The sequence below is a fragment of the Hemitrygon akajei genome, chromosome 4 (genome assembly GCF_048418815.1).
Source record: "Hemitrygon akajei chromosome 4, sHemAka1.3, whole genome shotgun sequence".
In the NCBI taxonomy this organism is placed as follows: domain Eukaryota; kingdom Metazoa; phylum Chordata; class Chondrichthyes; order Myliobatiformes; family Dasyatidae; genus Hemitrygon; species Hemitrygon akajei.
This window is the reverse complement of record NC_133127.1, coordinates 176,625,275-176,913,632: the sequence shown is the minus strand read 5'-3', so window position 1 is coordinate 176,913,632 and position 288,358 is coordinate 176,625,275. Positions and strand designations below refer to the sequence as shown.

General features: G+C 40.4%; 1 protein-coding gene across 1 annotated transcript; it reads left to right on the top strand.

The window, feature by feature from the left end:
- Nucleotides 1-89,893: 89,893 nt before the first annotated feature.
- tmem131 (transmembrane protein 131) lies at nucleotides 89,894-284,312 on the top strand. Its single transcript, XM_073044097.1, has 41 exons — nucleotides 89,894-90,449; nucleotides 127,923-127,984; nucleotides 139,459-139,499; nucleotides 168,932-169,000; nucleotides 191,849-191,972; nucleotides 198,026-198,142; nucleotides 198,765-198,887; nucleotides 202,375-202,455; nucleotides 203,936-204,086; nucleotides 204,177-204,233; nucleotides 204,865-204,926; nucleotides 205,016-205,124; nucleotides 207,213-207,321; nucleotides 213,813-213,966; nucleotides 215,912-216,082; nucleotides 218,083-218,193; nucleotides 218,293-218,427; nucleotides 224,492-224,596; nucleotides 229,102-229,188; nucleotides 229,477-229,629; nucleotides 229,788-229,863; nucleotides 229,968-230,085; nucleotides 231,248-231,383; nucleotides 231,512-231,621; nucleotides 233,513-233,579; nucleotides 235,024-235,175; nucleotides 235,434-235,576; nucleotides 237,614-237,800; nucleotides 238,255-238,440; nucleotides 240,661-240,819; nucleotides 241,397-241,986; nucleotides 267,832-268,001; nucleotides 268,468-268,613; nucleotides 268,693-268,811; nucleotides 268,909-269,064; nucleotides 269,407-269,566; nucleotides 271,424-271,542; nucleotides 271,638-271,743; nucleotides 272,240-272,349; nucleotides 281,012-281,175; nucleotides 283,100-284,312. Exons 1-41 carry the CDS (start codon nucleotides 90,299-90,301, stop codon nucleotides 283,388-283,390), a joined length of 5,637 nt encoding a protein of 1,878 aa, XP_072900198.1. The 5' UTR covers nucleotides 89,894-90,298; the 3' UTR covers nucleotides 283,391-284,312.
- The last annotated feature ends 4,046 nt before the right edge of the window (nucleotides 284,313-288,358 follow it).

Below are 288,358 nucleotides of genomic sequence, written 5' to 3'. Positions count from 1 at the left end.
CCATTCCTTGATAATAAATGGACGTTAAATCTTGAATCTTTGAATCCGGAGCATTTGGAGCCCCACCAGTCAGACTGTACTAAGTGGGAAACCTACATGTCAAGGACCCCTCCCATCCGTCCCACAATCTCTTTGAACTCCTGCCATCAGGCAGAAGGTACCACAGCAGAAAAGCAAGGACTGTTAGGCTGGGTAACAGCTTCTTCCCCCAGGCTGTGAGACTTCGGAACACCCTGTTACTACCCAGTACACATTATTAGTGGCAGCACCAGGAGCAGCAATTTTTAACTATATGTTGTTTATGCACTTTATATCAACTTGTACAAAAGCAGAATATTTTTACTATCTGTTAATATTGTTTTACGTGCTATGTGTGATATATGTACTCTGCTTTGCCCTTGGCCCCGGTGGAATGGTGCTTTGTTTAGCTGTATTCATGTGGACATTTGAACGACAATATATTCGAACTTGAACTTGTACATGTCCATCACTGAGTGGCTTGCTAACTGCAATGCTTACAGAGCTGTTCGAGTACCAAAGGACATAAAGATCAGGCTGAGACCGATCATATATTGGAACGTACAGTGAAACGCATCTTTTGCGTTAAAAACCAACACGCATTCCGGTGGCAACATTGCATGCCCACAATGCACGGCAGAACAACAAGCAACAATGCAACAGCAGCAAAGCACGCCCCAGCCACGTACACACACAGTCCTGTAACCCCAGGACAGGGTTCGGCCAATGGCTTCGAGTGGGCTCAGTTTTGCAGTCGTTGGGCTACTGTAAAGTCTATGAAATAAGCCAGATTTCCACAACATCATTGAAATACACTCCCAAACCTGTAATCTTTAGTATCAAGAAGGAAAAGAAGAGTAGACTGATGGGAAGAGCATCATTTGCTGATTCCCCTCCATCACACATTTACCTGATTTATAAAGATATTGCCACACCATCATGGTAGGAAATACATTTACCAAATGATTGCAGTGGTTCATGAAGATGTCTCACCATTATCTTCTTATGGGCAAAAGGGGATGAGCAATGAATGTTGGTATCACCTGCAATGCCTGAAACTGAATACATTTTAAAAGTTGCAGTTATTTACCCATTCATCCTACTCCTGAACTTTTTTGTTATTATATGGCAGGGAAGCTTTTACCGGTAATAATTTCTTCTTCAAAGATGAAACAAGCAGTATATCGATTAAGTTGTGGCTTTTAGCTCTCTTGGTATAGGGTAGAACGAGAGTAAAATGCAACCTTTTCGGCAAATGGTAACTCAGAAACAGTAGAGATTAAAACTGTAAAGATTGTTACTTTAAAGCACTGGCTAGGGGGTGTTATAATAATGGAGCTAAGGAATTTCTTATAGCACACACCTAGAAATTCACTGTAAGTGCTAAAATAATATTCAATAAAATTTCAAATTCTTGGTCTGTCAGATTTATATTAATAAAACATCCCAGTAAATACTTAGGTCCCTCCCTTGCTTTCCCCAAATCCATCTCAGTGGTTGGCAGTTCAATTTAATGCATTGTTTGTGAAACATGATCTCATTTTGTGAGCCATATGTATTACCTGCAGAAGAGCTCCCACCTATACATAGCCAAAATATTTTATAATTGAAGAAAGGCAGTCAACTGGAATAACCTGCTCCTTTTAATTTTGTGCTTGCCTGAAATAAAGCTAATCATCCTGTTTTCTTTTCTTTTTCTTTGTTCTGTTGCTTTTTAGGTCTGTGGTTCCCAGACTGAGAAGCATTAATATTTGAAATGGCTCCCCGCCTCTTTTCAGAATCAGGTTTGTTATCATTGAAATGAAGCATGTCATGACATTTGTTGTTTTGCGGCAGAAGTACAATGCAATACATAAAAATGCTATAAATTAAAATAAGAAATATGCGTAAAAATTAAATTAAGTAAGTAATGCACAAAGAGACCACAAAGGGAACAAAAATAGTGAGGTAGTGTTCATGGCTTGGTTCAGGAATCTGATGGTAGAGGGGGAAAAAGGTGTTCCTAAAACATTTAGTTTGTGTCTTCAGGCTCCTGTATTTCCTCTCTGAAGGTTTTCTCCAAGGATGTTATTTGATCCACTGACCATTATGTAATTTTCTATTCCTCTCTATCTTTTGAGTTCTTTTCAAGCATTTAAGTATTGTACAAGCAGCCAGATACCTGTGAAGTTAGAATATCCGTGCACTCAGCTTGGTACATGTGGGCTGCACTCCCAGGCAACGCTGATTCCAACAACAGTTCTGGCAAAACACTTTCAGAGACACGTTGTGAACAACAGCAGTCTTTCAGCCAAATATATTTCCCCAGTGATAAAGGAACGGCAATGTATTTCCAGATCAGGGTAATGTGCAACCTATTGGTCCTACATCTACCCTCAACTCTCTTTTACACTTTATATACTTAAAGTTTTTAGCATCTTCTTTGATATTAGTCACCAGCTTCCTTTCATAATTCTTCTTTTCCTTCCTAATGACCTCCTTAGTTTCCTTCTGCAAGTTTTTAAACGCTTCCCAATCCTCTATCTTCCCACTAACTTCAGCTTCCTTGTATGCCCTCTCTTTTACGTTATATTGTAGAGCAGCACTGAGTACTGGTCACAAAGCCACAAATGTAGCCTGACTGTTGAGCCCTGATGTAGGGTCTCGGCCCGAAACATCGACTGTTTATTCCCTTGCGCAGTTGCTTCCTGACCTGCTGAGTTCCTCCAGCATCTTATGTGTGTTACTCTGGATTTCTAGCATCTGCAGAATCTCTTCTGTTTATCTTCAGTTCTCTTAATTTCTTGTTAACTATTTTTCAGCTATATAGATAGTCTGGAGAAGAAGAGGTTATTCTCCTTTGAGCCAAGGAGGTTGAGAAGAGACTTGATAGAGGTAGGATAAGGTAATCTGTTTGGATATGGTAAATAAAGGAAAACTATTCCCATTAGTTCTTATTTAAGGGCACAATTTCAAAGTAATCATCAAAAGCATTGGTGAGGGTGTGCAGGAACAGTTAACGCAAGAGATTATGCAGATGCTGGAAATCCAAAGCAACACACACAAAATGCTGGAGGAACTCAGCAGGTCAGGCAGCATCTGTGGAGAGGAATAAACAGTCGACATTTTGGGCCGAGAATTTTCTTCAGGATTGCAAAGGAAGGGAGAAGACACCAGAAGAAAAAGGTGGGGAGAGGGAGAGAGGATAGCCAGAAGGTGATAGGTGAAACCTGTTGAGTAGGAAAGGTCAAAGGCTGGAGAGGAAGGAATCTGATAGGTGAGGACAGTGGACCATGGGAGAAAGGGAAGGAATCTGATAGGTGAGGAGACTGGACCATGGGAGAAAGGGAAGGAATCTGATAGGTGAGGAGAGTGGACCATGGGAGAAAGGGAAGGAATCTGATAGGTGAGGAGAGTGGACCATGGGAGAAAGGGAAGGAATCTGATAGGTGAGAAGAGTGGACCATGGGAGAAAGGGAAGGAATCTGATAGGTGAGGAGAGTGGACCATGGGAGAAAGGGAAGGAATCTGATAGGTGAGGAGAGTGGACCATGAAGGAATCTGATAGGTGAGGAGAGTGGACCATGGGAGAAAGGGAAGGAATCTGATAGGTGAGAAGAGTGGACCATGGGAGAAAGGGAAGGAATCTGATAGGTGAGGAGAGTGGACCATGGGAGAAAGGGAAGTAATCTGATAGGTGAGGAGAGTGGACCATGAAGGAATCTGATAGGTGAGGAGAGTGGACCATGAAGGAATCTGATAGGTGAGGAGAGTGGACCATGGGAGAAAGGGAAGGAGAAGCGGCACCAGGGGGAGGTGATATGCAGATGAGAAAAGGTAAGAAGCCAGAGTGGGGGATAGAAGAAGAGGGTGGGGGGGGGGTACATATCGTCATGCAGGAATAGGTTTTGCTTTACACGGAGCGGAGGTTGTATGTTGGACTTTACTACCTGTAGGATCGATGGAAGTGGAGCTGATTAGTGTTTTCAAACGGAACTGAATGGACACTTGAGGATGTCTCAGAAACCACAGGAATTGAAATTGAATGGAAAGTCCTATTCAAAGCAGGCATGATAACATTTGGCTAAATGGTCCAATCATGCACTGTTACACTTCTATGATTCTGTATTGTACTTACCTTTTACTTCATTATACTTAATCTTATTCACTATTGTACTTTATCATATTTTCACTATATCTAAAACATCTTGCAAACAATAAATAATTTATCTACAACTGTGTTATGTCGTCAGGCAGAGCAATTAGCTTTAGACAAAGCCACACCCCATGGTTATCAAAAATGATCAAATAGTTTGCTTCTGGCAATATTGTCTATTTGGAGATAGCCTATGACAGAAATATGGTAACAAAATGAATGTCTATTCAATAAATATTCTTTCAAAATGGCATATTTAAAATGCTTCTAATTCTTCTGGCGGTATGCCAAAAGAAAGACCAGATAGTCCTCATTTGCTATTTATGCTCATTCCTTATTGCAGAATTTTGTTCTTAATATTGTTCCAGGTATTGTTTGCAAGTCCATTTCTAAATACACATAAGATGGTGCATTATGATCAGAGATTAAGGGAGCTAGGGCTTTACTCTTTGAAGAGTGGGAGGATGAGAGGAGACATGATAGAGGTATACAAGATATTAAGAGGAATAGATAGAGTGGACAGCCAGTGCCTCTTCCCCAGGGCAACACTGCTCAATACAAGAGGACATGGCTTTAAGGTAAGGGTGGAAAGTTCAAGGGGGATATTAGAGGAAGGTTTTTTACTCAGAGAGTGGTTGGTGCATGGAATGCATTAGGCAGATACACTAGTAAAATTTAAGAGACTACTAGACAGGTATATGGAGGAATTTAAGGTGGGGGGATATATGGGAGGCAGGGTTTAAGGGTCGGCACAACATTGTGGGCCGAAGGGCCTTACTGTGCTGCATTATTCTATGTTCTATGTTCTATGAATGGAAAAGACGATAGAAATTGATGGATATGGTCCAGTTCATCAAAGGCAAAGCCCTTCTCATGATTGAGTAAATTTATATGGAGTGCTGCCACAAGAAAGCAGCATCCATCAGCAAATACGCCCAGAATCCAGGCCATGCTCTCGTCTCACTACTGCCGTCAGTCCTGAGGTTCCATATCACCAGGTTCAGGAACAGTTATTACCCTACAACCATCAGGCTCCTATGTCAGCATAGATAGCTTCAATTCTGAATTGATTCTACAACCTACAGACTCATTTTCCAGGACTCTTCACAACTCATGTTCTCAGTATTGTCTTTTATTTATGTGTAGCTTGTCTCTTTTGCACATTGGTTCTTTGTGTATATATATATATATACTTTGATAATACATTTACTTTGAACTTCAAACCTTGAACCTCTGAAACACACAAAATGCTAGAGTAACTCAGTAAGTCAGACAGCATCTATAGAGGGGAATAAACAGTTTTAGGCCTAGACTCTTTATCAGGGTAGGAAAGGAAGAGGGGAAAAGCCAGAATAAGAAGGCGGAGGGGAGGTGAAAAGTTCTCCCACAATGCTGGATGCTGTTAGATAAGGAGATTTCTGATTTACACCCAGCAATAATGAAAGACCAGAGATGTATGGCACTCAGTTGCAACTCCTTAGAGCTCATCTGCGGAAACATTCTACTTTTCAAAAGCAAACACGAGGAAATCTGCAGATGCTGGAAATTCAAGCAACACACACAAAATACTGGTGGAACACAGCAGGCCAGGCAGCATCGAGAGGGAGAAGCACTGTCGACGTTTCAGGCCGAGACTTTTGATGTCTCTTTTTTTTCCCCGTTCAGGGTGGATAAGGTTCTGTAGAAGACCCTGATCTCAGACTTCAGCTCTTTGCGGTGGTGTGACCCTCTCCCAGGGGCTCACAGCTGGCCTCTTTTTGAAGTCCCAAGGATGCGGCTTTGGGGTACTGAGGTTTCATGGCCCTGTGAACGTGCTGACTCGATGCTGGTGCTACAGACTGAAGCGCCGCGGGAGAAAATAGAACATCAGGAACAGCGGATCAGCTGTCAGGAGCTCTGGACTCGATAGATCGCATAGACTCTCTTTCTCTCATTGCTGGTTCTCAGGTCGGAGAACTCTGGGGAGAAACAGAAGCACGGCAGACTTTATCATCACAAATCAGTGTGTTGTTTTATGTCCCCTCTCTCACTGTGAAAGGGGGACACCTCTCTTTCACTTTATTAGGGAGAGAGAGAGCCTGTGGTATGTCGAATTGTCAGGTGAACGATTAGTTTTTGTTGCACTGCAGATCATGGTCTTCCTTGGGGGGCTTGCTTGGTGGGTGAAAGGTTCTGATGCTTTTTGTTGAAGTAAATGAGGGGGAAGTTTGATGCTTTGCTGCTGTTTGTGTGTGGGAGGGGAGTGTAGGGGGGCTTTGGAGTTCTAATATTGTTAGTGTCACTCGTTCTTCTGTTTTTGTAGATGTCTACGAAGAACAAGAACTTCAAGATGTATATTTTATACACCTCTTTGATATTAAATTAAACTATTGAACTGTGTATTTCCAGGTCAGGATAGTGTGGGATTTGAGGAACACCACAGACAGTGGTGTTCTCATACATTTATTGTTCTTGTCATTTCTGGTAGTATAGGGCACAGGTTTTACAGGCAATAGATAATAGGTGCAGGAGTAGGCCATTCGGCCATTCGAGCCAGCATCCCCATTCAATGTGATCGTGGCTGATCATCCACAATCAGTACCCTGTTCCTGCCTTCTCTCCATATCCCTTGACTCCGCTATCTTTAAGAGCTCTATCTAACTCTTTCTTGAAAGCATCCAGAGAACTGGCCTCCACTGCCTTCTGAGGCAGAGCATTCCGTAGATCCACAACTCTCTGGGTGAAAAAGTTTTTCCTCAACTCTGTTCTAAATGGCCTACCCCTTATTCTTAAACTGTGGCCTCTGGTTCTGGACTCCCCCAACATCGGGAACATGTTTCCTGCCTCTAGGGTGTCCAATCCCTTAATAATCTTATATGTTTCAATCAGATCCCCTCTCATCCTTCTAAATTCCAGTGTATACAAGCCCAGTCGCTCCAATCTTTCAACATATGACAGTCCCACTATCCCGGGAATTAACCTCGTGAACCTACGCTGCACTCCCTCAATAGCAAGAATGTCCTTCCTCAAATTTGGAAACCAAAACTGAACACAATACTCCAGGTGTGGTCTCACCAGGGCCCTGTACAACTGCAGAAGGACCTCTTTGCTCCTATACTCAACTCCCCTTGTTATGAAGGCCAACATGCCATGAGCTTTCTTTTTGATGGTGCTTTCAGGGTATTCTGGGTGGCTAACTGCAGTTCATTTTGTGGATGGTGCACCTTGCAGCCAAAATGCAGCATAAATAAATGTTAGGACTCTCGGGGTTGTTGTAGACACAAGAAGACCCAGGTGTTCGAGTAGATAGTCCCTTGATAGTGGCAATACAGTTAAACAGAGTGGTGAAGAAGGTATTTGATACGTCTGCCTTCATCGAGTATTGAGTACAGTTCAAAGTAAATTTATGTACTTTGATGTAGGGGAGAAGAAAGAAAAGGATAATAAATTTGAATGCATTGCTAGGGATGAAAAGAGAGGAGGAGGTGGAGAGTATCTTAAATGTATCTATTTTAATGCTAGGAGCATTGTAAGAAAGGTAGATGAGCTTAAAGCGTGGATTGATACCTGGAATTATGATGTTGTAGCTATTAGTGAAACATGGTTGCAGGAAGGGTGTGATTGGCAACTAAATATTCCTGGATTTAGTTGCTTCAGGTGTGATAGAGTAGGAGGGGCCAGAGGAGGAGGTGTTGCATTGCTTGTCCGAGAAAATCTTATGGCGGTGCTTTGGAAGGATAGATTAGAGAGCTCCTCGAGGGAGGCTATTTGGGTGGAATTGAGGAATGGGAAAGGTGTAGTAACACTGATAGGAGTGTATTATAGGCCACCTAATGGGGAGCATGAGTTGGAAGAGCAAATGTGTAAGGAGATAGCAGATATTTGTAGTAAACACAAGGTGGTGATTGTGGGAGATTTTAATTTTCCACACATAGATTGGGAAGCTCATTCTGTAAAAGGGCTGGATGGTTTAGAGTTTGTGAAATGTGTGCAGGATAGTTTTTTGCAACAATACATAGAAGTACCAACTAGAGATGGGGCAGTGTTGGATCTCCTGTTAGGGAATGCGATAGGTCAGCTGACAGATGTATGTGTTGGGGAGCACTTCGGGTCCAGTGATCACAATAGCATTAGCTTCAATATAATTATGGAGAAGGACAGGACTGGACCTAGAGTTGAGATTTTTGATTGGAGAAAGGCTAACTTTGAGGAGATGCGCAGGGATTTAGAGAGAGTGGATTGGGTCAAGTTGTTTTATGGGAAGGATGTAATAGAGAAAAGGAGGTCATTTAAGGGTGAAATTATGAGGGTACAGAATCTTTATGTTCCTGTTAGGTTGAAAGGAAAGGTTAAAGGTTTGAAAGCGCCATGGTTTTCAAGGGATATTAGAAACTTGGTTCGAAAAAAGAGGGATGTCTACAATAGATATAGGCAGCATGGAGTAAAGGAATTGCTCGAGGAATATAAAGAATGTAAAAGGAATCTTAAGAAAGAGATTAGAAAAGCTAAAAGAAGTTATGAGTTTGGTTTGGCAAATAAGGTGGAAGTAAATCCGAAAGGCTTCTACAGTTATATTAAAAGCAAGAGGATAGTGAGGGATAAAATTGGTCCCTTAGAGAATCAAGGTGGTCAGCTATGTGTGGAGCCGAGGGAGATGGGAGAGATTTTGAACGATTTCTTCTCTTCGGTATTCACTAAGGAGAAGGATATTGAATGGTGTAAGGTGTGGGAAACAAGTAAGGAAGTTATGGAACCTATGACAATTAAAGAGGTGGAAGTACTGGCGTTTTTAAGAAATTTAAAAGTGGATAAATCTCCGGGTCCTGACAGGATATTCCCCAGGACCTTGAGGGAAGTTTGTGTAGAGATAGCAGGAGCTCTGACGGAGATCTTTCAGATGTCATTAGAAACGGGGATTGTGCCGGAGGATTGGCGTATTGCTCATGTGGTTCCATTGTTTAAAAAGGGTTCTAGAAGTAAGCCTGGCAATTATAGACCTGTCAGTTTGACATCAGTGGTGGGTAAATTAATGGAACGTATTCTTAGAGATAGTATTTATAATTATCTGGATAGACAGGATCTGATTAGGAGTAGCCAGCATGGATTTGTGCGTGGAAGGTCATGTTTGACAAACCTTATTGAATTTTTTGAAGTAGTTACGAGGAATGTTGACGAGGGTAAGGCAGTGGATGTAGTCTATATGGACTTCAGCAAGGCCTTTGACAAAGTTCCACATGGAAGGTTAGTTAAGAAGGTTCAGTCGTTAGGTATTAATGCTGGAGTAATAAAATGGATTCAACAGTGGCTAGATGGGAGATGCCAGAGAGTAGTGGTGGATAATTGTTTATCGGGATGGAGGCCGGTGACTAGCGGGGTGCCTCAGGGATCTGTTTTGGGCCCAATGTTGTTTGTAATATACATAAATGATCTGGATGATGGGGTGGTAAATTGGATTAGTAAGTATGCTGATGATACTAAGGTAGGAGGTGTTGTGGATAATGAGGTGGGTTTTCAAAGCTTGCAGGGAGATTTATGCGGGTTAGAAGAATGGGCTGAACGTTGGCAGATGGAGTTTAATGCTGAGAAGTGTGAGGTTCTACATTTTGGCGGGAATAATCCAAATAGAACATACAGGGTAAATGGTAGGGCATTGAGGAATGCAGTGGAACAGAGAGATCTAGGAATAACAGTGCATAGTTCCCTGAAGGTGGAGTCTCATGTAGATAGGGTGGTGAAGAAGGCTTTTGGAATGCTGGCCTTTATAAATCAGAGCATTGAGTACAGAAGTTGGGATGTAATGTTAAAATTGTACAAGGCATTGGTAAGGCCAAATTTGGAATATTGTGTACAGTTCTGGTCACCGAATTATAGGAACGATATTAATAAATTAGAGAGAGTGCAGAGACGATTTACTAGGATGTTACCTGGGTTTCAGCACTTAAGTTACAGAGAAAGGTTGAACAAGTTAGGTCTCTTATCATTGGAGCGTAGAAGGTTGAGGGCGGATTTGATCGAGGTATTTAAAATTTTGAGAGGGATAGATAGAGTTGACGTGAATAGGCTGTTTCCATTGAGAGTAGGGGAGATTCAAACGAGAGGACATGATTTGAGAGTTAGGGGTCAAAAGTTTAAGGGAAACACGAGGGGGTATTTCTTTACTCAGAGAGTGATAGCTGTGTGGAATGAGCTTCCTGTAGAAGTAGTAGAGGCCAGTTCAGTTGTGTCATTTAAGGTAAAATTGGATAGGTATATGGACAGGAAAGGAGTGGAGGGTTATGGGCTGAGTGCGGGTAGGTGGGACTAAGTGAGATTAAGAGTTCGGCACAGACTAGGAGGGCCAGAATGGCCTGTTTCCGTGCTGTGATTGTTATATGGTTATATGGTTATTATCAAAAATACATGTGTGTCACCATATACTACCCTGAGATTCATTTTCTTGCGGGCATTCACAGTAAACACAAAGAAACGCAATAGAATCAATGAGAAACCACACATGACAAAGATGGACAAATAGCTGATGTGCAAAACACAACAAATTGTGCAAATACAATAATATAAATAAGCAATAAATACGTATCCAAAACATTGATTCTGGAGTCCTTAAGAGTGAGTCCATAGATTATGGAATCAGTTCAGTGTTGGGGTGAGTGAAGTTATCCCCTCCGGTTCAAGAGCCTTATAGTTGAGGGGTAATAACTGTTCCTGAACCTGATGGTGTGGGACTTGAGGCTCTTGTACTTCCTTCCTGATGGCAGCAGCGAGAAGAGAGCCTGGACTGGATGGTGGGGGTCCTTGATGATGGATGATGTTTTCCTGCGATATTGCTCCTTATAAACGTGCTCAATGGTGGAGAGGGCTTTACTTGTGAAGGACTGGGCTGTATCCACTACTTTTTGTAGCTGGGATGTTACCTACGCTTGCACAAGACATTGATAAGGCCACATGTGGAGTAACCCATACAGTTCTGATTGCACTGCTTCAGAACGATGCCATTAAACCGGAGAGGGTGCAAAAGAGATTGATGGGGATTTCTTTCGATACAAGAAGAGTATGGATAGGCAGGGGCTGCTTTTGCCTGGAGTGTAGGAGGCTGAGGGCTAACCTTACAGGGGGTTTATAAAATCATAAGGGTCTTTCCTTGGGGTAGTAGAGTCCAAAATTAGGTGGAACAAGTTTAAAGTGAGGGGGAGAGATTTTGAGGGGATCTGAGGAGCAATCTTTTTCACACAGAGAGTGGTGAGCAGGTGGGAAGCTGCCAGAGGAATTGGTAGAGGCGGATACAGTTACAACACCAAAAATGCACTTGAATGGATAGATGGATAGGAAGGGTCAAATATGGGTCAAATGCAGGTAAATGGGACAAACTCAACAGGGGCAAAATGGTTGCTTGGACGAATTAGGCCAAAGGACCTGTTTCTGTGCTGTATATGGCTCTACCACCCTGGAGCGAGTAAATGCTTTGAGTGGTGCCGAACAAACAGAATCTCCTTTGTTCTGGATAGCACAGAGCTTCTTGGCTTTGCAAACATCCAGGCATCAAGGGCTCAAACCGTGTCCTGTAGATCGTGGAAAGCCTTAGCATGTCAGGAGATGGATCGCTCACTGCAGGCTTCCCAGCATCTGACCTGCTTTAATTGCCCTGGTATTTACAGTTTGTATTTCCAGTGGCCAATCACTGAGGAGAGTATGTATCTGACCCGCATCTGTCAAGAAGGCAACACGAAAAGTGTTCAAAATGCCGCTAGAAGTGGTGAGCCTCCAATCTTGGCACACTAAATCACTGAACTTATGAAAGGCTGTATATAAAGGCTTGACAGTTCCATCAAAGTAACAGAAGAAAAGTGACACATGTAAACATCTGCCACACAACAGAAGTTTAGGCAGCTGACATTGTATTTAATCAGTAATGTTTGAAATGATTAGTGATTGTTTCATCGCAAATACAAACCTGGAAGTGAACATACAGTAGGTGGTTTAATCATGTCAAGGCTTAATGTGTTTACCTCATATTCCTCTCTCAGTTATTTTAGTGGACAACTTGACCCATTTAAAGAGGAAATTTGAAATAAGTATTGTAAATGTTCTTGCAATAGCATTCCTCAGCTTATTTGAAGGCTCACTTATGTAAGTAGTTTTACGGAGCTCACAGGCTTAAACTGCCAACAAAAACACATTCCGTTTATAGTGCCCCTTTAATGCAGAAAATCACCTCTCAAGTCACTTCATGAAGGTGATAAGTTGGCTCCGTAGAGCTGCTGTCTCAAAAATTTGGGTTTACTCCTGACTTCCAGTGCAGTCTCTCCAAGTGTCTCTGTGAGCGCTACCATAAAACATAGGAACAGAATTATGCCATTCGGCCCATCGACCATGTTCTACCATTTCATCATTGCTGATTTATTATCCCACTTAATCCCATTCTCCTGCCTTCTCCCAATACTCTTGACTCCCTTACTAATCAAGAATCTATCAACCTCTGTTTTAAATATACCAACGACTTGACCACTACAGTTGTCTGTGGCAATGAATTCCACAGATTCACCACCCTCTGGCTAAGCTGTCACTATACGTGTTGCATGTGACCACTACACCTTAGCCTCAGAGGAACAATGTTTCATTTAGCTATGTATATGTGTATGGTTGAATGATAATAAAGTTGAACTTGAAATACTAGTGTTGCTTCTTCTAAAACAAGTGCTTTCAATGCTAACTCATTAATTACCATGTGTATAATTTATCCCTCTGTCTTCAAATAAAGACGTATGGGTTATGGTTAGTGAGTTGTTACCATGCTATGTTGGTGCTGGAAATGTGACATCACTTGATTTGATTTGACAAGATGCATTTCACTCAATGTTTCAATGTTTTGATGTACATGTAACAAATAAAGCTAATCTTTATCTTTATCATTAGTAAACAGGTAACAGAAAATATCTACAGCGACAGCAATGTGAATAATAATATTCATTTATTTTCATCATATGCCCTGTAGCCATCTATGCCACAGTACTTCAAATGTACATCTAAGTTCTTCTTAAATGGTGTGAGGATATCCACCCCCAATTCATTCTCAGCCATAACCCCCTTTCAAAGACCCTCTGGCCCTTCTTCCATCTCCACCAACATCCACTCCCCTTCTCTCAGCACCTTCCAAAGTAGCCAAAGGAGATGCAACTCCTCCTGCCTCACCAGCTGCCTTGCCAATTGTCCATTCACTTCTTCCAGAAGAAGCAATGACTCCTTTGCACTTTAACAAACTTCAGTCAAAATGCTGTCTTGTGCGATGAAGAGTCAAGTATAGACCAGGGTTAACCAGAGCTTCAAGCCACCAGTCACGTTAATGTTCCATCCCTTTCAAATGTTAAACCTGTCAGTTACCTTGTTCCAACAAAGCTCAACACAAACTGGAGGAGCAGAACCTCGCCTTCCAGACTGACACATTATAATCTTCCGGTCGTGCTGTCATGCGTTTCATGTTTTTGTATCTCTCAGTTCCAGATCGGCCAGATTTTATTCATCTTGTGATATTTCTGCCTTTCTCTTGAGCACACAGTCATAAGTGTAAAGCTAATAGAGGAAGGAGCTAAGCGCATAGCCCTGTGACGCACCTGTGCTGATGGAAATTCAACCGCTCGAAACTTCATTCTCTCTTGGTTTCCATCCTACCACTGATTTTCGCTTTTCTATCCTGTTTCCTTTCTCTGTGACTTAAAACTTAATTCATTTCTAGTTTTTCCCTCTTCTAATGATGCTAAATCAAATTAAATGTCACCTTAATTTCAGCAGCTTCCTGAGATGCAGAGTAGCATTCTCTACTGTTTTATGTCAGGTAATTGGGAAGTACGGTGAATGACAGGATGAACTATTGATTTCCTGAACATTACATTTAAGAAGAAATTCACGGAGATAGGAGGAAGAACGAAAGCAAATTCAAATTGGTGAATTTGAAGTTAAACTAGAAACAGATAGAGAAATAAAGAAGGGGAAAAGAAAGATTGAATTATAGAAGAAGATCAATGACAGTCGAAGAAAAAAGTTCCTTCTTTGTCATAAAAGGTCATCAATCTAAAACCTGAAGTTTTTCTCCTACCCCACTGATGCTGCCTGGTCTTCTGAATATTATTTTTAAGTCTTATAATTCTAAATGCTTCTAGAGTTCACCCCAGAAAAATAAATTTCGTTCTTAATCACAAAAAGAGAGAAAATGCTGTAAACAGTCGGTATGTTAAGGACTAACCGTGAGGAGAGAAACAGTATTAATCCTTTGGGACAAGGGCCCTTCATCGGAAGCATTGTCTCTGCTTCCTTCCCCATTGATGCTGCCAGACCTGCCAAGTGTCTCCAATGTTCGGCATTTTTGTCATAGATTTCGAGCATCAAAGTTTTTGATCCAACATTGGAAAGGTTAGATCAAAATACTTACCTCATATAAACAGCTGTATGCAATGTATGGGAAAAGTCATGTAAAGATTGATCTTGAGGTACAACTCCACAGCTTCCTGAAAGTGACAACAACTAGTAGATAGGGTGGTAAAGGAAACATACAGCATACTTGCATTCATTGATTGACGCATTGACTTTAAAAGCAGGAAAGCCTTGTTGTGACCCTATAAAACTATGGTTAGGCTACACTTAAAGTTTTTCATGCAGTTGAGGTTGCCCCATTACAGAAATCACATGGAAGCTTTGAATAGTATGCCTGAGTTAAAGGGTATTTGCTCTAACTACAGTTCTATATGCTCACGTTCTGGAACAGAGTATTCATTGGCAGTTATTAACAAGTATGTGTTATTAATAGAGTATTTATGGTATTAATTACAGAGTTTAAGATTGCTAGTTTAATGTGCCATTGCTATGTACGTACAACAATTTCATTTAAGTCCTTGGGTGATTAAACACAAAACACAAGTCTTGCAAAGCTAAATTGGCCAGTCACAAGAGATTCTGCAGATGCTGGAAATCCAGAGTAACACACACAAATGCTGGAGGAACTCAGCAAGTCAGGCAGCATCTCTGGAAAGGAGTAAGCAGTCAGTGTTTTGGGCTGAGACCCTTCATCAGGACTGGAATGGAAGAAGGGAAATATGTCAGAATAAGCACTTTAAGGCAGAAGAAGCCAGAAATCAACTATTGATAGTGATTGTTAATTCATTTTGTTCTCTTTCCTGAACGTATGCTCTTGCTTGATTTGCACTTTAATATTCCTCAGCAAGTCATTGTACCTTTGTCCAATACTTACCTTATGTTAACAGTGTTGCACAGTACATTAGCACAGCAGCGAATAATGTTCCAGAACAAGCTCTCTTCTCATTGCTACCATCAGGGAGGAAGTACAAGAGTCTGAAGACATTCACTCAATGTTTTAGAAACAGTTTACCATAAGACCCTACAGTAGGAGCAAAATTAGGCCATTTGGCCTGTCAAATCTACACCACCATTTCGTTATGTCTGATCCAATTTTGCTCTCAGCCTCTATCTCCTTCCTTCTCCCCAAATCCCTTCATGCCCTGCCCAGTCAACCTCTGCCTTCAATATACATAAAGACTTAGCATCCACAGCCTGTGGCAGCAATTTCCACAGATTCGCCATTCTCTGGCTAAAGAAATTCCTACTCATCTCTGTTCTAAAAGGACGTCCACCTATTCTGAGGCTATGTCCTCTGGTCTAAGACTCTCCCACCATAGGAAACATACTCTCCACATCCACTCTATCAAGGGCTTCCCTCATTCTTCTGATTTTCAGTGAATACAGGCCCAGAGCCATCAAAAGCTCTTCATATGACAAGCCATTCATACCTTCTTTGAACCCTCTGCACTTTCAACAGATCCTTTCTAAGATAAGGGTTCCAAAACTGCTCTCAATAGGCCATGAAGCATCACCAGTGCTTTATAAAGTCTCAACATTACTTCCTTGCTTTTATATTCTAGTCTTTATGAAATGAATGCTCACATTGCAATTGTCTTCCTCGCCACAGACTCGATCTGCAAATTAACCTTTAGGGAATCGTGCACAAGGACTCCCAAGTCCCTTTGTGCCTCAGTTTTTTCCATTTTCTCTCCAGATAGAAATAGTCAACCCTTTCATTTCTTCTACCAAAGTGCATGACCATATTCTTCCTGACACTGTATTCCTTCTGCCATTTGTTACCCTTCTGTAGCATCTCTACATCCTCAAAATTACCTGCCCCTCCATATATCTTCATATCATCTGCAACAAATCCATCATCCAAATCATTGACATATAACGTGAAAAGAATATGTCCCAACACAGACATCTGTGGAACATCTCTCATCACCAGCAGCCAACCACTCTTTGCCTCCTGCCAATCCATGCTAGAATCTTTCCTGTAATACCATGGGCTTATAGCTTGTAGGTGGCCTCATGTATGGCAATTTGTCAAATGCCTTCTGACAATCTAAGTACACAATATTAACCAATTCTCCTTTGTCTATCCGGCTTGTTATTTCTTCAAAGAATTCCAACAGATTTGTCAGGCAAGATTTTCCCTTGAGGAAACCATGCTGACCGACCATGGCCTATTTTATCATGTGCCTCCAAATACGCTGAAATCTCACCCTTAATCATCAACTCCAACATCTTCCCAGCCACTGAGATCAGACTAACTGGCCTATAGTTTCCTTTCCTCTGCCTTTCTCCTTTCTTGAAGAGTGGAGTGACATTTGCAATTTTCCAGTCTTCTGGAACCATACCACAATCTAGTGATTCTTGTAAGATCATTACTAATGGCTCCACAATCTCTTCTGCCACCTCCTTCAGAACCCTGGGGTGTACACCACCTGGTCAAGGTGACTTACCCACCTTCAGACCTTGCAGTTTCCCAAGAACCTTCTCTCTAGTAATAGTAACTTCATACACATCATGACCCCTAACACCTGGAAATTCCACCATACTGCTGGTGCCTTCCACAGTGAAAACTGATACAAAATTCTTATTCAGTTCGTCCACCAGTTCCTTGTCCCCCATTACTGCCTCACCAGCATCATTATCCAGCAGTCCGATATCCACTCTTGCCTCTCTTTTACAGTTTATGTATCTGAAGAAACTTTTGGTATCCTCTTTAATATTATTGGCTAGCTTACCTTCATATTCCATCTTTACCTTCTTAAATGGCTTTTTAGTTGCCTTCTGTTGATTTTAAAAAACTTCCCAATCCTCTAGCTTCTCACTAATTTTTTGTTCTATTATATGCTCTCTCTTTGGCTTTTACATTGGCTTTGACTTCTCCTGTTAGCCGCGGTTGTGTCATCTTGCCATTAGAATATTTCTTCCTCTAGAAATTCCATTACTGTGGTGAACTACGGTACATATACCTGTCTGGACACGCCCCCCCTGCTGACTGCTCCTGTGGCTCCTCCCACAGACCCCTGTATAAAGGCGATTGGAGGCACTGCTCCTCCCTCAGTCTCCAGGATGTTGTGTGGTGGTCTCTTGCAGCTAATAAAAGCCTATTGTTCGCCTCCCATCTCCGAGAGTTATTGATGGTGCATCAATTACTGCTCTACCTTTGTCCCTCTCAGTGTTTCCTTTCTAATCAATTCTAGCCAACTCCTCTCTCAAGCCTCTGTAATTCCCTTTACTCCACTGTAATACTGATACATCTGACTTTAGTTTCTCCTTTTCAAATTTCAGGGTGAATTCGACCATATTATGATCACTTCCCCTAAGAGTTCTTTTGCCTTGATCTCTCTGATCAATTCTGGTTCATTGCACAACACCCAATCCAGAATACCCAATCCCCTGATGAGCTCAACCATAAGCTGCTCTAAAAAATTTTAGAAATTTACAAATTTCTCTCTACAAATTTGATTCACTCTACAAATTTCTCCTCTTGGAATCCAGCACCAACCTAATGTTCCCAATCTACCTGCATATTGAAATCCCCCATGACTATTGTAACATTAACCCATTTGGCATACATTTCAAAGGTTTCAAAGATACTTTTAATGTCTGAGAAATGTATACAATATACATCCTGAAATATAAGATGTGTATAAGACGATGAGAGGCATCAACCGTGTGGATAGTCAGAGGCTTTTTCCCAGGGCTGAAATGGCTGTCACAAGAGGGCACAGTTTTAAGGGGCTTGGAAGCAGGTACAGAGGAGATGTCAGGGGTAGGTTTTTTATGTAGAGAGTGGTGAGTGCATGGAGTGGGCTGCCGGCGATGGTGGTGGAGGCAGAAACAATAGGGTCTTTTAAGACTCCTGGATAGGCACATGGACCTTAGAAAGATAGAGGGCTATGGGCAACCCTTGGTAATTTCTAAAGTAAGTACATGTTCGGCACAGCATTGTGGGCCAAAGAACCTATATTGTGCTGTAGTTTTTTCTGTGTTTCTACAAAATACTTTTTCTTTGCTACCACCCACGAAAACAGAGAAGCGCGCCCCAAAGAATGAACGACAGGAATATGTTAGAACCCCAAAGTACCCCCCCCATCTCCCCTCCCTCCCGCGGGTAAGCAACAGCAAGCAAAAATCCCCCTCCCCCCACCAGCAAAAAAGAAATCAGCACCCGCTACCAGGCGCTCAAGCGTGCAGCAAAGCAACAGCAAAGACAGACTTGCAGTACTCCAAAGACTACTCGTTCACCCAGTATTCAACATACCTCAGGCTCTCTCTCTCGCCCTAATAAGGGAGAAAGAGGTGTCTCCGTTTCACAGCGAGAGGGGAGACGTAACAAACAACTCGCTGGTTTACGATGCTAAAAATCCATTGCATCGCTTTTTCCGAGCTCTGTGCCCAAAGATCTCGGGTCCCCGGGCACACAGCTTTAGATCTTCCATCTCGCATGACATACCGATCTGCCCAGATGCTGACTTCCCATCCACCCGTCTCCAGAGCGCTCTGAAAGCGAGCTGAGCTCTTAGGCTGAGCCTTTGGCGTGCCAGATAACAGCCGGTCGTGAAACCCCGAGAACGGGTCCCATTCCCACAAAGAACCGTAGTCAGCAAGTAACTCCAGGTCAGGGTCTCCAAAAGAACCCTGAACGGGAAAAATAAAGATATTAAAGATGGAAATAGAGCTGTTTCTGAAGATGCAAGCAAAGGAGTCACCATTAGGTGCCATTAATCCTCCTAAGCTCTATTCCCATTGTAATAATTTTCTGTCTCCCGTTGTTATTTGTAGACCACATCCTTATTACTGTTTGGAGGTCTGTGTACAATTCCCATCAGGGTCTTTTTACCCTTGCGGTTCCTTAGCTCTATCCACCATGACTCAATACCTTCTGACCTACGTCACCACCTTCTAATGATTTGATTTCATTTTTTTACCTACAGAGCAACGCCACCCCCTCTGCCTTCAAGCCTAACCTTCCAGGGCAATGTGTTCCTCGTTCATTAAGCTCCCAGCTATAATCTTTCAGCCATGATTCTGTAATGCCTACAACATCATACATACCAATCTGCAAATGTGCTACAAATTTGTCTACCTTATTCTGTATATAACAAGCATTCAAATTTAACACCTTCAGTCCTGTGTTCACCCTTTTTAATTATTATGCTGCTACTCATTTGCTACTCCAATTTTTCCCAGTCAACAGCCTCTCTTCACTACACAACGCCCTCTGTTTGTGAACCAGCTACCTCATCTTCAGCTCTATCATCCACCTTTCCTACGATACTTCTTGCATTGAAATATACATAGGCAGCTCAGGACACTCGTCACACCATGCTCAACCTTTTGATTCCTGACTTTGTCTGAGATCTTACCAACATCTGCCTCCACAACCTCCCCACTAACTGTTCTGGCACTCTAGTTCCCATCCCCTTCCAACTCTAGATTAACCACCACCGTGCAGCATTAGCAAACCTTCCCGCTGGGATATTAGTCCACCTCCAGTTCACGTGCAAACCGTGCCTTCTGTACAGGTTCCACCTTCCCTGGAAGAGAGCCCAATGATCCAAAAATCTTATGCCCTCCCTCCTACACCAGCTACTTAGCCACGTAGTTCTGGCCTCACTAACATGTGGCCTGGGTAGCAATCCTGAGATCACAATCCTAGGGGTCCTGCCCTTTAATTTAGCACCCAGCTCCCTGAACTCCCTATTCAGAACCTCGTCATTCATCCTACCCTACGTGGACTATGACTTCTGGCTGTTCACCCTGCCAGTTAAGAACACTGAGGACTCAGTCTGAGATATCCCAGACCCTGACACCCGAGAAGCAACATACCATCCCGGAATCTTATTCTTGCCCACAGGACCTCTTATGTGAGAATGCTGTTCTTGGACTACAGTTCAGCATTCAACACTATTATTCCTTCCAGGCTCGACAAGAAGCTCAGAGACCTTGGCCTTCACCCTGCCTTGTGTAACTGGATTCTGGACTTCCTCTCAGATCTCCACCTCTGCCCCATCCTCAACACAGGTGCCCCTCAGGGCTGTGTACTAAGCCCCCTCCTTTACTCTCTGAATACCCATGACTGTGTCATCACCCACAGCTCCAATCTGCTAATTAAATTTGCTGACGACTCTACACTGATTGGCCTAATCTCAAATAATAACGAGGCAGCCTACAGAGAGGAAGTCATCACCCTGACACAGTGGTGTCAAGAAAACAACCTCTCCCTCAATGTCGCAAAACAAAGGAGCTGGTTGTGGACTACAGGAGGAATGGAGACAGGCTAGCCCCTATTGACATCAATGGATCTGCGGCTGAGAGGGTGAACAGCTTTAAGTTCCTCAGCATACACATCACTGAGGATCTCACGTGGTCTGTACATACCGGCTGTGTGGTGATAAAGGCACAACAGCGCCTCTTTCACCTCAGACGGTTGAAGAAGTTTGGTATGGCCCCCCAAATCCTAACGACTTTCTACAGGGGCACAATTCAGAGCATCCTGACTGGCTGCATCACTGCCTGGTATGGAAACTGTTCTTCCCTCAATCGCAGGACTCCGCAGAGAGTGGTGCGGACAGCCCAGTGCATCTATAGATGTGAACTTCCCACTATTTACAGAGACAGGTGTTAAAAAAAGGCCCGTAGGATCATTGGGGACCCCAGTCACTCCACCCACAATCTATATCAGCTACTACCATCTGGGAAATGGTACCGCAGCATAAAAGCCAGGACCAACAGGTTCTGGGACAACTCCTTCCACCAGGCCATAAGGCTGATTAATTCACGCTGATACAATTGTTCTATGCTATATTGACTGTCCTGTTGTATATATTATATATATTACAAATTACTTTTAATTGCACATTGCACATTTAGACAGAGACGTAATGTAAACTTTTTTACTCCTCAAGTACGTGAAGGATGTAAGTAATAAAGTCAATTCAGTTCAATTCAGTTCAATTGTCTGTCCTCCTAACTAATGAATTCCCTATCACCACAGCGTGCCTCTTCTCCCCCTTCCCTTCTGAGTCACAGAGCCAGACTCATTGCCAGAGACTCGATCACTGTGACTTTCCTCCATTAGGTCAACCCTGCCAACAGTATCCAAAGTGATTTCCTGTTGCTGAGGGGGCTGGCCACAGGGGTATTCTGCACTGGCTCCCTAACCCCTTTCCCCTTCCTGTTACCGTTTCCTGTGTCCTGCACCATGGGTGTAACAACCTCTCTATATGTCCTATCTATCACCCCCTCAGCCTCCTGAATGATCCGGAGTTCATCCAGTTCCAGCTCCAGCTCCTTAACGTGGATTGTTAGAAGCTGCAGTTGGATGCACTTCTCGCAGTTGTAGTCGTCAGGGACACTGGAAGTTTTCCTGCCTTCCCACATCCCACAAAAGGAGCATTCAACTATCCTGCTTGGCATCTCTACTGTCCTAGCTGAGCAGATGTAAAGCAGGAAAGAAAAGGAAAACTTAACCTTGACCTTTCCTTTTCTTTGATTTCTTGGACTGTTGCCTCGAACAGCTAAAGCCTCAAGTTTCTTCCTCACTGACCTCAGATTTCTGAATGGACCATGAATATTACTTCACTTTTTGCACTACTTGTTTATTTTTATATATTACTTATTGCAAGTTATCGCCATAAAAATTATAATCTGTACTGCTGCTGCAAAACAACAAACTTCACTATTTATTTCATTAATAATTAACCCAATTCTGAAATTCCTTCCCGTAAGAATGTAAGAAATCGAAGAAGTAGTAGGCCTCTTGGCCTCTAATGCTGCCCTGCCATTCAACAAGCTTATTGCTGATCTTATATTTCAAGGCTTCTTTCCAGCATTAACTCTTGATTAACTTAATATTGAAAAATCTGTGATTCTACAGGTGTTGTGTCGAAGTATGCTGACTGGTCTGGTGTGGCAATCCAAATGCACAGGAATGTAAGAAGCTGCAGAGTATAATCAATTCTCTTTTTTTTAATATACTTTTATTGAAGGAATTACACAATACGGAATACATAATGGATTACATTTTCCTCCATTTTGCTTTTATATCTTACCCCTAAACAAACCTCCCCTCACCCGCCCTCCCCGAACACACCATGGCAGCTAATGTATTTACAATACAACACTTCACAAATACAAGTACGGACATTTCACAGCCACACCCCCACATTACTTCAAGACGAAGGCCCACACACATCCACAACACATCAGATGATCTAAAATGCACTCATATTACAATTCATCAACCACTCTGTGAGGTAAACCAGATGCGTGTTAAAAGGGAGACAACTTCCCAAGTACAATCAAGTGCCCTCGACTAGTGGGTAATTCCTTAAGGCTCCCAAAATATGACAAGAAAGAACTTATTCACAGACCCCCTCAAAATGAATTTAATCTTCTCTAATTTCAGAAAAAATATTATGTCCTCTAACCAAGCAGCAGCAGATGGGGGAGTGGCAGATTTCCAGACCAGCAAGATTCTCCAATAGTGTGATTAATTCTGCCTATTCCACATGGATATCCCTCTCTACCATTGAGAGTATATACATGAGGTGCTATCTCACCAAAGATACTCAACATCCTACTTCCCGCAGCTGCCATCGGGCAGGAGGTACAGAAGCCTGAAGCCCCACACCACCAGGTTCAGGAACAGCTGCTTCCCTTCTTGAACCAAATGGCACCACACTAATCACTCTCTCAGTGTAGCGTCTCTATGGCTACCATGGTCACTTTGCACTGTAATCAACATTCTTCTTTGGGGGGGGGGGGTTCTAATTGTGCTCTTGCAAAAAAGTGTGTAATTTATGCTGAATTTATGTTTTTCCTATAAATGCTACTTATCTCTTGCTACGTGCCTGTGATGCTGCAGCAAGAAAGATTTTCATTACACCTGTGCTGATAAGCATCAAAACTCCAGTTTATTTATCACATGTACATCGAAACAGCAAAATGTATCACTTGTGGTAGCAACCAACAAAGCCAAGGTCAATTCAGTGACTTCTGGAGTCACGTCTGGCTCCATGACTCAGAAGGGAAGGGTAAGAAGAGGCACGCTGCGGTGATAGGGAATTCATTAGTTAGGAGGACAGGCAATTGAATTGAATTGAACTGAATTGACTTTATTACTTGCCCGCAAGTGTCACACACAGTCCAGCGCCAACGTAGCATGTCCATGATGCTCAGCAGAACCACACAGAACTCAACAAGCAACAACAGAACAACAGCAAAACCCTCCCTCTCACCCTCTCACGTACACATTCCCTTAGCCCCGTGACAAGCCACCTTCTTCACCTCCACCCTCCAGCAGACTCACACTCAGATCTGTCATGTAAGTCTAAAACATAAAAATAATTGAAAGCAAACACACACAGAGCCAGGAATAACATTTCTAGTTTTGTTTTTACTTTAAGCGAGGTGTGCACTTGTGACATATGGCATGATGACATTTGCCATTTATTTACTTTTACATATAACCCGCACTGCCTTATGTAAACAACAAAGAAGGCCAAATCAAGCAATATAATTATGATATAATGTAAATATTACTGAAATATTAAATACACAACAGGACTCATGGGATTTGACTTCCCCAGTGGGTTCACACGGATTTGCAGACTCGTCTCTGGCCAGCAAGCTTCAACTTCCAGACCTCTGATTTGACCATCAGGCCTTGATCCTCGGTATCAATTGCAGGACATGCTGATCACCAAACATTATGACTTAAACTCTGATCTCACCGATTCGCGAACCCAGGTGGGTCATTGTTCCTTGTTCCTCCTCCTGCACCGAACTTTGACTCTCGAGCAAGCACTTGTGCACATGACAGTAAAGTCTACTTTGATTTTGACTTTGGATCTTTCTCTTGATTATAGTCAGTAACTGAACCTACACTTGACTAGATAGTTTCAGATGTTCCAGCTGAAAAGATACGTAGATTCCCGTCACAATCTCAAACAGCTAAGTTTGTGATACTTCCATCAGAACACCCCAGCCAAGAGAACAACATCTTTGCATTTACTTTACCAATCTTCACTAAGAAAGCTGTAAAGAGCTTTGTCCCAGTTAGCTTAATCTCTCCTCGAGGGACAAATTCTCCATTCCAGGAATCTGTCCACTTAACAAAATTCTGATGAGCTCAGTGGGTCAGGCAGCATCTGTGGAAGGAAGTGGACAGACTAATATAAGTTTAGAAAATCATGACTAGCATAGATAGAGCAGACAGCTGGAATCAATTCCTCAGGGTCGAAAGGTCTAATGGTAAAGTGTATGCATTTGAGGTGAGAAGTGGGAAATTCACCAGAGTTGTGCAGGGCAAGTTTTCTATACAGCAGGTGTTGGGTGTCTCAAATGCGCTGCCAGGGTTAGTGATGGAGACATATATATGATAAAAACGTTCAGAAGGCTCTTCATAGGCATACAGATATGCAGAAAGTGGAGGCAAAATGCGTTCGTTTAATTAAGTGTCAATATTCAAGATTGTTGAATGTCATTTCCAGTACACAATTGCAAAGGAGAATGAAATGATTGTTCTCCAGTTCCAATGCAGCCCAAAAAAACTACAATAAGATAAAGAACACTACAATAAAAAACAACACAATAAATATAAGTACATCAGATTATTTTTATATATAGATAGATTGCATGTCCAGAAAGTGATGCTAAGTATAGGAGTTTCTGGGGTGACTCTGACAGGAAATGATAAAGTAGTGGTGGTTGGGGTTGTGGAGGGGGTGGGTTGGTGGGTGTATGTGTGGATCAGCCTTACTGCTTGGAGAAAGCAACTGTTTTTGAGTCTGGTGGTCCTAGCACGTTTGCTACATCACCTTCTCCCTGATGGGAGTGGAACAAACAGTCCTTGAGCAGAGTCGGTGGGATCCTTCATGATGCTACGGGTCCTTTTCTAGCATCTTTCCATATACGTGTCCTTGACGGTGGGTAGATTGGTACTGATGATGTGTTGGGCAGTTTTAACTACCCATTGAGGAGCCTTCCACTCTGCTACAGTGCAGTTTCTGTACCACGTAGTGATGCAACGAGTTAGGATGCTCTCTACTGCAACATCTGCAAGGACGTGAGTACAGGTGTGCATAGTCCAGCTCTGTTCGGTCTTCTCAGAAAGAAGAGGCAATGGTGCATTTTTCTGGAGGTGCAAAATCTGTTCTGGGACCATGAGAGGCCGTGCAAGATGTTCACTCCCAGGAGTTTGAAACTGCTCACAGGTGCTGCCGAGGTAAAGAGGGCTATGAGTGGTAGGAGTTCTCCTGAAGTCAATAACCACCTTCTTTGTCTTGTTGATATTGAGGAAGAGGTTACTTGCTTGGCAGAAGCCTCAAGCTCTTCCACCTCCTCTCCATAGGCCATCTCATCTTTGTTGATGATGAGCCCCACCACCGTTGTGTTGTCGGTGAACTTGACAACTTGGGTGTTTGGCCATGCAGTCATGTGTGAGCAGAGTGTACAACAACAGGCTCAGCACTTGGCCTTGGGGGGAACTCGTGGCAGGATGATGGGGAGGGAAGAGCAGTTGTGTATGCTGACTATCTGGGATCTGTTGGTAAGTCCAACACCCAGTTGCACAGTGGAGTATCTAGACCAAAGAGTAGGAGTTTGTTCACCAAGGTCTGTAATTCAGGAGTAGTATTCTGACATAAGTGACTTTGTTTTCTAGGTGTGTCAAAGCCTGGTGCATTACTGTTGCTAAGGCATCGTTGGCTTAATTATTTAACCTTCTAGGCCAAAGGGTTTGTTAATGTGTTGTATGTTCCATGACAAACCCTTCATCTTGACTGCAAGGGGAAAGGTTTAAAGAGGTGAGGGGAAGGGGTGGAACAAAGCTACAAACATTAGCTGGATCAAGTTGAAGAGAGAAGACCATAAGAGTGGAAATAGCGACAAAATCTGATGCAGACATCTACTTTATTTTTTGTACTGTTGAATCCTTCCTTAAGAAAATTATATGGCGGCAAACCAGTTTCAGTTCCCACCGCTGCCTGTAAAGAGTTTGTACGCTGACCCCATGACCATGTGGGTTTCCTCTGGGTGCTCTGATTTCCTCCCACAGTCCAAAGACACACAGGTTGGTAGGTTAATTGGTCGCTGTAAATTGTCCCGTGATTAGGCTCAGATTAAATTGGGGGATTGCTGGGCGGCATGGCTCAAAGGGCCAGAAGGGCCTATTCTATGCACATTCTCAATAATAAATAAATACTTAACATAACGAAGTGCACAGCTTGCCACATCAGAGGTGACACACCACCATCAAAGACGGACTTTCCAGTACAGCAGATGGCACTGTCATTCTTCAGGGAAAGTGGCTCAGACCACAATCTGGAGCCTGGCTTTGATGTTTTTTTTCACAAAGCTACAAGGATAATCTTTTTTCAAACACATATTCTACTGCAGTCTTACTTTGGCCCATGCAATACGGTTGCACTATCTCATATTTTTGAGATAAGTGGACAGGTTTTTGGATGCTATCTATTATGGAGTTGTGGTGAACTAGATATACCTGTCTGGACTGCTCCTGTGGCTCCTCCCACAGACCCCTGTATAAAGGTGACTGAGGCCTGTTGCCCTGCCTCAGTCCCCAGGATGTAGTGTTGTTCATTCTTCCAGTCAATAAAAGCCGATACCTCACTTCCTACGTCTCAGCGTGAGTTATTGATGGTGCATCAGGGGTCTGTGTTATTTTTAACAATGATAAGAATCCAAAAGCACAAAAGAGCTTTTGATTTGCTTCTGTTGTCATGCGTTGCTATTAATAATGTTTAGAGAGAAAAAAGAAGTCACAGTGGGTCAATAGTTAATTGTTCACTGAGTCAACAAGTAGGAAGTGAGGCCCTGACTTCAAGAGGAAGTGAGTCCCCTATAGGAAGTGAATTCTTCACCAATCCGAATGTGCTAATTAAAAACTGCAGAGACAAAGGACAAGAAGAAAAATATGTTTCTGCAACATCAAGTGATTGCCCGAGAGAATGTAATTAGAAGAGCACCAATCATCAGCTTGGATCTCCCTCAAGGACTTGACCTGGTCCCAACTCCCCCTCTGTCTGTCCCCACACTCCAGGCAGATCCAACAGTGAATACGTCTGAGCCTCTGTTTTTCTCTCAGACTGCATACTTGCTCAGACTCACTGAGACCCTGATCCGCCCTGCTCCCTACCCAAACATTTCTCCAACTGTAAGTTCTCTGTCCACTTCTACTTTCCATCTGGATGCACATCCCTTTGTTCATTCAGTCCGCCAATGAAAGACGACTGGGACAACCTGTCCTCCACTCAAAGTCACTGCGACAATTTACTCAAACCTGTGCAACCAAACAAACCCCCCTCCTCATCCAAATCATTAACAGCCCATCAAAACCCCCCCCATCTCATACCATCCCCTTCCAAAAACCCCAGCTCCTCATCTGAACCAACCATCTAATATCTTCACTTTCAAATCCTCCAGATCCCCATTCAAACACCATACCTAATCCCTAGCTCCACATCTAAGCCCTTCAACTTCCTATTCAAGACTGTCTAACTCCCACCAACAACCCACCTAATTCCCCCATCCAAACCCTCAACTCCTCATCCAATCCCCCATTCAAACCCCTCAAATCTCTGTCCAAATGCCCTATCCAAGCCCACCATCTAACTCTCCCCCTTCCAATCCCTCCAACTTCTCATCCAAGCTTTCCATCCATCCAAACCACCTTACACCTCCCAAACAAGTTCTGCATCAAAACCACCAACTCCTCATCTAATCCCCCCATCCAACCAACACCTTCCTGCAAATCCGCGTCCAATCCCCCCATCCAAACCACTCCATACAAACTACTCCCCACTCCTCATCCTCCATTCAGATTTCTCCACCTTCCCCCCCAACTTCCCCATTCCGTTCCCAAGGCAGCTCCTGTTCTCCACCCATGCTCTCCCCTGCTCTCTGTTGGACTTTCCCCTCCCCCACGATCCCTGTGCTCTCCGATCCGACAATCGGATGCTGCCTCACCATTTCCCTGACATTTGTTTGGATTTCCTCCTCTCTGCTCATTGATTGCTCTTCCTGACTCTGCTGACGAGACTCGGTTTCATTCAGTGTCGCTGGGGTTGTCCGAAAGCTGCAGTCTGCGACTTTCACCCATGTTGCACCAAGCTCCCCAGGAAACCGTAACTAAGTAAAGTACACACAACAATCAAAACACACATGTATCAGTCCGTGTTTCATCACGTTTCAGCACAACAAATATCAAAGTGTAAATGCATAAATCGTACAAATGTGATCACATGACCGGAAGTTTATTATACTGAAGTTTTTTCCTTTACTCATGGAGAGGGCAAATTGACACATCTGCATTCTCAACTAGCTACATATATTTAGTTCACACACAGGCAGTAAAGCCAAAACCCATCTCCACATTTTCTTATTAGCTCAGTCGCTGGGAATGAAGAATCGGTCTCACTGGCTTCGACTGAAAGCTTTTGGGGTTTGGGTGATGCAATATGTAAGGTGCTGCCTGGACTCGCTCCATGCAGAACAGCTTTAGAAATACACTCTGTGACTCACCGTCGACTGACTTGGCAGCACAGCACAGGGTTCTGTTTACTTAGATATTGCTTCCCTCCAGTCATGCTGCACAGCCGCTTGCACAATATTCCATGATTGGTGCCTTCCCTAACTTGTTCAACACTGTGTGTGTGTGTGTGTGTGTGTGTGTGTGTGTGTGTGTGTGTGTGTGTGTGTGTGTGTGTGTGTGTGTGTGTGTGTGTGTGTGTGTGTGTGTGTGTGTGTGTGTGTGTGTGTGTGTGTGTGTGTGTGTGCGCACATGACAAATGCATGTCCATGGTGATGTAGCCCATCCACTTCCAGGTCTGATGTGCTGTGCATTCAGAGAAGCTCTTCTTGCACACCGCTGTTGTAACATTCGGTTATATGAGATACTGTCAGCTCGAACCAGTCTGGCCGTTCTCCTCCGACCTCTTTCATTAGCAAAGCATTTTCGCCCACAGCACTGCCGCTCACTGGATTTTTTTTTTGTTTTTTGTACCATTCTCTGTAAACTCTAGAAAAAAGTTTTGCGTGAAAATCCCAGGAGATCAGCAGTTTCTGAGATACTCAAACCACCCTGCTTGGCACCAACAATCATTCCATGGCCAAAGTCACTTCAATCACATTTCTTCCCCATTCTGATGTTTGGTCTGAACAACAACTGAACCTCTTGACTTCTAGGCATTGAGTTGCTGCCACATGATTGGCTGATTAGATAGAGTATTAACATGCAGGTGTACAGGTGTCCCTAATAAAGTGGCCACTGAGTGCATGTTGTGAAATTTGGTGTTTTGTGGCAGCAGACATAAAATAATCACTATAACTTACAATAAAGATATAAAATAAATAGTGCAAAAAAGGTATAGCAGAGTAGTGTTCATGGGTTCGTGAACCATTCAGAAATCTGATGGCAGAGGGGAAAAAACTGTTCCTAAACTGTTGAATGTTCAGCTTTACCTTGTACTGTCCAACAGCTGTCCCACATCAGATTTGAAGTGGACGCAATTCATTCTCAACCCAATGCAGTGCCAACAAGAGAGCCACGTATTGAATTTCGTCTGCTCTATATTGCTTTTGCAAAAAATTTTCCAGGTTATTTTGTAACTTTTTTGGCTTTTTTTTCTCCAGACAAGTTTTCCTTCCTATCAGGCTAATGCTTCTACGTTCATGTCAGACAGATCAGGTACAATACACACAAAATGCTGATGGAACTCAGCAAATCTGGCTGCAGTAATGGAGGGAAATAAACAGTCAATGTTTCCCACCCCCTTCTGCTCTTTATCCATCTCCCACTCTTGTTAGCCTCTCATCCCCTCTTTTCTTGTCCCCAATTTTCATAAGCTGCCCATCTCCTTCTTCTGGTTCTCCACCTCCTGTTTATTTCCATGGTCCACAAACTCTGCCTGCTGTCTAATGGAGTGACACACAGATCTGTGTGGCTGCAATTAATTCTTCCTTTTCCCCAGTTTAAACTTTGAATCTTTAACTTTTATTTGTCAGATCTTAGAGGGGAATAGTTGTTGCTATGTCACAATCTTTAAGAAGTGGAAAGCAGCTTCCTGAATCCAGCAATGGAAAGGGGAAAAAGTCGGAGGAAACACCAGCTTTGGGCAGAGCGTCTAGAAAATTCGCTGATGTGTCTCGATAAGAAGATAGACAACAACACGGTAAAACTTGATGCTGCCTCTTCTGAGATGAAGTCGTTACGAGAGAGTTTTCAATTTGTGCAGGAAAGCATTATTTCCCTGAACTCTGAACTTATTTCCATGGTCCACCGTCTTCTCCTATTAGATTCCTTCCTTTTTGGCCCTTTACCCCTTGCACATATCACCTCTCAGCTGCTTAGATCATCCCCCCTCACGCTCACCTGGTCTCACCTAACACCTGCCGGCTTCTACTCCTTTCCCTCTCCCACCTTCTTATTCTGGCTTCAGGTCGAGTTATTCCCAGGTTACAAGACGGCCTGCTCTCGTGAACTGTTTGGATTCCAAGCAGTTAGCTAGTCACAAATGAGGCTACAAATTGAGTTCTACGCACCACTACAACCGGCAAAACCATCCCACCAGTTTCCCAAAGGCTCAAACACATGCACAGGTTGTCAGGCAAACCAGAGAACATCTGTATATACCATGCATCCTACCGATGGTTATATTTCTGGTTTACAGTATTAACAAGGTTCAAGCTTAAAGAATGTTTAATGTCATTTCCAGTACACAGGTGTAAAGGAGAACAAAATAGTTGTTACTCTGGATCCAACGCAGCGCACAAAACAAAATTAGGATTAAAAGCACAATAAATCTAAGTGCATAAAATAACTTATACAGTGTAAATAGATTGATCGTAAAGTTTGTCCATAAAGTAACACTAGGCACAAGAGTGTGTACTTAAGGTGACTGACAGGAAATGATAAAGTAGTGGCGTTGAGCTGAATTAGTGGGTGGAGGTGTCAATCAGCCTTTCTGCTCAGTAACTGTTTTTAAGCCTGTTGGTCCTGGAGAGAATGCTATGTAGCCTTCTCTTTGATGGGAGTGGGACAAACAGTCCATGAGCAGGGAAGGTGGGATCCTTTGTGATGTTACTGGCCCTTTTCCGGCACCTTTCTATAGATATGTTCTTGATGGTGATTAGACTGGTACCAGCAAAGCATTGGGAAGTTTTGACTGCCCACTTTAGAGCCTTCCTTTCTGCCACAGTGCAGTTTCCGTACCATGCAGTGATGCAGCACGCTAGGATGCTCTCTACTGAACATCTGAGTATATGCATGGCCCAGCTCTCTTCGGCCTCCTCAGAAAGAAGAGTCACTGTTAAGTTTTCCTGACTGTGGAAAATGTGTTCTGGGACCATGAGAGGTTGTGCGGGATGTGTCCTCCCAGGAGTTTGAAACTGCTGAGCCACCGAGGTAAAGGAGGGTGTGAGTGGAGTGAGTTCTCCTGAAGTTAATAAACATTTACTTTCTCTAGTTGACATTAAGGTAGAGGTTATTTGCCTGGCACCAGGCCTCGAGTTCTTCCACCTCCTCCCTGCAGGCTGCCTCTTCGTTGGTGGTGATGAACCCTGTCACTGTTGTGTCATCGGCGAACTGAACGCTGGTGTTTGGCTGTGCAGTCATATGTGAGCAGAGAGTGCAGCAAAGAAGGTCCCAGAGGGTGTTAATACCCAGACTGTCAACCCTTTAAATTGCAGACTGAAGCTCACAAGTATTTGTCGCAAAGCCATTAAAAATAATAATCCGTCTCACTTTCTACATTTAAAAACACATTTTTGAACTTTCCCTTTTCAGTGTAACCTGAATAGTAGCTCTGGTTAAATTACTCTCGGATGCTTTTCTCTGTAATGTGTGAACACAAAACACAATGATGTAACTTGAGATAAATTAAGATCATTTGCATTGCAAATATGTCTCATTTTTCTCCATTACGTTATTAGCACATGACACTGTCTAGTTTATTCTTATCCTTAAAGATACATCATTGTGGAGGTGAATGATGCTCGAGTTAACATTTTTCATACTTTTTCAGAGTTTCTTATGCAATTTGATGTCAGATGGATAACATGCATAGCCTAATGTTGCATACCTATTCGGGGTGATCTTGAGCTGGCTTGTAGGACATTGTCAAGGAGATAATCTGTTTTCTCTCCTTTATTTTCTACAGTATGATACCTTGCACCCTATCAGCCATCTTTCCCTGATGCATCATTACTGCAGCAATGCTTTCTATTGATTTTCTGCAGTTATTAGGCGCCCTTTTCTGATGGCGTCCCTAAAGAAAGGAAATCGATGTGGAGAACAATTCATCAATGTCATTGTATTTATAGCAGCACAATTTCACTGAAGTGCAAATGGATTGATTGCAGCATGTGAAGTTGGGAATAAAATATAATACAGATTAAGAAAAGATATCATCGATCCTCAGACAAAGTCAGGAATCAAAATGTTGAACATGGTGCGACTCATGTCTCGAGCTTCAATTCAGGGAGTGTTGTAGGAATAGCAGATGAGCTCAGGGCATGGATCAGCACATGGAAGTATGGTATTGTGGTCATTAGTGAGATCTGGTCGCAGGAGGTGCAGGACCGGCAGCTCGGTATTCCGGGGTTCCATAGTTTTGGTCGTGACAGAGCAGGAGGGATTAAAGGAGGAAGGGTGATGTGACTACTCAGGGAAAATCTCATGGCAGTGCTCAGTCGGGAGAGACTGGAGAACTTGGCAAGTCAAGCATTATTGGTGGAACTGAGCAATAAGAAAGGTACAACGCTAATGGGGCTATTACACACAATGCGATTACAGTCCACCCAACGGTCCGCAAGATTTAGAAAAACAAGTTTGGAGCGAGATCGCAGTCTGGTGCAACGAACATAAGGTTGTGATGGGAGGTTATTTTAACTTTCCACATATTGACTGGAACTACCATAAGATAAAAGGACTAGATGAGTAGGGTTTGTCAAATGTGTTCAAGAAAGTTTCCTTAATCAACCCCAACGAGAGGGAGTGTGATGCTTGATCTCTTAATAGGGAATGAGACAGGGCAGGTGAGAGAAGTTCATGCAGGGGAATAGTTTGTATCTAGTGATCATAATGGCATTCATTTCAAAGTAAATATGGAAAAAGATAGGTCTGGTCCAAGGTGTACTTGGTAAGTGGGAGGCCCTCAGAAGAGTAATTTTGAGAGTACAAAGCTTGTATGTGCCTGACAGACTAAAAGATAAAGACAACAGGTTTAAGGAACCTTGGTTTTCAAGAGATATTGAGGCCCTGGTTAAGAAATTAAAAAGGAGGTGCATAGTAGGTGTAGGCAGGTAGGAACAGATGAGGTGCTTATGGAAGACAAGAAATACAAGAGACACTTACAAAAGAAATCAGGAGGGCTAAAAGAAGGCATGAGGTTGCCCTAGCAGACAAGGTGAAGGGGAATCCTAAGGGATTCTATAGATATGTTAAGAGCAAAAGGATTGCAAGGGACATGATTGGTCCTCTGGAAGGTCAGAATGTTAATCCATGCACAGAGCCAAAGGAGATGGGGGAGATCTTAATTGAATCTTTTGCATCTGTATTTACTCAAGAGATGGACACAGAGTCTGTAGAAGTGACATAAAACGGCATCAACTTCATGGACCCAATGCAGATTGCAGAGGAAGAGGTATTTGCAAGTTAGGGTGGATAAAGCCCCAGGTGTTCCCTTGGACCCTGTGGGATGTGCCAGAATCAGAATCAGGTTTTATATCAATGGCATATGTCATGAAATTTGTTGAGGCAACAGTACAATGCAATACATCATACTAGAGAAAAAGCATGAATTGCAGTACAGTAAATCTAACTAAATAGTTAGATTAAATAAGTTGTGCAAAAATAAAAATAAAAGTAGTGAGGTAGTGTTCACGGATTCAATGTCTATTCAGAAATCAGATGGCAGAGGGGAAGAAGCTGTTCCCGATTCACTGAGTATGTGTCTTCAGGCTCCTGTGTCTCCTTCCTGATGGTAGCAATGAGAAGAGGGCATGTCCTGGGTGATGGAGGTCTTTAATGATGGATACCATCTTTCTGAGGCATCGCTTCTTGAAGGTGTCCTGGATACTACAGAATCTAACGCCTGTGACAGAGCTGACTAAGTTTACAACACTTTGCACCTTATTTCATATCAGACAGTGATGCAGCCAATTAGAACGCTCTCCATGGAAACTTGCAAGTGTCTTTGGTGACATACCAAATCTCAAACTCCCAACAAAATATAGCCACTGTCTTGCCTTCTTTGTAATTGCATCAACATGTTGGATCCAAATTAGATCCTCAGTGATGCTGACAACTAGAAACTTGAAATTTCTCACTCTTTCCACTTCTGATCCCTTTATGAGGACTGGTGTGTGTTCTCTTGTCTTACCCATTCAGAACTCCACAATCAGTTCTTTGGCCTTACTAACATTGTGAAAAGCTGTTGCTGCAACGCCACTCAACTAGCTGATATATCTCACCACCATCTGAAATACTGCCAACAACAGTTGTGCAGTCGGCAGATTTATAGATGGCATTTGAGTTGTGCCTAGCCACACAATCATGGGTGTAGAGAGAGGAGAGCGGAGAGCTAAGCACACGCCTTAAGGTGTGACAGTGTTGATTGTCAGTGAGGAGGAGATGTTATTTCCGATCCACGGATATTGTGCTCTTTTGGTTAGGAAGTCAATGATCCAGTTGCAGAGGGAGGTTCGAAGGCCCAGGTTTGGAGCTTTTCGATCAGAACTGTAGGAATATTTGGGCTAAATGCTCAGCTGTAGTCAATAAACAGCATCCTTGTATTAATATTGTTCAGGTGATACAAAGCTGTGTGAAGAGCCAATGAAATCACATCGACCATCGACCTAATGTGGCTATAGGCAAAATGCAGTGGGTCCAAGTCCTTGCTGAGACAGGAGTTAGTTTTAGACCTAATCGATCTCTCAAAGCACTTCATCACCATAGATATGAGTGCTACCAGATGGTAGCTGTTAAGGCAGCTCCACTTGGGCACTGGTATGATTGTTGCTATTTTGAAGCAGGTGGGAACTTCCGACTGTAGCAATGAGAGATTGAAAATGTCTTTGAGCACACCCGTCATTTGGTTGCTACATGTTTTCAAAGCCCTACTAGATACTCCATCGCGGCCTGTCACTTTGAAAGGTGGCCTGACGTCGGCCCCTGAGACACATGGTCACCAGGTGCTGCAGGGATCCTCGTTGCTGTAGTTTTATTCTCCCTTTCAAAGCGTGAATGAAAGGTGTTGATCTCATCTGGGAGTGAAGCATGCTGTTAGGTTTCGCTTTGTAGGAAGTAAAGGCCTGCAAACCCTGCCAGAGTTGGCATGCATCCAATTCCATCTCTAACCTCATTCAGAACGGTTCCTTTACTCTTGAGCTAGCCCTCACGTAAGCTGTACCTGGTTTTCTTGTATAGTCCTGGGTCACCAGACTTGAATGCCTCAGATCTAGCCCTCAGCAGATCACAAACCTCCTGGTTCATCCACGGCTTGTCATGTCACGTCTACCGAATCGTGTATAGTTTTTCAAGGAAGTTACCAGGAAGTTGATGCAGGCAAGGCAGTGGATGTTGTCTACACAGACTTTAGCAAGGCATTTGACAAGATCCCTCATGGGAGGTTGGTCAAGAAGATTCAGTAGCTCGGCATTCAAAATGAGGTAGTAAATTGGATTGGACATTAGCTTTGTGGGAGAAACCGGAGAGTAGTAGTAGATAGTTGCCTCTCTGACTGAAGGCCTGTGAGTAGTGGAGTGCCACAGGGTCCTTCGTTGTTTTTCATTTGTATCAATAATCTGGATGATAATGTGGTTAATTGACTCAGCAGATTTGCAGATGACACCAAGGTTGGGGGTGTAGTGGCAGCGAGGAAGACTATCGGAGTTTGTGGAGGGATCTGGACCAGCTGGAACAATGAGCTGAAAAATGGCAGATGGAATTTAATGCAGATAAGTGCAAAGTATTGCACTTTGGTAGGACCAACCGGGGTAGGTCTTACACTGTGAACAGTAGGGTACTGAGGAGTGCTGTAGAACAAAGGGATCTGGGAATGTAGATCCATAATTCATTGAAAGTGGCGTCACAGGTAGATAGAATCATAAAGAAAGCTTTTGGCATATTGGCCTTCATAAATCAAAGTATTGCGTACAGGAGTTGGGATGTTATGTTGAAATTGTATATGAGGTTGGTGAGGCCTAATTTGGAGTATTGTCTGCAGTTTTGGTCACCTACCTATAGCAAAGATACAAATAAGTTTGAAAGAATGCAGAGAAATTTTACAAGCATGTTAACAGAACTGGAGGACCTGAGTTATAAGGGAAGATTGTGTAAGTTAGGACTTTATTCCTTGGAACGTAGAAAACTGAGGGGAGAATTGATTGAGTTATACAAAATCATGAGTTGTATAGATAGGGTAAATGCAAGCAGGCTTTTTTCACTGAGGTTGAGTGGGACTATAACTAGAGGTCATGGGTTAAGGATGAATGGTGATTTGTTTAAAAGGAACATGAGGGGAAACTTCTTCACTCAGAGGGTCGTGAGAGTGTGGAACCAGCTGCTGGTGCAATTGGTGCACGCAAGCTCAATTTCAATGTTTAAGAGGTTTGGATAAGTACATGGATGGTAGAGGTAAGGAGGGCTATGGTCTCAGGCCAGACCAATGGAGTAGGCAGTTTAAATGGTTCAGCATTGGTCTAGATGGGCTGAAAGGCCTGTTTCTGTGCTTTCCTTTTCTCTAGCACAGAATATAGAAAAATATAGCACAAACCAGGATGTCCTGTTTTGTTTTTTTAAAACTGGCTTTTAAAATCTCAGTTTTAAAGTGGTGTAGCTAAACTAGGAGAAATGCACTTAATACATAGTTCATCTCCAGACAACTGATAATGAGGCACCAATTTTGTTTGATCAAGGAGACGCTCTTAAAGGATTACGTAAGTTATGCTTTCAGTATGAGGCATCAGACTACCTCCGTTTTTTTTGCTTCAGTTCTCAGCAAATAACGGGAAATTCCTGTGGTAGAAGAGCTCAACATACAAGGGGAGCTTCAAGTGGTAGAAGAAGTCCAAAAGACAGCCACAGATTAGTCCGTAGGGGTGAATCATGCTCAAAAAATGAGTGGATTTAAGGGAGGCAGGTTAGCGTGTGTGGCTAATGCATTCCCAGGAGGCTGGTTAATGATTCAAGTTTTACAGTAAGAGAGGGGGATTTGTATACATCCTCTGTCATAGGTGAAATTCTGGCTGCCCGTCAGCCATTTTCAGCATCAGAGTCAGGTTTATCACTGACATATGTGCAAGAAATAAAACTTATGTAAGTCAGAAAAATAAGTAAATTCATTGGTTCATGGACTGTTCAGAAATCTGATGGGGGGGGGGGGGGGGGGGGGGGGTGTGTGTGTGTGTGTGTGTGTGTGTGTGTGTGTGTGTGTGTGTGTGTGTGTGTGTGTGTGTGTGTGTGTGTGTGTGTGTGTGTGTGTGTGTGTGTGTGTGTGTGTTCAGGCCCCTACACCTCCTCACTGACGGTAGCAATGAGAAGAGGGCATGCCCCGCATGTGGTGAGGATCTTTAATGATAGATGCCGACTTCTTGAAAATCCCTCTCTTGAATATGTCCCAATAGCTGAACAGAGGCGGTGGAGAAACTATCCTAGTAGCTCTTGAGATAAAGTGATCTTTGTTGCATTTCACTCAAGGAGCAATGTCTTCAATGGGTCATTCCCAAATACTGATATCACGATGCTTATTCCACTCTTAGCGGCACTGAGGCTGTGTGGGCCTGCTCCAGGCTTTGTGACTGCGAGCTCCGCAATGTTTTATTCCACTGTGTGATAAACTGAGACTGATGCTCTGGGCCTGCCCCGGCTACTCCAGGCTTTGTATCTATGGACTCATTTTCCTTCTGAATGCTGTTGTTTCCTTCTATAGTTTGCATGATTTATGGGGTTTTTTTCTCTCTCTCTGCATTGGGAGTTTGTTGGCCTTTTTTAAGGGGTGCTTTCAGGTTTCTTGTTTTGTGGCTGCCTGTAAGGAGACAAATCTTAAGGCTGTATAATTCATACATACTTCAATAATAAGTGTAGTTTTGACTTTGAACTTTGATTGTTAACCAACTAAAGTCCACCATCACATAAAATGCCCTTCACTCTCGGTATCAGGCATATGGTCTCCCATTTTTGATGCAAACTGATGAAATAATAATTTTAACTTGAAAAGTAAAGGGGAGATCTTATTCAACCGTACAAGTTACCCAACAGAACACAAGAAATGGAATATTACCTTAAATTTCAGGAGTCAGGCAGGGGATCGTAGGTTCAATTCCTAAAGTACATGTGGTTCTGATATCAGGAGATTTTCTGATAACAGATCTCTGAACAGGTGGTATCACATGACACACTGATATCAGGACATGAGCTGTTACATATGTATTGCACTTTGGGATAATGTATACAAATAGAAATTTTATTGATTTGTATTCAGTATGCAAACTTTGATAATAGATGTACTTTGATTACTATTTTCACATTAATTAAACATACCGTTAACAAGATTTTAGAAATACGAAAGAATTTGCTGAAAAATCCAACAAAAGTCATGTCTGGAGTTCACCGTTATGGGTTACTGAAACTTTATACAAGTTCTTTGCTATTTTCAGCAGGACGTATTCTCTTTCATGCTTCAGTGTTGCAATGAGATTTACTGGTTTCCAGGGCATATTGAATATTAACAGACATTTTCCACCACTATAGCATCAATTATAAGAAACATCAAATTCAGGTAAGTTCCATGTAAATCATTCCTTCTCAAACTGTCTTTAAAACAGCATCCTGGGCCTCAGATTAATTTTTTTCTCTGAGAGAAAGCTCCTCTGCTAGTGTGGCACTTTCTTAATACACTAACGTGCCATATTGTCTTTAAATGAGCTTTAAATATCAGTAAGGTTATCAATATGAATTAGAGAGAAGGCTTTGGCAATAAGTACTTAAATTATTCTAAAATACTCAGTACTTCTATACAGGCAACGCAAAGATGCTCTCAAGTGGTAAGTCTGAGCTTCTGTTGATGGTTTGGATCTCAATGCTAGACTGCCCGCAGCAGAGCTGCGAGTGAAATGACAATTTTGATGATGTTCTAAGCCCAAGAGATTCTGCAGATGCTGGAAATTTTGAGAAACGCACACAAAATGCACAGAGAAACTCAACAGGTCAGGTAGCCACTACGGAGAGGAATAAACAGTTGACACTCTGGGCCGAGAGCCTTCATCAGGACCTGTCCTGTTTCTGCTTCTTGTTGCCCTTGTCATTGAAGTGGAGATCGCACTGAAGGTTGGGATGCTGTGGAAACCTTGGTCAGTAGATGAAGACAGTGTACATGATACACTGGGGGTGAAATAAGTGAATGATTAAGGTAGTGAGGCCAGGTTTCATTGGTCCTCCCTATTTGGCCATGAGGTGATACTGATGAACTGCCCATTTGAACCAAAGTCAAAGTCAAGTTTATTGTCATATGCACACATATACGTATGCATAGGTCCAGCAGGATCACGGGCACATAACAGCAGAGGTGCAGCATTCATAAGAAAAACATAAAATAAACATAAATTATTCATGAAAGAACCCAACAGGAACAAAACAAAAACAAGCTGTGTTGAAGTGCAAAATGGTCATAGTGGTGCAATACTTGGGTGGTAATTAAGGTTTGCAGGTTGGTTCAAGAGCAGAATGGTTGAACAGGACTAAATGTTCTTGGGCCTGGTGGGGTAGGACTTCAGTCTTCTGTACCTCCTGCCCGATGGTAGCTGCAAGAAGATGGTATGGCACAAAAAAATGCAAAAGCAAGGCTGTAATGCTGAGGCTTTATACGGCATTGGTCAGACTGTACTTGGGGTATTGTGAGCAGCTCTGGGACCTTTATCTAAGAAAGGGTGTGCTGGAATTGAAGAGGGTCCAGAGAAAGTTTCCAGTAATGAAAGGGTTAATGTGTGAGGAGTATTTGATAGTTCCGGGCCTGTATTCGCTGGAGCGTAGAAGAATGAGGGAGGATATCATTGAAACCTATCGAATACTGAAAGGCCTAAATAGAATTGATGTGGAGATGATGCTTCCTATAGTGGGGGAGTCTAGGACCAGAGGGTACAGCCTCAGAATAGAGGGACATCCATTTAGAACAGAGATAAGAATATATTTCTTTAGCCAGAGGGAGGTGAGTCTATGGAATTCATTGCCACAGACAGCTGTGCTGGCAAAGTTATTAGATATATTTAAGACGGAAGTTGATACAAGAGAGATAAGAATAGATTTCATGCGAGTTTTTTTCAACAGTGGCTTTTTCTTTGCGACTGGTGAAGCACCTGTTATGTGCAGTCTCTCCCATCTCAGCCACTGAAGCTTGTAACTCCTCCAGAGTTGTCAGAGGCCTCTTGGCTGGCTTCCCTCACTAATCCCCTTCTTGCATGGTCACTCAGTATTTGAGGACGGTCTGCTCTCGGCAAATTTACAACTGTGCCGTATTCTTTCCATTTCTTGATAGCTGACTTAACTGTACTCCAAGGGGTACAGGTATATTCAGAAACTTGGACATTTTCTTGTATCTGTCTCCTGACATGACAATAACCTTTTCGCTGAGGTGTTTGGAGTGTTCTTTTGTCTTCATGGTGAAGTTTTTGCTAGGATACTGACTCACCAGCTGTTGGACCTGCCAAATACAGGTATATTTTTATTACAGTCAATTGAAACACCTTGACTGCACACAAATCTCCAAAACCAGATGTCCATTTTACTAATCATGTGACTTCTAAAACCAGTCGGCTGCACCAGTGATGATTTGGTGTGTCATGTTAAAGAGGGTGAACACTAATGCAATCAATTACTTTGTGTTTTATATTTTGTGTTTTATAATTTAGATCACTTTGTAGAGATCTGTTTTCACTTTGACATGGAAGTCTTTTTCTGTTGATCAGTGTCAAAAAAATAAGCCAAATTAAAACCACAGTAATTCAATGCTGTAAAACAATAAAACATGAAAATTTCCAAGAGGGGGTGAATACTTTCTATAGGGACTGTATGTAATTTGATAATACATTTACCTTGAACTTTTAACGTGACCGTGCAGTGGGTGGTGAGAGTACTTTCTTACCGCCGGCATGCAGGGGATCTCCAGGTTATCAAATCCCTTGGACATTCAAAATATTTGCAAGTCAAAATAGTGTGTGATTTAAAAAAAAACTTACTTTCATGTCTGACATTTCATGATCCTAAGTTCACTCAAAGCAGTTTACATCTAATAAAGCACTTTCAATTGTGTTTTCACCTGCTGCCAGTAAGGAGTTTGTACCTTCGTGACTGGATGGGTTTATTCCAAGAATTCTGGTTTCCTCCCACAGTCCAAAGATATACCGGATAATAGGTTAATAGATCAGAATAAATTGTGCTGTGATTAGGCTAGGATTAAATCAGGGGATTGCTCTGCAGCACGGCTCGAAGGGCCAGAAGAGTTTATTCCACAGTGAATCGCAATAAAAAAATTAATAAAATTAATAATACTGGAACTGAGGCAGCCAGCTTGTGTACAGCGACCTCTCAGAAATTGCAATGAATAAATTATTAACTGTTTTGAATGTTATTAATGGATGTATAACTCCCAGACAACTGCAGATAGTACACTCTTTAAATAATGCCTTCGACCTTTAATATCCACGCAAGAGGCTTAGTTTTGCCTCAGTTAGGGATAGCACTTCAGCCAGTGTGGTGCTTTCATGGTGACACACACTTTAAACATCTATATTCAGGCTTCTGACATTGACACTTGAACCGCAGCCTTCACATTCAGATATCTCTCTCCCACCCCACCTTCCATGAACACACCAACCCTCCTCTCTCCTCTGACACCACCAGCTCTCTTTCCCTCTCTGATCCCAGCTTTCATCACTGTCAGTGCCAGTTCCTATGACCCTGGACAACTTCAAACTACTAATTGCATGACCTCTGGCTTCATCTCCAACCTGGACCTTGACCGACTGCACCTCGAGGCCAAGACTTTATGCATTGCTGCTGGACGTCGGGCTCTTCTTCTGTCACCTCCGAGCCTGTTTCTCTCACAAGGATTCCACACCCCGCGCTGATGACCCTACTCCCATCTGCAGCCCTGCTCTTCTTCTTGGACAACCTAATCTGGTTCTCTGCCTGCACTGGATCTTTTCATCTCTTATTGCCGACGAGACATCGACCGTCTTGATTTCAGCAATCCTCTCGCCTCCTCCAAATTTATCCCTTTCGAACGCAGTGCCCACCACTCTCTCCACACTAATCACAACAGTACCATCAAACCAGCTGACAGAGGGGATGCTCTTCTCCCTTGCTGAGGCCAGACAACAACTCTCTGGCACCTACTGCTCAAGGAGGACCCCAGTCCACATCATCAGGAAACCATCTCCAATTCCACCACTGACCTCATGCACTCTGGAGAACTCCCACCCACTGCCACCAAGCTCATAGTTCCCTTACCCCACACTGCTCATTTCTACCTCCTACACAAGATCCACAAACCTGACAGTCCGGGTAGGCCTACTGTCTCTGCCTGCTCCTGCCCACTGAACTCATGCCTTTATATCTCGATTCCATTCTATCCCCCTTGGTTCAGTCTCTTCCCACCTACATCTTCTCATGCCCTCGATCTCCTTGGTACCTTTCAACTCCCTGGCTCTGACTGCCTCATCTTCACCATGGATGTTCGGTCCCTATACACTTCTATCACCCATCAGGGAGGCCGCAAAGCCCTCCACTTCTTTCCTGGCAAAAGAACCAACTAATGCCCCTCTGCCACCACCCTCCTCCATCTGGCAGCACTGGTCCTTACTCTGAACAAATTTTCCTTTGGTACTTCCCATTTTCTCAGAACTCGAGAGGTAGCCACAGGCACTCGCATGATGAGGGCCCCAGCCATGCCCACCTCTTCAGCAGCTATGTAGAGTAGTCTATGTCTGAAGCCTTCCCCGGTTATACTCCCCAACTCCTCCTGCGTTATATTGATGTCATCAATGACTGTGTTGGTGCTGTTTCACGCACTCATGCTGAGCTTGTCAATTTCATCAATTCCACCCTACCCTTAAATTCACTGTCCATCTCTGACACATCGCTCCCTTTTCTCAATCTCTCTATTTCCATCTATGGAGATAAACTGTCAACCAACATCCTTTATAACCTACCGATTCCCACGGTTATCACGACTAAACCTCTTCTCACACTGTATCCTGTAAAAATGCTATTCACTTTTCTCAGTTTCTTCACCTTCTCTGCATCTGTTCCCAGGATGTGGCTTTCCATTCCAGGATCTCAGAGAAGTCTGCCTTCTTAAAGAACAGGGTTTCCTCCCTCTACCATCGATGCTGCCCTCATCCATCCCTCCATCTCCTGTACACCTGCGCTCACCCCATCTTCCTGCCGCCATAATAGTGATAGAGTCCCTTTTGTCCTTAGCTCCCAAACCATCAGCCTTTGCACCCAATTGCATCATCCACCACTTCGAGAGAATCTTGATGCTGTTCCTAAGCATCTGCTGACCTTGCTTTTTTTCTGGATGGCAGGAAAGGAAGATTTTGAATGTTCTGTCAAATAATCTTAACATTCAGTGTGCATCAACGTCAATCAAACCAGATCATATTGGATTTCAAGTATGTTGTGGGATTTCTAACATATTGTTGTGGCTTATCCAGGCAAGTGGAGAATATTGTGTGTTTGCAGTTTCAAAGTTCAAAGTAAATTTATTATCAAAGTGCATATGTGTCACCATATACCACTCTAAGATTCTTATTTATTTATTAAGATGCAGCACAAAATAGGCCCTTCGAGCCAAACCACCCAACAGTACCCCAATTTAATCCTTGCCTAATCATGGGGCAGTTTACAATGACCTGCCAACCGGTACATCTTTGGACTGTGAGAGAAAACCGGAGCGCCTGGAGGAAACCCACATGGTCACGGGGAGAACATACAAACGCCTTATAGGCTACAACGGGAATAGAACATGGGTCACTATGCTGTAAAGCTACCACTACGCTACCAAGTAATGTTTTCACATAGAATTGTGCTGACAGGGGAGGTGGTAGAAGCCAATAGGATGGCAACCTTTAAGAGAGATTTGGACAGACACAGACAGGCAGAGAATCGAGGGATAGAGACCGTGTGCAGGCAGATTGGCATCATGATCAATGGCGATGCCATGGGCCTGTTTCTTTGCTGTACTGTTCTATATTCTATGGTTCCCTGCTCAGACCGGTTACAATTCTGTAATCCAGAAAGTAAAGTATCCACATCTTTTAAAAGTTACTTTGTATTTAGATATTTTTGTCACTGTTTACATGGGTGAAATTGAGCAAGAGTCCTTGGCAGACATTTCAAGAAAAAACATCCTTAAAAATTTGCCTAGCCTAAACTACAAATCACTTACTTGTTGGAATCTTAATGACACTTTGACTTGAGACATTAGTGAAATGTGGCCTGGATTCTGTCTCACATTTTCCATTCACCTCATTCTAGGGGAGGAATCGATGGGCATCTTATCCAGTCCCCCAAATCATCAGCTTACCTCACAACCCACCTTGTCAATAAATGATGAAAGGGAGATTCCCTGTCCTGAATACAAACTCCAGGGAACCAAAAGGTTTAATAAATCTCACAATAACTTCTAAAAGACAAACTGAAGATTAATTACCTGGCTTGTTTCATTGGGAGAAGAAGAGGAGATGTTCCTTCAGAGCCTCCCCTCTGTCATCAAGATGCACCACCAATTAATTGGATGTGGCAACACACAAAACAAAGAGCAAGTCTGTGGATTTCCAGCAACTGCAGAATTCCTTGTGTTAATGAATTATATGTGACCATCACCAGTACTGTACCTCTCCAGGTATTGCAAAAGTCACTCTTCCTGGGACGTAGAAAATAATTTCTGGACTGAAGATGAAATTGGTCTGGGTGCTGCTATCTGCAGGATAGACACTGTCTCAGGCTTACCAGGATATTTTTGTTTTTGTTTGCTTTCGGGTTGTAACTTCGAACAGAGGCAAAGAAAGAAAGCGAGAGCATGACGGGAAGTAAGGAAATAGTCTTCCCCTGCCCCAACAGCTCCACGACAGAATTGGATAGAATTGGTGATTAGAGGGTCTGAGTAAAATCCCCAGTCAATTTGGATTGGCAACAACATCTCCCCCACGATCTCCATCAGCACAGGTGTACCACAAGGCTATGCGTTTAGCCCCCTGTTTTACTTACATTATGCTTATGACTGTAAGGCTAAGCACAGCTCCAATGCCCTATTCAAGTTTGCTGACAACACCACTGCTGTAGGCCAAATCAAAGGTGGTGATGAATCAGCATGTAGGAGGGAGATTGAAAATCTGGCTGAGTGCTGCCACAACAACAATCTCTTACTCAATGTCAGCAAGATCAGGAGAAGGACACCAGACGTCCATGAGTCAGTCCTCATCGAAGGATCAAAGGTGGAAAGTGTCAACAACTTTAAATTCCTTGGTGTTATTATTTCGGAGGACCTGTCCTGGGCCCAGTAGGTGCAATTACAAAGTAAGCACAGCAGCGCCTCTACTTCCTTAAGAATTTGCAGAGATTCGGCATGACCTCTTAAACTTTAATAAATTCTATTGACACGTGGGAGAGAGTATATTGACTGGCTGCATCACAGTCTGGTATGGAAACACTAATGCCTTTGAATGAAAAATGCTACAAAAACTAGAGGATACAGCCCAGTCCGTCACGGTTAAAGCCCTCCCAACCACTGAGCACAGCTACATAAAATGCTGTTGCAGGAAAGCAGTGAACCCCCTTTTTACTGGGCATCTCTGGAAATGCAGCTTGTCAGCCTCCATCTAACAGCCACTGGACTCTGAGGCGAGAAGCCCACCTTTCTCAGGTTCCATACATCTACGGTTTATACGACTTTGATCCCACCAAACCCGTGAGGGTGGGATGTCTTGCCCACCCAAACCCCAGAGTGCTGCCCCCCTGCAATCGCCTGTCAGCAAGAAATAACAGGTCGTATGATTATAAAGAAAATATATTTATGAACGTTAGCTTAACCGAAGAGTTATTAAAGAAAGAAAGAAGAAAGCAAAAAGAGCCCATTATAATTAAACAGACAAATGTGCTCATTAATTGGAGCTCATCTTGAAGTTGTCTGTAACTCACACACTGGACTCCCAGTCTGCATGAAAGCACACACTGCCTTCCGAATGTCACCGAAATCCATCTTGAACAAACAGGCTCTCCCACGGGAGTGTTGATCCTTCCCCCTTGAAGCCATTCATCTCCACAAAGCACCCTGTGCAACAGGGATGGCATCCTCAGACATCTTCCCTCCTGTCCTCTCCCAATTCCCATCCCCCAAAAAGGACCTCAACCCACACCAAAGTTCCACACAGCACTCTCTACAACGCTCTTCCCAATTCCACCATCCTGATTGGCTGACACCACAACCCCAAGTTGAACAACAAAGCCCTTATCTCAGCTCAACGCCAAACAGGCTGAAAGCAGAACTTTCTGCTCTTACAGAACTGCTAAAATGAAATACCTACAGCATAGCAGTAAAGATCTTAACCAGGGTGTTTGAGCAGCATTCACTGTCAGGAAGCCCCACCACCCAGGACATGCTCTCTTTTCCCTGTTGACATCAGGAAGAAGGTATAGGAGTCTCAGGACTCATACCACCAGGTTTAGGAAGAGTTACTACCCCTCAGCCATCAGGCTCTTGAACCAAAAGGGGTAATTTCACTCAACTTCACTCCACTAGCCCCATCATTGAAGTGTTCCCACAGCCAATGGACTCACTTTCAAAGACACTTCATCTCATGTTCTCGATATTATTGCTTAGTAATTGATTATTATTGTTGTTATTATTATTTCTTTCTTTTTGTATTTGCTCAGTTTGTTGTTGTCTGCACTCTGATTGAACATCCAGACTGGGCAGTCTTTCATTTATTCTGTTATGGTTCTTATTCTATAGATTTATTGAGTATGCCTGCAAGAAAATCAATCTCTGGGTTGTATATGGTGACATATATGTACTTTGATAATAAACTTACTTTGAACTCTGAATGTTGAACTTTGAACTTGCTCAATTCTAATTTCCACTGAGGTGAAAGAAAAGCCAAACATCAGAGTGTAAAATGGGTGGCCAGGTGCATCCAGTCAGTTTCCTGCCACACAGCATTACCTCCCAAGAATCTACTGCCCTGTTAAAAACAGGATTGAGGTAAATTTTTGTGTAAATATTTTTATATTAGATGAATGAGGTAGGTTGGCCTTGCCTGAATATAAATTGGGACCCGTGGCACAAAATCTGTGTATTTTTCTTTAAGTGTGGTTATTCTCGCTATTTATACAATGGGCACCCTTAGTACATAGAGTGTATATTTTTATTGGTGGAGGGTATTACTTACTATTTATCCAATAGGAACAGTGGGTGCAGTTGGTCAGTAGAACCAGCTTTTTGCAAGAAACAAGGAAAACATTCAGTCTCCGGAAGCACAGCAGAGATTCCCAGCCAGAGAAAACTGGACTATGAGGCAAAACTGAATCATTTTCTGAAAAAGGTGGTGGAACATCCAACTTTTCAGGAGTATTAACCCCTGTGGAATACATTAATGTGGACAAGTACATCCAAATCAGTCAAAACAATTGACAGAGCTTCATAAACACAAGAGAGTCTGCAGATACTGGAAATCTTGAGCAACACACACAATGCTGGAGGAACTCAACAAGTCAGTCAGCACCTATGGAGAAAAATAAACAGTCAACATTTTGGATTGAGACCCTTCAACAGGACTATGAAGTTAATATTTATCATGTTAAATGAAGTGGAGAACTATTAGTTGAGAATTTATTTCATGCCTACCATACAAATGAAGCAACTTCATACCATTCAAACTCTTCCAAAGGCAAGGCACAAAGAAGACAGCAATTTAGTAAAGCAACTAAAAACACAAAATGCTGCCAGACAGCATCTATGGGAGGAGGTAGTGACGACTGGCCTGCTGAGTTCTGCCAGCATTTTGTGTTTTTATTTATTTCCAGCATCTGCAGATTCACTCGTGTTGCCTTAGTAAAGCAACTGTTGAGTGGCACAGTATGGAGAGTGACTTCAGCATATCTGGATTTATGACTAATCACAGAGCTGGCCCTCATCTGAAGCTGCTATACATGTAAATAGCAGTGAACATTATTAACCTCACCATTCTTTTCACTTCCCTGGTTTTATTTTTTTGCTCAAAAGTAACTATGTACAAATCTTAAAACTGGTTGAATAAAATGACCAAGTTGGGCTGAAGGGCCTGTTTGTCTGCTATGGGGGGGGGGGGGGGTGGACATGTCATAGGTCCTGTGGCTAAAGGTGGGTACACTGCAGTAAGTCATAAACACAAGAGGTTCTGCAGATGTCGGAAATCCAGAGCAACACATACCAAATGCTGGAGGAACTCAGCAGGCCAGGCAGCATCTATGGAGAGGAATACAAAGTAGACCATTCAGGCCAACACCAGATGAAGGGTCTCAGCTTGAAGTGCCAATTCTTTATTCCTCTCCGTGGATGCTGCCTGAGCTGCTGAGTTCCTCCAACATTTTGTGGGTGCTACTGTGTGGTAAAATGTCCCACAATAAATAAGTCTGTTCGTTTACTGCAACAGCTTAAATCCAGCCCTAAAACCAAACTTCTAGCATGTAGATGTTATGTAAATCCCCAATCATTCCCAATTTTTATTTCAGTTGATCTTATTAAATAGAGTAATGCTTTAACTAAACCTACGAGGAGATTATAATACCAGACTGTATTTTATTATTTATTCACAGGATCTCAGCCTCACTGAGACTTTGATACATTGCCAGCTCCTACGTGCTCTGAACAAGGTGGTAGTCTTAATAATTGATGTTGGTGTATGGATTAATACTTATGTTCTAGGTTGTCAATGATTCCAAACAACATTCAGTTACTGCTTAAATGTGTGAAATTAGCACCCACCTGAATTAAATTCAATAAGCTAAAGCCAAAACATTTAAAGTTCTGTGAAGGCATTCCAACTAGTACATGATTGCTATTAAATGTTGAAACAATTAGAAGTGAATGTAATTGCCTATGCATAAGACAAGCTTGTACATATTTGAAACTATTGGAAATCCCCTAAAAGGCTTCAGTCAAGAGAGGAACAAAAAGGCAGAACTCAACTAACAGTCAAACCAATGCTTTTTATCTCTCTATTCCATCTTTCCTTTCCAGCTTTGTCTTCGTTCTTCCTCTGTGGCTCTCTGGCCACTGCACTGCACATGACCACAAGTTACCATGGAGAGTTGTGGACACAGCTCAGTACATCTCAGATAGAATGAGGTAAAACAATAATAATGCAAAATAAAGTGTAGGAGCTATCAAAAATGCGCAGTGCAAGTAAATGATAACTTGCAAGATCATAGCGAGGTAGATTGTGAGGCCAATAGTCTATCCTATTATATACAGTAAGAGGTCCATTCAGGAATCTGGAAATAGTGGGATAGAAGCTGTCCGTGAGCCTGGTGGTCTGTGCTTTCAGGCTTTTGTACCTTTTGTCCAGGATGAGTGGAGTCTTTGATCATGTTAGCTGTTTTACAGAAGCGGCAAGACAGTGTCCGTAGTGGGGAGGCTGGTTTCTGTGATGTCCTGTACTGTGTCCACAACAGTTTCTTGCATCCACGTTCCTATACCAAGCCATTATGCATCCAGACAAATTGCTTTCTATGTACATCAATAAAAGTTGGAAAGCATCGATGGGAACATGCTGAATTTCTTCAACATCCCGAGAAAGAATAGACATTCGCGATCTTTCTTGACCATGACATCAATATAGTTGCATTCGCATGTTCAAAGTGATTGATGCTCTAAATCCACAGAAAACAATGAAATAAGCTGATGTGTAATAAAAGACTTTTGAGATGTTACAATAAGTGGGGTATATGGTGCAGTCCATGACAGGCAAAGCTCTCTGACTGCATTAATATGGGGTGCTATCTCAAGAAAGCAGCATTTATCATCATCAAAGACCCCCACCATCCAGGCCATGCCCTCTTCTTGGTATTACTATAAGACCTAGGTCCCACCAAGTTCAGTAACAGTCATTACCCTACAACTATAAAATTGTAGAGTGAATAAAAATTTGGATGACATATTGATGAAAAGATGTTGATAAAGATTAGAGGAGTTACCTGTCATCTTCTGGTTAGTATACAACCCTCAATCAACTTTACTAATACAATGGTTATTACCATAAGCTTCTTGAGCTAGCTGGGTGCAGATTGTCTGCTGCTACATGGCAAATACGATTATGTTCAAAAAGCTTCATTATTGACAGTAAAGTACTTTGGGGATCCTGGAGCCATATGAGCTGTACTGCACATCAGATGGAGAAAAGTTATCATGGGATTTTTATCAGGAGCAGAAATGGAATAGAAGGTAAACCGAAGGAAAGTCTTAGTCTTCATACTGAAAGTGTTGTCTTGCAACATTAATTAAATAATTCGGGTAAAGTTTTGTATTTTAATAAAGTATTGTGTCCTGTAAAGACTACAGCTGCACATTTATTTCCTATTCAGAAGAACCCCCATCATCCAGGTCATGCTCTCTTCTCACTACTACCATCAGGAAGGACGAACAAGAGCCCCAGGTCCCACAGTATCTGGTTCAGGAACAGTTATCACCCTTCAACCGTCAGGCACTTGAACCAGCATGGATAACTTCACTCACCTCAATGCTAAACTTACTCCACAATCTATAGATTCACTTTCAAGGACTCTACAACTCAGTATAATTTACTTACTTTTTTATTATTTTCACAATTTGTCTTCTCTTGCACTTCGGTTGTTTGTTCACCTTTGTTATTTACAGCTAATTTTAGATTTTCATAAATTCTATTGTATTTCATTTTCTGTAAGTGCCTGCAAAATTGAATATCAAGGCAGTTTATGGTGACACATATGTATTTTAATAATAAATTTACTTTGAACTTTAAATTTGATTGAAACCCCAATTCCAAATTGTTTATACAAATGGTAGTTACAGTAGTCCCAGCATTTACTTTCATTCTTTCCATTTGATTCAGATTCATTGATTTATCACATGTACATTGAAACATACAGTGAAATGCATTGTTTGTGTTAACAACCAACACAATCTCGGGAGGTGCCGAGGGCAGCCCGCAAGTGTTGCTACATATTCTAGTGTCAACATAGCATGACCACAATGCTCGGCAGAACAACCCTGGGCACAACAAAACAGGACACAACAAGCAACAGAATAACAACAGCAAAAGAAGCCCTTTCCTCCCTCCCACCCAACCTCCTGCACCAATGGACAGTCTGCAAATCCCAGGACAAGCTTCCAATCTCCGATCTCCAGGCTTCAGCCACTGGGTTCTGAGTCCTGGACTTCTGATTGGCCTTTGGGCTTCGATCTTCGATCTTGCTAATCTGAGCTGCCAACTCTTCATTGCTCTGCATTTTGGCACTTGTCCAAGATTCATATAACATTGACCTTGGCCATGAGTCTATTGTGCAGTACTTTATTGAATACCTTTTGAAAATCCAAATATATTTGGATATGTTTAAAATATTCGAATGTATCTATTACTCTGTGCTTTCTGCTGCTGCTTCAAAGAATTCAGTAAGTTTTCCCAAACATGATCTTACCATTTGAAGTCTTCTCTAGCATTTTCTTAATACTTTTTCAGCTTCTAGCTGTTCTCTATTATATCATTAAGTTAATATTACATCACCTTTTAGATCAGAGATTAAGCTAACCAAATACATTAAGTGAATTTTTAATGCGTGTAGTTTAAATAAAGGTATTTTATTTAGCAATGACAATTTGGCACGACAAATGATTTTGCGTGAGGAAATATACACTTTGACTTAAAACAAAGAAAAGAACGCTCCTTTTCTCTAAAAATTTATATAAAGTTTCAAGAGTTGTTTTATTTTTCTCTCCGATAAGAAACAATTCATTAGGAAACAGACAATGACTAAGTTCCCAGTTTTATTTGGAGTATGAGTCAGTAACTCAAGCAATGCCATAATCAGTGCTTGTGGTGTGATGACAGATAACCACAAATAGCATAGGTATTGAAAAGTCACTAAATGTACACTATGCTATACATTTGACTATAAAAGAATTTCCATTAAAACCACCTTAATTATTCCAATGACAAATTATTTCACTACTGGAAGTATTTTGTTTACTGCTTCTCCCAGTGATGTCTTTGCAGCTACAAGCTAATAACGTCTTTAAACTCAGATACACTCACTGGCCACTTCCTTAGGAGCAGAAGGTACAGTGGATGGGGCACAGCAAGCAGAAGAAAACAGAAATACACTCAGTGGCCACTTTATTACATACCTCCTGTACCTAATGAAGTGGCCACTGAGTGTGAGCTCATTTTCTTCCGCTGCTGTGCCCCTCTTCAAGGTTCAACATTCAGAGATACTCTTCTGCACACCACTGTTTAGCACGTGGTTATTTGAGTTTAATGTGAATAAGTGTGAGGTTATCCACTTTGGGAGTAAGAACAGGAAGGCAGATTATTATCTGAACGGTGTAGAGTTAGGTAAGGGAGAAATACAAAGAGATCTAGGAGTCCTTGTTCATCAGTCACTGAAGGTGAATGAGCAAGTGCAGCAGGCAGTGAAGAAGGCTAATGGAATGTTGGCCTTTATTACAAAGGGAATTGAGTACAAGAGCAAGGAAATCCTCTTGCATTTGTACCGAGCCCTGGTGAGACCACACCTGGAGTATTGTGTACAGTTTTGGTCTCCAGGGTTAAGGAAGGACATCCTGGCTGTAGAGGAAGTGCAGCGTAGATTCACGAGGTTAATTCCTGGGATGTCCGGACTGTCTTATGCAGAGAGGTTAGAGAGACTGGGCTTGTACATGCTGGAATTAAGGAGATTGAGAGGGGATCTGATTGAAACATATAAGATTATTAAGGGATTGGACAAGATAGAGGCAGGAAATATGTTCCAGATGCTGGGAGAGTCCAGTACCAGAGGGCAAGGTTTGAGAATAAGGGGTAGGTCATTTAGGACAGAGTTAAGGAAAAACTTCTTCTCCCAGAGAGTTGCGGGGGTCTGGAATGCACTGCCTTGGAAGGTAGTGGAGGCCAATTCTCTGGATGCTTTCAAGAAGGAGCTAGATAGGTATCTTATGGATAGGGGAATCAAGGGATATGGGGACAAGGCAGGAACCGGGTATTGATAGTAGATGATCAGCCATGATCTCAGAATGGCGGTGCAGGCTCGAAGGGCCGAATGGTCTACTTCTGCACCTATTGTCTATTGTCTATTGAGTTAGCGTTGCCTTCCTGTCAGCTTGAACCAGTCTGGCCATTCTCCTCTGATCTTTATCACTAAAGAGGCATTTTCATCTACAGAATTGCTGCTCATCAAATGTTCTTTTTTTTGTTTTTGAATCATTTTCTGTAAACTCTATTGACTGTTGTGCATGAAAATTCCAGGAGATCAGCAGTTTCTGAGATACTGGAACAATCCCATCAGGCACCAACAATCATTCTACAGTCAGAGTCACTTAGATCACATTTCTTTCCCATTCTAGTAACACACACAAAATGCTGGTGGAACACAACAAACCAGGTAGCATCTATAGGGAGAAGCGCTGTCGACGTTTCGGGCTGAGACCCTTCGTCAGGCCTGCTGTGTTCCACCAGCATTTTGTGTGCGTTGTTCGAATTTCCAGCATCTGCAGATTTCCTCATGTTTCCCATTCTAGTGTTTGTTTTGATCAACAACTGAACCTCTTGGCCATGCCTGCATGCTTTCATGCATTGAGTTGCTGCCACATGATTGCTGATTAGAGATTTGCATTAATGAATGGTATACAGGTATACCTAATAAAATGGCCACTGAGTGTGTACGTTAATGCCTTTATACTTAGTTGCAGTTACTTTTAAATATATTTCACCATAGCTTGGGACAGGTGAGCACAGATTAAGGTGGCAAGGTTGAAAGTCACAGTTCAATTCTGCTGGGTTTGTGCTACTTATATACGAAGTAGAAACATTGAAAAATAGAAGGAGGAGGCTGTTGATTCTTCTAACAGCTCCTGTTCAATGCAATTGTGGCTGTTCCTCTGTGTTCAATATTATATATCTACCCTTTCTCCATAGGCCTTGATGAATCTGTTTCATTCCCTCTCCTTAAATATGTTCAGTGTCTCAATCTCTACAGACCAAAGTGCTAGAGAATTCCAGAGGCTCACTATCCCCAGAATGAAGACACCTTATCATACTCTTAAATTTCTTCACCCATCTCATGAGCTGTATCATCATCTTAATTTACTTGGGAGGGTCAACTGCCCTCCTCCAGTGTGAAAGTACACTTTTTCATGGTTAGGGAAAAAGTTTAAGACTAAGCCTGTGGCATGTTTAGAAACGTACACTGTCCACAATGTTCTAGCTGGCTGGGATGGACATGAATGCTCCCAAGTTCTGCAAATTCACAAAAAGCCTTTAGACCATCCCAGTCCCAGTTTCTCCTGTTATGAAGACACTATATGGTCTAACAACCTGCCACTTCTGTGCAAACCTTACATTGTGTGATGGATATTCACTCCTCGGCCAGTGGGCTCCTTGGTTGTTTGCCAGTCTCAGCTCTCTAAACACAGCGTCTGCTACTTGTGAGATCAGAAACAGATGTAAGTAACCTTCCAACCAACTGCTTAGTTTCTTGTCGTAAAAGGAAGTTCGGCTTCAGTTTTTAAACTGTAAATGGAAAGCAGTAATGAGCTTGAAGTTAAAAACGCAGCTTTGGAAACAAGTTCTATTTATAACACTGAGGTTGTGTCTGTGAGAAGTAAGATGCTAGCTCACCTGCTTTATACTGCTCATGTTGTAGTAACAGACAATGGGTTGTTTGGTTTGGCTTGTTTCAAACAGACAAGCAGACGTTTAAGTTGCTTAATTGATTAAAGCTTGCAGAACAAATGAATAATATCGTTTAGCATATCAATAGCTGATATGTTTATAGTTGGTAGGTACATACTCAAAGAATTTAGCTTCACAGCATTTACAGCATTTATTGTGGAACTATGCCTCCAAAAAAAATGCTTTTAGACTGTTTGTGTTAAAAGGATATCTGAGGAAATATCATCCACATGTGAAGTCATCCATGTGGACAGAAAACTGTCTAAAAATGTAGGCAGCATTCAGATTTAAAAGGGATGGGATAAGGAACAAGAACCATGGAAGAAATACGGGGTGAACTAGAATCCATTCCTCTCACCTTGACTGATGATTCAGTGTCTGCATTGTGAAATGTCTTTCTAGTTTGTAGGAATTATACTTGTGCTTTCAAAATTCTTGATGTTTTATCCTTTGCTTTTTAGAAACAATGTATCTGTAAGAAATGCTTTGTGCTTTAGAAATAGTTTGAATTTTAGAAATAAGTTTGTAATTAGGAAACATTTAACTTAGAAATCTTCTGTGACTTTTAAATGTGTTTTAGGAATGCTGTGTGGATTTAAGCATGTATCACTGAAAATAATTGAACCATGTTTTAAACTACTTTGTTAACTGGAAGTATCTTCTTGGCAGGGAGAGGGGAGCCACTGTTCATATAGTGGGCATTGACAGCTAAGCTTGCATGGAGAGTAAGCAGGGAAGTAAACTAGTATTTGAAGATTGGGTAGTTACAGCATAATCTCTCTTTAGTGATAGTACTTGTGACTACTTATCTCCAATAGGGGTTCAGGTCTTTGTTTGAATTTAGAATTTTGCGATCGGCAACCCCAATATCATTACAATTGGGACTAGGGTCCCTTCCAGTTCTGATGGTGAGTTCTGATCTTTGTGATTAATCCTGATATCACTCCTGCTGGCTTTGGGTGTGACACATCTGATTTAAGCAATGATAAAAAGAAAGTGCTTAATCTCCTGCTGATCCCTCATCTCACCCTGAGCCTTCCTGGACCTTCAGTCCTGCACCCTCATTCAGCTTAAATAAAATTGGTCTCACTGCCGATGTTGTGAACAGCGCAATGATCTGGTCAGTGCTGCTCCTCGAAGAACAATCTGGGTACATTAGTGTAGCAGCTAGTATAACGCTATTGCAGCTGTATTCGTACTCCCCATGACTGTGTGGGTTTCCTCTGGAAGCTCCAGTTTCGTCCCACATTCCAAAGACATAAGGGTTAGTGTCAGTGAGTTGTGGGCATGCTGTGTTGGAGCTGGAAGCGAGCTGACACTTGCATACTGCCCAGCACAAGCCTTGCTGATTTGATTTGATCCAGACGATGCATTTCACTATAAGTTTTGACGTACATGTGACAAATATAGCTAATCGTAATAAAGTTCATCTTCATACATGAATCCTATTCCCCCTCTCCTTATTTCCCTGTAACTTATCTTTCACACGTACCCATAAATACTCCTCTGGATCGCCTTTACTACATGAAGGGGTAGTTTGGCTCATTAAACTATCAGTGCAATTTTGGGATGAAATAGAAAACCACAGCACCCATGGGAAAACCATGTGGTCACAGAGAGAAGATGTGAACTCCCGAATCCAGCCAAGACTAGGGTCAAATTGGGTCAATGGAGCTGTTAGGCCATCACGCTAATTACTGGCCAATGCTTTCCCACCATGGTGCTATTTTAAGTAATAATGTCTTCTACACACTCAAAGGAAAAACTTGACAAATGTGGTAAAACTGAGCAATTTAGAAGAGGAAATGCAAAGCATTGCATTTCTATCCACTAAAAGCAGAAGTTAGTTAATTACTTAAGAAAACATTCTATTCAGCTCATAAAATAGCAATTACTAAATGCAAAAAAAATCACATTTCAAATAGCAATTTTCTGAAACTATTGCTGATGTCAATAAGAACATTTTATTCTGTTTTATAACAAAATAAAAATGATGGACATTAAAACATCTGGCACTGAAGAGATTTTTATATTTTCTTTTCAAATTCCATTTCATTTCCATGATGTATCAATGACTTAGAACAGGAAAGGGAAGTTAAACCAAAGCTTGAGACCCACAGTTTGGAGAACAGTAAAAGAACTTAGGTTTGATAGCTAAATAATATTAACTAGCAAAAGAGAGATTAGAATTCATTTGGATACTAAGCATCATGCAAGAATTAAGATTTGAATACAAACAGTCAGAGCATAAGAAAGGGAAGCATATGTTCCCTTGCACCTACTCTGCCAGTAGTATCTCAGGTGATCTTTAACTTCATTGCCTTTTGTCTGGTCTGATCCTATATTGCTTGATTTCCTAAGGCAGAGAAGCCTAATGCAATTAACATAGTAAATCATATTTTCAAAAGTTTGCCGGAGTTCCTTGTGGATAGAGAGATGCAGAGTCAATAGGGAGGAAGCTTTAGATCTAGTGCATTTAATCTTTCAGAAGACATTTGACAGGGCGTCATATAAAAGGCTGGTGTGCAACTAAGTGCTCATGCCAAAAGGAAAGGTGTGTTAGTGTGGATTGATTTAGTTTTTGTATAGAACACAGAGAGTCCGAGTAAATACATCTTTTTCAAGCTGAAAGGATTTAACAAGTGGGGTGCTCCAGAGGTTTAGTTCCTGGCCTTCAGTTATTTATAATTTACATTGAGGATCTGAAGGAACAAGTAGGTTATAAGGAATCCAAGTACACCATTAACAGGAAAATAAGAAAAGAATGACAGGTGGCAAAGAGAATATCTGTACTCAGCAACACGATTAGGGATCAGTTGGCTAAGTAGGCAAAAACTCAGCAAATAAAGTTTAAAATGGGAAAATGTGGGGTCATGCACTTCACTAAGAGAAATCCAAAGTAAATAATTATCCAAAGGTTGTAGATAGGGATATACACGAATTACAAAATGTAGCAACTGGTTAAAAAAGCAAATGTACCATTGACCTTTATCACAAGAGAGTTGTACATTGCAGGCAAGGCATGGTGTCATGATTATTCAAGGTATTGGTAGGCCACATCCCAAGAACCATACACTGTCTTGGTCCTAGATTTAAGAAGGGATATTCTGGCATTGGAAACAGACCAGAAGAGGTTTGCTAAGCTAAACACTGGAATGTAAACATTGCCCTAGCATAAGAGCTGTAGAAATTAGATCTATATGCAGTGGAGTTTAGAAGAATAAAGGGTGATCTTATTGCAAATAGATGATCCTGAGGGGGCATAACAAAGAATATTTGAAATTATTCCAATAGTAAGAGAGTCTTAAACACACTCAGTGGCCACGTTATTAGGTACCCCTGTACGCCTGCTTGTTAATGCAAAATCTAATCAGCCAATCATGTGTCAGCCAGTCAATGCATAAAAGCACACAGACATGGGCAGGAAGTTCATTTATTGTTCAAACCAGATATCAGAATGGGGAACAACTGTGATCTAAGTTACTTTGATCGTAGAATGATTGCTGGTGTCAGACAGATTGGCTTGAGTACCTCAGAAACTGCTGATCTGGGACTTTCACACACAACATTCTCTAGAGTTCACAGAGTCTCTGGAACTTTCTACCCCAGAGACTATATTTTGGGGATACTTAAAGAGGAAGCAGTTAACTTTTGAAAGATCAAGGAATTGTGAACTCTGGAAAACTGATACAGAAGGAGACACGAGATAAGTCCTTAATCCTTAAAACACTCATGAATAGATAAAACTAGAGGACATACATTTAGGGTGAGAGGTGAGAGATGTAGAGGGTGGTAAGTGTCTGGAATGCACTGCCTCAGAGAGTGTTGGAAGCAAACCTGCTGACAGCACTTACGAAGTGTTGAGATGAGCACTTCAATTGTCTAGGCATTAAAAGCTATGGGCCAAGTGCCAGAGGACGGGATTGATATGTGCCCAGTGATTAGCGTGGGTGCTTGGGCCAAATGGCCGATTTCACACTGTATGAATATACAGTATAATTCTATAACTCCTCAAAATCAGAATAGTGTTTGTTTATGTATCCTATAGTGTGTGTCAGGAAATCAATACCATTGTGTACAATTTTAGTTTTACTCTCTGTTTGGTTTTACTTTCTATTTATATTGGAAAGATGATAAAATTGATGCCCCATTGATCCAGCGGACATGACACATGGCAAAATAAATTAAAGTGAAATCTTGAAGGCATTTAGAAAGGCACAGAAACAGTTTTAACCCAGTAGCTAGTTTTACCAATACTATAAGTACCAAGATTAACAAACAACATAGAAATATGAAAAGATAGAAAACCCAACTATTGATCATCAGCCATTACCAGATAGATGGTTTCCAATTAATAATATCTATTGTTTACTATGGGAACCAACTCCCACAGCAAATGTCACAAAGAATGAAGACTAAAGACATCTATCTGAGATTGTACTACACTACAGAATGCTGGAGGAGCTCGCCAAGTCATCAATAGATGCTTTGGGTCTGAAATGTCAACTATTTGTTTCCCAGTGTAGCTGTTGTCTAACCTGCTGAGTTCCTCCAACATTTTACATTGCTGAAGATCTTCAGCATCTGCAGAATCTCTTGTGTATCCTATTTGAGTTTGCAATTAGTGGCTTAAAAAGGGGAATATAAGTTGATATCATGCATTTTGGTCTTCAGAAAGCTTTCAATAAGATGCCATACAATAATATCAGAGCATATGCTATTAAGGCTAATACAGTACAGTATACAGGTGTGGATTGAGGATTGCTAATGAACTAAAACTTTAAATTCCGTGGCGTTATCATTTCAGATTATCTGTCCTGGGTCCAGCATGTAAGTACGTTATGAAGAAAGCATGCCAGCGCCTCTACTTTCTTAGAGGTTTGCAAAAATACAGCATGCCATCTAAAACTTCGATGAACTTCTATAGATGTGCAGTGGCGAGTATATTGACTGGTTGCATTATGGTCTGGTATGGAAACGCCAATGCCTTTGAATGGAAAAACCTATAAAAAGTAGTGGATACGGCCCAGACCATCACAGGTAAAGCCCTCCCCACCACTGGGCACATCTACATAGAGCGCTGTCGCAGGAAAGCAGCATCCATCATCAAGGACCCTCGTCATCCAGACCATGCTCTCTTCTCACTGCTGTCATCAGGAAGAAGGTATAGGAGCTCAGAACCCACAGCAACAGGTTCAGAAACAGTTATTACTCATCAACCATCAGGCTCTTGAACCAGAGGGGATAATTTCATTCAACTGCACTCACCACATCACCGAACTGTTCCCACAACCTATGGACTCAATTTGAAGGACTCTTCACTCCATGTTGTCAATATTTATTGCTTGTTTATTTATTTATTGTTATTATTATTTCTTTTTCTCTTCCTTTTTGTGTTTGCACAGTTTGTCTTTTTTGCACATTAGTTGCTTGTACTGTTGAGAGTGATCTTTCATCGATTCTATTGTGTTTCTTGCATTTACTGTGAATGCCCACAAGAAAATGAATCTCAGGGTTGCATATGGTGACATATCTGTACTTTGAAGATAAATTTACTTTGAACTTTGAAAGCAGAGAAAGAATAATTGGCGAAAAATATTGGTGGAACACAGCAGGCCAGGCAGCATCTATAGGGAGAAGCGCTGTCGACATTTCGGTTAGTCCTGACGAAGGGTCTCAGCCCAAAACATCGACGGTGCTTCTGCCTATAGATGCTGCCTGGCCTGCAGTGTTCCACCAGCATTTTGTGTGTGTTGTTGTTTGAATTTCCAGCACCTGCAGATTTCCTCGTGTTTGCTAAGAATAATTGGGACTGCTTTGGTTGGGAGGCTGTGCCCAGTGGGAGTGCTAATATTTAAGAGGGTTGTATTGGTGGAGAAGATCAGAGAATAAGGAGGACAACACAATGGAGGTGTCTGAGGACAAAGGTGAGAATTTGAAATTGAGGCATTGTCAATGCATAAGTGGCATAGATAAATGGAACTTAGGTGTGAGTAAGGACATGTAGAGCAGAGTTTTGTATGACAATGGAACAAGGGAGGCCAGAGTGGAATACTTCATTAACAAAAATATTATCAGAATAAATGTCATCATATACTACCCTGAGATTGTTTTTCTTGCAGGCATTCACAGTAGAACAAAGAAATATAACAGGATTGTTGAAAACTTACACACAAAGGTTAATGTAGTGGTAACACATTAATTGATGAAAGTTTTAACTCAAAATGAGCTGAGGCTGAGATAGAGTCAGTCAGTTTAGAAGTGATGTTAATCGAGGTATTTAGTGATGGCATTGTTGCATGATCTGAAGATCCACTCAGAGTTAATGATGACACCAATGTAGAGACCGGTTTCACAACAGTGAGAGTGGTCAGGAGACCGTCCTTTTGCCTCCGTCTTCCCGACTCTAACTGGAGGAACTTTCTGTTTATCTCTTGCTGGACATCAGCCAAACTGACAGTTCCAAGAAAGTCAGAGATGAGATTAAAGCTGGGTGTTGTCAGCAGAAATCAGTCTTATGTTTTTGGCTAATATTGCTGAGGAGATAAACATAGAACAGAAATGAGAGGAAGCCAAGGCTCTTACTGAATACCTTTTACCCATGCCTTTGCCTGAATTCAGTAATATGTCAACCTCATCAATGGAAACATTCTCATATTCACCTCACTTTCTTGAAGAAATAAAAAAAGGTGTTTGCTCTGTTCTTGAGCTCCTTTAGGCACTGGTACATCCTACAGTCAAGCCACCATGATGCCATCACTGTCATCACTGACTGTTCTCACCAATAAATGAGTGAAGAGTTAAATATCCACTTGCTTGCCTGGAGCAATGCACCTACTTATCAGCTGCTCTCAATGAACCAATTCCCCTGGGAACAGAAGGGAATAAAAAAGAGAAGAAATATAGCTATTAGAAATTGTGAAGACGTCATGTAATGCCGAGGCTTTGAAAGGCTTTGTTCAGACTGCACTTGAAATATTGTAAGCAGTTTTGCACCCTGTTTCTAAGAAAGGACGTGCTAATATTGGAGAGGGTCCAGATTCATAAGAATGACCCCAGGATCGAAAGGGTTAACATATGAGGAACATTTGATAGTTCAGGACATGAATTTGCTTGTTGAGAAGAGTGATGGGGTATCTCAGAATCAGAATCAGGTTTAATATCACCGGCATATATCGTGAAATTTGTTAACTTAGCAGCAGGGGTACAATGCAATACGTGATAATATAGAGAAAAAAATTATAAAGTAAATCAATTACTATAAGTATATATACGTATGCTGAATAGTTAAATTAAAAATAGTGCAAAAACAGGAATAATTTTTAAAAAGAAAGATGGTGTTCATGGGTTCAATGTCCATTTAGGAATCGGATGGCAGAGGGGAAGAAGCTGTTCCTGAATCGCTGAGTGTGTGCCCTCAGGCTCCTGTCCTTCCTGATGGTAACAATGAGAAGAGGGCATGTCCTGGATGACGGCGGTCTTTAATGATGGAACTACTCCACAAAGACATCTTGGATATATGGAGGCTAGTACCCATGATGGAGCTGACTAATCTTACAACTTTCTATAGCTTCTTTCGATCCTGTGCATACCAGACAGGCCTGCCAGAATGTCATCCATGGAACATCTGTAGACAGTTTCGAGTGTTTTAGGTGACAAACCAAATTCATTGAAACCTATCAAATAATGGAAGGCCTAGACTGAGTGGGCGTGGAAAGGATGTTTCCTATAGTCTAGGATAGGTGAGTCTGGGACCAGAGGGCACAGTCTCAGAATACAAGGATGTCCATTTAGAACAGAAATTGGGAGGAATTTCTTTATCCCAAAAGGTGATGAGTATGTGGAATTCATTGCCACAGATGGCTGTGGAAGCCAAATCATCGGGTATACTTAAGGCAGAGGTTGATAGCTTTTAGATTCGTAAGAGTATCACAGGTTATAGGGATAAGGCGGGAGAATGGGGTTGAGAAGGATAATAACTTAGCCATGATAGAATAGCAGAGCAGACTGAATGGGCTGAATGGCCTAACTCTCCTCATATGCCTTACGGTCTCATGCTCAGTAACTTCTATCAATAATAACTTAAAAATAATTGATCTGCAAAAGTTCCCAAAAGTGTTGGGGTTCAGTGATTGTTAGGTCCTTTGGTCGATGCCGAGGATCAAGGCACAAAGGTCGTATCAGATGTCCAGAAGTCAAGGCCAGTTGGCCAGAGGCCTGGGTCGATGAATCTCTGGGAGTTCACTGGAGTAGTCAAGGGTGCGATGTCTGTGTGTCCAAGCCCTGATCTGAGCCCGCTGGATGCTGAAGGATGGAGAAATCGTTCTGCCTTTGGGGTTATTGGACTCTGTATGTGTGTGGAGGGGAAGGAGGAAAGGGGCTTGCTTTGAGGCTGTTTTGTTGCTTGTTATGTTCTGTGTTCTTCTGCCAAGCATTGTGGACATGGTACGTTGGCACTGAAATGTGGGGCAACACTTGGGTGTTGCTCCCAGAACACCCTCTGGTGTGTAGGTTGCCAACACAAATGACTCATTTCACTGTATGTTTTGATGTACACTTGAATCTTGAATCGTGACTCATAGAATTACAAAATCATAGAAACATCCAGCAAAGAAATAGGCGCTCTTGCCCACCTCATCAATGCCGACCATAAATGTTATCTCCTCTATTCCCATTTTCCTACACTAGACCTCCCCCAACACCTCTTTCCTATTCAAGTGCCCTTTAGATATTGCAATTGATCTGTAATCTTTTAATCATTACTGAAATATATATGAGCAACACACACAAAATGCTGGAGGAAGTCAGCAGGCCAGGCAGAATCTATGGAATAAAGTACAGTCGACATTTCGGGTCGAAACTCATCGGTAGTCCTTCAGATTTCCAGCAACTGCAGATTTTCTCTTGCTTGTGACTAAAATATATATAATATTTTTGTTGAAAGGTGGGGTGATTTTGCAGAGGAATCTGTTCGATGGCGTGCCTCCTTCTTACCAGGTCAATTGAGAAGCAACTCTGCAATGATGGCCTTGCTTTTGCGTTGAGTCATGCATTATTGGCATGTGCCTGCTTGTTTCAGCCCTGAGCTCTAATTCCTACTTGCAAAGCTTCTCTGTGACTGTTTTGAATCAAAACATTTATAATTTTTTTCTGACCTCACAGTGGATTTCCAGTCTTTGCTTAAACGGTTGTTATTTATATTTGTTTATCTGTTCCTCCTTCCACCCAACCAAAAGCACTTCTCATTCAGTAATTTAATAATGAATTACAGTGAACTGTTTGAACAGCAGGAAAGGCCAGTGGCTGCACTTGAATGTATCCAGGACAAAGAAGTCAGTGGCAAAGCCATTGCAGACACTACCCACCCAACAATCTCCTTTTTCCAAAAGCTCCTTTCTAGAAAGCGCTATAGGACCATCAAACCAAAAAACTTCCCACCATCTTAAAAGATTCTTCCCCCAGACAGTTAATCTGATCAAACATTCTCCCCCCGCCCCCACAACCTATCTATTAGCTCAGTCACCGCACTACACTGTAAGCACTCCAAACCACTCCTTATTACATTGCAAATACATGCTGGTTTTTATGCACATTTTCTCCATATTGTAGTTCTAACATCATTTTTAGATCATTCTTTACTATTATTATTCTTCTTCTTGGGCCCTTAGCTCTTAGTGGAGCGTTGGCCATTGATAACCTCCTGTCTCCATCGTCCAAAGTCAATGGCATGGGTGAAGTTCATCAAAGTTTCTGTAATCCATTGTATCCTCTGTACAGGAGATTGGTCTGTACAGCTTCACCGGAGCCCTGTTGACTGGCCTTACCCATTTCCACCTCTCACAACAGGGACGTAGGGTTGGACTTTGAGAGGCTTACAATTGCTGAGTTCTTTTTAGTTGTTGTCACAGAAAATAACCAATACATTTAAATGTATATGGTGAATAAAGTTAATCCTTGATGTTTAGGAGCAGAACCTGTGAGCTGTACTTACCCTTGCACCTTCATAATGGGCAATAAGTGCTGGGCTTCCCAGTGACAATGAGCTGAATAGCAGGAAATGAGTACAAATGCCTGTTGATTCATATATATGAGACATATATGTACTTTGATAATGAATTTACTTCGATTTTTGATTCTCTGGAACATATTTAGTTCCAGTGAACAAGAACAATTTTTCCCTTTTTTTTGGACAGCATTTTTGAGGCCTGCTGGATGCAAACATACAGATTTGAAACATCAAGATGAAAGAAATAGTCAAATTGGAGAGAGATATACCAATGGCTTAACTGGTGCATGAGACGCAAGATCGAAGATAGTACAGAATAAAGCCTATGTAAATTTCAAATCAGTTCTGTAAACCTTTTTGTGTGAATCACTAGGGTCATCAACTAGGCAAGCTTGAAGAAGTCGCCTCAAAACCTGCCAACACGTCACCTACGACACCAGAGGATCCAACACACTCAGTCACTGATATCCCACAATCAGGAGCACCTCACCACTCCGTCTCTCACCCTCATTTTGGCTGATCTTCTTCTTCAAGTGGACAGGCGGAGACTGAAAGATGGAGAAGATTGCGAAGAGATGGTGAAGGGAAGTAGAGGAGCAAATATAGGATTAGTGGACTAGGTCAGATTTAAGGACTCAACAGTGGATCTGAATGAATATGCTATAGTCGTCACTGATTCCACATATGTCATCATTGACTTCTATGGAGGCCCATAGAGTTCTTTATGAAGTCGAAGGTGACTGTGGGAAAAACATTCAAAAATATTCTAAGTCTTTCCCAACACAAAGCGCTGAGACTTGTAATCTGCTAAAGACTAGATCTGTGACATTTAGAATGGGTGATTCAGAATCATGCAACAAGTCCAGGTATGACATCAGGAAGGTCATCACGAGCACAAAGAGACAATTCAAGCTTAAACCGGATTCACAGACAAATGCTCAAAAGCTATGCATGCTGTCATTTCCTACAAGGCAAAACCGGGTGCTATATATCACAACAATACATCTTTCCAGATGAGCTCAATGCCTCTTATGCATCCCTTGAATAGCGGAACAATGGCACTCACATAAGTTCCAGATGACTCTGTGATTTCAGTCTCTGAGGTCGACATTAAGATGGTGAACCCACAAAAAGCATCAGGCTGACCTGTCTGAGTTCTGAAAACCTGTACAGACCAACTGGCTGGTATATTCAAAGACACTGTCAACCTCTCAGTTCTGCGGTCTGAGGTTTCCATCTGTGTTGAAAGGACATCAATAGGACATGTGCCCAAGAAGGACGTGGCAACCTGCCTCAATAATTATAGCCAGCTGCACTTACGCCCACTGCACTGAAGAGCTTTGAGAGGTTAGTTATGGCTGAAATCAATTTTGGGCTCTAAAATGGCCCAGAGCCCCTTGAGTTTAGCTATTGATACAACAGCAGATGCTGTTTTACTGGCTTTCCACTCTATTCCGGTCCATCAGGACAACAGTAATGCATACATCAGACTACTGTTTATTGGCTACAGCCTGGTGTTCAACACAAACTTCCCCTTCAAACTTTTCACCGAGCTTCGAAGCATTGACTTCTGCATCTTCCTTTGCAACTTCCTCGTTGGCAGGCCACATTCAGTACAGATCAGTAACAATAACTTGTCCTCACTAACCATCAACGCAGGTGCACTTCAAGATTACAAGTCCAGTAGTTGGGTCATGTGTCTGAAAACTGGAGGCCCAATGTCTGCAAGTCCACTGGAGGATGGAGTCCTGGAGGGGGTCAGTTCTAGGGTTGAGGTCTGCCCATGTGTGTGAGTGGGTGGGTGGCAGGGAGGAAAGGGGTTTGTTTTACTCTTCTTGTGTTGGTTTTGCTGTTGCTTATGTGGTTCTGCTGAACATTTTGTGTGGGCCTGCTAGGTTGGTACCAGAATGTGTAGTGACAATTGCAGGCTGTTCCCAGCATATCCTGAGGTTGTATTGGTTGCTAACACAATCAGTGCATTTCACTGTATGTTTCGCTGTACAGGTGATAGATAAATGAACCTGACTCTGAGCTGTGGAATGAAATAGAACTCCTGGTTGAGTGGTGCTGCAGTAATAACCTCACTACCTCAACAAAACCAAGAAGCCAGCGATCGACTTTAGTACGGAGACCCTGTGCCAGTTCTCTTTGATGGGTCAAAGGTGGAAAGAGACAGCAGCTTTAGATTCTTGAGTGTAGTGGTACTTTAAAACAAACCAAAACTGCTCAGAAACTAAACATGGGGATGCTGACACTATATGATGCTCTCCACAATAACAGAGTTCTAGGCTAAAGAAAGTACATTCGATCCTTTATTAAGAAGCTAGCAAAGACGAACAGTCTTGTAATGATAAAAAATGAAATAAGCAGTCTAAGAGTATTCAAATGTACTTAAGCTTACTTAAACATTCTGTTAGTGTTAGCGATCGACAGAAAAATATCATTCCCCCAGCCTACCTCCTGATCTAACCAGGCTAAAACTGTCTAAAGGCAAAACATGAATAAGTAACTATACTCTTCGCTTCTACCACACCCAAATCACATGACATATTACCAATAATAAACGTGGAACACAAAATACGAGGGGTGATTGATAAGTTTGTGGCCTAAGGTAGAAGGAGATGAGTTATTAGCTTCAAACTTACTGCATAATCACTCAAAGAGTTGACCTGCACGTGCATGTAACAAGAGCTGTATAACTCATCTCCTTCTACCTTAGGCCACAGACTTATCAATCACCGCTGCTGTGGACACTTTCTGGAGGTCCAAGATCCGTATGCTCCACGACCACTGGACTAGGTGTGTAAATGTAGGAGGGGACTATGTTGAAAAATATATGTGCTAGGTTTCCTAAAATTGACTCCATCTACCTTAGGCCATGAACTTATCAATCACCCCTCGTACAATACAGTCAGACATAAAATAGATACATGGCTCAGGAACAGCTGCTTCCCTACAACCATCAGGTTCTTGAACCGACCTGCACAGCCATAATCTTACCTCTGCAACAAGAGACTACGGACCACCTCTTGTACTACCACAGATTGTCACCAATTACATTTATTTGTACAGTACTTATGTCTTGATTTACACAGTCTTACTTTCCTTTTCACTATCTTGTATAATTACTGTTCGGTGTGTTGTCTGAACGTGCTGCTGCTGCTGTTGTATCTGCGCCTCACCGTACTTTGGCACGTAGTAATAGACATGACCTAACTTGACTTGACTTGATGTTTTGACGCTGAATGACATCTTTCATGAGTGCAAATATCTGAGCAACTACCTGAGTCATCTCCAAGCACGTTGGACCTCAGCACACAAGCTAACACCTTTTCCTAATCCCACAGCTGAACGGGTTGCTCAGCAGGACCGTTTGAAGGGATCATCAATCAAATGCAGATTTGCTCTGTTTTATTTCTGCTAGCAATTATTTCATTTGTAGTGTCTGTGGGGAAGGGTGTGGTGAATTTTCTCCTGACTTCTGTTTTGACAGAAACCAATGGTTCCCATGGATGCATTGTTGAACAGTGAATACAGTATAACTGAGGAAGAAATATGGAACTGGAAGAGGAAGAGCATGTAGAGAGGAGGCTTCCTATAGTGGGGGTGTGTAGGACCAGAGGACAAAGCTTCAGAATACAAGAACATCCCTTTACAACAGAGCTGAGGGGAAATTTCTTTAGCAGATCTATGGTATTCATTGCCACAGAAGGCTGTAGAGGCCAAAACATTTAGATATACAGTAAGTAATGTGGAGGTTGATAGGTTCTTGATTAGTCAGGTCATGGAAGATTATGCGGAGAAAGCAGAATAATGAGGCTGAGAAGGTTAATAAATCAGCCATGATGGAACGACAGAGCAGACTCAATAGACCAAATGGCCCAATTCTGCTCCTATGTCCTATGTAAAGAAGACAGCATGGGGAGAAAGGCACAGAGCATGAGAACCACCCAGGTCATGCTCACTTCTCACTGCTGCCATCAGTAAGGAGGTACAGGAGCCTCAGGACTCACACCACCAAGTTCAAGAGCTGTTACTACCCTTCATCCATCAGACTCGGGAACCAGAAGGGATAATTTCTGCTCAACTTCTCTTGCCCCATCACTGAAATATTATGGACTCACTTTCAAGGACACTTCATCTCATGTTCTCAATATTTATTGATTATTATTATTAATATTATTTCCTTTATGTATTTGAACAAGTTGTTGCCTTTTGCATATTGGTTATAGCCCCAGTTGATGCAGTCTTTCATTGATTTTGTTATGATCATTATTCCACGGCTTTATTGAGTATGCCCGCAAGAAAATTAATCTCAGGGTTGCATACGGTAACGTATGTGTACTTCAATAATAAATTTACTTTGAACTTTGGATTTTGAACAGTTACATTTCCAGTGACTTCTGTTCACAATTCATCTAAGCTCTGGTGCTCCAGAGAGTTGCATCCTCAGCTCTCTGCTCTGTTTTTTTGCACACTCATGACTGGATGGCCAGACTCCGCTCTAACTTCACCTACAAGTTTGCAGACAATACCGTCGTGGTATGCCGTACATCAAATAATGATGAATTAGAGTGCAGGAAGGAGATTAGTAACATACAGCCATGACAACAATCTCTCCTTCAATGTCTGTAAACAGAAGACAATCAGCATCAGGCAAAACAGTTGTAACCTTCCCAATGCTGCATGGTACCTTTGACCATGCCTGCCTACTCTGTCCCCTTACCAGAAATGAAAGGAATCCTACTCTTCCAGTCGAGTCACAAGAGGCTACAAATACTGGAATCTGGCGCAACGCAGAAAAATGTGAAAGTACTCAGCAGGTCAGGTGGCTTTTACGGAAGGAAATGGACAGCTGACGGTTTGGATCGAGACACTGCATCTGGACTGAATGGTGAAGGGGTGGGGTGATAGCCTGGATGAAAAGGTGGGGTGAAAGGGTGGAAAAAGATCTGGTATGTTATAGGCAGATCCATTTTGGGCAGGGGGGGGTGGGATTGACATGCCAGATGGGGAAGAATGGGCATAATGCCAGAAGCCAGGAGGTTATAGGTCGAAGATTCAAAGTGCTGCAGATAAGGGAATCTGATAGAATGGGATACAGGGAGGGAAGTGGGGGAGGACAGATGGGGGTAGTGGGGGAGGGGAGCACTGTTCCAATGCCTGATTAGTGTGACCACAGACAATGAGACATGCAGGTCAATGCCTGGTATCCAGGCAACAGACTGACACAATTCAAGTCTTTATTCTCTGGCAATATGCTTTCTGCATTTTACTCATCATGGCTTCTGGGCAACTAGAGATCCATCTTGGTCAAAGGAAGCTGAGAAACAACAGAGGAAGAAGGAAAGCAAATAATATCTATTTATTTAGAGATACAGCATGGTAACAGGTGTTTCCAGCCCAAATGGCTCAGATGGTCAAATTATCTACTAACCTGTATGTCTTTCGAATGTAGGTGGAAACCAGAGGAAGCCCACGTCGTCACAGGGGAAACGTACAAACTCCTGTCTCAACAGTGGTGCAATCAAAACTGGGTTGCTGTCACTTTAACAGCATTACACTAATCACTAACATCTTGGCTATTGTCCTCACCCCAAGAAACCAAATTTATTATATGTGAAAAGCGTATGCAGTTGATTGGAACCTTTCACCATCTGAAATCTCAGCAGTGGCCTCCTATACCCAGCATGCAACAGGGGCCATGGCTGAGGTTGTGGCTCCTGATTCTGGTATGGAAGCTGTAGGCAACACGCACACAATGAAAGTCACCCTGCGGCATAAAATGAAATCTGACAGGTCATCAGTGTGTTTAAACAATGCTCCAGCTGATTAAAACATTTTAGAGGAGCTCTCTTGCCTTGGCAGAGCAGGTCAAAATTTGTGGTAATTGCACGATACTGCACATCAGCAACATAAGGACATAATGTTCCCTGCCAGATGTATGATGAACAAACGAGAATGAGAAGGATCGGAACAAGAAAAGTGGCAGCAAGCTGGGCAGACCCTGCCTTACAAGTCTTTCTCAAAACAACTCATGTGACTGCAATATCAGTAAGGCCCGCTCACCAACAGAACCATAACTTTCTCTTATTTTGCTACTATCGAACATGAACACTGCTTGGCCCCAAAGCAAAAGTTAAAAGCCATTAATAAATAAACATTGCAAATCAATTAGAGCAATCCAAACTCATCATATTGCATAGAAATGTGGATTAATCATCCTTGCACTTCGCATAAATGCCTGTTTTCAGCAAGTGCATGCCTGCCCTATCAAACATGCAATGCTACTCCACTGGCTAAAGGTTGCTAACTTTCACTGAAGGGGACTGTAGTTAGTTTTGAGTACAGCCTTGAGCCACTCTGGGCTTATCATGCCTAGCACTAGGTTGCACTATTGAACATAGGTGGGAGAACATATGGCCGGTTACAAGGATGTTGCCAGGTCTTGAGGACCTGAGTTACAGGGAAAAGTTCAATAAGTTTGGATTTTATTCCCTGAAGAATAGGAAACCGAGAGGAGATCTGATAGAGGTATACAAAATTATGAGGAGGTATAAACATGGGTAAATGCAGATGGGCTTTTTCCATTGAGCTTGGGTGAGACCAGAACTAGAGGTCATGGATTAAGGGTGAAAAGTGAAATGGAACCTAAGGGAAGAATTCTTCATTCACAGGGTGGTGTGAGTGTGAAAAGAGCTGCCCGCGGAAATGGTCAACCTGGGTTTGATTGCAACATTTAAGAGAAGTGTGGATAAGTTCATGGATGGGAGTTCTATGGAGGAATAGTTTGGGTGCAGATCAATGGGCTAGGCAGAATAACGATTTGGCATGGACGAGATGGGTCAAAGGGACTGCTTTTGTGCTGTACTGCTCTATGGCAGGCACAACAATGGATTGGCCGGTTGGTGGAGTGGGGAGGGTAAATACCCCATCCTTAGGTGTGGAAGGAGGGCTGAGCTCCGGAGGCACCACCTGGACCAGTAGCTGAGCAACACTGGTGAGCTATTGGAAGTCAGATAGCAGGACAGTTGTAGGATATTACGAGCCTCTTTGAAGAGAAGTATCTGTGGCCTTGATGGCATTCGCCTGAGGATATATAGTAGCCACTGGTTTCAGCTGGTATTTCAAAGAAAACTGATATTTTGGCAATGGGGTGCTGCATCACACCTCTGAAGTTCTGCAGTGCATTCATGTTGAAAAGGATGGGCTCCAAGTCTGCACAAGTTCTGTTCCAGTTTCCTTGACACTCTGATATAACACATTGACTGGCAGTCAAACCACATCACTGAGGTAACTGAAAATTAGAGTAATAGAGCCATATGGAGCAAGAAAAAGGCCTTTAGCCCAAAGTGTACATTAATAAGCTCAAACGTTATATAAGATTTGACAAAGCTTCTCAAATGGAAACTACTTAATCATTGCCAAGACCACAATAAACATCAGTTTACATCAGCCTGAAATGACCACTGGTCTGTGGTTACATGTTAAAAAAAAACCTGTCCACATATCAGCAATGCACATTGAGGCAAGTTGATTTAACATTGAATTCAAACATGTCAAAGTTCAAAGCTCAAAGTACATATATGTCACTTCGAGGTTCATTTTTTTTGCGAGCATTCTCAGTAGAACAGAGAAATACAATAGAAACAATGAATAGCTACACACAAAGAAAGACAGGCAAACAACCAATGAGCAAAAGAAGACAAACTGAGCAAAAATAAAAATAAAAATATAAATAAATAATACTGAGATCATGAGTTGTAGCGTCCTTCAAAGGAATCCATAGGTCTGAAAGGTCAACAATACTCTTTTCCATAGATGCTGCCTGGCCTGCTGAGTTCCTCCAGCATTTTGTGTATGTTGCTCGGATTTCCAACATCTGCAGATTTTCTCTTATTTGCTCTTAGCATTGTTAGCTCTGATTTCCTACTTGTCTCTGCTTGCCCAGTGGTGCTGGTTTGACTATGCTATGGCTTTGACTTCTTTCAAAATGTTGAGCAACAGTATCTAGATCTTCTTTTCCTATGTCTTCAGGGTTGGAAACACAATATATCATGAAATGGGATCTCATGCTTTCCCAGCGTATATGATGAATAAACTCTTCGCAGGCTTCCAGCTGGATCCAGGTATTGATTTTAAACAAGGTGGGACAGCAGAAACCTGATTGGATGAGGACTAACCAATCAGGAGAGATGGATGATGGGGGCATAAATACCACTGGACTAGACATGCTCAGGTATCATCCCTGATGAAGATGGCAGAGCTTGTCACGGAAACATCAGTTAAAGTCAATACCTGTACCCGGCTGGAAGCCCGAAAAGAGTTTATTCACAATATGTCATGTTTATTCCCCCACACTTTGCACACGTTAGCCCTGTGATATCCATCCCCACCCAAATCCCACCACCAACATTCTGCTCATTTTACAGCATTAGCCAATATCCAATAGTTCCGGCTTGCAAAAAAAAGTTATTTCATATTTAATCTTCCACAGAAATGAAATGAACACCTTTTTGGAAACATGTTAACAATATTAGCTACATCTTATGAAGTATTATAGTTCATTAATTGCGCTTACAAAATTAATTGCAAATGTGTTTTGAAAGAGCATGTTCTTGCAGTTCGTGACTTGTGATAAACACATAAAATGCTGGAAGAACTCCAGACATCAAGCAACATCTGTAGAGCGAGAAACAGACGCAGTGTTTCAGGTCAGTGACCTATCACTGTTACCTTCTTGGTAAGTACCTCCTGTCATTCTTCACATTGTAAGTGAGATCATTGAATACTTTACCATATTGCCTTGACATGAACATAGTCCCATTCATCCAGAACTCCTATATTGACAGAATTTCACTAACGTGCATTTGAACAGTCTCAGTTGTAAAATCTTCAGCACTGTTTTCAGATCCTCTGTGCTATTCTCCATACTAACACCAAATAACTCCTGTCCAGTCATCCTCCCAGATACATGTACTTTTCCATTTCTAATCAGCTCCCGATTTAATATGCCATCATTGCTACTTTGAGTTGCCACGGTCAGATCACCAACCTCCCTCTCTTTTCTCATTTTATACTCTTTTTATCATACCTCGAATTCAAATTCAAAGTGTATGTGTTATCAAAGAATGTATAAATTAAACAACTTTCAGGTTTGTTTGCTTGCAGGCAGCCGCAAAGCAAGGAACCCGAAAGAACCCAATTTAAAAAAAATAGACCAACCCCCCAGTGCCTTCAGAGAAAGAGAGAAAAAAACAAAAACAAATCATGTAAACAATAGAAGCGAGCGACAACGGCATTCCGAACCAAGTTGAGTCCTTGGATCCAAATCCCTGGAGCAGCCCTGAGTAGGCCGAAAGCCTCGGTGATCAGTTCATCATATTAGTGGGGCTAATTGCCGCAAAGCTCACAGGCTCAAAGCACAACAGCCGGGGCAGCGTCGCAGCCTCAGCTTTGCAGAGACAGGATCCCCCAGACTATCCGGGCCACCGTTTAAATCGGTATGGTATTAAATATTTTTGATAAAGATCATATGCAACACAGTAGAATCTCTTTAAAATCTTAAAGGAGCTATATAAGTTGCTGCTTGCTGCAACTAACATGTAAAACTATCCCTCCGTTATCACCAGTCCATCCTGCCTTTAATCTGATGAGTCCAGCCGGTGAATTGCTTGGTTAACACGAGCTGGTGGCTTCACTACGGAAATAAATTACACAGCACAAATTTGACTTACTTCCTGCATTTTACCCAATAGCTGCAGGTGAAGAAGAAACAAAGTTTAATGATGTTAGTTATCTTTCTTGCTGCCACCTTTACCTCTGCCCATACTCGGTGACTCGGAATCTCAGATGGACAAGCAGGGAATCAGAATCAGGTCTATTATCACCGGCATGTGACATGAAATTTGTTAACTTAGCAGCAGCAGTTCAATGCAATACATAATGTGTATGAATGTTCACACCTTAGCTAGACATTGTGCACAAGTAGCCCACTGGACACCACTCCCCGTGCTGTCAAATATGGGGAGTCTATAGTAATGATGATATTGTGTTAGTTACAGACATCTTGCATTATACTGCTCAACGTGGACAGAAATATCTTCAGTCTCACCCACTTGGTAGCATGGTGTAGCTACAAAATGCTTTAGTTTGTATTAATTATCAGGAAGCACTGACCAGAGCCTGCTATTTTCATATCTGTGCTTAGAGAACCACATTCTCTACTTCCTTCATGCTCGATCAGTGTCCTGATACTCCCTAAAATATCAACTTCCCAAGGCACTGACTGGAACTTGGGAGTGGCTTTTTGCATAAGCACACAGACCTGTAAACAAAACCAGCTTTACTGAAGGGAAATAACTCTAAACAAGCAAGTTTAATAGTGTATCCAAATCATACAACAAATTTTAAAGTTACCCTTCCATGCACTGGTGCTGCCTCAGGACTCACACCACCAGGTTCAAGAATAGTTACCACCCCTCAGCCATCAGGCTCTTGATCAAAAGAGGATAACCACTGTAATGTATGGATCTATTTCTTTTAGAGCAATGACTCCCCCCCACCCCATCTACCACCCCTAGGACTGTGCATTGATCTGTTTATGCATGTGCATTGTTCTCTCTCTCTCTCTCTCACTGCAATGTGAATACACCAGTTAAAACCATCTCTCACGCATGTGCATTTATTTAACATATATGTAGTTGCGCATAGACACAACAAATTGGTGACGAGTATGAACCTGAACGTCAGAAAATATCAGGAACTGCACCGTCAGTTACGGGACAAAACAGCAAGAGTTAAACACTACATCGAAGGCTGTCACAGACACCAGCAAACGTGTGAGCAAAGGAAACCCGCTACAGTTCGTAGCTTAATGAGGCCCAAAAAAGTACAATCTCTTCTGCAAATTAGTAATCCCTGCCAAACCAGCAGGCAAGACGTTCGATCAAATTGTTACAATTTCACAAAGTCACTTGACTCCTAAACCATTGGCAATAGCTGAGAGATTTAGATTTTACAAAAAGAGCCAATCAAAAGGTGAAAGCCTTTCTGAACACATTGCAGAACTGAGCAAACTTTCGCAGTACCATGACTTTAGAGATGGACATTCTGTTGCATTAACGGACAGGCTCGTATGTAGCATGCAGAGTCAAAGCACTCAAAAGAGGCTACAATCCAAAAGAGACCTAACCTTAGAATGGCCATTGACCATTGAACTATTGTTAGAGACTGCAACAAAGGATGCAGCAGAACTACAGAAAAGGAGATTAGAATGTGAAATACACAAAATGTCCCTGAATGGTGCAAAAAGCCAAAGATACCAACAATATGGCAAATTCTCCCATGATGCGAATGACTGTTGGTTCAAAGAAAATGTTTCCAGAATGTGTCACAGACAAGGTCACACAAAGAGAGTGTGCAAGGCAGACAAAAAACAGAACCAAGTGAGAAGTCTCAAACACAAAGCTAAGCAAGTGCATAGTTACCGAATATAAAACAGAATCAGATAACATTGAGTCTGCCAAAGGTGAACTGTCATGCCTAGAACTGCATAGTATTACTGAAGCAGATCGCAATATAATATGGATCACAATAGAGGTGATGGGTGTGAAACTGAAAGTGGCGCTGGATACAGAGTCAGCTTTGTCTTTAATTTCAGAAGCTGACTATCACGGACTGTTTTCTAAGATACCATTAGAGAAGACCTCAGTGATGCTAAAGGACTATAAAGGCGAAAAAGTGTCCCCCAAAGGAAAACTGAAAGTGAAGGTGACCTATAGAGGCCAAACACAGCAGTTAGAGCTTTGTATTGAAAATTGGAGGGCCAGCACATTTTGGATGTGAATGGTTGAGAAAATTCCAACTAGACTGGCACTCAGTCAAAGCTCTCAGTGAGGCATCAACAGGCAACGGCAGCCAAATGGTAGCACTGATCAGAGACCGGCACAGCTGCTTAGTGCTAATGAGAAGGTGTTTGAGAAGAGTAATGGTAAACTCAAAGGCATGAAGGCCGGAATTGAACTGGATGAAGCAGCAACACCAGGATTCCATAAAGCGTATCCAGTGCGCTCTGTACTACGTCCTAAAGTAGATGCTGAACTGCAGAGCTTGGAGGCATCTGGAATTCTTTCCAAGGTTGAGTGGAGTTACTGGGCCATGCTCATTGTCCGGGTGATCAAGAAAGGGAAGTCTGGAGCCATTCACATATGTGGAGATTTCAAAGTGAGTATCGACCCATTGCTGCGTGCTGTACGGTGTCCCCTGCCATGAATTGAAGACTGTTTTGCACCTTTGGTAGGCGAGGAGAGGTTTCCAAAGATTAACTTGTCGCAAGCCTATCTGCAAATGGAGATTGAGGAGTCAAGTAGAAAGTTCCTCACAATCAACATTCACAAGGGATTGTCTTGTCTTTGGCATTGCTGCAACTCCAGCATTTTGGCAAAGAGCAATGGACCAAGTGCTCCAAGATATCCCGGGAACACAATGTTACCTGAGAGGAAGCCAAAAGGAGATTCATTGTACCTATGTATACTGACAATAAAGATCATCCAATTCAATTCAATTACCTTGATGACATCATCATGACTGGCAAAAGTGATGAAGGGCACCTCCTGAACCTTGGTAAAGTGTTTATCAGGCTGAGTGAGTATGGTCTGCGTGCAAAGAGAGAGAAATGTGATTTATTTCAAGAATGAAACCCAATATTGAGGGCATGTCACTGACAAGCATGGCTTACATAAGTCACAAGGGAAGACTGAAAGAGTGTTACAGGCACCCAAATTGGAAAATGTGTCATAACTCAGATCAGTCTTGGGCCTTTTAAACTACTACCTCCGATTTCTCCCAAACATTGCTACGGTGCTGCTCCCATTGAATGCACTGTTAAAGACTGTAAAGTGGGAATGGTCAGAAAGATATGAAAAACGTTCAAGGAAACAAAAGAGACAAATAGCATCCAATTAACTACTCCTATTATGACCCATCCCTGCCCATTAGACTGGCGTGCAATATGCCCCCTTATGACGTTGGAGCTGTTTTGTCACACATTATGGAAGATGAATCTGAACACCCGATTGCATTTACTTCAAGATCACTGACGAGCGCAGAATGCAACTACATACTGATCAACTGCAAGGCCCTTAGTCTGTTACAGGGAATAAAGTTGTTCCATTACTACCTCTACGGACAAAAGTTTATGCTAGTGACATATCACCAGCCCCTTAAGACCATTTTTAATCCCAGGAAGGGAATTCCAGTGATGTCTGCTACCTGGTTAGAATATTGGGCACTATTCCTGGGAACCCACTCTTACGATATAGAGTTCAAGGGTACCAAACAACACAGCAATGCTGATGGCTTGTCACGTCTTCCACTATTGACAACTGAAGAAGAAAAGTTTTCATACTGTGACCCAGCAGACGTGTTCTACACCGCATTGGTAGACCAGTTGCTGGTAACAAATTCTGAAATATAAAGGGTAACAACGAATGACCTGACATTCCAAAAAGTCTATGAAATCACCACAAAAGGATGGCCAGCTCATGGTAACTCTGTGTTTCCAGAGCTCTCAGTGAGATGAGACCAACTGTCAGTATGTCAAAGAACTCTGTTATGTTGATCTCGTGTTGGGTCCCTTTAAACTGCACACCAGAGTGTTAGAAAATCTGCATGAAGGACATTTGGATACGGTCAAGATGAAGAGTCTCGCCCGGAGCTACGTGTGGTGGCCAGGAATAGATAAGCAGATTGAAGACTTAGCCAAAAGCTGTTCAGGTTGCCAAAAAGTTCAAAATGCATCCCCACAGGCACTGTTACACCCACGGGAGTGGCCATCATCACCATGGCAAAGAGTACATATTGAATTTGCTGGGCCATTCATGGACTCCATGTTTCTGATTGCTGTGGATGTTCATTCACAGTGGCCAGAGGTTATACCAGTGAAGTCAAACACATCAGCAAAGACTGTATCCGCTCTGAGGACTATCTTTGCTAGAAATGGCTTACCAGAATAATTGAGACAGACAACAGCTAACAATACATGTCAGAAGAATTCTGACTGTTCATGAAGAAAAATGGCATTAGCTCCTCACCACCCAGCAATGAATGGGTTCGCTGAAAGGTTTATCCAATGAAGTCCATTAAAGTGATGGACACTTCCTGTTTTGGAACTGTGTTCATGCGATGGCAAATCAAACACCTGCAAAGCTGTTCATGAGCAGGAATCTGAGATTTCCCATAGACTTCCTGAAACCAGATCTATGGACGGAAGTGCAGAATAAACAGTTCAGCCAGTTGCCAAGTGAAGCAGCAAGGAGTATCGAGATTGGACAAGAAGTCCTAGCATGTGATTACCGAAAAGACAAATGGACATCCAGTAGGATAGCTACAAGAACTGGAACACGGATGTACACAGTGGATGTTGGAGATCAGACATGGAGATGTCATTTGGACCAGATACTGGATGCTCAACCAAAGAACACACCTGAGTTGACTGCATCCAACAAGACAGACGTATTACAATCACTGGACTTACCTCTTAGTGATAATGTCACTGACATCAACGTGACAGTGGAAACTGAGAACATTGTCTTAGACAAGACCCCTGCCAAACCTGATGCCACTCCACAGGTCCAGAGGTGCTATCCTGAAAGAAACAGAGAGCCACCCAAAAGACTGAACCTTTAAAAATGTGAAGTTAGTTATGGACTGTTATTGTGAAAGCTTGTTTATTTGGAATACAGGTTTATGAAAGGGAAATTGAATGTTTTGTACATACTGTATACTGTTTTATGTTGCATAAATGACCCCATTCCCTGTACTACATCTTGATCTGTTGTCTGTGCATGCACTGTTGTATATGCATGACTATTGCTCTCTCTCTCTCGCTCACTCTTGCTGCAAAGCGAATACGCCAATTAAAGCCATCTCCCTCATGCGTGCTTTTATTTAGTACATATGTAGTTGTGCTCAGACACAACCAACTACACTCATTCTATTTCTGGTGTTCCCATAACCAATGATCTCACTTTAAGAACTCTTTATCTTGTTCTTTTGTGCTCTGGTTATTTATTGCTATTTATTTATATTTGCATTTGCACAGTCTGTTTTCTTCTATGCTCTTGCTCATTGATCCTGTTTACAGCTACTGTTCTATAGATTTGCTGAGTATGCCCGCAGGAAAAAGTATCTCAGGGTTGTATGTGGTGACATTATGTACTCTGATAATAAATTTTACTTTGAACTTTGAACGTTGAACTTCGAAATTGAAGATCCATCTAGGCTTTGATAGATATAAAAGATCTGCTGAGACTATTTAAAGGTAAATAATAGTTTCTTGTTCCCGTTACCATTACTTAATGATATCACAAAACAAATGATCCAATTGTTTGTGAGAGTTTGTTGTGAGCCGATAAACATGCTTTGTCAGGAATCCAGATGCTTTGATACTGAAATTGTGAGTGACATCCATGTGATAAGACGAGGCCAGTTGAAAGAACAATGTTATGAATACACCTTCTTCTGGGGCAACCCAACAGAGAAATAATTTCTTCATGGAATGAGTTTCAACATCAAGAATGCTCAGAATTACTGCAATGTCCACTGTGGAATGAGCCAATGTTTTAGTACAACTTAGCTCTTCTCAGCATTTAACCAAGGCAAGGTGCATGTCTTCCCAACCCTGGGAGACAATGTAGTCTTCCTGCGCAACTCCAATGCCAAGGTAGAAAGGCACATAACCCTCTGGAAAGGTATGATTAGCAAAACGATAGGACAAATAACTCTAAAGGTGTCTTTCTCCTGACAACATCCTTGGAATGTGGATTTATCATTCGAAGTTCAAATTTTAAAGTAAATTTATTATCAAAATACATAAATGTCACCATATACAACCCTGAGATTCATTTTCTTGTGGACATTCACAATAAATATAAGGAAATATATTACAATCAAAGAAAGACCACACTCAACAAGGTCAAACAACCAATGTGCAAAAGACAACAAACCATGCAAACACAACTAATTAATTAATTAATTAGCAATAAATATTGAGAACATGGGACAAACAGTCCTTGAAATTGAGTGCATAGGAACAGTTCAGTGATAGAGTGAAAGAAGTTGAGGAAGTTGTCCCTTTTGGTTCAAGATCTTGGTGTTTAAGGAACTAGTGGTAGAGGTTCTGAATCTCCTGTACCTTCTTCCTAACAGCAGCAGTGAGAAGGGAGCAAGTCCTGGATGGTGGGGGTCCTCGATGGTGGATGCTGCTTCCTGTGAAAGGGCTCCATGTAGATTATCTCAATGTTGGGGAGGGCTTTGCCTGTGATGTACTGGGCTGTATCCACTAGTTTTTGTAGGCTTTTTAATTCAAGGGTGTCGGTGTTTCCATACCAGGCTGTGATGCAACCAGTCAGCTACTCTCCACCACACATCAATAAAATACAAAATGCAAAGTAACATTTATTATCAGAGTATATACAGTGCATGTCTCCACATAGAACCTTGAGATACTTTTTCCTGCGGGCATACTTAGCAAATCTATAGAACAGTAACTGTAAATAGGATCAATGAACAACAAACTGTGTAAATGCAAATATAATTAATTAGCAACAAATAATGAGAGAATGAAATAACAAGATATAGAGTCCTTAAAGTGAGATAATCAGTTGTGGGAACACCAGTATTGAACGAGTGTAGTTATCTTCCTTTGTTCAAGAGCCTGATGGTTGAGAGTAGACTATGTTCTTGAACATGGTGGTACAAGTCCTGAGGCTCTTGTGCCTTCTACCTGATGGCAGCAGCGAGAAAAGAACATGGCCTGGGTGGTGAGAATCTTTGATGATGCATGCTGCTTTTCTAGGGCAACATTTCATTAGAATGGGCTCAATGGTTGAGAGGGCTTTTCACGTGACTGCTGGGCTGAATCCACTATCATTTGTAAGATATTCCACTCAAAGACATTTTTCTATAGAAGTTTGTCAAATTTTTAGATGACATACCTAATATTTGCAACTTCTAAGAAAGTAGAGACACTGCTGTGCTTTATTTGTAATGGTACTTAAGTGCTGGACCCAGGACAATCTTCTGAAATGATAATGCTGAGAATGTAAAAGTTGCTGACCATCTTCTCCTCTGATCCCCCAATGAGAACTGGCTCATGAACCACTGCTTTCCTCTCCTGTAGGCAAAAATCAGCTCCTTGGTCTTGATGAAATTGAGTGAAAGGTTGGTGTTGTAGCTCCACTCAGAAAGATTTTCAATTTCCCTCCTACATGGTGATTCATCACCATCTTTGATTTGGCCAACCACAGTGATGTCATCAACAAATTTAAATGTCACATTGGAGCTCCACTTAGCTTCAAATCATAAGTACAAAGAGATAAGTAAGTGGATCCTCAACTGCCTAACTGGAAGACAATAATCTGTGCTGATTGATGATAATATCTTTTCCTCACTGATGATTAACACTGGCACACGTCACGGGTGTATGCTTTGCCCACTGCTCTATTCCCTCTACACCCGTGACTGTTTGGCTAGGTATAGCTTAAATGCCATCTATAAATTTGCTGATGATACAACCATTGTTGGTAAAATCTCAGACGGAGATGAGAGGACGTACGGGAGTGAGATATACCAACTAGTTGAGTGGTGCCGCAGCAACAACCTTGCACTCAATGTCAGTAAGATGAAAGAGCTGACTGTGGACTTCAGAAAGGGTAAGATGAGGGAACACAAACCAATCCTCATAGAGGGATCAGAAGTGGAGAGAGTGAGCAATTTCAAGTTCCTGGGTGTCAAGTTCTCTGAGGATCTAACCTGATCCCAATATATAGATGGGTTGTTGGGTACTAGCCTCCGTAGTACCCAAGAATCTTCAACAAGCAGTGCCCCAGAAAGGTGTGTCCATTCTTAAGGACCCCCATCACCCAGGGTATGCCCTCTTCTCATTGTTACTGTCAGGAAAGAGGTTCAGAAGCCTGAAGGCACACACCCAGTGATTCAGGAACAGCTTCTTCCCTTCTGCTGTATAATTCCTAAATGGACATTGAATTAAACTACCTCACATTTTAAAATAAAATATACAGTATATTATTTCTATCCTTGCACTAATTTTAATCTATTCAAATATATATATATATATATATATATATATATATATACCCACACACACTGTAATTTATTTTTCTTTCTATATTATTGTGTATTGCATTGTACTGCTGCTGCTAAGTTAGCAAATTTCAGGACACATGCTGGTGATAATAAACCTGACTCTGAGCAGAGTGGGGAGCTAAGCATGCAGCCTTGCAGTGTACTTGTGCTGATGGTGATTGCAGAAGAGGTGAGATTGTAGATCCAATCTGACTGGTGTCTGCAAGTGAAGAAGTCGAGGATCCAGTTGCCCAAGGGGATATTAAGGCTTGAAGGCTATTGATTAGTCTTGAGGGGATGATACTATTGAATGCCGAGCTATAGTCAATGTAGGACATCCTATTATATTCATTTTCACTGTCCAGATGTTGTAAGGTTGATTGAAGAGCTCAAGAAATGGCATCTGCCCTTGACCATTTGTTATAGTAGGCAAATTCAAGCAGATCCAAGTCACTTCTCAGACAGGAGTTGGTAAGTCTCACCACCAGCCTCTCAAAGCACTTCGTCACAGTGGATGTAAGTGCTACTGGATGATAGTCATCAAAGCAGGTTACCACATTCTTGTTAGGCACTGGTCTAAATGAAGCCTGCTTGATGCATGTGGGTAACTCAGACTGCTGAAGAGAGAGATTAAAGATATCAGTGAACACTCCTGCCAGCTGATCAGCACAGGTCTTTTGTACTTGGCCATGTACCCCGACTGGGCCGGATGCTTTCTGTGGGTTCACCCTCCTGAAGGATGCTCTCATGTCAGTCTCAAAGACTGAAATCACAGGGTTGTCGGCTTTGGGAGTCTGTGAAAGTGCGGCTATGTTTTGATGGTCAAAGGGAGCATGCAAGTCTTTGAGCTCATCTGTCATCTACTGTATGTCACTTATCAGAGCACAAGATGTTGAAGCACCAGGCCTGATTCAAACACTGGGGCCTGTTGCTTTATCTCATTGACTGCATTTTGATCTGCAAAGATGTTCACATCGTCTGTGGCGTGGCAGGTACTGATGACTGCTCGACTAACTACTGCCTAATCTACTCTTTTATTTACAACAATCTAGGCCCCAAAATATTGGTCTCAACCAGAGCATTGCCATAAGAAGATTCATGCCAAAGCTCGCAAGGATTTTGTGAAGGCAGCTCTTTTCCAAGGGCCACAGTAACAACCTGTCAGCTCCCGGTCTACAAGAGTGGCCAAGTCTCCACAGCACATTGGCTGACTTGAAGTCCACCATAACTGGAACATGTCAAGATATTCTTGGTTCACCTACAAACAAAAATCAAGACTGGCTTGATCAAAACGACAAGGAAATCAAAGGACCAATCAACTGCAAATGTAATGTGTTCCTGGACTGGAAGATCATCTGCAATCAAGTTAAACTAAAAAACTCTTCTGTATATGAAGACAATGGTCCACCAGGAACCACATGTCCTAATGGACAGTTGGTGGATGTAGAGAATGCAGGAGGCTCAGCAACTCACTGACATCATGCATGGCTTCTTCAGTGCTATAAAATTCATTTACAGGCCATATATCCAAATAATCACACCACTGAGGACTAAGAATGGGGGTAAACTAATCCATGCTAGAAGGAACATTTTGAAGATCATTGACTCGGTCCTAGATATGAGTGCTCTCAACTCCATCCCATGGCAATCTGTTCATCCAGCCTTGTTATCACTCCCGACTAACATAAAGTTGAAGCCACATCCCAACTCAAAAACAGCAAGCTCTTGGGAACAGGTGGCATACCTGCTGAAATCCTAAAGCTTAAGAGTGAAGAGCTTCAGTCACAAATCCACAATCTCACTGTAAAAATATAGGAAAAGAAAGATATATCAGGAGACCTTCAGATGCTGCAATCATTACCATCTTTAGAAAGAAATAGGTCCAAGTGTGGTATCCACAGAGGATTCTTTCTACTGTCTGCCCAGGAGAAATGTATTGCCAGGGACCTCCTCAACCATCTCCTATTGCTAACAAAAGAGTTCCTTCTGGAATCATAGTCTCAATTCTATTCACTTAGAAACAAAGTGGGCATGATATTTACCAAGGAAAATGCAGGAAGCAACACAAAACACTATTCATATCACAAAAAACTTTGACACGATTACTCAGGAGGGACTTTGAAGTAGCTTCCTCAAAATGGGCTGCCACAGAAACTTGTCTTCATCTTACAGTTCTTCACAATAACATGCATGTCAGAATACTAAACAATAGATGTACAACAGAACCAATGTCAGAGAAGACTAGTGTCAAACAACAGTGCATTATTGCCCTAAGACTTTTCTGAATCTTCCTTACTGTAATGTGGCACCTCTTCTCCAACAGTTTTCTTGTAACACACACAAAATGAAGAGATTAGCTAAAGAGATAGTAGTGGCATTAGTAATTATCATTCATGTTTCACTAGATTCTGGCATGCTTCTGGAGGACTGGAAAATTTTAAATGTCACTCCACTCTTCAAGAAGGGAGAGAGGCAGAAGAAAGGAGAATGTAGGCCAAACAACGCACACAAGATGCTGGAGGAACTCAGAAGGCCAGGGAAAAGAGTAAACAGTCGACATTTCAGGCCAAGTCCCTTCATCAGGACTGGGGGAGAAAAGATGAGAAGTCAGAGTAAGAAGGTGGGGGGAGGGGAGGAAGAAATACAAGGTGATAGGTCAAACAGGGAGGGGGGAGGGATGAAGTAAAGAGCTAGGAAGTTGAATGGTGAAAGAGATAAAGGAAGGGCTGGAGAAGGGGGAACCTGATAGGAGGGGACACAAGGCCATGGAAGAAAGGGAAGGAGGAGGAGCACTAGAGGGAGGTTATGGGCAGGTAAGGACATGTCAATCCATGGCCTCCGCTACTATTGTAAAGAGGCCACAATCAAGTTGGAGGAGCAACACCTTATACCCCATCTGGGTAGCTTCCAACCTGATGGCATGAACATCGATTTCTCGAATTTCCCATCCTTCCCATTTACCTGCCTCACTTTACCTCCTTACCTGCCCATCACCCCCTTCCTTTCTTTCTTGAGTATTTTGCATGTGTTGTTTTTGGATTTCCAGCATCTGCAGATTTTCTCTTGTTTGAAGTTATAGGCCGGTTAGGCTGACCTCAATGGTTGAGAAGATGTAGGAGTCATTTGTTAAAGATGAGGTTAATTGGAGGCACATGGTATAACAGGCCAAAATCAGCATGGTTTCCTTAAGGGAAAATCTTGCCTGAACAAATCTGTTGGAATACTTTGAGAAAATTCCAAGCAGAGTAGACAAAGGAAAATCAGTTGATCTGTATTTGGATTTTCAGAAGGCCTTTGGCAAGGTGCTTATCAAGATAAGAGTTCATGGTATTACAGGAAAGATACTATCATGGGTAGAGCATTGGCTGATTGGCAGGAGGTAAAGCGTGGGAATAAAGCAGGGGTGTCAAACTCATTTTAGGTCACGGGCCGGATTGAGCAAAATGCAGCTTCATGCGGGCCGGATCAGTTGGACGCGTGCGAACGCAGCTTTCGTTGCCTCCGTTTTTTCAGCCTGCTCACATGTGTCTCAGTCTCTGCTATAACTACAAAGTGTTTCACTTTACAAATTCCGTTTCTTATGAAGAAGACTGCCGAGCAAGACTGCCGAATAAACACTAAAAACCCTGAAAACCTGATACCTGAATAAACTCAGCATTAGCCATATCATACGCCATAGGCGCTTTGATTACTGGGGCCAGCTTTAATAGCAATTAGATATGATCTCGCGGGCCAAAGATAATTCCACCGTGGGCCGGATTTGGCCCGCGGGCCTTGAGTTTGACATATATGGAATAAAGGGAGCCTTTACTGATTAGCTGCTAGTAACTAGTGGTATTCTGTAAAGGTCAGCGCTGTGACTGCATCTTTTTACATTGTATGTCAATGATTTGGATGGTGGAATTGATGGCTTTATGCACAAGTTTGGAGATGATACAAAGATAGGTGGAGGGACAGGTAGTAGTGAGGAAGAAGGGAGGCTGTAGACGACCTAGATTAGGAGAACATGCAAAGAAGTGGCAGATGGAATGCAGTATCAGGAAGTGTACGGTAATGCACTTTGGTAAAAGGAACAAAAACATAGACTATTTCCTAAATGGGGAGCAAATTCAAAAATCCAAGGTGCAAAGGGACTTGGAAGCCCTCGTGCAGGATTCCCTAAAGGTTAACTCACAGGTTGAGGCAGTAGGAGGAAAGGCAGATGCAATGTCAGCATTCATTTCGAGACAATTAGAATATAAAACCACGGATGTAATGCTGAAGCTTCAAAAGGCACTGGTAAGGCCTCACTTTATGGACAACTATTGTGGGCAGTTTTGGTGCACTTATCTAAGAAAAGATGGGCTGACATTGGAGAGGGGTCAAAGGAAGTTCACGAAAATGATTCTGGGAATGAAAGGCTTATCATATGAAGAGAGTTTGATGGCCCTGGCCTTGTACTCACGAGGATTTAGAAGAATGGGGGGGATCTCATTGAAGCCTATCAAATTTTGGAAGTCCTAGATAGAGTGGATGTGGAAAGGATGTTTCCTTTAGTGGGCGAGTCTAGGACCAGAGAGCTCAACCTCAGAATAGAGGGACGTCCATTTTTAACAGTGATGAGTAGGAATTTACTTAGCTAGAGTGGTTAACCTGTGGAGTTTGTAGCCACAGGCAGCTGTGGAGTCCTGTTCATTGGGTGTATTTAAGGCAGAGGTTGATAAGTTCTTGCTAAATCAGCTGGTGAAAGGTTATGTGGAGAAGGCAGGAGAATGGGGTTGGGAGGGAAGTGAATCAGCTGTGATCAATGGGTCGAATGGCCTTATTCCTCTCCTATCTCTTATGGTCTAAAATGCTGGAGGAACTCAGCAGGTCAGACAGCATCTACAGAGAGGAATAAAAAGTTGACGTTTCAGGCTGAGATCCGTCATCAGGACTCCTGTGAGAATGGACTTCCTGTGACAATGGAGCTAATCAAAATCAGAATCAGGTTTATTATCACTCGCTTATATCCAGTTATCTTCAGAATGAATGGAAACTGCTGTACCTGCATTGATCACACACCAGAACCAAGATCATCAGTACCTCTGTAGTCAAACTACAGTATGTAGACTATGTTAGAATATCTGTAATTACTTGTGCAGGTACAAGGAATTACTAGTAGTAACACCTCTACATGTTTAACTATGCTTGTGGATTCTCCAGAAGCTGTTGTCACTTTCACAGTTATTTGGTGCTCAACATTAACAATTTTGCTGTGCTTGCAACTATAAAATTTTGGCCCATTTCAACATAGTTCAAATACAAAAGATACACTACAAAATCCAGAATAACACACACACACACAATATGGAGGAACTCAGCAGATCAGGCATCATCTATGGAAGTGAATAAAGAGTCAATGTTTTGGGCCGAGACCCCTCACCAGGACCGTTTCACACAGAACAGTGATAATAAACCTTTTTCTGATTTTGATTAGTTCAATTGGTAAATTTGTTTATTATTGTCATATGTACTGAGGTATTTTCAAAACTTGTCTTGCGTACCACTTATACAAATCAATTCATTACAACAATGCATTGAGGTAGTGCAAGGTCAAATAATAGAAGAGCAGAGAATAAAATGTTACAGTAAGAGAAAGTGCATTGGAGGTAGACAATAAGGTGCAAGGTCACAAGGAAGTGACTGTGAGGTGAAGAGTGCATCTTATAGTATTAAGATGTTGAGACTTTAATAATATTCTTAAATTATATAAAACATTGTTTATGCAAGTTGTTTTCTTAAGAGCTCTATATTAATACAGTATCTGTGTAGGTAACCACTCCTGGATATATTTCATTCACTATATATAACATTTTACTTCACTTTAATCTTGGATTTAAATAAATCCCCATTTCTTAAAAAATTAAAAATTTACATGTCCGCATTGCTCATATCCCTAATTGATAGACTCCTTATTTTATTTCTGGCGGTGGTTTTCGCGGGACGGGTTTGTGATTGGTGTTGAAAAAGAAAGAAACAATGAATCAGATAGGTGAGCTGTATGGGTTTCATGTTAGTTAGTTTTATTTGGCGGAGCTCTTTGCCCTTTGATTTGGCGAGGAGTAATAATGTCACTTTGTGATAGTGTAGGTTATTAGTGAGTACTTAGCATTTCCTCTTTCTCCTGATTTGGCCCTTGCTTAATTGGTGGCATTTCTCATTAGCATTTTTCCAGGAAGGAAGAAGAGAGGGAGAGTAGAAGAAGAAAGAAAAAGACGAGGGAATGGAATAAGGAGAATGTGTGTGTTTGAGAGAGTCGGCAGTAGATAGTATAAGGTATAGCGGTAGAAGAGGAGGTGGGGCGGGATAAGGATATTGTTCGTGTGTGTTTGAGAAAAAGGGGATGTGGCTGAGAGATTTGGAGCAGGAGGTGAAAGAGTGAAGTAGAAAAGAGACGTGGAAAACAGAGGAAATAGGAGGCAACTGCGTTTGTTATGCTTCTAAGTATTTCCTCTTTAGTTGGCCGTGTGTTTTGGAGGGGAGGTGTGCGAGCGGCAGTGAGAAGGGAGGTAACCAGCGCGCAGTCACAGCGGGCAGGGCGAGTCACACAGGCGAGCTGAGGGGTCGCGCCTGCCTACCCCTCCCCTTCCCTCGCCTCCCAGCACCCACCCGGGCTGCAGCCACACTCTCTCAGTCAGTCGGAAAGCAGCATGGCGAAGTGGAAGGCGGTGGGTTCGCACAGCTCGGGACAGCAGCCGCGGTGGAGCGCCAGCGCCTGTCCCTCCCCGCCAGCACTGCTACTTTTGGGATTCCATCTATTTATTACGGCCTGTGTGCGCCTGGCGGAGGGGACGACAGAAGGTTAGTTAAATAAACATAATCGCTATAATACCCTCCCCCCCCCCCCCTCCCACCGCCACCGTCTCCACTCACCATAATTTTAATTCAATTTAATAACGAATGCGTAAAAAGCGGTAAATTATTGTTGAAGGATCCGATCGGAAGCCTCTCCTCCCTGTCTAAATTTAGCCCCCTGTTGTTTTAAGCCGTTTCTATAATGAAATGTGTCTTTAGGCACGTTATTTAAGAGGGTATGGATTAACGAGGCCAGCGAGGTTCAGGTGTCGTAGCCGCCCGGGATAGGCAGTCAGCCGCCACTCTTATGTACACCAGCCCGAGGCTCCGCTCGGCCTAAAGGGAGAAGGAAGGGCCACAATAAGAACACACTGACACGAGGTGTTTTTATTCCTAACCCCTTCAGGGAATGGTGATTTATTTTAAAAATATCTTTGAGAGATCCATAGGAGCGTTTCTGCGAGCAAGTCGGAAGTATTTAATTTGTTCATTCTCTGTGGAAAATATGTTGGGGCCTTTAGTGTAAGTGACTTAAATAAACCAAGGCAGCAGAGGAACACGATGCTTGGACAAAAGTGAGATCTGAGTATTTACATCCTTTTCTTGTGAATTGCTTAATTTGAGCTTTATCACTTGAATTGCCAGAAGTTTAGCGTTTCTTCTAATCACTTGCATTAATTTGTTGATATTAATGAAAGTGACATTTGAATGTTTTTTTTTAGTGAGGAACTTGGGTTTGTTTTGTTTTTTTTCCATTATATTGGTACACAAAGGAAAAAGGAGTGATAGTCATACAAGAACATGTTAAATAAAAAGTATCGTGCCATTTTATGTTTAGAGCTTTGTGTGGATTAGTTAGTGTTGGAGTTTGCTAATGAGCCTGGTAAGCTCTAGTAAATGTATCCTGATCAACTGGTAAAAATAGCAACATCTCATTTATTAGTATCTCTGGCAATGATTGATAATTGTCAGGCTTGGGGAACTGAAATTTTGTGACATTGAATTTTCATACGCAGCTACAGTTCTTGAAAACTTTACCTCATTTCTGCATTTCATTTTGTCTACAGCTAAAGTAATGGGCTTCACTTTAAGTTAGCCATGTCAGTTTACGTAGGCCTTCCTCCAGGCATGTATTAAAATATTGTTTGATACCTGATGAGCAGCTGTCCAGACAAAGTGTTCCGAAGCACTACCTATATAATGGTTTGCCCTTGTGCATGATTTGACAAATTGACCCTCACGAGGGGTGGGGTGCCAAGAGGTGGAAATGTCATTTTTTTAATGCTGTCAGGAAGTTGTTTGACTCGAATTAATATCATCCAAAAAGAGTTGGAACATTGTATTAGAGGTTACCACTTGGAATAAGCCTTTCTCACTTCTGCCCCTCTGACTCAGTCACTTCCAATCAAAATGAAAGTTAATGTCACATTATGACATGGCTTAAGAGTAGGAGTTGATTAATGGCGTGGTTATTTGTCCTTTGTTTGCCGCTGTAGTTATTTTTTATATTGTTAATATGTGTTTTTGGGCAGATAAGTCTAAGCAGTGTAGAGTCTAAAAAGGTAATGAGTAATAAGAAAGTAATGAGAAAGTGGTGTTGACTCTGATAGAGCAGCGAAGAAGCAGTGTGAAAAAGGTTTTAAAGAAATAGTCTTGAGAGTTTAGGTTAGTTACAGTGTTAAGATGAAGGGTGGGATGTTATGTAAAAGTATTTTTGGGCAAAGGTGTTGTATTCACTAATTTTGGGAGTCCAATGAAAGTTGGAAAGCTTGGGACTTGTGAACTTTTTAAATAGGGCTTTTCATGTCCTTGAGATATCAAAAACACTTTGCAGTCAATTAATTTATTTTTTAAATGATTAAACATTTACAAAAGGCAAACGTGGTATTCAGTGTACAGAGCATCTACAGGCAGCAGTGAGGCAAATGACTAAATCTTTCTTTCATTGAGGGATAAATGTTTGTCTAAAGACAGACTTGAAATTAGTACTGTACTGTACCTTTCTGGTCAATGAAGAACTTTTAAGTGTTACCACAGATGTAATAGAGGAAATGTGGCAACTGACTTGTGCACAGCAAGATCTCAGTGTGATAATAATATGGTGATCTTTTTGAGAAACATTGCTTGGGGGTAAGTTCCTGCTGTTCATCTCTGTTATGGGATCTTTTGTATTGAGCTGAGCATACAGTGCTTTAGCTTAATATCTTGTCTGAGAGATCACCGATGCTGCAAAGTTCCCTTTAGTGTGTGTACCTGGAATTTTACGTTAGGGTTTTGTAGTGGGTCTTCATTCCACAACTTCTGTACTTAAGTGAGAATGACATCGAGTCCAGGCTTTCGAGGTTTGCACACTCTTTTGCATGATCAGTTGGAATACTGACCGGGATTTGACAATAAAACATTCACTTTCAGTGCAACGTGATGTGTTTTAAGAAGTTAAACCAGGCAGGATGAGCACTGTGAATGGCAGATCCCTAGGGAGTGTTGTTGAGCAGATCTTGATGTACAAGTATGTAGTTTCCTGAAAGTAGCGACGCAGGTTTAAAGAGGATCTGCGGGATAAACGTTTCAGAGTAGCTGCTATCGGGAATCGGCTGCAGGAAGAGGTGTTGGAGGCAGGATCAGTAATGTGCATCTGGACAGTATTTAAATGAGGAAGGGATGGAGAGACTTAATGCAAGGAGTGGGATTATTATGAATAGACATGACGATTAGCATAGTCGCAGTAGACACAGGGTATGTAACTCTTACTCAACTGAACTGAATTTTAAACCATGGTTACTTACTCAAGTCCAGAAGTGGGGCTATGATTTGATAGGAATGGTATTTCTGGCAGAGTACAAGAAGTGGAGGTTTGAGAGTACTGGGGTTTGTGTTTGGAGAAATTTGAGTGGCTGGTCAGAGGGAGTCATGATGTGGTAAAAGTGCAGGTGATTCAATGGGATGATATGTAAGATGGGCATAAAACTGAGCAATGTTCCAGAGGACTATGTTGTTGTGATGAGGAACAGGAATAATGTTTGAAGTGTTCGCAAGAAATTAACCATTGAAGCTTGGGTGTCCAGCTACAAGCATCTAGAAAGAGTAGTCAGGATTGGGATTCTTGAATCCAGGTTTTGTGCGTTGTTTATAGGTAGAGCAATTTAAGGCCTATTCTGTTCATTAATGTTGTGAAAGTAACCTGGTAAAATCAAGTAAGGTGATGTGTGGAAATGTGCAGAGGTAAGTTAGCTGATTTTAGTACACATGTAAAAATTGATCCATGCCGATGAAATAAGATTTAATACAGTAGTCTGAGAACTACCCATGTTAATGGGTGTCATAATGAGCCTAAAATGAGTTTTACATTGTGAATGAGATTTAATAAACTTCCAAGTAAAATAAGATTTTCCACCCTCACTGTTGTATTAGTTTGGATACACGCAATCAAAACTCTTTAAAGCGTGTGCCCCTTTTCCTCGTGGCTAACTGCTTTATAATGTAGTTTACATTTGTATGTTGGTATAGTGAAATGAAGAACTTGAGTTCAGTGATGAATCTATGTGCCTGAGTGCATAGCTTGTTAGCTGTATTTCCTCTTTCTACCATCCCTGTTGACCTAAGTTGAAACTGAGCCTGTTACAAATTCATTTTCCCTTCCTGTCTGTCGTAACAATTACAAATCAGTCTCAGAGTTTTTACTAGAATCTGACTTGTATTCCTGACCATAGTGATTCTTTTTGCTTCTGGATGTTTTGCATCAGTAGGTTGGCATACTTGGTTTTGAGGAAATAAAATTAGCTAATGAATTTTTAAAGGTCTGACAAATGATGAAATGGTGAAAGTAAAATCACCCTTTAATTATGCTAACACAAGACTGAGTCCTTTTGTTATTGTGCAAGACTCTGGTTAAACTTCAGAATGCTGTCTAATTTTGATCTGCTCATGCTTGGAAAGTCTGGGAAAGCCAACACTATTCATTCTAATCTCACTTCCCTAGGTACGATCTGATCAAGGACATTCAAGTATTGTTCACATCAAACTGAGTAGATCTGGGTCATATTAATTAGATGCTACAGTAGAGGGATCCTTCCCTCAGGAAGAGTGAAAGTGTGGGATGAGTATTGTATTCTGGCATGGACGTGGATGAGATACAGAGATCCCCTGTTTCTGGGCAAGTGAGAAATGTCAATATTGTGAAGCCTAGTTCTTCTTAACTAGGTAAGACTTTTCAAGTAGGCCATTTGTTCCTTGCCTGTTTGTAAATCATACTACTTCCAAGTTGACCTTTACTGAGGTTTGCTGCCCAAAACTGGAGGCAGTGCTCTATATTGGATCTGAGCTGGAATCTGCAATTTGAAGCATAACTTCCTGGGCTTGATTTTGAATCCTCTTGAGGTGAAGTCTAATTAAATCTTTGATTTTTGTTTCATCTGCATTTGCAGCTAAGGTTTATACAGTACTCTGCAGAAGTCTAGTTGTATAGCTGGCATGCCTGACATTTTTGTACGATACTGAAGTAATTTTATGTATTCTACTGCTGCAAAAAAAAACAAATTTGTGTGAGTGATGATAAATCTGTTTTTGATATGAGTCTCTATTGTGTACTGAGTGGGAAGGGAGCAGGGAGGGGGAAATCATGGTTGGGAAGAGGGGAAGAGAATGGGAAGCACCAGAGAGACATTCTGTAATGACTGATAAACAAATGGTTTGAAATCAAATGACCTTGCCCAGTGTCTCAGGGCCTTGTGTGTCTGCACCCACCCTGCCCCTGCTGCTCCTTCTCTGCCACCTTCCCACGCCCCACCCACGGCGCTCCACCCTTGCCATTCTCAATCCTTTTCTCTCCACTTCAAGCTGGCAAATACAGTATTGTGCAAGAATTTTAGATGCACTGTTTTATATATTTTAAACCTAATATTTTTTTGCAGAATACTGTACAACTGGATGTTTAAGATAAGTGGAGAATAAAGGGGAATTGCCAGGATAATAAAAAGTCAACTGTAAAGATAGCAGGTATGAAGAGAGGAACTTGTGGTTGGCTGAAGTAAAACGGATATGAATAGTGTAGGTCAAAAATAAATATTATCTGGACAGGATGTGGGGTTTAAAGCTTAACATATAGTTCACATTTTTGCCTTGTTTGGCCTAAGTAGCCAGTTAGTGTTGAAATTCATTACTTTTAGTCCTCACTGTAAACTTAATGTACTTAATCTTTGATAGTTGAGTGAAGTTTTCATTGATTCAGAATGGGCCCAAGTAATACAGGTGATTGTGGGTTTGGCAGTAAGCAGTGAAGATATAGAACTGAATGTTATCGTTAATACTGACAAAACAGCTCTTCCATGACAAAGAAACTGAGGCAGATGTTTGAAAGTGACAGGTGAGATAAGGAAATGTTCTCAAGATTTTAGAGATGTTAGGATAGAAGGCATGAAAACAAGAGTCAAAACTGGGTTCAGGAAGAGTTTGACTACATGTGTTTTTCTTTGGGGTTTAGGGCAGTGAGGAAAGGATAGGTAAATTGGGGGAGAATGTGTGGAATTGAGAGAGACACTGGAATCTGAGGTGAAGAGGAAAACAACTGGTGTAGAGTACTTCTGAATATTGTGAACCTTTTAAATTCATAATTCATTAAAATCCAGCAGATAAATATTGAGTTGTGCTGTGAATGATGCTTTCAGACTAGTTGAATGCACAATGGAATGAATTTCCTTTTGAGTAGTGTGGGCAACTTCCCTGTTAATATGTTTGCATTACATACTGAAGTGTAATGCAGGCTTACATTTTGCATTACTTTATTCCCTTTCCTGTACAACAAACAAGAATAATGTTTGAGCATATGCTGGGATGGCTCTTCAGCTTAAAAAACAGAATGGCGAGGTTGGCTTTTCATGAAAGCAGTAAGAAAGATGTATCAATGAGAACAGAGTAGGACATGGGTTTTTGTTCTACCAGAAATAGAAATGAAAGGTAACTTGACTAAATCACAAGAAGTGATTGAAGGGTCCTGGGCAGAATTTTGAGCAGCAGCCAAACTGAGAGCACAAATAAAGTGGCGATGGCTTTTACTTGCAAACAGAAGTTAGTATTATCAGCTTCAGCTTTAGTCCTGATAAGAACTTGTGTGGCTTCCTGTCAACCTTTGGGTATGTTTCAAAAACTAGGCAGGTTGGAAACTAAAAGCGTAGGCAGTTAATGTGGTATTGTACTTTCCTTTGTCATTTATATAAAGTCGAACTTGATTTTCACTTTACAGATTGAGTTCTGCTGAGTTTGAATTTTTTATGTTTTTTTAAAAAAAACCTTACTGAAAAAGTTTTATTAAAGTTTTGTTTCATAGATGTGAATGGTATAACTGACTTTTCAATGATTGAAATTGGATTATTTTGAAACCAGCTGCACTGAAAATTGAATTACATTCTTTGGGGTGAGGAAGCGTTTTGAAATATTTACACTTTCAGAACATAGAGTACTTCAGCACAACACAGGCCCTTCATCTATGATGTGCTGATCTTTTAACCCACTCTAAAATCAATCTAATCCTTTCTTCCTCTATGACCCTCCAATGTTCTATCATCCATGTACCTATCTAGGAGTTTCTTAAATGCCCTTAATGTATTTGCCTCTACCATCAGCCCTGGCAATGTGTTCCACACACCCACCACTCTTTTTTTTTAAAAACTTGCCTGACATCCCCCACAATATTTTCTTCCAATCACCTTTGTATTAGCCATTTTCATCCTGGAGAAAGTCTCAGGCTATCCACTCTATGCTGCTTATCATGCGCACCTCTTATCAAGTCACCTGTCATCGTCCTTTGCTCTAAAGAGAAAAGCCCTAGTTGCTCAGCCTATCCAATAAGACATGCCCTCTAGTCCAGGCATCGTCTTGAAAGCTTTTGCAATCTTCCTATAATGATGAGGTGACCAGAACTGATAATCATATTCCGAGTGTGATCTAACCAGGTTTTTATAGAGCTACAACATTACCTCGTGGCTCTTATACTTAATCTCCTGACTAGTGAAAGCCAACACACCATACGCATAACAATTCTATCGATTTACGTGGTAACTTTGAAGGATCAGTGGACATGGGCCCCAGGCATTCTCTGCTCCTCCACACTTTTCTCTTATGAAGGGGTGAAGGATTTAATGAAAGAAGTATAACGGGGATAGATATCTGTCTGTTGGATCAATAGTTTTACAGTTGATTGGCCTGTATTGGGCATGAATTTGTGTTAAAAAGGTGGCAGGGAAGAGTATTTATGTGAAGGGGAATTTGTGCAGGTGAATCTCTGGAGCTTACTAAAATGAACCATAGTAGCATCAGGCTAGGATAAGGAATGATCCAATTCTTAATTGGAACAATTCTTAAACCTTGTGAAAAAGGTGTTGTCAAAAGTGGCTTTCATAGTAAGTTTAACTTGGCGTAATTTCAGTAAAGACGGGAGAAAATTCCTGTTCCTCATTAGTTTTCTTTATAAGCTTGCAGCAGCTCTGTTTGGCTGCTGCTCAACATTCTGCCCAGGCCCTTCACTCACTTCCTCACATCAGTCATTTTACCTTTTGTTTCTGTTTTCAGTAGAGAAAAACCCATGTCCCATCCTGTTCTCTCATTGATAGATCTTTCTCACTGTTTTCATGAAAGGCCAACTTCCCTCCACTGTTCTCTTAGCTCAAGAACCATCCCAGCAGGTGCCTTTTTCCTGCCCAACAAACAGGGTCAATGTGTAATGCAAACTTGTTAACAGGGAAATTGCCTGCCTTGCTCAAAAGGAGGAGCATCCCATTGCACATTCATCTAGCCTGAAAACTTCTGTGCAGAAAACACAGCTTTATTTTTTGCGTTAATTTAAATTTGTTTATATGATATTTTCAGTGAATTTGGTGGCTTTTCTCAAGTGACAGGTAGTGATGAGTGGTGTTGCCAGGGTCAATGCTTAAACTGCAATTATTCGCAATAAATATTAATGATTTGGATAGGAAACTAAATATATCTCCAAGTTTGCAGATGACGCATAAATTGGCTGAATTGTGGCAGGAGGGGAAGTGTGAGCTATGAGGAGAATGTAGAGAGGTTCCAATGTGCTTTAGACCAATTGGTTGAGAAAGATAATGCATGGCAGATGTAGTTTAAAATGGAAAGATGGATTTGTCCATCTCTTCTAAAGTCTACAATGCATTATTATCTGAATGGATATTGGTGGAGGGGGGCAAAGGTTTAACAGTTTTAACGGTAAGGGTTTTCAGTTTGAAAATTAACTTTTTTTTTAATAAATACTGCTGGACCTGCTGAGTGTTTCCAGCATTATTTTTGTTTTAGATTTTCACCATCTGCAGTATTTAAAGTTCAAAGTAAATTTACTATCAAAGTGCATATATGCCACCGTATACAACCCTGAGATTTATTTTCACGTGGGCATACTCAATAAATCCAATTACCATAATAGAATCAATAAAAGACCACACCAATTGGGCATACAACTAGTGTGTAAAAGACAATAAATAGCAAATACAAAAGGAAAGAAATAGTAGTAATAAATAAATGAGCAATAAATATCGAGAACATGAGATGAAGAGTCCATGAAGGACCCCCTGCATGCCCTTTTCTCACTGTTACCCTCAGAAGGTACAGAAGCCTGAAGGGGCACAGTCAGTGATACAGGAACAGCTTCTTCCCCACTGTCATTCGATTCCTAAATGGATATTGAACTTGTAAACACTACCTCACTTTTTTAATATATTATTTCTGTTTTTGCATGATGTTAATCTATTCAATATATGTCTACTATATGATTCATTATTATTTTTTCTTCTATATTATGTATTGCATTGAACTGCTGCTGCTAAGTTAACAAATTTCACGATACATCTCAGTGATAATAAACCTGATTCTGAAAGTGAGTCCATAAGTTGTGGGAACAGTTCAGTGATGGGCGAGTGAAATTATCCCCTTTCATTCAAGAGCCTGACAGTTGAGGGTTAATAACTGCTCCTGAACCTGGTGGTGTGAATCCTGAGGCTCCTGTGCCTACTTCCTGATGGCAGCATGTGAGAAGAAAGCATGGCCTGGGTGTTGGGGTCTCTGGTGATGAATGCTGCTTTCCTTTGACAACATTCCATATAGATGTGTTCAGTGGTGTGGGCTGAACTGTATCCACTACTTTTTGTAGGATTTTCTGTTCAATGGTGTTGGTGTTTCCATAGCAGGCTGTGATGTAGCCAGTCAGTTTATTCTCCCCCACGCATTTGTAGAAGTCTGTCAGAGCTTTAGATGTCGTGCTGAATTTTCGCAAATTCCTAAGGAAGTAGAAGCACTGTAGTGCTTTCTTTGTAATTGCACCGATGTGTTGGGCCCAGGACAGGCCCTCTGAAATGATAACACCGAGGTATGCACTTCATTTCTGTCCAGATGTTCCAGGGTTGAATGAAGAGTCGATGAGATGGCATTTGCAGTGGACCTCTTGTGCCAGGAGGCAAGTCGCTTCTATGAGATGTGCATCAAGACTTGGTGTCTTTGTACCCCAGTTGCTGAAAGCGAGCATTCAAATGCTGCAAGCAGTTAGGAAGTCAAGTGTTGACCTTCATTTGCAAGGAGATCTGAGTGCAAGAGCTAGAATAACTTTGCTGCGTCTGTACAGGGCCTCTGTAAGGCCGCATCTGAAGTTTGTATACTGTCTTGATTGCTTTATATGAGCAAAGCTGTTCTTGCCATGAAGGGAATGCCACAAGGGTTCATTGGAATGATACCAAGGGTGGAAAGACTGACGGGAGTTTATAAGAATGCAACAGGATCCCAGCAAAATATATAATATTCTAGATAGACTAAATACACAGAGTTTGGCTATTCGTTGTTAAATCAGGAAATGAGAGTCAGATTCTGGTAATGGTGTATGCCATTATAAAATTGAGAGCAAGGAAAATTATCTTTGTAATGTGGGCCATTCTGTACCACTGAAGATGGGTATTATAATAAAATATATTTAGGGAGGAGGTAAATGTAGTGCTTAATGCTAAAGGGATATGGAGAGACGTTTGGAGAATAGGGTATTGAAGTGGTTTTTCAACCTTGTTTGTGCTGAATGGTGGAACAAGCCTAATGGCTTATTCCTATTTTCTGTGTTGCTAGGTTTGCGTATTGTTGGACAAGTATGAAATAGCTGTGATGTTGGTAAAAGGTTTGTGTATTCCTCCTCAAGAATGATTTCTGTCAATGTGCTCTGCCTTTTCACTAACTGAATATGGGGAATTGAATGCAAACACGAGGAAATCTGCAGATGCTGGAAATTCAAGCAACACACACAAAATGCTGGTGGAACACAGCAGGCCAGGCAGCATCTATAAGGAGAAGCACTGTCGACATGCTTCTCCTTATAGATGCTGCCTGGCTTGCTGTGTTCCACCAGCATTTTGATGGGGAATTGAATGCTAGCTTAATTTCATGTTCCCCTACTTGTTCATATCCCAGCCTATTCATGGTTAACTAATAGTTTCATTCTGTTTTATTTAATTTTTGATAAAAGTTCAATTTTTTAAAAAGTGTCTGCAAATGGAAAGCAAAGTCTGTTTGATTTCTTACTTTTCAGTCCATTTAAATTGAAATGTTCTAATTAGGAATATTTAGGTTTTGAAAAATGTTTGACCACATTTCTTAAATGAAAATTTGGATTGAAGAGGTGATCAAAGTTTTGTCAAGGAACTTTAAGTGTTTGACACGAAATGCCATGCCCCACAGTTTTTAACGAATTATGATGGCGATGCAAGCTGGCTAATTGAATCTTCTTATGAGCACCTAGGTATTTTCATGTCCAAAAAAAATTGTCATCCATTGGAACGTAGGAATCGATCCCTTACACAGTCAAACAATGCTGGTGATTATCTCCTTGAAAGAAGAGTACTGGGGATATCGGGGAATGATATTCCATGTGATTGAAATGGTAATAGACAGGTAATTTCATATAAAACTAGCATCATGACTATTCTTGATGTCTAGTGTGTAAGTGAATCACTTGAATGGCCCAGGTGGACATATTCTGTAGTCTTGATAATCTAAAAGGAATTACATATTTCCTGTAGTAATTGCCTTTTGCAATTACTTTTTAATGGCCTTCGGTATAATAGATTTTATGGGCCGTTCTCATTTTATAGTTAATGTTTTTAACTACCAAATGGCACTTGAGATGAGTGCCAAATTTATCTCTGGGCAATCTTTAGATTAAAGTACATATTGATAAACAGTTTTAGCATGGGTTTCTCATGGAGTCTTGTAAGTTGATTTATTATTGTCACATGTACTGGGGTACAGTGAAAAGCTTTGTTATGCATGCCATTCATACAGATCATTTCATTACAACAGTGCATTGAAGCAGCACAAGGAAAGGAATAACAATGCAGAATAAAGTTTTGCTGAAAGTGTAGTGTAGGGCCATAATGAAGTAGATTGTAAGGCTGAGAGTCCACCTTATCATATTAGGGGACCATTCAGTAGTCTTGTAATAGCAAGGTGGAAGCTGTTGTGGCTGGTGGCGTGTGCTTCTGCCCAGTGACATGGGGGATAAGTGAGAATGTTCATATTACCCTAGATTCCGGACTACAGAGCGCACCTGATTAAAAGCCGCTGGCTCTAATTTTAGAAATAAAATCAATTTTTTAATTGTACAGGCCGCACCGGATTTTAGGCCGCAGGTGTCCCACGTTGTAATATGAGATATTTACACAGAAAGATATTACACGTGAGGATTTTTTAACTTTTAATTAAATCCATATGGTAACAAAAACAAATACATATTGCAAATGCTTTTTTTCGAACCGTGCCCATAACGCGGCTACTTTTAAATATACGTTGCGTATACTTCTTTACTGAACAACATTCCAATATCTCCTAACGACTGGTAAAAAATATATATACTGCAGCCTACCAGGAAAAGTTATTGATCGCCTTTAACTTAAAAGCAGCGTTCGCTCAGATCCAAAGCCGCTCGCGTAATGCGCTCCCTCCCTCCGTCCCGTTTTATCGCAAACTGGCATTTTTCCCACAAGACGCGGCGAAACCGGGTGTGACGTCATAGCATCCCGCGATGTAGTACAGAAAACAAATATAGTTAAAACTCTTCTAACTTTAACTAGAAAATGAATTACTAAGCGAAAATATTATAAACTAAGTAACTGCCATAAAGGCAGCACAATGCTTTTCTTCGAGTGTTTTCCATGTTGATGAGGGTGAGTACAAATGACTGATTTACAATAATTTAATTGTGAAAGTGTGCTTGATTTATCGTACAATTTCATTGGACCTCTGTGAACTACTCATCAATTTTATTGGTCTACTGTTATGAGGCAAAATGTTTACGAGGCGGCATGAAAAAAATCATGTATTAGCCGCTCCGTTTTAAAGGCCGCAAAGTTCAAAGCTGTTCAAAATGTGGGAAAAAAGTAGCGGCTTAAAATCCGGAATCTACGGTACATTGTTTTCAACTATTGTTAACAATTCTTTAATGTACTGATTGAATTTTATGGAAAATAATTCAGTAAGGGTTTTCTGGGTCAGGTGAAAAATCAGGATTTTAATCACTAACATCACTGATAAATACAAGTTGTGTCCAGGATGTGCCCCATCTGCATTTGAGGCAGATTATGGGTATGTGGAAATAGAACACCTGGGTATCTAGTGGCTGCAACAAGCACTCCAGTAGCAGAGTAAAATTCAGTATTGTTTTATTTTGCTACCAGTTTTTTGTTTTGATGTTTTTAATGCATAAATAATGTATTTCTCTATGTAGAAAGGAGTGACATTTTTCTTGGTGAGCAATTTTAGTTTGCAAAGTGTCAAGCTGCACTTGACTTCTAAGGTTGAAGACCTGCCACTCTGTCACATCTCTTGCATTGTTTTCCTAATGTATTTGCTGCCACAGTTTGTATTATAAAATGTGATCTGTTATAATATAAAGTGTTTAAAAACAAAATGAAAGCCTTTGTTAGGTTCTCATCTTGGTCAGAAAGAGACCTGAGTGCATAATCTAGACCGGGTCTCGTCGGGGATTAGACGAGTGCTACGCTGCCTCTCTTCAGTTGAAATGTTAAATTGAATTCCCACCTGTACTCGGCAAATGGGGAAAAAAAGAACAAGGCATGATTTTGATGAAGAGTAAAGGTTTTATTGCTAACGTTAGAAGAAGGATTAATATGGCCAGCACCTTAATCAATCATTGTCACTTTTACATTTTATGTGGAATCTCATTGTATAAATTAGCTAAAGTATTCATACGCTTCAGAAGTGCTTAATCAGCTAAGACATTTTAGGATTCGAGAGGCCATAAAATGCACCATATAAAGGCAAGTTTAAATCTGTTGGACTGCTGAGTGCTTCCTGTTAAAATTACTTTTGCTTTGAGAAAATCATGTCCATCTTGAAATGTTATAGATAGTGAATTTCTATTTTTGACATGTTTGGGGTACTCTTGCTTCTGCTTTCTATTTGTTGTAGACAAATACAGAAGATGTTTCTGACAGTCAGTTTTTGGGTTTGGAAAATGCTGTCAGATCAGATCTCATTTTAAACTTCTGAATGCATGGATTTGGTTTTGAGTGTTTGTTTTGATATAAGCAGAGAAGTACACAGTCATCAGTATATAATTTCTGAAGAACTGCAACTTGAATAGCAGTAGATGGATATTTTGTCTAATTTTGCACTTTTAAGAGTAGAAATGATTATTGGTTTTGTTTTTGATTTCATCTCAATAAGGTGTTAAGGGCAGGCGTTAAGACTTAAAGAAAGGAAATGACGTGCTACATGGTGTTAACAATCTTGCACTATATTGATGCTCCATCTGCTTGCATTGCTCCCATTGAGAAATAATAGTATAGTCAATTGTTGCCACCATTCTTCAGAAACTATGCAAGCTCTTAGACAGGATGCAGGCCAATGAACCAGTATGGTATGGATAGCCAGAGGCTTTTTCCCAGGGCTGAAATGGCTAACATGACAGGGCACAGTTTTAAAGTGCTGGAAGTAGGTACAGAGGGGATGTCAGGGCTAAGTTTTTTTTTACACAGTGGTGAGTGCATGGAATGGGCTGCTGGTGACAGTGGTGGAGGTGGATACGAATTGAAAATACACGTGGACTAAAACGTTAACTGTCCTGTGCTATCATCAGTGGGATCATCAGTTGATCTGCCACCTGTCTTCAGGAGTTTTGGCCCGCTTATGATCAAGACTCCCTTGAGGTGGTGGGCCAGCAGTGCTAAAGCACCACCTCCCACTGATGAACTTAACAACTTGGCATCTGCCTCTATCAGAGTTGTTGGTCGCTTCCATCCAACAGATAGTCCACTCTTCAGGTATCTACGCAGCTACTGAAGAGTTTACAAAAGATGGATACACTGTCTGACTATTTGCCCCCCTGGACATACTTAGTCCACACCCATGATGATCCTGCCTCTGCTGCCTCAGCTACAGCCCTACTGGTTGACTTGATCTCTCTTCTACTAAACAATAGGATATTAAGAGACTCCTGGGCAGGTACGTGGAGCTCAAAAATAGAGGGCCATAGGTAACCTTAGGTAATTTCTAAAAAAGTACGTTCAGCCGAAGGGCCTGTATGTATTGTGCTGTAGGTTTTCTGTGTTTCTAGTACTGAGTTTCCACATATGAAGATGTAATTGTTCTAGGAACAAAGATGATTGATGGGTGTTGGCCATTGTGAGGCATTTTGTTAAACTGTTTCACTGGTTGTTGTGTTCCCCAATGCCATTAGGCTTTACAATTCTACCGCCAGGACTTAAGAACTTTTTAAAGCTATTATTAATGCTTTTTGAGATGGTGATTTAGATGCATATCATATTTTTTTTACTGAGTTAAGTATTGTATGTAATTAGTTTTGCTACAACAAGTGTATGGGACATTGGAAAAAAGTTGAATTTCCCCATGGGGATGAATAAAGTATCTATCTATCTATCTATCTACCTATCTATCAGAAGAGGGAATTAAGTTAATGGTGAGGATAAAGGCTGATTTATACTTGTGCGTCGTATCGACGCCGTAGGTAAAGCGTACCCTACGCAGTACCTACGCCGTACCCTACACCGTAGGGTGACATGCACCTCTCCAGAAAAGTTACTCACGCATTGCAGCGACGCAGATCGGAACAACTGTAATTGGTCCGCTTGGTAGCATCGCATTTCCTCCTACGCGTTTCCGATTGCTGCTTCTCCACCATGTTTGTAGGCTGTGCGTACACCAATGCGAAATGGATGAACCAAATCATCAAATCTACCTGCCGACATGCGAAAAAGTTTGAAATGCATTTCCTCGTTCACGTCTCTCACGAAGAAGTTCAACACAGTGACATAGAAACCCCACCGCCAACTAGCATTTTGGCGCACACCAACGCATGCTCGCTACGGCGTAGAGTGACGCAGAAGTGAAAATCAGAGTTATGGCGTAGGCTGCGGTGTAGCCTGTATGCACAAGTATAAATCAGCCTTTAGATGGAATTATTTGTGCTTTGCATCTAAAGCTGCTAAAGAGATGTTTGGTTATATTTTGTAACAGGAGCTTAGATATACGAAATTGGAAATTCACAAGAGTAGAGAAAAAAGGATTGATTTGAATAATTCTTTATCTGGCATAGACATGATCTGAATGGCTTTCTGTGTTGCAAAACTGAGTGATTCAGTTCTGAAACTCGTAGCTCTTGGGTAGGCCAAATTATGCTGTTTAATTGTAAAGTGCTATTGTTGCTGGATGTAATTTTTAAAAATGCTGGACTGATCTCTTGATGTTAACTGTACTCATCTGCTTGGAAATTTCAGTATCTTTCTGAAGCATTTAGTAAATGTTTACAGTTGCTCTTTGAGCACAGGTAGAAGGTGTTGACAGGTCCTGATTTTGACATTGTAGGTGAATTTTTTTCAGTAGCGATTGAGTGTAGTACAGCATTTTTGTCCCCTGGCCCCTATTATTGCTAGCTTGTCTCAAGCCTAGGGGATAGTCAAGCTTATACCATTTTTCAGGAGTTGTTGAAAGTATTTCCAAAGATTAAGCTGAGTAAAGAGGGACTCAATCAGTAACAACTTCTTGAACTGAGAATGTTGAATAGCTTAAGTAAAACTTTTAACAGTAAAATGAAATTTGTGTGGCTCAATGTTTTGTAATTATGATGAACAGCATGAGAAATTCATTTGGAGATTTTCTGCTGAGATGTTACAAGTAAATGTTTAATAGTTGTAACAAATGTTTGTACTGAAAGGGTTTGCATATATGTAAACATGATGCTGTCATGCTAAGTGTGTCTTGGATCAGAGCACAATTTCAGTTGGAATAATTTTAATAATTGTCATTTATATATACTAATCTGTTTGGCGCAAAATGAAAATGCACATCCTGATAATGCATCTATAGCTATTTAAAAACAGCCATGCAGCAAGGTTTGGATGTTAATAATTACTACTGCATGATATATTTTGCTAAAAGTTAAATTAAAACTTCGGCTTTGAATGCAGGTAACTTGCCTTCAGAGATGAAGAAAGTGGGAAACCCATTTATCAGCTTTCAAAGGTACATACCAATTTAGCAGTTAACCAGATCATATATTAAGCAAAGGAAGTAATCTAGAAAAAGTGATCCATCCTTGCTAGAAAGCTATTCCGGAAGTCTGTAATGAGCATGAAAAATAAAATGCTTTAAATATGTATGGTAATGCTGATGCAGAAATATTTTAATATTTCACATCTTATTAACCTTTCTTTAAAAGAGTTTCTTCCGTGTGCTTCAAGTACACCATCTCCCACAGCTAGCTTAACTTGTAGAAACATAGAAAACCTACAGCACAATACAGGCCCTTCAGCCCACAATGCTGTGCCGAACATGTACGTACTTCAGAAATTACCTAGGGTTACCTTTAGCCCTCTATTTTTCTAAGCTCCATGTACCTATCCAGGAGTCTCTTAGAAGACCCTACTGTACAGGCAGTCACCGGGTTACGAATGAGTTCCGTTCTTGAGCCCATCTTTAAGTCGGATTTGTACGCAAGTCGGAACAGGTACTTCCTGTATTATTTAGTGTCAGTTATTCAAATGTTTATCTTAGTATATAGTATATCTTTTACCTTTCTGTGCATATAAAACACTTAAGAAACGTATGTAATGTATTTCAATAATTAAACCATTATGTTGCCTAGTAATAATTGTAACTTTCATCGGGGCAGAGCCTTTCGCATGCTCCATTATTCTCACTTTATCCTTTAAAATTGTTCAGATCGTTGACTGACTGTAGCCTAACGCTTTTCCATTGACCAATGGCATTTCACCTCTTTCCGATCGCTTTATTATTACAAATTAATTTTCAATCGTGATCGTTTTCCATCAACAGAACAGAAACACTGCGGATTCAACAGCAGCCGCGGGCGGCGGGTCCTGAGCACCCACGGGTCCTAAAGTCCACCTGCACTAAGACAGGTTAAATGGGACAAGTGGGGGCGATACTGACCCAAATACACTAAAACATCTTAAACATAATAATACAGTAATGTACATAATAATAAGACCATAATAATAAAAGTAACTACATATGGTTACATCAATGTCTTGCATACTGGAAGGGGCATTAGTGAGGTAAGGTTATGATGGACTTGGTGCTGGAGAGTTAGGGTTTGATTCTACTGCTGGAGAGGGCAGGTTTACTACTGGAGTCAATTTATTGAAGTAGGCATCAAGGGAGTTTTTCTTCTTTTCATCATAAATGGCCTTGTAGCAGCTGAGGTTCTCAGTAAATGCACGGTAAAATTTGGTGATCCTCTCTGTATTAAGATCTTGCTCCTCTAACTTTGCCATCCCTGCTTCAATGAGATAAAAGGCTTCAGCTAACTTTTTCATTGCAAACTTTTTCAGTCTGGAGTTCCTAGGTCACAGTTGTCGTCTTCCTCAAACGCTATCATAGAAACATGGAAATCCTACAGCACAATACAGGCCCTTCGGCTCTCAAAGTTGTGCCAAACATGTCCCTACCTTAGAAATTACAAGGCTTACCTATAGCCCTCTATTTTACTAAGCTCCATGCACCTCTCTGAAAGACCCTATCGTATTCACTTCCACCACCGTTGCCGACAGCCCATTCCACGCACTCACCACTCTCTGAGTAAAGAACTTGCCCTTGACATCTCCTTTTTACCTACTTTGCAGCACCTTAAACCTGTATCCTCTTGTGGCAACCATTTCAGCCCTGGGAAAAAGCCTCTGAAGATCCACATGATCAGTGCCTCTCATCATTTTATACACCCCTATCAGGTCACCTCTTATCCTCTGTCACTGTAAGGAGAAAAGGCTGAGTTCATTCAACCTGTTCTCCTAAGGTATGCTCTCCAATCCAGGCAACATCCTTGTAAATCTCCTGTGCACCTTTTCTATGGCTTCCACATACTTCCTATAGTGAGGCGACTAGAATTGAGCACAGTACTCCAAGTGGGGTCTGACCAGGGTCCTATATAGCTGCAACATTACTCTCAGCTCCTAAATTCAATTCCACGATTGATGAAGGCCAGTACACCATACACCTTCTTAACCATGGAGTCAACCTGCGCAGCTGCTTTGAGCGTCCTATAGACTCGGACCCTAAGATCCCTCTTTCTGATCCTCCACACTGCCAAGAGTCTTACCATTAATATTATATTCTGCCATCATATTTGACCTACCAAAATGAACCACTTAACATTTATCTGGGTTGAACTCCATCTGCCACTTCTCAGCCCAGTTTTGCATCCTATCAATGTCCTGCTGTAATCTCTGATAGCCCTCCACATTATCCACAATACCTCCAACCTTTGTGTCATCAGCAAACTTACTAACTCATTCCTCCACTTCCTCATCCAGGTCATTTATAAAAACCATGAAGAGTAAGGGTCCCAGAACAGATCCCTGAGGCACACCACTGGTCACCGACCTCCATGCAGAATATAACTTCTGCTGCTCTAATTCGACCATAAGGTCTTCATTGGTCAGTTCTTCAGCATGGGAGTCGAGTAACTCTGCATCGTTATTTTCACTGATATCTAACTGCGTTTCATTCCCAATATTAACCACAGCTTGCCTGGCTTTGACAATGTCGTCAGCTGTAAATCCCTGAGAAGCATGTGCAAACTGGGGGCACAATTTAAACCACACTCCTTTCATATTTGACTGCTTCACTTTATCCAAAGAATCAGAAATATTTTTGATGGCATTATAGATGTTATAATCCCTCCAGAACTCCTTTAAGCTCATCACATCATCTTGGGTAGCCCTGACTGCTTGTGAGAAGGTCTGCCGTAAATAATAGGCATTTAAGGAGGCTATGACTCCCTGATCCATTGGTTGAAGTAGCGATGTGGTGTTGTGGGGGTAAAAATATGACCTTTACATTGGCTAAAGTGCTTGGATGTCCGGGTGCATTGTCAAGCAGCAGAAGAATCTTGAAAGGAATTTTCTTGGCCAAGCCATAACGTTCAACAGCAGGAACAAAATGGTTCAAGAACCAATCTTCAAAGATGGCAATTGTAACCCAAGCCTTTGAATTTGCCTTCCAAATAACGGGAAGAGATGCCTTAATGAAATGGCGAAGTGCTTTCGGACTTAGGGAGCGATACACAAGCAAAGGCTTGAGCTTGAAATCCCCGGATGAGTTACCCCCAAGCAATAACGTTAGCCTATCCTTCGATGCCTTATGCCCTGGTGCGCTTTTTACCTCTTTCAAAATGTAGGTCCTTTCAGGCATTTTTTCCCCAAAATAAGCCAGTCTCATCTACATTCAATATTTGGTCTGGCAAATAACCTCCCTCCTCAATAATTTTAAAAACATTTCAGGAAAATCACTCGCAGCACTTACATCGGCACTTGATGCTTCACCTTACACTTTAATATTATGTAAATTTGCCCTCACTTTGAAAGGATTGAATCAACCCCCTACTTGCAACAAATTCTTCATCACAAGCACCTTACTTGCTGTACTTGCAGCTTTTAAATCATTGAAAAGGCTTCGAGTCTTTTCTTTCAGTAAAGTAAGGCTAATAGGAATATTACGCTGATTTTGATCGTCTAACCAAATTATCAATAGCCTGTCCATTTCAATAATCAAACCACTGCATTGCTTAGTAATAATTGTAGCTTTCATCAGGGCAGGGCCTTTCTCACTTTATCCTTTAAAATTGCTCCGATTGTTGACCGACTGTAGGCTAACGCTTTTCCAATGACTGATGGCTTTTCACCTCTTTCTGATCACTTTACTGTTTCCACCTTATTTTCAACTGTGATAGTTTTCCTTTGATGCATCACCAGCACTTGCATCGGATTTACGCTTTGGAGACATGGTTACAAGAGTAAATAAGAGAAAAAAATTTAAGCCAAATACAAAGTTACACACTCAGCACAGTGTTAACAGCAACGTGATCCAACTTAAAATGGCGGGACAGCGTTCACCTTCCACGAGGCGATGAACTGCTGAAGCTGCATAATGTTATGGCTATCTGGTGTTAATACCGATTTAATGCTTAATTTAAAGTTGTTCTCATTGTTTTGTGACTACCAGCTGCTCATTTTTTTTTTAAGGTTGAATAGCTTGTATTCCTGGAGTGCCTAAATTATTGTTCATGCAATCTCCTTGAGTTTCTGTGTTTTTTTGCTTCAATTTTTCTATCATCTTTTGCTATTAAATACCCTCTCACATCTAGAGTTTTGTTTTACTTCTATAGTTGTTCCTGGTGCTTCTTTTATGACTTTACCATTGCAGTTTAATCATTTGCCTCCATCTGAGCATTCTACTCTGTGCACCTGTGCTTCCTCATGTGCATTTCACTTCTTACAGAAATGTTCATGTTACCTTCATCTTTCATCTTTAAGGTAATCTTGGTCAGAAGAAATCGTAAAGTTGACTGAAGTACATAATATGGATATTACAAGCAATGTTACTTTATTGGATAACACTTCTGTTTAGATAAGTTATTCAGATGTGATCAGCTTTTTGCACTTCAACCACATGTTTAGCAAACACCAGTTTAACTGTACTGAGTACTGTTTGAATCAGAATCAGGTTTACGATCACTGGCATGTGACATGAAATTTGTTAATTTAGCAGCATTGCAACAAGCAATTGTATAAGTTTTTACTCTTCAACTATTTGGAAGTTATTTTACTAGTTAGCTTACCACTCCTTTTTCGTCCTACTTTTCTCCATGTTGTCTGATAGGGAGGTAAGCAGTATATTTTCTGGAATGTTTGAGTAGGTCATTAAGTGCTTCAGAGATCTCTTGGGTCTCTGAGCCTGGGTCTTTGTTCAATTGGATCCTCAACTTCCTAACCAGAAGACCACAATATTTCTGGATTGATATTAATAATTCCTCACTGACGATCAAAACTGGCACACTTCAGGGTTGTGTGCTTAGCCCACTGCTGTATTCTATACCCATGACTGTATAGCTAGGCATAGGTCAAATGCCATTTGTAAATTTGCTGATACTACAGCCATTGTTGGCAGAATGTCAGATGGAGATGAGAGGGTGTACAGGAGCGAGATATACCAGCTAGTTGAGTGGTGTCCGGCAACAACCTTCCACTCAACATTGGTAGGACCAAAGAACTGTTTGTGGACTTCAGAAAGGTTCAGATGAAGGATCAGATGTAGAGCGAGTGACCAATTTCAAGTTCCTGGGTATCAAGATCTTGGAGGATCTAAACTGTGCCCAACATATTGGTGCAGTGATAAAGAATGCAAGACAACAGCTATATTTCATTAGGAGTCCGAGGAGATTTGCTCTGTCACCTAAAACACTCAAACTTCTACAGATGTACCACGGAGAGCGTTTTGACAGGCTGCTCACTGTCTGGTATTTGGGGGTGGGACTACTGCACAGGATCGGAGGAAGCTACAGAAAGTTGTAAAATTAAGTCTATCTCGAGTACTAGCCTCTGTAGTATCCAAGACATCTTTAAGGAGTGGTGTCTCAGAAAGGCAGTGTCCATCGTTAACAAATCCCATCACCCAAGACATGCTCTCTTTTCATTGTTACCATCAGGAAGGACCTACAGAAGCCTGAAGGCACACACTCAGCAATTCAGGAACAGCTGCTTCCCCTTGGCCATCCAATTCCTAAATGGACATTGGACCCATGAACACTACCTCAGTTTTATTATTTCTGTTTTTGCACTATTTTTAATTTAACTATTTAATAAGCATATTTAAACTTATTTTTCCCCTGTATTATTATGTATTGCATTGTTCTGCTGCCATTAAGTTAACAAATTTCATGACATATGTGGTGGTATTAAACCTGATTCTGATTCTTCTGTAAACTTAAATGTGCTGCATGTAGTTTTCTTTTACCATAAATACCATGGCTTGGTTGTTCTGGAGCCTATTGTATCATACTAAGACATACTATTGTCTGTAAATGAATGTGGAGCTATTAATGTGGAGCTGGTGAAATCTTAGTATAGTTGGTGTGTTTCTAGAGATACCTAGGCTCTTAGCCAAATTCTAATCAGGACTATGGCCTGTGGTGCATCATGGCACTGAATTAAGCTTGGTAATGATGTACAACTGCATGGCATCAGCATGATGAAAGTGGTGCTGTTACAACTGTATTGAATATACAGCATTCCCTTGTAGGTCTTGAGGAAAAAAGATTACATAAATTGGCCTACCCCAACAGGTTGGGTACCACTTCCGCTAATTAGTATTGAACTGAGAGCTTTAGTTCAAGAGGGGCACCACAGTAAGTAGCAGTTAGTGTCATGCTATTACAACTCGGGGCTTGTTCCAGTGTTTGTAGCTCAATTCCAGCACTGTCTGTAAGGAGTTTGTATGTTCTGTCTGAAAAGTGTGGCTTTCCCCCGGGTGGTCTATAGTCCAAAAACCTACTGTTTAGGAGGGTAATTGGTCATTGTATATTGTCCTATGATTACGTTAATGGGTTTCTGGGCTGTGTGGCTCGTTGGGCCTAAGGGCTTGTTCCGTCCTGGCTGTATCACAAGTAAATAAATAAATAAATAAATGCTTGATCAATGGAGATAGTAACTTCATTCACACTACTCTGACTGATTTTACAACCTACACTCCCCTTTAATGACTTGACAACTCGTGATCTCAGTGTTAACGTTATTTGCACTTTACCTTTTGCACATTAGTGTTTCAGTCTTTGTTTATGTATAACTTTTAATAAAATTGTATTATTTTTCTGTAAATGTCTGTCAAAAAATTAATCTCAAGGTAGTATATGTAAACATATGTACTTTGATTATAAATTGATTTGAGCCTTAACCCCCACCCCCAGTAGTGCATTCCAGATACTTGCCACTCTAATTTAAAAAAAACAGTTTGACGTTGCCCCCAAACCTTTGTCCACTCACCTTGAAAGGATGCTGTCTGGTATTGGCCATTGCCACCCTGGGGAAAAGTCAGTGGCTGTCCATTATATGTCTCCTGTTCCTGTCAAGTCACCTCTCTCCAATGAAAAATATCCTAGCTCACTCAACCTTTCCAGATAAGATGTACATCATAAATGTAATAACATTCTAATAATCTGACTTCCATTAGTTTTGTTTGCATTAGGCACGGAAATGTTCGTGCCATGAAAAGTGCAAGGTGGGAAAACCCCATGAATATGTTACTTCCAGTGATTTTTCCAGAATTATTACAGCTTGATTTTTTTACATTCCCAGTACTTTAAAGGCAAGGATTTTTCTGTGCTCCTTGCTATAGAATACTCATTTAAAATTTATTAGTTGCAGTGTTTTACTGAAGTCATGCAACTCTGCATTTGTGAAATGTACTCAGTGGCCACTTTGTTAGACACCTGCAAACCTCCTTGTTAATGCAATCATGGGGCAGCAACTCAATGCATAAAAGCAGGCCAACATGGTCAAGAGGTTCAGTTATTCAGACCAAACATCAGAATGGGGAATAAACATGATAACTTTGGCTATGGAATGATTGTTGATGCCAGATGAGTGGTTAGAGCTTTTCAGATCTCCTGGGATTTTCATGCACAACAGTCTCTAGAGTTTACAGAGAATGGTGTGGGAAGCAAAAGGAAAAACATCCAGTGAGTAGCAATTCAGTGGGTGAAAATGTGTTGTTGATGAGAAAGTCAGAGGAGAATGACCAGACTGGTTCAAAGTGACAGGAACTCAAATAACCATGCTTTGCAGCAGTGGTGTGCAGAAGAGCATCTCTGAATGAATAACACGTTGAACCTTGAATTGGATGTGCCACAGGAACAGAGAACTGCACCAGTTTCCACCCCTGTATCTAATAAAGTAGCTATTGAGTGTATGTTCATGAAGATCATTCTATAAATTTGTCATATTAAGTCCTGTGTTTATTTTTAAGTAGTTATATAGCTCATGCTATTAGAACATCTACAGCACATGGCCCTTCGGCCCACAATGTTGTGCCAACCATGTGACCTACTCTAGAAACTGCCTGGAATTACTCTGCCACATAGCCTTCTATTTTTCTAAGCTCCATATACCTATCTGAGAGTCTCTTCAAGGACCCCATTGTATCCACCTCCACCACCGTCGCCATACACCCACTACTCACTGTGTGGGGAAAAACTTGTCCCTGACATCTCCTCTGTACCTACTTCCAAACACCTTAAAACTATGCACCCTCATGTTAGCGATATAAGCCCTGGGGGAAAAGTCTTTGGCTATCCACACGATCAATGTCTCTCATCATCTTGCACACCTCTGAGGTCACCTCTCAGCCTCTGTCAGTCCAACAAGGAGAAAAAGCCAAGTTCACTCAACCAATTCTCATAAGACAAGCTCTCCAATCCAGGAAATCTCCTCTGCACTCTTTCCATAGTATCTACATTCTTCCTGTAGTGAGGTGACCGAATTAAACACTGTACTCCAGGTGGGATCGAACCAAGGTCTTGTATAGCTGTAACATTACCTCACAGGTCTTGAACTCAGTCCCACTATTGATGAATGCCAACACACCATACGCCGCCTTAACAACACTGTCAATCTGAGCAACAGCTTTGAGTGTCCTAACGACATGGACCCCAGGATCTCTGATCCCTCCACACTACCAAGAGTCTTAAATTAAAACTATATTCTATCTTCACATTTGACCTACCAAAAGGAGCTTTACACTTATCTGGGCTGAACTCTGTTTGCCACTTCTCAGCCCAGTTGTGCATCCTATCGATGTCCCACTGTAGCTACTGACAACCCTCCAGACTATCCACAACACCCCCAATCTTTGTCATCAGCAAATTTACTAACCAATCCTACTACCTCACCCAGGTCGTTTATAAAAATCACAAAGAGGAGGTGTCTCAGAACAGATCCCTGTGGAACACCACTGGTCACCGACCTCCATACAGAATACGAACCATCTGCAACCACCCTTTGCCTTCTGTGGGCAAGCCAGTTCTGGATCCACAAAGCAAGTTCTTCTTGGATCCCATGCCTCCTCACTTTCTGAATGAGCCTTGCATGGGGAACCTTATCAGATGCCTTACTGAGATCCATATACGCTACATCAGCTGCTCTACCTTCATCAATATGTTTTGTTACATCTTCATCGGGAATGACCTGCTGTTGACAAAGCCATGTTGACTATTGATTACAATAAGGAACACACACAAAATGCTGAAAGAACTCAGTAGGCAAGGCAGCATCTTTAAAAAAAGAGTATAGTTGACATTTCGGGCTGAGGGGACTCGTAATGAAGGGTTACAGTCCGAAACATTGTACTTTTTTTCTAAAGATGCTGCTTGGCCAGCTGAGTTCCACCAGCGTTTTGTGTGTGTTGCTTGGATTTCCAGCATCTGCAGACTTTTCTCTTGTTTGTAATTACAATGAGGAATTATATTTAACAGTAATACCAGGTGGTTGCTTTGATTGTTATGATATTTCCATTCTTTTGTTTGAAAGTGCAGCTACTTTTTGAAGAAGTAAATACAACTCAGAAGAACAAAAGAGGCATTCTTTGTTAATCCCTTAAAAAAAAATGGGACAGTCCATTAGCTATTATTTCCTGTCTACATTTCACCAGCAAGAGACTGGCAACTAATTTAACAGCATTGAAAGCGCTGTAAGTACTAGCAGGGTTAGGTGGCATGTTGAAAGACGAGTGTTTTGATTTATTATCTCATTTCCAACAACTTGTGTTCTATAATCTGCACTCAAATGCTGATATTTTAATTCCAAGCAAACTTCCAGCAATTATAGCAGAACCTTGGATTGTAATGTTTGTATGCTTCCATGTAAAATGCCTGTTAAAACATGGGATGGTCAAAGATTCTAGTTTGAGTGTGGTAATGTTTTTGTGCCTCCAGTGACCCTTGCAGAAGCTTGTAGAATACCATTTTGCAAATTTATTTTCCTTCTAATCATTTTTCAGATTTTCAGCAAATTTCATAAGTAATTTACTCAGATGGGTTTATATACTTGTTTTTTTTTAAAAAGAATTGGTATCTCATTAAAATAGCCTTGTGTATTAATGTTGTTATTCTGAGCTTGCTGGTATACAATTTTTTTTATTGCCTAGGTATACTGCAGGGCACATGCAGAGAAATTTTTATTGGCATCTGGAATAATTGCTTTCGGGCAAGATAAGAAAAATTGTCAGGAACTGGCCAATTGCTGCAGTTTCTATAAATTCAAATTCTGGAATTTTGAATCATTGGTAGCCTTTGAAGAAAAGACATGGACTAGATTTGAGATTGAAGTCAGATAAGATATTCACTACCTTCTGTGGGGGAAAAAATCTTTCAAGGTCATTATCCAGAAGGCTGAGGAGGTGTGGTTGATGGTTTTATTCAATATCATAATTGTTAGATTTTTGGATATTAACAAAATCAAGTGATAGGGGTTGGGGCCAGAAGGAAGTATTGGCTAAGCTTTTTGTAGTTATTGAATGACAGAGCTGGTGAGTTAACATCACATGTGACATTATGCAATGCTTGAGTTTGGTTGGATATGGCAACTTCAATATTAATGCAAATTCATTTTTCAGCCAGATGTTGATTATTAACTGCATATGACAGCAGTTCCATGAATATGCAACTGTTCAAACTGGAAGTCTTACAGTCCACATCTTGGGTAATAGGTGTACCTAATCTTACTGGGTTCATAGCAGATTACTGCACAGTCCAGACCTTCAGCCCATTAAGTTGTGTCGACCTTTTAACCTACTCTAAGATCAATCTAACCCTTCCCTCCCACATGGTCTTCCATTTTACTATCATTCATTTGCTCATCTTGAGATTCAAGATTATTTAATGTCATTCTCAGTGCATAAATGTAAAGGAAAACAAAATAGTTCTGGATCTGTTGCAGCTTAAAAATACAGTAAGAAACAATAAAGAACACAATAATAAAAATAGTGCAATAAATACAAAAAGTAGCTTGTATACATTGATTGTATGTCCATAAAGTGTCTGTCTTTTTCTTTGGTTGTCCATTGAAATCCAATGACAATATCCACTCCTTTAATGGTGAGATCTATAGGACTATACAGTCCTATCCTGGACCCACAAACTCTGTTGCAGGTGGGATATGTATATGTGGTAGTGGAGGCAACCATGGCTGCATTTCTGGCTCTCTTCTGCTGTCTGTTGGTTGTTCTTTCCATCTCCAGAAAATGAACCCCGTCCCTACACAGCTGTTGCCAAGTGGTATGGTCAGCAGCAACATCCTCCAGGTCCTCGGGTCTGATCTTGCACTTCCTTAAAGCATTCTTCATCTTATCCTTATAGCGCTTCTTCGGCCCTCCAGCTCAGCGTTGACCATGATGTAGCTGGCCATATAACACTCTGTGGGGTAGCTGACATGGGGGTATCCTTATCACGTGTCCCAGCCACTGCAGCTGACGCTGGGTGATCATGGCCTCAATACTTCTGCAGTTGGTCTTTACAAGTATTTCAGTGTGAGGCACCTGCTCACGCCAGGTAATTCCCAGGGTGCGCTGGAGGCAGCTTATGTGGAAGCGCTCCAAGGACTTAATGTGACAGCTGTAGGTTACTCAAGCTTCACAGCCATAAAGGAGGGTGGTGACACAGACCGCTTGGTATACGGTGACCTTGTGGAGGGACGAAGCCTCCTATTCTGAAAGACTCTACACCAAAGTCTCCCAAAGGCAGCTGATGTCTGTTTAATCCGGCTCTGGATGTCGTTGTCAATGCCGCTATCCTCAGAGAGAATGCTTCCCAGATATTTGAAAGATGGCACTACTGACAGTGAAGGCAGGTAGGGTGGGTGGGACACCGGTACTCCATTGGCAAACCACTTCCGTTTTGGTGGTATTGACAGTTCAGCCCCATCCTGCTGTACGCTCTCACCGCCACAGCAAGGACAGTCTGAAGATCCTCTGGAGTATGGGCCACAAGAACATGGTTGTCTGTACATAAGGTGACTCAAACAGATAAAGATATGTTAGGTTGTGGAGTGGTGGGTTAGTGGGTGTAGGTGTTCATCAGCTTTACTGCTTGGGGAAGGTAACTGTTTTGAGTCTGGTGGTCCTGGCATGAGTGCTAGACACCCTTCTCTCTTACAGGAGTAGGACATGCAATCCAAGAGCAGAGTGGGTGGGATCCTTCATGATGTTACTGGCCCTTTTCCAGCACCTTTCTGTATATACATGTCCTTGATAGTGGATAGGCTGGTGCCAGTGATGCGTTGGGCAGTTTTGGCTACCCATTGTAGCACCTTCCTGTCTGCCGCAGTACAGTTTCCATACCTTTGTGCATCTGCAGAAAGAAATGAATATAGATGCGCACAGTCCAGCTCTCTTCAGCCTCCTCAAAGTAGAGGCATGGGTGAGCTTTCCTAGTTGTGTAGGATGTGTCCTGGGATCATGAAAGGTTGCATGAGATGTATACTCCCAGGAGTTTGATTGCACAGCAGTGGAAATTTCAATGTAAAGAGGGGTGTGAGTGGTGAGAGTTCTGAAGTTGATAACTATCTAGTTTGTCTTATTGACATTGACAAAGAGTATCTTAAATGTTTCTGAAGTATCTGTCTCTACCACCACCCCTGGCAGGTATTCCATGCAAACCTCTGACATTCCTCCTGTACTTCCAATCACATTAAAATTGTACTCCCTTGTATTAGTCATAAGTTATTGAGCTAAGGAATTGCCACTTGGATCTTGTGTGAGAACAGATATAGCATAGGAAATTCTGGCATAGAAATTCGAAAGCAAGGGGAGATTTTTTTTGCACTACTTTAATGTTTCGTTTATTTTGAAGTGTACAAGTTTTTAAATGTTACAGAACTTTATAGAAAAGTTTTTTTTTGGTTCAATAGCTTTTAAATGTCTTTTTAAAAAAAAAACAACTTTCTGGGTGTTCAATTTTGATGGAAGTTAGACCTCTACCTCCAACTCAGTACCCCTGGGTACATTTCAGGGATTGCATCTTCACACTACATTGTTTGCAGCCTCCTCACTTGTAATCTTGCTGCTGACCTCTATTCTCAGCCGCTTCACATCATTGCCGTAAGACATGGGAGCAGAATTAGACCAATACTCCTCCAGTCTGTTGTGGCTGATTTATTATCCCTCTCAACCCCATTCTCCTTCCTGCCTTCTCTTCATAACCCTTGACACTCTGCTTTAAATATACCCAATGACTTGGCCTCTACAGCCACCCATAGCAATGCCACAGATTCATCATCCTCTGACTAAAGAAATTCCTTCCTATTTCTGTTCTAAATTGACGTCCCTCTATTCTGTGAGTGTGCTTTCTAGCCCTAGACTCGCCCGCTATAGGAATCATGCACTCTATAGGCCTTTCAATATTCGATAGGTTTCAATGAGATCCCTCATCATTCTTCTAAATTTCTGCGAGTACACATGCTTAGCCATCAAGCGCTCCTCAAAATTAACCCTTTCATTCCCGGAATCATTCTTGTGAACCTCTTTTGGACCCTCTTCAATGCCTGCATTTCTTTTCTCAGATAGGCTCAAAATGGCTCACAGCACCATGTGGTCTGACTAATACCTCAGCATCAGCTCCTTGCTCTCATATTCTAGACCTCCCAAATCAATGCTAACATTGCATTTGACTTCCTTACCACTGACTCAACCTGCAAGTTTAAGTAGGCCCTTCCAGTCCTTTGAGCCACACTGCCCTGCAACAGCCCCCCACCTTTCCACACACCCCCACAATCCCGATTTAATCCTAACCGCTCTGAGACATCCTGGACCCACAGCATCTGGGAGGAAATGTACCACCTGGGCTTCCCTTTTGCAGCCACAAAAACTACTGTCCATTTCCCCCTATGGAGTTTCCTATCACTATTGTTCTGCCTGACTTTACCCTCCCTGCAGGTAAGTATGAGCATGTAGTTACTTTAACGGCAGACTCAGTCCTGCGGGACCCATCCCTTAGTTCTCCAGTATTCCAGGCTTTATACAGTATTCCAGCAGCAATGGATGTGGCTGTCCATTATTTTGTGTGCTAATTATTGTTAGAAAGAATGCCGTAATGTTCAGAATAGCCAGTTAACATTTGATAATGCTCTTCTTCATTATGGTGAACTATCTTCACAGGCTCTACATTGACAAAGAGAATAATGAATGGTCACATTTATTCCAAATTTATTAAGTTATCATACAGTGTAGGGCTGATGCATGAAGTGAATTGTCTTGCTGGTGTCAACAATGGCTCAGTTGATAGCAGCTTTTTCCCTCTGAAATATGAGGCAGTGGATTTATCCATTTTGGGATTTGAGCACAAAGATTCGGACTGCCACTCCAATATAACATTTATGCAAAATGTTCATTGACCTTATTAGGATTTCCCAAAGCTACTTTACTTTTGAAGTCTAGTCACTGTTATAATGGTTCCTGTAACTAATTTATGTACAGGAAACAACTGCAAAAACTCCCATGGGCAGTAATATGTTGTTGATTTGCTTTGAGTGAGACATTAAACATACCAGGACATGGTGAACAAATCCCTTTCTGCTTCTTGCATACCTTCCTCTTCCACCCACCTAATCCTTTCCACCTTCCTTCTCCCCAAAAGCCTGCCCCAGTCAAGCCAATTATATTTCCCCACGGTAATTTATACACAGTGCCCCAAGTGGTAATGTGATAACTAGATAATATTGAGCAAAATCGGCAGGCAGTGTGACTTACTGGCATCTACCCGGTAGTTTTCATTTGAGTAACTTCTGTTTGGGGAATGGGAAGCATTTTTTACATTTATTTTCAGTCAGATTATCTTTAGCATCAGGAAACATCAAATTGCAGAAAATGGTTTTGTTGAATGTTTTTGAGAAGGTGATATTATTGGGCCATCGGATTGCTGTTTTTATGTTGCGTAAATATTTTTGGAAACATTTTGTGCATAGACTTTATAGGTACGGTATGTCAGTTTTTAAAATTAAATCAGTGTCATTTAATTTGGTTGTTCATTAGTAGTTTTCTGACATTGATTATCCACCTTGTCATGTTGCTAAATTCAGTTTATTGGGAAGTGTAAAGCAGCTTGACACAAGTGGATCAGGAGTAGTCTATATTTCTCTGGCACCCCTACCCTAATTCTTTTACTCCTAATGACAACAATTAGAATCTCATCTTTAAATCCTTTTTTGCTTTGAGATTGGAACTAATTAGCTGCTTCCCTTACAACTGGCTGTTTCAAAACTACCGTAATCCTTTTGAGATTGTTATCTGGGAGTCGCCCAGGTATTCGGTTGCTGAAATGTGGGCATTATAAAACAAGTATTTCTAGCTTTAATGGCTTCACTTTCATTGTGTGATTTGTATTTAACAACCTGTAAAATCCAGGGCTTTTACAATTTGGCAGTTTGACAGAGGTTCATTGTACATAGACTATTTCTCAAGGGTTTAAGGTAACTGGATCCATCCTGTTTTTGTTCAAAGAATGTATTCTAGTAAGAGTTTTCTGTTTTGTTCCACCTACTCCTCTATGGTTTGGAGCTACATTCATCTATATAATGTCTTTTTGAGAAGTTAATTTATTACAAAATGTTTTCTTGATGTGATCTAATTTCAGTATTATTTGGTATATATGAGAATTGCTTGTTATGAGTCTCCGGTCAAGGTAGACCATGGCTGTTGTGGCCTAACTGTCTAGATACACAAGCCAGGACACTATGATGTGGACAGCAAGTTGTTGTTACCCATGTGGCAGGCTCCCCCTCTCCACACATCTGAACCCAAAGGAACGGCAGAGACTGATACAGTTTGGGATCAGCAGCGTCACAGGAGTTGCCAGTATGTGTTGACCTCAACATAGAGCTGCCTTGGGGACCCCAGCTCCAGATTATTCCCTCTAGGTTCACTTCTGAAGCCTTCCCCATGAGTAGATATAGCTGCATGGCAGTGGAGGTTTGAGATCAGAGTTTTCCTTCTCCTAGATGAGCTGCCAAACATAACTGATGAGCCCTGACTGCCTGAAGTGACTGTTTTCAGGATGCCAGTAACCCACCTTTGTCCCTTCTGTCAATAGAAACTGTTCTGCCAGGTTTGGTAGCCAAGTCACACATGAAGGCCAGGAGCTGGACTTGGTTGTCAGAGGCTATTTGAGGCACACGCCATTGGCAGTATTTAATAGGTAGTGAGAGCTTATCCCCACTGCACACCCAGCTATAACAACCTTAAGGCTTGTTTTACTGTTGGCCTTTAGTTTGTATATTACTTGCAAGTGTAATTATTTGACATTCAGCATTGCAGAGTAAGATAGGTAAAAGTACAGACTATTGAAACAGTTCCCTAGTATGAAAAGATGGATTCTTGATCTTAAAATCTATCCCGTTGTTACATAGCACAAGGATGGGCAGCATGACTATGTGGCTAGATCTTACTCTAACTCTATCTGCAAGTTTACAGATACCACCATAGTGGTCCATATCACAAATTGGACTACAGGAAGTAGATAAAGGCCTTTATGAAATGTTATGACAGTATCCTCGCTCTCAATATCAACAAAACAACAGAGCTGATCATTCCTTTAAAGAAGGGGAGGGCAGTGCGCATACTCTTGTTTGCATCAACAGTGAGGTTGAAAGGGTTGAGCTTCAAGTCCTATGTTGTTGATATTATCAGTAGCCTATCCTGGCCCAACTAAGTTGACACCATGGCCAAGAAAGTTCACCAACAACTTTATTTCCTCAGGGAGCTAAAGAAATTTGGCATGTCCCCATTGACCCTTACCAATTTTTATTGATGCATTAGAGAAAGCATCCTATCTGGATGCATCATGGCTTGGTACAGGAGGTGCTCTACATGTGATCACAAGAAACAGCTCAGCACATCCTGGAAACAAGCCTCCCCAGTACCATAAAATGGACTTTTGACTTCACAATCTATCTCATTATGATCTTCGACCTTATTGTTTGCCTCAACAGCTACAGAGGAAGTGCAGTTACAGTTTATATTGCATTGTTATTCCTTAACCTCATACTACCTCAGTGCACTATATAATGATTTGACCTGTATGAGCAAAATGCAACACTGTCTTTTCACTGTAGCTTGGTACATCTTGCAATAATTTTGCCAGTTCCACCATGAAATTTCACAACTGCTTTGCAGACAACTTCTTAAGGCATCTGGAGGAAAGCAAAATGTTGAGGAAGGGAAGTATTGAGATAACCAAAGGTGTATAGTGTTGCGTTAGGTTTTGCTACCGAGTTATTTTTCATTGGAGCCAAGGTGTCAGACTTTTTAACCAAGTGGGCTGAGGCATCTACACTTGGTGGTCAGTTTATTGGGTACCTCCTGTGCAACTAAAGTGACCACTGAGAGTATGTTTGTGGCCTTCGGCTGTAGCCCATCCGCTTCAAGGTTCAATGTGCTGTGTGTTCAGAGATGCTCCTGTACACTACTGTTGTAATATGTAATTATTTGAGTTACTGTCACCTTCCTGACAGCTTGAACCAGTCTGGCTGCTCACTTTTTTTTTGTTTTTCACACCATTCTCTGTGAAGTAGAGACTGCATGAAAATCCCAGGAGATCAGCAGTTTCCTTGTCTGGCAAAAACAATCATTGCTCTGTCAAAATCACTTAGGTCACGTTTCTTCCCCATTCTGATGCTTGGTCTGAACAACAACTGAACCTCTTGACTATGTCTGCATGCTTTTATGCATTGAGTTGCTGCCGCATGATTGGTTGATTAAATATTTGCATAATTGGATCACTAAAACGGAAGGTGTGTATTTTATGGGGTTGACGGCCAAGGTTGTAGAAGTAACGAGACATTGATAAAGCGGGGTGAAAATTATGAATGCATCACATTAAGCAGTGAAGCCCCTCAAGGTACAGGATTGAAACAGAATTAAATTGATGTTTGTGTTCTTGGGGTTCTTAACGAGTTGATTTGAACAGCAAAGGTAAGGTCGAGGTAAGAGTAGTGTCGAGGTAAGGGTGGTTTTGAGGTGTAGAAAAATAAGAGAAACTGGTGTTGCATGAACTGAAAATATGACTAATTTTGTCCCTCAATGAGCATTTTGGAAAGAACCCAGATATGAGGAAAAACTAGAGTTTATGACAGGCATGACAAAATGGTGTCAAGCGCAATGGTGTTAGAGAATGTGGCTTTTTACAAGTGCATTTGTATTGCATTTTTATAACCAGATTCTGGATGAAGTAGAATTGTTTTTGTGATTAAAATAAGACATTAATTCAAAGTAGGAAGTGTTTTACGATCTGGCAAAAGGCCATGGAAAAACTTGATGTAAGAAACAAAGTAAGAGTAAACTAGCAAGAAATAGTCAAGTTATTTAACAGTGACAAATGTCATGAAATTTGTTGTGGAGGCAGTACACCGTGTTACCAAACAAGTACTATTAATTATTGAAAATACGTTTTTAAAGACTAATGTAAAAGAGTAAAGTAGTGCATTAGGTTTTATGAGTTCACGGATTGTTCAGAAATCAGATGGAGGGGTAGAAGCTGTTCCTAAGACATTGTCTACGTCTTCAGGCTTCTGGATCTCTTCCTTGATGGTAGTAATGAGAAGAAGGTGTGTCCTGAACAGTGAGGTTCCTTTGTGATAGATGCTGCCGCTTGAGGCATCTCCTTTTTAAGATGCCCTCTGTGGGGAGGACACTAACCATAATGGAGCTAACTTCGAATCAGTGCAGTGGTGCCTCTGTACCAGAGGTTGATGCATCTAGTCAGAATGCCTTCCACAGTACATCAGTGGAAATTTCCTAGAGCCTTTGGTGACATACTAAATTTCCTCAAACTCCTAATGAAATATAGCCATTGGTGTACCATTTTTGTAATTGCATCAATATGTTGGGCACAAGATAGATCATCAGAGATGTTGGCACTCAGGAACTTGAAGTTGTTCACCCTTTTCACTGCGGACTCCTCGATGAGAATTACTGTGTGCTCCTAATATTCCTTTCAGCAATCAGTTCCTTAGTCTTACTGACATTGAGTGGAAGGTTGTTATTGCAGCATCACTCAATCAGCCATTCTACCTCACTCCTGTACAATACTTTGTCAGTATCTGAAATTCTGGCAATAGTTATGGGTTGGTTATGGTTGGTGTTTGAGCTGTGTCTAATAACAGTAATGAGTATAGAGTGAATATAAACTTTGCAAGCATGGGGTAATCACACTAAAACCCACCAAGTCCCTTTATCAGAAGGTTAACCAGGTAATTCTTGGTTTAAAGAGGTAATTGCAGAAAAAGACTATTCATAGTAATACACACAAAATGCTGGTGGAACTCAGTAGGTCAGGCAGCCTGTGTGGAGAGGAATAAACAGTCACTTCATGCCATTGATACTGCCTGACTTACTGAGTTTCTCCAGCATTTTGTGTGTGCGTGTTGCTCAGGATTTCCAACATTTGCAGAATCACTTGTTTATCATTTTAAGGTGGATGTAAGTTTAGCAGAGATATCAAGTAGGTATTTACAGTGATAAATGCTTGAACACATTAGGCGTGGTGTAGGGGCTGATACAATAGGGACTGTTACATAATCTGCCACATAGATATTAGAAAAATGGAGAGTTATGGACTATGAGGGAAGAGTAAGATTGATTGTGGAGTAAGTTTATGTGGGTTGGTACAACATTGTGGTTGAAGGGCGTGTATTAAGCTGTACTGTTCTGTGGTCTTCTAGAATAGTGAATAGGCTTGAGAGGCATGGTGGGTGTTTGCTTTGAACCATAGGATGTTCATTGAATTCTGTAGAAATGTTGTGGAGGGACCTGAAGCAAGCAGTTCGTGCAAGGAAGCCCACCAACGTACCAGAGTTGAAGCAGTTTAGTAAGGAGGAATGACCTAAAATTCCTCCAAGCTGATCACTAGTTCCTGGAAATGTTTGGTTAAAGTTATTGCTATACAAGGGGTTCACACAACAAATACATGTAATATTGGAACATTTTTCTCAAATAAACGAACAAGTATAATGTTTTTGTGTTATTTATTTAATTGGGTTCCCTTTATTTAATTTAAGGACTTGTGTGCAGACCTGATCACAATTTAGGTCATATTTCTGCAGAAATAGAGAAAATTCTACAGGGTTCACAAACTTTCTAGCAACACTGTTGTTGGAAGGAACAATTTTATTTGCATGCCATTCAGATAGACTGTTCTATACAGGAGCACATTGCGGTAGTACAAAAGAGGGAAAAGCTTATGGACAGCAATAAATGTAGTAAATAGATACATTACTTTTTTGCTTTTAAGGGTAATTGTACTTTTTCAAACAGAAAATTTGTGGTATTAAAAAACAACTTGAAGTTGAGTATTAATAAATTTTTAGTGGAAATTAATTTGCAGTTAGAATTTACCACAATTGTCACTGTAATTTTAGCCAGATTGTCACCAGAATTTGGTTTAACCGGTAAGAAATTAACCAAAAAATTTAATTTAAGCTCCTTTTTTATGTTTGCAAATTAACAACTGTGGAGTGAGTAAGATATTTTACGGAGCAGCTATTTTTTTCCTCTTTGAATATATAATTGTAGCAAGAGTTAATTTTTGCTGTTGAAAAGATCAATTGGGTAACCCTGGTTGTAGGTTATTGTGATTTCTGCAGGGAACAAAATCTGATGCAGTGAGTCTTTGCTGACATTAGCAGCCAATCCAGAATGTAAATGAGCAGATCTTGACATCAGAAATTGGACTATATTATGTCCAGACTGACCTTTGTTACCTCAGTGCAAGTATGTAGTTGTTTTGTTTTATAGCTACATCAATAGACTTTGCCCCGCTGTCCACCTCCTATAAATTATTGTGCAATATGTATTGCTAATAAAATATTTAATGTAAACATGGTTTAGTGAGACCCTTAAATTACAAATACCATCTATTATGACATCATTTGATGTAACAGCTCTAGCAGACTTCAAGCATGGGCAGGCATGATGAGCAACAGGCATACTATGTATCAGGCTGGGAAATGATTCTAGATTATTGTGATATCATCTTGGCAACTTGTACCTTGTTCTGCTATTGGTTTGTAGTGTTTCAAACCAAATGTACAAGAGTGAAAAAAGTATTGATAGTTCTTCTTCTCTTTTCAGCATTTATCCAACCAGAAAACATAATTGAAATACTACACTTTGGTGAAGGAGGCTTATTACAGGTATGTGATTACATATAGTTTTGCTATGTAAATGTATATAAATTATACCCGAATAAGATAAATTGCAAAATGTATGTGTTTTGTCCAGTAATTAAAAATAATTTTAAGAGTTTTTTGCAATCTTCCTTTGAAGATTGTGATTCTTAATTCTAGAAGGATATAGATGCTCAGATATTTAGAACAGCCAAGGTTAGGACTGATAGGTTTTTGATTACAATTAAAAGGATATTGGGTTCAATTGAAGAAATTGGGTAAATGTTCACCTCACCTGTGAATAGCAGAGCAAGACAAGAAGCAGTATGATCTATAACTTTTCTGTTTCTAATTAAAACTTAGTAATGGACGAATTAATTTTCATTGCTTAAAAATACTTGCTGCATTTATGAAATTTGCTTATCTGTTTCTGAGATCTCTATAACCTGAAAGTGTTGCTGGTCAGAAATAACCAAAGAGCTGTAATGGGAGATCAAGGAGGCTCAGGAAAAGTGGCTGCCATTCTGCCTCACTGACTGACTGAATCTGCTCAGCTCTACCCAGCACCCGATTGTTGGGAATGATGGGGAAAATTAAGGGAAGAAGTCACATGGAAATGCCCAATTCCTACCTGGCAGATGCTGTCTGCAAACCATCGTTATTTATTCTACTAGTTTCTCAGACACTTATTCATATGTTCATAGGTCAAGCATTCATAACCTGAGGGCAATCTGTAATCCCAGTTGTAATCAAAATACAAGGGGGACTATACCTCATGATTTGGCGGCTTTCCAGTGATATTACTCATTTTAGTATTTTCCCATTAACTTAAAGGAGATGCTTGTCATTGACAAGGCCAGCATTGAATAGTTATTCCTAATTTTCATTGCAATAGCTTTTTGAAGTGTTGCAATTATTGCACCGAAAATACTCCTTTGGGTAACAAGTTACAGAAATTGGAAGCATGACAGTTTAGTAATATATTTACAAAATTGGGATGGTGTAAACTGAAGGGGGAGCTTGCAGATAACATTGTACCCATGTGATTACATCATGGTCCTGGCTTTTGAGTTTAAAATGCACTTTAATAGTATTTGAAAATATTTGGCCTTTTCTGATGGTAAGAAGGGAAGGCATTCATTGTTTATGTTCTGTTGGCCAAGAAACGTTATAAATTTTGTTCTCTGTTCTAGTAACCTTGGCTTATGCTGTGTGCATACATCTACTGATGCTTCTGGACACATCATCAGTGATGTTCCTGGAATCATAGGGTGTTTCGGGTCTTACAACATCATACACCTTTCTCCAGGTGACCCAGCCGGGGCTGATCAGACCCCAGCTTGTGTCCAGATGGCTAGCTACACATGACTCCATGGCTCCCCTCTCCTGAGCCACAGCCATCTTGAGGCCCTCTCTGCCACATCCGTGATACTGCAGATGGCTCTCCTCTTCCTCTCTCCCTCGATGCCCAAATTGCTGTAGGCTCTGGCTAAGGAATGGGCTGCGAATCCCCTACAACCAACTTCCACTGGGAGACACCTCACTCTCCATCCAGCCTGCTGGCAGTTGCTGACCAGTCCTGCATACTTAGATAGCTTCCTTTCAAAGGCCTCTTCCAAGTGATCTTCCCATGGGACTGTCAGCTCAAGCATCACCACCTGCTTAGTAGACTCAGACACAAGGACAATATCTGGTCGCAGGGTGGTGGCTGCAATATGGTTGGAGAACCTCAGCTGCCTTTCGAGGTTCATCAACAGCTGCCAGTCTCTTGCAGAGGTCAGGATGCCTGCCGATGTTCTTTTGGCGGGTATCATCAGTAATAAATGAAAATATTGTGACTGTGCAAGCTTGAAATACTGCTCCCTTTTATATCTATACTGTGAATAGAATCATAATCACCAAGACAGAAGTTAAAGAACATTAGATTCACTTACAATGAAAGTTGATTTCAGTAGGTGTTGCAATAGACCCCAATTCCCATGTTTTATATTGAGGTTGTAATGTATTTAATTTTAATTGATTGTCAATGATGTAACACATAAGGTCTTGCATTTTTCAATACCTGCTTATTAGGGAATTTTTTTTAGATTTCATTTTATGCTGTGTAAATCTTTGATCTTGTTTCACCCAAATGTCAAAATCAAGAAATATTTCTGCATAAAATAAGCAATGTTTACAAAATTGCAAATATATACCAGCTATAAATTGAAAATCTGGTTATCCTGTCCAAAAAGGATCATGTTATTAAAAAGCAGCCTTTGCACATTTATCTATCTGTGATTTTTATAGTTTGGGTTTTTTTTCCCCAAAATGTGCACTTAAACATTAACAATGTGTGGCTTCTGAAGTTTAAACATGTTGCTAATGTATTGCTTGCTAAAAGGTATAGTTTTTCCTTAGCAAGCTATATTGGTTAATTTGTTCGCACTTTAATTTTCAATTTTTTCCTTTAACATGTGTGTGTGTCTGTGTATGTTTGTATCACTAACCAAATGTGTCATGCAGGACATTCAATAATAACATTACTGGATTTTAAGTGGAAATTGGAAGTTTTCTAAATATAGATTCTTCCATAGTCATTGATAAAGATCATTCAGCCCATAATCACTGCTGGATGTCAGTGCAATCCTATCAATCCCATCCCCTCACTATTTCCTTGATTCTTAAGACTACACACAGTCATAGAGTCATAAGACACTATAAGCACAGAAACAAGCCCTTTGGTCCATCTAGTACGTGCCTAACCATTAATATGCCTAGTCCCATCGACCTGCACCTAGAACTTGACTCTCCATATGCCTCCTATCCAAATTTCCCTTAAATGTTAAAATTGACCCACTACTTGTGTGGCATTTTGTTCCACACTCTCACCACCCTTAACCTCTCTGTTCGTAGTATCACGCAAACTCAGTGGAAAAAGCCTGCCTGCATTTACCCTATCAATTCCCTTTATAATTTAGTATACCTCTATCAAATCTTCCCTCAATTTTCTACATTCCAGGGAATAAATCCATAACCTTTTCAACTTTCCTTATGGTCACATGTCCATTATCATCCCGAGCTTCCAACTGCACATACTTTGGAATTAATAGTGCCGTGTTTTACATCTTTTTAATGGCAAAGGAGTAAAACAACTCATTAACACTACAGTTCTATAGAGTTCCAGAATATCATTTGACCTTGAACTTCTGCACTGTTAACAGTCAGCAACAGTCAGCGTTAGGTGTGTTGCTTTTTCTGAAAATGTGGTAAAGGTGCCCATTTCAAGCCAATAGACCCAAGCAAATACTCCATTAAAAAAAAAATTTAAGTTCTTGTAGTTCAGCAAATTAAACCAGCAGTAAATAGGTAAAGTTTATTCTGCTGTCTGAACACTTGGAAGTTCTAGTGTTTTAGCATATGGCTTATGAGGTGTTTCCCCTTGCTCCCTTTAAACTCTTGGCCCTGTAAAATTTATTATAATATTGGGTTAAGATCTTGTCAAAAGTGAGTTGCTGCATTAATAGAAACACACAATAATCTAGAAAATCTGGCACTCCAGCTTGACCAAGGTCCTATGGGGGCCAAGTTGAATAAATTTATTTCCCATAAGAGAACCTGCCTGAAATGTATGAGGTACCCAAAACTATTCAGAAAACTGATAGTTTGATATTGTGTTTAGGAATAGGAAAATAATAACCAATAAAACTTGCTGAGCAATTTTCAAAGAAAAACTAAGTCAATGCATCAAATGATTGACTAAAATAGCAGAGTACTTCATCCTTGGCTCAAGGCAGGGTGGGAATGTAGTTTCTGTGCCAATGGGCATTGAAACATTTGAAGTATCAAATACTGAACATATCAAAGTATTTTTTCTAGTTTCTTTGACAGTAATACCGTTGTACATTTTAACCAACATTTAGAACAGATGTTTTCTCAAGTATTCAGTCCAGACCAACAGATTTTGCAACAAGATGAAAAAGAATGAGGAACAATTTGATTTTAATTTTATTGAAAAGTGAACTGTGGTGTTACGTCATAAAGTTAAAATCTGGTGTTATGAAATATTTCTTGTGCAAACTTTTAAGAAATGTTCAGTCTGATGGAAATACAGAGGGCAGCTGCTGGGTTAATGACAGTTTAGTTAGATCAATTCCATCAGTCCATTATTTTCCTGTTTTCAGCAACCGGCTTTCTTTCAAATGGCCATCAACTCCCTTTTGATTGTATTTGTCACTTGCCTTGACAAATGGGTAACTTATTGTAGTTAAGCAACACACAAAATGCTGGAGGAACTTGACAGGCCAGGCAACGTCTATGGAAAAGAGTAAACAGTTGATGTTTCGGGCCAAGACCCTTCATCAGAACTGGAGAAAAAAAGATGAAGTTGGAGTAAGAAGCTCATTTCACCTGTAAGTCTTTTAGGGTCATCTATTGCATCTGGTGCTCTCGGTGTGCCCTCCTGTTTATCAGTGAGACCTAATGTAGATTGGGAGATCACTTCACCAAGCACTTATGCTCCATCTGTCAGAAAAAGCGGGATCTCCCAGTGGCCATCTGTTTTAACTCTGCTTCCCATTTCGACATGTCAGTCCATAGCCTCCTGTACTGCCGCAATGAGGATACACTTAGGTTGGAAGAGCAACACCTTGTATTCCATCTGGGTAGCCTCCAACCTGATGATATGAATATTGGTTTCTCAAACTTCTGGTAATGCCCCCACACCCCTCACCCTCCACTATTCCCCATTCGCCTCTCTCACCTTATCTCCATACCTACCTGCCCATCACCACCTTTGAGTGCTCCTCCACCCTTCCCTTTCTTCCATGGCCTTCTATCCACTCTTGCAGATACCCCCTTTTCCAGCCCCTATCTTTTTTACCAGTCAACTTCCCAGCTCTTTACTTCACCCCTCCCCTCCCAGTATCACCTTTCACCTTATTGGCCTGAAATGTTGACTGTTTACTCTTTTCCATAGATGCTGCGTGGCCTGCTGAGTTCCTCCAGCACTGTGTGTGTGTGTGTGTGTGTGTGTGTGTGTGTGTGTGTGTCTTGGATTTCCAGCAACTGCAGATTTTGTCTTGTTTGTGAATTTACAGTAGCTAATTAATTTGCCAGCTTGTCTTGGGATATTGAAAGAAGCCAGAGCACTTTGCAGAAACTCAAGCAGACACTGAGAGAACATGCGAACTTGACCAGCATCTGGATTTCAGAGGTTGTGAAGGAAATGGTATTTTTGTTATCCTATAGCAAACTTGGGAAGTTAGCTTGCAGGCTAAATTGTATTTTAATGTGACAAAATCTTGAAGTGGAGGAAGTTCAAGTAACTAGAAAATGTTTTTGGAGACAGATTTCTGGTTACTTGTCCTTCCCTATTGGCAAGAGCAGTAAAGTGAGAACTTTTCGTAAAAAGGAAATTGCTATATTTCTGATGCTTGTAGAAATACGTGGGGGGTAGATTTTAAGGATAGAATATTGCTATTCGTTGCTTAATACATCGAAAAAAATTAAGATTGAATCAGTGGATTTAAGCCAGTGTTCATCCATATTGAATCACACTTGGTTAATATTTTAATTCAACTCGTGCAGTTGATTTGACTACCAATAAGATAAAGTAAAATATTCATGTGTTTGCCTTTGGCCTTAAATGCCCTCCCATACACAGCTGGCATGTGCAAGAGCAGAATGCACAATTAGGGTTTTTTTCAAGGTTTGTTAGGATATGTGACAAATATTAATATTGGTCTACATGCTGTACTGAATTTTTAAAATTGATCTCTTAGCATTTAAACCTGTCTATTGCGAGAACATGGGAGAGTCGTAAAGATATAGAAAAATACAGCACAGAAATAGGCCCTTCACCACTTCAGTCCTTGCTGAACCATCGACTAGCACCTGGGTCTTGGCCCTCCATACCCCTACCAGCCATTTACATATCCAGCTCTTAAGCATTGAAATCAAGTTTGCATGCACCACTTTCACTGGCAGCTTGTTCCACACTCTCTCAACCCTCTGAGTGAAGAAGTTTCCCCTCGTGTTCCCCTTAAACTTTTCATTTTTTCAGCCTTAACCCATGACCTCTAGTAGGCCCACCTAACCTCAATGGAGAAAGCCTGCTTGCATTTACCCTATGTATACACCTCATAATTTTGTAGACATCTATCAAATGTCCCCTCATTCTTCTAATTTCTAGGAAATAAAGTCCTAACCTATTCAGTCTTTTCTTCTAACTCAGGCCCTCAGACCCGGCAACATCCTTGTAAATTTTCTCTGTAGTCTTTCAACCTTATTTACATCTTTCCTGTAGGTAGGTGACCAAAACTGCACACAATACTCCAGATTAGGCATCACCAATGTGTTGTAAGGCTTCAACATTACATCCCATTTCCTGTGCTCAATACTTTGATTTATGAAGGCCACTGTGTCAAAAGCTTTGACAATCGTATCTACCTGTGATGTCACTTTCAATGAATTATAGACCTGTATTTAGATCCCTTTGTTTTACAGCACTCTTCTGTCCTACAGTTCACTGTGTAAGACCTACCCAAGTTGGTCCTACTGAAGTTTATCACCTTGTACTTGTCTGCATTAAATTCCATCTGCCATTTTTCAGCTCATTTTTCCAGCTGGTCAAGATCTCACTGTGAGTTCTGATAGTTTTCCTTGCTGTCCACTGCACCAGGAATCTTGGTGGTATCTGCAGATTTGCTGATCCAGTTAACCACATTATCATCCAAATCATTGATGTACATGACAAACAATAACAGACTCCGCACTGATCCCTACGGCATTCCACTAGTTACAGGCCTTCAGTCAGAGAGGCAATTATCTAACTGAACAGTAAAACCAAACTGGTCTGTGGTGTTGCAGAAATGGGCTCACTAGTATTATATAGTAAAGCAAAATATTGTGGATTCTGGGAATCTTTAACTTGAATTATTAGAATGGTGAACAAAATATAATGACTGTTTCATTGAAATTAAAAAGAAACTAATCCTTGGATATATTTGGTTAAAGGAGAGCTTTCAGAGAGAAGAATTAATATTTTGGGTTACCAATCCTAAATGTCAGTCAATCTGAATTAGCTCTTTGTCCCAAGGCTGTTTCACCTGTAGAGTATATGCATTTCTGTATTCTATTCCAGAATTAACAGTATTTTGCTTTTGCCCAGCCAAATGTTTTCCTCTCCACAATATTTATTTTACATATCTGCAAAAGTTGTATTCCTGGTTGGCTGATAAATATTCATGATTCTCTTACCTCTATGATATCATCTCGGAGGCAATTGAGTACCAATGATATATTGTGGTACTCACGTACTGTACAGATTTATCAGATAGGGTTAGTAGACGCCCTTCCCTCATTGGCACTCTATTTATTTAGTTTATGGCAGTTCATTGTAGATGCCAACCAGACGGTGAATTTATCAGCTTTGTATGGTGTAATAGCTCGCAGTTGGCAAGTCTAGTTGTCTGTATGCTTCTGTGACTTGAACATGCTGATGCTTTTAAGTGTTAAAATAGGAAAAAGAAAAGTGATTCAATGGGTTAAAAGCCTGATTTGTGAGAATTCACTGTTGAATGTATGGAATAAGTCATGAGCTGACTAGCTTTTGCTCAATTATGTCAATTCATGCATGCAACCATATACTTATGTTACATTTTATATTTGTATCATATTTTATATGGCAGAAATAAAATTCAAAGCCCTCAGTCCAGTCCTCTTGTGAAGTAGTCTCGATTGGGAGACTGGGTTATATGAGAGTTGAAAAAAAATCATAGGAAATGAGAGTAGACCCAGGAGATTGTGTCTTTGAACTTGGTGCCAAATTTATTAACATTATGGCTGGTTGTCATCAACTTTATCATCTCTTGATTTCCTCATCTCCAAATCTCACGAAATGGAAATAGGAAGTAGCCAGACCCCAAGCTTTCTCAGTATCACTATTAAACTGTAATCAAGGTTACTGTTATTCTGCCTAACCTCATTATCCTTTGATTTCTGAATTCCAAACATCAATTTGCACAATTTAATAATCAAAGTTGTACTCAAATGTAGGGATAGAGAATTTCAAGGAATCACAATGTTCTGAGCTTTCTTATTGTGCTATTAAAAAGCTGAGCCCTTAAGTTGAGACTGTAACCTGCTGCCTAAGTTATTGCCTTACAGAAACATTACCTTTCCTAGCCCACCTCCCCTGCTGAATGCTTGATGCCCAGGAATATACCCTGTCAAGTATTGTATCATCACCTCAAAAACAAGTATTTTTATACTCATTCACTAGGATAATCTTCCTCAATTTGCAAAACAACCCATTCTACTTTGCATTTTTAGGGCAAATACATTTTCCCTATGGGGAATAAATGTTAGAATTTTAGGTTTGGCTTCTACTAAGACCACAATCATTGCAGCAAAACAACTTTTAACAAACTGGAGTTTGAATACAGCAGATAAACAGCTACTAAGTTTTCCTAATTGATTTCTCTATCTGCTTATTAACTTTCAGTGGTGTGCATGGAAGTCATAAAGGTCTCTGTGACTATCGGTATTTCCCAGTCTCTCACTTTTCAAAATATTTTGTTTGTCACTTTGATCTTCCAAAATGCAGTCTTTAAATTTTTACCAGATTGTTTTCTACCAGTCATTTTATCTGTTTGCCCATTAATCTATCTTTCTGTGACCTGCTTTCCTATCTAGCTTTGTACTACAAGCAAGTTTGTATATATTGTACACTCAGGTGACATTTGTACAATATACAGACAGGTATCCTAGCAAGGATCATTGCAATTCTCTGCTTGTTAGTTAACCACCTGTTAGTTAACAATTTGTTGATCCCACAAGTGTACTCTCCATGCATACCTGCAAGTTCTCCACAATTGTTTTTTTTCCCCAAAGACTAGTTCCATTCATAATTCTTTTTCCGATCACATCTGTGTCCTGTGATTTGTTAACTACTTGCTGTCAGCTCCATCATGGGCACTAGTTACACCAGCATCTAGGACATCTTCAAGGAGTGATACCTCAAAAGGTGGCATCTATCATTAAGAACCTCTATCACCCAGGGCATGCCCTCTTCTCATTACTGCCTTCAGGGAGGAGGCCCAGGAGCCTAAAGGCACACACAATGATTTAGGGTTAGCTTTTTTCCCGTCATGAGATCTCTGAATGGACATTGAACCCATGTACACTACCTTATACTTTTTTAATCTCTTTTTTTGCACTACTTATTTAATTTAATTTTTAAAAAAATATTCTTAATGGTAAATGTTTTTATTATGTTTTGCAATGCACTGCTACTGCATAACAACAAATTTCACAAAATATGCTAGTGATATTAAACCTGATTCTGAATGTGAAATTATTTGCTAATTTTAAGTCAGCAGAGGGGAATTTAAGAATTCAGGAATGTCAGATATTTATTGTCTCATTTGAAACAGTAGGATATAAGCTATTCTATTAGATCCTGTGTAACTTGTTGGCTTTTTGTCTCATTGATTCCTCCAGTGCCACTTCTTCATTAATTTGTTGTTCATCATTCTCTAACCCTGTGGTTCCCCATTATTTCTAGGAATATTTTAAAATTTCCATAATGTGATGTATAAGCTATTTGTTATCATTCCTGATAAACATGTTCTTATTTCTGCTTTGATTTTGCTGACTTTGCCTGAGAGGCACCCATGTTTTCCCTTGACTATTCCATTTTTGGATATAAAAATTTGGGAGACTTGATACCGCTGACCAATACTATGCATTCTCTTTCCGTCTAAAAATTCCATAGCTGAATTCTAGAATCATACCAGACCTCAGACTTGTTGCTCTTAAGACATAAAAATATTTATCATTTGCAAACTAATTTTAATAAAATTGGAGCGGACATTTATGCACACAATATTGGAATTGAAATAAAGAATTGCTGGAGGGCAATAAGCCAATTAGTATCTATGCTGCATATGGGAGTGATTTCAATACATTAATCTCTCCAGGATTTTTGTATATTGCAGTAAATATTAAAAGCTTTGTGTATGAATATGCAGTGAGAGTACAGTTTCTAATTGCTCTAATTTTTCAGTGGTGGGGATAAAGCAGAGTCCTGGAGCTGGGATGGAGAGGGAGGAGGATGGGGTGACCCTCTTAGCGGAGATAGGTTGAGAGATAAGAGCGGGGTGATTGGTTTATTATTGTCATGTGTTCAAAGGTTAATTTTATTATCAAAGTATGTATGCAGAATGCAACTGAGATTTGTCTTCTCCAAATGGCCCTACAATACAGAAAACCATAAAAGTAGTTGAAAGACGTGCCTCCTGCACAAAAAGAGAAAGAAACAAAAGCTCGCAAACCCCAAACCGTTCTTACCTCTCCCTTGCACAAGAACTAACAGATCAGCCACATGGAGAAACAACAAGAACATCAAACCCCAAGCCTCTGACCCACCATCGGCAACAAGAAAGAATGGGCGAGAACACAAAATAAAAAGAACTGAAAGAGTCCAATCCATAAACCTCAGTATTTCAATAACTTCTCAGAGTATCGGGACCCAGTGGCCCCTCTGAATACACTTGCTTTCCTCCTCATTTGCCTCGATGTTTCAACCTTCCTCAACACTTTAAATGGTGAGAAATGTAGTCTGTTGTGGCCCTTCGTCTCGTCTCTGAGATTCTAATAGTAGTTCATGCTCGCATTTCTCTCGGTTTCTGTGTATTGGATACTGTGAAAATCTTCTTGTTTGCATGCAATCCAGACAGCTCACTTCATACAGAAGAAAAATTGGGGAAGCACAAAAGGAAAGACTGTAGAATACACGGTTAGGGTTGTGGAAAAAGTGCAGCACAGGTGGACAAAGGGAAACCTGAAGGTCGAAGGTCTTGGGTTGGCTTGTCTAGAAGTTAGAGGCCTAATGTCTGAGTCTGAAGAGTTGGGTTAAGGACGGGAGGCAGCTTTTCCTGGGCTAGATTCTTGTGTGTGTACGTATGAGGGTGGAAAAAGAAAGGAGCTTATTTTGCTGTTGTCTTGTTTTCATTTGTTGTTGTTGCTGCTGCTGATGTTGTTCTGAACATTCTGGATATGCTAGATTGGTGCCAGAATGTATGGCGATGCTTGTGGGTTCCTTTCCTCTCCCCCCCCCCCCCCCCCCACCCCCGGCATATGCTTGGGTATATTGGTTATGAGTGCAAGCATTGCATTCATTCCGTTGTATGTTTCAATGTATATGTGGTAAATGTATTTGAATCTGAGTTGGTAGGTACAGTTTCAAGAAGTAGTTATTAGCTAAATATTAACAACTACTTCTGGGCAAGATTCTATCTCTCTCATCAGTGTTTCTCCTGGCAACCTGACCAATGAATAAATTTTTAGTCAGGTGCTGTGCACTTAACCAAGATCCCAGTGAAGTGTGTAACTGAATTAATTACAGCATATTTTATTTTCTGTTATTGTTTAGTACTAATTTGCTAATAAGTTGTAGAGGTGGTATAATTTCTGTAACCATACCTTGAACCATTGAGTGTATTTTTATGTATTCACAGGCGGAGTCTGACATGGGCCTCAGTTCATATCAACAGAAATTGTAAGTATTTTTACCAGATGTTGGAAAACTGTGTTGAAACTTAGACTTTTTATTTGGATACTTTTTTAAAAAAAACCTGTTCATGCAATGAGTAATGGAGTTTTTCTTTGGGCTTTGGATGTTTTAAAAATAGTCAAAACAAGATTTAAACCTGACAAAGGAATGGAAAGCAATTTTGTAATCAGCTCTGTATTTGCATTAAAAATGGCCAGGCAACAAGTGAAAACCTGCTCAACGTTGAGTAACAAGTAACCAAGAAATTGGTACTTTTTTACATTCTACTTGGTCTTGTTCTAAAATTCAACCTTTTTGGACAAATTTAAGAGTTTTATTGGAACAAATTATTGGAATACAACTTCCACATAATCCAATATTACTTTTACTAGGTGATATTGAAGGGATAAAACCGATATCCAAATTGAATAAATATCAGAAAGAATTTATAAAAATTGCATTGGCAGTAGCCAAAAAAGCTATTGCAGTTACTTGGAAATCGGATACATATTTAAGTATAGATCGTTGGAAGAAAGAAATTTATGGCTGTATTCCACTTGAAAAAATTACTTATAATTTAAGAGATAAATATGAAACATTTTTGAAAATTTGGCGCCCTTATTTACAAAAGATAGGATTAAATATATAGGTGCTCCGAAGATGAAATAATTGGTTACTTGGGGAAAGAAAGAAATATATATACTAAAGTTATTACGAACTCCATGGAGCATGTGGGGATCTTCCAATATCCAGGCATTCCTTTTTTCTTTCTTTCTTTCTTCTTTTTTTCTATAGGGGTGTTAGGGGGGAGGGGTTAAGGGGAGGGGGATGGGTAACACATATTTTCTTTTTCACACACTTTTATTCTGTAACTATTTGAAAACACAATAAAAAAAGTTTAAAAAAAACATTGAGTAACACAAACTGTCAATCGCATTTCTCAGTGTTCTGTATTCCAGGCTCCTCTAATTCTGAGTTCAGTGGCCTTTGGGAGAATTACTGCCATGACCCTGCACTCTCCCACCTCCACCACAACTTGCACACTGCTTCCCCTTCACACTGAATTTACTCTTCCACTGTATGCTGATTGATAATTCTACGTCTCAACCTGTACTCACCACTGACCTAATTATCTTAATCTGTTCCATCACTTTGATTTCATCAATATTTGTTTCATTTTTATCTGATGTCTTCATACAGTTTAGCTTTCTTCCCTTTTTATATTTCTAGAACTAAGCTTTTGAGCAATTTCCATCTTCTCCAATCCTTGTTCTTTTATAACTTCTTCCATTGTTTCTGTACTGATGATGGCACATTCTAATCTTTAGAAACTTTTGTACAGATAATTCCCTTCCATTGAGATTCATTGGTCCTTGTTCATTCCATTTTCTTTCTCCCCATTATTAGATAAGTCATCATTTACTATTTCCAGATCTTTCAGAGCTATTTGGCCAAATATTACCCTTCAACCTTCTGAAAGAACTATCTCCTGGAAAAAAAAAAGTCCCTACATCACCATTGTACTTTATTCTTTTACTCCAGTGCCTTGTTTTACCAGACTTGGGTGCTTTTCCTTATTTAAAATGCTGGAAGAGCTCAGCAGGCCAGGCAGCATCTGTGGAAAAGAGTAAACAGTTGACATTTCAGGCTGAGACCCTTCATTAGGACCCTTGACTTTCTGACCTCTTCCCATCACCCTGATGAAGTAGGTATTTACATATATCAGTTTCCAATTGAAATGCTGTTTAATATGCTTTCCTTGGACTTGAAGACCAAGTACTGGTCTACATGTGACATTGAACTGCAGGTCCCCTATCATTTTTATTCTCTGCATCCTTTCCTTTAATAAAGGTCATACTATGTTTGCAGAGCAGTGTCTTGTTTGATCAGTATCTGTTGCAGCCATCCAGACTTGGCACTTTGAGGAGATTTTGCTCATCCCCGTGTACTAACTCCAGACTATTTCTCCCAATATTTCCATTTGTCATGAATTGTGCCTCTTAAACATTCTTTAGCATCTCCCATCTTCCACCATTTTCATTTTCTTCTTCCTCTTCTTGCCTCTAAGATTGTCCAATTTGGATGATCTGAAGCAGAAGTGATGCCTGACATTTAGAATTATTGGGATTTTGTTTTCAGTCCTTCCATCCTTGTGCTCTAAACACCATGGTACATGGTTTCAGAAGTTACGATTGAAGCAAACAGTATCACAAGTTAAGCCATAGTTCTTTGGTAACAGTTGAGGAGAATTAATGATAATATTCTCTAACTTGAAATGAATGCCACATTTTGAGGAAAACAGTAGTGCAATGTCAAAGAAGTGGACTGATTTGCAACGATGTAAATCTTCAAGGGATATGAGAACAAGGATTCAGAATGATGTGTGATATGTGTTCTTGACCCTAATAGATCTAATTTCATAGAATTCATAATGTGAAGCTATGGCGGAGGTGTGATGAAGTATTGCTTTAGTCACAAGAATTTGTCTAAATTGCATATCTATTTAAGTCTTGTGAAGGAAATCAACAGCACCAAAATATTAATTTCCATGAGGCTGAGAAAATCCTATATCTTGTACATAGTCGTCTGAATTGAGCTGCTGAATGTCGAATTGGCATAGAATTGTGCTGCTGACAACTGGTGATGGGCATCCTTGGCTTTATTCAAACTTATGATGTAATGACACTGCAAGTACTCCCACTTTGCATTCTCTGCTTCCTGTTGAAATACAAAATAATCTGTTTTCAGTTACATTGGCTGCCCTGTTTTGAGCCTCAGCCTGAGGATGTCCTTGTGAGTGTTGGTCCTACGGTCTCTTTGTGTTCCCAGAATTTTGCTGCTGATTGATTGAAGTGGGACCATATTGATGGTCCAGTCCAAGTCATTTTGATCTTGTTGCATTTGGAGCATTGAGTGTCATAGTATAACTCTATTTCTCAATTTGTGTGGCATCCAACTTGTATTACTCAGCCAGTCAGGTGTAGTGAAGCCTGGAATTGATCGCTCCTTTGTTTACCACAGGGGTCTTGCGCTAGGTTTAATCACTTGTATTGCCCTATTTTAATCCAGGTATTTATTTCTCTCCTAAAATGGACCAACTGTTGCTCATCTCAGTGCAACCAGATGACCTATCTTGCTTCAAATTTATTAGGTCTCTGAGATCTTGGGTCTTAGTAAGGCGAACCAGTTTCCCAATTTTAAAGGTTAATATATTGGGGGATATTGTGTTTAATCTTATGCTGGACTGGTTCCAGATTTGAGTTGCATTTATTTTATATTGCCTTAATCACCATTTACAGTTTCTCTAGATAATCCATAATTCAGAATCTCAGGATCACTCAATACTGAAGATTTGCTCCTTTGATGAAGTCATTGTAAATCTCACTGCTTATTCTTTTCAATGTTCACAGACCATTAACTATCATTGTATGTGACTCTAATCAAGCAGAATACACTGTCTACTCTTGGACAGCTTTAAACCCTCTGACTACCACTGCAGCACACATGCATATTGCATTGATTGACATTTCTGAGCACTCCAGCGAAATAGTTTGTGATGCGCCTTTTGGCCCAGAACTATGACCCAGCTGCTGCCGTGACTTGTGTCTGAGCTGAATGTGGCATCAACTTTTCTGAACAGGGAAGCTACTATAGCTTGTAGATGTTCCTTGAGGTGGTAAGCAGTCATAATTCGTTGTTGCGTGGGCAGTGTTATACTTTTTACTGGTGTAGCCAGCTGACGCCAAGGTTTTCTCTCTTCCCCCCCCCCCCCCGCCCCCCAAGGCCTGAATGTTCAGAAGTTGGAAATGAATAAAAAATAGTGTATGGAAGAGGATCGCAGAAGCAGTTGTGATGTGAGAGTGAGCAGGTGTGGGAAGAGCTGCTGCTAGCTGGCCTCATTAACTCAGTTTGTGAGCAAGTGAATCTAATCAGCACTCCGGACTCTGCTTGACTCGGGCCCTGATAGTGAAAGGTCAGATGGTTGGGGAGCAGTCCTGCAGATATACCCTGTTCTGTTCCCATTGGCAGAAGATGCCTGTGCAAGTCCTCAATAACCAGTAATTTAGTCTGCCAGTCTCCAAAATGCTTGTTTGAATGTCAGGTGTTGGAAATCTGGGAGGACCTGTACATGTTAACAATTTTCCCTCTTGTGTTTTTTTAAAAAAAAAAGGATTGATATTGGTACTTCAACTTACCTTACTGACAAATTAATGATGGAGTTGAAGACCCATATTCAAGTTTTCTGATCACATCATTAATCATGATGGATTGACATTTCTATACGTTAATAGAACAAGTGATTGAGCTCCAATTTTGCTCAGTGTGTGCAGTATGTGTAATCATACATTTGGACCTTTTTATTAAAAAAAGTACTTAATAGTCATGAAAACTGGAAAAAGTGAGGGCTCATAGAATATTCAACACTATGAATAGAAGCTGAACATAAATGAAGTTTAATTGAGCAGGTTTTTACTTAGAGAACCAGAGTAAAAGGAAGTAGTATTTCCGCTTTAGCTGAATTGTCTTAAATGTACAAAAGCTGATAACAAACAGGGCTCTATTCCCTAAAATAGAACATAGAGTATTGAACATTACTTTAAGAGCTAGATGTAGAAGATTTAAGAGTGAATCCATAATTAATGGAGGCTAATTGAGGAAATTCTGTTAGTTGGAGGTTTTCATCTCTATTGCTTAAAAATTAAACTGATTTTTCAGAACTGTGAAGCGTGCTGGCATTTGGGACATCCTAATGTTAACAGATTAACTTGTTAGATTTGAATCTGAGGGATTTTAATTAATTAAGATACAAGAAGCAGAAATGGGTTATTCAGCCACTCATCTTCAATCTACGATTCAATACCTTCATCTTTTATCTCAGTGCCATATCCCTGTACTAATTGCCTTACTACTCAAAATCCATTGATCTCTCAAGTTATCCAGGTTCTCCCCAGCTTACAGTGTAACTTGTGTGCAGGCTGTACACGCTTGTGTTTGGGAGACTACTGGGATAGATTTGCATGCTGCTACCGGGCTACATGATTCTTTTACCGTGTGGGAACTCTGTTTGAGGCCACACTTCCAACTGGTGAACAGTCTGCGTTATGAACAGTTCACAGGAATGGACCCTGCTGTAACCTGAGGGGTCCTGTCCCCAGCAACTGAGATTACACAGCTGCCTTGCATAGAAAGTTCCATAGATTTAATGGATTCCTAACAGATTAAACTGGGTAATCTTGACAAAAACTAGGATATAAGTACCTCAATCAGAGTTTAGAAAGGAAATGCCGCATATTCGATTACTACTTAATCTGTCTTGGTGAAAAATAATTTTCCCTCTTAGTGAGATTATCAATGAATGATCTGGCTCATAAAGTGACACTATCAGTATAAGGGTTAAAACTGGATAACTGATAAGTTGCAGATGACACGAGATTTCATCGTGGTTGTATAGGTTCTGATGTGAATCACATACCTCAATTTTCTATATTTTCATTAATTGTGTTCTGTTCAAAGCTAAATTTCAAGAACTTGGCCAAATTCTAAAGCAGAATGGTGATTTTTTAAAAAATTGTGAACAACCATAGTTCCGCATCCAAATTTGGCCAAGTTATTGATTTCAATTTTCTGATTGTTTTCAATCTTCTCCAATCTCTTGCCCATTAAATGCTATCCCTACCTGAAATTTAGGTTCTAATTGCACTGAAAGTTGGCATCAATGCTTTTGGCAACCCCTTGGAGTAGAGAATGACTTGCTTTTATTCTAGTTCTGAGTTGGTTGAAGTGTTTTGGAAGCTTTGTTCCTTAATGTTTTCCATCCATCTGTGAAGACATGAACATTGGTTTGACTGTCCTGTGTATTGAAGGATTTTATGGCAACAGTATTAGAGCTTCTCTAGTGCTTGGGTGATTCCTCTAGATCAAGCCTCCAAAGCATAATGGAGGGCAGATGCTTGAATGCCATGAGCTTTGTGCGGGTTTTGAGACTAGATCACTCCCTCAGTTAGCTGGAAGTCAGGAGTGACTTTTGTTATAAATATCTGCTTTGCTTCCTAGGTGCCTCCTAAGAAGGTAAGTGATCCATACTTTGCAATCTTGAAGCAGATCTTATTTGTCAGGAGAATGTGTGGTGCTGAGGTAGATATTCGGATAAGAATCCTGAAGAAGGATCTCGGTCCACTAAGTCAACTGTTTATTCTTTTCATTGATAGTGCCCGATCTGCTGAGTTTCTCCAGCAGTTTGTGAGAATTTAGGTTTCCAGCACCTGCAGATGTTCTTGTTTCAGATGTATAATGTAAGACCTATCTATCCCTTTATATGTGCTTGCGAGAGAGGTGATTGGCTGTTCAGATTTGATATTATGTACGTACATTGTCTCAGCATTGTCATTTAAAGGCCAGAATTGGGATCTTCATTTCATTAAAACCGTAAGGCAAAGGAGCAGAATTAGGCCATTTATCCCAATCTGGACCAGAGACAATGAAGACTGAGGTTTCTTATCTATCCTGTAGATTAGCTCCTCTCAACCAGAAAGTTTTCTGGAGCTAGGGCAGTGCTGTGAAGAGGATGAGTAAGAATTAACATAGTTTTGTTCAATCCTGCACTCTACTGGGATTAAGTCGGTGGTGGATCTGCTGGTTAAAATCACAGTTCATGTCATTATGTAACAGATATAAAAGGTAGTGCCCCTGAATTTTTATTGTATGGTGAAGATGTCCACTGTACTTGTTGAGAGACACAATCTCCTATTAGAACTTTAGTTAGCTCCTTGGCCAGTGAAAGGAGGTAGATGCAGAGGATCCTTGTGATGACATGGTAGACTGTAGGGAGTCACCCCCCCCCCCATAAAAATTATTGCTTTTGAAAGTATTTTGAAGATGGGGACTTTTTAAAAAAATATTTGTGACGTGTGATATTTCTAAGATCCCCTGACATATTTTCTTCCTTGATGATGAAGCGTGGATTTTCTTCCATGAGTGTAATCTACCACCTTTCAATGTGCTTTAGGTACTATCTGCTCCAGAAGTCTTGATCAACTTTTGAATGATTTTTTTTTAGGCAAAGAATCTATGGTTGTAGTGAATAATGAACTATTGGAGATTCGAGGATACTCATGACAAGGAAGGAGTCTCATTTTGGAAGTTTTTCGAAGTACTCCTAGCATGTGCTCTGACTCAGTCCTTAAGTGTTCTTTTCTTCTAGGCTGTTCTAGCCTGTCAATAGGGACACATTTTTATTGGCCGACATTGCAAGTGATTCCCACAAAACAGCTGCCAAGGTAGTAGAAATTTCCCTTTCTGAATTCACAAATCTCTACCAAAATTTTAATATGGAATAAAATCTGCTCTTGCAGTACTGATGCAGAGGAAAAAAAAGTATAGTTTATGTAAATGTGTTTCTTGATACATGATTTGGTTTTGTTATGAAACATCTGGAATGGGCAGCTTTATAGGAATGCAAGTCCTCTCCCTGCCCCCACACATTAATAAAGTGATGCAAGGGTTACTGCTTATCATCTTCATTTGCTAACAGGTTATCTAATGTAGCCCTTTTATGGTGCCACTGAAGTCTGAATAAATTATGGAAATATTATTCCTGAGCATGTAATATAGTATTATGGAATCTTGAGTATGTTTTACAAAAGTACAAAACTTGTAGGATAGATATATTTACTAAGTACCATAAAATTCTTTCCATTTTAGAGGAAGTTAATGTTCTCCTTGGAATTTTCAGCCTAATTTCAACTAAATATAAGATTTTTTTTGTTTGAGTTATGTAATCTCGCATATGCATTCATGCTTTGGAAATAGATCCGCGTCTTGTAGTTAAATATTTATAATATGCTGTTATACATAAAGCAGTTCTTTTTTTTCCAGGCCTCTGAACATAGGGTCAAACTACTTTATTTAATTCTTTTATTATGAATTCCCAAATTCCTGAAGTGTTTCATCAGCCCAAATTTCTCTTCCCTATAGAACAATACAGCACAGTACAGGCCCTTCGGCCCACAATGTTGTTCCGACCCTTAAACCCTGCCTGCCATATAATCCCCCAATTCCTCCATATACCTGTCTAGTAGTCTCTTAAATTTCACTAGTGTATCTGCCTCCACCACTGACTCCCACGCACCAACCACTCTCTGAGTAAAAAAAAAACCTTCCTCTAATATCCTCCTTGAACTTTCCACCCCTTACCTTAAAGCCATGTCCTCTTGTATTGAGCAGTGGTGCCCTGGGGAAAAGGCGCTGGCTGTCCACTCTATCTATTCCTCTTAATATCTTGTATACCTCTTTCATGTCTCCTCTCATCCTCCTCCTCTCCAGAGAGTAAAGCCCTAGCTCTCTTAATCTCTGATCATAATGCACATTCTCTAAACCAGGCAGCATCCTGGTAAATCTCCTCTGTACCCTTTCCAAAGCTTCCACATCCTTCCTATAGTGAGGCGACCAGAACTGGACACAGTACTCCAAGTGTGGCCTAACCAGAGATCTATAGAGCTGCATCTTTTACCCTGCGAGCCTTAAACTCTATCCCTCAACTTATGAACGTTAACACTCCATAAGCTTTCTTAACTACCCTATCTACCTGTGAGGCAACTTTCAGGGATCTGTGGATATGTATCCCCAGATCTCTCTGCTCCTCCACCCTACCAAGTATGGCATTTACTTTGTACTCTGCCTTTGCGTTTGTCCTTCCAAAGTGTACCATCTCACACTTCTCTGGGTTGAGCTCCATCTGCCACTTCTCAGCCCACTTCTGCATCCTATCAATTTCTCTCTGCAATCTTGGACTATCCACAACACCACCAACCTTTGTGTCGTCTGCAAACTTGCCAACCCACCCTCTACCCCCACATCCAGGTTGTTAATAAAAATCACGAAAAGTAGAGGTCCCAGAACCGATCCTTGTGGGACACCACTAGTCACAACCCTCCAATCTGAATGTACTCTCTCCACCACAACCCTCTGCTTTCTGCAGGCAAGCCAATTCTGAATCCACCTGGCCAAACTTCCCTGGATCCCTTGCCTTCTGATTTTCTGAGTAAGCCTACCGTGTGGTACTATTTTGCCATAATATTTCAAACAGTTTGTTGCTTTTGGAAATAGTGTTGCAATTTTTGTTAGAAGGCACCTTTTTGTTTTGGGATCCATTTTAAACCATCCAAGGGATGATTTAAAGTACAGGTCCTCCTCAGAATATAGGAGGATTCCATTCCTGAGAACTTGTCATGATCTCAAACAAGAGAGCATCTGCAGATGCTGGAAATCCAAGCAACACACAAAATGGTGGAGGGACTTAGCAGGCCAGGCAGCATCTATGGAAAAGAATACAGTCAACAGTCCAGGCCCAAAACATCTACTGTACTCTTTTCCGTAGATGCTGCCTGGCCTGCTGAGTTTCTCCAGTATTTTGTGTGTGTAACTTTTCATGATTGGAGCAGTTTGTAAGTGGGAAATATCACCACCCAGCAGTAGATTTAAATAAAAACATAAGCCAACCAAAGAAATTTGTAGTTAAACCAGGACTTTTAACCCCAATGTTAAGTTTTCTGTGCAAAACGAAATGGTATTGTTGTATGGAAACTATTATCCATGCTTAGTCCTTTATTCAATACAGAGCACACAAATTACTGTTTGTTTCTTTCATATGAAAGAATGTGAAACATATATTGTGGTTCCAACATCACACCGGAGCCATGAGTTCCAGCATAGCAGAAGATTTATGCAGTCTTGCAGAAGCTGGTCTCACAAACACTAGATATTATGTCCAGACTGTACACGTCAGATATTCATGATGATGGCATCTGTCTGTCTCAATAGAGTTTTACAAGCCTGGGTGGAACTTGTGGTGATTGTGGAGTACCCAGTCGCAAGATCTCCCTCTCAGCCTCCCTGGTGTAGTACAAAGGAAAGTGAAGGAATACGTTTGGCTGCAGGAGCTGCCAAAAGGATGTTCAGTGATGTCCAGCCTCCTCAGGGGTCCCGTTGCAGATTTTCTGTCGGGGTTTATTCTCATAGCCTTCGTCTCTCCCGAGGCTCCCCACAAGGCAGTGGATTATTTACCCATACCTGGGGATCAGATGTTCATAACCTGGGGAAAATTTTATGCAACTTGTTTGAAAATACTGCTGCCATGCTTGTGCTGGTAGCAGTGCTAATATCTTCAGGTTTGCATTGGAAATAATGCTAATCAAGAGATTCTATGACATTATAAAGGCTGACTAGATTATTATAACACTGGATAGTAATGAATGTGGAAGGACTAAGGGTGAAATAATAGTTTATTTGGATTCAATACAATAACCTGTATTGTTCACAGAGGGTGCCAGAGGGTTTACAAATGAGATAAGAAGCAAAAGAACAATTAGGTAAGCACAATGAAGTTAAATAAAATTGAAAAGAAGGATTTGCAAATAATAATAAAATCTGCATAGTAATAAGTAAGGGATGCACAAGTTAAATTAGAAAATAACTGTATTGGTAAAGCATAACGATTACACAGCTTTTCATGTCTGTGTCTGTACTTGCCAGAGAATCTTGCAAATTTGCCTTGATCTTTACAAAAGAGATCTAAGAGTATAAAGAGAAAAGTTAATATGAAGTGAGTAAACATACAGAACAGAGCCTGCGCAAGGTGGAGTGCTAACTGGTCTCTTAGATCAGTTCTGTTTCTTATCATGCACGCAAACACATGCACACATGACAGCGCTGTGTGGCTTGGAGAGCTTATCTGTAGCCATTTGTTTAAAATTGGTTTTTGTGTCAGTGTCCAGTTGTGATATCCAACAAGGGATTAAATGGAAAACGTTGGCTGGGTGTTGTGTGTTACTCTGGCTTTGGTTATAAGTTGGCTTGTGATGTTTTAAGATGATTGCATCCACCAATAGGAAGTATACAAGTATATAGGCTTTAGTACATTTTCCATGCATTATTTCTAATTTATCTAGACGCTGGTGATGGAATGTGAAGAAGGTGGGGCCTTGTATGGGCCTGTTCTGTGCATGTTTGGTTTTTGTTTCAAGTTCCCTTTACTGCAGCAATATTTACTGCAGTGATGATAAACAATCAGGAATTTGGTGAATGTTGTTGGGACAAGGGAACACTATCCTGTGCATTGACTCCATTTTTGCATCAGGCCATGGTCGTATATTGGTCTAGTGTGAGGGAAGGAACTAACAGGAATATGGCTTGGATTTGAAGTGTCTACAAGTATGAGTGCCAAATCAAACTAGATTTTGGTATTCTATGTGATGGTTTGCAGTTTATTAGAATACCTAAAATGCATGGGATGGATATCACTGCTTTTGAAAAGCTGGTACAGATTAGTTAGCAAAAAAAGCTGTGGCCAGGTTCAACTGGGTTTTATTTTCTTGAGCTAATGCCAACTATGTAATTGGTTTCACATAGGTTGTAATTGTTTCACAGTTTGTGCTAGTGTCGTCGTTGCTCTGTCTTTGCATTAATATGAAATTGGAAGTAAATTATAAATCTGAGGATGCCACATGATCAGTTGTAGTTAATGCAAAACAATATTAAAGTACAAGAAATCATTAAGAATTCTGGATGTGTGCTTGGCAAATCATTTTCAATACAAGGATGAGTTGGTTCCCTGTCATAGAAAGAATGACAAAATGAGAAGAAGGTAGGGCCTTGATTGGGCCTGGTCTGTCTCCTTTTGAGTTGTGTGTTGAGCCGAAATATGGTAGTTGTAAACGATCTAGGGATAGACGATTGCTAAAGACGGAATTAGTGTTAAGATAGGTCGTTTTGACTCTTCAGATCTATGTCAGCTCTCAGCAATCCCATTCCTCCAATATTTTCCCTGTAATCTATTTCCTCACATCTGTCAGTTTACCCCTGATTTTACTATTTATCTGCACACTTGGATCAATTGACAATGCCCAGTTAACTTGTCAACGACATATCTTCTGGATGCGAGAGGAAGCCCAAACTCACAGGAGGTGGGGGGATCCTACATGATCATGGGAAGAGCATGCAAACTCCACACGATTAGCACTCAATATCAGGATTAAACTCAACTCACTGGAGCTCTCTGTGCTATTGTGCCACTCATTTATGTTATCCAAGGTGGGCAATCAATGCAGCCATTCCAAGTTGTATGTTGCAATTGAATCCAAAAGGGAAGTATAGCTCTTTTAGTAGGGAATGGAAGGGAAATGGTGTTACGGTGATTTTATGTTCAGCTTTTAAAGATCAAGTATTGTGAAATATTGAAATATTTTAAATCACAAGAATGTAAAATGCCCTACACATTTTAAGTCTTCTCAGCAGGTTCACAACTATTTTGATGCTTGCCAGATCACAATAGCTGCAAAATTAGTCATCATACCACTCTGAAATAAAGTTATTGTTTACTGATAAGTGGCTAACGATGATTGGTTGATTTGATGGGATGTTCCTCCGGTTGTAATCTTGTACCTGGACACACCTTGGTACAGAAGGGGAGGTATTTCAGCTGTTTTAATTGCAGTGCAAGAAAAATATGATAATAGATGACATGTAGTACACCACAAAGCAGTAATTTAACCTAGTGGTTTTGTTGGCACTTTAGATTGAGCTTTGCTCTTGTGGTTTATCTTTAATACTTTATTAGTTAATTGTAACCATGCTGTATTGAAGTTAGTTTATAACTTATATGGCCAGTCTTATTTTTTTTATCTGATGAAGTTCATTAGTAAATGTTACCTGAGTTACCTGAGGAGGAGTATAGGAAACTGATACAGGACTTTGTGATATGGTGCAACTCAAACTACCTGCATCTCAATATCACCAAGACCAAGGAGATGGTGGTGGACTTTAGGAGATCTAGGCCTCATATGGAGCCAGTGATCATTAATGGAGAATGTGTGGAGCAGGTTAAGACCTACAAGTATCTGGGAGTACAGTTAGATGAGAAGCTTGACTGGACTGCCAACACAGATGCCTTGTGCAGGAAGGCACAGAGTCGAATGTACTTCCTAAGAAGGTTGGCGTCATTCAATGTCTGTAGTGAGATGCTGAAGATGTTCTATAGGTCAGTTGTGGAGAGCGCCCTCTTCTTTGTGGTGGCGTGTTGGGGAGGAAGCATTAAGAAGAGGGACGCCTCACGTCTTAATAAGCTGGTAAGGAAGGCGGGCTCTGTCGTGGGCAAAGTACTGGAGAGTTTAACATCGGTAGCTGAGCGAAGGGCGCTGAGTAGGCTACGGTCAATTATGGATAACTCTGAACATCCTCTACATAGCACCATCCAGAGACAGAGAAGCAGTTTCAGTGACAGGTTACTATCGATGCAATGCTCCTCAGACAGGATGAAGAGGTCAATACTCCCCAATGCCATTAGGCTTTACAATTCTACCGCCAGGACTTAAGAACTTTTTAAAAGCTATTATTAATGCTTTTTGAGATGGTGATTTAGATGCATATCATATTTTTTTACTGAGTTAAGTATTGTATGTAATTAGTTTTGCTACAACAAGTGTATGGGACATTGGAAAAAAAGTTGAATTTCCCCATGGGGATGAATAAAGTATCTATCTATCTATCTATCTATCTAAATGTAATTGCACAGCCTGTCCCTTGGTTGAGAACACCCAGCTAATTGACAACCCTACAGACAAGTACACTCCCATAATATTAAACTTGGAAGTCTGGCCTACATGAATGTGTTCATTCCTACAAACAGTAGAACCAGAGTTTTCCTCTCCACTTTTGCTAAATGTTTAAAATCTGTTTTATGTACCTTTGATGCCATTGATCACAATATTGGTTGATGTTACCATAGAATGAATTTTGTGTAGTTTTTAACTTGCGGAGAAAATAAATTTAAGGACATCATTGAAAATGGAATCTGTTCATTACCTGTGCAACCTATATCTACAGTTATCTAGGAAGTTCAAGTAGCTGGGCCTTACCTGCTGTAGGGATCAGTTGCTTAATCTGGAATGCATGGAAATGGTAGAGCCTCTAGAAGTTAATGGTGGTGGTGTTTTTATTTGTATGTGTAGGAGAGAACTGAAGGAGATTCCACCTTTCTGAGTATCTTATGTGACTTCAGATGCTTTCTGCAGCTGAGGGGAATAATTAGAATATATTGTATTAGAACTCAGACGAGTGGTAACCTATGAATGTCCTAGAAAGCATCACACACTAGTTTATCTGTCTTTATGAAGAAATGTGAGGAAGATAATTTGTGGAAATTTCATTAAGCCGGGTTGTGTTTTTCTTTTTGTAGAGTTATCTCACTTTCTATTTCTGCTTTCAGTGCTGCTATCTTTTTTGACTGCCTGATGAGGTAGTAATCAACACATACAAAAAGCTGAATGAACTCAGCAGGTCGGGCAGCATCCATTGAAACGAGCAGTTAACGTTTTGGGTCGAGACCCTTCGTCAGGACTAAAGAAGGAGGGGCAGGGGCCCTATAAAGAAGGTGGGGGGAGGGTGGAAAACCAATCAGAGGAAAGATCAAGGGGTGGGGGAGGGGAAGCAGGGAGGGGATAGGCAGGAGAGGTGAAGAAGGAATCTAAGGGGAAAGCACTATGGGTAGTAGAAGAAGGCAGAGTCATGAGAGGTGATAGGCAGCTAGAAGAGGAGACAGAGTGAAGGTGGGATGGGGGAAGGGGGAGGGAGGGAATTACCGGAAGTTGGAGAATTCGATGTTCATACCAAAGGGCTAGAGACTACCCAGACGGTATATGAGATATTGTTCCTCCTACCGAAGTTTGGCCTCATCATGGCAGTAGAGGAGGCCATATATGGACATATCCGAATGGGAATGTGAAGGAGAGTTGAAGTGAATGGCAACCAGGAGATCCTGTCTGTTGTGGCGGACGGAGTGTAGGTGCTCGCCGAAGCGGTCCCCCAATCTGCGTCGGGTCTCACCGATGTAGAGGAGGCCACACCGGGAGCACCAGATGCAATAGATTACCCCAACAGACTCACAAGTGAAGTGTTGCCTCACCTGGAAGGACTGTTTGGGGCCCTGAATGGTGGTAAGAGATGAGGTGTAGGGACAGGTGTAGCACTTACGCTTGCAGGGATAAGTGTCAGGTGGGAGATCTGTGGGGAGGGACGTGTGGACCAGGCAGTCGCGGAGGGAACGATCCCTGCGAAAAGTAGAGAGGGAAAGATGTCCTTAGTGGTGGGGTCCTGTTGAAGGTAGCAGAAGTTGCGGAGGATAATATGCTGGATCCAGAGGCTGGTTGGGTGATAGGTGAGGACAAGGGGAACACGGTTCCTGTTGTGATGACGGGAGGATGGGGTGAGGGCTGAAGTGCGGGAAATGGAGGAAATGCGGGTGAGGGCATCATTAATGACGGCAGTAGGGAAACCACAATTCTTAAATAAAGAGGACATTTGGGATGTCCTGGAACGAAAAGCCCCATCCTTGGAGGAACTGGGAATAGGGAATAGAATTTTGATGAGGTAGTAAATTGGATCAGACACTGGCTTCGCAGTTAAAGCCAGAAAGTGGTAGTAGATGCTAGTGGGAGAAGCCAGAATGTTATTTGATGTTGTCTCTGAGTGGAGGCCTGAGACTAATGGAGTGCTGCAGGGATTGGTGGTGGGTCCATTGTTGTTTATCATCCAAATCATCGATATAGATGACAGTGTAGTAAACAGTATCAGCAAATTCACGGATGCTACCAAGATCGAGGGTGTAGCGGACAATGAGGAAGACTTATCAGAGCTTACAGTGGGATCCAGAGCAGCTTGAAAAAGTGGGCTGAAAAACAGCAGATGGAATTTAATGCAGACAAGTGCAAGGTGTTGCAATTTGGGTGAACAAACCAGGGTATGACTTATGTGGTGAGTGGTGGGAGACTGAGGAGTGCAGTAGAGCAGAGAGATCTGGCAATATAGGTCCATAATTACTTGAAAATGTTGTCACTGGTAGATAGGGTCATGGAGAGCTTTTGGCACATCAGCATTCATAAATCAAGGCATTGAGTACAGAAGTTGGATTGTTATATTCAAGCTTTATAAGATGTTGGTGTGGTCTAATTTGGAGTTGTTTATGCAGTATTGGTCATTAACAGGAAAAATGTAAATAAGATTGAAAGAGTACAGAGAAAATTTACAAGAATGTTGCCAGGCCTTGAGGACCTGAGTTGTAGGGAAAGGTTGAATAGTTTAGGATTTCCTTCTACATTCTGGGGAATAATGAGGGGAGATTTGATGGAGGTCTACAAAATTGAGTGATGTAGATCAGGTAAATGCAAGCAGACTTTTTCCACTGAGTTGGGTGAGACTAGAACTGGAGCCTCTTGGCTTTTGAGCCTCTAGATCATTCCAGGCTACTTCTGATCTCCAACACCGCTTTAGTAAAGAGTTCACCAGACTATGCACTCGAGAACAGGAGACTTTAGCCCGTAGGAACTGTCAGTGTAGACATGCAGGCTTCCAGCATTTGTCAGTTAGATACAACACATGCCTTATGGAGACTTCTTTGTTAAGCTCTTGCTGGATAGTCTCCTAAAGGAAATCAATAAAGCACATACTCCTGTACACATTGTTCTTCATTAGTCTTTCCAGGTTCTCTTGACCTCCTATGGTGCACTGTCTTCTTCCCCTCCCACAGTATTCATTCTTTAGCAGCACTCCCCTATTGCTTGTGTAGTGCTCTATCCCTTAACAACTTAGTCAAACAATTGCTGTTGTGTTAATTGTAATTTGTATTTGTGGTTCATGCTGTCTTCTGCTGTTTGTGAAAGTAGCACAGAGTAACCACAGTGCTCTTTTAATACCAACCTGGGCACAAATCAATTGAAATCTATTTCTTTACTTTAATTGGCATTCATGTCCATTAATTATTCCTTTCTGGCTTTCGTTGTTACTAATTTAATTGCTTTCCACGCCCTATCCAAGTCAATTTTCTCTCCCATGTTGTGGCAAATACTGTGATGTAAACATCATCTTACAACTCTGGCCACAAGCTGGAATTTATAAACTGTGGAAATGCATGTATTTAAAGTTAATATCTCAGTTTGCCAAAGCTGGAATCTTTGTATGCTTTGAAAAGGGCTGAGGATTGAGGGGATTTGCGAATCTATTAGGCAGATTTGGAGAAAGAAGCCATGGCAGAAGGAAGGGGGAAAATAAAGAAAGTCTGTGCAGAAATATGTCAGCAAGCATTGGTGTGGTCTGAAGTCAGCTATTAATATTAACTAATCATGAGTGTGATTGTCACCAGAACTCTTAGCTTTAAAATTCCAATCTGGTGTAATCTTTCTTTAAAATCACTCTAGAAAAGCACTTGATCATTTGTCCTGATGTTTTATTCACTAACTTTATATAACATTATATTGTTCCTTCAGAGTGCCATGGCACACTTTAAAGCAGTGGTCCCCAACTGCGGGTCCATAGCCCGGTGGTTGGGGACCGCTGCTTTAAAGGATGTTAGATTCGTACAAGGTGTTGTCACATTAAAAGAATTCAATTTAAAAACAGATAATTACTTAAGGCAGACCATGATGTAATACAGCAAACAAATCTTTCTTGAAAAATATTGTGAAAAATTAAAGACAATTTCTGATTAGTTAAAGAATAGCTGTTACCTTGGCTTAAATAAGCTGCTGTATTAATCATAGAAGATTAAATTATTGCTGAAGCAACAATCATACAGACTGGCCTTTGTTTGCAATTTATCACGGTGAATCATGGTGTGACCACGATAACCCCATACAAAATATTTGTAGGTTGATTAGTCATTTGAAATACTGGACTGGGGATTGTTTAAAAAAACACTTTAATCTGCAGACTATTGTCTAATCCACTTTCACTTTTTGCTGCAAAATTCTTAAAATTACTTGACTTGGTTCCTTATGGGAAGTTTTCCCGTAACAGCATTATTTGCAGTTTTGAATTATTCAGATAACATTGAATCCAGTGTACTGGGTGATATTTTCTGTCACGATAGCTGCCCAGCCACCACCACCTGTTTCTCATACCGCACCAAGCTGGTCCTGCTGGTCTGGATGTCCTTGTTTGGGGATGATCCTGAAAACTGCTGTTATGCTGGGAAATTGCAGAAAAATTTAGATTGTTGCTTCCACAGTCCTCTATGTGTTTAATTGTTGTTGCCTGGCAATTTGCCTGTGGTCCAAGTGTGCAGTCTGGGGTTTGATTTTTATTTTATTTGAGTTTCCATTCCTTAGATTCATCCAGAAAAGTCTCAGTTTGGACTGTGGCTTCCTGATCTGGATGTATAACTTTAACTCAATAATTGAAATACAGGTCGACCTTCACTAATCCGACTACCTGTAATCCGGTTCCTTCGATAATCTGGCACTGATTGCAAATTTTCCGCACAACTGTAATTTCAAATTTCCCGGGCCACCATACCAATCTGCTGCGCATTGTTTTGGTTGCGCTAGATCTGTTCACGTGTTGGCACACTCTTGTAAGCACAGACAGGCGATTTTTGCTTGTTTTCCTGCATTTATTAATATCATTTGCATTAGGGGCAGCTGCCCCTAATGCATGAAAACAAGATCAGGATGGGAAATAGTTTCTTCCTTCAGACCATTAAGCTTTTTAACTCTCTGTTGCATCACATTCACAGTGCCACTGGTTAATCTGTTCTGTCCCCTATAATATTTAATGTATACCCTTGGTCTGTTTATTTATGTGTAATCCATCTGTAGATTTCGTCCTTGCTTTCGTAAGTTGTTGTGTTATGTATGCTACAGTGATTTACACCCTGGTTCAGGAAAATGTCTCATTTGATGGTATGCGTGTATATAGTTAAATGACAATAAACTTGGCTTGATTAGATACGGATGGTAGTGATAAATATCTTTCAATAAATTGAGAATCAGTCTGAGGGGCTGAGTGTGACCTGTTACATTCTGTAATTTCTGTTTTGATGATCAAAGTGGTATTTTTAAAATAGTTGCGAATTATGTGCAGATCAGCTGACAAGATTCATAAAATGTCATCTTTAAGGTTGCAATTAGGGCAATCACTGGTAATTTTAAAGCATAGTTTCATTGAGAGGAATTGTCAGACAGGATTTTGCTGATAATCCCAGCTGTTACTGAGATAAAAACACAAAATGCTGGCAGAACTCAGCAGGCCAGACAGCATCTATGGGAGGAGGTAGTGACGATGTTTCGGGTCGGCCCGAAACGTATTCACTACCTCCTCCCATAAATGCTGTCTGGCCTGCTGAGTTCTGCCAGCATTTTGTGTTTTTATTTATTTCCAGCATCTGCAGATTCACTCGTGTTACTGAGATAAATTTGTAGGAAAATAGTTTAATTTAAAACTGTCAAATGGGATGTTGTATTTGAAATGTTTCTCGGCACTATTTGAATTAATTGTGTAAAGAAAGTTGGTGATCATCATTAACCTGATCACTAAACAAAGTTCATTGGATGAACTATGCTATACTTGGTGTTCTGGTGTTTGAATTTTATTTCAATTTTACTGCACATATTCAGTTACAAATTTTCTTTGCTTCTGTAAAATGAGCACAATATTTGTATTTTAAATAAATTGATTTATATTTTAAGGTGGAGAATAGTAGGTGCATTGACATAGTTTGAATTCTTTCCCCAAATGTATCTGAGGTTGTGCTAAAGATATTCTTAGCTTTGAAAATACTTTTTGATACTAGTTTGCAGTGACCATGCTAACAAGGTTCCTGCAGAGCACCTGTTTTATGCACATAGATAAATGGAAACTAAAGAAAGTTGCTTTTTAATTCACTGCAAGTGTTAAGTTATTTATGTTTGTAATTTACAGTTTTGACACTAGTTACAGATGTCCTTTTTGGGAAGTAGTGAAAGTTTGAATGTGTTGTGTGTGTGTATTGAAAATAGTTCCGTTTTTTAAGCCATCGAATTGTTGCCTGCTGCATTTTGAATTGATGGAAATTTGAAATGAGTAAAGAGAAACGTGTTGAAATTACAGCTAAATCTCAAGAGACAGGAACTGCTGCAAGCAAATTAATCTTTATGCATTTTTTAATTGGAGTGCATAGTCTTAAAACCCATGATCATCTTCATCTTTACTACAATAACTGCAGCTGAAGCTCAAGCAGCTCGTTCAGATTTTGTCATTTTGACATTGTGATCTTCCCAAAACCTAAAATACCATTTTCTGTAGTTTTCTTTTCTCATATTTGGCTAGAAGTTATTTACAAGCCTACCTCCTGCTGCATTGAGCTGATTTCCTCAAACTGTTGACCATTGAATTTCAATATCTGGCACTCGATTTACTTTATGTTAACTGTTCATTCTCTTTTTAAACTGTTATATACTTATGTCCACGTATTACTTCAGCCTTGAAACTCAAGAATTTTGAATATGTACATTCTGGTCATAACCATTCGTAGCCTAAAATTACACTTTTTTTGGAGGAAGCTAAGGAGCTGATATTCATATTTAACAAAGAATGAACTGCTGGACCATTCTGTCAAGATACTGTAACCCCTCTGATGCTTCTGCACTCTTGGCTATTACCCCTCCAAGGAATAATTCTTGAGCCCCTTTTATTCCTTGTCCTGCATTTGGCGACATCTGAAAAATCCCAGTTTCTACAGGTAACTTTAATGCTCCCAGCTCTCTTTCATCATTACCTCCCTTGATCCTGTCTTTAGTTTATAAATGATCAATCTTGTCCATTAATGAGTAGTACTTTTATCCGGATTGTCAAAGCCATTGTCATCATTGCAGTCATGAATTTTTGTAACAAACCACGAACTTTATCCTGCTTCTTAATGGATGTTGAAATAGATCATTGTTAATCCCAAGGTAAACTTAACAAAGGCACAGATATGCCATGATAGTACTATACTTCCACTTTCCTAACATGATACAGTACCTCTTCTGCCTGCCTCAATTGTTCTAAGTATGTGTCTGTCACTTAGACATACTGGTACTGCTTTCGGTTTGGATTGGTTCTATCCTCTATTAACATTCAAAACTGTCATTCCTTGCAGTGGCCTGCTCAGCCATCACCACACTCTGGTTGATATGTATTTGCTGTCAGAAAAAGCTCTTATTGTAAAATCACTGCTCTGTATTCTCATCCTTGCCTGTAAAACTGACCAAGGTATAGAGTCATCGAACACTACAGTACAGAAACAGGCCCTCCGTCCATCTAATCTGTGCCAAACTATGCACCGACCTAGTCCCATCAACCTTCACCTGTACCATACCCCTCTAATCCTCCCATCTGAGAACCTGTCTAAATTTCTCTTCAATGTTGTAATCGAACCCATATCCACCGACAGCTCATTGTGCACTCACCACCCATTGAGTGAAGAAGTTCCATTTCGCATTCTGCTTAAACATTTCATCTTCATCCTTACCCCAAGGTTTCCTGGTAATAGGTTATCTATGTTAAGCATAAAATAATAAAAAAGGCTAAAGTTATGAACCATCAAAGGGTATACATGTTCTTCAAAGTACAGGCAATCCCCGGCTTACGTACGAGTTCCGTTCCTGAGTCTGGCTTTAAGTCGGATTTGTACGTAGTCGGAACAAGTACATCCGGTATTATTTAGCGTCAGTTAGTCAAATGTTTGTCTTAGTATATAGCATATATTTTACCTTTCTATGCATATAAAACACAAGAAACGTATGTATTCCAATAATTAAACCACTGCATTGCTTAGTAATAATTGTAGCTTTCATCGGGGCAGGGCCTTTCACATGCTCCATTATTCTCACTTTATCCATTATCCTTTAAAATTGTTCCTATCGTTGACCGACTGTAGCCTAACGCTTTTCCAATGACCGATGGCGTTTCACATCTTTCCAAACGCTTTATTATTTCCACTTTATTTTCAATTGCGATTACTTCCCGTCAATGGAACAGAAACACTGTGGGCAGCGGGTCCTGACCTGCGCCGTCTCCTGAGGTCCGCTGGGTCCTAAGGACCACCGCACTGAATTCCCTGGGTCCTAAACTTCACTGCACTGAGACAGGCTAAATGGGACAAGAGGGGGCTGTGCTGCGTTTGGGTATTTGATCCTCCACAATATTCCGCATGGGAATTTAAACTGGAGGTGGCAGTGTTTTTTTTTTAACGAGGTCGAGTTGCGAGCTCGACATCAACCCGGCACGGATGATACGGGAGTCACTGGATCGACATCAACTCAGCACGGGAGCAGTCTGTCATTAGATCGAACTTGGAAACCTCCGTTTTCCACCCGGCGCTGATCTCACGGTGCCACCAGCCAACCAGAACAGGGGGCGGGGTCAGGGTGAATCTTACTAAGAAAAATTTAAGCCAAATACAAAGTTAAACACTCAACAGTGTCAACAGCAATGACTTAAAATGGCGGACAGCGTCACAATCTGACTTAAAATGGCGGACGGTGTTCTCCTTCCTCGGTTCGTAAGTACGAGTTGTCCGTAAGTCGGACGTTCGTAACTCGGGGACTACCTGTATTCATAAGATTATGTCATAGTTTGGCAGATTAGTAGGTATACCTATGTGAGTTTAAACTATTCTTTTAATCGTCACCTTTAAACAAGTAAAATAATGTAAATTATGGTAAGGCATGTTAGTATGAATAACATGACTGATAATATTGAGTAACCCCAGCTTCTAAGACTTGAATGAATCCAGTCAAAGAAATCCCATCCATCAGATTGATGTATTTTAGCTGCTTTATGAATGATAAGCCAAAAATAGTTCTGTCTTCAGACTCAGCAGGTATGTAAGTACAACACTCCTTGCATATAACTGCACATAATTTCCCCTCTCTCCTGCTCCCTCCCCCAAATGCAAAGCGAAGATCTAATGCCATACAGTTTTGTAGAACCATCTTGTGCATGGCAACCATTTCTGTTGTTAATTTTCCCAAGGCTTCAGTACTCCTTGCAACACCATAAAATGATCTCCTTCTGAAATGTCAGATTTACTTCTAGATTCGGGAGGTAAAGGTAAAGTGTGTTTATGTCTCATGGCCCAGGAAAAATATTCCCCAAATAACAAGATCCTAGTCAGTTACGTGGAAGAGATATAGACTCCACTTCCACACAAAGTACATATTGTTCCATGAATTTAGACTATTTCTTACTGCTTGATAGGAATTGTAATATTTTTCTGAAATGTTGGCACTCTTACCCCATTTAGGACAACCTAGAGTGTAATTGCATGAGCTATTCCTACTGGAATAGTACCTACTGAGCTCAAGCAAAAGGTAGCTTTTATAACGAACACATGAAAAGATTTAATAGCTTTGTCATGACTATTAGGTGTGGATATATCCCAGGATGAGACATGAAGAAGATCAGATATGATATTCCCTAAATAATACTGGTCATATTTACATCAAATATCCATTTTAAGATGTTATGTAAAGGGTAGCATGATTAGTGTCCATTTATCTCCTTTGAGAATAATGAATCATAGGCATAATGTCAACATTGCCATTGCTGGAATGTTTAATAGAGGGCACATGTTGTTCTGATTGTACAGGAATGCTTAGCGTTGGTGAATATTTTGAAGTGTGCTGTACATATTGACATACCCAACTGCTAGAGTTACTAACAGCATCAGCAAATTCATGTGATACTGGCAAGTATACATGATGAGTCTTCTCAACTGGCACAATGTGGTAGGGAAAATTGGCAAAAATGTAACAACAAATAATATTTGAATAAACTTGATGTCTGGTAGTTGTCGACTTGCTTGAAGTCTTCTAGCTGGTTAGTGATTTGTTTACTGTAGCCCAGCCATGCAGGCACTATGGCCAAGAGGTTGCTAGCACATTAATCACAATGCTTGTTGACCTTGTCGGGTACCACATTAGCTCACTTGCAGCAGTTGGCATGTATCCATTTAATTTAACCATCATATTTTTAATTAACAGCATTTTATAAGGACATCCATCCAGCTCCTAATGGACCCTTATGTGGTTTCATAATCAGGACCTATTCACCAGGAATTGCTGTCCTCTTCCTGTTGGTTCACTCCAAGCACCAGAAGTCTGTTGAGAAACAGACTAGACAGCTCGAGTTAATTTCACACAATAGTTGACTAAGCTGTCTGCCGTAATGTGTATATCAGCCTCTCTGAAATTGAGAGCTCCTGGCAGGTTACCACCTCGAATGGACTTAGTTCAGTGTTCTTGTTTGAAGTTGCTCTGATGCTACATAGGACCATAGGATGAGCTGTAGACCATTATACGCCACCTTGATACTTGGACAATTGTTGTTTGATGGTTCCGTTCATTCATTTGACTTGTCCTGATGACTAGTGATGTGGGCAACGAAAAGACTATTTAATGTTTATCAGCCGACATAATTCCTGACAAACACTCCCAGTGAAATGTGTTCTTTGGTAAGAGTGGATGGAATATAATCCTTGATTTGAGTTTTTGCTGTGTGTGGCTGTGGCTTTCATTGCTGGAAACGCTTCCACGCATCTTATGTCTGAGTATTCTTGACAATTCGGTAAAGGATCATAGTACACTAAGTGTGAAAATGGACCAGGTGGGGCAGGAACACTTAATTGTGGTAGCTTTTCTGCTGCTTCAGGTTTCTTTTTCTGGCAAGTCATGCATCTTTCAAATATTTGTTGAGTTTGTCCCCGGAACTTTGGATTCTACCACCACTGGGAGCATCTGTCGATCAACTTTTACACTCCAATGTGTCCTAGTGTATTTGCAGAATTCAACTTTGTTTCCGTAATTCCAGTGGTTTAGTTCACTGTATATGTTCGTGTTACTACTTTTACTCCTTCCCATGCTGCCTTTTTTGCAATTTCATCTATAAATGCATTTTCATGGCTTTACATTGTAGTCATTTTGGAGTGGCTCTTACATTTTAATACAACTTTTGATGGCAGTTGTATGATATCCATAAGATATTGTGCTAGGTTGGCCATTTTTGATTGTTTTCTACAGCCATAAGAAATCTTCCTTGTTTCCATAAGTTTCCAAAATCATGAAGAACTCCAAAACCGTATTGAGAGCCTGTGTAGACTTTAGCTGATCTTCTGCCAATTTGTAGGCTTCAATCCAAGCTTTCATTTCTGCCTGTTGCACAGAGGTACCAGATGGCATGCTTCCTTATGCATCTCAGTTACAGAAACAGCCATTCGAATTCCCCTCTCAATCATTGAGGAGCATCAACGTACATCAGTGTACAGAATCAGAATGTTGATAGAGTAAGGACCAACAGGACACTGTTGGTCTCCATATTCTTGACTGTTATCATGTGTTTCTCGTTAACATACCAGATAAATGGTTTACCTGTATCAGGGACTCTTAATGATAGATAGATAGATACTTTATTCATCCCCATGGGGAAATTCAGCTTTTTTTTCCAATGTCCCATACACTTGTTGTAGCAAAACTAATTACATACAATACTTAACTCAGTAAAAAATATGATATGCATCTAAATCACTATCTCAAAAAGCATTAATAATAGCTTTTAAAAAGTTCTTAAGTCCTGGCGGTAGAATTGTAAAGCCTAATGGCATTGGGGAGTATTGACCTCTTCATCCTGTCTGAGGAGCATTGCATCGATAGTAACCTGTCGCTGAAACTGCTTCTCTGTCTCTGGATGGTGCTATGTAGAGGATGTTCAGAGTTTTCCATAATTGACCGTAGCCTACTCAGCGCCCTTTGCTCAGCTACCGATGTTAAACTCTCCAGTACTTTGCCCACGACAGAGCCCGCCTTCCTTACCAGCTTATTAAGACGTGAGGCGTCCCTCTTCTTAATGCTTCCTCCCCAACACGCCACCACGAAGAAGAGGGCGCTCTCCACAACTGACCTATAGAACATCTTCAGCATCTCACTACAGACATTGAATGACGCCAACCTTCTAAGGAAGTACAGTCGACTCTGTGCCTTCCTGCACAAGGCATCTGTGTTGGCAGTCCAGTCTAGCTTCTCGTCTAACTGTACTCCCAGATACTTGTAGGTCTTAACCTGCTCCACACATTCTCCATTAATGATCACTGGCTCCATATGAGGCCTAGATCTCCTAAAGTCCACCACCATCTCCTTGGTCTTGGTGATATTGAGACGCAGGTAGTTTGAGTTGCACCATATCACAAAGTCCTGTATCAGTTTCCTATACTCCTCCTCCTGTCCATTCCTGACACACCCCACTATGGCCGTGTCATCAGCGAACTTCTGCACATGGCAGAACTCCGAGTTATATTGGAAGTCTGATGTGTACAGGGTGAACAGGACCGGAGAGAGCACGGTCCCCTGCGGTGCTCCTGTGCTGCTGACCACCGTGTCAGACCTACAGTCTCCCAACCGCACATACTGAGGTCTATCTGTCAAGTAGTCCACTATCCAATCCACCATGTGAGAGTCTACTCCCATCTCCGTTAGTTTGTGCCTTAAGATCTTGGGCTGGATGGTGTTAAAGGCACTAGAGAAGTCCAGGAATGTAATCCTCACAGCACCACTGACCCCATCTAGGTGAGAGAGGGATTTGTGCAGCAAATACGTGATAGCATCCTCCACTCCCACCTTCTCCTTATACGCAAACTGAAGAGGATCCCGGGCGTGCCTGGTTTGTGGCCTCAGATTCTGTATTATCAGCCGCTCCTTTTGCAGTCCACCTTTTAAAGTTTGAAACACTTTCAGTTGTTCTTCATTAAGAGTCACAGAGTCATCTGAGCACTCACTCAGCAGATTGTTGAGTGGTTGAGCAATTTCAGCAAATGCATTGACCCATACTGTGTTGCAGTTACACAAACCCAGAAATGACAGGAGTTGCTGAACTATTGTTAAAAGCTTTGCTGACCTAACGGCTTTTGCATAATCTGCAGTAATTTCCCATTTACCTTGGGAAATTTTCTGTCCAAGTAAATTACTTCCTCATGTTACACTTGTGCCTTGGCTAGGGTTGCTTTGTGGCTTTTGGAGAATAGCTAAGCAAATAAAGAACATCATGTTCATGCTGGTCTGCAGCTTGGAGGGCATCATCCACATTGTATGATGTTGCTGGTAGGTCTATCAGGTGTTGTCTCACAGCCATGCGGTGTAATGGGACTGTTGTTAAATTCTTGTGGTAGCCTCGTCCACTGGTGTTGCTGACTATCAGATGTAAAAGCCAACCACAGTTGGCATTCAGGCACCAGTAGTACAGACCACAATCCATTAGACATAACAATAACTGGAAACCACTCCAGGGCATTGAAAATAGTTGATGGATCTGCCACTAGCTTGTCAATACGGTTTCATCTTCAATCTTGTGTGCCTTTGTTCCCTTGGTCTTTATTGGAGCAACATGTGAGTGACATTGCTGTCAATCTTATTGTTCCATTACTGCTATTCTACTTGAGTCCTTGGGGGCTGCTATAGAGTCTATGTCACCTCCATCCTGTAATTCTTCAGCGTTCAGATGGTGTCGCTGTCTCAGGGAACTGTCCAACGTAGGTTGTAATTCTCTGGAGCTTTTGAGGACTGTTTGATCTGGGCTACAATTCCTTGGGTGGCACTTCAGAAGTGAGTGTTTCCCAGGGCAAGCACTGGCAGGAGAGTCACTGGCAGGACTGCCCACTTGAAGTCATGTTTGCGGTTTTCCATTTTGTTTTTGCTTTTGAGCTCTGCACATACACTTCAATTGAGTTACTGCGTTGTTCTTTCGCTTATTCAGTTAATGCAAGGATTTGGTCTTGAGACATCTTACCGTCTCAGTCATGCTTTTTTTTTATAGTTTATCATAAGTTTCACATTTCCTTTGATTAGTAAAAGACTTTATTCACCCCGTTAACTCATTCAGTTATTCGCACATTCAATTAAAGCAACCACACGGTCTTACCTCTAAACCAGTAGCAGTCATTTCTGGATCTTAATACATGCCCCCTTATTCTTAATAAGCTTAACATTCGTATATTTCATCTGGATTTTCTCAGTAATTTGATCAAACTTAAATGTTTCATTTTGGTAAGAGTGCTTCGTCAGTTTCACAACTTTGACCATTATTTTGATTCAATCTTAATTCTTATGTATTTTTGCTGCACTGATCGCGATCTCAAAGTATTATAGATTGTAACCAAATAAATTGATCCAGCAACTGAGTATATAACAACCAAATAGATTATACAACCGATATTTTTACTGGGTACCAATAAAGATCACCATGCAACCAAAATGGATTGTAACTGATTAGGTTATAACTTAATAGATTTCAATCAATATTTTCAGAGGTATTTTTCTTTTTAAATAGCAGAACAGCTGCCTTAATCTTAATTTCCATTTGATATTGAAGGCAGAACTTGTGTTTCTCTCAGACAGCAGAGGAATTTCTTAGTCCTTTTGTATAGGTGCCGAAAATTCCTACTTTGGCTTCGATTATTCCAAATCCTAACGTTATAATCCTGCCAACTACACCATTTGTTGGATTCTGTTGTTTTTGATCCAAGGTTCTTTCAGAAGTTGGGAAAGATATTACAATTCTACAAAGCTCCTGTCAAGCAATAAGAAATGGTCTAAGTTCATGGAACAATATGTACTTTGTATGGAAATGGAGTCTAGATAGATAGATAGATAGATACTTTATTCATCCCCATGGGGAAATTCAACTTTTTTCCAATGTCCCATACACTTGTTGTAGCAAAACTAATTACATACAATACTTAACTCAATAAAAAATATGATATGCTAAAATGATAAAAAATAATATGATATCACTATCTCAAAAAGCATTAATAATAGCTTTTAAAAAGTTCTTAAGTCCTGGCGGTAGAATTGTAAAGCCTAATGGCATTGGGGAGTATTGACCTCTTCATCCTGTCTGAGGAGCATTGCATCGATAGTAACCTGTCGCTGAAACTGCTTCTCTGTCTCTGGATGTAGAGGATGTTCAGAGTTATCCATAATTGACCGTAGCCTACTCAGCGCCCATCTTCTTCCCCCATCTTATCCCCCATCTTCTCTCCCCCTCCTTTCAAGTCCCAGTGGTCTTGGCCAAAACATCGACTCTTTACTCAATTCCATAGCTGCTGTCCGTCTGACCTGCTGAATTAGTCCAGCATTTGTTTATTGCTCTGAATTTCCAGCATCTACAGAACCTTCTGTGATTATAATCTACCAGTATAACTTCTTTATGTGGAAACAAACTTAAGTAGCCAGTCAGAAAGCCTATCCTGTCATCAGAAGAATGTGCAAACTCCCCTCAAGCAGCGTTCAAGATTATAATTGAACTTGGGTCCCTGGAGCTGGGAGTTTTAATTTTGGTTATATCATCACTGAGAAGAGGAGGGTTCATTGGTATCTTTTATTGTTTGGCAAAGATGAGGAAGAAATGTGCTGAAGTCAAAGTCACAGGATTTGCCAAACCAGTTGAACGTGTTCTTCAAAACTGTAAAATTGACTGATGTGTAACCTGGGTGCTATTTATATCAGGAGATAAAAGCTAAGGATAGGAAATGCATACAGTATTTTGAGAAGTGCAGACATGTATGTTACAATGTTGTTGCTACTACAGAAGCTTTCTCTCTTTTGCAGTTCCTCCATTCATCGACGTAATTGCAGACCTATCCGGTTTGAACCACCAATGTTGGATTTCCACGAGCAGTAAGTTGACCTTTTTTTTGTATTATTCACCATTTTATTTTTAAGATCAAGCAGGTGTCATAAATCTGGTTGGTTAGTAAAGCTAACTGATATTTTCTTTTCAAAGTAAGATCCAGCACAGATTTGTTTGTTTGAGGGCACTTGAACAGTACAATAGTTTGTTGTGAGTTGTGAGCCGTTCCGTAGTTCTATTCAAAACTACAGCACGTCAAGGATACTGGTCGCTCGAAACCCGAGTGTTATTAACAGCCATGCAGCATGAAAGTTATTGATTGTAAGTGGCTTAAATTGCACTGCTACTGAGACCTCCGTCAGTCAGGGTAAACCATGAATATTGTTTCCTAGCTGTCTAGATACACAAGCCTGAGCAGTACGATATGGAGACCAATCTGTTGCCCATGTAGCAGGCTCCCCCTCTCCACGCATCTAATGAATCCAAAAGAACAGTAGAGATTGATACAGTTTGGCACCAGCAGCGTTGCAGGAGTTGCCAGTCAACATTGAACTCAATGTAGAACTGCCTTAGGGACTCCAGCTCTAGAGTTTTCCCTTGGAGTTTACTCCTGAAGCCTTCCCCATGAGTGGGTATAGCTGTGTGAAACGACTGGTTTTAAGGTGCCAGTAACCCGCCATTGCCCCTTCAACTGTCAGTAGAACAGATTCCGCTGGGCTTACTAGCTAAGCCACATATGAAGGCCAGGAGCTGGACTTAGTTGTCAGAGGCTATTGAGGCACATGCCATTGGGAGCATTTAATAGGTAGATGGAGCTTGTTGCCGTTACCACCCCTCGGCTATAACACCTTTAATTACACAAAGTTACACTAATGTGGGGAAAATGTACACTTGACTAGCTTCTTGCATTTTTTTGGGATAAATTCATGAATACTGAAGCTATTCAAAGTAGCAATTAATAAGGCAAAAACTGTTTGCAACAAAGCTGTTGTGTCCTAGCCAGAGCTGTATCAGAGATGATGTTTCGAGTCGAAACCTGCCACTTATAACAATTCTCAATCTGTAAAATATTGAGTTGCAATAATAATAAGCTGCAAATGTAGATACTGAAGTGTAGATAATGTTTCATCAGATGTATGCATTTGCAGTCATTGTCAGAGCTCAATTGTACATTGTTTAAATGTTTTGGCCTACTTCAAGCATGTAAATTGCAGTGTGAACCACTGAGGGACTGCTGACATTGTCAAAAGAGCTGCCTTCCACATAAATGAACACAAGGACCAGTATTTATATGGAATCTTCAATAACCATGGAACACATTGGAACCATGTACATGATAAAATTGTTTTTCTGTTGTAGAAAATGCAATAACCAGTTTATGCACAGTATCTAATAAAAGAATATACATTTTAGAAGCATGATGCTTTTTGCTTCCTGGATGATTTTTAAAAAAATTATTATTTGTAGAGTTGTTACTTCACTTCCCCATTACAACATTGTGCAGCCGAAGTACAGTGAATTTGGATTGAGGTACACTGGGGCCAGTACATTTTGGCCATTAAACACCTGCCCCAAATAGCTGAATTTTCATGGAAATGGGTTTTTAAAAAGTATAAAAGACAAACTAAGTAACAAATTATGTATTTAAATGAAATACGGAACAAATTAAAACACTATCAATACTATTATAATACTATAAAATTTTATTAGTTGCTAATAATTACCAGTTGAAGAATTCATCCAGTGTACATTGGTATAATCTTTTCATTGACTGTAACTGAACAAAATCAGCACAAACACCTAGTATAGATAATGGTCTGCCTTCATACAATGCTACCAACAGTTACATCCTCCAGATCTTCATTTTCATTGTAACATTCAAGATTGTCTATACCTTCAAATTCTTTGTAGTTCCTAACTTGTTGAAGTAGTGAAATCAGTGAGCAAAACAGTCTGAATTGTCTTCGCTGCTTATTTCTTACCAACTACAATGCTAAAGATCACTGCGTTTTAAATCACAAGCACACACAACTGAAGATACTTAATAACAGTTTGCTGGAAGCAAGGTGCAATGTCTAACATCCACACAATTGTGTGCATCTGTTGCTAGTTAGAAACTGTTTGGTAATAGTCTCCTGCCCTGATTAAGCGGCATAGTTTAATAGCCAAATAAACAAAGGCAATCCTGGCTATTTTTTGATTAGTTTTTGTTCTTTTAAGAGATAAACTTAGAAATCTACAGCACATTACAGGTCCTTTGGTCCACAATGTTGTGCTGACCATACAATCTACTCTAGAAACTGCCTAGAATTACTCTACTGAGTTGAACCAATTAACCGTATTTTAACATGGATGTACTTTGAGACCAGTGGAGGTTATAAAAGGTACATTATAAATATAACTCGGTGTTAAGTTAGCAATCTAGTGCTTTTGATGTGAGAAATTTAATTTTTAAATTCTGAGATGTAGTCTACCATGTATTTCAATCAAATGTAATTCGTGCATACAGCAAGATCTGTCATCTTCTCTGCCTGCTTTTCATGCAAAAGTGCAGTTTAGTTTGCAGTGTGGTGTTCCAGCTTAATCTCTGCATATGATAACATTCTAGTTCACTGAAAATATGATTATCTGTAGATACTAAGAAGCCTTTGCATTCGATTCAGAATGAACATTGTATTTCCATTTCCCATGCATTACTCTGAGTTCAGATAATGTCAGAGAGATGCAGCAAGTTTAACATTATGATTTTGTTTTTGTTTTAGCTCTTTCTTACACATTGTCCATTAGAGTTAATACAGTTTAGATTAGCACGTTCTAGAAACTGTTTTCTTGGTTTCAGAAGCAATTTGTATTTGATACTGAAGAAAACCTCAGTCATGTGGAACACAAAATAAACTGAGCAAAAGATACTTTTTTAATATTGCCCGTTACATTTTATAATCCAGATATGATTTGAACAGCGGCACTGATTCTTCCAGTAAGTCGATATAATTGGATTTATGTTCATCTGGTTTTTGTTTCCTGCTTTTTTTTTGCCAGAAATAATGAAACAACATTTGGGAAAACAAATACATTGCTGGGGAATTTGTTGGTGTTATGGTTTAAACTCTACTAGAAGCACTGTTCACTTTAAGCCTCGGATGAAGCTTTTACATGCTCCAGTGACTGGAGTGAAGAGCTGCTGAAAATATGTGGGCTGAATATACTTGAGCTATAGTCAGAGCTAGTAAACTGTCAATTTGTTGGTATGGTTTGAGAACAAACGCTGAGTTCATGGTCTCAGCAACTGTATAAATAAGCCCTTAAGTTTGCTCATTTCTGGTTATACATGATGCACCTGGAATATAACTTCCTGCATCAATTAGCATCTTGCTCTGTTTTATTCATTTACTAAAATAGCTGTTCGCAACTTAACAGTTGACAGGCTTAATTCCGCCTCTTTTGAGATAAATGGAACATTTTTGTACAAAAGTATCAAAATTCTGAATATTTTAATAACATGCAAGTATGACTACTTTTATTTAAGTCTTCAGTACTAGTTGCTGAAGCTTTTGGAATGACCTTGGTTTATCATTGGTTAAAACACCGACAGTCTTATAGCTGGATACAAGAAACCTGTAATAAAAGAGATCTCTTAAGTGTTTTTTAAAATGAATGAATTTTTTTAATGCTTGTGGTTAAGATGACGCTACCGAACGTGTGTATGACAGCTTCCTGGTAGTCAAAAAGCTAAGAAATCTGACTAAACACGTCATTAAAAATACCTTTTCTAAGGTAAATTGTGTTAAATTATCTCTGCAGACAATGAAGGGATGAGCAATGGCAAGGCAAGTTTGGGGGATGAATGGATGCAGATGGAGTCCTGATGCCAGTATAGCTGACCTGGGAGCAAGGTTGAGTCACTCTGGGTGTTGTAAGGAGATTCAATTTCAATGCTCATACAACTGGCTGGGGTGTGAGGTTGCATTGTTCTGGGCGCAGAGTTGATTTAAAGAGCTTGAGAGCAGTTTTGAGCTAGGCAACAAAATCTAAGCTTAGACCAAGTCGCCTGGCAGTGTGGTGTAGGCCTGGGGTCTTTCATAGCAATGGTGCCTGGGTCCTAATGTGAAGTATGATGTGCTGTTTAGACATTTAAATGCCAGTCCAGATTGGAGGCGAGAGCTGATTTCGCTTGGTCTCCACAATGTTCACCCCTCTATCCAGGGCGTGGAGCCTTTTGTTGTTCTGTCATTGGGTCAGTTTAAATGTTGCCCAGACTGAAGATGGTGTTGGTTGAGACGAGAGCTGATTTCGCTCATTCTCTGTGGTGGTCACTGAGGCTATGAAGTCTGGCCTGGCTGCTGTGCTCTGTGCCCACTAATATGATGAACTTATAAGCAAGTCTTTGGGCCTACTGCAGGCAGCTCAAGGGTTCAGATCTGAGGACTCATTTTTGGTTTGGAACACTGTTCGCTTCGATTGTTTGGGTGGCTTGTACTTTTTCTTTCTCTTGCGCATTGTGCGGGTTTTCGATTTCTTTTTATTTTTTTCTTTAAGTTGGGTTCTTTGAGGTTTATTGCTTTGTTACTACCTGTGAGCAAGCAAATCTCAAGGTTGTATAATTTATACATCCTTTGATAATGTTCTTGAATCTTGACTACATTAGAATAGCTATCTCAGTGACCAGGGAAACAACAACTGGGTCAAAGTCTCAGAATTGTTCCTTTTACTCACTGTTCCATGCATTTCCAGTGCTATTTCTGGGCACATCTTGTTCCAATGACAAGAGACACCCAGCATAGAGGGCACCAGCATGCTGTTCAGTCAGAAGTGGGAGCTCCTGGGGTTCTTCAGCATTCAGTCTGACTATGAAATTTCACACGAGATCAGTACTGACTGTTCTCCCTCTCCTGATCAATCAATACACTTTCATGTTGACCATTTGGAAAAGTGTTGATAGCAGCAGTATTGCAGAATGTACTCTGGTGTTACTTTTTGACTCTTTAGAAGGGCATAACTCATTCTGTGGCGGTGGCAGGTAGAGAATCAACAAAGGTTGTGATGGAATTTTCTGGAGCATTGGATGATGGGGGTAATTCTGTGACTGACCGTACCTTCAATCTACTTGTTGCAGATTCATCTACGTTGACAGTGTTAGAAGAAGTGTTAGCCGCAGTGCTCATATATGCCATTTTATTTTTGCTACTAAGTCAAGTTCTCACAGTAAGGACAGCTTCAGTGCAAATCTAGCAATTCAAAACCATACATTGAGGCCAGTAGATTGTCAGCAGCAGCAGAACTGTTCTTGTATGATCAGTGGTTTGTCAAATACCTTACTGTCCCAGGCCCATCAAATTGTGCGTTTTTTAAAAAATAAAGATATTATTAGTCTGCTCTACCATTGAATAAACCCATGGTTTATCCAGTCTTGGCCTTAGCACCTCTTTCTTATTTCTCACCATATCCCTTGACTCCTTTGCAGATTAAATGTCAGTCATTTTTTCATCCTAAGTATATTCAGTGACTCCTGCTCCATGGCATCAGGAACTCCAAAGATCTGTGATTCTCTGAAAGAAGATGTTCTTCTTGCTCGATCTGAAATGGGCAACTTGGTATTTTGAAGCTGTGTTACCTCATTCCAAATAATCCTATGAGGAGAGACAGCTTCTCAAAACCCAACTGTCAGTCCCCCTTCAGAATTTAGACTCATTAAATTTGCCCTCATGCTTTACTTTTGAACTCCTTCATTGCAGGCATAAACCTAGTGAACCTTGTCCCTGTCTGCAATGTACACATATCCTTCCAGTTGAATTTTCTGTAATGTGCTATCTGCCAGCTTCTTTGCATTCATTTTAACATGTTTGTTAGCCAGTAAACAAATTACAAGTAGGTGGCAGATTGTGTCCTTGTCACAATTTGCTGGATCTTTGTATCTAAACCAAATTTGACAACTGTACTCTTGATCCATTCAGCCAAGTTATCAGAGTAGATTATAGTTGGTTGAAGCCCTAGCTTTGATCCCCTGTCGCAACCCACTAGTTATTAATTGCTAATCTTGAAAATCCATTTATTATTGCTTATTTGTTTGGTGATGACCTCCCCCCACCAAACCCATGTCAGTATGTCACCACTGATCTTGCACTCTCAGCTTGTAAATTGATTTTCATATGGAACTTCATTGAATGCCTTGTGAAAAATGAGCACAGTAAAAAATGTTGCTTCTGTAGTGCTGAGGACATGTTCCAGCCAAAGCAACTCCTAGTCAATCATAAACATGAGATTTTTCAGATGCTGGAAACCCAGAGTAACACACATACAAATGCTGGAGGTCCTGATGAAGTGTCTCAGTGCAAAGCTTTAACTCCTTATTTCTTGCCATAAATTCTACCTGACCTGCTGAGTTCCTGCAGCATTTTGTGTGTGTTACTCCTCTGGCCAAGCTGTCCCTCTACAACTAGAACAATACTGACAAAAGGAAAGATCGTCCACAGATGCCTTGTTCACGAATATTAAGACAAATCCAACCTGGTTATCTGATAGCTGAATAGCACTTCCCTCAAAATGATAGATTTTGTCTCTGGTACATATATATTACTTACTAGAATTTTACTCACTTGCTAATGCTCAGTTGGGCTTGTTTTGGAATCACTGTTCCAAAGCTCTCTCATCACTGTGAATGTGTATCACCATTCCTTTTGTCTTGAATCAAAGCCTGGAGCTCCGTACCTAATCACACCTGGTGGCATGTTCTCCATGTAGTTATTCAAAAAGGTGACTCACCAATGCTTTCAGATGACTGGATGGGAAATCAATGAGAGAAGTTGATAATTTTATTTCCCTTGTAGAGGTGAACCAGTATTATCAAAATTCTGTATTTGTTAATACTGATAATCATCAATTGGGTGCATTTTATTTCTGCAAAATAATTTACTAATAATTATCTTCATACCAAAGAAATTTACTACTGATATTAAGTTGCAATTATTACCAAATTTTTACAGTAAAGTTTCTTTGTAGAAGTACACAATTTAAAAAAAAGTATTAGTTCTGCTTTTGAAAAGTGCTGGGATAACCACAAATTTCCTCTTGAATGTTTTAAAGATTGAGAAAGCAGAAATAAATCTAATTTTACAAATTCTCTTCTAGTTCCTATAATGTAGTCATGTTTCCAAAAGTCTTGAGTAAACTCGAGAGCTACAATTTTATGCTTTGACCTTAACAGCTTAATAGTGATATTTAGAGCCTTAAATTGTTAGTATTGCACTTAATAATGTATTCAATCAAAGAGCATGGTCTAAAATACATATAAAGGAAATATTGAAATGTTTTGTCCTCGTTTTGCTGCAATTTTTGTAGGAGGCTGGAATGTAACCAGAATTGGGTGTGATCCAAAATGCTTTGTGGTTAGTTATACCATTACTGGTGAACTAGAGATATAACTAGGAGTATTTCATACTAAGAGCAAATTAAGTGTAATCTGGTAGTTAATGCCTGCAATTTACATCCGCTTACTGTCAGCTGTTTAAACCCAATTCATATTTATAATATTTCTGTTGAGATCTTTTGAGTTTCATATTAACAGCTCTGCTTTTGTGTATTGGCTCTGTCATCAAATATTAATGCTCTTCAAGAGATACATGCTGGTATTGGTTTAGTTACTTCTGAATCAGTGCAGGTCTTTCCTATTGAACTGACTGGACACTTGGTGCTTCAGTGGACAGTTGGAAAAAAGAAAATCTGAACAATTTTGGGAAAAAAATGGAAAAGGGAGTTTAGAATAGTTAGCTATGGCGAAGGCCCGTGTATTTTAATGCATAAAATTCTAGTATCAATAAGGAAGAATGGCAAGCCTTAAATTTAGCATGCAGCTTGCTTACCGGGAAAATCTATTTTGAAATATAGTTGAGCCAGGGGTCATTATTCCAGCTTTTCTAGAATGATATAAATATTGTTGATTCAGCAAACTGGTCTAAGTTATAGTATTGCAGTGCTATAACTAAAGGCAAATGAGTGAGTGCACAGCCCCATGAGTGAATAATCCTTTAAAAACTTGATCGAGGAATAGCATGACATGCCAACTAAAATTTTTTTGAGTGCCAGTGTTGAAATTCATTGAATCCAGTAAGGTCTTTACTGAAGGGTTACTTGCATAAAATGTCACATTATTTACTGATAAATTATGCAGTGAGAGGTTTCGTTCACTCGTGTCTAAGATGTAGAGTCTAGCCACTTGACCCTGATAGGCACTAAGTGCCTGGTTGAATCGGCATGCATTTGTCTAAAATAGTAGAGATTTATATCAAGATGTGTCGTGTGTCATACCCGGTGTACTCATTATTTTAAGTACGGTAGTCAGTTGAAGCAATCACTGTGGACTCAAGTGTGTAATCAATCTGTCCTATCATTCCTCCCTCCCTTATCCACACCAGCTTTCTTGGTGAATCAACAGTGAATATGATAATCTCATAATTGTTCCCATTGCACATTCCAGGCCAACGTTTATCTTATATGGAGAAATAAACTTGTATTCAAAATGTATCTGACACTGTTATATGTAATGCCATTTGAAAATTGTTTCCTTAAAACATTTCCTGCAAAAATATTTATAAATCAACACATCTAGTCTCTGAATAATTAGATAATGTTTCTATGCTTCCAGAAGTATGCCCAGTAGCTACTGAGGATATCGCCGCTAACATCTTTGATATATCTAAATGTTATGTTTTTCAGACCATTTATTAAGCTTAAGATGATTTTGTATAAACAATAGCCATAAAAGGAATGGAGTTCATGTACATGGCAGACTGATCTTTTCAGCCTTGAGGCTAAGCCAGTAGTTAACATAAAATGCAGCGGATTCTGGTCAATTGGGACACATCGGGACGAGTACCAATACATTTTGACTCAATTAAGTGGCTCCCCGTTAGCTGAAGTTTCATGGAAATAGTTACAAAGGTATACAGATGACAAACTGCCATTTAAATGAGGAACAAATTGTATATTTAAATGAAATACAGAAAAAAATTAGAACATTACCAATGCTACAGCAGTACTACAAAACCATACAAGTTCCTACTAGTTATGGACAGAGGAATTCATCTAGTATACACACTGACGCTATTTAAGAACCGTATGCCTTCTTAACCACAGAGTCAAGCTGCACAGCAGCTTTGAGTGTCCTATGGACTTGGACCCCAACATCCTACTGATCCTCCACACTGCTAAGTGTTTTACCGTTAATACTATACTCTGCCATCATATTTGACCTACCAAAATGAACCACCTCACACTTATCTGGGTTGAACTCCATCTGCCACTTCTCAGACCAGTTTTGCATCCTATCAATGTCCCTCTGTAACCTCTGACAGCCCTCCGCACTATCCACAACACCCCCAACCTTTGTGCCGTCAACAAATTTACTAACCCACCCCTCCACTTCCTTATCCAGGTTATTTGTAAAAATAACAAAGAGAAGGGGTCCCGGAACAGATCCCTGAGGCACACCACTGGTCACCGATCTCCATGCAGAATAGGACCCGTCTACAATCATTGTATCCACCTCCACCACAGTCACCAGCAGTGCATTACATGCACTCACCACTTGCTGTGTGGAAAAACTTGCCCCTGACATCCCCTCTACCTACTTCCATACACCTTAAAACTATGCACCCTCATGTTAGCGATATTAGCCCTGGGAAAAAGTCTCTGGTTATCCACATGATCAATGTCTCTCATCATCTTGTACACCTGTGAGGTCACCTCTCAGCCTCTGCCAGTCCAACAAGGAGAAAAGGCCAAGTTCGCTCAACCTATTCTCATAAGACAAGCTCTCCAATCCAGGAAATCTCCTCTGCACTCTTTCCATAGTATCTACATTCTTCCTGTAGTGAGGTGACCGAACTAAACACTGTACTCCAGGTGGGATCTAACCAAGGTCTTGTATAGCTGTAACATTACCTCACAGGTCTTGAACTCAGTCCCACTATTGATGAATGCCAACACACCTTAACAACACTGTCAATCTGCGCAGCAGTTTTCAGTGTCTTAACGACATGGACCCCAGGATCTCTGATCCCTCCACACTGTCAAGAGTATTAACATTAAAACTATATTCTGTCTTCACATTTGACCTACCAAAATGAACCATTTCACACTTATCTGGGTTGAACTCCATCAGCCCAGTTTTGCATCCTATCGATGTCCCACTGTAACTACTGCCAACCCTCCAGACTAACCACAACACCCCCAAACTTTATCATCAGCAAACTTACTAACCCATCCTTCTACTTCACCCAGGTCATTTATAAAAATCACAAAGAGAAGGGGTCTCAGAATAGATCCCCGTGGAACACCACTGGTCACTAACCTCCATGTAGAATATGAACCATCTACGACCACCCTATGCCTTCTGTGGGCAAGCCAATTCTGATCCACAATACAAGGTTCCCTTGGATTCCATGCCTCCTTACTTTCTCAATAGGCCTTGCATGGGGTACCTTATCAAATACCTTGCTGAAATCCATATACACTACATCTACTGCTCTACCTTGAGTCTCATCTTCAAAAAATTCAATCAGGCTCGTAAGGCACAACCTGCCTTTGACAAAGCCATGTTGACTATTCCTAATTAAATTATACCTCTCAAAATGTTCATAAATCCAGCCTCTCAGGATCTTCTTCATCAACTTAGCAACCACTGAAGTAAGACTCACTGGTCTATAATTTCCTGGGCTATCTCTACTCTCTTTCTTGAATAAGGGAACAACATACGCAACCCTCCAATCCTCCGGAACCCCTCCTGTTCTCATTGATGATCCAAAGATCATTGCCAGAGGCTAAGCAATCTCCTCCCTCATCTCCCACTGTAGCCTGGGGTACATCTTGTCTGGTCCAGGTGACTTCTCCAAGTTGATGCTTTCCAAAAGCTCCAGCACATCCTCTTTCTTAATGTCTATATGCTCAATCTTTTGAATCTGCTGTAAGTCATCCCTACAATCGCCAAGATCCTTTTCTGTAGTGAATACTGAAGCAAAATATTCATTAAGTACACCTCTGCTATCTTCTCTGATTCCATACACACTTTTCCACTGTCACACTTGATTGGTCCTGTTCTCTCAAGTCTTATCCTCTTGCTCTTCACATACTTGTAGAGTGCCTTGGGGTTTTCCTTAATTCTGCTTGCCAAGACCTTCTCATGGCCTCTTCTGGCTCTCCTAATTTAATTCTTAAGCTCCTTCCTGCTAGCCTTATAATCTTCTAGATCTTTATCATTACCTAGGTTTTTTTTGTTTGAACCTTTCGTAAGCTTTTCTTCTAGACTAGATTTTCAACAGCCTTTGTATACCACTGTCTTGTACCCTAACATCCTTTCAATGTCTCATTGAAACGTACCTATGCAGAGCGCCATGCAAATATCCCCAGAACATTTGCCACGTTTCTGCTGTACATTTCCCTGAGAACATCTGTTCCCAATTTATGCTTCCAAGCTCCTGCCTGATAGCTTCATATTTCCCCTTACTTCAATTAAACACTTTCCTAACTTGTCTTTTCCCATCCCTCTCCAGTGCTATGGTAAAGGAGATAGAATTATGATCACCATCTCCAAAATGCTCTCCCAGTGAGAGACTGACACCTGACAAGTACAGCCTCTCCTCTTGTAGGCTTATCTACATATTGTATCAGAAAACCTTCCTGAACACCCCATCTGAACCCCTCGCTTTAGGGAGATGCAAATCAATATTTGAGAAATTAAAATCTCCCATGACAACAACCCTGTTATTATACCTTTCCAGAATCTGTCTCCCTGTCTGCTTGATGTCCCTGTTGCTATTGGGCGAGCTGTATTTTAAAAAAAAACCCTGTAGAATTATTTACCCCTTCCTGTTTCTAATTTCCACCCACAGAGACTCCATAGTCAATCCCTCCATGACTTCCTCCTCACTGCAGCTGTGACACTATCTCTGATCAACAGTGCCACGCCCCCATCTCTTTTGCCTCCCTTCCTGTCCTTTCTGAAACATCTAAAGCCTGGCACTCTTAGGTAGCCATTCCTGCCCCATCAAAGTCTCTGCAATGGCCACAACATCATAGCTCCAAGTACTGATCCACGCTGTAAGCTCATCTGCTTTGTTCATGATGCTTTTTGCATTAAATTAAGTGGCTTGGTGTCCCAAATAAGCAAAGGGAATCCCAGCAATTTTGATTGGTTTTGCTCTTTAAGAGTTGTCATAAATATGCAACTGCACTGATGAACTAATGAACCAATTAACCAGAATCCATTATATAGAATGGGGATAATGTAGTAAGCATTCATTTCATATGTGGGGTGATACAATAAGGAATATAAATAGGACTGGAATAGGCCTATTAACCTTTAGAACCTGCTGTATTCTTCAGTAAGGTAATATCATCAATTTTATTTGTTTGTTACTCACAGACCCATAACTTCCTTTCTATCTGAAAGTCTGTTAATTCCAGTCTTGAACATATTTATCAAGAATCAGATTTATTGTCACTGATGTATGTCATGAAATTTGTTTTGTGGCAGCAGTACAGTGCAAAGGCAAGAATTGCTGTAAATTACAAAAGTAGCACGAAAAGGGAATGATGAGGTACACAGCCATTCTGAAATAAGATGTGGGAGGGGAAAAAGCTGTTCCTAAAATGTTGAGTGTGGGGTTTAAGTCTCCTGAACCTCCTCCCTCATGGTAGCAACAAGAAGGTAGTATGCCTTGGATGATGAGGGTCCTTAATAATGAACTTGCTTTCTTGAAGCACTGCCTCTTGAAGATTGCCTCAGTGATGGGAAGGGTTATGACTGCGATGGAGTTCGTTGAGTCTGCAACCCTCTGCAGCCTCTTTTGATCCTGTGCATTGGAACCTCCATACCAGTCTGTGTTGCTGTTAGAATGCTCTCTGCTGTACATCTGTGGAAACTTACAAGTATCTTTGGTGACATTATAAATTTCCTCAAACTATGAATAAAATACTGCAGGTAGTATGTCTTCTTCATGATTACATCAATGTGTTAAGCCCAGGATACAATGTCTGATACGTTGATGCCTAGGAATTTGAAGCTACTATACTTGCCTCTCAGTGACCTCTGACCACTGACCTCTTAATGAGAACTTCCTCTTCCCGTTGCTGAAGTTTGCAATCAATTCCTTGGTCTTGTTGACATTGAGTGTATGGTTGATTGCAGTACATCTCTACCAACTGAACGGCCTAACTTCTTTATGCCTTCTCATCGCCTTCTGAAATTCTGCTAATAACCGTAGTGTCATCAACCTGGCGTGTACAATTTTATGGCTTAGAATTCGACAGATTTGCAATTCTCTGAAGGAAGAACTTCCTCCCTTAAATGGCCTACTCCATATTCAGATTAATTGCCTGTAAATTTTGTTTATGCAACAGCTGGACACTAGCCCCCAGTATGGCCACTATGACATTACATTTATAATGAATGCATTAGCAATCTTTATCAGAATCTGCATACAGAAGGGAGATGAAAAATTTTGCTGAGTGGTGTCATAACAGCAACCTCTCTCAGGATGTCAGCAAGACCAAGCAATTGATTGAACACTTCAGGAGAGAGAGAAAAACAGAGATCCATGAGCCAGTCCTCAGTGTGGAGGGTCAATAACTTTAAATACTTGGGTGTTACTATTTCAGAGGACCTGGATGTAAATGTAATTGCAAAGAAAGCATCACAGCACCTCTACTTCTATAGATGTGTAATGAGGAGTGTATTGATTGGCTGCATCATGACCTGATTATGGGAACATCAATGCCTTTGAACAGAAGATCCTACAAAAGCTAGTGGATTCAGCCTAGTATATCATGGGTAAAGCCCCCCCAACCATTGAGCACATTTACATGAAATACTGTCGTAAGAAAGATCACCACCACCCATGTTGTGCACTTTTCTCACTGCTGCCGTCAGGTAGAAGGTACATGAACTTCAGGACTTGCACCCTGTAATTTTGATGGTGAGGACGTGGATGTGGTGAGGACCTTCATGTACTTGGGAGTATCCCTGAATGACAGACTTGAGTGGAGTACCAGGTTGTTTATAAGAAAGGCCAGAGTTGCCTCTACTTCCAAGGGAGATTAAGGTCCTTTGGAAAATGCATACATCTCCTTCACATGGTCTACCAGTCTGGTGGAGCAGACTCGATGGGCTGAAAGGCCTGATGATATGCAAAGGGAGGAGGAGTTATAGGCAATGAGCAAAGAAGAGGGTTAGATTAATTGGAAGTCATTGGCAGGTGTTATGGGCAAATGGGCATTAACTTTTTATTACACAACTTGAGGACAGATGTAAGAGTAAAGGTGACTTAGTACAATTGAAATAAGGGCTCTAGTGAGACCACAGATGGAATTTAAAGTTCAGTTTTGGTCTTCTCCAAATAAAATATATTTTCTGCAGTAGAAGTCCAGGGAAGATCCACCAGACCATTTTCTGAAATGGTGGGCTGCTCAATGAAGAGAGACTAAATAAGACGGACTGTATTTGACATTGAGTAAATGAACCATGATCATATTAGAGGGTAGAGGGTTATGGGTAACCCTGCGTAATTTCTAAAGTAAGCACATGTTCAGCAGAACATTGTGGGCCAAAGGACCTGTATTGTGCTGTAGGTTTTCTATGTTTCTATATTGAACTGTACGTAAATTTTTGAGGTTTTCGCAGGGTTGATATGGAGAACATAATGTCTTGAAATAAGGAGTACGCTATCTGGAACTGAGGTGAGGAATTCCATTGCGAAGTGCAACAAATCTTTGTAATTCTCTCCCTGAAAGTGTGTAGAGGCTCAGCCTCAGCCTCTCATTCAAAATGAAGCCATTAGAGTTTACGGGCAAAGTTGGATGGGAGAATGTCATGGAAGTGAAAGATCCTTCTGTAGAAAGGCAGAGCAGAATGGTCAATGACTTTTATTTGTTCCTTTGTAAAGATTGGGGCTGAAGAAGTTTTTTCACTAGCATTTATTTTCACTTAAGGCTGATTTATACTTGGGTATCACATCTATGCTGTAGGTACTGTGTACCCTACGCTGTACCCTATGCCATATGGTGATGTGCACCTCCCCAGAAAAGTAACTCACGCATCACGGTGACGCAGATCGCAACAACTGTGATTGCTTGGTAGCATTGCATTTCCTCCTATGCATTTCCGGTTGCTTCTTCTCCGCCATGTTTGTACACCAATGTGAAACAGATGAACCAAATCGTCAAATCTACCTGCCGACATGCGAAAATGTTTGAAATGCATTTCCTCGTCCATGTCTCTCGCAAAGAAACTCAACACAGTGGCATAGAAACCTCACCGCCAACTAGCATTTTGGCGCACACCAATACATGCTTGCTACAGCGTAGAGCGACGCAGAAGTGAAAATCAGGGTTACGGCGTAGGCTGCTGCATTACCCATACGCACAAGTATAGATCAGCCTTTACTCTAATCTTTCACAGCACTGTTGGGCAGCATCAATTTCCAAATCAGATATCCCTCTCTACCCAACTCTCTACTTTCTGATGCTGAACTGCATATACAGAAACCATTGCTGCATCTTAACTTGAAATATTGCATATACCCACCACCCTCTGTACTCATTGTCCTAGGTTTGCTTCTGATTAAGTGGCTTACTTTAAAATTAAATTCTTCCATAGCCTTGCCCTTATCCTCAATCTTCTGCAAAACATGCAAAGGCGCTCTGCTCTGGAATTTCCCTTCTAAATCTCTTTTCATCCCCTTTAGGATTCTTAGAACCAACTTTTTAAAGGAAGCTTTGTTTATTTGTTCTGTTATCTCCTTGTATGGTTTGCTGTCGAATTCAGATGCTCATGATAGTTTCTTTTGAATTTGTACTATGTTAATGAGGATCTTGCATGGAGTATAATATGTACTCAATTGCCACTTTATTAAGTACAGTACAGTCGGCCCTCCTTATCCGTGGGTTCTGCATGCGTGGATTCAACCAAGCGCGGATTGGTAAAACCCGGAAGTTCTCTCCCCAGCACTCGTTGTTTGAGCATGTACAGACTATTTTTTCTTGTCATTATTCCCTAAACAATACAGTATAACAACTGTTTACATAGCATTTACATTGTATTAGGTATTATAAGTAATCTGGAGATGACTTAAAAGTACAGGCAGTCCCCGGGTTATGAATGAGTTCCATTCCTGAGTCAGTCTTTAAGTCTGATTTGAAGTCGGAACAGGTACATCCCTTATTATATAGCGTCAGTTAGTCAAACGTTTTTCTTAGTATATAGTACATATTTTACCTTTCTATGTATATAAAACACTTAAGAAACATGTGTGTTTCAATAATTAAACCACTGCGTTGCTTAGTAATAATTGTAGCTTTCATCGGGGCAGGGCCTTTCACATGCTTCATTAAAATTGTTCCGTTTGCTGACCAACATAGCCTAATGCTTTTCCGATGACCGATGGTGTTTCACCTCTTTCCAGTCGCTTTATTACTTCCACCTTATTTTCAATCGTGATTATTTTCGTGAACAGAAACATTGCAGATTCAGAGCTGCACCGCTGGGTCCACCGCATTGAGGCAGGTTAAATAAAGTCCGGGGTTCCGCTGGGTCCTAAAGACCACCGCACTGAGACAGGTTAAATAAGGGACTTGAGCATCCACGTTTTTTAGTATCCGCGGGGGGAGGGTGGTTTTCGGAACCAACCCCCCGCGGATAAGGACGGCTGACTGTGCACCTGCTCATTAATGCAAATATCTGATCAGCAATCACGTGGCAGCAACTTGGCTGTCAAACGAATGCACACGAGGTCAAAAAGCTCAGTTGTTATTCAGACCAAGCAACAGAATGGGAAAGAAATGTGGTCTAAGGGACTTTAACTGTGGAATGGTTGTTGGTAGCAGATGGGGTGGGCCGACTATCTCAGAAACTGCTGATCTCCTAGGATTTTCATGCACAAGTCTCTAGATTTTACAGAGAAGGGTGTGAAAAAAAAGCAAAAAAAATCTTCCAGTGAGCTGCAGTTCTGTGAGTGAAAATGCATTCATTGTTAATGAGGGAGATCAGAGGAGCTGACCAGACTGTTTCAAGTTGACAGTAACTCAAATGACCATGACTTGCTGCAGTGCTGCGCAGAAGAGCATCTCTGAATGAACAGCACATCGAACCTTGAGTGCATGAGTTACAGCAGCAGAAGACTGCACCATTCCTGTACGTGATAGTAGCCACGAAGTGTAATTTGAAAACTAGAGCCCATTTTCTTATGTAAGATGGATTTTCCACATGATGTGTATCTGGGGAGGAAGAATCTTCAGAAGACTTATCAGTTCTCGTTAAGAATTGTTTTGTGTGAGCAAGTGCACTTTACTGGTTTAATTTTTTTTCATCCCAGCAGAGCCATTATGCTCATCTCCAAGGTGAACAGGGCACAAAAATTTATATATCGATGCTGTGGACTTTTTCCCAGAGTCAGTTGCTGATTGAGGATCCCTCGTGTTGAACAGCTGTGATATCATTCATTTGGCTGTACTTCCGTTTGCACAGGAATTCTCAGTCAGTTCATTTCTCAGACACGGGTGGGAATACAGAAAAGTACATTTTAGCCGATAAACATTTTACACATGGTGAAGTGAAGACTGAGGTATGCACAGAAGTAGAAACTGGAATATTATGAATTGTTTTCAAATTATATAATTGAATAACTATTGACATAAATTTAGCCTATTTAGAGCTAAGATTTTGCTAAGCAGTGAATTCAAAAATAGCCATGCATAATAAACTTAATATTTTCACAGTATCGTACAGAGAGATTAGGATGTAGATTTGTACAATTCATATAAAATCACTGATTACTTTTGTAGTATTGCAGACTACAATTAAATGTGTGAAATAGTGCTGAGTTATCACCATGAATTATTAGGCTTTCTGTATCCATCTGTACAAATATCATTGTTTAGCCATGTAATGTTGGTAAACACTGGAGATTATTACAACCATTGAAGCTCGTCTTTCACCTGCCATAATTAGGATCTCCTCTCCACAATTTGAGCACAAAACCTCGGCTGGTAATCCTGTGAGGTACTGTTTAATCCTATCAAATATAATGTAGCGATCCTTTCTTGGCAGAAAGCAAAATTAACACCGGGGTTCAAAAATATCAGATCATTATAGTCATGATAGTCATGTTGTTGTTATTTATCCTTATTGTGTTTTAATTTCAATAATGTAAAGTTGTTGGAGAATGAATATTGGTAACATGGTAAAACAAGTCCAAAGTTGCAACTACTAGCTGTTTCCCAGTTGATTTTAGTCATTACTGTCTCAAAATCGGTTAAAAGTTGATGTGTCTTTTCTAGTCTATTCATATGTTAAAATATGTATGTAATATATAATAGAATATATGTATACAAGATTACAAGTTACTGGAGCAGAATTAGTCCATTTGGCCTATTGCATCTGCTCTACCATTTCATCATAGCTGATCCAGTTTTCCTCTTGGCTCTAATCCCCTACCTTCTCCCCATATTGTTTCATGGCCTGACTAATCAAGAATCTGTCAACCTCTGCCTTAAATATACATAAAGACTTGTCCTCCACAGCTGCCTGTGGCAATGAATTCCACAGATTCACCACTCTGGCTAAAGAAATTACTCCTTATCTCAGTTCTAAAAGAATGCCCCTTTCATTCTGAGGCTGTGTCTTTTGGTCTTAGACTCTCGCATCATAGGAAATATCCTCTCCACATCCACTCTGTCAAGGCCTTTCACTATTGAATAGGCTTCAATGAGATCACCCCTCATTTTTCTGAATTCCAGTGAACACAGGCCCAGAGCCATCAAACACTCTTCATATGACAAACCATTCGATCTGGAATCATTTTTGTGAACCTCCTTTGAACCACCTTCAGTGTCAGCACATCATTTCTAAAATAAGGGGCCCAAAACTGCTCTCAGTACCTCACCAGTGCTGTAAAAGCATGCAATTTCTGTATGAAGTACAGTCGCCCTCCTTATCTGCGAGGGATTGGTTCTGGGGCCCCTGGCGGATACCAAAAAACGCGGATGCTCAAGTCCCTTATTCAACCTGTTGTAATGCGGTGCACTTTAGGAACCAGCGGAACCCCAGACCTTATTTAACCTGTCTCAGTGCGGTGGACATTAGGACCCGGCGTTAGAGCTCTGAATCCGCAGTGTTACTGTTCATGAAAATAATCATGATTGAAAATAAAGTGGAAATAATAAAGCGATCAGAAAGAGGTAAAACACCATCCGTCATTGGAAAAGCGTTAGGCTACAGTCGGTCAACAATCGGAACAATTTTAAAGGATAAAGTGAGAAAGGCCCTGCCCCGATGAAAGCTACAATTATTACTAAGCGATGCAGTGGTTTAATTATTGGGTTTTGGGTTTTTGATCCTCCACATTAACCAGACATGGATGGTGAGCGTGCTCGGAAGTGGTCTGTCTCTGAATCAAACTCGGGAACTTCCCGAGCCCGGCGCTGAAACATACGTTCTTAAGTGTTTTATATGCATAGAAAGGTAAAATATATACTATTTTCTAAGACAAACATTTGACTAACTGACGCTAAGTAATACCGGATGTACCTGTTCCGACTTACTTAGTAAGAGAAATTCCGATTTTTTTCGCTCCCGATCCACAGTACATCCTCCTGTATACTTTAAATCATCTCTAGATTACTTATAATACCTAATGCAATGTAAATGCTATGTAAAATAGTTGTTATACTGCATTGTATAGGGAATAATGACAAGAAAAAAAAGTCTGTACATGCTCGAACAACAAGTGCTGGAAGAGCACTTCCAGTTTTCTCGATTCGCGGTTGGTTGAATTTGCGGATAAGGTGGGCGGACTGTAATTAAATGAAATCAAGGCACACATTAAATACAGTGTCTACTTGCTATGTAACTTGAATCCAGTTCACTCCTGCTGAAATGATTGCTTCACCCATTTTGCCAAGCAGAATGAAACGATAAGTGGAGAAAAATTCTCTTCCAAGCTTAAAAGGCATACAGTTTCTCGTGTTAAAGCTTGTATCAAAGAACAGTCTGTAGTAGGCCACCTGGCTTCTAGAATATATGTCCAAGCTAAGACGGACTGGATAGTTTACTACAAACTTCAGCCTATCAGGATTTTATTTGGAAGAGGTATGCTAGTACTAATATTATAAATAATTCCGTTGTTGTAGATTAGCCCTGAAATTATTAAATGTGAGGAGTGAAATTAATAGAAAACCTTATGCCATTGTAGTTCTTGATCCAAATTTTGTTTGTATCTGTTTAATTTGAATATATGCCTCAGTTTAAAGTACTGCTAGGTATTACTTTAAATTATTTCTTCCCTCATTTCCACTTCTTTAAGTGTTCTGATTGCTATTATAGGAAGATTATTTTGCCTCTGGAGAGAGTGCAGAAGAGGATGCTGCCTGGATTAGAGGGCATGCACTACAAGGAGAGTGTGGACCTACTTTGCTTGTTTCAAGTGGCAGAGGTTAAGGAGGGATCAGATAGAGGCTTGTGATTATGAGAGGTATTGATAGAGTCGACAGCCAGTCTCTCTTTCCCAGGGTTGAAATGCCTAATACCAGAGAGCATGCTTTTAAGGTGTGAGGGGTTAAGTCCAAAGGAGATGCGCAAAGCAAGTATTTTTTTTAGTGGTGGTGGCGGCAAACACAGTAGAGGAGTTCAAGAGGCTTTTAAAAAGGTTCCTGATTATGTAAGGAACATTGTGAAGGCAGGGTGAATTAGTTTACTTGGGCATTTGACTACTAACTTAATTAGTTCATAACAGTATTGTGAGCCAAAGGGACTGTTCCTGTGCTGTTCTGTGTATATTCAAGTACAAGTTTTGGCAGAAAGTAGAACTGTTCTTGGAACTCCCGCCAATGTAGCTTTGTGAGCCAGCTGCTAAGATATGAGAACAGCCTGGCTGAACCTCCAGTTTTCTAAAATAGAAGCGTGGAGGTTCTCCACGCCTGTCCAGCGTGCTGCCAATTCCATCCCTCACCGCCGCGCCCCCCTCCCCCCCAAACAATGTTGACTGAAATTTAAATCTCTTGCCATGTTGCCATTAAATGTGTCCTGATTTATGGTGTTATGATTTGCACAAAAATGTGACAAGTCCAGGCATTACTGAAATGCTAAGTTAGAACATTCATGTAAAATGTAACTCTTCATTTAAAGGTTGTGGATAATGGTGAGTTTAAAGTAGTCTAATGTTTATATGGCAATGGATTTCATATCTACACAGAGTTTAGTTTTGGATTATGATGTGGATAAGTGGTGAAAGATGACCTGTTTTAAAATTTCAAATGTTGAGTTTGACAGAACTATTGTGATGTCAGATGTTTGAAACTGAACAGGACTGTTCATAGTCTTGGTGTCATATTTGACCACTGAGCTGCCTATTTCCACTTCTGCAACAATGATTGATTGTAGTTTCGAGTTGTTTATTTGCTGCTAAAACCCTCAATCATGTTTATTACCTCGCAACTTGGCCATTCCAACAAATGTTCACTGTGATCCCCTTCAGCCCTTTAATCCTCCTCGCTTCAACTCTGGCACCTGAGCATCCTGAATTCAGTTGCAAAGACCCCGATCTCAGAAATTACCTTTGGATTTAGCTACTTTTGTAATTTTTCCTATTCCGTGCCATCCCCTCTCCCTTTCCTCACTTGCAGACCCCAGTCAGTTCAAATTGACAGGATCTACTCCACAACAATGTCTCCTTCACAATCACCATCAACACAAATTTATACTTGCGACTGTGAGTGTAAGCATGGCTCTAATGCCATATGTAAGTTTGCTGACAGCACCATTCTTATTGGCTGAATCAAAAATGGTGAAGAATCAGTATATGGAAGGGAAATTTAAAATCTGGCGAGTGATGCCACAACAATCTCTCACTCAGTGTCAACAAGACCAAGGATGTGAGTATGATCTTCAGGGTAAAAACACTAGATGCCCTTGAGCCAATCCTCATCGGGGATCAGAGTTGGAGAGGGTCAGCAACTCTAAATTCTTTGGTGGTGTTATTTCAGAGGGTCTGTCCTGGGTCTAGCATGTAAATGCAATTACGAAGAAAGCACAGCAGTGCCTCCATTTAGAAGTTTTTGAAGATCTGGCATGTCATCTAAAACTTTGAGAAACTTCTATAGATCTGTGTTAGATCTGTATTGACTAACTACAGCACAGCCTGTAATGGAAAGATCAATGCTCTTGAATGAAAAAGCTTACAAAAAGTAGTGGATACAGCCCAGTCCATCATGGGTATAGCACGTCTACATGGAGGGCTTTCGCAGGAAAACAGCATCTATTATCAAGGCACCCACCATCCAGGCCATGCTCTCTCCTTGTTGCTACAATCAGAAAGGAGGTACAGGAGCTTCAGAACTTACACCACCAGTTTCAAGAACAGTTATTACCCCTCAATCATCAGGCTCTTGAAGCAGAATCCAGTGATGGAGTAGAGTCCTGGTACATTCATTTATGTAGGAAGTAAAACGTGATTTTTAATGTTTGAGGTTAAAACATTTATCAAGCCTTGTGACTCTATCCTAGCCTTATCTCCTGCTACAACCTATTTGAGCTTTCTGGGGCAGGACTCGGTGGTATGCACACTGAGACACAGTTGCCATAGAGACCTTGGTATCTTACTGCCCATCTCTGCAAATGAGATGCCTAGGCATCTGTAAAAGGTCGTTACAATTGTAAGAACCATGGAGGGGTGTAGTGTTAGGATAGTGGCTTAGCTGAAGCAAGTACATTTTGGTCTTTTGTATTGAAAGATATTAAATTTGATTTTAAAAGTTATCAGCTGTCAAGTGAGCATGATTTCAGTACCTGTTCTTCATATACTAACTAAATCAGTCATGCAAAATATTGATGCTAATTGTTTATATTTTCACAGGCCAGTGGGAATGCCAAAAATGGAGAAAGTATACTTGCACAACCCCAGCACAGAAGAAACAATCATATTAGTATCGATATCAGCAACAACATCACACTTTCATGCATCATTTTTTCAAAATAGGGTGAGTTCTAATTGCAATTGTTAAAATGGCTACAAGGTGCCCACTGTAATAATATGCTTATCAGCAAAGATTTCTGCAACACACACAAAATGCTGGTGGAGCGCAGCAGGTCAGGCAGCATCTATAGGGAGAAGCACTATCGACGTTTCGGGCCGAGACCCTTCGTCAGGATTAACTGAAAGGAAAGATAATAAGAGATTTGAAAGTGGGAGGGGGAGGGGAAATGCGAATTGAAAGGAGAAGACCGGAGGGGATGGGGTGAAGTTGAGAGCCAGACAGGTGATTGGCAAAAGAGATACAGAGCTAGAGAAGGGAAAGGATCATGGGACGGGAGGCCTAGGAAGAAAGAAAGGGGGAGGGGAGCACCAGAGGGAGATGGAGTACAGGCAGAGTGATGGGCAGAGAGAGAAAAAAAACAACTAAATATATCAGGGATGGGGTAAGAAGGGGAGGGGCATTAACAAAGTTAGAGAAGTCAATGTTCATGCCATCAGGTTGGAGGCTACCCAGCCGGTATATAAGGTTGTTGTTCCTCCAACCTGAGTGTGGCTTCATCTTGACAGTAGAGGAGGCCATGGATAGACATATCAGAATGGGAATGGGACGTGGAATTAAAATGTGTGGCCACTGGGAGATCCTGCTTTCTCTGGCGGACAGAGCGTAGGTGTTCAGCGAAACGGTCTCCCAGTCTGCGTCGGGTGTCACCGATATATAAAAGGCCACACCAGGAGCACCGGACGCAGTATACCACACCAGCCAACTCACAGGTGAAGTGTCGTCTTCACCTGGAAGGACTGTCTGGGGCCCTGAATGGTGGTGAGGGAGGAAGTGTAAGGGCAGGTGTAGCACTTGTTCCGCTTACAAGGATAAGTGCCAGGAGGGAGATCAGTGGGAAGGGATGGGAGGGATGAATGGACAAGGGAGTCGCGTAGGGAGCGATGTCTGCATGATTGCAAATAAAAATCTGCAGCTTAGCACGTGTGATCTGAATCATTAACAGCCATCACAATCTGAGGATGAAATTTATCTTTTGTCACAAGATTAATTGTGCAGTTTAGTAAAACATGACTAATTTGCAGAAACTGCTCAAGTAGATACTATTACATTGAACATTCACTTTAAAACAAAGGCATTTCTCCCCCTAGTTAGGAAGAGGTTGAGGGGAAATTGCTTGTGAATAGGTTGCAGTTCTAGTTATCTTGAAATTCTATGGCAAATTTGCTGCACTGCTTCTCAACTATAAACTTGGTTAGAGTTGTGTTTTGGGTCAGTTTTGGTGTAGTTAACAATGTGATTATTTAAGTGATTATATCTAACAAAAACTATAAATGCTGGAATCCTAAAGCAAAAACAGAACAGAGATACTTGGGTAATCAGGCTAAAGAAACTGAGTCAACACTTCAGGCTGGATCCTGGTTCTCTTTCTAAAGATGCAATATTTTCTGTACTGTCTTTTTTGTAGAATATGGTCATCTAAGCTGTTAATAAGACTAGAATAGAAGTCCATTCCTGGAAATGTTCAGCAAGTCAGCCAGCATCTGGTATAAAATTTCTGATGTAATGTCACTGACTTGAAATGCCACTGATGCTACTGGTACTGGTACAGAGGGCTTTGTAGGCCTCTGAACATATCTAGCATTTCTCAAATTCAAATGTTCACGATCTGGCATATATTGCTTTTTGAGTTCTTCTAGCCTTCCAGCCAGTTTTGTTTTCTGTCATTAAAATAAATTCTGACCAGTATTATGTGGCTATTTGTACATTGCTGCTGTTGGCAAGTTATTGTTTGGCCATGAGATATTTTGAGACATCCAGAAAGGCAATTAAAGGAGAAAGAAATTTATATAAAATGGCCTCTTATATCACCATTCACAGTAAGTATCAATTGTTCCATTTTGAAAGAGATACTGTTACCATAAATAGAATGCATCACTGCTTTTACCTGTAATTAATAAGTTTTCAGGAAAGGATTGAGAGAACCTTTTCTACTGAAGCAACAGGTGGACTAGTGTTTCTGCTGTCCCACGATTCCAGTCATGATTCTGATATCTTTATACATTCTCTGTAGGACTATCGGTTTACTCCAACATCCCAAAGACAACTTGTTTGTTTACTGTAAATTACTCCTCAGAGCAGGCCAATGGCAAGAAAAAGCTAAAAGTTGTAAGCAAATAAATTGCAGTTCTAGAGCAAAATACGGAGAGGGGGAATGGAGCAAATGGCATTGGTCCTGTAAGGATTGGCATGATGCACCAAATGGTTCCCTTTTCCGTCATCAGTATAACATGAGATGGGAAGATGTGTAGAGACTCAATGCAGCTTAATTTCATTTTTGTGTTGCAAGGTTTTGTACTTACAACAATATACAGTGATGCTAGAAAACTTGTGAACCCTGTTTAAAAAAAAAAAAAATTCTCTATTTCTGCATAAATATGACCTAAAATGTGATCGGCTCTTCATGCAAGTCCTAAAACTAGATAGAGAACCCAATTAAATAAATAACACAAAAAATTTACTTCAGTTATTGAGAAAAATAATCCAATATAACATATTTGTTGGAAAAAGTATGTGAACCTCTGGGGTAATGCCTTCTACAAAAGCTATTTGGCAGGTGTTCCTATCAATGAGATTTGGGGGTGTGAGTTTATAGAGGTGCCCTGCCTTATATTTTAAAAAAATGAAAGTGAAGTCAGGTTACTGACAGAGCCTGCTTTTCTCAAGAAAGATCTGTTTACGTGCACCATGCCTCGATCAAAACAACTTTCAGAGGACCTTAGAAAAAGAATTGTAGAGATGCATTAAACTGGAAAAGGCTACAAAAGCATTTCTAAAGACTTGAATGTTCTCTAGTCCACAGTAAGAGAAATTGTCTACAAATGAGGAATGCTACTTTCCCAAGGAGTGGGCATCCTCCAAAGATCACACGGAGAGCAAAATGTGCAATGCTGAAGGAAGTGGGGAAAAAAACCCCAAGGATAACAAAAAAAGACCTGCAGTAATCTCTAAAATGCGCTGAAATCTCTGTTCATGTGTCCACTGTAAGAATAACACTGAACAAGAATGCTGTTCGTGGAAGGACATGACAGAGGAAACCACTGCTCTCCAAAAAAACATTGCTACATGTTTCAAGCTTGCAAAAGACTACCTGGATGTTCTAGAATGTTCTGTGGACAAATTAATCAAAAGTTGAACTGTTTGTCATAAATGCACATTGCTATATTTGGAGGAAAAAAAGGCACTGCACACCAATACCAAACCGCATCCCAACTGTGAAGCTGGTAGAAGGAGCATCATGGTTTGGGGCTGCTTTGCTGCCTCAGGGCCTGGACAGCTTGTAGTCTTTGAGGGAACAATGAATTCAAAATTGTGTCTAGACATTTTACAGGAGAATGTCAGGGTAGCCCTCCTTCACCTGAAGCTTAATAGAAGTTGGATAATGCAACAGGACAGTGATCTGAAAGACAAGAGTAAAACAATGTTTTTTTTAAAAGAATAATTATGTTTTGGAATGGCCAAGTCAAAGTTCTGACCTTAATCCTTTAGAAATGTTGTGGAGGGACCTGAGGCAAGTAGTTCATGCAAGGAAGCCCACCAGCATCCCAGATTTGAAGCAGTTTTGTAAGGAGGAATGGCCTAAAATTCCTCCAAGCTGATGTGCAAGACTGGTCAAGTTACTGGAAAAGTTTAGATGAAGGTATTGCTGTACAAGGGGGTCACACCAGTTACTGAGAGCAAAGGTTCACATACTTTTTCCAACAAATACATGTAATGTTGGATCATTTTTCTCAATAAATAAATGAACAAGTATAATGTTTTTGTGTTAATTAATTGGGTTCTCTTTAGGTTTAGGATTTGCATGAAGATCTGATCACATTTTCAGTTGTAGTTATGCAGAAACAGAGAAAATTCTATAGGGCTCACAAACTTTCTAACACCACTGTAAGGTCAATACAATTGTCTTGATATGAAAACATTGGATAAATATTAGACAAGGCAGATCTATAAATCTGCAGTTTCATTTTGCAGTGGTCTAACTTGCAACAAGACTGTTCTTGGTTAAGCCACTACCTTTTAAAAATTCTTGTATTTTAAATTCCTTTTTTGGCCTCACTTTGCCCTAACAACCTCATCTGTAATCCCCAACCACTATCAATACTGGCATGTTAAGAATCTCTGAATTTGCATTTACAACTGTACTTTTAGATGGTAAGTCCCAAATTTTTGGAATTCCCTCAGTAAACCTTCCAAACTTGTTATTTAAAATGCACTTCAGTCTGAGATTTCAGCCATCTGCTCTCATTTCTCCTTGTGTGTCAAATTTAGTTAACTCTGTCTTGAATCTCAGAATGCTGCACCATACAAGTGATTGTGATTAGTTTTGAGTACTTTGGTGGGAGCATGCATGGTAGAATTGTATGGTATTATAATTACTTCGAAAATGTATTAAAATGGTTCTAGTTTTAATATTGAGCAAGCTTATTTTCAGACAAATGTTGGTGGAGTATGACGAGGGCTGGTAACACTTTGCATTTAGTGAAATAGAAATACATAAACTTTTCCCAAAATTAACGATGAAACACCGAAGTCCTGCAAATGCTGGAAATCTAGAGTAATACACACAAAATGCTAGAGGAATTCAGGTCATGCAGCATCTATGGCAAGGAATAAAGAACCAACATTTCGGGTCGAGACCCTTCTTCAAGACCCAGAACAATTACATGTTTAAATGCATTTGTCAGTGAGTTGCCAATTTACATAATCAATTTAAGGCCAGAGGGTTTTCTGAGCAGTGATTTTTTTTAAAAGAAAATTGTACTTGGCAGAGCAGAGTGTAGCATCTTCAGCTTTCTACAATGAGATTAGTTGTTTTGAAATTCACAGCAAATCACTGAATCATATTGATTAGTGTTGAAAACTGCAAAATATGATCTCTGTAGAGTAGCATTGAATTATTGTTAGCGACTTCAGGATTTCTGCATGTACAGAATCACTTTTACAAGTAATTTTAAGAAGTGCTAGAGATGGTTACAGACAATGAACTCAGTCCCTTGCCTACCGTAAAGTAGATGGCAACCATGGCTCATTTGTAGCAACTGCCTTGAGTTTGATGATACATGGATTCAAGCTAAACTTATAACCTTGACTGACTTTCTTGTTCAGTACTGAGTGTTTAACACTATCAAAGATGGGTGAAGATATTTTACAAAAAATAATGATTATTTTATTTATGCATATTCATAATTAGAATTGCCAAGTTCTTTTAGGGTAATGACAATTATGATATTTTGACTATAATTCGTCAGTGCAAAAATTTGAGGCTAAGATTTTTACAGTATTTATCTTCTGTAATATGAATATTTTTGAACTGTGAAAGATCTTAAGTTTATCTTTCATGACTAATGAATATTTTGAAGTTTTGGTGGTAAATGCTAAGGTGACAAAATGTTAGCAGATCAATTCTGGAATTCAGTGCTTAAAGTGCTGTTAATACTAAGCTAATGCACTTAATTTGAGGGAAAATTAACTGGATTTGTGTAACAGTATTTAGTATTATAGAAACTGCTTGATTTTCATTTCCATCAGTTTACATCAGTCTGAGAAACTTCTCAGTTTACAATCTGAGAAACATCCAACATGTCTATTGCCAGATTGTACTGCCTGGAGACATTTTGCTACACCTCCTGACTCCATAAGCATTTGTACTTGGTTTAAGAATATTACAGTAAGATGTGTAAACTGGCAGTTAAGGCTAAGATGGCATTATTCAGGTGTCTTACCAATGCTAATATATTTGAAATAACAAGGATGCAAGGTTTTATTTTCTTCAAACTTCCAACCATTTACAACCTCTTCTATGGACCAACACGGTTTCTTTGAAATGTAATGCTGACAGCTCAGACAAAATGGCAAATTCTAATTATAACTGCATTTTGGCTGCCACAATCTTGCCTGTTGCCAAGCTGCTTATTTGTCCAAGGTATATGAATCAACAAAATCTGCTTCAGCTACACAGGTTATGAACTAATTCACTTTTTTTTGGTTTTGCTGTCCAGATAATCCCTCCAGGAGGAAACACATCTTTTGATGTAGTTTTTCTTGCAAGAGTAGTGGGAAATGTAGAAAATACTTTATTTATTAATACATCACTTCATGGTGTATTTACATACCAGGTAAGAGAATCTTAAATTTTAATTAATAATATAATTTGACTCAGTTAATAGGTAAAATTTAAAGTCTTAAGCAAAATGCATAAACCTCTAAATGAATTTCTCTTAAGGGAGAATAAATTGTGCTACAACTATTATTTGCTGATGTATGTTGCTGATGTCAGTAATTCTCATCTACAACTTTCTGGCTCCCTGTTCCTATATCCTTTCCAACTATTGCTATCCACAAACCCATCAAGCCCCCACCCACAAACTCCAGACCTACAACCTTTTCAAATCCTCCTTGCTTCAGTTCATACATGTTGAGTGTCAGCTTGATACAACAAAAATAGTTTGACCTTTAGGCAATTTCCATCATTAACTTCTGGCATCATCTCAAGAGTTTTATCTCCCTCTGGTGTGCCCCTTGGTGAGTAGAAAGAGTAGGCATTTTCTGATCACCTATCACCTGAAATTATTTCATGTTCATTTTATTCTATGTGAACTGTAGTGTGGTTGAGGTACTTTCTCTTTTGGTAATTTAATACTTCAAGAAGTTTGCATGTCTTGATATTGATAGTCTGTCTGTTCATTAATTGTTCTTTGGCATTTTTGTAAACTATCCTTTTGTAACATCTAATTACAGGTGTTTGGTGTTGGAATACCTAATCCTTACCGTTTGCGCCCATTTATAGGGGCAAGAGTTCCAGTAAATAGTAGTTTTTCACCTTTAATAAATATACACAACCCTCACAGTGAACCTTTACAGGTAAGTTGTCTGTTGAGATTGTGATGATACTGTGGTTGTGTGTTTGTATTAGCATCCAGATCTGAAGATCTGAGTACCCATTCTTGAAGTTGCCTTCCATGGAAGACCAGCAATTTCTGGATTCTTAAAGATGAAGTCTAGCCAATCTCTACAGCAGAACCATCTGTTGAATTTTCATATTAAATCTCGTAATCAAAGGCTTTAGCACAAATAATTTGGTTTGTTGTAACATTGACTATGTGGGAGAAGATCCAATTCAGATATTGATTTAAAGCAGTGTGGATTACTCTTCATCTTATTTAATTTTTTATGTCCCTCCCCCATCCAAATTAAAAGGTGTTACAAATCAAAAAGCAGTACTTATTCAATAGTTGAATGAAATGGTTTGCTACTTAAGAAATCTTGCTAATTGAAGTTGTGATAAATGGCTCCGTTCGAAGTAATCTAAAATTGCAAATATGTACCATGTCATTTTATAAAGTAATTTAGTAGCAAGAATTATGTAAATTGTTTAACTCAATAGCAAATGTGAATGCTAGCATCTGTGAGGAGTTGACAGAAACAAGGAGGGAATCAAATGGAAGTAATGTAGGATTAGTGTAAGTGTGTGCTTACTGGTCATTATGTACTCTGACAGGGCGGCCTGAATCTGTGATGTATGACTTTGAGCAATGCTAATACGTCAAAAATTAAAACTGGTTAATAGTTTACTTAAGCCTGTGATAATTTGTCATTGACTAATGATCATTGACAGTCTTTCCTATAAAGGCCACTCACCTCCCACCCTGCCAAAAAATTAATACTTTCCTTAATGGTAATTTGTAACGCATTGAAGTGGAGAAAATCTGAGATGTCATGATTGTTCTGTTTTGAAGTGAAGTCAAATACCACCAGTCCCAAACTAGCTAGCTCAGTTGCACCAAGTCCCTAGCATTTTAAATTCATGGCCAGTAAGACAAACCAGAATGGGTGTATGAAATCCACCATGGAAACAGAGTAATTGTAACTGAGTTTTACAATTTAGGAATGTTCTGAGTAGCAGAGCTCACAGACCAAGAAGTATGCAGGTAGCAAAATTGAAACTGAACAAAATGTATGAGAACCACAGTAGCTGGAGGACCTTGGGTATTTGATTTTACAAATCACATCTGCTCAACTGCAAAGTGTTTGAGAAGCCCAGAATGTATGATATTGCAGGGACTTTAGAAAAAAAAATGCAGTAAGAACCTCTTGGAGGATACCAAGTGCTCCATTGTGGGAGAAATGGCAACACTTCTAAAGTGAAAATCTGAATTTGTTGTCCACTGAAATAGAGATGAGTGCATACACATTCAGTGGCCACTTTAGTAGGTACACCTGCACACCTCCATTTTAACATGACTATTTAATCAGCCAATCATGTGGTAGCAACTCAGTGCATGAAAGTATGCAGGTGTGGTCAAGAGGTTCAGTTGTTGTTCAGACCAAGCTTCAGAATGAGGAAGAAATATCCTCTAAGTGACTTTGAACATGTTGGTACCAGACAGGGTAGTTTGAGTATCAGTAACTCCTGATCTCCTAGGATTTTCAAACACGACAGTCTGTAGGGTTTACAGAGAATGGCGTGGGAAAACAAAAACCATCCAGTGTCTAGCTGTTCTTCGGGTGAAAACACCTACGGTAGTTAATGAGGGAGATCGGAGGAGAATGGCCAGACTGCTTCAAGCTGACTGGAAGGTGACAGTAACTCAAATAACTGCACATTACAACAATGGTGTGCAGAAGAATGTGGCAGATTACTCAAGTGCTGCACTTGAAGCATATTTTTTGTTCCTATTTAACCTCTAAGGTGTTGAACAAGGTTATTTCTCACTTTTTCACTGAAAATTAATCTTTGTTTCACAAATTTTGTATGTAACCATGATACCTCATTTATTATTTGATATTGCACCTGATGTTTGATGAACAAAACCAACAATCTAGATTTTAAACAAGTCAAAGCTTGGGCCAGAATTCATGATCAGCTTTGCGGAGACTCTCAGTTTTGATTTTACCAGCTGAGATAATTCAGATGTTGCAAGCAGATTGCCTAACTGCACAGGCAGCAACAATACATCAAGGAAAACCATTAATTTTACATCCACTCAATCTCTCAGCAAACCTGCTGAACAGTATTTTCTGCTTTTACAACAGGTAGAGGATATGAGATCAAAGAAACCAATTTTATTAACTCAAAAGCTTTCGTCTCAGTTTTCCTGAAATCCTCCATATGTATCATTAATGTGTTTACCTTAACGATAATACTCATGATTCAAAAGTTGTAAACCTTGCATTCAGACAGTCGTAGCTTAAAAGAAATGTAAGTTAGAATGTTTTAGTGGAGGTTGGGTAATTTCAGTGATTTGTTTTAACCTCTTTTTTTAAGTAAACTATCACTTGCATGTAGATTGAGACAGATCCTTTATAACTTGTGAAGTTGCTCTTTAACTTAATATCCCACACAATAGCATCAGTTTCCCTATAGTAACCAGGGATGGTTGCTGGTAGGAGTCCATTACAGCTTATGCAGCCGTGCAGAGTTCTGTTACAAAAATTAATAATGTGAATGAATCAAAGTTGGCAAAATGAATCGATTAGGTCTGCTAAGTAAATAAGGGCAACTGTACTTGAATATTTTTTGGCAGCTCTTAGTATTTTGGGAAAGTGCTCTTTTTCAGTGGGCGAGCATGCTTTGTGTTAGCATGGCAAATCATTTACAAGTGGAGTCCGTGAAGTCCAGAGGCGTATTTGTTCCAAAAGAAAGTTATGCATTTTCTATAAGCATCATTCACTTAAGAAGGTAACTGGTTCAAATGACTTAACCGCCCATCAACCTGAGCAAGGCGCACCCTTATGGTGAAGAAAAAAACTGAATTGGATTAGTGTGTTCTAACTCCTCTTGTTCAGTAGTCAGCTTATTATCCATATTCACCTGGAAAGTAGAAGAAACACTGGAGGGCTGCTACTTCCTGTGAAAACGTTTCCACACTGGTTGCCACCTTCAAGATTGGAGGCGCAAAAATGCAAGTACTAAAAATGGAAACAGCATGGAATGCCTAAAATTTGGTTTTGAGTCTGGCAATGCATTTATTCATTGGCTAACTGTCTAACAGCTAGCCAATGAACTATTTACACTGGTTGACACCTGCAAATCGAATGCCATTTCTTCTGTTGAAGAGAGCCCTGTGTATGTGCAGTTTACTCCTGGAAATTAAAATTGAAATGCTATTGCCTTTCTTGCTAAAATATTGAGTTTAATGGCAGGTATGTTTGATATATCCAGAAATCTCTGAGCATTTTTCAAATCTGATTGGAACTTGTCATTGCATTCCACACAATGCAAGACTAAAATGATGTAAAGACTTCTTGTCTTGATTCAGGACCCAGCTATATTGAAATTAAAATAATTTTCACAAACCTTTGACAAACCATTTTGCTAGTGACCGAGATTTGCATTTTGTTTTACCAGGTAGTTGAAATGTATTCAAGTGGAGGAGATCTGCACTTGGAACTTCCAACAGGTCAACCAGAAGGTCCTAGAAAATTATGGGTGAGTGTAATAGGTTCAGCACTTTATCGTCCTCCTAGTGTGGTCAATATGAAGTAAATACAATTTATTTAATTATCTTCCATCATTGCAATGCAGTAGTGTTTAATTGAACCAAACATTTAATTGAAAGTAGACCACTATGATTTCTTTTTGAGGGCTTGGGATAGGTGCTTGAAACCTTTGGCCTTTTATAGTCAATTACCTGCAAGTTACAGTTCACAGAAGTAAAAAATTTTAAAGCTAGTATATTTGAGTAGGGTTTATATTGAGCGTAATTTATAAATATGAATCTAAGATTGTTACTTTGTGATAATGCTGGAGAAAACAGAACAAGGTATCACCTGTGGAGGAGCACTCACACTTTAGCTGCCACGTGATGGAAGGGGCATGGAGGGCTGTGATCTGGGTGCAGGTCGAATCATAGTTTGCCATGGACTAGATGGGCCAAAGTGCCTGTTTCTGCGACTTAACACGTGTTTTAAATCTGAAGATGGTATCTGTTTTATGATGTAATGGCAAAACAACAAGGTTTTGCCATTGCTACCCAGTACAATACTGAAGTAAATAAATGAGTGGGTAAGTTGTGCGAATATCTAGAGATCTTAAGTAAGTCGAGCTATTCTTCAGTCAGTTCCTTTCAGCATTTAGTAATGTTTTGTAGGAACTCAAGCAGCCATAGTACTTTTGTCAATGAATTTTCCTCATGATATAAATCCTTGGATGCCAAGATGTTATCTGGGTCCTTGAACTTGTACTGTTAGCAGGTAGAAGGTTTTCTGTATCACCATTCGTGATGTAGTCTGATTGTTCAATCACAAATGAGGGCTTAGCCAAGTCATTTGAGTAGGGTCCTCTGAGTCATCACTTTGGGTTTGGCCATCACATTTGCATATAGAAGCATAAACAAACATAAAACACACTGAATTTGAATCTCATTTTAAAGATATGCAGTCTAAAGCTATTGTTCTTTTATCCTATGCAAATTTTTAAATAGCTGAAAATGGAAATTCTTTTTAATTAAATACATCAGGTGGAATTGATAGGTGGATCTTTCTAAGGTTTTTCTTTGCAGATCTTGCTCTGTTCTGTATTGCTAGAACTAAGTATATTTCTGAAATGGATTTTGACAAGAGTAAGGAATGGTAAAAACTGAATTGCATTGGTATGTTAGTATATACATGCTTAAGTGCCATTCATTTGGGAATTTTGAAAAAGTATAAAAGGAACTAAAACATCTTTCTCTAATTAAAATATAATTAAATTCCTTGAGCTATTTCACTTTAAATGAATGAAATTCCCTTCTAACAAAGGCATGAAAAATGCCCCTGTATTTTTATTCTGAAATGTTATTCTACCAAGTCAGAAAGGTATGTCATAGCTTTTCTCGTGATTGCTACAAAATATTTCACTCTATCTTCTGTTACAATTGATATCTTCTTTGTATATAATTTTCCTTATCTTTTTTTTTGCTTTTCAACAGGAGATTCCACCTTATGAAACAAAAGCTGTAATGCGAGCAAGTTTTTCTTCAAGAGAAGCAGATAATCACACAGCTTTCATCAGAATAAAAACAAATGCGTCAGACAATACAGAATTCCTTATTTTACCTGTGGAAGTCGAAGTTACAACAGGTAAGTCAAATAAATATTTTGCTCCATATTTTCTATTCAATATTTAAAGTATAATTTTCTGGATTTAAATAAAAATTATTATTGTTACAGCACCTGGAATTTACTCCTCAACAGAAATGTTAGATTTTGGTACATTACGATCTCAAGGTGAGCTAAGAAATTTATTGATTAATTGGAAGTTCAGTCTCGATCATTGATCTGCTCTGTATTCCGTCGGCTAAGCTCAGTGTTGACACCATCTGTTCTTGTCTTCACTAAATTTTACTCACTTTGCTCAGCACTTCATCTTTTTCATCTGTTACTGTTATTATCTTGCACTTGTGAAGAAATGGTCCTTGTGACCTGTAGGAAGCTGCATTGGACCCTTTCACATCAATGCAGTTTTATAAGGTTTTTAGTAACTTGTGATTCTGTACTTCGACAGAGCAGCTTGCATCAAAATGTCTTATAGGTAGTGTTCTTTCAGCATTACTCTCAGTTTTATTCCAGGTTACAATGTGTAGTATGACTATTTTTGGACATACTGTAATTTCAGGTTAGCTTATTAAGGAAAGTTCTGCCCCTCAATGTTGGGGAGGGGCGGTCTTTCTTTTATGGCTTGCCTATTTTATCTCTTGAAGTATACGAGTTATTTGCAGATTATTTGGCTTCTGGTGCACGTTAGATACAGCATGGTCTCCACATAGAGGAAAAAAGATTGTTTTACTTAATGATTTAAATTGGCATTTGGCTGATAAATGCAAAGCAACAAAAATGACATCATGTAATTTCTCTGCAGATCTTCCAAAAGTTTTAAACCTTCATTTATTAAATTCAGGAGCAAAAGATGTACCAATAACAGTAAGTTATTACTTTTCATGACTTTAGAATAAAATTATGCATTTGGTTACATCTGTTTTGTGACAAATGTATACTGGTTTGGTTTTTAGAGTATTAAACCATCTTCACCAAATGAAGCTGTTACAGTAGACTTTAAGCCAATTACACTGAAGGCATCAGAAACAAAATATACCAAAGTTGCAAGTATTATATTTGATGGTAAGTGAATTCTTTAAAAAAATAATTAAGCTGAGTTTAGATATTAAATGTTGAAAGTACATATTGGCAAAATATCTTTCCTCTGCAGTATGAAGTGATTTGGGTAGTTCTGTGTAACATATACAAATTCAAAGTACATTTATTAACAAAGTATGTATACAGAATACAACTCTGAGATTCATCCCTCCCATGGGTAGCCATGAAGTAAAGAAACACCATGGAACCCATTAAAAAAATAATCAAACACCCAACACGCAAAATTAGAACTAATTGCACAAACGACAAAAAGTGAGCGAACACCACATAGAATATCAAACATCAAGCCAGGAGTCCAGCGTTATTCAGCTTAATCCAGTTCAGCGCCACACTGTTAACCAGTGAAGACCGCAGGGCCATTCTTTGCCGAAGTGCCCCAGTCTGCATCAAATGCCACAATAGTACCTCTCAAAAACAATAAAGAAAGAGTAGCCAGTATCCAGACACGTGCAACGTGTCCCCCAGAACAAGTCCGTGGCATCGCTGATCAATCCTGGCAATGTCGATCTCAAGGCTGCTGCACCATCTTCCAGAGCTAGAGGGAGAGGAAGATGGTGCCAATTGCAGGCAGATGATGCCAAACATCCACCCGTCCTCCACTTTCATCCTTGTCCTTGCTCAGCGCCTCAATCAGAGAGAGTCGTGCTTCATCTCCAAGCTTCCAGGTCTCCAGACCACACACTCTGCTGCAAACCTAGAAGACAGCAAAATGTCCGATCACTCAATTGGTCCCAGAACACCACCAAAATAAAAATCACAGCTTCCAGTCACATGCAGCTTAGTAGTATAATCAAAGATGTGAAGGTAGTTTTGTAAACTGTCAGCAGGACAGAGCCATTGGTCACATTGTTTGCTGGTGCAATCTTGACCTGAATTAAAGTGTAGTTAATTGGAACAGAATGTGAACAAAAATAAATTATATAGTATAGGAAATTATCCTTTGGCTAATTGTGTTTGTAGAAGACACTTCTAATGGAACCCACTTCCTTATCCTTTTCCCCAGAGCCATCTCCTTAACATTTGTACGTAGTTCCTCTTTGGAAAACACCCTTTTATTTGGCTTCTGTTAGTTTTTTATAGTAATATCCCAAATAACCACGATGTTTTCTTTGCAGAATATAAAACTTTTTGACTGTAATGCCAATGGAAATTGTGCTCCATATCTACTTTATCACACCTTGCGTACTTTACTATACCTTTAAGAAATATCAAATTCTCGCCCCTTACTTTACGCTTGTGCCTGAAAGAGAGAGAACCAAGCACAAAATTTTTTGACAAATTTAAATAGTAGGTAACTTATTTTGAACAGATCTGTAAACGAGTCATATCACAGAATTCCAAAATGTAATACATTTAATGTTGAGGAAGGTAATGTGGTTGATATATATAGAATGGATCATAATTTTAGAAATGTACAAATCCACCTGACAAATTCAGTTAAGTTTATTACACCATGGCCACTTTATTTGGTACCTCCTATACCTAATAAAGTAACCACTGATTGTATGTACATGATCTGCTGCTGCTGTAGCCCATCCACTTCAAGGTTTGTGTTGTGCATTCTGCACGCCACTGTTGTAACACATGGTTATTTGAGTTTCTGTCACCTTCTTATCAGTTGAACCAGTCTGGCTATTGTCCTCTGACCTCATTCATTAATGAGATGTTTCGCCTGCAGATATACCACTCACTGGATGTTTTTATGTTTCTCACACAATTCTCTGCAAACTCTATAGAGCCTGTTGCTTATGAAAATCCCAGAAGATCAGGTGTTTCTAAGATGCGGAAGCCACCAACAATCATTCAGTCAAAGTCACTTAGCTCATATTTCTCCCCCATTCTGATTGGTCTGAACAACAACTGAACTTCTCGACCATGTTGCATGCTTTTATGCATTGAGTTGCTACCACATGATTGGCTGATTAGATATTTGCATTAAAGAGCCGGTGTACCTTATGTGGCCACTGAGTCTATGTACTACAAACTATGGCAGGGAGAAAAGTTGTTACCAAAGAACTTCATTATGAATCTAACATTTGTATTTCGTTTCAGCTTCAAAAGCAAAAAGAACATTGCAGTTTTCTGGGAAAATAACTGTGAAAGCTAAAGAGAAAACTTACTCAAAACTTGAAATTCCATACCAAGCAGAGGTGTTAGAAGGGTAAGTCAAAATGTTTCATTCTTGCTAGTGTTGGTGATATTCAAAAGTAAAAGTGGATTATTCATACTTTAAAAAGAAATTTTCAGTTAATTGGAACAAAACCAAAATTATGGTGGAAATCCAAAACACGGGCAAAAAGCTGGAAGCACTCATTGGGTGAAACGTTAGTCAGCAGAGAAAAATGGACAATATTCATCATCAGACCTCTGCAGGGTTTTAAGCTGCAGAGGAATAGGAAGGAGAGAAGAAGAAATATCTGAAAGGCTGTTAACCAGATTTGTCACCATTGGTTTAAAAAGAAAAACAAGGTAGAAAGGAGAAAGGTTTGAAACAGGTTGAAGCAGAACAAAGCATTTACCGGTATATGCATTTTGTTTATGTGCAAGGGCTGTAATGTACTCTGCCAAACGATGAGGAGCTAATCCTTGAGCTTATGTTGAACATTGTTTGTGCAGTGTAGAAGCATAAGACCATGTGAATGGGGTAGAGAATTGAAGTGGCTGGAAGCTCAGTGTCTTCTTGGCAAACTGAATGGCGATATTTTACAAGTCAGTCAGCCACAGTACATTTGATTTCTCCAAGATGGAGGAAACTTGAGTATTGCATACTGCTGCATCTGAAAGGCTGATATAGGTTCCTAGATGGTGCAGAGAAGTGAATAGGACAAATGCTGTCTCTCCTTGAAGTTCCATGAGAGGGAAAATAACTGACAACTTAATGGGAACTCCTGAGGACGGTTTGTTATGTGGCAAGTTCATCTTGGGATCCAAGGGAGTAAAATTTCCTTTGGAAAGCTGAACGACAGGGTTGAGAGGGGAAGATGGTAGTGGAATGTCATTGGAGGTGATAGAAGTTACAAAGTCAGAGGCATGCAGCACAGAAATGGGCATTTCAGCCCACGCAATCTGTGCTGGCCAAGTTGCAGGACCTGAGTGCTTCCAGGAATTACCTACACTTTATATTTAATAAAAGCCTGGTAATGTGAAATACATGAAAAAACATCAATTATTACAAAATATTGTGCACTATTGTTCATACACTGACCCATGCCACCAGCCAGGAGAGTAGTGGCCATCGTGGGGTTCCAGCTATCCAAGCAGTTTTCAGGAGCATTTGGAGAATTCAGCTCCTCACAATATGGGTTGATCTTCAAATCACAAAAACTGCTGCAGGGTAGTTGGGAGCTAACTGTCATCACACATCTTTACGATTCAACCCTTCATTTACACTTTTTTGCATTCAATTTTTCCTGTTCACTTGTTTTCCTGGGTGTCTTTCATGCCTTTATTCTTCATACCCTGAATAAAAATAGAAAATAAAATTAAGGAAAGCAAATTTTACAAAGCTCAGTAGTAGAACACAGGAACATAGAAAGCCTACAGCACAATACAGGCCCTTCAGCCCACAAAGTTGTGCCTATCCAAAAGTCTCTTAAAAGACCCTATCGTATCTGTCTCCACCACCGTTGCCGGCAGCCCATTCCACGCACTCACCACTCTGCGTAAAAAAAAAAAAAACAACAACAACAACAACAACACTTAACCCTGACATCTCTGTACCTACTCCCCAGCACCTTAAACCTGTGCCCTCTTGTGGCAGCTTTTTCAGCCCAGGGAAAAAGCCTCTGACTATCCACATGATCAATGCCACTCATCATCTTATACACCTCTATCAGGTCACCTCTCATCCTCCAACAACACACACAAAATGCTGGTGGAACACAGCAGGCCAGGCAGCATCTATAAGGAGAAGCCCTGTCGACGTTTCGGGCCGAGACCCTTCGTCAGGACCTCTCATCCTCTGTCGCTCCAAGGAGAAAAGGCCAAGTTCACTCAAAATGTTTTCATAAGGCATGCTCCCCAATCCAGGCAACAATCTTGTCAATCTCCTCTGCACCCTTGCTATGGTTTCCATGCCCTTCCTGTAGTGAGGTGACCAGAACTGAGTACAGTACTACAATTGGGGTCTGACTAGGGTCCTATATAGCTGTAACATTACTTCTCAGCTTTTAAACTCAATCCCACGGTTGATGAAGGCCAATGCACCATATGCCTTCTTAACCACAGAGTCAACCTATGCAGCTGCTTTGAGTGTCCTATGGACTCGGACCCCAAGATCCCTCTGAACCTCCACATTGCTGTGTCCTACCATTTATTCTGCCATCATAATTGACCTACCAAAATGAACCACCTCACACTTAACTGGGTTGAACTCCATCTGCCACTTCTCAGCCCAGTTTTGCATCCTATCAATGTCCCGCTGTAACCTCTGACAGCCCTCCACACTATCCACAACACCCCCAACCTTTGTGTCATCAGCAAATTTACTAACCCATCCCTCCACTTCCTCATCCAGGTTATTTATAAAAATCACAAAGAGAAGGGGTCCCAGTCCCTGAGGCACACACTGGTCATCAACCTGCATGCAGAATATGACCTGTCTACAACCACTTTTTGCCTTCTGTGGGCAAGCCAGTTCTGGATCCACAAAGCATTGTCCACTTGGTTCCCATGCCTCCTTACTTTCTCAATAAGCCTTGAATGGGGTACCTTTATTGAAATGTGGACAAGGAACTGCTTTGAATCCCTTTCACTGTTGAGCTGTGGGAAGAATTCATCGGTTCAAGACCAATGTTTCCTAGAAAGAAAGAGTGGAATTATCCAATCTGGACTCTGCCATCTGCCAAAAATGGAAAATTTATGGTTCACATGGAGAGATTATCAAAACCTATCTTCACTAATCAATTCATTTACCCCCACCCACTGCCTTAACAACAACTCTTTGCCCTATCCAAACACCCTCTTGTCAATTTTTCTGTCATTCACTTGCACTGGGGATGGCTTGTAATAGAAACGAACTGCCAACAAGCACGTGAAGGGAAACTGGAGTTCCTGGGGGGAAAGCAATAGGTCAAGGGCAGAATGGCAAAATGTGCAAACATCACTTAGATGGCACTTAACATTCTCTGGAGTCTCTGGAACAGTTGCTGGTCTGAAGTTTTACGGTCTTTGAAAGCAGCTAATAGCTTTGGATGAAATTTTGCAGGCTGTTTCTCAAAAAGAAAAGAAGTGTTGAGAAGTAGGTAATCTTGTTTATTTGGGGGAAGAAGTGATAAACTAAATTAAAAAGCACATTTTCCCTGAACACCTTGAATGCTTTGCATAACTTTGTCTCTGGAATTCTTTTGTATTCTGATTTCTGAATCTCATTAGTCTAGTACTCCCTATGAACATCTTCCTTGGTATCAAGATATTATTTCTTTTAAAGCTTTGCAGCATTGTTACATTGAAGTGCTCCTGTACCTGACATCGCTTTATGTACATACCATCAGTCTATGTATATACAGTGCCTTATAAAAATATTTAGCCCCCAACCCTTTGTTCATATAAATTAGTATTACAGCCAGGGATTTTGATCAATGTAACTGCAAATTTTTGTTTGTGCATCACATGTTCCTTTTTTTTCATATTTTCATTATGTGCCTTGTTGTATGACGTGGGCGAGGATAGTCTTTCCATGACCATGATTGTTCTTGGCAGCTTTTTTTTAACAGAAGTGGTTTGCCATTGCTGCCTTCTGGGCAGTGTCTTTACAAGATGGGTGACGTCATTCATTATCTGCCTGGCATCAGTGGTGGCATAACCAGGACTTGTGATACATACCAGCTGCTCATACAATCATCCACCATGGTTTCACATGAGCTGGGGTTTAAGCAGGTGCTACACTTTATCCAAGGGTGACCTGCAGGCTAGCAGAAGGAAGGAGAGCCTTACACCTCCTTAAGTTAGAGATGTATCTCTACCCTGCCACCTTTTTCCACAGTAGAATCCAAAAAGCAAGGAAAATTGTAAAGAAGGAAAAACTAAAAAATCAAAAACTGAAATGTCAGCACCACTATTACAGCCAGTAGTCTTTTTGGATAGGTCTCTAGTAGTTTTGCACAACATGATGGAGGAAGATTTGCCCATTCCTCCTTGTAAAATTGCTCAAGCTGTGTCAGGTTAGTTGGGAAGTGGCAGTAAACAGCAGGCTTGAGATTTTGCTGGAGATGTTCGATCAATTTAAGGTCACCACTCTGACTGGCTAACCAAGGATATCAATTTTCTTCATTTGAAGCCACTCCATGGTTGCTCTAGCAGGGTGCTTTAGGTCGTCCTGCTGAAAGACCAGCTTCCTCCCTAGTTTAAGCTTTCTGGCAGAGACCAGCAGGTTTTTATCCAAGATCTCTCTTTTTAGCAACACTCACCTTTCCATCAATCCCGACCAGATATCCAGTCTGATGTGCAGCACTAGATTTACATTTACCACTTTATTTAAAAAAAATCTTATCCTTACCCATAAAGCCTTTGCAAAGCATCACTTAGAAGATGCTGTGAAGATGTGGAAGAAGGTCTTGTGCCAATGAGACTCTAGTGGAACTTGGCCTCAACATTAAGTAGTGCATGTGGCATAAATCAAATCCTGCGTGCCAACCAGATAACACCATCCCCACTGTAAAGTATAGTAGAGGTAGTAATGTGCTATAGGGATGCATTTCAGCTGTAAGAACTGGAAATCTGGTCAGGATTGATGGGAAGATAAGTACAGAGAGATCCTGGATAAAAAGCGTGCTAGCCTCTGCCAGAAAGCTTAAATTTGAGAGGGAGTTTGTCTTTCATCAGGACAATGATGGGAAGCACACTGCCAGAGCAACCATAGAGTGGCTTCAAATGGAGAAAATCGATGTCCTTGAGAGATCCAGTCAGTGGTCTTAAACCAGTCAAACATCCACTGCCACTCCTAAACTAATGTCGCACATCTTGAACAAATTTGCGAGGAGGAATAGACAAATCTTGCTCCATTATGTTGTGCAAACCAAAAAGACTATTGGCTATAATAGCTGCAAGACGTAGTTCAACTAAGCACTGAGCAAAGTGGGATGAATACTTTGAACTGCTGACATTTCAGTTCTCAGTTTTTTTTTCATGCTTTACACTTGGGATTTTTTTGGTTGTGCTGTGAAAAAATGAGCATGTGATTCACAAGTAAAAGCTCTCAGTTAAATTGATCAAAATCCCTGATTGTAATACTGATTTATGTGAGCAAATTGTTGCGGACTGAATACTTTTACATGGCACTGTAAGCTATTCTTGTGTACGTTCGGCCACACTCAACAGTTAATTGTACAGTATGTTTATAAGATTGCTTTCATATTTATATTTTTTGTTATTTATACTTACCGTGTTTTTATCATGCTGCGATGGATCAGAAGTAACAATTGTATTTTTTCTCTTACACTCACTGAAGCATGATTAAAAAAAAAATCTTGAATCCTATCTTTCAAGACCGTGTTCATCCAGTTTATCTCTATAATACAGCCCCTATGCCACACTATTGCTAGTCATACTTTTATCTGTCTAGTTTCCTTCTTCCTGTGACCCGACACCCTTTCTTTCAGATGTTCAAAGATGGCTGTCAAAGTACAAGTGTTTGGTCAGCTATCCTTTTATCTCCACTTTCAGCTCTGTCAATTTTTGTCTGGTTGACTTCCTGCAAATTACTTTGAGCTTTTATTATGCCAAAAACATTTTGCATGTGCTACTGTAGTACTTTGGAAGATTATTTTCTTTGACACATTACGCTTGTGTCCAATCTGAATTCCATTCTTGCCATTCTTTCTCCATAAATCTTGCCATCTCTGCTCCTGAGAGCATATGTAAATTTCAACTGGGAGAACTGGCACACTTTTTTTCAGCAAACTTGGCAAAGAGTACAGTTTGCTAAGGTATTAATGTCTTAATTAAATTGGTATTGAATTATTTAGAACTGTTCGATGAATTTGCAGCATTTAAAGTGCAATTGGACATGTAATTGAATAGGAATAGTAGAGGGATACAGGACTAATGTGGGCAATGGGATTAATGTGGATAGGCATCACAGTTGGTATGGCTGAACTGGGCTGAAGAGCCCATACTCCCATGAATGAAAGTACCTGACAGTGGAAGTTGATATGCAACTTGACAGGTGCTCTTTCAGCATAACTACAGTCACTACACTTTAACTAGGTATTAGAAAAATGGTTTGTGTTTCTATACCTTCATACACTGAGTCCAAACCCAGAAAGAGCTAAAGGAAATTTGCAACAATCTTGTATTTTCATCATCACATAACACACATCGTTTTTTTTATTTCAAGCTTTCTTTTTGGAGGCATAACACTGATGCAAAGATTAGACTTAGCACTGTACACGTTAGCCCTCATTCTCTCCAACCCCCATGCCATCACATGCCTTCTCCAAATCATTGTAAGATATCTTATAATTACAATGACAAACAGAGTTTCGATTAAAACTGGCACCAGATTGTCATCTGTTATGTTACTCAGTGCTAAACTATAGGATAATTTTATTTTGTTTTAAGCATTTTCTATTAAATTGAAAATCCCTTCCAAGATTTGGCTGACAGTAAAACCAAGGCCACAAGGAAAAATGTGACACTCTTTGTGATTCACAGGTACTTAGGATATGATCATGCAGCAACACTCTTTCATATCAGGGACAGTCCAACAGAACCCGTGGAGAGGCCAATATATCTAACAAATACATTCAATTTTCCAATTATTATACACAATGTTTCTTTGCCGGAGGATGCAAAGACAATGTTCAAGGTAAGTGTTTGTATGTGTTTACCTTTTTTTTTCCCAGCAGTAAATTGTTGAATTTCAGAATTAGTCTTGACTTAGGCATGGTTATAAAAAGCTAAATGTGTGAAGTGAAGAGAGAGCAATAGTCCTTGATGCCAAAATAACATTTGATAATATGGTATTAATACCATAATAAATTGGCCAGTCATCAGAGCATCAGATGTTTGTTCTCATATTACCTTGCAACTTTCTGCTGGATGCGACCTGCTATCTTCAGCTGCCGCTTCAGTGACCCTTTATGTTGGGAATGGAACATTTCCATTTGTGTGTTGTTGATTGCACAATAGCTTTTCAAATACTGAGCGCCCATGCCACATGTAACATGTGCAAGGTGATGTTCTGAAATTTGCAGCATAAAACATTTATATCACATGATTGTAGACAATGTCTTTCTCTGATAAGAAAGTCTAATCATCATCCTTTAATTTTCGATAGGACGATTAGATATAGGTGCAGAATTAGGCCATTTGGTCCATCAAGTCTGCTTCTCAGTTTCATCATGGCTGATCCAATGTTCGTCTTAGCTCCAATATCCTACCTTCTCCCCATATCTCTTCATGCCCTGACCAATCAAGAATTCATCAACCTCTGACTTAAATATACCTAAAGACTTGGCCTCCACAGCTGCCTGTGGCAAAGAATTCCAGAGTCACCACTCTCTGGCTAAATAAATCCTCCTCATCTCTGTTCTAAAAGGACGCCCCTCTATTCTGAGGTTGTGTCCTCTTGTCATAGATCCCCTAGTATAGGAAACATCCTCTCCACATCCAGTCTATCAAGGCCTTTCACCGTTTTTAAGTTTCAATGAGGTCACCCCTCATTCTTCTACAATCTAATAAATACAGGCCCAGAGTCATCAAATGCTCTTATTATAACAAGCCATTCAATCCTGGAATCATTTTCATGAATCTCCTTTGAACCCTCTCCAGCTTCAGCACATCCTTTCTAAGATAAGTGGCCCAAACTTGCTTGCAATACTCCAAATGAGATCTCACCTATGCTTTATAAAGTTTCAACATTACATCCTTGCTATTACATACTAGTCCTCTTGAAATGAATGCTAACATTGCATTTGCCTTCCTCACCACAGACTCAACCTGCAAATTAACCTTTAGGAATTAGGAACCTTTAGGGAATCCTGCACAACGACTCCCAAGTCCCTTTGTGCCTCAGTTTTTTGTATTTTCTCTCCATTTAGTAAATAATCATCCGTTTCATTTCTTCTACCAAAGTGCATGACCATACACATAATCGCCATCCTTTGATTTTCGCATATTAGTATTACTGAATTGCTCAAAGCTTTTTTGGGAATTGCTGTTGTAGATAACATAACTGAATAAGCTGCAGCTGCTGGTCAGAGGATAGGTATTTTCTTAGTGATTTATCTAATTACTGAAAACTACCTTGCTGCAATTTACAAAAGTTGGATGACTGCAGTTCCAATAGTATTTCAAGGAAGTATTTCAATAGTATGTCAAGGAGGTTTGACAGCCAAACTAGTTCACTTGTTTGGTCCACTCCTTACGTACTATTTCTTTTTAGACAAGTAATACTTAGCTGCGGCATTCATCACCTATACAATACAGTGCAGAATTTCTCCAAATTTTACTCAAAATCAGTCAGATTTGATATCTGTACAGCCCAAGTGGACACAGTATCAGGCAAGTGGGACATCAATTTCAGTTTTCTTTTCCCCCCCAAGTCACTCACCCTCCCACAGGTATGTATTGTCAGTCATAGTCTTGGACCTCAGACTCTAGGAAACGCAGTGATTGATGGTCGCTTTGGACCAGCACCAACTTCGTAACAATTAGAGATAGCAAATAATTGAGGCCTTGCCAGTAGTCTAATTCAAGAACATTTATTTTATACAATGTTTAAACTATGACCTATTTTCCTTTTGTTACAGATTAAAAACTTCAGCACACCAGTTTCTGTTCCGCCACACAAAGCACTCTATATATTCTCTCTCCTTTTCGTGGCAACCACTTCCTCCATTCATATTGACAGCAACATCCTGCTGATTACAAATGCATCAAAATTCCATCTACCTGTGCGAGCCTATACAGGGTTTTTAGATGTAAGTACACAAATGAAATAAATTTTCCGTGTGAAAATGTGAAGTGATTTTTTTAAATGAAGTTCATTTAACAAAACCAGCCAGAATCCATTTATATACTATTATATGGATTTTACATTACATACACCAGTCAAGTTTTCTGTTCCACACAATTTAAGAATCCAAACTGAAAGTTAGTTTTGAAAGTGCTTTTGTTTGAACATTTTTAATGGAACTCTTTGAAAGTTCAATTTTAATGTCTATTTCTTTTTTTTGTTCAAAAGATGGTATTAGAGTTTGATAACCTTTCACAAGCTGGTAGATATCAGTTTTATATTTTCATCTAGGGGATATTTTGCAGTTATTGCTGTGTTCATTTTCTGTCTCTAACGTTATGTGCTCACCTGTATAGACTGCATGTGTTGCACATAAGCATACATAAAAACATTAAGAGCTGGGTTACAACTCTAAGGAGTTCTATGGGATAAGGGGAAATAAAACAGTTATGGAGAACTGAAAATGGCCAAGCTCCTACATTGTGGAAGGTACTTAAAGCACTTAGAAGGGCAAAGAGGTATGAAATGACACTAGTGGGAAAGATTAAGAAAATTCCCAAAAACATTTTGATATTGAGAATGCACGAATAACCAGGGAAAGTAAAGTTTATTAGGAAACAAAGCTGCGTGTATAGAGTAAGCTTCCTCCCTGCGCCTTGTTTGGTGCATCAGGCGGCAACTTTGCTGTTTTGTTAGCATTGTCTGTTTCACAAGGCCAAGTTGTTAGCTCAACACTCAACTCAGCACGGATGGAAAGCATGCCAGGAGCCAGCCAGATTCGAAACTGAGACCTCTTGTTCCAAAGTCCAGGTGTGGACACAACTACACCGTGGGCACTGGCAGAGAATATAGGAAAGGGCTTAAATGAATACCTTTTTGACTGTATTCACTTTGGAGAAGGGCATTGCAGTTAGGAAGTTTAGGAGGGGGCTTGTGGAGTTCTAACATAAATGACTAATAAAAACAAAGATAGATTTCTTAGCATGCTTGAAAGTGAGTAAAGTTCGGGACCTGATCAGATGTATCCTTGGTTGCTGAGGAAATATAAGGGAGGACTGTACATGAGCTGTAACAGAACTTCATGCCGTGGCCACAGCAGAGGTGCTGGATGACTGAAGAAAAGTCAATCTGGTATCTTTTCACAAAGAGCAGCAAAGATAAACCAGATATGCAATTGTAGGCAAAAGTCAGCAGTAAGGAAATTATTGGAGAAAATTCCAAGGAACGATATTAATCTGCATGAGGAGAGGCAGGGATTATCAGAGAAGTTAAGAAGACAAATGGGACACTTTATTAATGATGCATAGATCATCAGAGAAGTAGTTGTGGTTAAACAACTACTTATTTACCAATTATGGTTAAACTATAGAGACAGTTAGATAAGCCATGGCTGTGTGTAGATTTGGTTTCCAGACGTTAAGAAAAATGTATGGGGTGGGGTTCCTGTTGAGATACACCAGGTATCTTGCTGTGATAAGATGCTTTCACTTTAAAAGTTCTAGGTTGGATTTCTTTGGAGCAATAAAGGCTGAGAGATGATCAGAATAACATAAGGGGCTGAGTTGATGGTGAGAAGCTTTACCCCTTGTTGTGCATGTCTATAGCCAGAAGGTGTAGTGCCAGCTTGGATATGGTTGACTGAAGAGCCTTTTTGCCATGCTATATGATGCAAACCCTATAAATTCAGTGCCTCAAATCATATTAGTTGCGAAAAGTCAAGCATCATTTAATCGCATCCATGGTGAACCTATGGCTAAAGTTTTACCTTTGAAACATACACTATTTGCATAGAGAGTGATTGCAATCATTATCATGTAGAAGGAGTGACTTGATTTAAAGTTTGCTTCAGAATCCATAGTGTTTAAATAATTTTAAATGAAATGTTTAATTTGACTAAGCAATTTGTCTTGATTTAATCTTAAAGTTGCATGTTGTAACTCTAATGGGATTCTTTTAATTTTACAGTACTTTGTACTTCCTCCAAGTTTAGAGGAGCGCATCATAGACTTTGGTGTTTTGAGTGCCATAGAGGAGGGGAATATTATTTTTATCATAATGAACAGCAATCCAATTGAGGTAATATGCCACCTTTGGAACGTGACTTAATTCTGCAATATCTCTGAGGCAATATTTCATAATATCTACTGATTGTGATGTTTCTTTTTCTCTCCTTAGCTGGCAGTGAAAGCCTGGTATGTAGTAGGTGATGGCCTTAGCATTGAGCTTCTGATTGTAGAGAAAGGCAACAAAACCACAATAGTTTCCAGCCTAGCTGATTTAGAAAAGTTATCTTCAACGGAACAGTCTTCTGTAAGTCTTTTTTGATTCTACATGCTGATTTCTTAAATGCTAGTGGATTATTTTGGCAAGCTTTCTTCTTTGTGTTCATGTACAGTTTCAGTAGAATTACTTAAGATTTCATTAAATTTTTCCTGAAGTGATATTACCAGAGGCTTTTAATGTTTAATGTTCTACACTTTTTTAAATGTTCATAACTAAGATGAATTATTAATGGATCCTCACCCAAGGGATTGTGTTCAAGCAAAGGTAATTTTTGATCATAGCATCCAATACTGGCCACAAAGATTAGGTACACCATAGCTGAAAACTAATTTCTGCCAATTAGGAATTTTAGCCCAACATGGCCCAATTTCAGCAACACCCCAGTTCAAATTTTAAAATAATACAAATTATGTATAAAGTAAAAAATGGACAGTTACCATGAAGTATCCAAAGGTTGTTTAAAATGAGAGAAAGTCAACCGTGATTTGAGAGGAACATGTATATTTTAAAAACAAAGGATAAGAACAAATGTAAAAAAAAATTATATTTCAGTCAGAGGGGTGAATCTGTGGAACAGTTTTGAGAATTTAAAAACATGCACCACACTTAACAAGTTTAAAAAATTATTTAAAATTAATTTAATGAACAAATATAAAATACATGTATTTAAAATGAATGGGAGCAATATAAATAAATGATACTTGGAATTGGATTTTTGCATTAAAAGATTATGAATTTTTTTGTTTTGATGTGAAGATTGACACCGGATACGTTTTTGTATAAGTAAGAGGGGTGGGCGTAATAAGCTGTAGCTTCAGCCTACACCCTTTTGGTCTGTTTTAAAGAATATCTATGTTTTTGTTGTTTTATGAAATTATCATTCAGAATGATTTTTTTTGTTATGTTATATTTAAATAAGATGAATTTCCTTTCAACACACTAATCCTGGAAGTCTGGTGTATCTGAAACTGTCATTTTGTAAATGATTTAGTTTGTCACATCCTTATTCTGTTCTCATATAATCTAATGTTAAGTTAGACTATTAACTTAATTTATCCTAATTAATCTATATTAATCTAATATTAAGTCGATAGAGTGAAAGAGGCATTTAATATGCTTGCTGTCATAGGCCAAGGAATTGCTTATAAGTGTTGGGATGTCATATTGCAATTGTATAAAACATTGGTTGGGCTGCACTATGTTGTGTATGATTGTGGTGGCCACACTACAGAAGGGATGTGGTAGCAAAAGAAAGAGTACATAAGTGGTTCACCAGGATGTGTAATTATAAGGAGAGTTTAGATAGACTGGGTTCATCCTTGGTTGAGTGTAGGGGACTGAAGGATGACCTCATGGAGATTAAGAACATATAAGGAACATAAGATAGAGCTTTTTCCCCAAGGCAGAGAAGTCTAAAACTGGAGGGCACAGATTTAGGGTGAGAAGGGAGAAATTTAATGATTATCTTGCTAAGTTTTTCCACATAGAGGGTGGTAAATATTGGGAACTATTTGGTGGAGGCTTATAATATATAGCCTTCAAGACATATGGACAGGACTAAAGGGTTATGGCCTAATATGGGCAAATGGACTTGATTTAGATTGATATCATGGTTGAATTGGACTAGGCTGTAAGGGCCTTTTTCTGTGTTTCTGTGGCAACCCACTTTCTGCGCAGGCGAACCGGCTCACAAATAGCCAGCGCAAGGGGAGAGACTTTGGTAATGCACCTCTGACGTCATTTCCACCCGGAGAGGGCGGGCGCTAGGGATTAAATGCCAGCGCCGCAAAGTTTGAATAAACTAGTCTCGAAACGACTTACCGACTGTGTGTCGTCTCTAGCTCTGTATGCAGTACATCGCTACATTGGTGACCCCGACGATCCAAACGGATACATTTCTATAATTATGTCTATCTCAGTTCACATAATGCAGACCTTGATTTTTGAACTGAAATCTTTCACGGCAATTTGCGGGTCATTCAAAATTTGATTTCAATAACACCAATGCACTGAATAAAATATTTAATTAGCCTTTATGGATTAATTGGAATACTTCATGTGGATGGTTTAAGAATAAAGATTTTAATAAAATTTGCAGCTCAAACATATTTTCAAGTTGCAACAGGTTTCATTTCCAACATATTAACCTTTATGACTAGACTGTGTAAATGTCTTTCAAGTAGTATCTTAAACACTGTCACCTTTTCTGGTAAGGAGTTCTAAACAGATAGAAAGCAAAGGGTAACGGTGAATGGGTGTTTCTCGGAATGGCAGGTGGTGACTAGTGGGGTGCCACAGGGCTCGGTATTGGGACCACAGCTGTTTACGATTTACATCAACGATTTAGATGAAGGCATTGAGAATAACATCAGCAAGTTTGCTGTTGATACTAAGCTGGGTGGCAGTGTGACATGTGATGAGGATGTTAGGAGAATTCAGGGTGACTTGGATAGGCTGGGTGAGTGGGCAGATACTTGGCAGATGACGTTTAATGTGAATAAGTGTGAGTTTATCCACTTTGGGAGTAAGAACAGGAAGGCAGATTATTATCTGAACGGTGTAGAGTTAGGTAAGGGAGAAATACAAAGAGATCTAGGAGTCCTTGTTCATCAGTCACTGAAGGTGAATGAGCAAGTGCAGCAGGCAGTGAAGAAGGCTAATGGAATGTTGGCCTCTATTACAAAGGGAATTGAGTACAAGAGCAAGGAAATCCTTTTGCATTTGTACAGGGCCCTGGTGAGACCACACCTGGAATATTGTGTACAGTTTTGGTCTCCAGGGTTAAAGAAGGACATCCTGGCTGTAGAGGAAGTGCAGCATAGATTCACAAGGTTAATTCCTGGGATGTCCAGACTGTCTTACGCAGAGAGGTTAGAGAGACTGGGCTTGTACACGCTGGAATTAAGGAGATTGAGAGGGGATCTGATTGCAACATATAAGATTATTAAGGGATTGGACAAGATAGAGGCAGGAAATATGTTCCAGATGTTGGGAGAGTCCAGTACCAGAGGGCATGGTTTAAGAATAAGAGGTAGTTCATTTAGGACAGAGTTAAGGAAAAACTTCTTCTCCCAGAGAGTTGTGGGGGGTCTGGAATGCACTGCCTCGGAAGCAGTGGAGGCCAATTCTCTGGATGCTTTCAAGAAGGAGCTAGATAGGTATCTTATGGATAGGGGAATCAAGGGATATGGGGACAAGGCAGGAACTGGGTATTGATAGTAGATGATCAGCCATGATCTCAGAATGGCGGTGCAGGCTTGAAGGGCCGAATGGTCTACTTCTGCACCTATTGTCTGTTGTCTATAGGCACTTTTTATTTTACAAAAAAAAACTTACCCATGCATGAATCCGCTGCCCTCTTTTTGTTCAGGGAAAGGTATGTTGTTTTTTTAAAAACAAAGGAGCATGCAGTTTAGACATGGTTACACGTCAGCACCAGCACATTTCAGCCCAATTAAGCAGCTGCTCCAATTAGCCGAAGTTTCATGGAAATAGTTAAAAAGGTATAAACAAAAGACAAACTGTGTAACCAATTATGTATTTAAATGAAATACGGAACAAATTAGAACACTATCAGATCTACAGTGCTATAAAACTGTAAAAGTTCCTAATCATTATCCACAGAGGAATTAATCCAGTCTTCACTGCCATGTTCTTTTGATTGACTGCAAATGAACCAAATTAGTGCAGACACCTAGTGCAGATAATGTACAGCCTTCATGCTATGCTTTTGATTGCATTCTGCAAATCTTTATTTTTCATTGTAACATTCAAGAGGATTGTTAATACTTTCAAATTCTTCATAGTTTCTAACTTGTTGAAATAATGAAATTGTTTCATTTTCACTGCTGGCAGTTTCTGGCATCTCCAAGCCTGAATACTTTAAACCCCACTGAGCAAAATAGTTCTGAATTGTCTTGCTGCTTATGTATCACCATCTATCAGTGACAAAAATTACTGCTTTGTGAACACAAGTACATGCGACTGATGCTATTTAATAACTTCACTGTAAGCACAACGTAGTGTCTAATAGCTGCTCAAGTACATGCGACTGATGCAACTTACAAACTCTTCAGCAACAGTCTCCTGTCTCAATTAAGTGGCATAGTGTTCCAAATAAATGAAGGGAATCCCAGTAGTTTTCTGGATTAGCTTTTGTTATTTGAGAGTTGTCCCAAATGAATGGCTGCCCAATTAACCAATGGCCTAATTAACTGGAATCCTCTGTTCATTTATGAGCATTTGGTAATATCAACAGCATCTCCTTTGTGCATCTATTGCGTTAGTTTGTATAGTTAAGCAGGTTTCATAGATATATTTTGGTATTTTTAAAAGTTTAAAGTTAAAAGGTTTTGCACTCACAGATAAATGCCCAGACACTTTGCATCTAGTGACCATAATTCCATTAGTTTCAAAGCAAGTCTGGTCCATGGGTTGAGATTCTAGATTAGAGAAAGGCCAATTTTGATGGTGACAGAAAGAATTTCGGAAGTGTAAGTGTAATTTCGGAAAAAAGTAAGTGCATAGCGCATATAGGCAGGTTGGAACAAATGTAGTGTTTATGGACTATAAAAAATGTAAAAGAAAACTTAAGAAATCATGAGGGCTAAAAGAATGGCCCAGGAGCAAAGGTGAGGGAGAATCCAAGAGATTCTACAGATGTTAAGATTAGAAGCATTTCAAGAAACAAAATTGGTCCTCTGGAAGATCAGAAAGATAATCCATGTTTGGAGCCAAAAGAGTTGGGGAAGATCTTAAATGAATGTTTTACATCTGTATTTACTCAGCCAGTCTGAGTCACAGAAGTGAGGCAAAACTACATTGATTACATTGACCCTATAAAGATTGCAGAGGAGCAGGTGTATACTCAAAGCAAATTAGGGTAGATAACTACCCAGGTCCGGACGAAGTGTTCCCTCAGACCCTGTGGGAGGCAAGTGCAGAAGTTGTAAAGGCTCTAGCAGAGATACTTAAATCGTCCTAGGCAACAGGTGAGGTACCAGAGGACTGGAGGATTAAATTTTATTTATACTCACAAATGATATTTAAAAATCAAACTGAATCAACAGTAAAAAATTTCAAATTTGGAAGCTATGGAGAGGGTGCAGAGGAGATTTACCAGGATGTTGCCTGGATTGGAGAACAAGTCATATGAAGCAAGGTTAGCAGAGCTGGGACTTTTCTCTTTGGAGCATAGAAGAATGAGATGGGACTTGATAGAGGTCTACAAGATTATGAGAGGCATAGATAGGGTGGATAGTCAGTACTCGTTTCCCAGGGCACCAATAGCAAACACCAGAGGGCATATGTACAAAATTAAGGGAGGGAAGTTTAGGGGAGACATCAGGGGTAAGTTTTTTACACAGAGGGTTGTGAGTGCCTGGAATGATGGTGGTGGAGGCTAAAACATTTAAGAGCCTCTTGGACAGGCACATGGATGGAAGAAAAATGGAAGGTTATGGGGTAGTGTGGGTTTAGTACTTTTTTTTAAGGATTATATGGGTCGGCACAACATGGAGGGCTGAAGGGCCTGTACTGTGCTGTAGTGTTCTATGGTTCTAAAGGAAGGAAATTTGAAAAGAAGTGCAGATGCTGGAAATCCATAATAGAAAATGCTCTTAATTTTGAAAAGCAAACCTGACATTTGTAGAAAGAGAAATGTTTCAGGTTGAAGAGTCTTGTCAACTGGAAAAGTGAAAAAGCATTTAACTTCAAATAGCAGAGAAGGTGAGGTGAGGAGAGGGCAGATGGGGATTAATGAATATCTCTGACTGGGGGAGTTGCTTTGGTAATGAGATGTTGATAAATTTGTTTATGTATAGTTTTTAAAGGTCATAACAACATAGAAGGTATAATTAATGAAGATCATACTTAACTTCAATCAATGCAACAAATTGCTATTGAAAGTGTCAGGATTGTTTGTAATATAGTCTCCACACTTGTATTCGAGAAGGTATCAATGACTTTGTTTACTTGGTTGCTATTCTCTCAGGATTAGTTTTACGAATTACGCCTTTTGAGATGATTTGTATGTAATGTATGTGTAAGATGTATGTATTGTGTAATATGTACAATATTGTATTGTCTGCAGGTGATACTAGCTTCAGGTTATTATGCAGTGTTTAGAATGAAATTGACTGCAAAAGAACTTGAAGGGCCATATGATGGTGCTGTACAGATTACAACTGATTATGAGGTAATGTACCTTAAAGCAAAGAAAATCTAGATTGTGGTATTCAGAAGCTTAAAACAATTTACATCCAAGTTTAAAATTATAAATTGTCCCCTTTACCAATCAAGATAATTGCATCTGTCACCCATGTAAATAATCTAATCCATTCAGAGGAAACAAATCTTAATTTTGAATTGGAATGTAAAATGGTCAACGATTAATTTTGTTGACTGTATCCTCTTGGGCACCAATCAGCTCTAAAATGCCCAACACAAACCTTTAGGCAGGGTGCGCAGAAAAGTTCAACCAGGAATATGCTTGATAAAGGTGTACTTCAGCTTCCTCCTTGTTCTGGGTTATGAATACAATGTATAAAGAGTCAAGAAACTGCACTGCAACTAATCTATAACTCCGTTACTTATCAGTATTGAGAATGCTGAACTGATCTGTGATCCAATGTTATGTCTAAATGATCTTCATTTTTAACATTATGAATCCTTCAATCTTTATGAAAATGTTTCATTGTTTCAATAAATGCTACAGTGCCAGGTATTTGCACGCCTTTTACATTAAACTTTAATAGTTTTGTATTTAGTACTTGTTACAGATCATGTCTCAGTTTAGATCCCATTGTCTACTTCAGTATACTTTTTTTAACTTCCTGATACCATGGAAACAAAATTCTGAGAAATCTTGCTCAACATTCTGAGAAAAGACATTTCACCATCACATTCCACAATGCCGCCCATGAAAATCTGTCCCCAGACTTTGCCGAAGATGTGGACTCCTGCCAGGGTGCAGTGCCAGCCATGATCCAGTACATTGCCAAATTAAACTGCAAATGCAAGTATGGGCTGTGAGTGCCACAGTCTACTTATTGTGGTGAAGACAATGTATGAAGATAATCAAACTTGTGTGGATGATTGCAAGTGAATCTGTGCACACAAGATGACCTAATTTAGAAACTGGTCTGGAATATATTATATATATATATATACACACAAGTTTTTATAGACAATAGGTGCAGAAGTAGACCATTCGGCCCTTCGAGCCTGCACTGCCATTCTGAGATCATGGCTGATCATCTACTATGAATACCCGGTTCCTGCCTTGTCCCCATATCCCTTGATTCCCCTATCCATAAGATACCTATCTAGCTCCTTCTTGAAAGCATCCAGAGAATTGGCCTCCACTACCTTCCGAGGCAGTGCATTCCAGACCCCCACAACTCTCTGGGAGAAGAAGTTTTTCCTTAACTCTGTCCTAAATGAACTACCTCTTATTCTTAAACCATGCCCTCTGGTACTGGACTCTCCCAGCATCTGGAACATATTTCCTGCCTCTATCTTGTCCAATCCCTTAATAATCTTATATGTTGCAATCAGATCCCCTCTCAATCCCCTTAATTCCAGCGTGTACAAGCCCAGTCTCTCTAACTTCTCTGCGTAAGACAGTCCAGACATCCCAGGAATTAACCTCGTGAATCTACGCTGTACTTCCTCTACAGCCAGGATGTCCTTCTTTAACCCTGGAGACCAAAACTGTACACAGTATTCCAGGTGTGGTTCACCAGGGCCCTGTACAAATGCAAAAGGATTTCCTTGCTCTTGTACTCAATTCCCTTTGTAATAAAGGCCAACATTCCATTACCTTTCTTCACTGCCTGCTGCACTTGCTCATTCACCTTCAGTGACTGATGAACAAGGACTCCTAGATCTCTTTGTATTTCTCCCTTACCTAACTCTACACCGTTCAGATAATAATCTGCCTTCCTGTTCTTACTCCCAAAGTGGATAACCTCACACTTATTCACATTAAACGTCATCTGCCAAGTATCTGCCCACTCACCCAGCCTATCCAAGTCACCCTGAATTCTCCTAACATCCTCATCACATGTCACACTGCCACCCAGCTTAGTATCATCAGCAAACTTGCTGATGTTATTCTCAATGCCTTCATCTAAATCGTTGATGTAAATTGTAAACAGCTGTGGTCCCAATACCGAGCCCTGTGGCACCCCACTAGTCACCACCTACCATTCTGAGAAACACCCATTCACCGCTACCCTTTGCTTTCTATCTGCCAACCGGTTTTCTATCCATGTCAATATCTTCCCCCCAATGCCATGAGCTCTGATTTTACCCACTAATCTCCTATGTGGGACCTTATCAAATGCCTTCGGAAAATTGAGGTACACTACATCCACTAGATCTCCCTTGTCTGACTTCCTGGTTACATCCTCGAAAATCTCCAATAGATTAGTCAAGCATGATTTGCCCTTGGTAAATCCATGCTGGCTCGGTCCAATCCTATCACTGCTATCTAGATATGCCACTATTTCACCTTTAGTAATGGACTCTAGCATCTTCCCCACTACTGATGTTAGGCTGACAGGAGGATAGTTCTCTGTTTTCTCCCTCCCTCCTTTCTTAAAAAGTGGGATAACATTAGCCATTCTCCAATCCTCAGGAACTGATCCTGAATCTAAGGAACATTGGAAAATGATTACCAATGCATCCACAATTTCCAGAGCCACCTCCTTTAGTACCCTAGGATGCAGACCATCTGGACCTGGGGATTTGTTAGCCTTCAGTCCCATCAGTCTACTCATCACCGTTTCCTTCCTAATGTCAATCTGTTTCATTTCCTCTGTTACCCTATGTCCTTGGCCCATCCATACATCTGGGAGATTGCTTGTGTCTTCCCTAGTGAAGACAGATCTAAAGTACTTATTAAATTCTTCTGCCATTTCTCTGTTTCCCATAACAATTTCACCCAATTCATTCTTCAAGGGCCCAACATTGTTCTTAACTATCTTCTTTCTCTTCACATACCTAAAAAAGCTTTTGCAATCCTCCTTTATATTCCTGGCTAGCTTGCGTTCGTACCTCATTTTTTCTCCCCGTATTGCCTTTTTAGTTAAGTTCTGTTGTTCCTTAAAAATTTCCCAATCATCTGTCTTCCCACTCACCTTAGCTCTGTCATACTTTTTTTTAATGCTATGCAATCTCTGACTTCCTTTGTCAACCACTGTGGCCCCTTTCCCCCCTTTGAATCCTTCCTTCTCCGGGGGATGAACTGATTTTGCACCTTGTGCATTATTCCCAAGAATACCTGCCACTGCTGTTCCACTGTCTTTTCTGCTAGGATATCCGTCCATTTAACTTTGGCCAGCTCCTCCCTCATGGCTCCATAGTCTCCTTTGTTCAACTGCAACACTGACACCTCCAATCTGCCCTTCTCAAATTGCAGATAAAAACTTATCATATTATGGTCACTACCTCCCAATGGCTCCTTTACTTCAAGATCGCTTATCAAATCCTGTTCAATACACAACAGTAAATCCAGAATAGCCTTGTCCCTGGTTGGCTCTCGTACAAGCTGTTCCAAGAATGCATCCCATAGGCACTCTACAAACTCCCTATCCTGGGGTCCAGCACCAACCTGATTCTCCCAGTTCACCTGCATGTTGAAATCCCCCATAACTACTGCGACATTACCTTTGCCACATGCCAGTGTTAACTCCCTATTCAACTTGCACCCAATATCCCTGCTACTGTTTGGGAGCCTGTAGACAACACCCATTAGGGTCTTTTTGCCCTTACTGTTCCTCAGTTCTATCCACACAGACTCCTCCTGATTCTATGTCCCCCCTTGCAAAGGACTGAATCTCATTCCTCACCAACAGGGCCACCCCACCCCCTCTGCCCACATTTCTGTCCCTACGATAGCACGTATACCCTTGTACATTCATTTCCCAGGTCTTATCTCCCTGCAGCCATGTCTCCGTTATCCCAACAACATCATAGTTACCCATTCGCACCTGAGCTTCAAGCTCATCTGCCTTATTTCTGACACTTCGTGCATTCAGATATAGAATTTTTAGCCCATTTCTCCTCTCTCTGTTTAAATCGCTGTCTATTGTGCTTAACCCAGCTCCCCGAACTCCCATCGGGCTATACGCCCCTTGAATTTTGTTGTCCTTCCTAAATTTACTTATTCTTTCTGCACGTTTAACTCCACGTTCCGTCAGACCATCCCTCTGTACATGTCTCCTCATCACTTGTTCCACCTCACCCTTCTCTACTACACACTTAATATTCCGGAACCGTGTAGTCCCCACCTGTCCTTTATTCTTCATCTCGCTATCCTCTCTCACATTCTGGATCCCCGCCCCCTGCAAATTTAGTTTAAACCCCCCCGAGCAGCACTAGCAATCTGTCCTACAAGAATGTTAGTACCGCTCCAGTTCAGGTGTAACGGCACCTGAACGTTGACAGTTCAAGTGCCATTTTCTATCGCCCTGTGAAACTTGCATTTTGTCTTCTATATGTAGAAGATTTTCCCCATTTCTTTCTCCTAGACTCACAGCTCCAATTCTTCCCTGCTTGATGGAGGGTATCCAGCATGATCTGCAGAATTTGCAGTAGTCAAGTATATTTCGGTGCATATTAATTGTAGCATATTGCTACATTTAATAACTTTTCACAATTGTTTTAAGGTTAACATCCTTTTCTTTTTATTTACAGATTTTAACTATCCCAGTGAGGGCACTTATTGCTGTGGGCTCGTTGGTTTGCTCACCCAAACACATTGTTCTTCCATCTACATTTCCAGTAAGGATATTAATGCATATCTCTGCTATTCCAAATTTGAAAATTTTTACTGTTGATTCAGTTTGATTTTTAAATATCATTTGTGAGTTTAAATAAAATTTAATTGTCGTCTTTTGGACAATTCATTTGAATGGAAAGGACAAAAGGTAAAGCTAAATGAGTTTTCTTTTGCATTACTATTGTGTGTATAAGTTGGAAGTTGTGTATCTTGTGCAGTACTGTCTAACGTTGACAGTGTTTTACAATATCCTCTTTCCTAATTGTAAAACCTGCGTTTTATTTTTATAGGGGAAGGTAGTTCATCATAGTTTAAATATAATGAGTTCCTTCTCACAGAAGGTGAAACTGCAAAATATACGTTCTCTCACAGAGGATGTGCGATTCTACTACAAGAGAATGAAAAATAACAAAGATGATTTGGAATCAAAAAAGAAGTCCAAGGTTAGTCATATTTTGCAATTTATAATCTGCATGAATTATTTTGTATAGTTCACTTATGCAACAGATGTGTATTTGACTATCTGATGTAATTGCTTTGTTTATAATATAACAAATTGTGGTGATGTGCCCTAATGATATTTTAATCTTTTTTTTTACAGATAGCAAATATTTATTTTGATGCTGGTTTGCAATGTGGGGATTATTGTTATGTAGGATTGCCATTTTTATCTAAATGTAAGTATTTATAATTCATTTTAATATAACTAAATATGTGCATGGAAAATGCAGTTAGTTCCTGAATTCAGCATTTTTTTCCCTTTCTACCATCTCCCTCTTAGCGGAGTTGAGAATGCAGCATAGTCTCGCAATGCAAGATGATGCTTGGGATGCAGACTGGGATTTGTATAAAAACTTGTACAAAAAATGGGCAGAACTTAAAGAAACCTCAGGGCACAAGTGAGTTTTTTCAACATTTTAGTCATGAAAATGTGCAAATATTTCATAAGTATAGTTGGTTAATGGTATTAAAGGAAGATTATATTAGCTTACCTTCCTTTCACCTTGTCTTCTGGAACTTCACTAAATTATCTGGTCTTAAATGAATTACCTTTTTGTTGGTTTCCTGATAGAAAGAGAAATTGGATACCATCCTACTTCCTTGGAACATGTGTTACACAGGGTGAATGTCTTAAGTGAAATCTGATGAAGCAATAGTAGGTCTCGTGCAAAAGTTCCAGACAAGCTTAATTTCTTTTGGGGTTATTTAACATGTAAGGCTTTGAATGCCATGTTACTACTGATTTTAAGAATTTTTGTTCCTTGATGTTAGCATACCACGGAGCGATAATATTAAGTGTCTGATTGAGATCAGAACAGTGGCTAGGACTAAGTTTGAAGAAGGTACTTTGTGATAGGTGTGATGCACATAATAGGAAGTTAGCAGGTAGAGGAAGCGAGTCCAAAGCAGATTATAACTCCATTGGAACTTTAATTTGTTTCAGTTTCAACCTGCTAGTTTACAAAATTATAGCTGGAGTTTTATTAAACATTCAGATCCTGCTAGCACTTTACTTTCCTAGTAGAACTGAGAAATAAAACAGTAGAGTAAAGCTTAATAGCTGGCCTTTAGGCTCATGATATCTGAGTTGACCATGATGCCAATCCAGCTAATCCCATTTTCCTGCATCCACTCATTTTTTTCCTGTTGATCTAAATGCCACTGAAGTTAGTTTGCAACATATTCATGTGAATTTGGTGCAATGATGGTTGGCAAGTTATAGAATTTATCTGTGTTAAGTAATGACAACTGGAAAAACTCTTGTTAAATTCCTGCTGTTGGTGTCACTCGCGTCATGTCAGCAAACATAGAAATGTGAGTTCATGTGATCCTTGCAGAGATGATTTTTCAAAAATGTTGGACAGAGAAATAACATTTTATAAATCTAAACAATTAGAGGGAAGACAATTTGAGTCCATTAATTTGGAAAGCCTGGTTAACAGTAGAGGAGCATGGTATTCAAGTTCTTTGACTTTATGCTTGCTTGTCATCTTAGAGTTTTGTATTTAATGATTATGCATTTATGTGAAGTTTTTGAAGGCTTTTTATTTACCTTTTTAGGGTGGATGCTGTTTTTGAAGTAGATACAGACCTTCAGAAAAATGTTCAAGCTGTAATCTCATCAGAGCTTGTGTGGCCATCATTGGTCAATGCAACACACCTAATTTTCCCACTCACAAACACAAATAATACTTCAGTAAGTATTTATCAAAGCCATGTAAAAGTATTTTTTTCAATTGCGTGTTGTGTAGCTGTAAATATTCATTGTGATGTAGTAATTCTGGTAAATAACTATTGCAATTTTCTTAAATTTGTTTCCTGTAGGAACAAGAACTAATTTTAGAAAATCCAGCAGATGTACCTGTATTTGCTCAACTTCTTCCTTTAGCATTGTATCCCAATCCTTCAGTTGTTGCAGATGTGTTAATGGAAAGGTATGCGTTTACTTTTTAATATTATTTCCCAGTATTTGCTTTTTAATAGTGGGATCAAGTGCAACCAATAGTTATGATACTCTCCCAATGCACTAAAACTGGATGGTATTCCTTCTTAACTTACCTAACTCCCAATTAAATGTATACGTTCAAATGTAGCCTGTCAGCTATTGATTAGACGGTGATTAAATTTGTAGCTCAATACTAATTCAGACTTTCAACAGTTATTGAAAATCTAAAAAAAATTTGCAGTAGTTCAGGCAGACTCTGGAAAGAACAGCTATTAACATTTCAGTTCGAGACTATTCTGGTGAATTGTATAAGTGAGAAACCAAGTTAGTTAAGTTGTAGCTGTGGATGAACAGGACAAAAGGACTCTCTCTGTTTAGCCAAGTCTGTGGTAATGCATGGTTTCCAAAATCTAGTTGTTTAATGAGCACGATTAGACACTTCCCTCTAAAATTAATTAACTATTATGGGACTTGAGCTTTGTGTATATGTGGTTGTTTTCCTATATGGGAGACATAGTTATTTTTTATATACTGAATAGCATCTGAAATTCCAAGTTATTTAACTAATTTAACCTACTACCTTAGAAATCATCCTCTGCAAAATCGCCTGAAGAATAGTTGATTTCAGACAAGTAGAACCTTAAATATTGCTCATTGTTATGGTTATTGGTTTATTATTATTATTTCACTTGTATCTGGGTTTATTATTACCCAGATACAAGTGAAAGCTTTTCGTTTGGATACTGCTTATGCATACAGATCATTACACAGTGCATTGAGGTAAAACAATAATGCAAATAAAGCGTAAAAGTTACGGGAAAAATGCAGTGTAGGTAAAGAATGCGCACGATTATAACAGGATAGTTTGTGAGCTCAGGAGTCCATCTGGCTGTATAAGAGGTTCGTTCAGGAGTCAAGTAACAGGAGATGCAAGTAAGGTCATTCTGGGTACGTTTAATTCTTTGAAGCTTTTTGACATTTCAGCAGCCTGTTAGGAGGCATTTTGACTTCATACCAACATAATGTGAAGAGGTAATCACTGGAAGTATGCAAGGGAGGCTGTTTTTTGTTTCACACCATATAATCATTCAGAAGCTCTCCTGTATTTGCATCAGTTCTATTTAATCCCAAATTCTTAATTCACAAAAAGAGCCCATAACACTGCCAGTAATGATTGATGATTGGATTTAAGTTGGATTTAAAAATGATAAATTCTTAATGATGGTATTTAGTATGTTGAGTAATCGTAACTTGTACCACAGTCACGGCATGCGACTCAAATCGCCTCTGACAACCAAGTCCAACTCCTGGCCTTCTCATGTGGCTTAGCCTCTAAGCCCGGCAGAATTGTTTCTACTGACAGGAGAAGGGGTGAAGGCGAGTCCTGGTGCCTTAAAACCAGTGCTTCAGGTAGATGGAGCTCGTCAGCCTGGGAAAGCAGTCCATCTAAGAAAGGAAAATTCTGATTTCAAACCTCTGCTGCCTTGCGGCCATACCCATTCACGGGAAAAGCTTTGGGAGTAAACCCTAGGACAAATCCGGAGCCGGAGTCCCTAAGGCAGTCCGACGTTGCCTTCAACCTCGTTCTGGCAACTCCTGTGATGACACCGGTGCCAAGCTGTATCGGCCCTTGCCCTTCCCTTGGACAACATTGGTGGCGTGGAGAGGGGAGACTCACTGCATGGGCAACTGCCGGTCTTCCATACAACTTTGCCCAGGCCTGCGCACTGGAGAGGGTGCAGATCCATGGTCTCGCGAGACTAATGGATGCTACCACTACCACCAATATCAGATCTATCGGTGTATTCGTTTATTATTATCTAAGATGTATGTTTTTTAAAAATTCCAACATTTCCTGAAATACTTGTTCTTAATTTCAGGCTTCACCTAGGCAAGCAAGCAAATCTAGATACAAAGACATTTGAATTTAAGATTATCAGTAATCACGTAAGTAAAGAAAATTCAATCAAGTAAAAATGATCCATTTGAGGGTTAAATTTGAAGCTCTGGATTTCCATTTAATTTGGTTGCCTCCTTACATTCCATAGAACATTGACTGGATAATATAAAGTCGTGAACCTTTATAACGAGTGAAATACAGCCTTTTCTCATTCAGATGACTGCTATTAAAGCCTCAGTAATGTCCTTGTAAAAAAAATTAAAGATCAAAGTTCGGTAATTGATTATCTGAGAAGATGTATTTAAACAAAAGAAAGCAGCTATTTTTTCTATTTATGTTTTTTATCATAGTTCTCTTCACAGAATGGGCAAAAGCAGATTTTAAATTGTTTGATCTGTACAAATTTTTTAAAAGAATAATATGTAGTCATATACAGTACGTTTTTAAAAGTTGATTGGTGATTCCAATTTATATTTGGAAAAAAACATTACCATAAGGGAAATTGAGATTTTAAAATTGGAAAAAATCAGGCCATACAGTTGGATTTTTGAACTTGAGTGGGGAAGCTGTTTAGATTGAAAAAATTCCAAATGTGATACCTGGTTTATGTTAAATAGGGAGAACATTAGAGTACAAGAATTATTTTTCTGACCCAATGTGGGATTATTAGTAGCATAGATATTATTCTGCATCATTTTTTATGTGATATTTTGTGAGTTGGTTATATTCTTTTAATTAACAATCCAGCACTATGATATTTACAGTAGCTCATTAAGTTTGCTGACTCAAATATAAAACTGCATTCTCTGCAGGACAACATCAGAGATATCCCGATTAACCTCATTGCCATCTCAAAATCTAACAGATTTCTCTATAACAAAGGGTTTGATGGGTATCAGTTGTGGGATTAAATGGTTTAAGATGAGCAAAAATCCCCTAATTCAAGCTAGTGTTTAATTATAAATGCTACATTAATTATACAGATGCTGAAAATTTGAAATTAAAACAGGTGATGATAGAAATACTCAGCAGGTTACATAGTTTTGGTAGAGAGAGTAGAGTTAATATTTCAGGTTAATAACTTCATCAGGTTCTGAGGAAGTGTAATTGGCCTTGTGTTAAATATGTTTCTCTTCACTGATGCTGCCTGAGTGTTTAGCTGAGTATTTCCCCAGTATTTTCTGTTTTAATTTACACATTCATATTTTTGTTCACATCAAAACTTGTTTAAACACCTGTAATCTAGCTAACTATCTCATTAAAGGTGCTCTTTTATTTTAAATCAATTTTTGTTTTAATATTACAATATTTGAAAGTAATTGAGCAAGTAGTTTTTTTAGAAACAGTGTTAGTGAGACTATGAAAATTGATTCTGTAATATGTGAGGTTGCTCGGAGTTTAGTTTTTGGTACCTTTGTAAAAAGAAGGAAATTTTTTTCTGTAATGCAAATTAACATTTCCCCCTCTTCTTCCCTTAACTTTCATTTGCAGACTTCCTCTGTTAAAAGTTCTTCGGGATTTGTGGAAGGTTCTTCTCGGCAGCATGTATTAAATGTAATTCTAAAGCCTGGTGAAAGAAGAGCTGTAACAGTGAAGTTTGCACCAATTCACAACAGAACAGTGATGTCTTTAATTATTATAAGGTGTGTTCTCTTGTTGTATGAACTCCGGCTTGGTTTCCCCATGTCCTCATTTGTAGTTTTAGAATGCTTCTGTGCTTAAATATTCTTTTTTATTTAGTAAAATATTTGAATTTGTGTATTTAACTTGGTCATATCTGTACACTTCTCAGAGCTATTGGACACGGAAAAGGGAAAGTTTTTAACTGATGAGGCTTGATAAATAGTAGTACATTATTTATCCATGATTGCCTTACTGATTAAATACTTTACTCTCTGTAGAAACAATCTGACAGTAGTGGATGCAGTGGTCGTACAAGGACAAGGAACAATAGAGAGCCTGAAGCTGGCAGGGAAGCATCCTGGTCCTGGAAGTTCTTTACGCTTTAAAATTAATGAAGTTTTGCTTAAAGATTGTTCAGATAGTAAGTAATTTAGTGCTGTTAAAAGCATTATTTCAGCTGGTATTATTTTACAATGTAATAATAAAGAAATTGGGATAATGTTAAGATTCATATGAGACATGTCACCAATGAAACTGAAACCTGTTTTTGAGAATTCATTTTAGAGCTTGCACTTAAATAACAGCTTTGATATCCACAGGATCTCACAAAACATTTGTTCAAATTAATTGCCTTGAATGCAGTAACTATTGCTTGGTAATCTTTGAGGTAATCAATCAACACACAGACTGGCTATAGCTGTCATTTAAATGGCAAGATTTCATAATTAAGTTCCTTACCTTCCAGGCAAACAAGGGAAAACTTCAATTGTTTACCAAAAAAATGTACATCCTATCTTGTTCAAGTTTTGTAATTCAACTTGAAGGGTTTTTTCAGTTAACTTTTCCAAACATAACACTTGATTTATTACAAGTGTACTACAAATTGTAGCAACAGTGACACATTACTTGTCTTTGCTGTAAAATTTCAAAAACAATCCAATCATTTCAGAAAAATTAAGGAATAATTTTACCAGGAATAGAGCAGGTGGTGAGGCAACATTTAAATATTTCAACCCCTTTTGCTAAATGTATTGTTGATATTGGCACTGCCAGCAGGCATAAGTTTGTAACTATATCATTAAGTGGTGACTCAGAGCCAGCAAAGATTAGATGGGCCAATTAACTTCATTCTATATTGTAGGGAAATACTGGATTTAAATGTTATGTTAGCTGATATGTGTTTCTTACAGTTCTATCCTCAAGTTAGCAATTTCTTCTGTTTCTTTATGTGGAGAAATTTGGATTTGAGTGAAGAAGTCTTGAGATCTCAACTGCCATAACAAAGGCTTGGATCAAATTGGTGTAAAAGGTATAGAGTGAACTAAACAGTATGATTTAAAGAACTGGGGAGAAGAGGAGTTTGGCTAGCTTGGGCAAATATTCTTTGGAACAAAGGAAGAACAGGGAAAGTTTGAGACACAACTAAGGGTCTAGAGAATGAATGGCAAGGAACATCTTATTCTGAGAAGTTGATTCTTATTGAGGCATAGATTGAAAATAATTTTTGGAAAGATTAAGAGATTAAGATTTCTTTCCTCTAGAGTGGAGAGATTTAACACTGTAGGACATTTATCAGTTGAAGCCAGCGTGACATTTGTTAAAGTACTTGCATGTATAGTTGAAGTAATGAAACTAGGATTGCCAACATTGTGTCTTAAGAATAAGCAATAAGTTGGTAAAGCTTGCTGAGGCTTTACCCATCTGCTTTCATGGTCAGGAGCTTTCATTAGTTTGCTAGCAGTTACCTCCTTAACTATTTCTACTTCTGACATTTGCTAACCAGAAATAACTGATGGCTGCTGTCTCCTGATTCAGTGCCATTTGCCTGGTGCCCTGCCTGACTGCTGAACTCCCCATAGAGCTCAGTGGGCCAGCGTACATCAGGTGGATGGATAGCTTCATCCAATTGTTCGAGTCTTGCTGGCAGCACGAGGTCTGAATGGCGGAAGCAATATTTATATTTTGCGAAAGTCTCAACAATGTTGTGGCCTCAGCAGACTAAACCCAAATTCCAGTTGCCCTTCTCTTTCTGCTCCTTCAGTCAGGACACCTTGATATGGCTACATTGATTGAGGAGCTAAACTCCATGCAAGTATTCCTGGTGGCCACGTGGTGTGGTGCTTCTAAGTGTGCTGGGTGTATTACTGTATGTTCTTTTTATGGAGGTTCCTGGTAGTCACCTACCCACCCCACCCCTACTTGTCCCCTCCAGCTTTCCCAATGAACATTTGCGAAAGTTGGTGCCCTATGGGGATCAGAGTGGTTAGCAACTCATTTTTGATGGGAATAGACAGAATTCTATTCTGGGTTTGCACAAGCTGTTGGGTGATCAATTGAATGATTTCTAGCATTCAGGCAATTATATCTGAGCAAGAGCCACTGTCTTTAGCAAAGGAAGAGAGCATTGTAGGAAGTCTTGTATGTTTGCATATTGTGAAACCAGTTCTTTAAATTGCAGAAATGAAAATGAGAGAGCCAAACTTCATGTTGAAGAGAATTTTTAAAGTAGAAAATACAGGACTGCTTCCAGTCTTTGTCAAGTCTATGGAGATCAGTGGATACATCTGTGAAGGATACGGCTTCAAAGTTGTAAACTGTCAAGAGTTTGCACTAAAACCAAATGCCTCTAAAGAAATTATTATATTGTGAGTCCTGACGCTTCACTACATTAGTTTTACTTTAAGTATTTGAATGCTATTCAGTCCAAGGATTTTGGTCTGCACTAATGTTAATTTGGAAATATAACAAAAATTAACTTAGTAGTAAAGGACATTGATCAGTGCTGCTTTTTTAGTGGTTCTAATGTTGCCTTGTTTCCAATCATGATAGCAACCCTTACGTAACGTTTGCAGTGTTCTGGCAAGCAACCAAACCAATCAGAATAAATTGTCTCAGTGCTTGTGTTGCACTGTTAGCTCAATGTCAAACAGCATAAAAGAATTGATTACATAAAAGAAAAATGAGCTACTTTCTAGATATCATTGTAGCAGTGCAGAGATTAGGCTGTGATCACAGCTTTAAGAATTAAACTTTCAGTGCTTTACATTTAGTTTGCTGTCAATTTTATATCGTGATCTGATGAACGTATCTTATTTTCAGGTTTACACCAGATTTCACTGCCTCCAGAGTTATCCATGAATTAAAACTCATTACAGCAGGAGGCTCCGAATTTGTGTTTGTATTAAATGCATCCCTTCCTTATCATATGTTGGCAACATGTGCAGAGGCCCTGCCTAGACCCAATTGGGAACTAGGACTGTACGTGATCATCTCAGGAATAATGAGGTATTATCTATTAAATGCTATATTCAATAACTATTGCTGAATATAACTTCAAATTCCATTATTTACGCTGTTAGACATCTTATCCTTCACAGTTTATTCTCTAAGCAAAGCTAATCAAAATTTCCATATCTGTAGAATTCAGTTTTATTTAATATAAGGTACACACTGTGTCTCCACAGCTAAAGACAAATATACCCACCTTACTTGCTGAAGGGCACGGAATTAAGTATATATTGACAGACCCAAGGCTTTGCAATATGTCAAGCATGCTCAGGGTGCAGCTGAACCTGTTGCTTTCTTTGCACAACCATTTGACCCATTGAGCTGTATCCCATAAACAAATAACTTTTAGCATTTTTATTTCCATTAGTATACTGTTGGTCAACTATCAGTGCCCTGGAGTGCTGCCTATTGTACATAGCCAAATATGGACTCCGAGAGGGTTGGTTTAATTTGAAATTGTTGTAATTTTGAAGGTGTCAAATAAGACCATAGACCATAAGACATATGAGCAGCATTAGGCCCATTGAGTCTGCTCCACCATTCAATCACGTGGATCTTTTTTTTCCTATCTCCTCCTCAACCCCAGTTTCTGGCCTTCTCCCCCTAACCTTTGATGCCATGTCCAATCAAGAACTGATCAATCTCTCCCTTAAATACACCCAACAACCTAGTCTCCACAGCTGCACGTGGCAACAAATTCACCACTCTCTGGCTAAAGAAATTTCTCCGCATCTCAGTTTTGAAAGGGCACCCCTCTATACTGAAGCTATGCCCTCATGTCCTGGACTCTCCCACCATGGAAGCTATGCGCTCTTGTCCTAGACTTTCCACATCTACTCTGTTTAGGCCTTTTAACATTCGAAAGGTTTCAATGAGATCCCTCCTTATCCTTCTAAGTTCCAGCATGTACAGACCCAGAGCCATCAAACGTTTCTCATGTGATAACCCTTTCATTCCTGGAATCATCCTTGTGAACCTCCTCTGGATCCTCTCCAATGCCAGCACATCTTTTCTAAGATAAGGGGCCCAAAACTGTTCATGGTACTCGAGGTGAGGCCTCTCCAGTGCCTTATAAAATCTCGGCATCGCATCCTTGCTCTTATATTCTTACTTTTCCTTAGCAGGATCATATTTCTAGTTGTTCACTAAATGATTGACAAATGTGTGCTTGGGAGCTAAAAATTTATTATTAAGTGACATTGGAGTAATCCTCATATGCTGGGATGTAAAGAAATTAAATAAAATACAGCCTCCCAATAAGCCAATCTTTTATTAAAATTGATCATAGAAAAGCATAACACAGCATATTGGTTATTTGAGTTGCTGAGTTCCTCCAGCATTTTATGTGTTATTTCTTAAATACTGCTATCCATATTCCACCATTTTGCCTGGCACCTACCACTTTTATGGTGTTCTAAAAATAAAATGTTTTCCTTGTAAATCTCCCTTAAGGAGAAAGGGGGAAAGTTTAAAGTTATTATCTCTAATACTTGATGTTTCAGTGCTTTTGAGGTGGGGGAGGGAAGGGGAAACTCCATCTACCTTTTCCACTTCTATCATCATTTTCTGTATTTCTTATGAGCTCATCCCTCAGCCTTCCATGCTCCAGGGAAAACAATCGGTTTGTTCAACCTCTCCTTGTAGTTAATGCTCTAATCCAGGCAACATCATGGTGAACCTCTTCAGCGCCCTCTCCATAGCCTCCCCGTTTTTCCTGTAATGCAGTGACCAGAACTGCACATAATGGTTCAATTGGTCTAACCAAGTTCTACACAGGTGTAATATGATTTTCCAACTATTATACTCAACAGTCTGACTGAAGCCAAGCATGCTATATGCTGTTTATACCACTAGTATCGTCACTTTCAAGAAGCTGTGGACTTGCACCCCAAGATTGCTCTGTACATCAAAGCTCCTTAGGTTTCTGCCATTTGTCTAAATGTTGGTTTAAATTCCGATTGCCATTTCTCTACTGACATTTCCAACTGGCCTTTATCCTCCTTCCTTTGTATCCATAATTTCTACAATTTATATATCATCTGCTAGCTGACTCATCAACCCACCTACGTTTTTATCCATACCTAAAGTGCAGTTGGAAACCATACAGGCTAACACCATATTCCTTTTGAATTATTTTGCTTGCTAAAGTCAAAACATTAATCATTTGGTGTTAACTTTTGAATCTATTTGGTTTAAAATATTTGTTTTCTTTCCCAGTGTCTTGTTCCTTCTGGTGATTGGAACAGCTTACTTAGAAGCTCAAGGAATATGGGAGCCCTTCAAAAGACGTTTGTCTTTAGAGGGGTCCAATCCTCCCTTCGACGTAGGAAGGACATTCGATCTCAGGAGAATAGTTGGTATTTCATCAGACGGAAAGTAAGTATTAATGTTAGTCACCTGATTTTTTTTTTAGATAATTTGTGGAGTATATTTCTGTTATTGAATTGAATACAGGTTGCTAGTTCAGATATTAGATTTTATATGCTGTTTTCTTGCTGATGTAGTCTTAAACTAGGCAGTAAAACCATGTCACAGTTCATGTTATTTTCATTCAATAATTTACAGTGCCCATTTCAAACTTTATCAAATTCATCTGTAAATCCTAAATACAGTATGTTTTGTAGATAACTTACTCAGTGGATTTTAGTCTACTATATTCTTTGCAGTCCTCAAGTGCATATTGGTTATTATGGTAATTGAAATAATAGCATATTTTTAAGTCTATATAATATTTCATTTCACCTAATTTTATTTATGATCAAATAGCCTCCTAATTGCAAAGTTCTAAATCCATGTTAAGTATTTCTATTTTGTACTAATTAAAACTTTAAATATGTGATTTTTTTTTTGTCCTAAATCTTGAAATATTAAGTAATATCAAGATTTCAAGTAATTTCACCCGAACCTATTTGCAGGTGTACAAGTTCTCATATAAAGTTTTGTTTGCTTGCAGTTTAAATGCACTTGGATCAGAAACAAATCACAGTTCTTCAAGAGGAGTATTTGGAGGAGGTGGTTCTTCAAGACCCAGTGTAGCCAACCACAAACAATTATCTGCTGCATCGCAGTTGCACAGCAACAGAAACTCTTTAGACTTTGAAAGTCCAAAACTGAAAAATTTTGCAAACAACTCAAATAGTACTGGTAGGACATCTACCCTCACAGCTTCCCTCACAACCACAAAAACAAATACCCTTGCCTCCGAGGCAAATCCATCCCACAGCCAGGCGAATAGACGGTCAAAAACATCAAGACAGTTTCACCAAACACACCAGCAACAGAGCCCGACACAAGCAGAACTTCAGTCATTGCCACAATTACCAGCAGTGCCTCAGCCACAGGAGCAGCATAATGAGATCACTGTGTCACAACCATCGCCTCCTGTTGCATCATGTACAGAAAATGTAAATACAAGGCACAGCTCGGAGGATTCTGATATCACTGGTCTTGGAGATGCAGTGGACAGAGAATGTGAACTACCTGAATCCCCATCACCAGAAGTTTTTACAGAACAGCCTCCATCGCCTGCATCAAAAAATAAAGGTAATACATTATTTTACCTGTGTAGGTAGTAATTTGAATTTGTAGATTGCCTAGGGCATAGACAAATGACTTCACAAAAGTATCAAAGGAAGTATCTAAGTGATGAAATATTATGAGGACAAGGAGTTCTGTAATACAGTCGAAGCAGCTGGCAGAGGTGAAAGTAATGAGGTGGGGAAGTGTTGAAAGATTAATGAGTGTGTACAATCAAGAGCATTAAGCATCGAAAATATGAGATGTCCTTGAAAGTGAGTCCAAAGTTCACTATACAGCCGTATTGCTGCCAAGGAGGAACATTATCAATCCCCAAATACCCTTCAAGAAAGACATTTTTATTTGCATTGTTTTTTTTGCATTCAATAATCTTTATGGGCAACCAAGCACTTAGTGAAGTATAGTCACTGTTCCATTATAGAAAATGTGGCAGCCAATGTATGTGTGGACAGCACTCTCAAATGACAGCTTGATTGTGGCCAGCAGTTATCTTCATTATCATGATTGAGGGGTGAGGTTGACTAGTAAATTGGGGGCAATTTCTCTGCTCTTCAAGAATAATGCTGTAAGTTTTTTTTTCAGTCATCCAAAAGAGCACAAGTGCTTGTGGTTTAAATATCTCTTCTGAAATTATGGATGGTACAATACTGTAAGCACCTAACTCAATTTTTGGTTCTCAAATATCATGAGGTAGAACTTCAATCCATGTTCTTCTAGCCCAACTGCTGCTGACAAGGCTACACTAGCTGGCTTCTTAAATGGTCGTAACCTAGGTTTCCCAGAGTGCTGTCAAGTTCCAAAATTTGTACCTAGGGCTGATGGAGAGATACAAATTTCCAAGCTGGATTATATGCCTTATGCAGCAGATGTCCCTAACTTGTGTGATGTAAGCATTTGACAAGTGAAATAGATGGAATTTTAGTAAGCTGATTCGTTGTATCCTGCAGATGAGGCACATTGCAATTATGTTGTGCTAGTAATAGAGGGAAAGTATTTAAGGTGGTGTTTGGGCTGCTAACCAAATGCAATTTATTATGTTGTGTTACACAGTGTTTAAGTTATACTCATTCATTGTATAATTCAATGAAGGGTTGCACTCTTGCTGATGGTCAAGGAGATGGTTGGAGTTAAAAGAGCAATCATGCTACATAGGATACCCAACCATTTTTATAATGGCATTTTTTTGTATGAATGGTCTAGTTATGTTTCTAGTTAGTTTGCTCTCTCCAGAATATTGACAGCAGACAGACTTTCAGTGACAATATCGATAGGAGTTAGGCCTACACCTGTTAACCTCAACCAAGATGTTTTCCAGGACTTGCTGTAAAATGGTACAAACTGCTTTAGTATTTGAGAAATTGTGAATGTACTGAACATTCTTCTCACACTACTCTTCAAAGTCACCTTAATTCTTGTACAAATTTCTAAGCTCTCAAAAAATTATCAGCACTGTCTTTGCACGTGCTGCCTCCGCCACCTCCGCAATGTTGCTGTGCAATTAATCTGTGATTGAAACGAGAAAAGAAATATTTTGCCTTTCTCAGCTTAGCTTCATTTATAACTGTAATTACTGAAGTACTTTCCATTGCATTTCACTACTGTAAAGTGGAAAAAATGACAGCCATTTGACCAACAATGAAACTGAAGTTTTAGCAAAAATAGACTTCAGTTAAGGCAGGTGCCATTGATCCCTACCATTAATCAAGGTCTGTGGACCCCAGGCTGGGAGCCCCTGAATTAAAGTTGTTCAACTTAAAAATTTTAACTAATCTGCATAGGTTCAGCAAAGCGTGATTTCATCCTTTACGAACCCCGTAACTGGGTCACTTACCAGCAAAGATGGAGACGTCCGTTGAAGTCTGATGGTACTATTTTTAACAGTATTTATTAGTAAAAATACACAAAAATAATATCAATGCAAACATACAGATAATATACGTCGTCAATACTAAATCTAAAAGTGCGGGTATAATAATAATCAATAAGAAATAGCTCTATCGTTGTCTAGGGGATAATGTATTGTCCAATGGAAATATAAAAGTCACTCAGTTCATGCAGGCTGCAGCCTTTTGGGGGACCACTGGGTTTGCAATGGTTGGAGAGAGAGAGAGATTTTTGAGAAACTTGCCGGCTTTCCTTTCACGATTTCGATCCGTCAGAGTCTCGTTGGTGTGGCCATTTACTTGTGGCCTCTCCTTTAGCTAAGCCGTTCTTCTGTGGCGAGCCCGCCAATCCCAGGCAAGAGAAGGACGCACACGAGCCCCCCACCGGCTGTCGCTATTAAATGCTGTCACGGGATTTCTAGCGTTTCTCCTGGTGCGTCTGAAGGGGTTGTTCCCCAGACCCTCTTTTATCCTTACTCACGGGGTCTCAGATGTCAATCAGGTTGGGATGATGCAATCCCTCAACCAGCCCACTCTGGTCATCCCCTGAGGGGCTTCACTGAATAGTACAGTACAGTGCTCAATACACAATTCCGTCTCCAAGAGACAATAGCCGTTATCAATGGTTTTGTTTTGCTGAGGCCAGGACACATTCCAAACCTTGTGGATTCTCTCTCATTTCCTGGGTCCCAGACCCGAATTAATAGCGATCTTACGATTCTCAAAAAGGAGGGGGGCAACTTTGTACCCTTCGGCCCCTCAGAGTTGTGGCACATTCGTAACACCCCCTTCCTTCTAAGATTTTTACCAACAGGTAAAAATTTATGAATACAGAGTCTTACAGGATTTCAGAATCTAACACAATACAAAAGAGTTTTTTTTCACTACAGAGTAATACAGTTATACATTCAATTCAGCTTCTAAACAGTTAGCAATTACATTGTCACTTCCTTTAATATCTTAACATCTTGTACCTTAATAAAATTCTTGTAGCATCAGACTTCAATTTAATAACCACCTATTTTTATTCCTTTTCTTCAGCAAACAAAAACTAAAGAGTTGTGATCTTAGCTTACGTGTATATTACAAAAGTTCATGCAAATACTAATCTTTATGTTACTTTCAAACTTAACAGTCAATCTTCCATGGGGGTTGTCTTTATTAGTCACATGCTTTGTCGAAATCCCTTAAAACCGGATCCTGTTATTTAAAATGGCATCCCGTCAACCCTCGCCCCGTTTCCAGTTAACTCCCACGTGGTGAACTTGTATACTAGTGTGGAATAGGCTTTCGCATGCTCCTTTCATAGGAACAATTTTATCAACAATGTGTTCCAAACTTAGACCATTTTCCGAATTTCCACACAATTCTTTAATTTTAAGCAAGTCGTTAATTTTATCTTCAGGACCCTTCATGCTCTTAGTTTTCAGTTTAAACTCTGCAAGTGATCCCTCTTTGTTCAAATAGCATTTAAAATTCTGCCTCTTCACAGCACTCTCTTGAATAACAATAGTGTGTGGGGCACCTTTACATTCCAAATCAACCTGTAATTGATTCGCAGGCACCGTGTTACCAAGCCATTGTCTCTGTAGCCTGGTGGCTGCTTCTGACATCAATCCAGACTTTAAAATTTCTTCATTCAATTTAGGAACTACACTTTTCCCTTTTCCTTCAATAATAATATTCACCTCACCACCTTTTATCTCCTCACTAACTTTTAACACACCTTCGAACACAAACAACTGGGAATTCTCACTTCCCACTAGTACCAAGGTTAACCCTTTCTTCACTGAACCAAGTCCATCTGACCCACAAGGACTGCATTCCTTTTCAACTGAATCAAATACCTAAGACTTTTCCTGAGTTTCATTACTAGGTTCAGTACCACGTGCATCCACATCTTGAACACACTCAAACGGGACATCTGCCTCTTCCAGGCTTTCAATACCCGTACCCTTTTCAAATTCTAAGTTCCCCTGATCCTCCCAGTTACTCTCTGGGCAACTCCCTTCCGGAGTAAACTCAACCCCGCGGGCTGAAACAACCTCATCTGCCAACCCAGCAGACTTCTTCAAGGTAATGGCATCCTTTTCATCTAGGACTGCCCTCATTTCGTTATCGGGAACACATTTAAAACTTTCAACTTCTTCAAACAGTTCTGCCAAACCAGACAGATCCTCCATGTCCAACCCTGGACCTTTTAACAGCCTTATCTGTTTCTCATCTTTACTCTGTGCCTCTATAAATTTCCTCCTGGCTAAGGGCAGGTCTACCTCCTCTCCCTTACTCTCTTTCACTTTCCTATTCTCCATTTTACCACCCTCTAAACCCTCTTGGTACAGGGTCGGTAAAAAAGTCTCGGCCAAATCGATACTGGCTGGATTTAAACTGGTCTCGTTCTCAGCTGCCTTTCTCAACATGCTGCGAGTGATCGCGCATGCGGGATAGATCTTGGAATCTAGGGGCGGGTCCTCAACACTTACAGGCTGGCTCGTCAGCTCCATGGCCGACCAGACTTCACCACCAGCTAAATCGTTACCCAGAAGGAGGTCTACGTCAGTTCTCGGAAATTCTGATCGCACCCCTATTTCAACTGGTCCAGATACCAGCTCACAATTTATAACAATCCTATGCAAAGGCACCGCTTTTGTCCCTGTTTGTATGCCTCTCAAAGCTACCTCTCCAGTCTTGTGACCAAAACCTAGTACCGTACTGCGAATCAATGACAGCTCAGCTCCCGTGTCTCTCCAGATCCGCACTGGAACTGGTGTGTCTCCCTCTTTCACAGACACGGTTCCTTCTGAAATACATTTCTCAGACCCCTCTCGTATTCTGTCTACCTGAGGCTTTCTCGTCGATTTACTGATCACCACAACACATCCTGTAGGGACTGCTGCTTTCCATTTTCCTGTCTCCTTCCTCAGAGCAAGGCACTTAGATGCAATATGACCCACCTTTCCACAATTAAAACAGGTCAAGCCGGGACCTCTCCTGCTGTCTTGCCTTTCCTCCTCCTTAATTTTACCACTAGCTCCCGGTGGGATCTCTGCCTCAGCCGGTGGGCTTTCTCTACCGTTCCCACGGTCTCTCTGGTAACTTTTATTCGAGGAAAACTTTGTCTTGTGGGTTAGGGCATATTCATCTGCGAACCTAGCAAATTTGGAGATGGACTTATTCGGCTTCTCATTCAAATACATCCGGATATCATCCAAAACACAACCTTTAAATTCCTCAGTCAGAATTAACTCCCTGAGACGCCAAAAATCTTCTTCCACTATTTCTGCTGCACACCAACGATCCAAGAGCACACCCTTCTCATAAGCAAACTCTGCATACGTCTGATTCCACCCTTTCTTTAAATTTCTGAACTTTTGTCTATACGCTTCAGGTACCAATTCATAGGTCCAAAGAATGGCCTCCTTTACTTTCTCATAATTCTCAGACTCCTCCTCCTCCATGGACAACGCCACATATGCCCGATGTGCCTTCCCTTTTAACACACTTTGTAACAACGCCACCCACTGCTCTTTGGGCCACTTCTGACTCACTGCCACCTTTTCAAAATGCAAGAAATAACTATCAACATCCGTCTCCACGAATGGAGGTACTAACCTAAACTCCCGACTAACATTAAACCGCTCCTCTCGGTCTGGCCCTTGAGCTCTTCGCTCTTGCCTTAACTTCTCCATGTCCAAGTCATGTTGCTTCTGTTTCTCTTTCTCCTCATACTCCCTCTCCTTTTCGGCTCTCTCCCTCTCTTTTTCGGCCCTTTCCTTCTCCTTTTCAGCTGCTTTCAGCTGTTTTAACTGAATTTCATGCTCCCTTTTCACCTCAACTCCTTTAGCTGGAGCTCATGCTCCTGTTGCTTTTCGGCTCTTTCTTTTTCCTTTTCGGCTGCTTCCAGCTGTTTTAACTTAATTTCATGTTCCAACCTTAATTTCTCCAACTCTAACTGAGCCATCCCACTAGCTGGTACCTTTTCAGGGATATTTTCCAATACCTCAGCTGAAAACACATTCTTCAAAATATAATACTGAGTTATGGCCCTCCGCACCTCCAGCTTTTTCATCGACAAACTCACCTCTGCGAGATTTAGTCCTTTCGCAATATTTATCAAGTCCGACTTTGTGGCAGCCTCTAGCGCCTCCAGAGTCGGGTTTTCTATAAATTCGTCAACGTCCATCTTTGCTGGTTTCCCGTCTGGTTACCCGCGCAACCAGACCCACGTTTGGACTTAAAAGCCCGATTCACTGGCCCTCCAATTTGGTATCAAATCTCGAGATGAGGCCCCCACTTTGTTATGAACCCTGTAACTGGGTCACTTACCAGCAAAGATAGAGAGGTCCGTTGAAGTCTGATGGTACTATTTTTAACAGTATTTATTAGTAAAAATATACAAAAATAATATCAATGCAAACATACAGATAATATACGTCGTCAATGCTAAATCTAAAAGTGTGGGTATAATAATAATCAATAAGAAATAGCTCTGTCGTTGTCTAGGGGATAATGTATTGTCCAATGGAAATATAAAAGTCACTCAGTTCATGCAGGCTGCAGCCTTTTGGGGGACCACTGGGTTTGCAATGGTTGGAGAGAGAGAGAGATTTTTGAGAAACTTGCCGGCTTTCCTTTTACGATTTCGAACCGTCAGAGTCTCGTTGGTGTGGCTGTTCACTTGTCGCCTGTCCTTTAGCTAAGCCGTTCTTCCGTGGTGAGCCCGCCAATCCCAGGCAAGGGAAGGATGCGCACGAGCCCCCCACCGGCTGTCATTATTAAACGCTGTCACGGGATTTCTAGCGTTTCTCCTGGTGCGTCAAAAGGGGTGTTCCCCAGACTCCTCTTTTATCCTTACTCACGGGGTCTCAGATGTCAATCAGGTTGGGATGATGCAATCCCTCAACCAGCCCACTCTGGTTATCCCCTGAGGGGCTTCACTGAATAGTACAGTACTCAATACACAATTCGGTCTCCAAGAGACAATAGCCGTTATCAATGGTTTTGTTTTGCTGAGGCCAGGACACATTCCAAACCTTGTGGATTCTCTCTCATTTCCTGGGTCCCAGACCCGAATTAATAGCGATCTTGCGATTCTCAAAAAGGAGGGGGCGACTTTGTACCCTTCGGCCCCTCAGAGTTGTGGCACATTCGTAACACATCCTTGTCAACTCTTTGGTATGATTGTACTTAATGTTGCTTACAAATGGCAAAGCAAAGACAAAATGTTGATCACTTTTGCCATTTGTCTGTAGGTATGAGTTCTGATATTGAGGTTCTGACTGAAACACCATAATGACAGTTGACCGTGTTTTAATGATGCAGTTAGCTAATCAAACGACACAAGATAGTGGTAGTTTTTCTAGGGTGTTTAGCATGGGAACTTAAGATTTCCCCTTTTGAGAAAGGGTTGCCTGATGGCTTAGATGACTTGGCATTTTGTGAGGTGCCAATCTTATTTTAAGGTTTATGCTGGGCCACTCTGTATTCCCAAAGAATAGATTTGATTCTCAGTTGTGATTCTGAAAATTCCTCCACTTTGAACCATCAAGTGCCAGATGCCCTAGCAAACATTGAGAATGTTAAATTTTTGAAAAATGCGCTTGAGCATTTTTTTTCTATCTGGAAGTTCGTTGCTATGACAGAGCTAGAAAACTGTGCCTGCTTCGAGAGTCTGTTTAAGCCCTGCAAACGATGCGGTCTGCTTGTTGGAGCTGATTGTATTATAACAGGCAAAGTTTGAGGCCTGATGGGAGGACCCCCTTAAGTGTGACCTTTTTCACAACAAGCTCCCACAATTCCATTGCAAGCATTTTGGCCAGCCAGCTTCACCAATTGAGACCAATGTGGCCAAGTCACTTGAAAAGTAGAATTAGTGATGACCCCGCTGAAGTTCTAAAAGTTGGCAGAGGATATTTCACAAATTTGTGAATTTCTCTGCCATGTCTGGGAAGAGGAGGACATGCCAAAAGGTGTAAGAGACACCAGAATCATAGCCATCTTCAGGAAAGGAGACTAATTAGGTTTGAATGACTACAGAATGTTTCTCTAGTCACAGGGGAAGTCATTACCAGAATCATCAACAGTCTCATCCCAGTGACAAAGATCAGCTTCAATAACATTGTGAAGGATCTTTAGCCAGAGTGGTGAATCTATGGAATTCTTTGCCACACGCAGCTGTGGAGGCCAAGTCTTTATGTATACTTAAGGCAGAGATTGATAGATTCTTGATTGATCAGGACTTGAAGGGATACAGGGAGAAGACAGGAGATTGGGGCTGAGGGGGAAATTGGATCAGCCATGATGAAATGTCAGAGCAGACTCGATGGACCAAATGGCCTAATTCTGCTCCTATATCTTCTGGTTGACCAATTCCAAGAGATACGGGGAGCAGCATCAGCCACTATACGTGACCTTCACTTCACAAAAGCCTTTGGTTTGTAGTTACATAGCAATTTAAGGCGGAAGGTTATATGGAAGCAGGGTTTAAGGGTCGGCACAACATTGTGGGCCGAATGGCCTGTACTGTGCTGTATTGTTCTATGTTTTAGCAATGACAAAGAGCACTATTTGCCCAATTAATACAGCTGCCTGGGTTAAGTGGAGACTGTATCCCTTGTGGGAGCATTATAGCAGCCTGAGTAGGTTGTAAGGTCAATATATACTTCAGTATTTGTAAGCTGTTTGCTGCTTGTAACTGAAAATGCACTTGATTATCACAAGGAAAATAGAAAATAACTAAGCTTTCCCTTGACAAGATTGATGCACGAAGAATGGAATACGGTACATGATGAAATGAATTCATACGTATCATAGTGTAAGTATACTCTCAGTAGCCACTTTATTAGCTATCTCCTGTACATGTGGTTATCACTGAATCGTGGCTGAAAGATGGTTGTAGTTGGGAACTGAATGTCCAAGATATCGGAGCGATAAGAAGGTAGGCAGAGAGGTTGGCCTGGCTCTGCTGATAAGCAATGGCGTTAAATCATTAGAAAGATGTAACATAGGATCAGAATATGTTAAATCCTTGTGGGTTGAGTTAAGAAAGTGCCAGGGTAAAAGGACCTTGATGGCAGTTATATATAAGCCTCCAAACAGTCGCTGAAATGTGGACTACAGATTACAACGGGAAATAGAAAAAGCTTGTCATAAAGACAATGTTATGGTAGTCATGGGAGATTTTAACATGCAGGTAGATTAGGAAAATCAGGTGGGTAATGGATCTCAAGAGAGTGAATTTGTTGAATGCCTACAAGATGGCTTTTTAGAGCAGTTTGTCGTTGAGCCTACTAGGGGATCAGCTATACTGGATTGGGTGTTATATAATGAACTGGAGGCAATTAGGGAGCTTAAGGTAAAAGAACCCTTAGGAACCAGTGATCAGAATATGATTGAGCTCAACTTGGAATTTGATAGGGAGAAAGTAAAGTCTGACGTAGCAGTATTTCATTAGAGTAAAGGAAATTACAGTGGTATGAGAGATGAGTTGGCCAAAGTAAATTGGAAGGATATGCTGGCAGGGATGACAGCAGAGCAGCAATGGCATGAGTTTCTGGGGAAAAACAAGGAAGGTGTAGATTATTTGTATTTCAGCAACAAAGAAATACTCATGGCAAAGTAGTACAACTGTGGCTGACAAGGGAAGTCAAAGCTAATATAAGAGCAAAAGAGAGGGCATACAGCAAAGCAAGAATTAATGGGAAGATGAAGGATTGGGAAGCTTTTAAAAACCTACAGAATACAACTTAAGAAACATTAAGAGGGAAAAGATGAAATTTGAAACAATATCAAGATGGACAGAAAAACATTCTGCAAATATATAAAAAATAAGAGATGAGAGTGGATATAGGACCGCTAGAAGATGAGGCCGTAGAAATAATAATGATAAGGAGATGGCAGATGAACTAAATGAGTATTTTGCATCAGTCTTCACTATGAAGACAGTCTTCACTAGCAATGTGCCATGTATTCAAGGCTGAGGGAAGAGAAGTGAGTGCAGTTACTATTACAAGGGAGAAGGTGCTCGAATAGTTGAAAGACCTAAAGGTACATAAGTTACTTGGATCAGATTAATTGCACCCTAGGGTTTTGAAAGGGGTAGAAGTAGATATTGTGGAGGTATTAGTAATGATCTTTCAAGAATCATTAGACTCTGGAATGATTCTGAAGGACTGAAAAATTACAAATGTCACTCCACTCTTTAAGAAAAGAGCAGAAAGGAAATTATAGATCAGTTAGCCTGACCTCAGTGGTTGGAAAGATGGGGAAGTCAATTGTTAAGGATGAGGTTATAGAGAACTTGGTGACATAGGACAAGATAGGACAAAGTCAGCATGGTTACCCTGAGAGAAAAATCTTGCCTCCCACACCTGTTGGAATTTTTTGAGAGGATTACAACTAGGATAAATAAAGGGGGTGTAGTGGATGGTGTATATTTGGATTTTCAGAAGGCCTTTGACAAGGTGCCACACATGAGGCTGCTTACCAAGTTAAGAGCCCATGGTATTACAGGAAAGTTACTGGTGAGGTTAGAGCATTGGCTGACTGGTAGGAGGCAGCGAGTGGGAATAAAAAGATTGTTTTCTGGTTGGCTGCCAGTGACTAGTGGTGTTCGGTAGAGGTCGGTGTTGGGGCTGCTTCTTTTTATGTTGTGTATCAATTACCTAGATGACGGAATAGATGGTTTTGTTGTCACATTTGCAGATGATACAAAGATTGGTGGGGCAGATAGTGTTGAGGAAATAGGAAGGCTGCAGAAGGACTTAGACAGAATGGGAGAATGGGCAAGAAAGTGGCAAATGAAATACAATGTTAGAAAATGCATGGTCATGCACTTTGGTAGAAGACCAAAATGTGTAAACTATTTTCAAAATGGAAAGAAAATCCAGAAACCTGAGACGCAAAGTGTTTGGAAGTCCTATGCTGAACTCCCTAAAGGTTAACTTGCAGGATGAGTCGGTGATGAGAAAGGCAAATGCAATGTTAGCATTCATTTCAAGAGGTCTAGAATACAAGAGCAGGGATGTGATGCTGAGGCTTTATAAGGCACTGGTGAGGCCTCACCTTGAGTATTGTGAACAGTTTTGGGCTCCTCATTTAGAAAAGATATGCTGGCATTAGAGAGGGTTCACAGGAGGTTCACAAAGCTGAGTCCAGGAATTAAAGGGTTATCATGTAAGGAATGCTTGATAGCTCTGAGGCCTAGCCAGAGTAGATGTGGAAAAGATGTTTCCCATGGTAGGGGAGTCTAGGACAAGAGGGCACAGCCTCAGGATAGAGGGCCATCCATTTAAGACAGATGTGGAGAAATTTCTTTAGCCAGAGGGTGGTGAATTTGTGGAATTTGTAACCACAGGCAGCTGTGGAGACCAGGTCATATTCTGCATGGAGGTCGGTGACCAATGGTGTGCCTCAGGGATCTGTTCTGGGACCCTAACTCTTCATGGTTTTTATAAATGACCTGGATGAGGAAGTGGAGGGATGGGTTAGTAAGTTTGCTGAGGATACAAAGGTGGGAGGTGTTGTGGATAGTGTGGAGGGTTGTCAGAGGTTACAGTTGGACATTGATAGGATGCAAAACTGGGCTGAGAAGTGGCAGATGGAGTTCAACCCAGATAAGTGAAATAGTTCATTTTGGTAGGTCAAATATGATGGCAGAATATAGTATTAATGGTAAGATTCTTGGCAGTGTGGAGGATCAGAGGGATCTTCGGGTCTGAGTCCATAAGACGCTCAAAGCAGCTGTGCAGGTTGACTCTGTGGTTAAGAAGGTGTATGGTGTATTGACCTTCATCAATCGTGGAATTGAATTTAGGAGCTGAGAGTAATGTTGCAGCTATATAGGACCCTGCTCAGACCCCACTTGGAGTACTGTGCTCAGTTCTGGTCACCTCACTACAGGGAGGATGTGGAAGCCATAGAAAGGGTACAGAGGATATTTACACGGATAGTGCCTGGATTGGCAGCATGCCTTATGAGAATAGGTTGAGTGAACTCGGCCTTTTCTCCTTGGAGCGACGGAGGAAGAGAGGCGACCTGATAGAGATGTATAAAATGGTGAGAGGCATTGATCGTGGGGATAGACAGGCTTTTTTCCAGGGCTGAAATGGTTGCCACAAGAGGACACAGGTTTAAGGTGCTAGGGAGTAGGTACAGAGGAGATGTCAGGAATAAGTTTTTTACTCAGAGTGGTGAGAGTTTGGAATGGGCTGCTGGCAACGGTGGTGGAGGCGAATACGATAGGGTCTTTTAAGAGACTTTTAGATAGGTACATGGAGCTTAGAAAAATAGAGGTCTGTGGGTAAGCCTAGTAATTTCTAAGGTAGGGGCATGTTCGGCACAACTTTGTGGGCTGAAGGGTCTGTATTGTGTTATGTTTCTATGTCATTGTGTGTACTTAAGGCAAAGGTTGATAGGTTCTCAATTGGCCAAAGCATCAATGGTTATAGGGAGAAGGCTGGGGGTGGGGCTGAGGGGAAAAAAGATTCAGGCATGATTGAATGGTGGAGCAGACTCGATAGGCTAAATGCCAAATTTTGTTCCTATGTTTTTTGATCTATTTGAGTTACTGTCAGCTTCTTGTAAGCTTGAATCAATCTGGCCATTCTCCTCTGACTTCTCATTAACAAGACTTCTCATCTGCTCACTGGATGTTTTATTATTTTTCACACCATTCTCCGTAATGTCTAGAGACTGTTGTGCATGACATTCCGGGAGATCAGCAGTTTCTTTGATACTCAAACCACCCTGTCTGCCACCAACACTATCAAAGTTTGAATTAAATTTATTATTAAGGGCGAATCTCACCTGGTCCCTCAACACCAGCTCCATAGCAAAGAAAGCCCAGCAGCGTCTCTACTTTTTGCGAAGGCTGAGGAAAGTCCATCTCCCACCCCCACATCCTCATCACATTCTACAGGGATTGCATTGAGAGCGTCCTGAGCAACTGCATCACTGCCTGGTTCGGAAGTTGCATCATCTCGGATCGCAAGACCCTGCAGCAGATAGTGAGGTCAGCTGAGGAGATCATCAGGGTCTCTCTTCCCGCCGTCACAGACATTTACACTACACGCTGCATCCACAAAGGAAACAGCATTATGAAAGACCCCATGCACCCGTCATACAATCTCTTCTCCCGCCTGCCGTCTGGGAAAAGACTCCGAAGCATTCGGGCTCTTACAACCAGACTATATAACATTTTCTTCCCCCAAGCTATCAGACTCCTCAATACCCGAAGCCTGGACTGACACCTTGCCCTACTGTCCTGTTTATTATTTATTGTAATGCTGGTACTGTTTTTGTGCACTTTATGCAGTCCAGTGTAGGTCTGTAGTCTAGTATAGCTTTCTCTATTTTTTATTACGTAGTTCAGTCTAGTTTTTTGTACTGTGTCATGTAACACCATGGTCCTGAAAAACATTCTCATTTTTACTATGCACTGTACCAGCAGTTATGGTCGAAATGACAAAAGTTGACTTGACTTGACATGTATATCACCATATACAACCCTGAGAGTTGTTTTCTTGTGGGCATACAAGGTAATCCAAGAGAAACAGTAGAGTCAATGGAAGATCGCTTCCAACAGGACGGGCAAACATCCAATGTGCAAATACAAAAGAAAAAAGTAATAAATAAGCAATATATATTGAGAATGTGAGCTAAAGAATCCTTGAAAGTGAGTTGATATGTTGTGGGACAGTTCAGTGATGGGGAAAGTGAATTTATTCCCTTTGGTTCAAGAGCCTAATGATTTGGGGGGGGGGGTCAAAGTCACTTGGGTCACATTTCTTCCTCATTCTGATGTTTGGTCTGAACAACAACTGAAGCTCTTGACTAGTCAGCATGCTTTTATGCACTGAGTTGCTGTCACACAATTGGCTGACTAGATATTTGCATTAACAAGCAGGTATATGTATGTAACTAATCAAGTGGCCAGTGAGTTTAGTGTGTATTTATTTGCACCGAAGAGCTTCCTTCTGTCAATGGGGGTGCCTGATAGTCAGAATTCCAAAAACACAAGAGGTTTTGCAACTGCTGGCAGTCAAAAGTAACACATATCAAGATGCTGCCTGACTTGCTGAGTTCCTCCAACATTTTCCAGAATTTCAGCCTGTTTAGTAAATGTTGTCCGGTCCTGTCAGCACATTGTACTGTGTCTCTGAAATTCCTTTCATTGAATTGGTTCGGTATTTTTCTTGTAAAATTTTTCTTCGACTAAGCTGCAATGAATGTGGTAGGAAATGGGTTATTCAGTTAATAGCTGTTTTGAAGGTTTTGCCAGTTATTATAGACTATTCAGAGAAGCTATTTGGTCTGATTTAACTGTGTAATGTATTCCATCTGATTTCCACCACATATGGAATTAATAACGTCAGCACAATCTGCTTCAAGTAATTGAGTCACAGAACCTTGTCCTATATCCAGGCTCAACAGTATCCAAAATCAAACTTCACAGTGTGAATTCAGCGCTTGATGAGGTGATTAGGTTAATTAGTGATTACTTTGATCTTTTAGATTTGATTTTGCAGGGCCATAACTATCTATAAATTTTGATCAGCAGAGTATTGAAACAAACACTTGAGAGAAAGGATTCCCCCTCTACCCCATGCACTTAGATCTTTTTTTTTCAGATTATTTAGTTTAAATATCAGCAGTATAGAAGATGGTATGTGATCTGCTCATGTGCTTCCTACCATATTCTTTGCCATCCAATTTAAAATTGCTCCGGTTTTAAAATTAACTGGTGACTTTGCATTTTGGCACAGGTAGTTTTCACTTTGGCAGGAGTAATCATTGATAATGCCAAGAAGGATTTGCAGAGTCCCACGTAGAATTGGTTATTTATGGATTTGGAATGTGCACAGGATGAATGGCTGATTGTGTAATAGTTGCATTCAGTGCCCTGTTGCTTACCAATTATTGCCAGATGTCAAGCTAAATGTCAGCAGTTGCAAGAACCATACATTCTGTACTTGGAATGAAAGGCTTTTACCTGATAAGGAGCAGGACCCCATTACAATCATGATCCCTGGTTCTACCTGCATGGAGTTTATTAGTTCTCCTTGTGACCCTCAGTGCTTCAGTTTCCTCCTGTGTTCCAAAGATGTGTGAGTTACTAGTTTATTTGGTCATGTGAAGTTGCTCCTAGTTTGTCAAAGTGAGTGATAGAATGCGAGTGGGGGAATAGAATAAGGAGAGAATATAAATGGGACTTGTCTAGGCTTAGTGTAAATAGGTACCTGTCGGTAGACCATAGAGACTGTATGATTCTTTCTGACTTTACTCCCACATCATCCTAATCTTCCATTCCCCACACTGTTATTTTTAAACAGGTACAGCAGTCTCCAGATCTTGGTTCTAGGAGACAAAATCCCCTATATCCACTTTGTCAAGAACTTTTGGGATTTTGTTCATTTCTGTCAAGTCTTCCTCTCATCCACCTATTTATTCTTCCAAAAATTCAACAAATACAATTTTAGGCAGTCCATCCTTATTAGACAATCTGTTTTCTTTTCCAAGCTTTGTAACCTTAGGCTGGTTATAATGTTATAATCTTTGTTATATTCTAGGTTGGTGGGAGCTCTGGTGACACAGGATTTTGAGGCTCTGGTCTGGTAAAAAGAGGCATATGTCAGGTATAGGCAAGTGAGATCAAATGAATCCCTTGAGTATAAGGGATGGAGCAGTACACTTGAGGAAATCAGCAAGATAAAGAAGGGATATGAGATATTCATTACAGTTAAGTTAAAGGTGAATTCTAAAATATTTCCTGTAAGTAGATCAGGAGCAAAAAGATAATTAAAGGGAATAGGACCCATTAAGAATCAGTGTGGTCATCTGTTATAGAGCCATGGGAGATGAACAAGCTGTTAAATGAATACTTCATGTCACAAGTTACTGTGGAGAAGGTCATAGAATCTAGTGAAGACAATGATGTCCTGAAATGTGCCACCATTGCAAAACAGATGTTGATGGTCACAAGTTGCATAAAGGTTGATTAATCCCTGTGGTCTGACAAGGTATGTCCTAGGATGATGTAAGGTGCAAGGAAATAAATTGCTGGAGTCCTAGCAGGGATTTTTGTATTTTTAGATGGGGGTGAAATACTGGAAGACTGAAGAGCAGATAATGTTGTGCCTTTATTTAAGAACTGCTTCAAGGAAGAGACAGGCCAACTCAATGGTGGAAAAGTTAAGGGGGTTAAAAGGGGTTTCTGAAAGACAGGATTTCATCTGCATTCTGAAAGGCAAGGACTAATTGCAGACACAAGAGACTGTAGATGCTGGAATCTGGAGTAACAATTCAATGAGCAAAGCAGCATCTGTGGAAAACGGGAATGCCGGTGTTTCAGGACAAAACACAGCTGGGTAGGCAAGAAGCCCGGTGTTAGAGGAGAAGGGGAGCAGTGAGAAAGGATTTTGAGGCAATTGGTGGACTGAGTAGGGGCATAAGATGACAGACAGGTAGTGGCAGTTAGGAGAGGTGGAGTTGGAAAGTGGCAGGTGAATGACATGTAGAGGCAGAGAGACTGACTGTTGCTGTGGCTGATCAAGATACATACGTCAGGATGCTCTTCATTGACTACAGCTCAGCATTCAACACTGTCATCTCCTCAACTCATCCCTAAGCCCCAAGACCTGGGCCTCGATACCTCCCTGAGCAAATGGATCCTCGATTTCCTCCTTTGCAGACCCCAGTCAGAGCAGATTGGCAACGGTAGCTCCTCCACAATCACCATCGGCACAGATGCACTGCAAGGTTGTGTACTTAGCTCCCTGCTCTGCTCCCTTTATACTTAAAACTGTGTGGCTAGGTACAACTCCAGTGCTGTCTTTAAGTTTGCTGAAGACACTGCTATTGTTCGCCCAATTAAAAGTGATGAATCTGCATATAGGAGGGAGTTTGAAAACCTGGTTGAATAGTGCCCACAGCAACAGACTCTCGCTCAGTGTCAGCAAGACCAAAGAGCTGATTATCAACTACAAGAGGTAGCCAGAGTTCCACAAGCCAGACCTCATTAGTGGATTGGAGGTGGAGAGAGACAGTAACTTGGTGTTATCATGTCAGAGGATCTGTCCTGACACCAACACACAAATGCCATCACCAAGAAGGTACGACAGTGCCTCTACTTCCTTAAAAGTTTGCATAAATTCAGCATGTCACCTAAAATTTTAACAAATATCTATAGATGCACTGTGGAGAGTATCCTAACCGGTTGCATCACGGCCTTGTATGGAAACACCAATATGCATGAATGAAAAAATGTTTGCAGGAAGTGGTAGATATAGTCCATTACTGCCGAATCCCACCCCACCATTGAGCATATTTAAATAGAGCACAGCCACAAGAATCTGTCAAGGACCCCCACCATCCAGGCCATGCTCTCTTCTTGCTACTACCATTGGATAGGAGGTACAGGAGCTTTGGGACCCACATCATCAGGTTCAGGAACAGTTATATTTATTACCAATTTGCCACCATATACACCCCTGAGATTCATTTTCTTGCAGGCACTCATAGTGGAATAAAGAACTTCAATGGAATCAATGAACAATTACACACAGGTTGACAAACAGCCAATAGGCAAAAGAAGACAAACTGTGAACACAAAATAAAAGAAAATACTGTGATGTACTGGAGCTGCACGTAGCCTCACAACATTGTGCTGTTCTCACACTACAATCATTAGGCTCCTGAACCAGCTTCACCCACCCAACTCCAAATCTGATAGCTTTCAAGGACCATACAACTGACATTCCCAGTTCCATTTAAAAAAAAATTATTTTCACAATTTGTCTTTTCCACATTGGTTGTTTGTCTGCCTTTATCTGTTTGTGTATATTATTATAATTTTATTGTATTTATTTTCCTGTAAATGACTCGAGGTAGTATATGGCAAAATATACTGCATGTACTTTGATAAATCTACTTTGAGATAAAAAAGAGAAACAATGCCAAGATGGGGGAGGAGAGCGTGAAGCCGCTAGAGGGAGACCAGCAAGAACACAAAAGGCTACCAGAGCTAGATTTTGATAATTGAAGGAGGTCAGAATGGGGACTATTAGGGAGAGTTAAATTGCATTTAGAACCAGATGAGGTAGGGAAACTTGTGTGTGAAGCGGGTTGAGAGTAGGTAGGGGATGAAGGTGAATGAAGGGGGCTGGGTGTCTAAACACAAATTCTGTAGATGCTATAAATATCAGGCCAAGACCCACCTTCAGGACTTGAAAGGAAGGGGGAAGATGCCAGAATAGAAAGGGTGCAGGGTGTGGGTAGAAGGGATTGCTAGGAGGTGATAAGTGAAGCCAGGTAGGTGGGAGAAATAAAGGGCTGGAAAAGAAGGAATCTGATAGGAGAGGAGAGTGGAGCATAGGAGAATGGAAAGGAGGAGGGGCACCAGTAGGAGGTAATAGGTGAGAAGGGGTAGGAGGCCAGAGTGTGGATTAGAAGATGATGTGAGGGAGAGGGATTTTTAAAAATTATTATTACCAGATGGAGAAATCGATATTCATGTCATCAGGTTGGAGGCTACCCAGATGGAATATAAGGTGTTACTCTTCCACGCAGAGGGTGGCCTCATTGTGTCACAAGAGGAGGCCATGGACTGGCGTGACAGAGCGAGAATGGGAATTAAAATGTCAGGCTACCAGGAAGTTCTGCTTTTGGTGGATGGAGCAGAGGTGTACAACGAGGGGGTACCCCAATTCACTACAGGTCTCACCAATATAGCGGGGACTGCATTGGGAGCACCAGATACAATAGATGACCCCTAATGAAGTGTTGCCTGAACTGATTGGGGCCCTGAATGGAGGTGAGGGTGGAGGTGAATAGGCAGGTGTGACACTCACTTTGACCACTTGCAGGGATAAGTGCTAGGAGAAAGATTAGTGAGGGTGGACAAATGGACAGGGTAAATACTGAGGGAATGATCCTTGCAGGAAGCAGAGAGTTGGGGAGTAAGAACTGAAGATAGCGGAAGAACTGGAGAATGTTTTGGGTGCAATGGATCATGAGGTGGTGGGTAAGGATGAGGAATTCCATCACTGAAGATGACAGGAAGATGGGGTGAACACAGATATCTGGGAAATGAGGATATGCAGGTGAGGGCCGCATCATTGGTGGAGAAAGGGAAACCCCATTCTTTAAAGAAAGGAAAGCTGCATCCTGGGAATACAGTGGCATACAAAAGTTTGGGCACCCCGGGGTCAAAATTTCTGTTACTGTGAATAGCTAAGCGAGTAAAAGATGACCTGCTTTCCAAAAGGCATAAAGTTAAAGATAACACGTTTCTTTAATATTTTAAGCAAGATTACTTTTCTATTTCCGTCTTTTACGGTTTCAAAATAACAAAAAAAGGAAAGGGCCTGAAGCAAAAGTTTGGGCACCCTGCGTGGCAGTACTTAGTAACACCCCCTTTGGCAAGTATCACAGCTTTAAAAGCTTTCTGTAGCCAGCTAAGAGTCTTTAAATTCTTGTTTGGGGGATTTTCGCCCATTCTTCTTTGCAGAAAGCTTCTAGTTCTGTGAGATTCTTGGGCCATCTTGCATGCACTGCTCTTTTGAGTTCTATCCACAGACTTTCGATGATGTTTAGGCTGGGGGACTATGATGGCCATGGCAAAACCTTCAGCTTGCATCTCTTGAGGTAGTCCATTGTGGATTTTGAGGTGTGTTTAGGATCATTATCCTGTTGTAGAAGCCTTCCTCTTTTCATCTTCAACGTTTTTACAGACAGTGTGATGTTTGCTTCCAGAATTTGCTGGTATTTAATTGAATTCATTCTTCCCTCTACCAGTGAAATGTTCCTTGTGCCACTGGCTGCAGCACAAGCCTAAAGCATGATCGATCCACCTCTGTGCTTAACAGTTGGAGAGGTGTTCTTTTCATGAAATTCTGCACCTTTTTTGTCCAAACATACCTTTGCTCTTTGTGGCCAAAAAGTTCTATTTTAATTTCATCAGTCCACAGGACTTGTTTCCAAAATGCATCAGGCTTGTTTAGACAATAGACAGTAGGTGCAGGAGTAGGCCATTTGGCCCTTCCAGCCAACACCGCCATTCACTGTGATCATGGCTGATCATACACAATCAGTACCCCGTTCCTGCCCTCTCCCCATATCCCTTGACCCCACTATCTATAAGAGCTCTATCTAACTCTCTCTTGAATGCATCCAGAGACTTGGCCTCCACTGCCTTCTGGGGCAGAGCATTCCACATATCCACCACTCTCTGGGTGAAAAAGTTTTTCTGCATCTCAGTTCTAAATGGCCTACCCGTTATTCTAAAACTGTGGCCTCTAGTTCTGGGCTCACCCATCAGCCTCCTGCCTCCAGCATGTCCAATCCCTTAATAATCTTATATGTTTCAATCAGATCCCCTCTCATCCTTCTAAATTCCAGTGTATACAAGCCCAGTCGCTCCAATCTTTCAACATATGACAGTCCCGCCATTCCAGGAATTAACCTTGTGAACCTACACTGCACTCCCTCAATAACAAGAATGTCCTTCCTCAAATTTGGAGACCAAAACTGCACGCAGTACTCCAGGTGGGGTCTCAGCAGGGCCCTGTACAGCTGCAGAAGGACCTCTTTACTCCTATACTCAATTCCTCTTGTTATAAAGGCCAGCATGCCATTAGCTTTCTTCACTGCCTGCTGTACCTGCATGCTTGCTTTCATTGACTGATGTACAAGAACACCTAGATCTCGTTGTACTTCCCCTTTTCCTAACTTGACTCCATTTAGATAGTAATCTGCCTTCCTGTTCTTGCCACCAAAGTGGATAACCTCACATTTATCCACATTAAACTGCATCTGCCATACATTTGCCCACTCACGCAACCTGTCCAAGTCACCCTGCATTCTCATAACATCCTCCTGACATTTCACACTGCCACCCAGCTTTGTGTCATCAGCAAATTTGCTAATGTTACCTTTAATCCCTTCATCCAAATCATTAATGTATATTGTAAACAGCTGCGGTCCCAGCACCGAACCTTGCAGTACCCCACTGGTCACAGCCTGCCATTCTGAAAGGGACCCGTTAATTGCTACTCTTTGTTTCCTGTCAACCAGCCAATTTTCAATCCATGTCAGTACTCTGCCCCCAATACCATGTGCCCTAATTTTGCCCACTAATCTCCTATATGGGACTTTATCAAAAGCTTTCTGGAAGTCCAGGTACACTACATCCACTGGCTCTCCCTTGTGCATTTTCATAGTTACATCCTCAAAAAACTCCATAAGATTAGTCAAGCATGATTTTCCCTTTATAAGTCCATGCTGACTCAGACTGATCCTTCTACTGCTATCCAAATGTGTCATAATTTCCTCTTTTATAATTGACTCCAGCATCTTTCCCACCACTGACGTCAGGCTAACTGGTCTATAATTCTCTGTTTTCTCCCTTCCTCCTTTCTTGAAAAGTGGGACAACATTAGCCACCCTCCAATCAGCAGGAACTGTTCCTGAATCTATAGAACATTGGAAAATGATTACCATTGCGTCCACGATTTCTTGAGCCACCTCTTTAAGTACTCTGGGATGCAGACCATAAGGTCCCGGGGACTTATCAGCCTTCAGACTCAACAGTCTATCCAACACCGTTTCTTGCCTAATATAAATTTCCTTCAGTTCATCCTTTACCCTAGTTCCTTTGGCCACTATTACATCTGGATGTTTGGATGTTCCTTTGCAAATTTCTGACACTGAATTTTGTGCTGAGGATGCAGGAAAGGTTTTCTTCTGATGACTCTTCCATGAAGGTCATATTTGTGCTGGTGTCACTGCACAGTAGAACAGTGCACCACCACTCCAGAGTCTGCTAAATCTTCCTGAAGGTCTTTTGCAGTCAAACGGGGGTTTTGATTTGCCTTTCTAGCAATCCTACTAGCAGTTCTCTCGGAAAATTTTCTTGCTCTTCCAGACCTCAACTTGACCTCCACCGTTCCTGTTAACTGCCATTTCTTAATTACATTACGAAATGAGGAAACGGCTACCTGAAAATGCTTTGCTATCTTCTTATAGCCTTCTCCTGCTTTGTGGGCATCATTTATTTAATTTTCAGAGTGCTAGGCAGCTGCTTAGAGGAGCTCATGGCTGCTGATTGTTGGGACAAGGTTTGATGAGTCGGGGTATTTATAAAGCTTTGAAATTTGCATCATCTGGCTTTTCCTAACAATGACTGTGAACAAACCATGGTAAAAGTTATCTGAGAGCTCAAATCTCTTGTGGTGCCCAAACTTTTGCATGGTGCTCCTTTCCTTCACTCTAAAATTGTGCAAAACAAAAATAATACACTAATCTTGCTTAAACTGTTGAAAAGAATGTTTCATCTTTAACTTTGACTTTTGCAGATCAGTTCATCTTCTGCTCACTCAACTATTCACAGTAACTGAAATTTTGACCAAGGTGCCCAAACTTCTGCATGCCACTGTAGATGTGGCAGAGATGAAGGAACTGAGAAAAAGAAATAGCATTTTTACAGAAGACGGGGTGGGAAGAGTCAAGATAGCCGTGGGAATCGTTAGGTTTTTAAAAGATATCAGCCGGCAGTTTGTCTCCACAGATGGAGGCAGAGATCAAAAAAGGGCAGGGAGTTGTCAGAAATGAACCAAGTGAATTTAAGGGCAGGGTTAGATGCAAAGTTAATGAAATCGACTAGCTCAACATGAGCGCATGTAGCAGCACCAATGCAGTTGTCAGCGGAGGAAGAGTTGAGCATTACTAGGGAAGGCTTGGAACGTGGACTGTTCTCCATAGCCACCAAAAATGCAGGTTTAACTGGGATCCATATGAGTGACATGGCTACCCCTAGAGTCTGGAGAAGTGGAGGAGCTGAAGTACAAATTGTTAAGGGCAAGGATTAGTTTTGCCAGATGGAGGAGGGTGGTGGTGGAGGGGAACTGGCTGGTTCTTTTATTGAGAAAGAAGCAGAGAGCTTTAAGGCCTCCTGATAGGGGATAGAAGTGTATAGGGACTGGATATCCATGGTGAAAATGAGGTGGTCAAGGCCAGGGAATTGAAAGTTAGTGAGGAGATCAAGAGCATGAAGTTTCACAGATATAGCTGGGAAGGGACTGAACCAAGGGGAGATGGAATGTTGAGGTATGAGGGCACATCCAGTGGGGCAGGAGCAGGCAGAGATAATGGGTCTACCTGGACAGTCAGATTTTGTAGATGGTGGGGTAGGTGGTGAGGTCAATAGGAAAGGGAACAAATGGGAGGACCAGAGGAAGATCAAAAGATGTGTGGGAGGAGTGACAGAGGGAGAAAGGACAAAAGGGGCTATCTTAAATTGGAAAATTGAATATCCATACCATTGGGTTTGTAGACAAGAAGGTGGTATTCCTCTAGTTTGGGCTTCATCCTGGTAGCAGAGAAGACCAAGTATGGCTGGTCAGTGTAGGAATGGAAGGTGAGTTGAACTGGTCTGTAACTGGGAGCTCGGGAAGGCCATTGTTGACTGAGCATAGGTGCTCTGCAAAACGGTTATACAGTCTGTACTTAGCCTCGTTGCCTCATCAGGAGCACCAAATGCAGTAGGCAAAGTTGAAAGAGATGCATGTGAACTTTTGCCTCACCTGGAAGGGCTGTTTAAGTATCTGAATTATGGTGGTGAGTGGGAAGCTGTAAGGGCAAGTGCTACATCTACTGTGTTGGCAGGCTTAAGTGCCAGGGGTCAAGGATGGATAGATATAGAGGGATGAGTGGGCCAGAGAGTCAGGGGAAGTGCTCCCTGCCTATGACAGATAGGGGTACGGAGGAGATATGGCTGGTGTTGAGATTGTGCAGCTGGTGGAAATGAGTAAACATAATAAGTTGGATGTAGAGGCTCATGTGGTGACAGGTGAGTAGGAGGGAAACTATCTCTGTACTGTCCAGGAGGAAGGCAGAGTGACAACAGAAGTATGAAAAACAAAGGAGGTGCAGGATTGGGCTCCTTCAACCACTGTAGAAGTGAAGCCACACTTTCTGAAAATGGATTGCCTTTCAGATGTCCTGGAACAGAAATCCTCATCATGAGTACACATATGGCTGAGATAGAGAATCTGGGAGAAAGAAATGGCATCCTTAGGAAAGACAGGGTGGGAAGAGATGTAGTTTGTGTCACTGTGGGAGTCTAGTAAATATTAGTGGACTGTTTGTCCCCTGAGAACTAGAAAAAGGAGAGAAGTATCAGAAATGAACACATGAATTTAAGAGCAGGGTGCAAGCTGGCGGCCAAGTGATAAAATTGAGTTCTGCATGGGTGCAAGAATCTGCACCAATGCATTCATCAGTGTAACGGAGAAAGAGATGGAGTGCTACCAGAGAAAGTTCGGAACAGGAATTGTTCCATATCCAACACATAAATGCTAGAGGAACTCAGCAGGTCAGGCAGCATCTATGGAAAAGAGTCCTGATGAAGGGTCTCTGCCCAAAATGTCAACTGCAAACTTTTCCATAGATGCTGCCTGGCCTGCTGAGTTCCTCCAACATTGTGTGTGTGTTACTTTGGATTTCCAGCATCTGCAGATTTTCTCGTGTTTGTGACTGTTCCACATAACCAATGCATAGCTAGGGCTCACATGGGTCCCCATGACTATACCTTTGTTTGGTGGAAAGAGAGGAGTCAAAAGAGAGTTTTGGTCAGGGCAAAAGAAAGTTCAGCAAGGTGGAAGGGAACTGGTTCGATATTTATTGTAGAAAGAAGCACGAGGGCTTTAAGGCCTTCCTGACGGGGAATGGAAGACTGCCAGCATGGGTTTGTGCATGGAAAATTCTCAAAAATTTGCGTTTTGTTTTTGAAGAGGTTTGTTGAGGGCACGGTCGTAGACTTTCTTTACATGGGCTTCTGCAAGGCCTTTGACAGAGCCCCACATGATTGGCTGGTCTACAAGGTGAGAATATGTGATCTCGAGTGAGTTAGTCTTTTGGATGCCAAATTGGCTCAATGGACGTGATAAAGTGGTGATATTAAAAGGTTACTTCACAGATGGGAGGCCTGTGAACAGAAATATGCCAGATCTGTTGATTGTCATCTTTCTAACGATCTTGATGAGATTTTAAGTAGCATCAATACTCAGTTGTGAATGATTCCAAAGTTGGTGATACGTTGCACGGTAAAGAAGTTTGAGACCATAATACCTGGAATGGAATTAGGCTATTTGGCCCATGGAGTCTGTTCCACCATCCATCATGACTGATTTATTATCCTTCTCGACACCATTATTGTACCTTCTCCGCATGACTATCAAGTACCTATCAACCACTGCTTTAAATAACCCAATGGCAATAAATTCTACAGATTCATTACCCTTTGGCTAAAGAAATTCATCCTCATCTCTTATAAATGAACAAAACAAATAACATTTTACTAACGAATGTCCTACCAACAACTAGTTATTAACCTCCTAATGCTTATATTCTTGAATCCATCTTTATTAGTGAGCTGGGAAGGAGTTTGAGGTGAATGACCTCTTGGCTTTTTTGTTTTAAATAGCTAATGCAAATATTTGGATTTCCCCATTCATATAGTTTTAAGTTTGGTTTCTCTATAGAACTTTAAGTCCCAAGTTGAGAGCAGTTTCAAGGATACCAAAATTTTCATTTTATTTATTTTGGAAATGAAGATCTGCCACCTGTCTAGTGCCACTCACATCACGCTTGCCTAGGATGGTTAGTCTATTCTGTGAAAACTGCTGTAGGAAAGGCATCAGATATTTGAACTGTGTAGTGATGTACTTTGTCTTGGTCTATTTTTCTCACCCCCAACCACATACTCCAGAAATACAGCCCTACTTTTCTGACATTAGCTCACAACAAGATGTTGGATCTTACTGCAGCAATAAAGTGCTTTATGGTGACACAGACTACATACCCAAACATTTTGTCCAAGCATGTTTTGTCATTAGTCCAAACCAATACATAAAGGCTTAAACCTTTGAAATTTCCACTGAAGTTGTAAACTATTTCTTACCGTGATTTACAGGGAAAGTAAAATTACAGCGCAAAACTAAAGCACAGAAAAAACGTGAAGAGAAAGACAAACGGGTAAAAGGAAAACCACTGGAGGATGAATTAAAAGATGCAGATAATGAAGACAGCTCATCCACTACCACTGAAACATCCAATCCAGACGTTGAATCACCCCTCAAAGAGGTTGGTTGTCTTTCATTTCAATAAAAGACCATGATTTCTCAGTGTACTTAAAACTTGATTTTCCCAGTCTTTGAAGTTCTGTATATAGTGGAAGGATACTGCACCCAAAGGACTGTGTGGAGGCTGAGTTTTGAGTATATTCACTACTGATTATGGGTTAGTGCAAGAAAGTAGTCCTGAGGTAAATGGGTATTAGAGATGGAATTAGGGTGACTATCCACCACTCTTTATGATAAGATGAAAGATGATGCCCTCAACCCTTTTGTAAACAATTAAGCATTTTCAACTGCCAACGATTTCAGCTGACTTTGAGGGACGTGATGCTAGTGTCTAGGACATAGTGATAAGATGAAAATCCATGTAGAATTACTGGCTGAATAACTGGATGTATGTTGAGGGTGGAATAAATGATTTGTGACCAAAAATTCCAGGTAGAAGTTGGCTAACTTTTTTTTCTTGTATGTAGTCTCCAGATTCAGATAAGAAAAAAGGGAAAACAATGTCATCTGTCAAAGAGAAAGATGATGCAGATGTATTTCAGATGTTGAAGTATAAAGGAAAGAAATCCCTAGGAAATATCAAAAAGGAAACCCAGAATGACATTAAGTCAAGGTAAAGCCCATCTGTCATCTAAATATTTAGAGAAGATATATATTTTCTTAAATGCTGATTGATGCTTTCTTGTGTTTAGCTCACTAGAATTGCCATATACTACTCCATTAGAGAACAAACAGCGCAAAACCTTTCCAACCAAAATGCCATCAACAACATTGACAAGTTGCCCCAAGCTAAGGAACATGCCAAAAAGAGGTAAGTATTTTATTTCTGTTAAATTATAAATGCATTTTAAGAAGTTGTGCTTTATAATGTCCAAAACTAATGATTATCAAAATCTGTTTATCTCTAGTGCCTGGTAAACTAGTAGATGGGAGACCATCACCACTAGTCAAGTTTATGTCAAGTGGTTCTGGCCAAGAAATGGGGAACAGCAGCAGTTCAGAGGGAGAGAAAGACTCCCCACCTCCCGAATGGGACATTGTACCTGTTCCCAAGTCTAGTAGCAGTAAGTTGATCATTACGGATGTATATTTTTTTTCACTTGCGCAGCATTTTGCATTTAATTCATCAAAATACTATTTGACCTCTATTTTCAAGTTTCAACATGTAGTGATTTTGAAAGCATCCCACAGGAAAGGGTGTTGTTATGTGTTAACCATGGAGCGTGTAATTTGTTTGCAAGCAAGAGACTTGTTCCTGTTTGTACTCTGCAGACTCCTTTTGAATTGGAAACTTACTACAGTATAGTAGACAGAATTTAAAAGTCAAGCTTCGAAACAAAGGTTGGATTGTGGATTATTAATGCATAAGATGTTTTAAATTTATGGACTTGCTTTTTTTTTTCTAGGTTCAGACAGTCTTCAGCAGCTCTCGATCCAGACCCTTAATGCCGATGTTTTCCTGAAGAGACAAAGTTCACCTATGCCTGGACCTCCATCTCCTCCACCTGTGTCATCACACAATTTAATTTTCCGTGCTCCCAGTTATAGCAGCATTGTCAACAATAGGTATAGAGTTCACTGTCCATAACGTGTTTGTTTTCTTTCTCTGTATGCCAAAGTTTAGATTTGCAAAAGAAGAATTTATATTTGACAGAATAGATATTCTATATGACTAAAGAATTTTCTAGTGAATATATCAGTTCTTGGATTTCTGTTCCATTTTGCTTTATTTATTTGAAATAATTTCATGTATTGCATCATCTATCCCTGCCGTTCTTACCTCCATTTGTTTTATCATTGTTATTCCTAGTAAGTGGTGTGCTTTAGTCATTTGTGCCTGTGTATTGCTGAGTAAGATTCGTATGTTAATATTTTTGTTTAAATTTCTATTTACCATCCTTGGTTTTCAATTTCCTTGGGCATGCCTAGTCAACTTTACAAATAGTTCTTTCACAATCTTCTCAAACATGGAGTACCACACAAGAAATAATAGAATTGTATATCATTAGACCCGAAAAAGGTCCTTTTAACCCTCTGGCGGTAGGGTTAAATATTTCGATAGATGCCTGTTGGAAATTAATCCATTTCTTGCATGTTTGTAAACTGGGATTGTAATTTGTTGAACTAGCAGAAATAAGGATTTAAATTTTTCAAAATCCAGTTCTTAAAAGTATTGAATGCTAGTACGCTTTCAGCTGGAGGAGGACATTAACTGTAGAACAGAGCTGGTGTATTCCTCTATTTATTTAAATTGACTATTACTTGCTTTTTATTATTTTGTTCTCTCCATCACTTTCCCAACAGCTCATTTATGCTGTTTTGCTGATGGCATATTTTATTCTTCAGTCACCAACTAATCCCATCTGTAGCTAAGCATAACCGATTAAAGAAAGGTTTATAAACATGCACATGGATTTCTTAGTTGCTTGGTTAATATTAATTCATTTTCTTTGCTCTGTGATCTCCTGAAAGCCAGGCAAATCAGACCCCTTGATACTTTGTCCAAGTATCTTTCTTTGTATTATCAATCTTGGTTGTCAATAGGTTGTTCCATCTTTCATGGCCAACTTAACACAAGATCAAATTTTCAAACTTTACATATTGTAATCTGGAATACTAAACTGTACAGACTATAGCATATCAAGGGATGTTGGCATTTAGGGTCAGGACAGATACTGCTTGATCTGCCGAGTGCCTCACATTTATTTTGCTCCAGATTCCAGTATCTGCAGTCTCTTGTGTCTCCACTGTACTCTCTAGGGTTTGATTGGTAATTGTTTGGGCATGGTTAAACCCCTCTGCCTAGACCAGGGATTCCCAACCTTTTTTTTTTTGTGCCATGGACCCGTACCATTAACCATGGGTCCAGTGACCCCAGATTAGGAACCCCTGGCCTAGACTCCAAAGCAGAAAGATGCTCATTGTTCGTGAATCTGATTGTTCAACTTGTATCAAAAGTGTTCATCTATCAAGAGCACAGCTCAGCCTGGCAGTAGTTAAGCAACTTCCTTTCCTCCCCAACCCGCCAGTCATGAATGACCAGAAATCACCTAAATCCATGTCAAATTATTGATAAGTAGTTTCTACTATAATCAAACTATTCAAAGTTCTTAAAAAAATATAGCTCATGTTCCCTTTTAAGTACTTGTATTATTTTTGGTCTAGTAATAGAAGGTGATCTTGAAATTCTCAGATTGAGAGCTATTAAATGTGCTGGGCATGTTAGAAGCATCCTTTTCAATTGGAGAAATGTGAAGCTGGTTAAATATTTCACACATTTATTCACATAAATGCAAATATATGCATGTATTCTATATATGTTTATGAACTGATTGCAACTGATTTTACAGCTATACAATTCTCTGTATTTTCCAATATCTTAACTTTCTGAGTATATTTTTCTTTCCTATATTCCTCTTGCAGTGATTGTAGTAAACCAACAAGTAGTGGCAAATCCAAAATCACAAAAACACCCTCTCTCCCTGGGAAAAATGGCAACCCCACTTTTGCTGCTGTGGCTGCAGGTTACGACAAGAGTCCAGGTATTAACCTCTACCTACATTAACAATTCATTGTAAGAATGCTCAAACTCCGCATTAAATGCTCAGTTCACAATTTTTAAAAAATATATTTGCAGGGAGCACTGGTCCACTGAAAGCACCCTTGAACAAAACAGAAGCCTGTGGCAACATTCCTTATTGTCCGGGTGTTGCTTCTTTTGACAGTGATGAGTCAGATACCAGGTAATGGATGTGATTCATCTAATTAAGTTTGGCATTGAACTGGAAAACTATTCTTTTCTATTTTGTACCTCCCTTTCTTTCAATTACAGCACTAAATGACAGCCTAAAATTAAAGTCTACTTTTTGTAATATTATGTAAAGCAAAATTTCATAAACGTAATTTCTAAGCACATTGTTAAATTCTTTATTTAGAGATGCAACACAGTAACAGCCTGCAGAGCCCAATTATACCCATATGACCAATTAACTTACAAACCCATATCTCTTTGGAATGTGGGAGGAAACCAGGGCACCCAGAGGAAACTCATGCGGTCATGGGGAGAATGTACAGAGTGCTTGTGGGCAGTGGTGGAAGGTGGTGCTGTTATAACGTTACGCTAACTGCTATGCTCCCATGCCACCCTTCTCTTTAAAACTAAAGGTGGTCATTAGTACTTATCAGGTCCTCAAAGTGTGGTGCAAAAGGAGTGTTTAGCATTTCTTCTTTGCCTTTCAGCTCCAGTTTGCTGAGTCCATGCAGTATTAATGCCAACACCACTTCTGAGTTTGCTCCTCCCAACTCATTTTCAGCTTTTGGACCAAGTAATTCTTTCAATCTTACTGGAGGTAATGTTGATAAACTAAACGAGTAACTTGTTTGTTAGAACTTCCTTAGTAGTCTATGCAGTATCTTCTGATGTGTTTTTCCTTTGAGCACATAAACATCTGGGACTTCTTACAAATTTTTCTAAGACGTAGTAGGATGCCTTGCCTTGCTACTTCACTAGCAGTGCTATGGGACATCAAAACATCAAGTATTTCACCTTGCAGTGGTTCAGTGTGTGGTTGATTATTACTGTAACGTTATAGACCACATAAGCAGATACTAATGTAAAGCAGCTTGAATTCTTCCCTGGAAAAAGGTCACTGTTTAGTATGAAAACAGCTTTGAAACCTTGGTTCAAAGTTAGCTGTCAGAATTCATGTGGGTGATAAGACAACTAAAATTTGGGGTAGTTACTTTTCACAAAACATGATCCCCTGCTGGCAAGATCAGGTGCTTTACCTTGATTTTTATTTTCTCCTAACCCATGTTGCCATTCTTAGCACAGAAGGGACATTTGAAACAGCCATTTCCTTCTATGTAAATTTGAGCTACCTTGCCTTAAACTTCTGTTGAAGAGAATCCATCCACTTTGCACTTCTTTCCTTGCCCGCAGCCATCATCACCTCCTTCACCCGTCCACAGAAATTACGTGCTCTTGATAGTCTTAGAGCCAGAGCTCTACAGCACAGAAACAGGCCCCTCGACTCACCTAGTGTCTGCTATTCTGCCTAGTCCCATTAACCCAAACCTGGGCCATAGCCCTCCATATACACATGTATTTACCCAAACTTATCAAAATGTTGCAATCAAATCAGCATTCACTACTTCCCGCTGACAGCTGATTCCACATCTTTGTGAAGAAGTTCCCCTTAAATATTTCATCTTTCACCCTTAACGCATGATCTCTATCTAGTTCTAATCTCCCCCAACCTCAGTGGGGGCGGTGGGGGGGGAGCTGCTTGCACTTACCCTATCTGTACCCTTCAGGATGTTACTGTTGTTTAAGTGTCTTTGGCCAATAACTATCCCTCCCCAAATACCAGGATCCCAATTATCTTATCAAATGCTTTTTGAAAATGTATTTTTTAAAATCCAATGGTTCCCCCATACCCATCTTGATGGTCACAATCTCAAAATATTCTTAGATATTCAGACAACCATTATGAAATTGAGGGGATTCTCAAAGATAAATTAATTCATCTGCTGTCTCTCTGCTGCAGATTATGGTCCATCAGCCTTGAGCAATTTGTCATCTTAGTTGTTGTTACCATTGGAGCCCTTTGAGCTCTAATTTCAACATTCATTCATATGTCATTAGAAACTGGCACAGTTGCAGGTCAACTTAACCTTTTACCTGGTCTGATTGATAAAAATGCTGAACTGAAAGCATTGTTGAGCTCTTGCCAGATTCTTACCAATGCATTTTCAGGGTATGTGGTTCCTGATTTAATGTGTAGCCGAGATCATGACCACTCTACTTTTCAGAGTAAGAACGGTTCAGATAAGGTGACTGGATATTAAGTGAATAAGATAAAAGGGTATCTGCATATTATTAGGAAGCTATAGAGAACATAAATTGCCATTAAATTCAAATCAAATTTATCGTCGTTCCACCATACCCATGTTTACCACCAAATGAAACAATGTTCCTCTGGACCAAGGTGCACAACACAGTACATATAACTCAAACACACAACACAAAGTAATATTTCCATGAATAAATCTATCCCTCAATGTCACAAAAACAAAGGAGCTGGCTGTGGACATCAGGAGAAATGGAGACAGGCTAGCCCCTATTGATATCAATGGATTTGGGGTTGAGAGGGGGAACAGCTTTTTAGTTCCTCAGCATAAATATCACTGAGGATCTCACGTGGTCTATACATACCAGCTGTGTTGGTGAAAAGGCACAGCAGTGTCTCTTTCACCTCAGATGATTGAAGAAGTTTGGTATGGGCTCCTGAATGCAAGAACTTTCTACAGCGGCAATTAAGAACATCCTGACTGGCTGCATCACTGCCTGGTCAGGACTCTGCAGAGAGTGGTGCGGACAGCCCAGGCAATCTGTAGATATGAACGTCCCACTATTCAGGACATTTACAAAGACAGGTGTATAAAAATCAAAAAGGGCCACTTTTCTACATAATTGTATAAGGGCTAAGAGTGTTGTAAAAACAAGCCTGAAGGCTTTGTGTGTCAATGCGAGGAGCATTCGTAACAAGGTGGATGAATTGAATGTGCAGATAGTTATTAATGAATATGATATAGTTGGGATCACAGAGACATGGCTCCAGGGTGACCAAGGATGGGAGCTCAACATACAGGGATATTCAATATTCAAGAGGGATAGACAGGAAAGAAAAGGAGGTGGGGTAGCATTGCTGGTTAGAGAGGAGATAAACGCAATAGAAAGGAATGACATTAGCCTGGAGGATGTGGAATCGATATGGTTAGAGCTGCATAATACTAAGGGGCAGAAAACACTGGTGGGAGTTGTGTACAGGCCACCTAACAGTAGTAGTGAGGTTGGGGATGGCATTAAACAGGAAATTAGAAATGCGTGCAATAAAGGAACAGTAGTTATAATCGGTGACTTCAATCTACATGTAGATTGGGTGAACCAAATTGGTAAGGGTGCTGAGGAAGAGGATTTCTTGGAATGTATGCGGGATGGTTTTCTGAACCAACATGTTGAGGAACCAACTAGAGAGCAGGCTATTCTAGATTGGGTATTGAGCAATGAGGAAGGGTTAGTTAGCAATCTGGTCGTGCGCGGCCCCTTGGGTAAGAGTGACCATAATATGGTGGAATTCTTTATTAAGATGCAGAGTGACATAGTTAATTCAGAAACAAAGGTTCTGAACTTAAAAAAGGGTAACTTTGAAGGTATAAGTCGTGAATTAGCTAAGATAGACTGGCAAACGATACTTAAAGGGTTGACGGTGGACATGCAATGGCAAGCATTTAAAGATTGCATGGATGAACTACAATAGTTGTTCATCCCAGTTCGGCAAAAGAATAAACCAGGCAAGGTAGTGCACCCGTGGCTGACAAGGGAAATTAGGGATAGTATCAAGTCCAAAGAAGAAACATACAAATTAGCCAGAAAAAGCGGCACACCTGAGGACTGGGAGAAATTCAGAGTCCAGCAGAGGAGGACAAAGGGCTTAATTAGGAAAGGGAAAAAAGATTATGAGAGAAAGCTGGCAGTGAACATAAAAACTGACTGTAAAAGCTTTTATGGATATGTGAAAAGAAAAAGATTGGTCAAGACAAATGTAGGTCCCTTACTGTCAGAAACAGGTGAATTGATCATGGGGAACAAGGACATGGCAGACCAATTGAATAACTACTTTGGTTCTGTCTTCACTAAGGAGGACATAAATAATCTTCCAGAAATAGTAGGGGACCGAGGGTCTAGTGAAATGGAGGAACTGGGGGAAATACATGTTAGTAGGGAAGTGGTGTTAGGTAAATTGAAGGGATTAAAGGCAGATAAATCCCCAGGGCCAGATGGTCTGCATCCCAGAGTGCTTAAGGAAGTAGCCCAAGAAATAGTGGATGCATTAGTGATAATTTTTCAAAACTCCTTAGATTCTGGATTAGTTCCTGAGGATTGGAGGGTGGCTAATGTAACCCCACTTTTTAAAAAAAGGAGGGAAAGAAAACGGGGAATTATAGACTGGTTAGCCTGACATCGGTGGTGGGGAAAATGCTAGAATCGGTTATTAAAGATGTGATAACAGCACATTTGGAAAGTGGTGAAATCATCGGACAAAGTCAGCATGGATTTGTGAAAGGAAAATCATGTCTGACGAATCTTATAGAATTTTTTGAAGATATAACTAGTAGAGTGGATAGGGGAGAACCAGTGGATGTGGTATATTTGGATTTTCAAAAGGCTTTTGACAAGGTCCTACACAGGAGATTAGTGTGCAAACTTAAAGCACACAGTATTGGGGGTATGGTATTGATGTGGATAGAGAATTGGTTGGCAGACAGGAAGCAAAGAGTGGGAGTAAACGGGACCTTTTCAGAATGGCAGGCAGTGACTAGTGGGGTACCACAAGGCTCAGTGCTGGGACCCCAGTTGTTTACATTATATATTAATGATTTAGACGAGGGAATTAAATGCAGCATCTCCAATTTTGCAGATGACATGAAGCTGGGCGGCGGTGTTAGCTGTGAGGGGGATGCTAAGAAGATGCAGGGTGACTTGGATAGGTTCAGTGAGTGGGCAAATTCATGGCAGATGCAATTTAATGTGGATAAATGTGAGGTTATCCACTTTGGTTGCAAGAACAGGAAAACAGATTATTATCTGAATGGTGGCTGATTAGGAAAAGGGGAGGTGCAATGAGACCTGGGTGTCATTGTACACCAGTCATTGAAAGTGGGCATGCAGGTACAGCAGGCGGTGAAAAAGGCAAATGGTACGTTGGCATTCATAGCAAAAGGATTCAAGTATAGGAGCAGGGAGATTCTACTGCAGTTATACAAGGCTTTGGTGAGACCGCACCTAGAGTATTGTGTGCAGTTTTGGTCCCCTAATCTGAGGAAAGACATTCTTGCCATAGAGGGAGTACAAAGAAGGTTCACCAGATTGATTCCTGGGATGGCAGGTCTTTCATATGAAGAAAGACTGGATCGACTAGGCTCATACTGGCTGGAATTTAGAAGATTGAGGGGGGATCTTATTGAAACGTATAAAATTCTAAAGGGATTGGACAGGCTAGATGCAGGAAGATTGTTTCCGATGTTGGGGAAGTCCAGAATGAGGGGTCACAGTTTAAGGATAAAGGGGAAGCCTTTTAGGATCGAGATAAGGAAAAACTTCTTCACACAAAGAGTGGTGAATCTGTGGAATTCTCTGCCACAGGAAACAGTTGAGGCCGGTTCATTGGATATATTTAAGAGGAAGTTAGATATGGCCCTTGTGGCTAAAGGGATCAGAAGGTATGGAGAGAAAGCAGGTACAGGGTTCTGAGTTGGATGATCAGCCATGATCATACTGAATGGCGGTGCAGGCTCAAAGGGCCAAATGGCCTACTCCTGCACCTATTTTCTATGTTTCTAAAAAGAGCCTGAAGGATCATTGGGGACCCGAGTCAACCCAACCACAAACTGTTGCAGTTGCTACCATCCGGGAAACGGTACCACAGCATAAAAGCCAGGACCAACAGACTCCGGGACAGCTTCTTCCAGCAGGCCATCAGACTGCTTAATTTGTGCTGATGCAACTGTATTTTATATTATATTGACTGTCCTGTTGTACATACTATTTATTATAAATTACTATAAGTTGCACATTGCACATTTAGATGAAGGCATAACATAAAGGTTTTTATTCCCCTTGTATATTAAGAATGTAAGTAATAAAGTCAATTCAAATTCAATTCAATTCAAATTAACAAATAGTAAGGTGCATTTATGACATGCGTTTGAAAAGTAAACAGTTTAACACTACTGGTGCTTCATACGTATGAAGCCTGGGTGGTAGCAAGGAGTTCAGTAGACTTGTGGCCTGGTGGAAGTAGTTGTTTCCCATTCTGAGGGTTCTATCTCCTGCCTAATGGTAGGGAGTCAAAGGGAGTGTGGAACAGATGGGAGAGATCATTGAACATATGCAACAGTATCGATAAGTATCACTGTGTGGAAGAGACCCTCTTTTCCATGCCCTTCTCCCCTCCTCCCCAGTGATGACACAGTCATTTGCTGACAGCACCACTGTTGGCTGTATCGAAGGTGGTGATGAATTAGCACAATGGAGGGAGATTGAAAATTGGGCTGAGTGATGCAGTAACAACCTCTCACTCAATATGTCAGTAAAACCAAGGAACTGATTGTATCGAAGAGGGAAACCAGAGGTCCATGAGCCAGTAAACATCAGAGAGGAACTTTAAATTCCTGGGTGTCACAATCTCAGAGGACCTGTCCTGGACCCACCATATAAATGCAAAGTAAGCGTGACAGTACCTCTGCTTCCTCGGGAGTCTCCAGAGGTTTGGCATGTCATCAAAAATCTTGGCAAACTTCTGTAGATGTGTGGTGGAAAGTGAGCTGATTGGTTGCATCACAGCCTTTAAGTGGAAAATCCTACAAAAGGTAGTGTATTCGGCTCTCCCAACCATTGAACACATTGAGATGAAACATTGCCATAGAAAAGCAGCATCCATCATCAAAGATCCTCACTGCTCAGGCCATGCTCTTTTCTCACTGCTGTCGTAAGTTAGAAAGTACATGTGCCTTGGGACTCGCACAGCTAGGTTCAAGATCAGTTACTACCCCTCAACCATCAGATTCTTGAACAAAAGAGGATAACTACACTAATTTTATTTCTTGTATTCCCACTACAGATGATCTCACTTTAAGGATTCTTTATCTTGTTATTTCATGCACTTGTTATTTATTGCTATTAATCTATATTTGCATTTGCAAAGTTTGTTCATTGATCCTATTTAGTTACTGTTCAACAGATTTGTTAAGCATGCCCGCAGGAAAAAGAATCTCAGGGTATATTTGGTGACGTGTGGTTGCACGTACTTTGATAATAAATTTTACATTGAACTTTGCATCCTCGATGATGAATGCTGACAATGAGGATGTTTTTGAACATGAAAGTTTGATAAGAATTGTTTACAAAATCAGTGTCAATGAGGGAAATCCAGATAATAATTAACATTATGCAAAGTAAATACAACCACTAGCAATGTTAGATGGAGATGTCCAAGTTCGCCTGCCATATAGTCTGAGTTATCTATGTTTATTAATAAACGTGAGAAATTCTGCAGATGCTGGAAATCCAAATCGACACACACAAAATGCTGGAGGAACTCAGCAGGTCAGGCAGAATCTTACAGAAAAGAATGAACAGTCAACGTTTTGGGCAAGACCCTTCATCAGGACTGAGAAGAAAGGGGAAAGAGGCCAAAATAAAATGTGGGGGCAGGGGAAGAAGGGCAAGCTAGAAGGTGATTGGTGAAGCCAGGTGGGTAGGAAAGGTAAGGGACTGGAGAAGGAGGGAACTCATGCTGCTTTGGGGAAATAATCTGCCCTTTAAGGCAGCTTAATCCTGCATCCCAAATAGAAGTGTGATTGCAGGTGTATATGTAATACACACCAAATTCTGGAGGACCTCAGCAGGCTAGACAGCATCTATGGAAAATAGTAAACAGTCAACATTTCAGGCCAAGAACCTTCATCAGCATAACAGGGTCCTGATGAAAGGTCTGGACCTGAAACGCTGACTGTTTACTCTTTTCCATAGATGCTTCCAGGCCTGCTGAGGTCAGTTCCTCCAGCATTTTGTGTGTAATTACATTGATTTTTGGCATCTGTAGATTTTCCCTTGTTTGCAAATATATCCATGTTTTGAGCTGGGGAAGCTTTATCTACAATCAATGTGAATCAAGGTACAAAATGTGAATTTCAGGACTCTAGTAAACAACAATAATGTCCTTTTTACTGGTGGTATCATCCAAAATCTTGATGGCGCCACAGAGCCAAACAATTGGGTAGATGATGTTGCAGATTTTTTTTTAAAAGGCTCAATAAAGTATAAATTCTATTATTGAGATTAAGATATTCATTTGAGAAGTATTCTGTATGTTAAATACATTTTGCATTTTTAAAATATTCTGTTCTAAGACTCTTGATCTTTATGAAGGAGATTTGTACTGCAGTGTAAAATGCAGATTATGTTTAGAAATCAGAGAGCCACATGCAAATCCAGTTTCACTTGTCACTGTACCTGTATTGGTTGTTTAGTGCACCAGAAAGGAGAATTAACTGCAGACAGTCTTTATATTGCTGGTGTTTACATGTAAATGTCCATGACTGGTGACCTTGGTTGAGAGATCTCCATATCAGAGTTAAGCATCTTTATGTATACAACTCTATTCTGGCAGTGGTAATTTTACTGTAGTTAGAGTGATAGAACATCTGGAGCAGGGGTGCGGCCCTATTGAGAGCATGTGCCCTATTGGCAATAATCTTTTTTTTTAAATCTTCCACATGCTATATCTCAAGCAGAGATGATCAAAGATTAACGAATGGGTAATAATAATTAATGGACTTTTTAAGGAAAAGAGATGAATTATGTTGCTTATTTACATATATTCATTGTTTTGCTATTAATAAAAGTATAACAGATTGAAATAGAAAACCTATTTAAACATGATTAGATCTTTTAAAAATATTCATGAAAGTGCTAATCTACATACCGTGTTTATCATTATTGTCACGGACTATCCGGTGTACACTTACACACAACAGAAGAAAAATTATATGCAGAGTAAAAGCCAACCTCCACCAGCCCAACTACTTACTATCCAAATACCGATGTGTACACCAGGGTCTGCGAGGATTTCAACACGTATCATCCAACAGCTGGTGCCAAGCTGTGTGAAATATTTAATCTGAAAACATCTCGATGCTTTTGGGTTGTAAAAAAAATTCTCCATTTGGTAGTAAAGATGAACATTATGTTTTTTTAAAAATGGTGTAGAGTATAAAGAATAAGGGAATGGCGGTGCATGCCGCATATCAGCAAAGTTTTTTTTCCCACCCCTGGTCTAAGGGATGCTACTGCTGCTTATATATTTATTATTAACACCCCACAAGTCCCAGTTAAGTAATTGTTTCCATAAGAGATAGTTGATATACATTGTTGTTCTATTTCAGAAGTCTTCAGCTCACACGTACTCTCAAGAGCAACCTTTGTCAATCACGAAGTTGGCCATAATTGGCTTGATTACAGCTCTCCATCTACATCGATTTGGGATGCACCTAATGATGCTTGCAATAGCTGGCCAACCAGTACTGTCTCTCCAACTCACTCAACTCCAGTAAGTAATACCAAACAAGTAGATGTGTTCGGTGTCAGTGCAAGCTCCAGTTTGATTCCACTTATTGATAGTTCATTTACAGAAGGAAAAAGAAGTTTGTGTGGAAGGATATCAAGATTGTTTATAATCATTCTTTACTACATCAATGTAAAGGAAAACAAAATGATTACTCTAGATCCAGTGCAGCATAAAAACATTAAGCATAAAGAACACAATAAAAACACAAGCATAAAATCAATCCAATTAAATACAATCAGCTGTTTTTATATTTTATATAAAATTATATATTTATATTAGTATGTACATAAAGTGACACTTGGTGACATGTATGTAGTGATAGTGGTAGGAAGGGTTAATGGCTGGAGGTGTTGATCAACCTGTTGGCTTGGGGGAAGTAACTTTTGGAGACTAGTGATCCTGGTATGGATACTGTGTAGCCTCTTGCCTAATGGGAGTGGGACAAACTGTCCATGAGCAGCGTGGGTGAGATCCTTCATGATATTGCCAGCCTTTTTCTGGCACCATTCTGTATATATATGTCCTTGATGGCAGACAAACTGGTGCTTGTGATGTGCTAGAATGCAGATTTATATACAAGCTGCTGAAAGGAATTGATATTTGATCTCTTAACAAGTGGAGAAAAAGTGTATTTTGTATTTGTGCATTGGGTTTGAGGTTCAGAGGAAAGGTCATACACTCTGGAATTAAATCGTAATATGGCAAGCATCTGTTGAGCCCAAGCTGTGAGACTCCTGGTCATCTCTTCACAATTTTGTGGCTTTTCTCTATCCTGACCACCAAGACCTTGGGGATACTTTAGGAAAGACATTCCTGCTTTGAAGGCAGTGCAGGGGACATTCACCAGTTTGATTCTGGAGGCATTGGGGTTAGCCTCTTGAGGAGAGAATGAGACACCTGGACTATACTCGCTGGAATTCAGAAGAATGAGAGAGGATTTTGTATAACGTTATTAAAGGGATAGATAGCATAAAAGCAGGAAAGTTGTTTCAGTTGATAAGTGAGACTAGATAGGGGACATGGCCTCAAGATTTGGGGCAGTATATTTAGGACAGAGGTTAGGAGAAACTGTTCTCCCCAGAGAATATTGAATCTGTGGAATTCTCTGCCCAGGGAAGCAGGTTTGAAATGTACAGTGATAGCTGCAACAACAGCCCAGAGGTTGGGTGTCCTGTGGCAGGTGAGATGCATCTTGACCGGTCAGTGCTTTGTCCACCAGTCATAAGGCACAAGCCAGGAGCATGGTGAATAGCCACATGAAAAGTTGAGTATGGTTTGCCTGAGAAGCTCCACACCTTTCTGGTCAAAGTAACCAATGTTAGAGACATCTCATCCAATTGCAATATTCACTTCTTCCTCCACTGCGTTGTGTTCCTCTGCAAGATACAACCTAGAGGTGACAGGGCTTCATTGGCCCCTCTTCAAGCCATGATGTCAACTGCCTTGAATGTCAGTGCCGTCACCACAGGATCGGCATGGCAAGTTGTACAAATCGCCAGTTTGGAAGTAAATTACATATCCTTGTCTGTTACTGTAAAAGCCTGAAATCCACCTACCCAACAGCACGGTTGGTGTACCTTAATTGCATTGACCACCACTTCAAACAAAAAACAAAGGAACCTCCATTTCGGCAATTGCACTGTGATCAGTGAAATGATGTGCTGGTTGTAGTATCACTAGCTTCCTTTATGAAAGGTACAGCACACAGTCAGAAAATTAAGCTTGGAGCCTTAGAAATACCTTGCAGTTTGCTCAGCTGCTTGTGACTGAATAATGTATATTCCAACTTTGTTTTTTATCATGCAGTCTTTCCTAGTTGTGAATTAACAGTTCCTTGCTCTTGTGACAATATCTGGTACCCATAACAATTTAAAATGAACTTTTATTTGTTTCCTTCTCACTTTAGTCGATCCTTTTGGGTAACTCCAACAACAGCCTCTGGTCCACCACTCCCTTCAGCAACCCAATCTGGTCCACCTGTCGAGACAACAGCCTGACTTTCAACACTCCCACAAGCAACAACTCAATGGCAAGCGTTGACCTTATAGGAGGAGAGAACCCAACACCTGGCCTAATAGATGACCTTGGGCGAATGTTTGATCCCTGGAAGAACCTCGATAATATTTGGAGACCCACCCCTGGAAGGCGAAGTTCTGATCCCTGGTCAAATAATTCTAACTTCCCCCATGAGAACTAATGTGCTGATGTCTGCAGCTGTAGGTGATGCACAGAACCTGACTACAAGCACAGTATGACACCCCTTAAAGTGGAATGTTGATGAAGCTGAACCTTGTTGTCCAGAAACTCTTCCCTCAAATTCCTTTGCCCAACTTCAGCATACAATAAAGTGAAGCTACACAAAGAAATTTGTGAGCAGGTGTTCCTGTGCAGGGATCCACTTCTCAGCCATAACTTATCACTATTTTCGCTTCCTGCCACGTGATTATAATTCGTATCCGCTATAAAGAATTCTTCAATCCAAACAGTAATTATGGTTTGAGATTTCTGTTGCAGTTGCAACAGATGGGCTTCGTTCGTTCACATGCTCAAGTTTAAGAAGCAAATCACTGCAATATCTGGTCATCCTGTATGTTCAGTGAAATACATCTTAAATTTATTTTCAGTTTAAAGAATGAAACGTATTCCTTGGTATTACATCCCCAAAAAAGCATTGCAATGTGTTTTTAAGATGATGCAGATAACGGATTTCTCTACCAGTATTAAGTTCCAAGTTCAGCTGTTTTTGTGAGGGCAAGAGTTAATGAACCCTTTGTTTTTAAGATGCAAAGTGGATGTTTTAGAAATGGGAATGTGTTGGTAAGTGATAAGTTATAATTATGTATCCAGCATTTTGACTTTCATTTGTATTTAAAAGGGCAATGGGATCATAAAGATTATGGCAGTGCATTTGGAGACTGAAAACTACATTCGGTTTTTCTGATTTTCCTTTTGTCATCATAATGAGCTTCACAATGTTTGCTGGTCGCTGTTTACTCTGGATGGAGCACGCAGACCCAAAGTTTATGGAAGCAGTGAGATCTCACTTTGTGTTCTTTGATTGAAACACAATTCTCTCTGGGTTGTACTTTTTGAGATAAATAAAGTTTTTCAGAAACTGAGCTTTGTTCCTCATTCATTGGGCCAAAGGTTGCTGTTAGCAGGATTAAAGTTAGACACACCACAAACATAGGAAAATGCAACAGCCCACTGGGTTATTTGGTTATGATAGACAGAAATCTATTTTTAAAAATTGAAATACTTCATTCTTTCAAAAATTATAAAAATAAATCCCACGTTTAGAGGCTGAAGCCCATCAATGAACTCCCTGTGCCACGTCTATCTTGACAGAGCCTTTCATGAGCATTCCTTACCATGAGCACCACATCTTTGCATTCCTGTGTGCTGAGAAATGCAATGTTGGAGTATAATCAGTGTAACTTTGGCAGAGCTGTGCTGGTCTCCACTCAGTTGCTGGATTTTAGCACCACCTTGTGGTAAAACAGCAGAATTAGACGTCCATTTACCCTCTCTTTATGAGTGCAAGGAATGGGGAAGTTGACAATATGCCCATCTATATGAACTGTTCCTTTACATACAGTAATACCTATTTCTTCATCTGTCTTGTGTATAAAATCTGTTCTTCAATCACTTCTTTTTTCTTCCCTTTGTCTTCAGAATCTTTTGCTATGGAACATAGAATGGTACAGCACAGGAACAAGCCTTTTTTAATTACTAATTTGATGACTAATTAAATCAGTAATCAAATGCCCAACCAACCTAATCCCTTCTTCCCACTCAATAGCGATATCTTTCCATTTCCTGTACACTCATAATCCATCTAAGAACCTCTTGTACACTTCCTGTATTTGTCTCCACCACCACCACCACCACCACAGGGAATGTGTTCCAGGCATCCAGCACTCGAGTGTCTTTTTTTTTAAAAAAAACTTGCCCCCAGAGCTCTCCTTTGAATTTATCTCTCAATCACCTCTGGTATTAGATACATCAACCTTGGGATAACGATACGGTTACAAGAAAAGTTTTGTGAACCCTTTGCAATTGCCTGGTTTTCTGCATTAATTACTCATAAAATGTGGTCTGGCCTTCATCTAAGTCACAATAACGAACAAACAATCTGCCTAAACTAATAAAACACACAACAATTGTGCTCCTTGTCAATACTAAGTGCACCATTTGAACGATCAGTCTGGGTTCAAAAAAGTATGTGAACCTGTGGGATAATGCCTTGTACAAAAGCTATTTGGAGTTGGGTGTTCCAATCAATGGGATGAGATTGGAGGTGTGGCTTGTGGAGGTGACCTGCCCTATATTAAAAACAAGAACACAAACAAAATCAGGTTACTGACAGAGCCTGCTCTTCTCAAGAAAAATCTGTTTATGTGCACCATGCATTGATTGAAACAACTTTCAGATGAACTTAGAAGAAGAATTGTAGAGATGCACGAAGCTGGAAAAGGCCTCAAAAACATTTTTTAAAATCTAAAGATCAGTCGACAGTAAGAGAAATTGTCTACAAATGGAGGAAATTCAGTACTGTTGCTACTCTCCCTAGGAGTGGGAATTCTGCAAAGGTCATACCAAGAGTACAACATGCAATGCTGAAGGAGGTGAAAAAGGACCCAAGGGTAACAAAAGACTTGCAGAAATCTGGAACTTGCTGAAGTCTCTGTTCATGTGACCACTATAAGAAAAGCACTGAGCAAGAATGGTATTTGTGGAAGGACACCACAGAGGAAACTGCTTTCCAAAACAAAACTGCTGGACCTCTCAAGTTCACTTCTGCAACAATGTTGTGTGGACAGATGAAACAAAAGTTGAATTTTTTGGCAGAAATGCACACCAATAAGTTTGGAGGGAAAAGAGCACTGCACACCAACACCAAAATCACATCCCAACTGTGAAGCATGGTGGAAGGAGCATCATGGCTTGGGTCTGCTATGTTGCTTCAGGGGGTGGACAGCTTGCAATCGTTGAGGGAACAATGAACTCAAAATTGTATCAAGACATTTTACAGGAGAATGTCAAGGTAGTGGTCTGTCACCTGAAGCTTAATAGAAGTTGGATGATGTAACAAGACAATGATCCTAAACAAAAGTAAATTAACAGAATAGTTTAAAATAAGAAATACTGTATTTTGGAATGGCCAAGTCAGAGTCCAGCCAGACCTTAATCCAATCGAGATGCTGTGACATGACCTGAAGAGGGCTGTTTATGCAAGGTATCCCAGAACTATTGATGAGCTGAAACAGCTTTGTATAAAGGAATAGTCTAAAAATTATACTTACCATTGTGCAAGTCTAATCAGCTACAGGAAACGTTTGGTGAAGGTTATTGCTGCTAAAGGACAGTTATTAAATGCAAGGATTCACATACTTTTTCCAGCCTGGACTGTAAATGATTAAACAATATGTTCAATAAAGACAACTGTAAAGTACAATTGTTTGTTAATAGTTTACGCAGATTGTGTTTGTCTGCTATTGTGACTTGGATGAAGATCAGACCACATTTAATGAGTCGATGCAGAAAACAAGGTAATTGCAAAGGGTTCACAAACTTTTTCTTGCAACCGTATGCCTCTCATAATCTTACAACCTCATTGCTTCTTGGTCTTTTGACTAAGCTGTTCTGTACTGTACTGTAGATTTTCCCTTGCTCTCCGCCACTCCAGAAAAAACAACCTAAGTGCGTGCAACCTCTCCTAGCACATGTCCTCTAATCCAGACAACTACTTGGTAAGCCTCTTCTGCAAAGTCTTCTGTAATGGGGGAGACTGAATGCAAAATTCTAAATGCAGAGCTCTATGAAGCTGCAACAGACAGTAAATTCACAATTCTCAAATTCAATTCCTTGACTAGTAAAGCCAAGCCTGCCATGTGCCTCCTTTACCGCCCTATCGCCCTGTGTCATCACTTTCATGGAGCTATGAACTTGGACCCCGAGATCCTTCTGCCGATCAAAGCTGTTAAGTTCAAGTTTAATTGTAATTCAACCATACACATGAATACAACCAAGCAAAGCAGCCTTACTCAGGGAACGATGTACAAAACATAATACTAAACAGTCACACAGCACAGGGCACACATAGCACATACACAATAGCAGGAAAAAAAAGTTTAAAAATAATATAGCACAGGTCCCTGAGTGTCATGGCCTGTAGATTGATGGTGCGTGGGATGTTGTCCTGGAGTCTCATCTCTACAACCGTGCATCTGTTCTCAGTACGCACTAGTGCAGCCACAGACGAACACATTCCAGCTTGTCTTCCACCGAGCAAATACTGGAGAGCAGTTCTGGCAGGAGGGGCCGGCCCCAATCCAGCAAGAACTCCAGTATGTCTGCCAGACCTCTGCTCCCTCCCACACTGCCTCCGGTATCTCGTCCTACCAATTCCCACTCTGTCTTCTGTAAAAATGCTATTTTGTTTTCTCAGTCCCTTCGATTCTGCCATACCTGTTCCCAGAATGAGGCTCTCCTTTCTAAACATCAGAGATGTCCTTCTTCAAAGAATAGGCTTTCCCTTCCTCCATCATCGATGCTGCTCTCATCTCTATCTTCACTGCCCAGACTTCCGTGCTCACCCCCACCTTCCTGCTGCCTTAACAGTGACAAGAGTTCCTCTTGTCCTACCCACCAGCCCACGAGCCTCTGCATCCAACACATCATTCTCCACAACTTTTGCCATCTTCAACAGGATCCACCAAACAGATCTTTACTTACTGCGCCCCCCCCCCCCACCCCCCAGCTCCCTCTGTGATTCTCTTGTCCATTTGTCTTAATGGCCCTCCTGGCACATATCCCTGCAAGCGACAATAATCCTGCTCCTGCCCATTCACCTCCTCCCATTCAGGGCCCCTAATAGTTCTTCCAGGTGAGATAATGTTGCATCTGCAAATCTGCTGGGGTCACCTGTTGTATCTGATGTGGCCTCTTCTATAATGGTGACACCTGCCATAAATTGTGGGAGACACCTTGTTAAGCACCTCACTCCATCTGCCAAAGGTGGAATTTCCCAGTGGCCAACCATCTTAATGCCTATCCTTATTCCTGTTCTGACACGCCTCCTTTTTTGCCATGATGAGGGCACTTTCTGGATGGAGGAGCAACACCTCATAGTCTAGCTAGTCTTTAACCTGATGGCATAAAC

Coding starts and splice junctions, on each gene's coding strand:
- tmem131 (XM_073044097.1), top strand. CDS start 90,299: ATGGCGAAGTGGAAGGCGGTGGGTTCGCACAGCTCGGGACAGCAGCCG. Junction 90,450..127,922: donor GGCGGAGGGGACGACAGAAG/GTTAGTTAAATA, acceptor TTCTCTTTTCAG/CATTTATCCAACCAGAAAAC. Junction 230,086..231,247: donor AAAGAAACCTCAGGGCACAA/GTGAGTTTTTTC, acceptor TTACCTTTTTAG/GGTGGATGCTGTTTTTGAAG.